Source organism: Solenopsis invicta, chromosome 4 (assembly GCF_016802725.1).
Source record: "Solenopsis invicta isolate M01_SB chromosome 4, UNIL_Sinv_3.0, whole genome shotgun sequence".
Taxonomy (NCBI): Eukaryota; Metazoa; Arthropoda; class Insecta; order Hymenoptera; family Formicidae; genus Solenopsis; species Solenopsis invicta.
Genome location: NC_052667.1, coordinates 23,786,506 through 24,030,298, shown reverse-complemented (window position 1 = coordinate 24,030,298; position 243,793 = coordinate 23,786,506). Strand labels below are relative to the sequence as shown.

The 243,793-nt window shown below is 34.4% G+C and overlaps 1 protein-coding gene across 2 annotated transcripts; it reads right to left on the bottom strand.

Annotated features, from left to right (window-relative positions):
* Nucleotides 1-22,620: 22,620 nt before the first annotated feature.
* Nucleotides 22,621-144,919, bottom strand: LOC105194895 (hemicentin-1). 2 transcript variants are annotated; one of them, XM_011160029.3, is made up of 6 exons: nucleotides 144,598-144,919; nucleotides 92,138-92,247; nucleotides 73,361-73,500; nucleotides 28,092-28,244; nucleotides 25,937-26,270; nucleotides 22,621-24,122 (listed from the first exon to the last, which is right to left on the bottom strand). In XM_011160029.3, the coding sequence occupies exons 2-6, from the start codon at nucleotides 92,193-92,195 to the stop codon at nucleotides 23,974-23,976; spliced, it is 834 nt and encodes a 277-aa protein (XP_011158331.1). In that variant the 5' UTR covers nucleotides 92,196-92,247; nucleotides 144,598-144,919; the 3' UTR covers nucleotides 22,621-23,973. The 2 variants fall into 2 exon arrangements, with proteins under 2 accessions (XP_011158331.1, XP_039303768.1); XM_039447834.1 differs by lacking the exon at nucleotides 144,598-144,919 and adding an exon at nucleotides 95,113-95,262.
* Between the last annotated feature and the right edge of the window lie 98,874 nt (nucleotides 144,920-243,793).

Sequence of the window (243,793 nt, the reverse complement as noted above, 5' to 3'; positions counted from 1 at the left end):
CGGTTGGATAGAGCAAAAATTGCTTTACTGACTGTAGAATTAAAATCTTTGTATCCTACAGCTGATAATCTTGAGACCTGTATCTGTATCTATTGTTCATTGCATAGTATTACCATAGGAAATGAGAATCATCAGCTGAGGAATGACTAAAGTGTTATCCACAGAGATAAAATCGATAATGAGACACAGGGTGATTATTATAGCAATTTCGGCTGGGGCACAACGGTATGCTACCTTACCGGTGGCACACAAATTGGCTCCGACTATTTTCTCAGGTCCACTTTGTGTACAGTGCGGTGCAACGATTCGCTGGGTTATAGTAGATGGTTAACTTACCGACGTCAGTGTCTAGCATATAATTGTATATGTTAGACTATGTCGTTGGTAAGTCAACCATCTACTATAACCCAACGAATCGTTGCGCCGCACTGTACATTCAATATGCACTTGTGAGGTGTATCGAGCCTAGACGAACACGCGGCATCATTAAGGAACTGAATTATTTGACTAGCCAAACACAAAAGTTGCACCGACACCTGAAATGTGCAATCGGTGTGCCCTAGCCGAAATGGCTATTAATGAATGTCTCCGCTTTTTACCATAAGAGCATGATTTACCATAGGAGCGTAATTTACCATAGGAGTATGATTTGCCGACGTATTTCTAATAGCGATTTCGGCTGGGGCGCACCGGTGTGCCACCTTACCGGTGGCACACAAACTGGCTCCGATTATTTTCTCGGGTCCACTTTGTATACACCCAATATGCACTTATGAGGTGTATTGAGCCCAGACGAACACGCAGCACCATTGAGGGACTGAATTATTTAACTAGCCAAACACAAAAGTTGCACCGATACCTGAAATGTGCAACCGGTGTGCCCCAGCCGAAATCGCTATAATATATATTAGAAATTACAAATGCGTGCCTATGGTAAAAAGTAGGGACATTCATTAATAATCACCCTGTATACCAAATATTCCAGAGTTGTGCGTTTACGCGTAAAATATAAATAGTCTACGTTACGCATAAACATTTGTTATATTCGAAATTAATATACTCGAATATATTAATAATTTTTAAACTCAATTGTTTTTTTCCGTATTGTACTCTGTATTATCTAATTAACAATACTTTATATATTTTATATGTTTATATTGTTTACATGAAACAGGTTCGTGTAAACAACACGTATTGTTTACGTAAAAAAACTCATATACTAACATAGATAAAGTTTTCCAAAATATTACTGCAATGTTTCAGCAACATTGCAGCAATGATAATAAGTTCGCTTTAGAAATATCGATACGTAATGTTATAGCAACATATGTAATATAAAATTGTATTAACGTTGCTAAACAATTATACATATATCAATATTTCTGAAGCGGACATTTTATGGTTGCAATATTTCTGAAATATTGTAGCAATATTTTACAATGTTTTTGGTGTTCTGTATTGTACAAGAACCCGTGTAGATGTAATATATGGCACAATCTTGAAATATTCTATGTTGAGCTTTTACACACAGATGACACAGAAGAGTACTTATCAGGATTATGCCGTAAAATTTAGAAGATTAGGTCTATCTTTTTTATTTCGATTATTTACATTATGTTTACACGATCTCTTTCATGTAGACAATACAAACAATGTAAATTATTATAAATTGGATGATACGATATAGAAAAAATAATCAAGTTAAAATATATAATAACTAATAATGCTTGATATATCAAAATAATGTTATTAAAATTATGTAGTTACATTTGTTATCTTTTTGTTTAAACACCATCTATCTAAAGACTATCACATTTTTATTTTTCATCGGTTACAACCGTTACATTATTTCTGAAATATTAAAAAAATTAAAATGTTTTCTTTTCTCTTTGAAAAAAAAAAATATTTCACCAACAATTTTTATGCAACGAAAGATAATGATATATACGTAGTTTCAAACTGTTGGAAGTTACGAGTTGTCACAAACTTTTCTTTCTGACAGCTATGTATCATTTATTATCATTTTGCGCTATATTCATATTACAAATAAATGATTATGCAAACGCATACGTATCAAAAGAAAGCTAATGCATAACTTTTACAATTAATCTTATTTTAAACATCTGAAGTAAATTTTTATAATAAAGATTAAATGTCTTATAGTCTATGGAGAGAAAATAAATTTGTTTCAGCGTACAAATAGATTTTAGAAATATATTTATTATGTAAGAACGTTTAAATAATTTAATACATAATTTCGTTTTATAACATCATACAATTTTAATGTAAAAAATAAGTCAACGTCTTAAAATTCATATTTCTAAAAAAAGACTTGATTTTCAAATTAACCAGTTTATTTTAAAGTACAATACGATGTAGCAATAGTGTTGTATAAATTATATGCATTCAACATATTTCTCATGTTTATATAATGTTTCGCAATTTTTCTATATTGAAGAGAAATGTTATTACGCGCGTAATTACATTTAATATGTGGAATTACACTTTAATTAAAGTTACATTTTTAAATTAAAAAATGTCAAAGTCTAAATAAAAACTACATTTTGACAATTAAAAAATATCAGAGTGTAATTATTATATATTTTCTCGTTACAATGCAAACTAGAGTTCTCATTTCACAATAAACAGTGAATATAACTTATATAATTTTAGTAATACCATTTTGATATGTCAAGCATGAAAGTTCTTTTTATTGGGAAACAAATCAATTCAATATAATACCCTCTTCCACAATGACTAGTGAAGAAAATTTTTTAACCCAATGCTCCAAGGTAATCATCTATGCAGTTTGCGAGATCGTCTGCGGAACTTTAAGAGAAGAGATTAAAATGCGCTCTGTTCCTCTTAAAATACAGTTTGTAAGAAGAAATTATTACACGTTTATATCTTCTCGAAAAAAAGAGCTTATTCTTGTGTGAAAGGTGTTATATGCGTTTATTAATCTATTCAAGAACAATTTTTTTTATATTTTAAAATATAATAAAACACAATTTTTTTTTATTAAATTTAATTTATAAATCAATATTACGGATTATTCTTAAGAGGATTAACCTGAACAAAAATTCATTGGAAAACGGTTCGTAAAATTGGGAATTTGTGCACGTCCCATTTAATCACGAGGAATGGAAGTACATTATTTTTAAATAAAGCGAGAATATTTGTAACTAAATTTTGGAAAGATTAAGGCTTTCCGCGCTTAATGTTTTTTTCATATTTCTGTCAACTGCATAAAAGTTTCTTTGCACCGTAGAGAGATACAAAAAAGAAATCTTCATCGCTCAGGATGTCGAAAGTTTTCCCATCGTTTGGACTTTTAGCAAGTGCTGGCTTGTTGGCAGATTCGCCCTCCTTTACCACGTTATTTATCGACTGCTTCCGTATGCACATCTTCAAAAACTTCTCTTTTGCATATCTTAACTTCGATTTGAGAGAAGGGCCACGCTGTGTATCGCTCTTCTCCGACGCATTCCGACCTCTTTACTTCCTTCAACGGTCTTATCGTTCAGCTTTATCCTACAGATACCTCTTCACTCCGCTAAAAGTTAACGTCTGGAAATCGTGAATTGATTTGAGACAAGCCACTCTCTTGAAATTTCTAGAACGCAGATATACAAAGATGAAAGTTTACCGAACGGAAGTTTCTTCCACGATAGGAAAAAGACATCGAACGGCGATGGCTTTTTCTCGAGGAAATCTAACAGACACTAATGATTAGCTATTCAAACGAGCAGAAAAAGTAGCAGTATAACAGGATCACAAAGTTAATGAGTATTGTCTTAGTCAAATTAGTTTTTGCGTAAATTCGAATATATTATAATTTGAGCTATTACTTCTTTATTATTGCATTTGGAGAATTATTTGTGCCTTTCTTTTATTGTATTTTACGTAACAAAATGCCAACTTATCTAGATGATTGCAATAATACACAAATTCAAATTAAAACATTTGATGGATTAGTTTTTTTTTTATAATATATTATTAGATTAAATTTTCTGCATTATTTTATTTGAAGTTCTATAAAGAGAAAGAATAGAGCTGTACTTTTCAATTTATGCAGTTTTCATCAGCAACAATAAACAAAATAAAATTTAAAAATGGAATATTATAATCAAACACGCTGAAACATTGTCAGTGATTTTAGGACATTATATGGCCTAACGTATGTAATATATATGTCGATTATTATATTTTCAAGTTTGATTTTGTTGAACTTTTATATATTTAATTTTATAGAAATTATATTTTGATTTACGTTTCTATTATGTTCCGTCTTTAACTTTAATTATTTTATATACTTTTCATATTTCTGCCAACTACACAAAAGTTTCTTTAAGTCGTAGAGAGATACGAAAATATTTCTTTATTATATCTTTATACAACGTAAAGAAGAAATTTCAAGTTTATTAATTTTTATCCTTTATAACTTTAGTTTAAGCATTTATATATTTGACTTAACTACATACTATATATATTTAATTTAAATACGTAAATGCTTGAACTGAAGAAATTCAATCACGTTGAAAATTTAGTCAAGTTAAAAATGTTTTTGTCAGTGTAAGAACTATGGATTTTTATTTCTTTAGTTATCTAGGCAGATAATATTTTTATTAATATTAATACAGTACAATGTTTAGTTTTCGAAAAATAAAGGGATGTCGCTTTTAAAGGTCTATTTCGGTATTAGCTTCCTCTACTACATAATATTGTTATCGCGTAGCATGAAAGAAATTGTAGATAAAATAAAATAATTTTAAGAAATATAGTACGTAAGGTAAATTGAATTTAAAATTGCTGAGCACGAAACAATGCGTGAAATAAAATAATAATTTAAAGAAACATAGTGTAAAGAAAGAGAAAGAGAGAGAGAGAGAGAGAGAGGTGGGAAATCTTTCGTGCAAGTCGGGAAATTTCCCTTTCTTTGCGTTTCAAGTGGGCCGTACATTAGTATTATGTGCAGCATGTACATTTCGTGTGTGCGATATGTGTCAGGAATATGACACATCGTGTAGAATTGATCGCACGTAAACATGCACGTAAACACGCGAAGTTACCTAGCTCGACCGGTCGAGTCCCACTGTACAGGCGCATAATCCGTTAATGTAGTCGTCATTAACGTGAAAATTATGGCGGTGCGACTGTGTATTCGATCGGTGTCATCTTATTGGAGTTCCCGAGCTAATCCGTTACCGTTATATAATCTCATGGGAAATTAGTTCCGACTATGAGAGAGCGCGACCCCCACTTGGAATTATTCGCGTTCTAAGCAGGGTATTAGCTTAAATATCGTTTAGTCAGGGAATTAATCATGCACGACGGAGTTTATTGAATTCGTGAGTAACACAGAGAGAAAGGACGTCTGTCATATAATTAAAGTATTAAAGTATTATGCATTAGAGCGTATCGCAGCACATTATTGTTCGTATCTACATACTTCGAGTAATTTATTTTCTATAATAAAAATGTCTTAATCGTTAGAATCGTTAGAACGGTACCTTGTGTCTGCAAACTTTGGTAACTTGCGTTTGAGATCACATTTGTACATCTACAATATTTTAAGTGCTTTAAAAATCTCTAAAAATTCATGAACATATAAGTTTCTAGAATAAATTTAATGTCTTCATATCGGAAAAAATGTAATATAATTTAATGACTGAAGATTAATCAAGATATACACACAAATTGGATAAAAGAGTTATTTGACTTAAAGAATTTTAACTTTTTATAATGAATGTATATTAAAAAATCATTCTAGAGTTTTTTTTCTGTAGTTGGGTAAAGCTTTGGAAAAAATGCAGAAATTCCAAATTTTTCAAAAAATATAATTGTTTAAACACTTGAAATTGAATGATTTTAAGAAATCGCAAAAATAAGCATTTTTTAAATATTTTTGGACAAAAATAATGTCTTTCTCCAAAGATTTAACATTGTTTTTCTCGCACATAATGTGATTCGACGCCTCAATTCTGTTCGTCAAATTCATTTTTTTGAAATAAGCGATTCTCTTTTACGAAAAATAATTTTGAAATAAAAACAGAAATTCAAACATTAATTTAGAATAAAAATGAAATACTTACAATGAGTTTTTCAAAATTTTTACTTTTGGAAAAAGGCAACGTTGTCTGTAACCCTCACTAGTGCTCCGCATAAAAATCAACTAGAAAGTTCGTAGGGAAATCTTTGGTTGCTTCACCACACAGAAGTTCCCTCTATTACATAAACTTTTTTTACAAGAGACTAAGGAGTGGGAGGACTTTCGAAAATTTCGAGAAAGCTTCATGAATAGAAATCAATCAGACACAAGTTATTTGTAGCAAAAGGGTTAAAATTGAAAGAAAAAAAGAGAAAGAAAAAGTCAGCGAGATTGAAATTTTTTACAGAACAAAGTCTAATAGAATTTCTTTGATTTATATTTCAACTATTTTAAGCGGAGTATACATGTTAATGTATACTCCGCTTAAAATAGTTGAAATATAAATCAAAGAAATTCTATTAGACTTTGTTCTGTAATGAAAGATAGATCTTGATAGAAGATTCTAATACATTGAGATACTTATATAAGATTTTAATGCATTGCGATTGTTGAATATTAGGAAACTGTGGAAAGTCGGGAAATCGTCATTTTTAATTTTGCGCTCATAGATTAACGAAATGCTGCCTGGCAATTATCATCATCGTATCGCAAGATTTTATTTGATTAATAGCAATTGCAATGTTTCGCATTACAGTATTGTTAGGTCTGTAACTTGATTTCGCAATTCATATCGATATCATGAAAATTCACAACGGATACTGACATCGCTGATTATCGTTTGCTTAGCGCTATGGAGTTAATTGGGAAATTGGATTAATGCGACTGATATTTCAACTCCGCTTTGTCGCTCGCCATACGTGAAGCTCGCTTGCTATATCGCCTCAGACGCAATTCATTACAATCAGCCGATAATTGTCCAAACAATTCCGGTGAATTGAATATTCTTCATCGAATTACCATCTTTAACTAATTACTTCGTCCGTCCTGACTTGTTACGGAGCACCAAGAGAAACATCTCCCTCGTCGAATAAACCGAACGCGCGCGACGCAATTAGGCATGATTGCGACACCAAGGTAGGTAACTGAAAACTACAATCGAGGAACGCTCGAGGATCTGTATCTTAACCCGAGAAAGGGAAACGTGACAATAAAGAATTAACGGCGACGAAATGGATTATATGAATCTACGTAAATTTTATACATCCTTTTCAGATTATTTATTTATTTATTTTTTATAAGACAAATCTCGTATGTAAACTCAAATTATTTTATGCACTTTTAAAATCTTTATATTTAAAGTATACACAATAATCTTGTATTTAATATTAGTTTTTTTACGAACGTAACGTTTATGTAAAAAAAAATGTTTAAGACGCTTGAATTAAGTGAATTGCGAAGTTGACGTGAATTATACGCGAATTTATTCATTTATATATTATTAATTAGAAATAATACAGATAATAAAGTTTAATTGAGCTAATGAATAATTAAACTTTATCGTCAGTCGATTTAATTATTGATTTAACTTTGAATTGCGTGTAATTTATTTATTAATTCATTTATTTGTATCTTGACTGTAAATTGAAAGTACACCCTCTAATTTTTGGCTAATGAAATTTCGACTTTTACCTTTTTTGAGCTTATTATGCGACGATCTATTTCGCGTTCACGAGCATGTTCGCTACAAAATTCTCATATATGTCAAGGATTAAAGTTACAGCGCAGAGAAATCCGCAAAAATTTAAGACGATCCACACAAAAAATTCCCTTCAACCGTTTCACTTTTTATGCAAGAGGTTTTGCGGAGTCATCATGACGTTTTCATACACATCGTGGCCGACTTAGCAAGTTAAAGTGATTTGGCCTTTTTACAGATTACTGTGTAAACTCTGGTTGCTCCAAGATAATTATTTTTTAAAGTGCACTATATTGAAATGTTCTGTCAATAACTATTTTTTGTCTATCAATGTTTCTTTTTAATAACACAATAAGTTAAAAAATAGGTTAAAAAGTTTTTTCATTAAATATTACGGTCTCTCTCGCTCTCTCTCACTCATTCACTCCAATCTCCTCATTTGTCTACTGAAATAAAGATGAGGCAAAATGTTTTGCTTGAAGATCAAATCAAAATATTAAAATTATTACATTATCAAAAATTCGTAAAAAATATAATTTGTGTCACTTCTTTCAGTTAAGAAATATTAAAATGCCGAGATTTAAAATTGTATGCTGCTGTTTTTATATAGTAAAATCTTATAGTTGCATAGCTGAAGGAAAATATTAAATACATGTAATATTACATTATTTTTTATAACGAGATCGTTATATAAGCCAGAATTTCTGTATCGTATATATGTATGTTTTATAGGAATTCTAAACAGCTGATAAAATCACTCGATAAAATTATATAAAATATTTTCTTTTTTTTCCTCTATTTTGTGGTTTTTCTCTAAGATGTAAAACAGGCAGATGAGGAAGAAACCAAACGCCAACGCAAACAACATTTTATTGATGACTTTTCCTCCACCGTGTTTTCCTAAGAACTTCCCTGACTGCACCTGCTGTTGACGCTTCAACTTGATGTTTCAAATAAGTTTCAATCCTATCTGAAAAGACGTCACTGAAACAATATCGGTCAGCTGAGCAGTTTTGTCGATTTAAAATATCTTAATTATATGCGATCCGACGATGCGCTGACCCGCATCCCAAGAAGAACAGAAAAGTCAAAACGATGTTAATTTAACGTCAAATATAAGTTATCTTTTTATTATGTTTTGGTTAATATAACGTTAAAATAACACATTTCGCCTTTTCTGTTCTCTTATGGATCATTGTTGCGAAACTATAATTATCAGGAATCAGGACACAAGATACGTAAGTTTACTTTATGCAAATTCACCAAATGTTATGATTTTTTTAAGGGAAAACTTAATTGAAAATGAAAACTCTTTCCAGAGATGAATTTCCATCAAAAGTATATTTATATTAATTTGTAACATAAATAAACATCAAATATCTGAACAATTAGTATCGTGATTGTATAAGTTCTTTTTTATTTGCACAATTTTATCGGTTTTCATTTTCAGATTTAAATAAAAACAGATAGTGATAGAGATAAAAGTAGATGCTTTGTTACAATTTTATTCAAATACATCTTTTAATCTGATTTTGTTAACAGATTAGTGAATTTTTTTTCATTTTGAACACAAGTTTGCTTTTGAAGGAAATATATCTCTAGCCAAGGGTTTTCATTTTTAATCGCGTTATTCCCCAAAAAATTATAATATTTGTAGTATAAAATAAACTTCCAATTTCCGAATAATTAGTTTTGTGACTATTCTATAATTAAAATTCTAACTCGAGTATTAAAATTCTATAAACATTATTATCTTAACATTTTCAAACTGGATTAAACAAAATATAAAATTTCATCAATAGCACGTTCAATCGGGAAAAGCTCTTAATAAAATATGATTGATAAAAAGATCATTAATAAAGCGTACTGCTTTCCAGGGAGGGAATGTGAAATTCAGATTAGGCGGGGAAGAGCAAGACTAAGCAAACGATAATCCAGATGCCATTTGCTGGTTTACATGTTATCCTGTCATCCCGATCTCCCAGAATTATACTGATCGTATGGATTTAAGCGAGATGGAGTGTCCCTATAACGTCACGCTGTATTTCGATTGTCACTCAGCGTCTTCTTGTTCCTCGGTTATATATACGAGTATGTCTTCGTACATACCTTAATCTTAAAACATAATACATTTAGACGCTGACTGTCAATTGTTTAGTTTCTTCGTCATGAACTGCCCATACGTGTGTCCGTATAACGATGCGGTCCTTCTAGAAATATATTCCTGAAAGGGATGCCGTCCATCGAATGTTAAAGTGTGCACGATGTCTAATGTACACGGGCGCAATGGAATTTCCAATTTTCCTGGAGAAAGGCAAAGAGAAAGGGAGAGAACGAGAGGATAGTATCGAAGATACGTGGAATTAACGCGCGCGAATATATTCTGAGCGTTATATTGGAAACCGATATTCATGACCCTCCGTCCCCCGTGCTCTTGTCCTCCTTCGGCCTCTTCCTCCCTCATTCGCTTTCTGCGTCCGTTTCGAGCGCGGATACGTACGTACTATTTCCGTATCCGACCGCCGGATACGATTCGCTTATCATCTAAGTTTATCCTTCGATCATCGGGTTTTCAACGGATCGTTTTAGGGATCTTAGATGGATTACACAGTGTTTACATATTGAGTTCGCGGTTGTTCACGGACGACTGATGCGCTGTCGGGTATCTCGGCGAAATCATATTTGAATAAACCATCGGGAATGGCTTCTAAGCGATCCATCAAAGGTGTTGGGAATAATCTCTTTATTATAAATAAAATTAAACGGGAAGGAAAATGACATTATGGCTTTCTGTTGAGAACTCTGTTAAAATTTTATACTTTTTTATGACATTATCTTGATTTTTTTTTGTTAAAGATTAAAATTGCCACCTCAAATAAAAAAAAATGATATAATTATGGGAAAATTGTAAGAAATTAATGTTTCATTATCTTTTTTCAAGATATTATCTCGATTTTTTGCCATAGATTAAAACTACAATCTCAAACAAAATGATATAATTACGAAGATGTTAAAGATTAAATGAATATTACGTTACATGCTGAATCATTCAAGATATGAAGCAAATTAGAGGCAGTCAATGAGCAAAACAAGGCTAAAAGTCTTAACACAAGCGTATTCCAAATATCTATACATATTCAGTATTCACTGTAGATTTTTGGTGTAATTTTTTTACTAGAAATAAAATTAAACAGAATATAAAGGAATTATGGTCGGCATTCATGCTCCGCTTTTATATTTAAGATCGTCTTAAGATGTCACGAACCAACCACAGATCCGCGTCTTGAGATTATGCTTAAGAAAGAGATCTTAAGAATGGACTATGAATATCAGCTTATGATTTTCCTTTTCAAACTCCACTAGAATTAATATTTCATCACGTTTTTCCCAGACGTTATCTCTATTTTTTTTTGTCAAAAATTAAAGTTATCTCAAATCTCAAATAAAAAAATGATGGGTATTATTACGGAGAAACCGTGAGAGATTAAATACCAAACATTTCGAGCGTTACGTTACATGCATAAATAATCATTCCAGAAACAAAGCCAATCAGATGATTGATATGGGGAATAAGGATGAAAGCCCTAATATACACGTATCACATTGAATGAAACATCAATGTCGATCGGTATTTATTTACAGATCTTTGGTGTAATTAATCTCTTTATCTATAATTAAATGGAAAAACATTATGGTTTTATGTTGAAAACTATATTAAAATTAGTATTTTATCATTTTTCCTAGATATTATCTCGATTTTTGGCCAAAAATTAAAATTGCCATCTCTAATAAAAATGATACAATTACGGAGAAGTCACGCGAGATTAAATGCCAAGATGAATATTTCGAGCATTACGTTACATGCAAAATCATTCGAGGTACAAAGCAAATCTGGTGGTTAATGCGGGCGAAACGAGGCTAAAAGCCTTAACACAACGTATCCCATTGAACGAAACGTCCATATCGATCAGTATTCACTACGGATCTATCCATCAAATTACGCATCTACGTAACACGTGTTCGCGTGTCTATAATCCGATGTCTATCAACCGACTGTCGCGTTGACTAATGTAATGGCCTGGCGTTGCATTACAAACGGAACGCGATTCTGTACCTTCCTCTTTCGCCAACTGCATAAATTAAGATCAGAGATGGATAGTTCGCGAAAGGGTTGACGAAGCCAAAGTTAGCCGAGAGGTGCGTCCGATCGCGAATTATCGCTCGTCAGTTTTACGATGCAATTAAGCAGTCACGATTTTCAATTCATAACCACGGCTCTCGTTCGCCACGTTAGGAGATCGCGCTACAAGTTATTTCGCTCGCGTTCCTGCATTCGTTTCCGAGATGCACTTCCGAGTTTTTCCTCTGCACGCCACCGCAGGGTTTTAATGCGAGTGGCACGGTATTTTTCGGATACGGCTGACTATGAGCGGCACGTTATAGGGTCATTGGTTCCTTTCCTCATCGATTGCGCGTTTTATTTCCATCCGCTTTTCCAAGCGAGCGTGAAATTTCGTATTTCACGGAAAACGTGACCTGACGGGAATTTCGCGGGAGCATCCCTGTCCCACTCGCGCGTTGCGGCATTCGAGTCTTTCAGTAATAATAATTAAACAAGTTGTCCACGCAAAAAATATCGTCCAAATCGATTTTGTTCGCGCGAACACGTTAATTGATATAATGATGATCATTAATAACATATTCGATTGTTAATAATATATTCAACGTTTTTTTTTTGTTTTTTTAGATCAATGGAAATATCGTTTATACAAATTTGCGTACGTGACTCGTAATAATAAATTAAAACAAACGCGGTTTTCATTCTCGCAAATCTTTATTCAGCGCCGACTCGATATTATATTTGTAACCAAATATTAAATTTACAATCAAACTCGATTCGAGTTGCTTCACGGATCTCTTTTTAGCGTGTATGAAGAGGAAATCGTCTTTTCACCGTTATTCCTCGGTGGTAAGTAAAATATCGAGAAAAATCCGCGTTTCCCCCGCGACAAATCCGCGAACGCAATAACCGGTTAGGAGATTTCTCGAATAATTCAATTGGGATCGATAATCGCGTAATTGATTGTTTCCCTCGGCGCTCGGCGCTGACACGAAACTCAGAATCGATATCTTGAATCGCACGTGCTCCGTCACTTTGCACCCGCACATGTATACCGTAGAACAATGGCGGTGTGTTGTGTGTTGCCTTTCCTGTCAGGCTCGGCCGGGGTTTCCATTCGCCCTGGACGGCCCACGGGAAATAAAGCACTTCGGCGTGTCGTCGCTGATGGAGACAGAGCAGAACGAAGAGGAGCAGCAAGAGGCGGAAACGACGCGGCTGGGCGACGAAGGACGAAGGACGAAGGACGACGTGGCAGGTACCGGCAGCGACGCATCAAAACTAATGAGCACGGTCGTGTTTTATGCTCGTTACGTCGCCGAGAGATTGGCACGGCCGTAAATCTCCGAGATAAGTCTTTCACAAATTTTGATCACGGTAAAAGCTTGATTTCCGGCGAAAAATCCAGGTTGGGATGCGCGACAGTTAAGGATAAGGAACTGGGGAAGGGGAGAGGGAGGTGCGAGCTAAGATATACAGTGGTAGAGACGATGATAGCATTCGAAGAGAGAAGCCGCCGTCTGGTTATATTTTATACGCGCTAGAAATTATATGCATACATTTTCCTTCTTGACATACTTTTTGCAAACATATATTTTGTACGTACAAATTTTTTTTTTGTTTCTTAATATTTTGTAGGACGGCGATAAGATAACGAAAAACTTGTGAGATTGACAAATTGATACCGCTGAGATTGGACAGTTTAAATAAGGCATCGTGCATTAAAGCTAAATAAAAAAACGTTTGTCTCTTCCTACTTTTGATAAGTATAAATAAGGAAAGATAATGGCCAATGATGCAAAGCACAATTAAGAAAATTAGAAAAGTAAAATTATTCTCAATTTATTTTCACAATATATTTGTTATTTCTTATTGCCTTGAAAATAAATAAAATTTTACTCTTTTAATCTTCTCGATTAACTGGTATCATTACTCTTATCTTTTGCTATTTGCATTTATATATTGAGGTTAATTAAATAATTATTTTGATAGGTGATTTTTGTAAAAACATCCCAAAGAGAGTGATTCATTAATGACTTAGAGCTAAAGTATTGAAAATTGAGAATATTAGTTAAAAAACGCTCAACTAATTCAAACACTGAGCAGTGATTTCGTTAAAGTCGGAAAGAAATCTTTCCTCCGGAAAACAATCTCGATTAATTCTAGAGCGATACTCATATTTTTTTGACGTTAATATTACTCTCTGTGAAAAAATTCACTCACGTAATTAAACACTTTTTTATACTTTTAAGAATTTTTCCAAGATATTTTCTATTTTATAGTTTGCAAGGTGTTGGAATAACTGAATTAACGTAGTATAAAAAAAAACTAATTAAATATTACTTTAAACTGTCAAAAATTTAATAGTAAAAACTGTAATAAACTTGAACTAGTACCTGGGTGAGAATTCGCTCATATAATAGCACTCTAAACCGTAAGAAAAATCAGAAGAGTGAATACAGTGCATCTTTGAAAATTAATTAAACATTATTTATAATATTATCTATAAATAAATTAAAGTTCAATATTATCTGGATAATATCATATTATACATAAAACCAATCTCCCTCTTTCTCTCACTCTCAAGCGAGCAATGAACATTCAGAGAGATGAAATATGGTGTGCTCATTGGCTTGGGACAGAAAGGAATAGAATACCGAATGGTCGCAGGGATGAGAGCACGCGCAGAGAGAAATAGAAAGGCAGACAGAGAGAGAGAGAGAGAGAGAGAGAGAGAGAGAGAGAGAGAGAGAGAGAGAGAGAGAGAGAGAGAGAGAGGGAGAGGGAGAGAGCGTGGCAGAGTGTCGGAATCCATATCATGGGGATGTAACCATCTCGAACAACGGGATGAAATCCATTTCCGAGATTGGCGACTATCGATTGAGGCGTTTCGGGGTCTCCGGCTTTCAGCCCGCGGCTGCCGCATTTTACTCTCTAATTTCGCGATAATTAGCTGAAACGCTCGTTAATATCGGCAACCAGGCTACGCCGGCTGCGGTTTTCGGTTCGGAGCGTTAACAAGCTTCCTCTACCTCCGCACCACTCGTTGTCTCCTCTTCGCCACCCTCGCCGCAACGTCCGCCCATTACTACTCTTCCGCGCGCGCAGACGTCCGTTTCCGCCAACGCGGCATTGTCGCTCGTGCCTTCCGCTCGATAGCTGTTGCGACTTTTCAGACTGATTTGCGTTATTTTGCGGCCATTCGATCCTAACGGATATTTTATTCTCAAGGGAATTGTATGTTTAAACGTGATTTATACATTTTAATTAATTAATGGCAAGTTCTCGATATTCTCTACCGAGATATCAAATCAGATATAATTGAAATGGAATACGGTTTAGCATAATTAAAATCGACAGAAGTTCAACGAACGGTCACAGCAGGATCTTAGTGCTCAATAGTATTTTGTCGTCGCCATTTGCTACAACCGTTTATTGACTTTCTCGCTTTAGATATTTCTTACACGTATCACAGACTCGCATAATTATTATTCGTAATACTGTTTAATCTTACTCATAATTTCGCTACACGATCGATCGAGTTATCGAAAATATTCCTCTCGGTCGAGAGAAATATTCGAGTTTTTTTTATTAACATTCCAAAAAATTCCATTCCGCACGAAATATCTGCATTGTCAGGAAGCGCGACTGTCTCTGCGCGGAGTCGCGAGAAAGAAACGGAGAATTAATAGAAACGTACAAATGTTCTACGCGTGATTAATACGGCTATTGTATCAAGGGTGTCTTGCGATGTTTAAACAAATGGGCGAGTATTAATAAACTTGAGCATCCCTTACGCAAACGCCATTTATCCACTCGACTTATTTCTTTCTTTCGACTTCACATTTCCTTGCGTTTCCGCGCCACTTTATTCTAACTGGCGGATAATCTTCTCGCTGTAACGGAATAGAAGAAGGATAAAAAGATCCTCGCGTCGCGCGAATCGTAAACTAAACTTTTCTCTCGCGAGTCGACGCGCGTCGTGTCCCGCTTGCGAATTTTACGGGAGGAACGTATCGGAGCGAGCTAGGAAGGGCTTTTAACAATGGGATTAATCTCGCCGGCGATAGCCCTGTTTTATGGGCGAACACACCCGTGAACACCGGTCCCCACCATAAGTGTATTCATATCGAGGGCGAGGATTCGAACATGCCGCTCGCCTGTTCGTTCATTACTCTCGGAAGTACTTCTCGGCTCGCGTAACTTTCCAATTAAGTCAAGCGCTCGTAGGCACCATCGTGCACTAAACCCGCGTGCCCGTTTCAATTAAACCTGTACGCGCTAATAGAGTCCGGTGAATAGTACTTTCGGTTTTTCGCTCGAAAAGTCAGGCCGATTTTTTTTTTATACCTGCTCTCGTCGACGATATCTCGCCTCGTTTGCAGGGTTTTTCATCGTTTCGAAGCGCACGCACCGCGCGCAGTTTGGCGTGTCCCGTGAAAATTCGGATTCGCGATTGGAAATAAAAAAAAATCTTTCCTTTTTTTTAGAATTATTTTCAATATCGAAAAATACGAGAAGTCAAAAAGTAACTTACCCTATTTGTTTTTTTTTTATGGAACCGCTTCGCCAGAGTGGAAACGCTGTTTTCGAAGATACTTCTTCGATGATAGAAAGAAACGAAAGAGCGAGATTGTTTTCTGGAACATAGAGTTCCGTTTGTGGATTTTGCAGAACAGCAATCGATGCTGATGTTTATCAGGCCGACCTCAAGGAGACTATTCGTAGGAACAAGGTTCGGCTTGAAAAATTGATGGAGCCAATCGATATTCGAACTCTGAATTCTTCGTTCTCACTCTTAGGAATCATGTATCTACTCTGTAAATATCTGAATTAGTAAAATCTTACTTATTTGAGGTGCTATAGCTGTAATTATCAATGATTAATCGTTGTTTTCCAATGATTCTAATTAAAAAAAGAGCACTCTCAGAATCAATGTATTGCCACTGAAAGACAGTGCATGTATCACTGATTGATATAATTATACCACTGAAATCAGATTATTCACTGTCCTTCAGTGAATAATACATTGATTCCGATTTAGAGAGTAGAAGGATGAGAAAAATAAGATTTTTGCTAATATTCTCTAGATAGACAGAGATAAGCTATGTTTATTCCATTGTAAAGATTTTACTTTTATTGTAGGTATTCATATTTGACAATTAAATTTTGTTAAAAAAATAATAGAAAATAGCGCCGCTGTTCAAGTTATCCTAAATATCCATATTTTTATAAAACGGCATTTATGATGACCCCTGCTGCTTCCATAGTACTCATCATAAAAGCACGATGGCACACGCTTTATAAAGTTGAAACATAAATCTCGCGTTTGACGTAATCGTTGTCCGAAATATTATGTTTGAACGAAATGACAGCCGGTCAAAGTCAACATAAATTTTTTCACTATAAATTTGCTCGTTTTTTGGTCGCGACAAAAAAAAAACTAAAAAGCATCGTAAAAAAGAATTCAAACACAAGTTTTCAGTGTCTAGAAAAAGTATGCAAAATTGTAAATGATCATCGGTCGAGTCGTTTTCAAGATGTAAAGGTCACGCATTTTTGAAAATGTAATTTACAAACACCCGCCAGCGCGACGCCAATTTATATTATTTTATAATAAAATTTAAATGTAAAATAAAGAAAAAGTATGATCTTTGCATTTGAATAAACACGATTTCTCCTTTTCTGTTTTTTTTTAATTTGCAAGATTAAATCCCGTTAGATCCTTATGTGTTATATGCCAATACTCTCGTGATTATTGCGCTTGTCTATGAATACTTTCAATTAGTCCTATGATTCATTTTATTTTCCCACACATACTTTTTGAAAAAAATAAAATAAAAGATTATATTTTTCCCTTTGTAGATTAGATTCTATCGAAGGTACGGAGCTGAAGCTCTGCGCCGTAAAGGAAAATCGCCGCAGAGCTTAATTTTCACGAAACTAATTCAATTATATCCGGGGGATCCAAGTGTCTTCGGGATTGGGGAAGTAATAGCTCAAATTTTCAAAGAGTCAATGGCTCAGTAAGTTATAAATCTTGGTATCTAGGTCACGCGAGCATTCTACAGGAATTCATGACGTAGCTCGTTACATTTTTTATTAAAAATATCGCAGTAACATACGAAAATCTAAAAAAGCGCTATTTAAAATATTCCGTCTTTCCAGTTTTGTACGCTATTAAAAGAGTACGACGGACAAGATCGTTCCGCTCTCGTAATATTTGCATAAATTAAAGTAAGTAGTGGAATTAAAAATTCAAGGGATTTTCTATCTTTCACGAGATGCGCGATTTCGTTCTTCTTTTCTGCGTCTTCTCTCTTGACGTTTGTTAAGATAAGCGTATTTGAATTGTGATCTTATTGTTAGTTTAGCGCACGTCTCGGCGACATGAAAGGAGTTTCGCATTAGGTAGATTTGCCACGACAGATAGCATTCTAGATAAATTCCGCTGCACTGAGAGTGACTTTGGAAAAAAAGTGACACGACCATTTATTTAATTACTCGAGTTTCTATTATCATTGAACAACGATAGCGCGCATTGTACCGAGCTGTCCTGATCTATCGGATTGTCTACCGTTCGGCTAATGGTATCAATTACAACGTGAGAGGCTTTTAATGGACTTCTTTACGTGGGGGATGGAATTAAATGATTCGCAAAGGCAAGATACAGCTCAAGCTGCAGAATGATTTCGAGATATCTTGTTTTTTCGCAGAAGACATTGTGTCAAATTAACAGAAATCTTTTAAGAATACAAAAAATTTAATAATATATGTTATTTTTTTTATTAAAGACAGAAGAATAGTCTGTACAATGTTACTCTATGCAAAAGCACGATATTTATTTGTATAAATTTTGGATGAATACGTGCTGTGCTAACAAAAGAATTTTATGGGACAAAAAAACAGTACACATGTTTGTTTATAATTTTTACATATTTTACAGATGTATATAGTACACAGAAAAAAATATATTTTTGTTTCGAGAATATCTTTATTTATCGAAATGTTAAAATAAATATTAAAATAAAATTATAAACAGTTAAAGAGACATAGCTGCCTACAAAAAAAAAAAAAAAAAAAATGAAAACGAAAAAATTTTGTATGATTTTATTAAGAAAAATATATTCATTGTTTAATAATAATTCTTACGAAGAATCGAGAGAAAAGATATCGGATAGAAAATAACAATATCTTCAAACCAAGAATTGAACATTTTTAATTATTATAAGAAATAATAATAATAATTAATTCTTCAAATAACGGTTATATCACTAAAATAAAAATATGTAAAATATTTTGCTAACATTATAAATAAACTAATCATTATATTAAATAAAGTATATTGGTTTTAATGTTCTCTCTACGTATATATTATTTACCGTAATTATTGTATGTATATTATCAAGTTCAAGAAATACTTTATCTTTTACGGAATAAAGATAAAACGTTCTTGGGAAATAACCTGCATAGTTTAATGGTTACGTATATTTCCAATAAATTTTTGGACGGTGCAGCAGAACGGTATATTTTTTGTTGAATGGAGGGGACGGGGTACATCGATTTGTAAGCGCACATTCGTGTCGGCTGCGGTAATAGAGAAAAAGAACGAGTGAGAAAAAGGGAGATCAATTGCAAGCTTTTTTACATTGTAGTTTTATTCCTGCGATCAAACGCTATACGGCAATTAAGGCCGCTAATTTAAATAAGAAAATAGTCGTGTGTCGCGCAAGAGAAAACTTCGCCATCAATGAGATCTGAAAGACAAACTGTTCGCGAGCCGTTCTCTCCGAGGATAAACCGTTTAAACGAGAATTTAATTTTCCGAAAATTCTCGACGACCTCAGCGCGACGCGACCGAGACTTATCGGATGACTAAGCCGACGATTAATATTTTCCGCGACAATGACTCCTTGTTGAATCGCAAAAACGATCAAATTCGCCTTTCGCGAGGATTAATCGTGCGAAAAATAAGCGAGAGGATAAATTTAGCGTCGTTCTTACGGTACATTCATGCAGATACCGGGATCGTTAACGCCAGCACAATTATCAATCGTTAATTATTTACCACATATTGTGAGTGGATCAAAAAGATTGATTGGATCGCGTCCCTTTGTGACTTGCTGAACATCTCAATCTACTATATATATATCTATCCCATCTCGCGTATTCCCATTAGACGTATTAGATATTAGATGCTTGAATCTATTAGCGTTGCACGTGAATCATATTCCACTGTGATTGGTCGATACACTAATTTACAAGTTTCCGTACAAGAAGATGACACACGAAAACTGTTTCTAAATTAATTTTTTTGAATCCGCCCTCGAAATATTTCTGTCTTAGGTCTGGTTTTTGAAATGTAAGAAAGGACATTTTTTTTCAATAAAGCAAAGTTTTATTGAAATTAGAATGCAAATTAAAAGTGTTTGATTTGTATTTTTTTTAAATATGAAAAAGTAATGTAAATAGGAAAATTTCATTGATTCCGCAGCATTTTTTTTATTAATGTATTGCCCACAAACGTAGCAGAAATAATTTGCATTAGTCTTATGCAATCTTTTCGACATTTTTGCACTAATATAAAACAAAATAAAGCTCTGTACTTTTATAAACAGATGTTACATGCCACTATTAATTAAATAATGCTATAAACATGCTATATCATAAAAATTCGATCTGAATTCTCCTGGCCACAGAATCGAACTTAGCGCCCTAAAAAAAAAAGTAATTTCTTTCCTTGTACTAAAATCAATGAAAAATTTGTAAATTAGTGCTATCAAACTTTATGTTATAATACGTTTAATCCTGCGAACAATTTCGTTATACATTGAGGGACACTCGAGATGAAAAGAGTTGTTATATTTCCCTTCTTGGCGAAGTGAGATGTCTCGATTTGTATCGTCGTGACATGCGATAACCCTTCGTCTTGCAATCTCCGTTAAGTAGACTTCGAGATACCAGCGACGTTATATCGCGATATATTAAAACAACTGTGACACATTTAGCGCCTCTCGTGTTAATGAAACCGCGGCAGCAGCTTGAATCTGAAAACGTAACTGTAATTATCGTGTGACCATAATTGCAATAACGCTTCATCGACGCGTGATGTATCCTTAATTTGCGAAATTAACCCGGAAACGCCTGGCGCACGGATCGAATACCGGTGAATCTGGATCTAATGAGTCCTCAGCGATGCAATTGCACATAATAATTATATGGGAGTATAAGTTAGCGTGTAATTAAAATTTATCGATTGTTGTAAACGCGAAATTCTAATCCATTTGAAACGCATCACGATGATATGAATTGTAATATATTTAGCGACTAATCAACAAGCAGAAACAATTAATAGTATGTAAACGGCTTTAAAAAAAAAATTGTCATTTTTGCAGCATATTTGTAATTGTTTCTCGCGTATGCGCGAATAACGTTTCTTAATATAACGTTTTCTTGCTTAAGACATTTCATGGTAATGTTCGGATTTACGTGGCCAACTACAATTTGACAAACGAGCAAAACCCTTGAAGTTTTCTTTTCAATCATGGGTTTTCAACTTACTTTCACTTGTCGACGCTTGTCGGAATTTACCGATAAATTGCATGGAACTTCTCGAAGCGTTTTAAGTTGGATTACTTGAACGCTGGATTGTTTGAGCAATTGCTTTTTTTTGCAAATTACTATTCTGTTCCCTGTATTTAATGAACTTTAATCAACGGAGACAAAATGTAGCTCTGTTGCGACAAATTATACATATATCTATTGAACTACTAATTTCTTAATTAATGTATTTATTAACTTTACTTACCTTTTTACTTCAAGATATCGACATTTTTCTGTAATAGATTTCTTCTAATTATTGCTGTTAATTCTATTTAACAAAATTGTATAATTAATGATTATTAAATTAAAAAAAAAAAAAAAAAAATTTATCAAATTATCAAAATATTGATATTTCTTTAAAAAATAGTTTTGAATTTATTAATTTATTTAATAATATTTATATTTTCGTCATCGGTATTAAATATTGACCTCTATCTTTTTTTTCTTGATAGTTTATTCACATTTTAAAATACCTTATTCACACTTCGCAAAACTGAGACTGTAGATGTTAAAAGATTAATAATTTCCAAGGTATCGTAATATATAAGGTATTTAATAAAACATGTTGTACATTTTAATTTAATATATAATATATCTTTTCTTTTGTTAGTTTAATATATATACAAATCCAATAGTTATTGAAAATGATTTTCTAACATACATCATGATGCGTACACGTATATTATATTTATTGGCGTTGATATTGAAATACATTTATGGTATTATTAAAATTTAATTGATTAATTATTTAACTTTATGTACGATCAATTATTGTGATTTGAATAATTCATTTAATAAGTTCTTAAGATAAAACTGTATCTCGTATAGGATTATATAATATATACCAATGCACATTTTTAAAAATTTATTTCTAACTCTTATTCGCAATAACGTTTTCTTGAAATTTTTACTAATTAGGAAATATTAATATATTCATTTAATTTGTATAACGATAACATTGCATATATTATATAAATATATGAAATAAAAATGTTTATTTTCTAATATGCAGCAAATATATAATAATATTGTTACGTCCGACGGTGGCACAAGACACTCACGCGCACTCACGCACAATAAATAATTGAGCAGATTCTTTAAAAGAAACTGAGACGTTTATTAGAACACGTCTGTCACCGAAACGAGGCTCCAGACGTAAGCAACATAACAACAACCGTCGTCAACGAGCGACCGTCAACTCATTACTATCGATTACATAAACTATACGGTGACACATTACAAATATCGCACGACCGTAACAATATCATAATAAAAAACTTTGGGCGTGTGCATGCGAATAGAAATATAATTTTCTCTATCTCTAATTGATTTCAACTATGGTTGACAGTTTATTTATGAACACAATTTCGAATGTGATTTTGTTCGCATGAGAAATCTTTTGAAAAATTATGTCGTCTGAAACGCGTGAAAAATGCACGCGTCTGTAAGTGAGATAACTTTGTTATCTTACGTTACATAATATTTACAATGCTAAATTCAGAGTTTATTATCATCAACATTGATGAAAGCTAACGTAGAACCGACGTTGCCAAACACAACTTTTGTTTACAGAATTCAATATCCCATTTGCATTAACCTGCTGGAAACTTGTCAAACTTATAAGGAGCAAATAATACTTGATTCTCACGATGAAATGTTACCTGTCTCACGAAGAGATTGCATCCCTAAATTCGTTTACGAAAATGTAATACTCTAAGAGACATGAAGATCTCTGAAAAAGCTTCAAATTTTGTTGGAATTCAATGAACGGTTTAACATATGCATATTATTAATTCCATTACTGTTGCTGATAATATTTAAAAAAATTAGCTCTTCGCTCTATTTTTATTCAAACGCATTTCCAAATGGTCAAAACGCAAAAATGATTGATAATTTTATAAAGAAACAAGGAAATAAGTAGTACTCCTCACTTCAAGTGGTTAATAAAATTTAGTCTCTGAAGACATTTTAAGTGGAAATGATGAGTTTTCGCGGAAAAAAAAACTTCTGTTTCAATGCGCGAGAGTTTATGATGACCAACGACACAAGGCAGTAACTTCTTGGTTCTTGAAGTTCGCGAACAAATTCGTCCACGTCGAAAGACGACCAAATCTCATTCCACGAATATTATTCACTCGTTACGAGTTCAAGCGGAGTTTCTATCAAGTAGTGTCACTTGGATGGGACGTTTCTTTAAACGAAAGTTACATGATTACGTGAAACTTTGCAGTCCTCCTTAGATTTCGCCACTGGGGATACGGATTTCTCATGGAAACTGTCTGCAGTTGAATCTCTCGCTTTAAGTTTACTCGCAAATAGGTTTTTCTTTGATCCCACGCGGAATCTCCCGTCGCGTCCTCCTCCTCTTCACGAACGTTTGGATTTCATCGGCTGGGGACTTTCGGCTCGCGAGACGTGAGATGAACTAAGGGCAATGATTTTCGATACGTGAATTCGGCAGTGGCGTTTTGACCCGTCGAGACAAGAAACGAAATTCGAAGTGTTTGAACTTCCTCCTGAACGTGTCTCGGCTTTACGAAAGCTATCATCGGTTTGCGATAGTCACGTGGCGTGGCTGATGAGAATCTGGAAGCACCGTCTTACGTCCGCGATAATCAGGACAGCCGCGAGAATTAGTATGGCGTTGCTTGACGTAGCCGCCGTGGAATCTCGCCGATCGCCTCCGTGCATGGCCGCCGGTTTCTCCTCCTCTGCGAAAACAGATGAGATTCCTTGATGGAATTAAACGCGAGTGAGAGAAAAGCAATCGGACGTTACAGAGTGCTCGCGAAATATCTGGCCAAACTTCGTATTTTCTACCTATTGAAGCTCTGTTGAAGAGATACGTCGTATAAACATTGATCAGTAAACTATTCGTTACTGTAATTTGGAATTGATACATTGAGCGAAAAGCTAAAAACGAACAAAATATTATACACTGATTAAATATTAAGGAATTAAATTTAAATCAATTTCTTGAGTTAAATAACATTTTGTTATTTTTTTAACTTTCATGCGCGTCGAAATTTGTTATTATAACATAAAACATATATGTGATTTGAAAATTACGTTTTATCGCTTTTATGGTTGAATCGCTCAGCTTCAAAGTAAGCAGTGTTCATGTGAACTTCATAATGAATATATAAACTTCGTAAACAGTAAAACCAAATTTTAATCAAATTTAACACACTCTTTCAGTTAAATCGTTTACTCCATTATTTTCAAGTCAAATTAATATATTAAACAGTGGCGAATGATTAAAAAATAACTCGAGTATCAACTTGTTACTACACGGAGAGGAAGGTTTCGTTGAAGTATCTAAAAATTTATCGAGGTACAGAAACATCTGAAAATAACTTGGATAGAACATCAAAATAATTATATACGTGTGCAGGACGTTCGAACAATGCTGCAAAAAAATTGGACATTTTTGCAAACTATTTGACCATTTTAACAGTCCAAATTATTTACAAGTCTATATGTAATTAAATTTTCAGCAAAAATGCTTTTGCAATATTGTTCTCTTCGTACATGTATATGCTGTATGCGTGCATTTTATATTGTGAATGTACGTTTCCTCGTCAATACATGAAGAAACTTTAAATGATCATTCGCGTTGATCCCGGTCGGAATGGAATTGCCGAAATAAACTACTGGTTAATCCCGCTGAGATCGAAAAAATGGACGACCGGTCTTATATACCGCGATCCTCCGAGATTGAGGATAGTTCGCGTATTTTACGGCCTATAAGGCTCGTCTTACGCATCTGTTTTAACCCGAATCCAGATTTCACGCGTATATATACGCGAAAGCATAAATAAGTGTCGTCTCAATGGTTCGAGGAGAAAGGGGGGGCTGATTCTCAGCAGTTCCGATGATCGACGAGAAAGATTTTTTTCAAAAGGCTCGGTTAAGATGGAAAGAGAAATGCAATGAAATTGACGGGGCGTAAGGATGACGGAGCATCCTCAATACCGCGATAAACGACTGACATAAAATCAATATACATGATCCAGGCGTTACTTAATTTTTTTTTAGTCAGATTAATGTAACTGCACCTACAAAAAATTGTACATTCGCTCTTTCTTCGTTGCTAAATACTAAATTGTAATAATAAGAGTATAACGATAGTCTAGAAATGTGCGAACTGTTTAAACACGAATTAAATCGAATCGAATCAGGTGAGAATTGAATTTCTGTTACCATATATTACCAATTACATAAAATCATGTTTAATATGACTTTATATCATGTAATCAATATTATTTTTTTTTATACTATAGAAATCTTTTATTATATCTATATGTTAACATTGAATCTAATAATAACTATGTTGTTAATTAAAAGTTTGTGTATCAAATTCGAACAAAGAAATAAAATTCAATTCGGCTTTATTCGCGTTGAAGAAACCTAATCCGTACATCTCTAATTGATACTAAATTTAGTAGTTCAGTAAACCTGCGGACAAGCTATTTAAATACCCAGGAATTAGAGGATTAATGAGTCACGTCAAACAATAGCTCACCCTCGATGACATGTATCACGATATGAGCCGGCCTGGCGTTGCTCGGTGAACACGTGTAATTCCCGCCGTGCGAGAGCTTCACCTTCTCCACAATGAACACGGAGCCGAATCCCTTACGGTCGAATCTGACGCCGGGCTCGTAGTCGTAGTTTATCATGTGCGCCTCGCGAAACCAGAACACGAAGACGGGCGATTCTGTGGCTGCCATCAGCTGGCACTCCAAACGCAGACTGGAGCCCTGCTTCACGTGGAGATCCGGCCCACCCGGTATCACCGCGTATGCCTCCGTGATGTTCAGCCGCACGAATCGCTGCTGCACTGGTTCCGTCTGAATCTTTTATTATATTAAAGCGTCGTGAAAATGAGAACCATGATTTATAAAACATATTAATCTTCGAGGCTGATTCTCTTGAGTACAATAAATCAAAGGGCTCAATCATAGATAGAAGAAAGAATAAAGCAGCTTAAAATTGCGAAAATAAAAGCGAATGTATCCCTATCAGTACTACGTGTAATTATATTGTAATGTAATTAAGTTGCACATGTATGTTGCTAAGAGAGATTATCAACAGGTATCAAGAAAATTCTGTTATTATTTGATAGGACGGTTTGACACATTGGACATATTACTACTGTCTGACCGCGATCGCTTTGCACTACTGATTGAGCTTGGTAAACACCAATCATTTGACGCACGGTCTGATGGGTCTGCAAAGATCGGCGCAACGTGAACTCGGCTGATTGTCCCCCGCTTGTTATCTTTTATGGGTGAAAAACTCCGTTACGGAGAGAGAGACGCAAAGAAAAAGCTGTGTTTGTTAAGAAACAATTGATAGCCATAACTCGCATTGTTAAAATGACTCACAATCGACTTTTAAAATTGGATATTCAATCTTTATGAGAAAGGAGCACTTGTTGTATTCAAAACACTTACATTTAACCATCAGCGTGAAATACAATATAAATTTATATTATATTTAATATGATTATATTAAACTATGACTACATTTAATATTAATTGCAGAGAGGTATTTCTTTACAAAGTTTCTGATCTTAGTCTTCAAGTGAAAGGTAATTGCTTTTAATTTAAATTAATAAATTCGCGGTAAACGAGTTGCTGATTTTGAGTAAATTACAAACTAATTTTATTTAATAGGGACTGATAAATAATAAATGAGATCTGTTAGACTGTCGTTATATAATTTCTAAGTAAAGAAATATGGATTTTTCAAATATTTTTCAGACTTTACCTTACGATTAAGTCTTGATTTTACGAATTATATATATGAATTTAGATTTATGTTAAATTTTATATAGAGAAAAATATATTTTAATATAAAACGTATATGAAGGGTTTCCTACAAAAATCAAACAAGTCCATTTAAAAAGAAATGTGGTTTCAAATCATTCTCTATCCAGTAGTGTAACATCGTGAACAATTTTGTTCCGACAAGTATAAAACAGAAAATGAAAAATATAAATACAAATAAATAATAAATATAAAATTTCTTCAAAAACTAAACACAAATCCAGAAGTTTTTTATTACAATTTTTTAAATAATTTATCAAAATATTGATCAAAGTCTAAAATTCTGTTCATACATTTCCTATGCCCGGAGAATTATTACATTTATACAAAAAGAAATATATAAAAGAATGCTTTGTTAAGAGCAATTTGTAAAACTTTTCAAATAAAAAATAAGAAATTACTGCTTTATACTTTAAATAATCTTTCCTTTTTATCTTCACCGTTATTAATATTATGAAGAAAAATAAATGTAAAATATTACAGAATAAATAAATAGTAAATATAAATCCTGTCAGAACTAGACAAGTTTAGAAATTTTTATCTTTTTCTTTTGAATCCTCAAAGTAATCGAAGTATTAATTAAAACTTATAAATTTGTTCTTATATCTATTAAAAAATTATCATATTCGTACAATAAACGATTTGAAGATAAAATATTTTTTTTATTTTCTGAAAATTCAACTTTCTGGATTTGTTTATTATTCTGCTTTATAAAAAATCCTTCACATGTTTCGTGTTATCTCTTTTACGGATGATATTATACAATAACGTAATGAATATCACAGTATGCTTGTCATTCCTTTATTGCTACGATATTAAGATAGACTATTTTGTTATGAACATTACCTGACACTCGTAAAGACCCGCATCATCGTGCTTGACGTTTTTAATCATTAGATTCCAGCCAGGGCTTAACTCGACAACGAAACGCGTGTCTATAGAATGCGTGCTCCTACCCACTGTAAGCAGTTGCCTGTCTTTCCGCCTGATCCACGTTACCTGAAATATGAGTTTTGTTCGTCATTTCGTTGTTACTGTTTCTCATTAATCATTCCAGAATAAATTCGGGATTTGGGAAATTACTTTGTAGAAATATCTAATTCCAGTTACAGTTTATCTCTCAAAAAATGACCAGTTACTGTTGCAAAAGTTATCCGTTCTGAAAGGCAACACGTTGCTCAACAAGAACGAGCCATTACTTTTCAATTATTATTATTTTTTTTATATATGCGTGTTTGTGCATTGCTATTTTAAATACAAGAATCTTACATTTCTAATATTACAAAATTATTTTACTTATTGTTTTCATTAAACAATTATATGCTACAATATTTTGTATATAATAAATGTAGTTATTCTAAAAATTGAAAATCGAAACAAATTTAATATATTAACTGAATCAATAAAATTTAGAATACATTAAATTTGGAATATATTATCAAAATTATATACTTAATAATTCGTAAAATTAAACCTTGTGATAATGATTTATTATTGCATTCCGAACGCAAAATTATATGTTGACGAATAAGTTCGAAATATAATATAAAGTATAAAAGTAAACTATAAAAGTAACTACTAATTAGTTACTAATTAAAAAAAATGTAACTTGAGTTATAGATATAAATAAAGTTGTATTATATGTAAATTTTAAATTATAGATAAAAAAAAGAAGGGGATGAAGTTAAATAACAGCTATCGAAAAAAGTAAACTCTAGCTGTACTTCTTTACAAGAGTGACTAGTTATTTCTCAACCTGGGATAAATCATCTCGAGTGGATAGAGAATATGTATAACAAGCAAGATTGAAAGCCGATGTGGATATAGATGGATACACATGTGGCGTGCAGGAAACAATGAAAATTTGCTATGGTAATGTCCTCTCTCGCTATGCGTGCATGCATTATTACTTATTCTAATACGCCGTATCACGCGCAGTTTTAATACAAGCCACCCCAGATTTTCCCCGCGAGCCAGTTGATTATCATATTTATAAAACACAGTGTCTTGCATTCCCACCGAATTTCAGTCATATAATTCTGTCTTTTAGTTACCGGGGTGAGGATGGGGGGAGGAGGGAAGGGAAACGCAGAGCTGCGAATTACATTCAAAATATATAAAACGAAATAAAATTCCGGAGACGCCCGCAACCTTTTTGCATTATTTATTTTGCAAACCGCGCCGGGCAAAGCGCGCGGCCGCCTTTGGCGAAACGACCCAGATCCGTATGTATTACTTTGCCGGCACTCGATTAAATTTTCAACTCCGCGACGCTCTCTCGCGAGCAATAGGAACAGAAGTATCTGCTTGACAGATCTTTTGAAATATCCGGCGCGATACTTTGCTGAAAATATATTGCGTGAGTCTCGCTCTGTTGACTTCAAAGATAGACATCGACGGTTATTTATGGAAAATGTCACCAAGATAGAAATGGATCTTCCGTAGAATCTCACGATATTCTTATGCGTCGCCGAGAGAAGTCCCTCGCGAATCTATATATTTACCTATAGATATTTTATTCAATATTTGAATCGTTAGGTGCTTTTCGCAGACAGAACAATGAGATATACATCACATTATGTATTGTACGTACTTTATGAAAAGAGTTTCGAGCGCGCGTTCTATTTTTGCGTTACGTATCTCGCGCCAGTTTGTCGTTAGGTAGAGAGAAGACCGCGATGAATTATTTTAAAAATTGAATTCAACGATGCGTTTTCTTTATCCGCGAAGGGAAATGAAATTTTTTTTTTACGGAAGGTTACAGGTCTGATGCCGAGACGTCCAATTTTTTTAACGCCATCCCTCGCGGCGCAATCTTTTCACCATCGTCAACTTTTTCGTATCTTATATCCGCGCGGGGGATGCGCGTATCCATTGTCATGCGACCGACGTCGCGCTATGATGAGCGACTTTACGTTTAATGTTTGTATTTCGTGGCACAAATCCCGGAAGTAATGGCCGAAGTTTCGGCTGATATTGAGGGACACGGAATTGCGGCGGGCGCGTGCAACTTTGAAGATATTTGGCGAACATCGTGCATTAGATTATTATGTACGCCGCGCGTTGTTTATTAGACTACGGCGACCGAGTTCGAGACATATTACTGACGCTAATCGATGCCGCAGCTGCTGCATCATATTAATGCGGAAACATCCTTGTTTTCTTATGCACAAAGGGATGACAAATAAGAGGGGAAATAAATAATTTATTAAACTTAATGAGCATAAATTTATATTATAATACGTTTTGAACGAATGTATTATGGATGAATTGGAGCAGGAGATATTACTTGTTAGGTACAGCAATAATAAAATGGAGAATGCGAATTACATTTATACAGATTAATATAAATAAATTATTACCCAATATTGTAAAATATTATCCATTCGCAGTTATTAAATGTTGATGCTATTTATTTGCTGTTGCAATGGGATAATTATATATAAACCTTTTTATGAAGTAGAGTTATTAAATTAATAGTTAGTACATTAATTATATTTATTTACTGATGCAATGGAATAATTATATAGTCACGAAACTAATTGTCCGTACACGGGATTTGAGAATTTATTTTATGCGACAGATTCACCAGGTATAACTTTTTTTAAGGACTTTACGACTCAAAAGTATGCTTTTAATTTTTAATATGAAATAAACTCCCAATATCTTGCGGGCTCGGATAATTAGCTGCGTTTATTATTCCTAAACAATTTTTTACAAATGTTTTCAGACTTTTTATTTAAATACATCTTTCAATCTGATTTTGTACACTGTTAAAAATGTCATAAAATTTAATGTATTTTTAAGTTACACATTAAATTTAATGTCCAGTAAATTTAATGTATCAATAAGTGAAAATCATGTGCATAAAATTAGTGCACTTTTAGTGCACTTTTGACAACATCAAATTTACATTAAATGTACATTAAATGTTTTTTAATATACCTGCTTGAAATTTGCTTCCGTTATATTTCATGAAATTCTGATGCCGATTTTTAACAGTGTAAATAGACCAATGAATTTTTCAATTTTGTACTCAAGTCTGTTTTTGATGGAAAATCACTGGCCAGTTTTCAAGTCTATCAAGTCTGATTAATATATCAATGCATTACATTTTTTTTTTATAAGCTTTTATTTCTATTCTTTTTAGTCAGGATTGACTGCTTGTACATTGAAAACAAAATCTTGTAATAACTACCAAATGTAGAGTGAAATAGTATCAATTAAATATTTTGTCAATATAACCAAAAATAATTTTATTTTTCTAAATGTTTCGTAAGTATTACCAAATGTGGTTTACTAAATACTTGGAAGAGAAAAATTACTCTTGGTTACATTGACCAAATATTTAATACTTTTTACTATACATTCGATAGTTATTACGAGTCTTTTTTTCAATGTACAACATTTGCGTTACTTTATTTGGAATCCTTGTACCATTATGTTCTAATTTTTGCAAAATAATCTTACACAAATTTTGATTGAATATTAAAGAATTTCGTACGGTCGGAGGATACGTACATTTACAGATCGAGGCGAGAGGCATCAGCGGATGCAGTTTTTCGGAGATGCGCTCTCTCCGGTCGCGTTCGATTCGCCGATTCTGATGAAATTAAGCGGATTCGGTGATTACGAAGCGACGCGCGCGTTGAAGCGAATTACCAGCGGGATGTTTCAATAATAGGGACAAATTCAATATTGACGGGCGTAGAATAAATAATTCGCGGATAACGAGTGCCGGTGACGCATTCGCGCGCCGATTGTCGTCGGCGTGGAAAAAAACTCCCGCGCGCGCGTGGAAGCAAAGAGCAATCCCTTTTGGGGGATCCTATCTCTCACGCGCGAGACTCACTCTTTCATTACGATCTTTCATTAAAAACCCTTTTGGTATGCCTCGAACATCGTTGTAATTTATCGCCCCCGTCCCTCCTTCGTATTTTCCTCTTTCTCTCCTCTCCGTCATCAATTGCGTCGACACGATTGCATTTTTGATATCTTTGAAATGCGACCGCGGCAAGTCCGATTGCGTTATTACCCCTTTCCGCGGGATGAGTGAGACTTGACTGAATATATACGGGATTCTTAAATTAAAAGGTCATTAAAGATAATTGCGGCATGCTGGAATGAATATGGGATATTTATAATCCTTTCGTCTAATGATCTCCATTCCGGAAATTTCAGGCAATTCTCGGCCAAGATTTATTTTTGAACAAGTGTCAAAACACTCGCGCGTATAAATGAAGCGGAATAACAATTCTGATATGAAAAAAAGGTGCGCATTGTTTACTTCGCGTTTGATGTTTTAAAAACTATTATGTTACAAATTATATCTGAGAATTCAAGGGTTTGAATTATTTTGCCAGCGTAGAAAAATATAATTTATACATATATATTTTTCACGCGTCGCCTACTCGCGGGTGCGTGATTAAAAACTTGCCTTTGTAACGCAAATCAGCGTTTCGCTGAAAAATACTTGGCGCATAGTGTATGCATTACACGCACCGACGGGGAAAAAAAACAATAAATGCGTGATCCAAGCACGTCCAAAACGTCGAAAAAACGCGTAGACAAACGAGTAGGCTATAGAATTAATTCTCGATATATCTCGGATTCGGATTGCAAACGTAATGGCCGATGAATAGCTCGTTATCTTCTCTTCTTTCGTCCATATTGTTTATCGGTCTCACGTACTCGCGGTCTGCCCAAATTTGCAACTGTTATGTTTCATATGATAATTTTGCATACACAAGTATTTTTGTTGATGTTTTTGGAATTGTTTCCAGAATCACGTCTGTCTTGTGAAAAGTTGAACGTATAGCGTGCTCTTTGTGAAATGTGAACTCAACTTTCTCGCCGGCAAATATAATTTTTTTAATAAGCGATCAATGATCACAGCTAAATAATAAAATAATATTTGTCATTTAGAAATTTTAATTTTAAAATATATTAAGATATCAAACTGAGGTTTGATGAATTAACAAATGATGTTCCTTTATGTATACTCGATAAGAAAAAAATTAACTCCGAAATTTACTAGCACGATTAATATTTTACCACGATATTATTTAAAGAATATTTTATGTTATTAATAAATTAATAATAGTATTGATAAATACTAAGAAGATAAAATACTAAGTATTGATAAATTCTTAATATCATGAAATACCATTTCTATATCCCTTTTAAAATGAAGGAGACACGGTACTTTTTTGCAAATTCACAGATTACAGTTACCCGAGGGTGGTTTTTTTACATGCAAAACTTGTTTGTCAGAACGCACGAACCTAATCAAGTTGTGCATTATTTTATATAAATTAAATAATGTTTTACTTACATTACGTATCGAAATTAAGGCTAAAAGTAGCAAAAAATATGATTTACTTGCGAAAAATACTATTTCGCAAGACCCGAGGGACTCGTTGACATCCCCATATCAACTTTCACGTGTCGCTATACGAAACACGAGTGACAAAATACGGCGTTACTTGGCGTTACCAATAAGTTCTCACTATCAATAATTTTTTTTGGGGGGAGGGATGAGAACCGATACCTTCCATTCAAAATTGAAAATTTGCAGAGAGGAGATTATCTTTAAAGATCCTCGGTGCCCACAAAGGGTTAAGGTAATTAAAAAAAAAAAAAAATTATGGTTAGAGCCAAACGCGAATATTATTAAACTCTCACGTAATTTTATTCGCTCATTAAATTTGGAGTCCAGCCTTCTCTTTTTTTGTCGTCGACACGAGAATTTATGAGAAATACTTCCGTATTTGCGGAAAGACATGTATGTCGAAGAGTGCACTCTCATCGTATACGTGACGCAGCATCGAGGGTGGCTACGGGGGATCGGCCGTTCATGTGTCACGCGTGTCGCAACACGCGCGCGTTATCGCGCAAAATGACATGTCCGTCGTGGACGCGTAACAGCCGGATGCAGTTTGGACGCGGGAAGACAGGACGAGCCACGGAGCGAGGCTCCGGTCGACGTGACATGAATAAAAGATCAAGAGCGCGCGTTTCTCGGGCTACTTTTCTCAGCGCGCCGATATTGACTGTCATCTTGACGTCTTCGCTTCTCGATATCGTTCGCCGTAATTACATAACTCTTTGAGCGCCTTTTCAATTGTTTTCAGAGCCTCGTGTTGGAAAGTGCTCGATGAATATACACAGAGCACAGACCGAAGCGAGTCCATTCGCAATTTCTTCCGTTTGCTAGCCATTTAATTTCCGAAATTGATTAGAAATTTATTTGACGTCATGTTCCTACATTAATCCAAAAATAATTGTCTGGGGTATTTTTTTTTACATCCCAGCGTTGAAAAAATAAAGCTCTTGTCAGCAAATTTTTTTTTAACAATCAAAAATCCATACTCGTCTTTTATTCGAAGACTTCAAATTTAATTTACAATAGAAACAAGTTACGACTCATATTCAGTACCGATATGTTGAAATCAGCTAAGGTATAGAAAACACCCCGTGTGATCATTTATGTAAAGGAAAAAAAAAGGTTTATTGTTACAAGTTCAAAATAATAATATAAATTTAAATGAGGTTTCAATTAAAAAATATTATAAGCTATTAATATTTGTATTTTTATATTATCTAAATATAATAAACTATTTTTAATAATTCTATAAGAGTCTCTATATGCAATATAAATAACTTTATCTACAATAGCGACTACGTTTTATTTTAAATTGTTATAAAATGGATATTCTATAATATATTTCGTTTTTTTTTCTAAAACTGTTTTTTACAAATTTTTAAATATACGATTCCAATGAAAACTCGCAATTTGAAAGCGTTTTGTTAACTGATTTTTTTTTTCATTTTTCACTGTTATTATGAGCTCAAAGTACTTTTTTTGTTTAATATCTTTTTTAATTTTACATTTTTTTTCTTACTTTATCCAAATAATGTTGATTAAATCCAAATAATGTTGATTAAATCCAATGTCCTTAGACATTAATAAATTATAGAACAGTCAATAATATACAATATGTAGTTAATAATAATTATAATTTAATTTTTTATATTATTGTTGAAATATTTTTCCTATAAAATGTAGAGGAATTCTAAACAGAAATAATTTTAGTAATATTGAATCTGATTAAGCTTTCCATTTTAATTCTGTACATTTTTATGCTCCATGCATTTATTGGCCGTGTGTGCGAATTATATAAGTTGCTTCATTACATTACATTAAGCGTCAAGGGTTAACGATGTCAGTAATAAACAACAGCGTTTCATAACACTATGCTCTCGCGGGAAGGGTCACGATGCGTCAACGTAATTAACCCTTCTTTATGCTCTATAAGCGTGAATGCTTGAATTAATATCAATAAAACTAGCATTGTGTAATATTTCGTTTTAATATTTTTTACTTAATCTTATTCTCTTTATTATTAAAAAAATGTCAATTGTATCTTATTTCGAAAAACTCAAGTTTTAAAGAAATTTGGAGCAAAAGTATTTTTATAAATAGCTCGAATAGTTTCTTAGTCATTAAGAACTCCATATTAAAATTACACATGTAAATTTGTGAAATACGGCAGAAATGTTTGCTCGCTTCTTTAAAAAGTTCTTCTTTAAACTGTTCTGCATCCCGTAATTTACCAAGCAAACTTGAATTTTGATTTTGTAATCATATCTGGCATTTCTCTGGGAAAAATTCGTTGAAAAATATGCATTTTTTTCAGAGTTATGTGTAAAAACATTCGGTCGAATCTAAAAGATGCGGTGTAGTTTGTGTATGCAAAAAATATAGCTGCAAAGAGAGTGAGAGAGAGAGAATCGTATTGAGCTCTGACAGAAAATTGATCGGTATAAAATACATTCCAATGCAACTATGAAATAATTTTGGCTCGGAGGAGACCATCGATTTTGCCGGTCGACGAGTTCATGATTTCACGGATGAGCGAGGGCCCCCGTACGATTGCGGGCTTTATAACGCGCGTTGCGAAAAGCTGCGTGGACGTCACTCGTTTAATTAAAGGTACTCGTGGAATAACGAAAGGCGTTCGCCAGCGGCGAGGCGTTTTAGTGGCCATAAATTTCCAGCGCAGTCACATAACCGGGCAAAACGTATGTCGTAACAAGAACCGGACGCTCGCGTTCGACCAGAGAGAATGCAATTATAAAGCCCCGTGTGCACGTTACCCTCGCGCCGCCGACTGCTCGTTAAAAGGGCGGTAGGTTTTATTTTTAAGATTACCCGCCAAGTTACCTGAAGCTCTGATTCGCTCGCGGGGGGGCATCGTTTCTATCCTGATCAACCTCGAAGGGATGCATTTGCATAACGCAGTTCGCAAATGACTTCATTATTTGGTCAAAGTAAAAATGAGAATGGTTTTTTATTATATATTTTCATCAAATTATTATATATTTTCCCGATGGAATTACCAAACTGATGTTAATATTGTATTATGTAACATATATTCTTGGTGTTTATAATTGTTTTAACATATATGTAGAGAAAACTTTAATACAAACGTAGAGTGTTGGCCAACTATTTCTCTACGAGTTGTATTGATCTTCTGAAGTACAATATTAATGAGATGGAAACGGCTAAAAGCAGTAGTGCTATTACGCGGCTTTCCACACGATTAATTGTAACATAGACGATATCGTGTTAATAGAAGATACATATATATATATATATATATATATCCCATGATTTATTCATGACCGGCTCGCGCGAGGTCACGCCGCTAATATCTTAAAGCGTGGACATCGAATTGCACATTGCACCTAAAATGTTGCTTAAGAAAATCCAGAAGCTGCAAATTCCTACTATTAGAGAGACACCGGTCTAAGGCCAGGTGACAATAGTATATCTTTCCACTACCCGCAAATGGCTACGAGTTGTAACAGAATAATATAACATATTGTAACAGAACGGTCACGGTAACTAACTGAGTTAGTTTTGTTCCTAATAAGTGAAGAGTTGTGTTGATAAGTGAAAAAGAGGAAGACAATGAAAAGAAAAATGACGAAGTAGTTGAGAAAGAAGAGAGGAAGAGAAAGTATAAATGGTTTGTGTGCTGGATACAGTGGTGTACTTGTCTACATGACTTTGTATCATATTTTTAACCACACCGAATAATAAATAATTACATTTTCAACAAACCGCAGTTTGTATAAAGTAATACCAGTACAATAAGAGAATTACTAAATTTTAATAAATATTTATTTGAATATAGTACTAATTTACTAAATATAAATATATATTTATTTAATATAACAACCATTAATTTAATTATCTTATTTTTTATAGAATAAATATTTATATACTGTAAATAAATATTTCATTAGTACTATTCGAATAAATATTTATTAAAATTTAAAAATTGTTCCTCTTAGTGTATATAAATCACACTTATCTAAAAGTTGATTTATTAAATATTACTCACATATACCGTATTTAAGGAAAATTAACTATAGCAGTAAAAACTTTATATTGTTTATTATTATAAAAAAATTAAAAACATACGAAATATTTATCTCCTTATATTTAAAAAACAAAACTTCAAAAAATCTTTGCATTTTGCCGCATGTCCAACAGGAGTGGGATATGCGGCCACTTATGTGTAGGCGCGTAGATAATGTATTACAGTAGAAATAATGTTTATAAATAAGATGTATATATGAATTTTATAAAAATTTTTATTTCTTGATTTTACCACTTATCTATTTCCGTTATTTCTTCTTACAGTTCCATTTTTCTCACAAGTTCTTTTCTCTCGGTTCTTTTTTTCAAATCTGTAAGAGGGAAGTTACCTATTGCAATGCGAGAAACGGCGGAAAAGAAGCGGCGCCTATTCACAAAATCTTTAGCACAGTGCGCGTCGGGCTGGAAAGAAAATAATCCTTCTTCGGCGTGGACGAGACCTCTATTAATCACGGCTTTTCTTTGCACGTGTGAACGCGCCGCGCCGTGCCGCGATAACATCGGCGCGCCATTTAATTAATGTCCCCTCGAAAGAATGGTTTCCAATCGCGCGAAATTTATTGGTCCTCTCAACCGTCACCTACATTCGGCCTCGTGGCCTCCAGGCCACTCTTTTCTCCCAATTTTATTTATTCCGCTGTGTCTCGCAAGGGTGTTCCCTCGATAAAGTAAACTTCGAAGATCTGAACGCGGAGAGGCGCGTTCGACTATCGGTTGTGTTTCTCCACTCCTAACTTTGTTCCTAGAGTTGCGCGAAACAAGAACCAATTGCCTTGGTAAGTAGAGAAAAATAGGAATATAAAGTCCAGTGTACTGCAAGTAGTTAAAATGCCACTACTCGCAAATATGTACACTGTTAAAAATGTTATAAAGTTCAAAGTATTTTTATGTTACACGTTAAATTTGAAGTATTTATTTATAACGAAAATTATGTGCATGAAATTTAGTGCACTTTTGACAACATTAAATTTACATTGAATTTTTTTTAATGTATCTGTTTGAAATTCGCGTCCGTTATATTACATTTAAATTCCGCTGCCGATTTTTGACAGTGTAACTTGAAAAAAGAAATTAAATTTTCGTGTATTATTTACTTTATTAAAAGTTCTGTCTCATCAAACGTTATAAAGAAGATTTATAATATCGTTATATCAATAAAAAGTCACAAAAATATATATAAATATTAATAAACTCTCATTCATTCTATTTTTCAGTAAAGAAATATTTTTGTCATAAGAGAAATGTAATTACGAGGAAAAGATTAAAGTTTATCAGTTTATTATTTACTACACTTAAATTTTTATTTTATCAAACGTTGTAAGAAAGTTTTAATAATGTAATCAATACCGTTAGATCAATAAAATTGTTACGAACATGTGTGCTAGAGATTAATAAAAGTTACTCTAAGTATAGTTACAATTACTCTAAGATACAAGAAATATTTTCGTTGTAAGAAAAATGCAATTACAAGTGTCTTGAAATTTAATTTCATTCGATTTGTATGCTGTCTACAAATGTGCCAATTTTTTACACACTATATTTACGTATCATAAATATACTTTTAAAACTTATTCTTACAATTAGTGCTAATCTCAAAGCTCTCGCGAGTACCGGTACCGAGTAGCAATTAACGTTCCGCTTATAATAAAATACCTTCATCAATTACAGTTCCTTCACCTACAATTTCGGCGTCTCCCCTCGTTGGTTCACTTCATTTCCATCCTTGATTATTTCCCCAGCTCCCAAACACACAACTGCTCGAACACACCGTTCGAACCTTTGCCGCGTCATGTTTCATTCGCTTTCCGCTCTTTACGGCAACATTGGAATTAAACTATTCCATCCAGTTTGGAACAACAGTTATCGAAAGGCTCGCGCAGAATGAATCATCGCGTACCACCAGACTCGCTCGCGCGGAGCGAATCCCGGCTAGTTTCTCACGTTCAAGCGTCATTAACAGCAAATTAATAGGCAGCGTGAACACAGCACGCCATACATTATCGGTTCGCAATGTGTCACGCCGCTGGTTTATAGTCGTTATTCCGCCGCTCTACATTCGAGTGCACTTCTCGCAGCTTTAATCAAACCTCGTAGGGTCTATTCGGTTCAAGTGTCGAGTATTCTTCACGTCAATCAAAATAATTGTGATAGAGAGACAACTGGCAGTAATTTTGCATTTTTTAATAAAGAAAATATCTATATTAATCTAATTATTTTGAAATCGCTGGATGTGGTCTTTTTTCAGTGTTACACATAGAAAAATATCAGTTCTATTGCCAAGTAGAACAATTACTCAAATTTTTTTTTTAGTAAGTAATGATTATCTTTAACAATATTTTAAAAATATTTTCTTGATAATTATCTTAAAATATACTTATCACAAATTTTAGAAAAATTCGTTATCATGTACTAAAAAGAGAATTTATACTTTTTTTAATAATATTATAAACTCATATTGAAGAAAAGTCAGAATAATAAACAATTTTCGAGTTTTTGTTTTGACTTAATATTCTTAATTAAAGTATTAAATTACTTAAAATTCAGAACATTGTGAATAAATATGACGCTTATGAATTTATGATGATTTGTGGAAGTATGAAATATTTGAAATAAGAACATTTACTTCAAGTATACCTATATATTTTTGTATATACACAGAATATTTTACACATTTTCTACTTTATAAGCTGCAAGCTGTTAGAATAACTGACACTGTTTTAATATAAAAAAAATCTTCCATGTTTTGCAGAGTTCTAAAAAACTAATTATATTATCCGCTCATAAAAAAACAGTATACTGCTAATATTATATGTATGCATGTATATTGTAGTTTACATTAACACCATAAATTTCAAAGAATTATTATTACAAGTAAAAACACTGATTAAGGCTAAGTAAAGCCGAAACATATACGTGTTCTATTTTTTATATTAAACTCAAAAAACTTTTGTAAAATAAAAATATCTTGTTACTGCTTGAATTAAAAAAATCTTATTAAATACATTATTTTAAGCTACCAAAATTTTAGTAACAAAAGCCACGCTACACTTAAATTGACACTTAAATGAAAATTTATTCAGACCAGCACTCCAGGGTTGATTAAATTTTAGAAGACTTTTTTTTTTAAAAAAAAAAAGAGTATTTTAAAAACATAAATTTCAATTTGTAAATAAAATCTGTCATTTGAAGCAATGACGAGTTTGGAACGTCCGCAGTATATCCGTGACATAATCCACTTTGAAACCTTTTTACACGTCGCACTCTGGTGGGTAATTTGCCACTATACGTGTTTCGCGTTCGACCGACGGGCACGTTCCATTTGTCTGTTCAGAAGGAAATGGCGCGGCACGCGTGGGAAGCCGGATCGCTTCATCCCCCGCAGTCCGTCTCATGGATTTAGTTTCGGTGGTAGGCATCGCGAGTCTGACATTCACTCGATGATCGGAACTCACACTCGCGCACGCTCGTTTGTCTTGTTACCGCAGATTCGACGAGCGCTCGATTCTCCGTCCCCCGTATTAGCTCGGTGCTTCCAATGCTGTCCGACACTGTTGTTTCAGCCCGTTGGCTCATTATCCCGCGCTTCCGATTTGACAGACGAACGCTACCGTGTTCACGTCGCGACACACACAAAAAAAAACGGTGGATGCCGAAGGGACAGTTCATTTGCAGGGATTCGTGCATTCGAGGTGCACTTCACGAAATTAAAGGAACGCTTTCCGTATCGTCATTAAAAAAAACAACAAACTACAAACTTGTATAACTCCACGCGAAGCGATTTTTTTAGAAATTCCGTTTTAAAGAATCTGCTTTCAAATCCCGTTCACATTTCGAATCGTAACGTAACTCGGTGAAAAAGCATCGCAGCTGAATTTCCAAAAGAGCGTTTCAAAAAGGAGACTCCGAGCTTTTCGGAGGAGCAAAGTTGGAACCACTTTTTTTTTCCAGCGCCTTGCATGATCTCGAAGCTGGAAACCTTTCTGTCGAATTTGCAATGGTCGACTTCGAAACGGCGCGCGGAGTAGAAACATTGCGGAAGAAAAACGCTTGGACGTGATTCGAAAACGGAGTTTTCAGACTTTACAATGCGTTTTTGAAAATTCCACCGAAAGTTCTACTCACGTTTGACATAGTCCTACAATTTTGTTGAGCAATGTGTGTGTGTGTGTGTGTGTGTGTGTGTGTGTGTGTGTGTGAGTGTGTGTGTGTGTGTGTGTGTGTGTGTGTGTGTGTGTGTGTGAGTGAGTGAGTGAGTGAGTGAGTGAGTGAGCGAGCGAGCGAGCGAGCGAGCGAGCGAGCGAGCGAGAGTGTGTGTGTGTGTGTGTGTGTGTGTGTGTGTGTGTGTGTGTGTGTGTGTGTGTGTGTGTGTGTGTGTGTGTGTGTGTGTGTGTGTGTGTGTGTGTGTACATAAGTCCCACTGAATAGACCCGGTTGGTGATTCTTCATCGAGATGTTTTTATCGCATTTTTATCACAATCGAGTCAGATTTGCGTGCGTGTGTGCGTGCGTGTGTGCGTGCGTGCGCGTGTGTGCGTGTGCGTGTGTAAATCGTAATAAAAAAGGAAAAGGAAAAAAATTGAGGTCGAGAAGTATCTCTCAGCACAGTCAAACGCAGATAAATCTCAAAATCCGGTCTACTTTTCATCGAACATTTCTATCGTGCCGCTTACGATTAGTTGCACACGCGTGTATAGCACACGCGGGGAAACGGCCTGCCTGGGTTGTATACGCTCGTGCGCGGATGCACACGAGAAATTCGCGGGCATTACATTCGGCCGATGTGCCGCGTATAAATTTCCGCGGCGCCCGCCAATATGTATGAATATTTCGGAAATCGGTACACGCGCGCCCGAAATCCACGCGGAAATCCCGACGGAATGCGGAAACTTCTCCAATTTTCTGGCTGGCATGGCAAATAGTCCCATGGCAAATAGTCCCTGGAACGCGCAATACCAAGTTTGCAGCGGGAATAGCAGGCGCGAGCTTTTGCGAGCTTTTTCGCGGTCGCTAATGAAAGATTCGTGCGGCTTTCGCGAGTGAAGACACGAAAGTAAAAGTAGCTGCTTTATAATCTTAAAATCTGCCTTTTTTTCCTCTCAAAAGTTTGCGTCAGCAATATTACAAAAAACTGTATCTGCAAGTATCTTTCGCTATAATATTTATTGGGGAAGAATTATAAAAAAATTATTTTCTTTCAAACTTTTCTCAAATAAATAAAAGTATGAAAACGGTTTTTTTCCTAAAATTTTCTAATAGCTCTTTTCGCGTCGAGCTTTTATTTATTAGATTACGTTAATTTTATCGTTTTCAGTGTGCAAGTTCGGAATAATTTTATAACAGTTGATAATCTCGTGCATAATTCTATAATGCGGAGTATAAATTACGTCAGCGTAGCGAACATTTAAAATAAAATAAAAATGTTCATCTAAATTGTTACGCCCGGTTATCTTTCACGAGCTTGTTAAAACGTACGTTATTATAAATTTTGAAACAAACTCCCCGTAATTCCACAATATCGCTTATTTAAAAATTATAGTTAATAATGCGAAATACAATTATCGCGTTTTATCTGCGCGCATTTTTCCTGAAAACAAAATTATTTTCATAAAAATGTATCTGCACGTCGCGGAAGCTAATGAATACTGAAACTTAACAAAGCTCCTCTAATTAGCGAGAGTGTCGAATTTTTAATAAACCTATAAATTCTGCAGATAAGTTTTTCATGGAACAACAGGCTTTATTGAATATAAAAATTTAGCTGAACACAGATTTGAAAATAATTTTGTTTGTTTATCCAAATATTTAAGTAGGATCAAATTGGTTGCTAGAATGACAATTTTTTGCAACATTACTCACATGTCTACAATAAGAGAAGAATTACTGTTTTAATAAATATTTATTCGAATAGTACTAATCAAATATTTATTAAATGTAAATATATATTTATTTAGTACAAGAGCCACTAATTTAATTTAAATATTATTTTTTCTTACGGAGTATTAATAATAAATATTTATTACTGTAAGTAATTATTTCATTAGTACTATTCGAACAAATATTTATAAAAATTGGGGAATTTTTTTTCTCAGTGTAAATATCATTCATAATTATTTTGATAGTCTAACAAAATTATTTTCAGACCTGCATGTATAGATTATTAATGTCAAAATTTGTTTGCAGCTTTACTCATCATGCTTAACTAGTCTTCCTAATTATTTTGATAGCTCAACGAAATTATTTTCAGACATGCGTGTATAGATTATTAATGTCAAAATTTGTTTGCAGCATTACTCATCATGCTTAAATAGCCTTCGTAATTATTTTGATAGCCTAACGAAATTATTTTCAGACCTGCATCTATAGATTATTAATGTCAAAATTTTCTTGCAGCATTACTCATCATGCTTAAATATCCTTCATAATTATTTTGATAGATCAATTCTAGAGAAGGAGCTTTGAAATAATGCACTTTGTTGTGCCATCATACGTAAAATAATTATAAAGAAGATTCAAGCATGATGAGTGCATGATGCCGTACAAAATTTTGAAACTGCAGCAGGCAGCTTAATCGTCCTGAATAATTATTTGTGGTCTAGCAAAATTATTTACATCTGTATTCAGCTAAATTTTGTAGATATTTTAGTAAAGCCGTTCTTTTTTTCTACGTCCACTTTTCGCGGAACGAGGTACAACAAGAGTTAGTCATATTTATAATCTCTTTACGAGGGAAAGTTTAATGAGACAGGAGATGAAAGAAATAATACACGATCATGCGCGGCCAAGTTGCAAGTATACTTGCATATACGAAGGTTTTGCACGTTGTAAAAAGAAGCACTTTGCATGAGCGTTCATCGATTGGCTGACCTAATTACAAATTAATTTCTATTCCATGACGCGAATCCGGCTTGCAAAATTGTAGGGCAATCAATTTTCAAAAGCAGTTTTCTCACGGGACTCGATATACGAATGACGTGTGACAAAATAAAAATGCGGTCACCGTTTATTATTTTGTTGGCTACGGTAATTGATCGACTTTGATTATTTCACGTTTCACGATTTTATAAAGTCATTTTATTTCTCCCCTTCGTCACTTCGATCACTTTGTTGCGCCGTAACCGTAACGAGAGCGTCGTTCTCGTCCTTATTTACGATGCGTAAATCGTTTTTTAGAGTTTTCTCCCGTAAGGTAATTGGTCTTCTCGATAGGATAATGATGCCATCCGTATTTGCGACTCGAGGTGAATCAACGAGTTCCGATAGGTGGAACGAAAAGCGGATCTACCGTGACGCGTTTACAAAATCGGAAAAAAACCCGCAACGCGTTCGAGTTACTCCCGGGAGATCCCATCGTAGTTCAAGAGACTTTTACTATCTTGACATGGCGACGAGGGGGAGGGTGGGCAGCAATAAATGAGAACATCCGCGTTTAAACGTCCAAAAAACAATGGAGATAAACCCGACAGTGAGAACGCCTCTCCATCGTCATGGGATAAGACGTATATGTACATGACGCGTACGTGCACGCGCGCGCGCGCGTGTGTGTGCGTGTGTGTGCGTGCGTGTGTGTGTGTGCGCGTGCTCATGTGTGTCCACTCTTGCGGACGGTGGACGCTCGCATCACGCGCCGATATCACGCCCGCGCGCGCACACACGCGTCGCGACTGGAAAACATTGAAAAAGCTGTGGCAAATATTTTCGCCACAAAACGCGCGCCACCGGTCCGCGACACTTTCCGGTACACGTTGCACGGTAAATCTCACCGGAAAATTTAGCGGCTGCGAGCCCGACGTGGGAATTCGAGCTTGCGAAGAGGGAAGTTTCATCTCTCTCGGTTATACGGCACCGAGGAAAATATCAGTCGTCAACGTTGCCCGGCGTATTAGCGCTGACGATATTGCCGTTGTGATAAGAAGTAAAAAATATTATTCTTCGGATATCCAATTTACGATCGAGATACATTTCGGCAGTAGCGGTTGCAATAAACGCGAAACGTCGGAAGCGCGCCACGCTGCCACCAGCGTTGGTGAGCACACGCTTACCGCAATAATTCGCGGAAGTTAGAAGTTCCGTAAAACGGCGAAGATTAAATTCCCGATACGGCCGATGTTGCGTTAATATCAGCAATTCATATAATTGCGGTATTAACTTTTTACTAACGCACTAGCTCTAATAAGGCTGCAATTTCGAGCGAGCTAATTGAGCATTCTTCCCTATAATTTGTATCCTATTATTACTTAATTGCCGCCCGTTTCACGGAAACTGTGTGCAGACGGATCTTTTGGAATGATATAATAAATGGAACGCATTATTATTTGGAGATAACATTACAATATTTGAGACAACAATGGTTTGTCAAACTTGAAAACTATAAAGCTTTAAATCGCGCGCGTGAAAAAATCGGTTTATTGATCTTTTATCCGAACTTTTCGGTGAGTCATTTGTTAGTCACGTATTTCCTTCCTAAATAAAGATTGTTTTATTAGCAAAAAATTTGATCCAGAGGAAGATCGCCGGACGAATTCACTTCGCTTTTAAATTATATTTTTAAAATAAAAATTGTAACTTTGGAAACAAAAATACAAACTAGAAAGTGTGTTCTATTGGGCGATATAGCAGCATAAGGTATTTATATAAATCGAATTTCTCTCAAATAATTCATGTTGTTACATGAGAAAGAAAAACAGAAAATGTAACATTTCTGTTATAATATTGTTTCTAATTTTATCATAATTAAATTTTTCGGTAAAATAAGCAAAAATAAGCGCCTGACAAAATGAGTTTTAAAACATAGTAGGTTGTATCCTGTAATGCTACATTTTCGTTTTCCTTTCACATGAATCATCTGTATAAAATATGTATATGAAGATTCTTAGAAGCCTTTTAGTTTGATAATGTTAAAATAATTCAATGTTATCAATAATATACTCATAGTTTAAATTGCAATTTACAAGAAAAAATCGTATAATTTTATTCTTATTTTTGAAGAATTTGTTTTTAACATTTCATATTAAAAAAAAGTCACAGATATATGAATTATAGATTTTTTCTTCTTTAGTTATCTTGTGCTTTTATCAATATCAATAAAGTGAAAGCTTAAGCTTCCGAGAAATAAAAATTCATCATTTTACGACTTCGTTTTCTACTTCTTTAATTGATTAAAAAATTCTGTTTCGTCGAAGTAACGTTATCGCTGCAAGCTAAGAGACAATGAAAAATTAAACATCGCGTCGATTGTTTAAAATTAATTTGCTGATAGCAACCTACGTGCGGTTTACATGCCGCGGGAAAGGGGCTCTTCAGGGTAAATGCTCGTTGTAAAGCGCGCGTTTCGCTCTGTAATTTCTACCCAGAGTATGCACGCCCTTATACTTGCCGTTTAACTCGGTTAGGCTTCGACCCAGTGCGCCGGAATACAATAGGCTTCTGGAATAATTACGAGATTGCGAGAATTATTGTTCAAGAGATTCCCCTTACCCATTCTTCGACATTACATCATTCCGGTGCTCGGGAGCTATTAAAACTCCACATCACAATGGCCCTATTCATTCGATTTTACCCTCCGCTTGTAATTTCATCGTGTGTGAATGTAAACGCATGTACACTCATTATAATAAAAGCTGTATTGCTATCAAAGCTATGATTCTCACTATTAAACATCCGTAATTACATTTAACTATATATATATATATATGAAATATAAAAATATATTTTTTTCCCTGCGTTTTATTTCATTTGAATAATACAAAATAATAATTGAGTTATGGAATTTATTTCCAATAATTTGTACACGCAGAAAAATACCATTTTCATACTAAGCGATTCCTAAATTTCAGTTTTTTTCATTTTAAGTAACAATTACTTTACAAAGAATATTTCCTTGACAACAGTTTTAAAATGTATTACATTATTTACAAAATTTTTTTATAAAAAGAACGATTTTGTTGAGGGATATAAAAATTTAGTTAAATATAGATTTGAAAATAATTTTATTAGACCATCAAAATAATTATAAAGAACATTCAAGCATGACAAATAATGCTGCAAAAAGTTTTAACACTCTATAGCAACCACCTATAGTGTAATTATCTTGATGATCTAATAAAAATTATTTTTAGATCTGTATGCAACTAAACTTTTAGACATTAAAAATTTTTTTTCCGTGTATAATAAACTTTTATATGCACACAAAAAATATATACTTGAATACAGTAAATATTACTTATTTCAAATATTCCAAAAGTTCGTGTAGCTGCAAATTTATCATAAGTAAAATATATGAAAAAAATGGTTTTGTTGAAATATTTAAAAATTTAGCTGTATATACTAAAAATATTTTTATTAGACTATTAAAATAATTATGAAGGACCATTAAAATGATCTTGTTCAAACATGATGAGCAATACCAAAAAGTTTTGGCATTTTACTGGCCAATTTCAGTATCCCAATTATTTCGATAGTCTAACAAAATTATTTTTAAATCTTTTTTTTAGATACTTTAACAAAACTTTTTTGTGTGGTAATTTAATATGTCAAGCAAGAGAATATTAATTGTAAGTTAAAACGTATATATGGTTTGCTTATTATTCTGATTCTTTTCTTTCTACAATTGTATAATATTCTTCGAAAGAGTATAAATTTTTTTAACATATAATAATACATTTTTTTTTTTCTAAAATTTGTGATAAACATATTTTAAGACAATTACCAAGAACATATTCTTTGTTAAAAATAAACGTTGAAAGAAACTTGTTGAAAGAAAAAAAGTAAGTCGCTTTTCTAAGCAGTAGAATAACACATTTTTCTGTATGAAGGACTACTTTCGTGTTCCAGGATCATTCGTTCTTTAGCCATAAAGTCATTATCCTCCACCACTGATACTCGCAATTTTTGACGTCGCATAACGATCGTGCGCCGCACATGTCGAGAAAATAATGTGTGTAGTGCGCCAAGTGCGCCTGTGGGACAATTCATCGTCGGTCAGTATTGTCGGGGCGTAAGACAAGCGAGGACGAAACTCTCTCTCTCTCTCTCTCTCTCTCGTCGCGGGCGTGAAAACGATAGTCGACGTGATAGTCGCGCAATAAAGCGTGGCCGCACATAAAGGCAGTTCGCATCCATTTCGAGTTATTTGCCCCGCGGAGAAACGTCCAATGCAACGAGCGCAATACTAAACGTCTACAAATGCGCAAAGCGGAGAGATTGCGGCTTCGCCGATCGGATACAGGGGTATGCAAATAGGAGCGTTGCAACAGGTGTAATTGACAGAGCGACTTGGGACCGGACACGCTCGATCCCGCTGCCTGTGTATAAGTCAACGTCAATTCTACAGCTACGAGTTAAACAATATTCGTTGACACATGATTTCGCGTGAGAATTGTTCTACACCAGAATGGCATTCATGGTCAGGTGTTGTTTGACGATAAACTCATGATTTCACGGATCTGCGACCGCTCGACATTATGCGCGTGTATATCCCGTCATTGTTTCCGACCTGCGAAATGTTGCTCCTACGAATCAAGCAGTTTCAAAAGGTTGGAAATACTCTAATAATTCGGATTCTAAATGCGTACATATCATAATTTGCCCTTTATCGCGGAGCTCGCGCATCTCGATAGACAGATATCGATATCAATCAGAATGTATATACCATCGGAATTACGAGTTTGATTTTTTCGACGCGATTGGCGCTAACAAATGTATATATCACTGTTGCCGTAAACAAATGCAAAATACAGGGTGATTCATAATGATTGGAACAACTTTTTACCATAGGAGCAGGACTTACCGACGCATTTATAATTTCTAATATTATATTATATTAGAAATATAAATGCGTCGGTAAGTCATGCTCCTATGGTAAAAAGTTGTCCCAATCATTACGAATCACTCTGTATAAGTACGTGAAATAAAATCGTGCGCAGACACTTTTTCTCAGCGTCCTAATTCGCGCGACGTCTGAGCGGAATTCTAAATGAAATTGTACACATTTCCGTCTCCCTCCACCCTCCACGGCTATCTGCACTAATTTATACACTTAGAGATACGCGTATACGCGTCTAATATATGCGGATATAACAGGCGCTCACAGACGCTAGGTGCATCAAGAGCAATCTCTCTGGAGCGAAGCGGGGCGCCGATAGGCGAGCTCGCACGGTCGATTGCGGAAATGTATATACGTATGTTATGTACGTCAAGTGTATATACGGTTTAATATATGATACACCTATCGAGGGTCAGGACGCGCGTGTGTTCGTTTGCGAAGGCGACGTCGTCGTTGTTAACAAGCGACGTCGCCGGGGCATTCCCCGCCGGGGCATTCCCGCCTGATGAGGCAAACGATTGACCCGCGCGCGACGGTACATACGACGCTGCAGGTGCAACCGAAGCACCCCAATCTGACGTTGCAGCTGCGAGCGTCGGGACGCTTTCAAAGAGAACATCGGGGTCGCGCTAAACGGCGGCACATCGATCCGTATCGTTACCAGCAGAATCTCAGTCTCGATCGATAGAGAAATATATAGCTCTCCTTCTCTTCTCTCCTCGTTTTCTCTCTCGTTCTCCTAGTTTTTAAATTCTAAAGAGTTCTTTTTAACGAGACTTTCGGCACATCTCTCATTATTAAAAGTTTCAGAGGCCAGCTCGCTTCGGTGTTTAGATTCTCTCTGCATCTTTCGTATTTAATTTGCGAGATGTGACGTTGTTTCTTGAAGAAAAATAAAAATAATAAATGCAATAAAATGCTAATTTATATGCTAATATTTATAATTATTTAAGATACATCTTGCGAAATAGAAAGTTGCTGCACAAGAATTTTTATGAGAAGTTACAGCTTTTTATTGGCAATGTAATCTTTTCTCAAGTTAAGTATACTGTCCAAATTTGACGATTAATTTTAAGCATAATATGATATTTTAAGCTTTAACAAAAAAAAACTTTCTAAATTCTTTGAAGTAGAATTTTACTATAAAGTAGTGAAAATTCAGCCAGTCTTGAAAAAGAGTGACTAAATTTTCACTCTTTAGGGTAAAATTCCACTTTGAAGGATTTAGAGAGAACATGTATGACGTGCATAATATGGTTTTAAAATAGATCTAAAATATAGTTTTTTTCTCTCGCTTTTTGTTCAAAGAAAAATAATGTATAAAAGAATTTAACGTCCCGTTTATTATATATTGAGAAGAAATATGATTAAATTCTAATATTATTCATTCATTTTCCATGTTAAAAATTTCACTCACAGTCATCCGTTTTAAAGTTACTTGGAATTATATATTTAATATTGACAGAATAGTATATGTAATATTTCTTTAAGCGTATATAGGCAGATGTACAGAAAGAACAATTTTGCTTGAAGTACCTAAAACTTTAAATACTATATACAGATTAAAATAATTTTGTTGAGCTATCAAACTTATGCAGCACGGAACGTTGAAAGAATATTGCCGAGATATTGCAATGTTGAAGTGTGAATGTTTTTTCAATGTTGAATCTATATCTATATAATGATTTTTCTACATTGATTGTTAATTATTTTTATATTGTTAAAAAATTGAATAAAATAAATGTGTAAAGTTGCTAAATTTGTCGGAAAAAGAATCTAATTTTAAATAAAAATTAATATTATTTTGTAAATTTAATTTTTTTCCAACGATTTAAGAATTAATTTTACACATTTATTTCATTCAATTTTTTTTTGAAAATATAAAATGTATATAATACATATGAAATCTACATTACTTATACGTGGAATAAATGTAGAACCAATTATCTGGATGTTGCTGTAACATTTGCAATCTTATAATTCAATGTTGCTGAGATGTTGATTCAACATTAGTGTGCTAAATGAAAAAAATATTTATATAGAACGTTCAAGTATGATAAGCAAGGCTATAAAAAGTTTTTCCAGCAATCAATTTGAGTGTATATGTTTTTTGGATAATCCAGCAAAATTATTTCCAGATCTGTATCTAAATTTTTAGATACTTTAGCAAAACTATTTTTTTTTTCGTGTATCAAATGTATATAAGCCAAGAAATAATAAAACTAAAATTTCTTCCCCATATTTATTGTATTTTTGAAAAAGCTAGTTAGTTTAATAAAACTTAAAAAAAATGTAAAAATATAATCATTCTGCAGCTTTTAACGCGATATGTAAAGAATGTCCTTGTGTAACGAGACTATAAAGTCATTCCCTAAATTCGAGCATGCGATCACAAATATGTAAATTGATGATATATTGCCTTTACATTTTTTGTAAATTTGTCATTTTGTAAATTTGAGACATTTTAGATAACTGGGACATAGATAGAGAGATATGTGCCAGTGGTCGAGGTTGCAGAAGCCATATATATGTTGATACAAAGATCGACTGCAGGCTGTCACGTTCTGTCAGTTGTCTCATGAAATACTGCAACATATACCAAACATAGTTGCTATTCGGCGCGAAGCGACTGTATTACGGCAAAACATCCAGTACGTAGCTCGCTGATAACATTTTTACGACAGTATTTCATTTTGTTAGCAATACTCCTAATGAAAATGTTACATTGGCATCTGGGAAAAGATGGGCAATTTGCTAATGAGACTTAATAATAAAATAAAAGGGAATTTCAAATTTCATCAGCGTTTTCTTCGACGTTCAAACATAATTGACACATTGTGTTATTGATTTATATTCGAAAACAGTTTTAAGAAAGAGGCTTTTTACCACAAAATCTGATACAATTTTACAAAATAATTTCAAGAAAATATTTATAGAAAATCATTGCCAGAGTTACACAACCCTCTTACAATGTACACAATATTTATACAATATTTATGTGAAACAAGCATGTAATAGCAACGCGTTTGTATAACAGGAATATTGGTTTCATGCATACTTTTAAATGTTTCAAAATAATATTGTATCAATTTAACATTTAAAAATTTTTTAATACATGACTATTTTTGAAACATTGTTGAAATGCTTTATGCGTCCAAGTCTTGGTTAATGTTTTTTCATGTTATAAAAACAATTTTATAATAAAAAGCATTTTTCATGATAACATGATTGAAATAATCACTATTGACAAGTAACATTTTACATTTTATTCATTGAAAAAAGTAAATCAAATATCAAGCTGACGTTATTTGTCATCATTTTAACATCAAAATAGTATCTTTAACGACATTTCGACGTCAAAATGATCTACCTCGCTACCGGGGAAATTTTTTGTTGACTCGTTATATATAGTAAGCCAAATATGGCGTTATTTACAACGCTCGTTATTTCCCATCCGATATTCATGCATTATTTAGCCTGAAATGATAATAAAATCAACGTCGAAATCATCACATAGACATCGAATCGACGTCAATTCCATTATTATTTTTGGCTGAGTATACAATTAAATGCTGTGAGGATCTCAAGGATTTCGTTCTCTAAAAGGCGAAGGTGCACCTTTCAATATAAAAATGTCATTTTTCAATTTCTACATATACAAACAACTTATCATTGATAAATTTTTAACTAGAGATGTCGCGATGTTGACAAACTCTTCAGCATTTCAGATTTATTTTTCAGCAACTGAGGATTAACAGAATAATGAAGAGTTTTCGTTTTTTTTCTTCGGCGAATTTTTATTACAGAAAAAATAAGACGGAGTATTTTGAAACCTGTCCCGAATAAAACTTTAAAAAGGCACGCGAAAGTGGAAAGATCGTGTTTTCGAAGTATAATATCAACTTGCAAAATAACAACGTTATGATTATAGCAGACGATTTCTATCTCTAACGTTGTAACAGATATTTAATATCTTCCTTGTCTCTCTTTAGATTGTCTTATATGAATGGTTATTTTTCGTCTTTAAAGGGAACTTTAATGATATGTGCAAGTTGACTTCTAAATCAGCTATTTATTTCTTGACATTGGGCTCTAAAAGTTTCAATATCACTTTAAATATCCGATTGCGTTTTCTGTACTTTCAAAATTTCTTCTTTCACTGTAGATCGCAGATTTCGAATCTTTTCTCTATGATAATATCTTCAAATATCGCTTAATAATATCCATCGTCAATTTTTGTTTTTCCAACATTGCGTCGCATATATTTTAACTTCATTATACATTGCATCATTTAAATTTTGTAAAATATAAATATTCTTCCGTGCCCATTGTAGAGCGATTTTGTTATAGGTACATGAATGCAAGTAGAATTGCATCGAAATTGAAGAGACTATCGTTGAAATTTTCAAATGGAGAAAGAATATTACTCTATCCTTCTCAATCGGAAATTGTGTTGTAGGCGAAATAGGGCAAGTAGAAGTGTCGACTTTGGAAAGACTGATATTGAAATTGTTAGATGGACCAGGAATATTGCTCTGATTCTTCACATCCGGAGGTTGCATTATGGGCAAAGTAGAGCAAGTAAAATTGTCGGCCTCGGTTGAATTCCGATTGAAATTTTTAGATGAAGTAGAAATATTGAGAGAGATTCTCTCTTTTCTTCATCCCGGCAATCCCTTTCTCAAAATTACAGGAGATGTAACAGTAATTGTTAAGTTCATTGCAATTATACGAGCGATGTACGCCTTGCACAATCGGCATGTACGATTGTTCCGCAAGTACCATTGCAGCCATCTAGGCTAGATTATCTAAATCTTCCTCCTTGGTTACCGTATTCTTGCGGTATTTGCACGTATTCTATGTAGACAGCGTAGGAATTTGTTGATGCATCGTATGAGAGAGGGAAGAGGTAAGCTCGCAGGTCGCTCGAGGGAGGATGGTCAAAGTTTATCGTTTGAGAACTGTAGTTTGTCGATACAGGTACGACAGTGTGAGAAGGACGATTATAAACCCAATCGAGGCACGAACGTTACAGACACTAACGTGTTTATTAATGGACTAAGCAAGCTCATTACCTGTGACCTGAGACCACGTATAATTTACAGAAAATTCTGCTTTCAATTTCCAGAAGTAAACTTCCTCCTGGAGAGTTTAACGGTCCAGGAGGAAGTTCATCTAAACTGGTCTATGAACTGTTAACAACAATTCCATCGACGTTTTCGGGCAATAAGAGCGGTCATCGGAGACGAGAGTATCGATCGATACGGTGCAAATGAAAGTGCTGTCTACTCTAACTGTACTTAATTGCAATATATATTCACTCGAAGGTCTTCACAGTGCTTCCAAACTCAATTAGATTCAATCAGTACAAATAGATCGCATGCAAAGAAAAACTGTAACGAAGCGTTAAATTAATTGCTCCGCTAGAGATGTGGACAATAGAGAGAAGCTTGAGAGATATAGTGATGCGCTCACGTATCCCCTACTTTAGATGTGTCAATGTTTCGAGATGTATGAATATAGTATCGTCCTCTATTTATGGAACTTTGTTGATGTTATTAAGATTTATCTGTGCTGTTTTCATGTGAAATTTTTAATAGAAAATCAATGTGTACAATTTTGCTTTTTTTTTATTAATATATCTCTTCCTTATTGAACTTTCTTAAATTAATACGGCTGTTACGCAGCTATTGATTTACTTAATATTTTGTTAAACAATATGTTTTATCGTATAAAACATTTTTTCTACTATTTTGTAACGTTTAATAGCTTTCTGACATCTTAAAAAGCAAAGTCTTTATTATGTAATAACATTGCAGTTGATACATAATAAGCACAAGGAAAAAATGATTTGGAAGTATTTAAAAATTTAACTGGATTATACAAATTTGAAAAGAAATTTGGTTGGACCATCAAAATGATAATGAAGAGTGTTCAGATTCACTCTGTATCGTCCCGTTCATTATTAGCGCTGTCTTCCTGGCCGTAACCCTTGTTTACTACCTCTCATCACGTTCTGCACTTGCGTTGCCAGACTCATCATGACGGGCAATATTGTTATGGCCATCATTCAGCTCGCCGGGGATTCCCTTTATGTACAAGCTACGAGGCACACTTCTTCTTCCTGGCTGCTTTCTTCTGGCTGAACACAATGTGCTTCAACACTTGGTGGACGTTCAGAACTGATCTCTGTATCGCAAACTTTTCATAAATTATCTTGAGAATTTGCGACCAGTGAACTTGAAGAAAGGTCAGGGGATCTTCAGACTCAGGGTCTACACTTGCTACGCCTGGAATAGACCTTTCCTTATCGCCAGTCCGGCAGCGCTTCTGGACCATTTACTATTGTCTCAAAGAGTACACGTTTACTGAGGCTTCGAGGCGAGAAGCAATACATCTGGTACTTTCCCAATCTCATAAACGCTTTCTAGGGAGTGCTAATTCTCGCGGCAGTCGACTGCCAGCCGCAGGTTCAGGCAGCGCTCAGGAGATTCTTCAACAGGAATCTCCTCCCCCCCCAGACCAATGCAAACTTTGTTTTTCGCTTCTTTTCCCAGACGAACTTTTACTACGAGGAGAAAGAAAACAGAAACTTTCGAAATCTGTCATTTACCGGGGAGAATTTTAACAAGGTACACGAAAGGGATCGTGTCTTTGACGCCTCGTCGTAATATTAACTTGCAAAATAGTATCAATGTTGTGCTTATAACAGACAACTCTTTACGTTTCAAAATCATAGCAGATATAATTGTTCTAAATCTTTGTTTTTCTTCAAATTATCTCTCGTACAAATTCTATCTTTTACTTTTCAGAAAAATGTGAAGGCTCTTCTTGCAGTATTTGCGTGTATTCGATATAGGCAGCGTAGAAATTTGTTGATGCATCGTACGACAGAAAAGAGGTAGGAGCAGGTCGCTCAAGGAACGCTCGTCAAAGTTTATCGTTTGAGAACTGTAGTCGATACAGATATGATATCGTTAGGAGGGTGGTGATAAACACAATCAAAGCGCGAGCGTTACAGACACTAACATATGCATTGATAGTTCAAGCAAGCCAGTTACTTGCGAGACCACGTCCAATTTACAGAAAATCCTGTTACTAATTTGCAAGATTGAACTTGCCAAGAGTCCAGTGAAAAGCCCTCGGGTCGATACCGTTAAAGAGCGATTCCAATGGCGTTTTCGAGCAATCAGACGTCAAACAGAGACGAGAGACTCAATTGATACGGTGCAAACGAAATGACGAAACTATCTTCTCTGGTTGTACTTAATAGCGGTATGTATATTCACTTGATTATCTTTGTAGTACGTTTAGACCCAGTCTAATTTAATTTACGCAAACGGTTTACTTGCGAAGAAAAGCCGCAACGAAGTTAACTGAATGCTCCGCGAACGATATTAAGACGCTGAAAGAGCTCGAGAGCGTTGCGCGCTCTCACGTGTCGCCTCAGGGAGCATTATCAATATTTTAGAACTATATTACAAGCCATCGTTGTCTTCTATTTATGAAACGTTTTACTGATGTTATTAAGATCTATTTCTATCGGTTTTCTCTTAAAGTTTCTCATAACAGAATATCGATGTATACAATTTTGCTTTTACAACGCATGTTGTTTATTGAAATATTTTAAATTAATACGACTATTATTGATCTATTTAATTTTTTAAATAGATACACTTTTATTGTATAAAATATTGTTCGCTTCTTCGCAATATCCAAATAGCTTTCTGACATCATAATTAGCGATTTTTTATTATCATTTTTTAGTGTACAATAATTTAGTAAATAATACCATTACACTTTATACACGGAGACGAGCATTTCTCATACGTACAGAAAATAAGTTTATTTTTGTATTGGAGCACAATAGATATTTTCTCCGAAAATGCAGGCGGAAGATCGAGCTCGCTGCGGATGGAGAACCGCTGAGTTGGATAAACGTTTGATTAGAGCTCGAGAATATGGGGCACGTTTTGACGGGGAACGCTATACACACAAACACACACGCACACAAAGAAATTCCGCTTTTGTCCCTAGAATATTTCCGCCTATTTCTCTATAGTTGGAATCCGCGCTATTTCTTCGAATAGACAGTGCTTATGTCCGGCCGGTTTGCAGTCGGTCACGTCGCGCGTCAAGAATTTCTCCGCGAGATTGCACGCGAATGTTCACGGGAAGCTGGGATCGACCGTCTCGAAAAACGATAGGGGATATTTCCGCGAAAGTGCATATGAATGTACGAGGAATTTGTGAGAACAAATCGAACGCGCCGGTAGTATATATTTACTGCGCTTTCGCAACGACGGAGTTGCGATGTATTCGCAATTTCGTTTGTGCCGTTTTCGCCAACGGGACTCTCAGAACAGATGACCAGGATTAAATATTGAGATCGAAAGAATCAGTTCGCAAAAGAAATCGATATTCAAAAAATAAAACGCCGTTCCGCTACTGTAATTCCCGAAGGACGCCAGGAAGCTTGAAATTTATTTGACTCTATGGAAAAATAAATCTAGCTACTTTTTTTTCGAATAATCTAAGCAACTGAATAAAAGAAATCAAGTTTATATAAGTTTAAGTAATATATCTGTTTAGAATATTTTAAGAGGAAAATTAATCGTTGTCTCTCCGTCCTAATAATTAGATTTGGAATTTTTTTTTTTAACGGAATGATTAAATGATTTGAATGTCGAAAAAAGATTTCTAGCATGTTGCACTGTGCATGCTTCGGCAAAATTTGATAAACGCGTTAAGAATTTAATGAATTTCGGTCGTCGTCCTCATCAACTGACTATGCGAATTTTAAATCTGTATATGTTGTCGAGAGATGTAAAAAAAACTTAAAAAGATCTGCAATCAGTGATAAAAACAAGTTTAGAGCGAGTCGACAAATCCATAAATCCTGCGAGATACAATTAATATCATTGAAATAATCTCCGCATTTTTCGTCGAAATTTGGAATTAATCTTTTTTTACGGATATTAAAATGTTCGAAAATTAAGTTATTTAGAATATATTATATTAATATAATATCAATCTTTAACATAATGATATCAAAATTTGGAATTGATTTTTTTACAAATATTATAATGCTCAAAAATTAAGTTATTTTAAGTTATATTATATTAAAGAGGTATTAGCAGAAAAAAAAATCAATTCCAAATTTCGGTCAAAAATCTATAGACAAGTTTTTGAGATTATTTTAATTAATTGTACCTTGCAGGATTCATAGCGACTCGCTCTAAATATGTTTTCGTCATTGATCGCAGGTCATATCTTTTCGAGTCACATCTCTCGACAACACAAATCGAAGACTGGCATAATCAGCTGATGAGAACGTCCGCCGAAATCCATTGAATTTATTCTTAACGCGATTATCAGATTTCGCCGAATCTCGTTTAAAACGACACGGCGAAAGGGATGTGAATGTCGCCATATTCGAAATTGTAACAAAAGCGAGAATGCAGATGACGGTACGATAAGTCGGTAAACGCAATGTCTTGCGGTACCAGCACGTAGTCGTAATTATAGTCAGTACAGTCGAGCTGTAAGTGGAGGTCGGCTCTTGTAGCTCAATTATATCGGGTAGCCGCGTTGTCCTCGGCAACAAAAGCAACGCCCCATTCGAGCGGAGTATCGATATATTGTCAGACGATATATTGTCAGAGAGGGGCCGATTAAGTGGGCCATTTCCGAGTGCTCGTTGCTCTGGCTATTGTTTCCGGGAGAGGCCTCCCCATTTGCCACTCTCGCCCACGCACTTTCGCTGGCTGAGCGCGAGTGAATCGGAAAACATCAACCAAAAGAACGAAAGGAAAAAAAAAAAAAAACAGACAGAATAAATTTTTCAGCGGACTGTTATGCGGGATTACGCTGTACAGGCAATCATTATTATTATCTCTTGTATGCGCGCGGTAATAAGGTTAAACATTTTTGAAGCGTTTCATGCCACTTATTGCAAAATGCAATGAAGAGTTTTATGGAGCGATAAATGATTCGCGCAACTGAAAGTTACATGAGATTAGTGCGTTATTGGTAGTTATCTAATCCGCGATAATGATGTGCTCGTGTCAGAGTGCATTTTAAGGTACATTACCTACGAGGGACTGGCTGCTGTAAAATTTGCGAAGATTTATTGGTTCGTAATTTATTATTCGACATTTCTCTTACATTTTATAATTCTCGTTGCAAAAATCTCTAACTGAATACCGTGCTTATCAAAATGATAAAATCCTCTGTCTCTATTACGGCGCATTTTTGACCTATCATGCTATCAATTACGGCAATCCTCGTTCAACCTTTTTAAGCAGCTTTTTCCCTCGCTGTCCTAGCGGGGCGAAGCACGTTGGAGGAAATCTAGACGAGGTTCGCTTTGATAAGGCTCATTAAATGAGGGTACATAAAAAGTACTTTGAGTGGCACGAATCAAATGAAATTATCCGCGGACACGACTCCGGCATGCAGTAATACCGCCTTTTTACGGACCATTATGTAATTACAAGTTCTTCTCGCTCACTTTTGTCCCGCTAATTTTTTATGTACATTTGACTGGATAATTGGAACATTTTTTTAAATGAAAAAAAGATTAAATGGAAATTAAAGATAGGCTTTACGCGAGATTGTGGAAAGCATCTCTATTGCATTTGGAAATTTATATTGCCGCTGAGGGAGAGACACTTCCCAAGGTATCGCACTCGATTGCGAGAGAACGAATATTGATTTTATGATATTCAACATAATAAAGTCAGAAATTATATAAACATTGTATAGATATATTCGAGACAGTATGTATTGAACAAAATTTGGTAATGATAATGAAGTCGATATAAAAATTAATATGAAATAACTTTCTTTTTTTAAAATAACTTTAATCAAACGTTCGATTAATCCTCTAATCAGAATTAATAATTATTACCAAATTATTATTATTATTATTATTATTATTATTATTTGATTATTACCAAATTATTATTATTTGGTGACGTTTATCAACTATCACATCTAGGCTTAATGTAATAATCAATAATAATAATATACCAGATTCTTTTTGGTATGGTTTAGCGTGATGATGATTCTACGGCTCTATGAACGACATACAAAGTTGATCAGGCGATCTGTTGTTGGGATCGCTATTTGCTCTCGTGGAGATCAGCGATTTTGAAACGGAAGAAAAATACCTCAATATCCGTTGAGCACGAATTTATACGAGCCAAGAACGCCTTTTCATCGTTACGGCCCGACAAATACTTTCCAGATGCGTATCGGATGCCATGGGAATATCGGATTTCTTTATTTCTCAATGAAAATACTATTGCGACTTATATTTACATTGCGCATACTTATTTTTGTGCGAAAATGATATTAAAGGAGACTATACGAGGAAATTGCGTTGTCTAAATCGAAGATATAATGTACATTTCTCGATTCAAAATGTAGCGAATGCGGATAATCCTCTCGTGTTTTGCAAGAGTTTTACATCAAATCGTTCATTTTATATAAATTATAATTGTTGCGCAAAAACATTTTCAGTATAAAAAATTTATTAATGCACGTAATAATTAAATGAAGAGAGCGGGACAAAATCTACTTGGCGGAATTATTTTCTACAGCGACCCCCCCCCCCTTGCCGTAGGATTACAGATTTGCTCAAATAACTTCAATTTAAAGTAATCACCTTACAAACGGATCACTCACGGTTAATAAAGTCAGAGCGTAATTCTGTCATATCCGCGATCTACGTGATACCGCAGCGAGAGTGGTGCGGCTGGGATATTAACTCGTGATAAAGTCCGTAATCCTTGTTTGTAAATTTATGAACGGTGGATTGACAAGCGTAAAGCGTAATTCGCTGAGGAGCGCTCGCAGAGATTCGGGACAAAAGGGATCCCCGGCTCTGCCAAGTCAGATCAATCACGTATCGCTCCGCAACACCTTGACATACGAAATCTGCGATCGCCTTACGCCGAATGACATAGAAGTAGACAATGGCAGAAAAAAAAACTACAGATGTGCATCCGAGTTCATTGCACTCTTTATAAACGAGTAGCACGTTGAGAGAAAACAATACCAGTTGCAATTATTATAATTGAATTATAAATTCGTAGTCATTTCCGGTGCCAATTATATATTTATACGATTGAACTAAATTTTTGTTTGGCTCGTATTGATAATAATAATATAAAAATGTTATAAGCCAATAAAAACGAGCGAGTTGGATGTTATTTTTTTAAATTGATTTCTAACTATATGAATAGTATTAACAATTACAGAATAACGAAACGTTACTTCGACTTAACTTTTTGAGTCTTCTCCGATATGCATTATAAAGGCATGTTTTCTTAATTATATTAACTTTAAAGTGACAAAATTGAAACGTAAGCTAAAATTTTGAATTTACTTCGATGTCGATATGTTTATTTAATAAATAAAACGCCAAATTATGATTTAATAACAGAAGAATGTAATAACAATTAAAAATTTGGATCAGTTGTGTAAAATTTCATGACTAATTTATTGTTTTGTTATAATAAATAAATGTTTAAAAAAAATTATACTCATTATAATTCTTTTATTTGCAATATAAAAATAATTATTTTATTTTTACTATCCTTATCTTGATATTTTACTATATTCATATTTGAAATAATCATAATTTATAGTAAAATTTGTCACAGTTACTATAAAGGTTATTATTGACATTATAGCACTAATAATGTTTAAAAAATATCCTTAATTTATAATAATTTTATCACGTAATCACAAATACGGAAAACTTTTTTATCAGTGTGCATAAAAAAATTATTTAAAAACGCGATTAAAGACATCGAGGAATTTTAACCAATGAGCTTTTTGGAATACAAATTTGTAAAAAGAATGAAAATTATTACATTGTATTCGCCTCTCTCTCTCTCTCTCTCTCCGCATCTGACTTTATACGACAAAGGGAAGACAAATTGATCTGAGACAGGATGTGTCTTCGGTGGTTTAGTCCTTTCTGAATAGAGCGCGAGGTCCTTCTCCGCATGCCCGAGCTTGCATGCATGGCCGTTGCATTCTGCTTACGCATTCCGAACGTGATTCCCGATAGACGTCTTGCATAGACGCGCGATCATCCTTTGAAGGGATAATGCAGGGTTGATTGTTATGGTCAATGAAATAACGTGGGAATATTGTCGCCGTATTGCATAATTACGTGTTAGTAATTATTGTTTCGACGTTCTCGATTGTTCCGTAATGCATTTACTCTATGTTCTTTGATTTAATTTCAGGTAATACCGATGATTTAATTCAAGGCACAAGCGCAGCAATAGTAAATTCGACACGTTAGATGGAAGTTTCAAAAGCTAGCATTCGAAGAAAGCCATGAGAAAGACTGGTAAGTTTCCCCTAAAATATATAAAACATTTTAAGTTTGCATGCTGTTATTTTCCTCCCTTCTGCAAATAGTCCCGTGTACAGTTCTTAAAAAAAAGGGGGGGAGGGGGGGAGAACAAAACAATTATAAAAAGGAAAAAATTGTTATATGTAAGAATAGCTACGTGATTATTTATAAACCATGCTTGTTTTACTACCACGGAAATGATTTTTAAACATTTTTGTAATCTCTTGATAAAAATTTTTTAATATACGTTCTAAATTGTACAATTATTTTTCTCTTTCTTTAATTATATTTCATGTTATATTTTACATCTATTGACATATTTATATATTTTTTTCTTCAATCATTCACTGCATTATTATTTACAAATACTTTTTACATGAATGTTTGTGTTCGTAGGGTGTTGAGCTCGGCAAATATTGACTTTTTTTCCGTAATTAAATTCACGATGTACACACTCAATTCCTATTTTTAGCAACTTTTAACGTACAAAGCCTTGTAGTTTGCAAGCATTTAGGAAAAGAAAAGCGGTAATGTAGCGTGCTGCACCGGCACAGAAACGCGTAAGAATCGCTACGGAAAGTATATAATACTTTCAGCTACTAATTTCTGGCACTTTAATCGTGTTACCGCATCTTCGAGGCAGCCCAGAGAAATTATACGGCGAGAATTAACTGTCCGTTCCGCGGCGCGGAAAGCAGAAGGGGGGAGGACGGGACTCGCACTTAATTGCCGAATCTAAACTAACGGGAAGTCTTCGGAGCGGTCGTGCATGCGGTATCCGGCGCGCGTACGGGTTTCCAATTAAAAGTTGCTTGTTTTCTCTCTTGGCCGCGGCTCTCCCCTGCCAAGTTTTTGACGCGACCGGCACCCCTCTCGTAGGCCGTCTCGTCGCGCAATTATCTCCGCTTGACGAAAATTGGGTCGAGCAAACGTTTAATTTCTCGCCCCTCTTCTTCACCCTTTCCCCCGCGCGTTCCGACGTGACCAACAGTCATCCGACGCGCGATACGGAGAGATGTGATCTCAGTGTTGTCACGTATCCGCGATACACTGAAAAATGAGTTTGGTGAGCCTCAAGATAGATGATAGTTACTAAGCTTTGATAAGAGATAGTATCATTAAATGTTCAGTTAATTTAACCAAGTATTTAGTAATATTTAATAACTGTTGGTAACCGTTTAATAACTGATTAATTACTAATGTTCGATGGCTATTAATTATTAAGTATTATTAAATATTTGGTTATGGTTATGTTAACATTTAATTGAAATTGTTTCATCAAAGCCTAATTACAGTGTTATTATCAAACTCGTTTTTTTTTTTTCAGTGAACGTGAAAGATAGCGTTGATGAAGTCGATCGAATTGATGAATTTGGGTTTTAAACTAACGGCCCATTTCATTACGTAACGTTACAGACCGAAATTAAATGTTAATTGGTGAATAGTCTTAAAATAGTTTGAGGATAGTTTAAGACTCGTTAAGCTTTATATATATATTCCTCTCCTACGTTTTGTATATTATATGTTACGGGAACTATAAGAAAATTATACCTGACGTTACATCTACTTCCCTTCACTTTTTATCTATAATTTTACCAATTGCATGCTTTATTGCAATCACCTTTATATTATACCTTTGAGATGCAATTTTCTTATTAAATTATATGCTGCGTGAGTATATAATAATATTCAATACGAAGAGCAAAACTGATATACATATAACAAATTAATAAAACAATGATTCAATAACGAGCATTCATAAAACAGGTGAAAAAACATTATTTTCAACTATTTATCTGTCAAAGATGGACAAACTATTCAAATAAATGTTTCGGAGTCTCACTCAATAGTTTGGTAACTTTTAACAGATAAATGGTTGAAATAATTGCTTTCCACCCATCTTATGAAGGCTCATTATTGGATCATTGTTCTATTAATTTGCCTTTGTATATATTGAGTCTTTATTTATACTCTTATCGTTGTACATAAAGTTTAATTAATTTAATTGCAACGATCGTGGCGTAAGAATTACGCGGCTACCTTCCGTGCTATTGATCCAGATTCAAATGTACCCAGAACATATTTAAAAAAAATTTTTGATTGATCACCACCTCTCGGAAGGCAATGGCAAACCACCAAAAATATCTTTGCCAAGACAGTCATCGTGGAGCATACATGAGCATGCTTCAAATGGAGACCACGGTGTTCAGTCGTGAAGAGACTCGAGAAAGATGGAATTAATTTAAATAATTCCTTCATACGAAATCCCTTAATTTTAATGCATTTCTTAAATCGGATCCCGCAGCGCAGATCCAACGGTATCAAGAGCTTGAACGAAGCTGACGCTCCCCGCCGTGGATTGATAACGCGATAATTGATATTATTATTGAATTAACGCTCTAGAACGTTAAGCGAGAATCCGCCCATCGCGAACTCGAGTTTGAATACTTCTCATGGCGAAACGCCCATTTGCCTAGGCACGAGAACGGTCCTGACCAGTCGACACCGAAATCGGTGGCGAACCGGGACACCGAAGGACACCGGAGAACGCCGAGGGAGTTCTTCCGGTCACTTCAACTTTTGATGGCGGCATGCAATTGTCCAGGGTACTATTCCTTCCCCGCTAACCCGCCCATTTCTCCGTTTCTCATCTCTCTCTCTTTCTATCTTTCTCTCTGCCCCGCTCTTTGACTCCGCAGCGATGTAATTAACTGCTGTCAGTGGCACGTGTGCTCCAAACGAGGCTGCCGAGCGGGATGAGGCGGTCTGAGGAGGCGGCAGGGTGGCGAGATCGTCGGCGGCGAGCGTGCGGGCTGGCGAGGATAGCGGGTAAACGGAAGGGATGAAAATTTCGACCCCACCTCCTTCTCACACCATTGCCATTTTGCCTCTCTTTCCTTCTCCCCCAACGCGCCGTAGCCGATCTCCTCTCACCCCCGTCGTGATCACATTCTCGCTTAGGCAGTCAGCCCGACGTCGGGCTCACGCCCTTATCTATCCACTTACCCCACTTTCCCACTCCGGGCGTGAAATTGATCTTCGCTCTTTGTTCACGTGCTGGTCCGACGAACGAAACTTTCGGAAAGTTTCGAAAAGCCGAAAAAGCAGAAGTGCAAGATTAGGCGTAGCGAGACTCGGGTATCGAGATAATATCGATTGCGCGCACATAGTGTTGCGTATTGTTTTTCATAGCGGGAAATTTTCGATGCGATAAATCTGAAGAAAGAATATGGAAATGAAAAAAAAAGAAATCTCTAATCAATGAATTTGGACAATGAATTATACTGTTTGTAAGTGAGATTTGACGTGGATTGGAGAAAAAAGTTTTTAGATCGTTCACTCTGTTCTAAATCCTTCGATCACCATGCGCGCTTGAAAAAATAATGAGCAACTCAGCGAAGAAAAAGCCATTTTGCGACTGAAACTTAACTGCATGTAATTTTTACAATTTCTCTGCAAAGAGCGCGGCTGTTTAAACTAAAGCTAGCGTATATCATACGCTAAATTGACAAGCAATTTTAATAATACTTTGATGTCAACGAGCAATACTGGAAAGAATTTATTGCGAGAAGTATCACCTCGAAATTCTTTATATCTTCTGTTTTAAGACGCTTGTTATTATCAAAGTAAATTGCTTTAATTTGTGATGATACATATTCCAGCTTCAGTTTAGAACTAGGTTTCAAGACTAACAAATAATCGGCGCGCAGTTTACATGAAAATTGGAAACTGTAAAAATTACACAATTATTATTAAACACTCAAGGCACGCCTCGATCAAAAAATAGGAATTTCTTTTACTTAATTGTGTTATTCATATTCCTAATCCTTTTCACTTTTTATTGTTTAAAAAACAACAATTGAAATGCGGATATTGTAAAATATGTCAATTGCGGCATATATTGGCATTTTGTTAAGCATATTACTTAAAACCATTCTGTCTCAAATAAAACGCTTTAATGTTTCACGATAGTTAGTTGATTTGTTGCATGATACATTTTGCACGTGTTGCACGTGTGAATTAAATAAATATCAAATTTGATAAAAGCATCAGTCAAATAAAGATAGACACTTGCATGGGGATCGAAAGTTACAAATTGACGTGTCGACAAATTGGCAAGAATTACGCTTAACTCGATTTGTCCGGTCTGTTCCGGATATGGCGTTTGCATTAGAAAGCAGCCCTAGATTCCGTTTGCACGTACTAATAGTCGGTGATGGGACCGAAGCTTAAACTGTAATTATATCAGTGACTGTCGCCATTGAACGTAAAGCTGCTTCCGTGTCCACATGCAATTTATTTCCGTTCTCGTGCGTAATTGGATCACTGGCTTAGTAGTATGACGAACGATGCAACACCGATATCCGACTGAAGATGTCCAATGCGATTTAAGTGATGTGTACATTGATACGATATTATACGAAACATTTGGCGTCGAGATTAGACGCGGCACATTTCAATTTCGCTATGATTTATTTGATGATTTATTACTTGACATATCTGAAAGCTTCATCTACAGCAGATGTTTTGCTCTACTTTTATACTTTATTGCAATTTGTTCGTACGAGACACTGCGCAATCATTTACCTAATAATGTTTTTATAAAAACAAACATTTCAATTTTAATTCGGATGCATAAAAGAAATGCATTTTTCAAATCTTACAGTATTTATCCTTCTATAATTCCTTTCTTCTAATTACCTTCTCTTAAAGTTCTTTCTTTTTATATAGCTCTTAAAGAAACTTTAAAAGTATCTTTCAATATTATTCATCTTAAAATTATCGAAATTATTTTTCTACTTTTTAAGTTTATTAATTTATTAAAAAGATATTTTAGAATCAAAAAGGATATTCGTTCATTATATTCGTAATATAAAAATAGAGGTATCCGAATTTAGAATAATACGATCTTTAAAATTTTATTATAATCCGTATTTTTATATCATGTAAAATTTTAATATCAAATATCCTGTTATCTAAAATAGAATAAGATTTTATTAGAATTCGTATCAAATATTGAAAAGTATTTTTTTCATTTATTCTTGATTTTTAAATATTACTTAAAGATTCTATTAATGTTTTAATATTAGAAACAATTTTTATTTTAAAAAAAATTTAAATATCACGTTTTTCATTAAATACGGCATAATAAAAAATCTCGTGATAAAATTTACATTTCATATGCATAACAATAAGTAACGTAGCATTATTTTGATTTAAGTAAAACATAGTAAACAATTTAAGCTGCATTTAACAGTTGTGCAAACACTGGCTTGGCAGTATGGGCAATTTTAAAATTTTTTAAAAAAGAATTTTTAAAAATGTATTTTATATTATGTTTTCGAACTTTTAATCACGTTATTTATACACGGAAAAAACAATTCTGCTGAAAATAATTATATTAAATCATTTAAAAAAAATGTATCGGATGTTTAATTTGGTTGCTAGACTGCCAAAGCTTTTCACAGCGGTATTTATCATCATGCTTGAATGTCGCACAGAATAATTTTGATAGTCCAACATAAAATTGTTTTCTGGCCTGTGTTTTGCTAAATTTTTAGGTACTACAGTATTGTCCTTTCCGTGTACCTTTTATTAATTGTAACAAAATATTCATGTCATGATTATGCCTTTACACGATTATACATTTGTAATGTTATATTAAAAAATACATTATGGGTACCGCGCATTATGGGTCTAGTGTAACGCGTAATGTAATGTGCGGACATAATTCGTCGACCGCTGAGTGAGCGCGAGACTTGTCACAACAGCGAACAGGAGCAGGCACTCAATTGGACGTATCCTGTGCCTGAATGGTAATGGTCAACGACAGGTCAAAGGCAACCCGCGATACCCTTTGGTTTAAAGGACAAAGGAAACGCAATTCTCTCATGCAATTTCCTCGCTAGCGCCGAATGAAGTGCCGGAATTTGGCACTTCAAAGACCGCAGGAGTGGCATTGTCATTTCAGTGGTATCTACTTTTCATTCCCTTCTTGTTAGCTTTTTGTCGTGCTCTATCGATCGCGCGGTTATACCATCTGCATTTAGCACGTGAGTCATGGAGAGAATCGAGAGAATCGAGAGATTAGCAACAATGTAATACCTTTTTTATTTTACACATGAGCAGCGCGATACATCGTAATGAAATCAATTCCCCTTTTTTCTTTATGCGACAATTTTTATTAAAAAAAAAAATAGTTTTATTATACGTCGGTTAGTTTTATATTTAATTTTTTGATAAATTAATAACAGTCGCTTTGCATGATATCGTTTATTATCAGCAAATTATTTTTGAAATATTTTCCGCAAGTTTTACTTGAAATAAAATTTTCATAGAATTATCTCTTTACACATTAGTTTCACTGTACTGTTAAATTTTTTAACGATTAATATGTAACGTTAAATACATTTATCGATGCTGGAAACTAGGCAGGATATTAAAAGCGTAAAATGGGCTGCGCCCCGTAATACCATCTTCTCCCTCCCGCTTGTATATTACAGCAAAATGCAGATAAATGAATAATAGAAATATAATTTCACGAAATTAATGGCAGGTACACGAGCAATCAATTCAATCAAATCGTCCGCCATGTAATCGAGCTTCATTTCTTGACAATTTAACACGTTTTAATCGAGAGTTATTACTTGGTTACGCGCGATTGCCGGGCGAATTTCGATGCGGCGATCTCATTATTTTGTTGCGACGTGTGTATGATATCGAGCCCTTTCAGGCAAAATTGATTACCGCAGTAATCTATCCTTGTCCGACGGATAGACGAGGGCTGTTACAGATTGCACGCGTGCTCTCTTCAATCATTTGCTCTCGTCTCTCGTATAAACGATCGGCCTGATTTTTAACTTTCCAACAAATTCCGATCGTATTAATTGCTCCTACGTTATTTCGTCGGAGCTACGCGCCGCGCCAGACGCGTAGCATTCATCGTCGGGGAAGCAGAGGGATTAATTCGGATCTCTCTATCCATTTTTTTCCTCGTCGCGACCGCGGCAGTTTGACGGCCTCTGACAAACGGCTAACCGCGCTGGATCGACATAGCTGTTGAGTTTACCGCGCAGGCAGGTCTAATTGTGATCGGCCGACAGTGGCCGCACTGACAATTACACGGCGACATTCTGTTGACGCGCTCTGACGCTTATCATTAAATTCGGTGCTCTCTAATTGTCCGCGCGTTGGCGCGAGAAAAGAGGAATAAACTAGGTCGCATCATCTATCGGCTGTTATGATGGATCGTCGCAAAATTCCATCGTGTTCATACACGAAAATGTATACAAACAGGTCGATATAGAGGATAGTCGCCGGTCCTGCACAGGCCTTCTCTCATGTTTTTTTCGAAAATTAAACGTTGCACTTTATTATTTCTTTCATTATCGACCTATTTAAATAATTAAAGAAATAAATATCCATAATTCATCTATCCGCAACATTAAAACTTATAACTCTAAACTCTGGTCTTTATACAGTTCTGTATAGCAAATTTTTCTTTGTATTAAACTCATTCAATCTTTTTAATTCTTTATATTAATATCTTTACATTTGTAGTATATCTTTATAGAAATATTAATTCTATAATTTATTGAAGCAAATTTTATCCAAAAGTTTTATTGTTTCTATATATATAAACGCAGTAATATTATTAAAATAATTGATTTCAATATTTATTGCCAATATCAAAATACATTAGGTATGTAAATATATACTTTCACACTGAAAAAACAATTTGATAACACAATAATAATCAAGCCGATATTGCTAAGCTTAAATAATTTCAATTTAACATTCGGTTAATAAACAAATATTCAATAATGTTTAGTAACTATTTGGTAACCGTTTACTAATCGATTGGTTACTATTATTATGCTCGGTTACTATTATTATGCTTGGTTAATATAATGACTAAACGTTTCTAAATATTTGGTTATATTAATCAGACGTTTAATTGAAATTGTTTCACCAAAGCTTGATTATTATTACTAAACTCTTTTTCAGTGTAGCACTGGCAATAACCATCAGATGCAGCATAAAACATGAAGAAAATGTGTTTCAATATTTCAAATATAATATAAAATATGAAAGTAAATAAAATATGTAATTGCATTTAATGTGCACAACCTTTGGTCTGGTGTACCGATTGCATATATATTTGTTCGTTAAATAGTTGCGCGAATCTATCGAATTCATATATATATATGTAAAGATTGAGAACTGAAATAACGACTGAATAAAAGTAATGGTTAAATTTATTATTGATGCGCTAAAAATATACCGCGGCGTTACCGTCACCGTTATAGATAAAAAAAGTAACGATTGTTACCGAAAAAAGATGATAATAACAGCGTTACTTCTTAATTTAATTAAAATTGCTTGTCACACGTCAATAATTTGTTACGAACAATGAAAAATTAAAGATCACCTTTGTCAAAGTGAAAAATCTGGCTTAACCAAACTTTTAATTTCTACTAAATCATTTTGTCAATATATTATACGCTTGACAATCTCGCAGAATGCTTGCTGCACCTTTAATAATCTCGACCACGTGATTACGGGGAGATATCAATTACATCGAACAGATATTGATCTTCCGAAGGCTCTCGCAAATCCGTATGATCTATTCCCTCAGTATTACGCCATTATTCCACAGTCTCGTGATCGGTTTGATTCTCCTCAGATCATAGTTAAGAAAGAAGTAAGGATCACCCCTACCCCGGCTCGCGGATGCAATTTCGCGGCATTAATGTTGCAAGAACGTCAACCGCGAACGGTCGGTACGCCAAGAACTCTAGCTTTCCTCCCTATAGACAAGCTACCCTGTACTCGACCCATTTCCGCGAGCAACGGAATTGCACGCGAAAATTTGTACCCCCCGCGGGATATGACGAAAGCCTGCTTATTCTAGCGGATAATGTATTTTTGAAGAAAACTTCAATTGAACATAATTAGAGCCTCGTATACATAATTTAATTCGACAATTGGAATCTTTATTTTTTAATAAAGTCTTGTAGAAGTATTCGTATTGCACAACTGAAGAGTTTCTTTATAAAAATCAAACGAGTTTAAAAAGTTAATTTGTTGGGAAATGAAGAAAAATTGTCTCATCTTCAACTGTATAATTATGATAATTTTTCTTCGGACATAAAATAGGTACATGAATACAGATAGAATTAATATTTTGAGAATTCTATTAAAAAAAAAAAATTTCTCAACTTGTTCAGTTCTTGGAAACAGAAGAGGTTCCGGAAATTTTATATTTATTACCTGTTTATATTTATGTATCTTCCATTTTCCGTTTGATTCTTGCCGGAACAAAATAGTTCACGACATGATGCTACTGATATAGAACATACTGATATAGAACAATTTAGCACTAAATATAACTCAGATTTTAAAACAAATGGTCTTATTTCGGATTTGGAGAAAATCTTTTGGAGATAATTAGTGAATTATATATGACATTAAAAATTGTATATGTTTTTTACAAGTAAAAAATATAATATCCCGCAAATTATATATCAAAAGTAGAATGAACTGCAGGAGAGCAGTTGAGAGATCGAGATTTTGTTGTATAGTATACCTTAATTCATTTGTAGAAAGTATGATAATAATACATTTACTTATTTTCGCAGAGACTTTGTATGTGTTGAAAAAAAGAGTAACAGCTACTAAATGGATTTTAATCAGCACATTAATGCAATATTGAATACATATTACCAAACATAATAGTAACTAATTTAGTAATAATTAGAAAAGTAAAATTAGCTTTTAATTGATTTTGATTATATTAACTGAATATTTAATTAAAATTATTTTATCAAAGCTTTCATAACTATCATTTAAGCTTAATTATTATCTAATTATTTTCAGAATAAATTTTTCGATTTAATAAAATTCATCATTTGACAATAAAAAACTAAAATTTTCTAGACTATTAGGAATTGTTGAAACCATTCATAATCACCACACATTGTTCGTATCTGTTACATACTAAACTAGAGTTTAGTAAGAGCTTTTAAATATTGAGTGAAATAATGTCAATTAAATATTCGGTTAAAATAAAAAAAAAATTTGTTTTTCTAAATATTTAGTATTATCAAGCATAAAACAAATTGTTTAGTAATACTAACTATTTAGAAAATTACATTTGGTTATATTAACCGAATATATTTTATTAGCATTATTTCACTCAACATTTGGTAGCTATTATTAAAACTTTCAATGTACTTACAGGCTCTTCGTTTACGTAAGGTACAAGGTGATCTGTGACAGGTATAAATAACATATATCGCGCATAGTTCTGTGTGCATGCATATGATATGACTACACACAAGCTGAATACCCGTCGTGTGCATCGCGTATAATGCATGTACGATGGCAATATACGTGCGCTGTTCGGCGTGTGTATCCATATTAAACCGTACATATTTGCGTGTCGCCATGCTGTATGTACTTACTATTCCAGGACTGTTGAAGTATGGGCAGGGCAGCAGCGCGTTTGTGCCGGTTTGCACAAAAACATCCTTGATGAATTTCGGCTTGGAGCTAGGATCAATTAGGTCGTCCTTCGATCCGCCCCGTTCTGTCATTGCACCGTCTATAAAAATTTAATAAAGAATTTTTACATGTTTCACTTTTCAGAAAACAATATTCGGGCACTCTATTTGTAAAGTTTGATTATTGATGCACTTGAAATGATTAAAGGATTAAGCAGAAGTATTGAGATTTTCGGTGACAATTATATAAATTACATAAATTAGATCGAGAGAAGCAAAGAGAGAAGAGAGAGAAAGAGAGAAATTTTATTCTCTAATCAAGTAATGTTCGTTCAATCTTGGGCAATCTCTTAATTCCCGTGTTCTACATTCATCAACTAGAGATGGCTGTCAAATCGTTTTTAACGAGCTGTTAGTTTTAAATGGATAGTCAATTGGACATTCGTTTAACAAGGGAATTCGGTAAAAGTTCACGTAGAGTTTACAATTGGAAATAGATTTTCAAGTGGAGAGGTCAAGAATGTAGTGAGTGTCGAGTGTCCTAATTCTTTTCGAGAGTTAAAAAATGAATGTTATTTGATAAAAAAATTATTTGCAAAATTTAATGAATCACTAATTAAAGATTTTTTAAAAATTCAAGATTTGCATCATAAAATACTATAAAAAGCAAAAGATATATTTTTTTAATACAACTGTGTGTACGATACTTTTACAGAAACTTTTCTACTTTTCATAATCAAATGCGACTCTTATTACAACACGATTGCATATTGATTATATATTGATAAAACATATTTCTATATTGGAAAACTGAAACATATTTTTAACGTTTTGTTCTTCCTCTTTATTATATTAATAACGAATTCCAATACTGTTGTATAATCAGCAAACATCTTTCCTTCCCCAACTGGATGCCACACCACGTCGAATTTTCACAACATTTCGAATGAATGGAAAATTATTGACTAAAGATTGATGATTACCGTGATTATTGCATTTAGTAATAAGCAAATAAAATAATGGCTTATTTTTAAACGCGCTCGTACTACAACATTCGGAACTTGACACATGCTATTTGCTTTATTCGTCAATATTATAACGTTATTTGAGTACAATACAAAATCGAAGTGTAACATCCGCGTATAACAAGTGGCGAGTGTGTGTACATATGTTTCATTAAAATTTCATTGTTAATGAATGAATATCGCACAATTATCGCGTGCTCTCTCAACGGTAGATTTTGCAATGATTTCTCTGCGGTAAGAAGATGCGTACTTTTAATTCAATTTAAAATTTGCATATTTTTAACGAAAGCTTCGCGTTAGCTCGTATCAAAGGGTTTTAACGAAAAAAAAAAAAAAAGTGTTTCAAGGATATTAAAGGATTTTAACGAAACCACTTTTTCTCAATTAAATGCGATCTGGCTTCAACAAATTTAACGCGCGGTTTAATCGCCGAGCTTAGCGTGGAAAATGATAATTAACTGGTTAAAATTTCACTGGTGGTTACAAGTGGCCTGTAGCCCTGCTTGCTTTACGCAACAATAGGCGTCGCCAACATCTGCGTTTACCTCTTCATTATTGCAAGAAGTCATCTGAGTAGTCAGCGCGTGCGTGTTTGAACTAAAACAGGGAGGTTCTGGGCTTTCCCGCTGGCGTTTGCATCTACATTCAATATAGATCGAGGATATCGGAGATTACGTTACCATACATGTGTGTGATTAGTTCAGATTAGACCCGACCGAATCGGTAATGGCCGCGTCGCGTATTGCGTACGTCCATTCGATCGCGCGCGTACATTCCCGCGTGCACGCTACAAACAATGAATAAAGAGACCGGGGGAAATTACATCGGCACCGCTCGCAGCAATCTCAGCGATGTAATCCGTAACAGCGTATTAAAACGCGCCGAGCGAACGGTCATTTGTATGTCGACACGATATCGGACGCGCGCACTATCGATCGAATATTTATAATGGGCATTTATAATGGGCGCGATATCTCGTCGCATTATGAACATAAAGCACGTATCAAATATCGGTTCGACGTCGTTGATATTGGAGGATGCTGATGACGAAGAGAAATTCGCGGCAATATGTATCATTGAGCCATACTTGGTGAAGAATTAAAGAGGTGTATCACGAAGATTAACTGCATTGATTTTAAAATGCGAAAAAATCTACATTTTTTAATGATTTTATTTTATTCCAATTTCATTTTATTTCAGAAAGAAATAAAAGCTTCGTAAAAAATGAGAAATTTGAAGCAGGAGTAAAGTTACAGAATATGTATCACTTAGTATCTTAGTCATTTACTTCTTATTATATTTCTTATTGATTTGTGTGCAAACAAGTGTTGGAAATTAGCATGATGAGATACCTATTGCAACAATATTTAACCCTTTACCAATAACTGGATTTGTTATAAGCTTTTTATCGCCTTTGAAAGTGTCGAATTTATGACTTAAAATAATTAAAACTGTAAGAAATTCTTAACCGACACTTATTTTATTAATAATTTATTTGTAAAAAAGGATAAGTATGTAATAATTCATAAATAGCTATAATGAAAAGGTAAGAATATTGAAATAAAATTGGCTTTATTTTACTGAACTAAATTTTGTAATTGACATAATTTTGCTCATTTTAATTGCCATTATCACTTGTATTAATATCATTTATGTAATGAAATTTGTAGTGGTACGATTTATGAAATTTGATAGAATTTATAAAAATATTGATTAAATTTTTGAAATAATTGACAATATATGTATATACAGTAAACATAAAATATTCTATCAATAAACCACATTTATGAAAATATAAAGAATTCAATATTACATGATTACATTTTAATTAATTACGTAAGTTGATCAAAAATTCACATCAATTGTATTTTTACATTGTAAACGGTTACATAAATTGATTAAAAATTAACATCAGATATACCTGATTTTTTTTAAAGTGTTTACACGCACAAAACAAAATTTAACATGTTATTCTTTTTTATTCATTACTCATTTCTTATTTACTTCGTAGTTTTGTCATTAAATGTTGTTTATATTAAGCAAAAATGTGAAATATTAAAAAGATGTGATTTGGGAGACTGATAATATACCTTCAGCAATTCTCCCTTACATCTCGTTATCATTTCACATTGAAAAAAGGTGATGAATACTTGATCATCTGTTTGATGTTACAACTTGTTCACTTGTTAACGCGAAATTGAGTCTTTAAAAGACTCACGTCATATTTATCGAAAAAGAACGCTGATTATCTCTTCATCTCGTTTCCTCCGGAAGATAGTCTGTCGCTTCGCTGTCGACACCTATCTCGTTTGACCGCCCGCAACTTTTCGCTTACTCGAATTGACTTTAATACACGAGTGACAAGACGCGAATGGAATTGAACAAGCACGAAAATGAATCGGCGAAGAGAGGTCCGTGGATAAGTATCGTAAGTCCCATGTTCCATTCGAGAACGGCTGAAGTTTCTCCACCGCGAATCGATTTTGTCGCGTTCGCCCTTCGGCGCTCGTCGTTTCGTATTTTCCGCAATCGCGTCCACTCCCGTGGAAATTCGGTCGGTCGTCTCGCGATTTAGTGGAAGCTGGGGCTTGTTAATTAATTGGATCTATATTCAAAACGATAACCGCGTTTTGTACACGCAGTAAACACCGTTGCTCAGTTGCCCAAAGTATTTCAGCACACACGCCTATTGTTCAAGAACTACGAAACGTTATCGAAAAATTACGTAGACAGATGATAAATATTTTTACTTATTGCATTTTTTATTTTTAAATTACAATGGTATGAGTATTTAAGTTTGTGATAAAAAATGTAGATTTTACTCATTATATTACTGCAATTTATTTTTTTCTATCTTATTAACGGCACACTATTATTTTTTTTTAACAATGGACTAGTTGAGTAGACTAATTTTATCTACTGATTATAATAATTAGTCCTGATAGTGATAAATTTTATAGTATTCTTTTCCTTTGTTTTAGATACACTTAATTTATAAATGACTTTAGCAGTATCGAGAAGTAACTATAAAATTCAGCGATTTAAAAAAAAACGTGTTCTAAGTAATTACTTTAATGTTAATGAGTTTCATTTCAATTTCGATTCTAAATTATATTAAAATAAATAAAAATATTCAAATGTATTAATAACATATATTATTTCATAACAAAGCTGTAGTCAATTTATTCCGATTCTGACACTATTTGACACATAAGGAAGGTATTCGAAACAAGAAAACATTAATTTCTCGTATCAGCTACTAGTCTTCATATTTTTAAAATATTATAGATAGCTTAATGTACAATATCTAAATAACTGATATAAGTTGCTTTCTCTTGGCTTTTTCTATAAAAATTCAAAAGCGGAAAACTGGTCCCTTTCTTTCTACATGGATCGCTTCTCAAGGACAAAAATGTGACACGCGTCCACGTATCATCGATTCCTGAACAATAAGGGTTTGCCTCGGTTCGATTCCAAGCCGGTTAATCATAGGTCCACGTGTAACGACTTGGGCGCGAGTAACGAAGCACGTCGTAAACCGAATTGCTTCGGCCTGGAAGAATATTACGGGGCGTTGATGTGGGCGTTGTGCCAGGGATGACGTGGTCGCCATACCGCTTAACGGCACCGCGCGATCGGGATTTTCTGCGTCGAGCGTCGGCGCTAGATGGAATTTTTATGACCGAATGTGTTAAAAATATTATCGCGTCGCGGGACAGGCGGTTCCCACGTGGAAAGCGGGATTCATTCGGAATGTATTGGGCAATGCCTACGACCGCACACGTACCCGGAGCGCCACGTACGTCGCAGTGATAAAGTATTCCGAAAATGTGATTCTATCGATTGGTGGAATACCGGTAGTAGACGAGTATCTCGAGGATAAATCGTCTTTTGTGACGTATTTCTCGCACGGCCGGCTTTGAAAGGAGGGAAGGAAACGGCGTCGGGGTATTATTCCGAGCATTGCCGTATATTTCGTAAAATGTTCACGCATATCGCGAAAGTTAGTTTTGAGCCTGTCCTTTTCGCGTAATAACGTTTTACGATGTTGTTAATGGATTTTACGGAGTGGCCGTAGGGACGAAAGTGGTTGTCCTTAGCTGTCATTTAAAAGATTCAGTGCCGCGACACGGGCGTACTAATATAGCGTAATTACTCTCGTGCGGGTAATTCCCGAAGTGTACCGCGAACAGAGAATGGCTGATGCTATTGGAAATTGCCGTGTCGGGCGGTGCGCGTGTTCGCAGAAAGTACCAAGAGCTTTTAGATATGTACCACGCCGCATTACATCGCCGTTACGCTTATGCATATGCAGAAACGATAATATGACAGCCCGCAAAATATTCCGCTGTACGTTACTCTCTTCTACGAGATTACCAGCTTTCTGGTACACGAGTGTGTAGAAACTTCCCTTGTCGATCCGTCCATGTATCGAACTTCGAGCCGTGTCGTAAATTGTAAGACATCATGCAACAGCGTGAAACATCATCGTAATAGCAACGTGAATCGAGGAATTTTTATAGGTTAAGAGATATTGTATTTACATGAGTTGTTTGATCAATTTCGAGTGTAACAATGAGAAACACTTGAATGTTTTTTTTTTTAGCAAAATCGGTTCTATTTTTCAATGTAGTCTCCTCGATACACTTGCTCCCATCTCTTTCCCAGTCCCTTCATTCCATCAATAAAGTTGGTTTGGTCTAACCTTGCAAAGTAATCTCGTTTACTCGGAGATCACTTTATTATTGGTTACGAATTTTTTTCCTTCCAGTCATTTCTTCACGTTCGGAACAAAAAAGAGTCGCAGGGAGCTAAATCAGGTGATTACGAACGGTAGAGAATTCTCACCAATTTGTAGTGTAATTCGCGCAATTTGGTCATGTTGCGTCGAACGCGTTTATGAGCCAATGTTAGCAGCCCCGACACATATCGCGCGATCAGATTTCTCGCATCCAAATCATGTAATAATTTGAACACACATTCAAAAGATATGCTCGCGGCACCTGCTATCTCTCTATCTCTCCAGTTTCCAAACATCCAATAGAATTTGATGCATTTCGTCGGCTATTTCTCTAGTCATTGTAGGTTTTGCTCGTTAAACACATTTGTACAGCCACGCTTAAACTCGGCAATCTAAATTTTAACGATTGAAAACCAAGGAATAGAATCATTGTAAACAGAATCTAATTCGATTTTGATTTCCGTTGAAGTTTCTCCTTTTAGATTCGAGTATTTAATCACGGAATGATATTCACATTTTCCATCGTGTTTTGAAAGATCTACTGACACGCGTGCTAGGACTGGCTGTCAAAACAAAATTAAGCGTCACATATAGTTGAAAATTTGGAAGCCATTAATAAGATGCAGTTTCACATCTCCCAACAGTTTTCGATTATTAGTATTGTCCTTTATGATAGTGTTTCAATAGTGATTAGCTATTATTAGTATTGTTCCTTATGATAGTGTTTCAATACTAATTAGCTATAATATATCAGTAACTGATGATATTTCAGTTACTGATATTTCATCAGTAACTGATGATACTGTCACAATAGTATCAGTTATTGATATAGCTAATTAGTTTATTGAAAAACATTTTTTTAAAGTTTATCTCGTCATCTTATCATGTTCAGGTTCAGGTTTTTCAAAAACCATTACAGGTAAGAATAAAATTCATTTTTTAATTCAAAGTTTGTGCAACTTTTTCACAAAACAAGAAATAAACATCACTTTTATCTATAATTTTAGATTTTAATTGTCAGAATTATTTTAAAAGACAGAAATGTATTAAGAACTTTAAGTCATCTTTTTAAGGAAAAGTAGAGTACTGTCAATTATATTAAAATTTAAAAAAAACAAAAAAAATAATTATAATGTAAATACAGTATAGATTTTTTCTCTTTTTTTCGATCATACTTTTTATATTATTTTTTAAATATTATTTATTATTATTTATCATTTATATACATACCATAATTATACATAGTATGCATACAGAAATAAAAAGCGTTATTATTTATCATCAATATTATTTATTATTGTCTATTTCATTAATAAGAAAAGGAGACACTTTGGCAAAAATAATAAAAATATTTAACACTTAAAATCTTAAATAAACATGAAAAAATTATCTTTTATTTTTATTACGCGTGTACGCGAAAATATGTTTTATTTATGCACACTTAATATCCAAGCACATTTATCCTTTTGCATTTCTATCTCCCATTGAGACATTTGCGTTCGGGAATTGTCACATATAATCTTCGTAATATCTTCAGATCCAAGTCTGAGCTTCGGAATATAGGTACGTATAGATGTATTTTATGCCTCACGTATATGTATCAAGTTGACGAGGTTGCGCCGTGATATAGAACGACAGATTATTACACGGATTCTGATGTCACAGGTGTTGCTCCTGGTTGCTTGTCAACAGGTTTGCGTCGTCTGACTCTGTATGCGGTCAACATCGCTAGTGAAGCGTGTACACGAACATGAAAAACGATATGCCCCAGATACCGCAAATAATGTTCACTTTTTATTACCTAATTACAAATGTTATCAAATAAATAAATAAATAAAATTATTAGCGGGTAATACAAGGATTATTATTAATACACTTATAAATAATTTTTTTTTCTTTTAAAATAATTTTACTATACAATCCTGCTGCAGGATTTTTTTCTCATTTTTCAACTTACAAAATATTCATGTGATATTTATTAGATTTGTATAATATTTAAATAATATTTCTTGTATAATAATTATGCAAAAATAAAAATAGTTGAACATAATTAGTAATTCAAAGTAAAAATAGTGTGATAAGATTCAAAACGCAAGAGTGGAGTATTATTTGAGTCCAAGTTTGTCATCTATTATAATTCACCATTGTATCTAAATTATGATTGATTCCCGAAATATTATTAATTCGCGCGGTTATTTTTCAAATGCAAAACACTGTTGCTTCAATTTCAATAATAAAACCTGAAATTCTATATCTGAGAGCACTCATTTTCATTTCTAATTCTATCATTAGTAATAAATCCTTCGAAACCATTGTCGCCTCGATTAATAAAATCCGCGGAAAGACCAATCCTGAAATTTTAATCTCGTAGCAATGATTTCTTTCTCACAGTAGTAGTAAGTAGACCAGCGGTAAGAGCGTAAAATTTTAACTAGCTGCGAAGAGAGGAATGCAATCCGGGATAATGGCAATTCGAATGTGTAGTGGGTGTGGTAATGCCACACAGTCGAATGGATGACATCGACGAAGAAGGACGAAAACAATCCCCTCGCGGTTTGCACGTGCATGGCAAATCTTAAATTCCGCAATACCCACCGCAATAATCCCTTGTCTCCCTCTTCCCCTCCCCTTATCTTCGCATAGCCGAGTGAATGACTAGCGTAATTGCCGACGACCCAGTTGCAACCGACGCCGGGGGTTGCATTTCGAATACGACAGCGGGCGAAGCGAGCGGCGAAGGGGTGAGAAAGGCGATGGAAGGGCCGAGTTACGTTGCGCGTCAAGATTCCGTCTCGCGATTCCGTATCGGGCGATTAATCATCCGCTCGCGCTTTAATTACGATCGCCGGTGCCTTACACGTGGCGACGTACGGGATACGCGCGAATAATCGCATCAAGTTACTTGTTGGGCGCGCGCGAACCGCGCTTGAGCAAACGCAGACGTTGCATTGTGTGTGCATTTTACATAGATAATCCAGCCCGGAATTCGCCCCAGCAGGGCAAGTCCAACCTTTAATATTTACGGAAACGGTATAAACGCGCGAATGTCGGGCCGCTGAACGCCGGCGGCTGTGAACAGCGCTAATACTAATAACAAAATCATCATTAGTACAAGCGTTAAGAAGATTATTACTCCAGATAGTACGAAACATTCCAGCAATATCGCAGCAACGTCGCAACATTTCGGGTATGCAAGACCGCTGGAATGCTCCGTAAACGTAAAGGCACGATGATTTTAATGCAACGAATTGCAAAATTATTGCGAGTGAGCTCAGTTTGAAAGGGGAAGACCGTCTGATCTACTCATAAACGCCTTGCACATACGGTTTCGTATGTATTAATACATTTGCACGCCGCCGCGCCGCGCCGCGCCGTCGTGGCTATCGCTCGATTGATCAACTTCAACGGCTAAAGTTGCCAACTATTCACGATAGAACGGACACGATCGATAGCGAAAGGGCTTTGACCACCATCACACAAAGGTCTCGTTGTGCGCATGGAAGAGCCGTCAGTCAACGTAAAGGTATTTAGACGAAGCGATTTTTAATACGATCCTTAAGGCGATGCAGGTGCCGTCTGTTTCAACAAAACTATCACTTTGTTGAACGAGTCATATTTCGTATGACTTGTTCGTACTTCGTATTATAATTTCTGCTATACAATTAAAATAAGTCATAATGTGTACACAGCTCTAGTTTATTTTTTGTCGAAAACGGAAAGAGATAAAAAAATTATAGAATTCTTTGCTGACTTTTACTGTAACGTGGCGAGCAAATCTGTCAATTTACTGAAACATATACTTTATGGAAAAGTTATGCAGGTTATATGTGCGAAATAAAAGCAGAGCCAGGTGTAAAATAAATAAATGAATAATGTTGAAGCGTTAAAATTAAGATTATGTACTTAATTTAAAAGTATGTAGTGCTTGACAAATTATGTATACGTTTTATATAGTTATATGTAGAGATCTATTGATATTTTGTAAATGATATGTGTATAGGGTTACAAATATATAGCACCGCTTAAGGTTAATGCCTCAGTGACCAAATATGTTGGCCTATTCCTCAGATACTTATTATTATTTTTAAATGTGTTTTTTATAATATTACTTTAATATTGTGATCTTTAAATATAACACTTTACTATATATTTATAAATTATTTGAAATATTATAAGAATTAATGTTAAAAGAATTTGTTACACAACTAGGTTATAGTTCGTATATGTTGTGAGAATATTCTTACATTTTTTAAGAAACATGTATTTGTCAACATAATACTTTTTATATTTATTTTATAAACAATACAGAATAAATATTTAGAACAAGGATTTAAGAAAATTAAAGACAAGCGTTTAAATATTGTGCAGATATTGGTTCATTCAGGTGCTTTACAAGTTTTTATTAGTTTAAAAATAATCAAAAAAGTTTTTATACTTTTGTATGCTAATAAAGAACATTTTATATTTCATATTTCGGCTACTTTTATAGCAAGATCATTTTATACTGCAAATCCTTATAAAAATTCAATTTTGTCTCTGCATCGTTACATATTCGGTCACTGGAAAATTTACCTCAATATCGTCGTTTTGCTATTAATTTCCTAGATTATTACCAATTTACGTACGTAGGTTGTCGACACTTAAAATAATACCATTTTCGATGAGCCATTAATTTACGAGATAATTTATTCATCTGTCTTTTTCAAACTTAGCAGAAATGTAGGTTAACATTTTCTCTTGTAGATCAAATTTCCAAATGTCATCATGCAACATTTAATTATACAGACAAATATAATTGAATGTTTAACAGAATATTTAAGAATTATCAAAAAAAAAAACTTTAACTTTGCTGCTCTGTTCGAAATTATTAGATCGCTTGGGTATCAATACGATAAGAAAAACTACAGAATAAAAAATTTTCACGGAAAAAAGATGTCGTCTTATGTATTAGCAGATGAAGTCATTAAGATGTGTGAGAGAAAACATTTTAAAATAAAAAATTAGTAAGAAACAATATACATCTCAAGTCAAACAGAATAACAGAATTAAAAAATTAGACACCTTGATAAGTTCAAGATCAATTTTTCTTGCATCTTTCTTATCATATAATTCTTACATTATATAAATTTCATATAATATAATAACATATAATATATAAAAAGCGATACGCTATATTATATACGGGACGCGTACATTTTTTACTGTTGCATAAAATTTATACATATATTTATATGTATAAAATTATATAATTTATGATAATACAGAATGTTGCAATTTAATATTATAAAGATATTTGGACAGACAGAGCGGCACGAACATATCACTGTAATTTCGCGCGATAAAATCTCAATACTGAGTTGTTAAAAGACAATACTCATGCCTCCGAGTTGAAATGTTTCACTAGAAAGACGTTTTAACCGATCTGACGAATAAAATTACTTTTGTGTGTGAAATTCATCAGAATGAAAATTTCGTTAGAACACCTATCCATGCGCCATTACAATGAAATAACGGTTAAATATGTAGTGCGTACCGATACGTGCAGCATAGCATAGCAAATGCTGTATTCAGTTCGCCGGCGGCGTTCGTACGCGAAAAATTTTCGTACGAGCCGTCGCGTCGCACAGTTTACGCTTACTTTAATCGGCGCGATTAAAGTGGAGTAGATTTTTAAATCTACTATCCAATATCGATGTTTTTTGAGAGGCACCATATTATTCATGCAAAATTCGATGTCGCGTAAATAATCTCTCTATTCTTTAACGATAAATTAAATGGCGAAATAATAACACATATAAAATGTTAATTAATTCAGGATAAAAAAAGATGTACTTGTTGGTTATACTTGTTGTAATTTAAGAACTTGTATATTGTGTTTATACTTACTTCTCATTTATTTCATATCTTTCACTAAATATTGCTTACATTAAATAAAATATAAAATATTAATAAGAGATACGATTTAAGCGATTGATACTCATTTAGCAACTTTTCTCTAAATTGCACCGTGATTAAACGACGCATGATTCGATATCGTTTTCTCCCATTCTCCCTGGCTTTTCTTATAATATATTCGCAATTAGTAAGATATTAAATTCTTAGAATGCTTAGATTGCACGTTATTCGCTTTGATTGTAGAGCACGCGCTCTGTTTACACGCAAGAGCGATAGAGATCAATATTATTTAATTTTTAGATGTTTCAATCTAACGATTCTTTTCGTTTATCGATAAGCATACGTAAAACGCATACATAAATGTGAAAGTCTAGAAGCGTATTTCAATATCGACATCTCAATATGAAATTTCATTCAGAATCACACACACACACATACACATTCACAATTGTACTACAATATGTAATAATAAATGTATGAAAGTTAGAATGTCTCTTGAAAAATTGCAAAATTGAAAGCAACTTAAACAAATTTAAAGTTCTTAAAAGTTTTAAATAAATCTGATGCTCTTAAAAATTTTTTTAATATCAAAGAAATTGAATGAAAAAAATATATCTTGAGAAAATATAAATATATGATATATCCCGGATATTTCGAAAGCTAAAGATTGACTAGACAAATATTTATTATTTAATCATGATTAATCATAGATAATTAACATCTGAAAAAGTTCAACGCTGAAAATATCTTGTAATTCATTACGAAGCTTAGAATTATTGTTTACGAGTGATTGAGTTTTACAATATATTTATTCAGTCTATATTGTGCGTAAATTAATATCTATACTTTTCTATTTTTAGTCGATTACTATAAATAAATTTCAAACCAAAAAGTGCTAATTATTTAATTTTTAAGTAATTAAGCAATAATTATTTAAAAATAAATTTGTTTCAACAAAAGTATCAGAGAGTAAAAATAAAGCTTCCATTGTGAAGCTTTACAATTCAAGATTTAAATAATAAGGATTACTATTAAATATAAACATTAAAATAATGTATTGTTTTAAATGTTTATTAAATATGCTAAAGAAAGTAATAATAAATTTATCGGAGCTTACTCCAACAAATCATTAAATTAAATTAGTATGTTTTGTTTGAAAAACGACTTGCTATTTTCCAAATAATTTCATAATATAAAAAATAATATATAATATTTGTTATATATTATTATAGATACAATCTTAAATCTCACGTAATTTATCAAATGTACGGTCAGAATTTTTTCGAACACTTTTTCGCGAGACTAAAATGTTCGTTGCGATTTTGTTCCTAATCAGTGCAAGCTCTATTATCGACTGCAGCCATTCGTAAGAAAGAAACTACTACGTGCTCTACAGTAATTAACTTCTGCCAGTTTCTATGCATAAGAAGCACATTGCTAGCGCGGTGGCAGTTACTTAGAGATAATTTGTTAATCTAATCGACGCGGCAACTTTACCGTTTTTACCGTGGAATGATTAAGACATCAAGATGTTTCAAATTTATAAAAATGCTAATAATACGCTGTACGCAGAATATTAAAAATCATAGTAAAAAAATATATATTTTAGTATTACATAATTTTTAATCTATTGAATATCTTCGTAAAATTCCAATTTGCAATTTGAAAGAGTCAAATATATCATGATTTCTCTTTGCGTTCCTGTTTTAATAAAAAAATATTTTTATGTCCTCATCAAATCAGTGTTTGTATTTCTTACTGTGAATCAGATCGAATAATGATTTACTATTATCCTTTTGATAAATACTGAACCAAATACTAGGATACATTCGGTTACAGAGAGCTGACTACAAACCAAGTTTACTCGTCATTACCGCACTAACTAGAGTTAAAGCAACGACGGCAGTTTCGTTTACTCGCGTACGCTTCAGTTGCTTCCGCCTTGTCGGAAATGATGCTTTTTACGTCGCTGCTTTACCTCTCTTATTTCGTGACGCTACGGTTTTATTAGACAGCGTAAAGCAACTTGTCATTGCTTTTGATAATTAATGAGACATGTCAAATTACATTGCGTATTTCCACGATCTCATGTCTAATAGATGTTGCTTGCTTGTGTTAAATTTTAACTCATTTTTTTAATTCGATCATATGTGATTGTTAAATATATGTAAATTCTATGAATAATTTAATAGCAGATTATCTCTTAAAGATATATTATGTAGGTCAGTCGTATATAAATATTATGTTATTTTTATTACTTAATTTTTGTTCCATTAATGTAATTAATTATTTAACTTAAATGGGAATAAATTATTATATAAAAAGAATAGAATGTATAAAAATATTACTTCATTAGCTTGGATTTTAATTCTAAAAAATATTCAACTAATTTTTCTATGAAAATTTCACATTTGAAAGGTTATTTCAATTTTAAACATAAAGATAAGAGAACTAATATCGTTTTAGAATGGATCTTTTGTTAGTGCCAAATAATGATTTTTTTTGTGAATTTTTATAATCTCCAGCTCATATGAATTGCGCGCATATTCAATTTTGAAACACAGTCCTTAACTGAAGCACAAACATGTGTAATATCACAAATTAATTTAATACAAACAATTTAATAATACTGATGCTCATGAGCATCTTGAAAAACACTATAAAGATTTAATAACACTATAAAGACACTATAAAGAGTTTATTACGAAAAATAACCCTTCACCTAGATTTTGAACCTGGATCTCCCATGCGGGCATTTGCGTTTTAAGATCTGTATTTCAAGACGACCGATGAACACGCGCGCAGTTCACATGAACTGGAAATTGTGAAAATTCACACAAAAATTATTTCTGCTCCAAACCAATATTAGCACTCTTATTTTTATGTTTAACGTTTTCTCGATTCTAATATTATTATTTCAATTATAAGCCAGCGTATAAACCTTTAAAAAACTTTGTGAAATTGCGATTTGAAATAGAATATGTAAATACATTCAGACAATTAATTCTGTCCCAGATTTTTAAAAATTCTACTATTTTTGTGCTTCTTTATTTTTTGATGTTGCATATTAAAATTTATACTTACGTAATTCCTACATTTTATTTTTAGTGTTGGTGGAAGAACCAAAAAATATTTCAATCAAAATAAATAATATATAATTCGAGAGTAATATTTTTATTAGATTTAATGCGCTGATTTTTATCACAACATTAAAATAGAATAAATTATTTTGAATCCATTTCCATCTGACATAAATGTATTTTCAATATTCCACACCTTTTGGGTATTGCATAAACCATCTTTCTCTCTTTAAAACGTCAACGTTATCTACAGATAAAATGTTTTTTGTCAGACAGATATGGATTGTTAATAAGTTGGAAAATCCAAATTTATAAAATTAAACCACATTTTACAAGTCGTGATCTTACGTTAGAATACCTAGACAGAAATATTTCTCTATTACAGGTTCATTTATCAAGAAAACTTCTAACGTGAAACTTGTCTTTTCGCAGCGGATAATTTTACTACAACTTCTGTTGAACCAAGTACATGCGTGAATAGTATGGATGTATGTACGCGCACAATTCGTACGTGGCCAGTTGAGAGGGTAGGTACGTGTAATGTGAACTTGTAACACAGCACCGCAAGATCTAGAAACGCAGTCGAGGGATATGACCTAGTAAAGAATGGACGTTTCCAGGGAATACCACACACATGGGGCGTTACGATTTAGACGTCTGAAATGAGGCGCACGCTGCTGCGCCGGAATTTTGCAGTTCCATCGCATCTTTTCCGCCCCCACAGACCGCTCTCCCTTTACATGTGCGGATCGCATCTGCGGATGTAATAAGTTGCGTTGGTTTCTCTCGTATTTCCTCCCGGTTATCCGACCGCGCCACAGCATCATGCATTATCATGGTAAGGACCAGGTCCGGCCGCATCCCATCGTCTTGACGCGCGCGAATTGAAATCTCCCGTGAAGCATCGGAGATCAATTTGTCTCGGACGTTCGATTTAATGTTATAAAAGAATTTTTCTTATTGTATTCAGTGAAAGAAACGGAATCTTCATATTGAGTTAAATCGCGTGTAACGTTTGTGCTTACAAAATAATCGGACGCTACACAGAAGTAAAGAATATTCTCGTTTTGAGAATATCTTTATTTTCAAAATGTTGAATATTGAAATGAGATTATATAGACGTAATTTGCTTACATAAAGACTTTTGTATTGTAATTTTATTAGAAAAAAAAAATATATATATATATTTATTGAGTTTTTCATGAGTTTTCATGAGAGAAAAAAATATCAGATAATATCAGAAAATTGCAATATCTGTAAATAATATCTTCAATAATTAGCTTTTTTTGGTACTTATTATCAAAATAATCAATTAAAAATATATTTTGCTGGAATTTAAGATTACCAAATTTTTTTAAAAATATTAAATAATATATATGATCACTGTTTCACATATAAGTAAGAAACCGCATTCTTTGATTGTTAATAGAATATATTAGTTTTAGTTTGATACTGTGTATAAAACTATCGCTTGCAGGTCTAAAATTAAATGCACATCATTAAAATGCGTATCATTCCAATGACATTAGCGTGTTGCAATTATGACGCGCAGAATTCTGCAACAATGCTCGTGTAAAATCTTTTTGCAATATTTAAATAAGGTATCTTATTACATCGAATAAGACATCCAAACTTTGTAAATACATTTAGTAGATTATTTGAATAGCGTCCTACCGTCTCGTCGGACAAATGACTCTGGTATGCCATAAGATTTGTATCTCCGTCTTATGCAAGCGCCAGGATCTTCGCACCGTAAATTAACTACCAACGTCTTGCGGCTAAAAGCGTTTGTTTTCGTTGCGGTTTTCATACACGGTGTATTCACGAAAATGCGCGCTAAGGCGCGCTAAAGTTTCGTTCTGAATTTGCGCGCGGCGATAAATCCATGTTAACGTAAGCAAGACGGTGTAATATAGTGCGCAAGTTGCGGCACGCTATTTGCTGTTTCCTCTTTCGTTCGCGCTCGATGAACCATAAGGTGCATAAAGAATAATAAAATAAATGGAACTGACATTTTCACGGTTTAACGCGTATAATTCGACTGGTCGTATTCGCGAAACTTTTGCTTTACGGTCCGTTGAATTTGAGCGCGGGGAAAGCTTGGAAATAATGCGCAGAAAATCACAATGCATCAATAAGAACACAATTTTAGCTGGCTTTATAATATTTTAACGTCCAGGTCAAAACCAAGTTTCAGAAATCTGCATGCGTGCGGATTGTAAAATATACATACTTAAATAAATTTTTTCTATCTCTACGTTCACATTTGTGTTGTCTTTTTCATTAAAAAAAAATAAATAAATAAAAATGTATACATATTTAATATATTTGTGAAGCTTCAATTTTCTTTTAATATGGAAACGTTCCATTTGACTACGATTCGTCGTAGCCATTTATAGTATCAGTACGTGGAGTTTTTCCCTTGACTCCACCAATTAAGAAATTTTATGTTAAATGAGTCGTGGGCAATTAGATGTCATTCAATTAATATCGCAAAATTAATGAAACAAGGTTTCAAGGTTTATTACTGATAAAAATTCAGACAATGAATTCGGTACAAACGGTATTAATTCATGTATGATTAATCATTATTAGAAATCAGCTTATGGTATGTAAATTATTTGTCTTCGAGCAGTGATAAAAGTGGGAAATGATATGCCTGTCGATATTTTTAGTTTCCCCGTTTATCTACTTTCCTTCTTCCTTCACTTTGCCCTTTGTTCTAGCTATTAACCGTTATCGAGATGATTCTTATCACATGAGAGAGGAACTCGTTAGTGCACGAAGACCATAAATCGCGAATGGGAAACAACGGAGTTCCGTTCGGCTTTCTCGAATACGAGAGGGGTTGCTTAAATCCCCTATCGGGAGCATCTCGTTTGATATCATTCACATTCTCCATTAATACCCTCGGCGATGTTACACATACGTAAGTAATGCGTACAGTAATATAGCTTGTCCATGTAAATATTATAGAAAGTTTATTAAAGACTATTTGGACTATTGAACACTATACTATATTTATTCCTATGGATATATAACAATTATAATTAAACACAATTATATAATAATTATATTATAACATAATTAATATATTATAATATAATTATACAATTGTATCTCATTTGCTACAACAATGATATAATTCAAAAATCGAAATTTTTTAGTTACGTGCAAAAAAAAGATCTTCAAAATTTTTATTGATGATAGAACAATGTTTATCATTCTAAAACTAAAAAAAAAAAAGAGAAAATATTTTGCATCAAGAGCATGATAAGTCCAAAAGCGTTGCTTTTAAATATTTATTTTTATAATACGTGAGAATTTAGTACACACTGAAAAAAGAACTAATTTTTATTCTTTCACATTCCTCAGATATTATGCCAAAATCGCATTTAAAAATATTTCCATTATTATAATAATTTATAAATTTCAAATTTATTTTCCGGAAACCCTTGGTTTTTTTTTTAGTTATGTCGTTATAGTAAATAATCGATATAATTATTAATATAATTATATATTATAAATATAATTATGTGCCTCCGAAAAGATATATAATATCGCAAGAAACTTGCTATAATTATATAAATTAATTAAAGCAAATTAAAATACTGTTGGCAATTTTATCGTTCTTGAAAATTCTCATCGTAATTGACGTAATTTTACGAAATATCGTAAAACAGCATTTTGCATGTATTCAAGGGTATGCGAGTTTCCAAAGTATAGCACACTTGTCGATCCCGGTTTTATTAGTGGCTGCTTCAGCGCGTTGCTTCAACGCGAACGAGAACGATCGTTAATCATGGTAATTTGTTTAACATGTCAATTGATTATCGACTTAAGTCAACCAAACGTGAGACTTCCTAAGGGGATTTCTGAAAACGAGGGATTCAAGTTGCACGACGCGCTCGTTTTTCTCTTTTTTTTTCTTGTTTTTTTTTCGCGATGCCGTTGCATTTTTCCGGCGGGTGAACGGTTGAAGGGGAGCATCGCTTACCGATCGGCTGTATCAGGTAGCGCAGCGACGCCAGCAGGATCAATAGAAACGGGGCCATGACGGCCAGCTTCGATTCAGACGTCTATCTCGCGTTCATTCACGAGGCCGGTCTGCAACAGAAAAAAGCGCACGCAACCGTATTAATAGTCCGCCGCAGTCTTCCCGGCGCTGAATGCACCGCAATGGGCTCTTCATGTCGCGGAAACTGGCGTTCATTACTTCGATAATCGATCAAGTATCGTCCCGGATGGACGAATCAATTCATTCGTTCCCATTTCGCGCCAACGGCAAGCATCTGCCTTTCATCCTTTATCCTCTTTCCCGTCAGAAAGCATTTATTGCATTTTTGTTGTACCATTTTGCGGACACAAAGAGCTCCTTGCCCGTTAAAGGTGAACTGTCTTCCATTTTAACTGTTGCGAAATGTACATTAGTTTCAGTTTTCCATGTTATCTCATCTTATTATTGAAAATTATGTATTTAACATAATAATATTAAAATAAAAAATGTTTTATGTATTAGATCAAGGTTTCCCACACTTGAGTGGATCGCGACCCATTTTCTTAAAATGGCAAACAGCCACGATCCATCCAACTTAGTGATTATGAAAAAGTATGAGGAACGGCGGTAAATTGATTGTTTATTTACATTACTTTATTTATGACTCATTATTCATCCTACTTTTTTACTTTTTATTAAATATAATTTTATAAATCTATTTCCCTAATACACAATAAAGTATAAAAATGTAAAAAATTATTTTCTGTTTCTATTGATGAAACAGCTTTGCGATGTAAATCATTTTCGCAAAAAATTTGTAGTTTATTGTAAAATTTGACTCCACCATTAAAATATTTGTCGCGATCCATACTTTGTGGATCTCTGTATTAAATTTTATTATACTTATAAATTCATATATTGTAATATTTTCATGTACTCCGAAGTACTTCAGATTTTACAATACTGTTACAGATAATAATAATTTTCCTATAAAAAAAATTTGCGGTTAAGTTTCATATATCTCGAATATTTAACAATTCAACATTTTCGAGAGTTTCATGTACTTATGTTTATACATTTAATATCCATTAAACTTTTGCAATTTGCAATTAATTTTATAATTCACGGATAATTCGGTGGTTATGCAAAACATTATATACACGTTGATATCATCAATTTTTCTCGTGACCGAATTTCCCCTTCTGATCCGCAGTTGTTCTGACCTATTGCTTTTTATTCAACAATATTTGCCGAGAATGCATTTGCACGGTGAACTTTTCCAACTATGCAAACTCTCGTAAAACTGGAGGTTTTTAATGGTATCTCGTTGGCAATAGCGAAGAATGAGATAGGAGCTTATCCGCAATGCACTCGACTGCGCTGCACTTGAAGCGGTGCGACGAAGGGGGTTTCTAATGTGGATCGTGTTTAGTCATTATCAAGAGAGAAGAGGAAAAAGAGAGGGCCATTATAGAGGAGAGAACAAAAGGAGGAGAATAAGTGGAAGCAAAAAACTATTTAACAAGCTACGTCGTATTCGTAGCTTACACATACATTTAGTCGGATTTATGGTTGATATTAATCACTGCGCGACATCGATCGCAGTTACATAGCGAGCGAGGGAATCAAGTCGATGTTTTTGATTAAATTCACTCGCCGCCACATTTATACGGGCGAGTCGCGTTGGTACCCAAAGCATTTGGTTTCGAAATTTCACATCGATATTTTGGAGTGATAGATAACAGATCGCGTAATTCAATATGTATCGATAACATCAATGACAAGCTATCAGATGAATCAAAGTAATAAAGTAATAAATAAAAACTTATACAAGCCCACGTTTGTGATATATATCAATTTGCGTAGTAACTAATTAAATTTACAAAATCATTCTCTTCGATTTAATATTATGTGCCAACTTTCTATTTATTATATAATATTATGTCAGAAGAATTTCTCAAATCATACTGAATGTAGAGTGGAATTGACGAATACATACAATTTAAATTAATTTTTATATTTCTTGTTTGTTACTAATTTGTAAATAAACATTGTAATTTAACGTTTTAGGTACCTATTATTACAATGTTTAATCTTACCTCAATAACAAATTAATTTATTATAAATCTCTTAGCAACCGATCACCTAAATCGTACCTGTCAATCTTCTAAATCATATCACATTGTTGAAAGTATTGAATTTATGAATTAAAAATTAAGAATATAAGAAATCTCGTTAAGTAATATTTATTTTATTAATAGTTTATCAAAAAAAGTTCAAATATTTAATAATTAAAACAAATAACAATAATAAAAAAGAATATCGAAATAAAACCGGCTTAAATTTATTTTTGTAATTGATGTATTTTTATTTGTATCAATTGTTGATTTTATTATTATCATTTATTAATCTTATCATTTATTGTAAAAAAATTTGTAATAATACGTATAATTTAGAAAACTTGAGAGAATTTATAAAAATATCAATTCAATTTTTGGAATAATAATGGTAAATATGTGATAATGAATGTAAAATATTTTGTAATAAGCTTCCTTTCACCAGAATACAAAAATTTAGTAAAATTGTACGATATTATCAGTTACGTTATCAGCTACATAAATGAGCACTTGTACCTGATTTTTTAAAATATTATTAATTAACGTACAAAACAACCTGTTAAATTTTTGTCTATATTACTCATTTCTTATTTCATTAAATTATTTTTGTCATTAAATGTTGCTTGTATTAAACAAAAATATTGACAAAGTATGATTTCAGCAAGCGGTACGCGTTCATCAACTCTGTCCTGTGTTGATTATCAGAAATATCCACTGTTATTTTTATATCATACGCATACAAAGTAGATTGGAATAAATTCAATATCGCTCGCAGTGTTGATTTGATAAAGAGATACATTTATGTTTTATTATATAAATTTTTTGATCACTCTAATGATTTTATATACATCTTGTAACCTCGTGCGGAGCAACTCGTGTATCGTTGGTTGGTCGTGGGACGCCACCCCGCTAACAGATATACGACAAATGCGTTCCTATGTCACGGACGTTGATCGACATCGACGACGTATCGACAATGTTAATCTGTCTCGTCGAAGGACTGCGCCCACATCGCCGTCCGTCCCCATGTTGCTCGCTCCAGCTGCGGCAGAAGCATGAAGTAACTTCATCGGTGTACAAAAGGATGTTCATGCTTCTAGTCTATTTTTAGCGTAGTTTGTGGATAGTAAGCGAGTTAACTTGAGCTTGTATAACATATACATCCCAGTAGCTATTATAAATACGCACGCATGTAAGACATTCGATATTGGTTTGTACGATCGGGAACAGGGTGGATCTGACGTTTCCTTTACTTTTACATGATATCTTTAGTTCCACGTATAAAAATAATATGAAAATACGAGACAGAATTTTTGACGAGCCTACTAATGAGTTCAAATTCGATTCAAATATATTTCCAATCATACAAAAGCGAATTTTGACGAATTAAATCTGATTGTATCCAAGAGCAATTTCGAAACTAGTCGTTATCTTACGTTCACACAAAAATTTAGTTTGCCTTCTTGTTAATATTTAAATTAAAATTTTTAAATATAATATAATAAAAGATAAAGATTTGTGAAAAACAGGTGTATAAAATACAATATTCACTATTACATATATAAATATATATTTTACACACACGCACACACGCACGCACGCACGCACGCACACATGTAAAATATCAATAACATATATGTAATGAAATTTCTTTTTATTTGAGATTGCGGAAATGCTGATATCTTCGTTCCTCGTATCCTCGACGTGAAAACACTTGAAAAATATTTTACGCAAATATGCCGAACCTGTCAGACAAACGTTTACTTAGATATCGCGTGTGTTAGACCAGATTATAGGACTAAGTTTACCCATCACAAGCCCGTCGACGACCTACCTCGAATTACGTAAACCGCGAACGAGAACCGTATCGATCGGATTGATTTCAGCGTCGAGCAGCGGACAAGAGCAGCGGCATCGCATTAACCAGATGGACGGGAACGCAATTCACGCAAGGGCGGGAAATGGGGTGGCGGAAAATGGAAAAACGGCGCGTATATAATGCCCCGGAAAAAGTGCAGTTACGTCGCGTTACGTACGCGGCAAATCGGGCCACGAAGTGACGCGTGTTATAAATCCTGCCGCTTCATATTTCACGCGCGGTGACGCGCACGCCCGGCATTATTTCCACGGCATTTTCGTCTCGCGTCTTGACTGCTGCCGCTCTTCTTCCTCGCCGATCTCCGTTGCCCTTGGGCCCACTTTCGGAAAACCGTCCTTTTGTTCCCGTACCGAATGTGTCCGCGATGATAAACGGTTAGCTTCGCCGAGTCGCGTTCGAGGATGGTTTAGAAATTATTAGCCTTGTACACTCTGCGCGCGAGAAAAGAGCGAAGAAAGAAAGAGATTGATGCCGTTTCCCGCTGCAGCGCCGTTTTCTTGCGGCGTTAGCTTTATCTTCTCTCGCTCAACCCCTCGAGATTTTGTGTAATCGACAAACGTTCATTTGCATCTCCTCCCCGAGTTTGATTTTTCTTTCGTAACTTCTGCGAGAAGAAATTAATTGATATTATCGTGATAATAAGCTGAACCTATTATCGATTAATGGTTTCAATTCGCGGTGTTAGGATAGTAATCATTGAGTTAATTAATGTTTGGTGAGTATATAATTACAAATTTTTAATGAAATTAATTAATATATCGTGTTTTAATCTAGTGAAATGAAACTAGTAAATATAATGACCTAATATCTAATAGACCGAAATAATCGAAATTTAATTCACTTGAAATTGATATAAATCGTCGTAAATAAAAAACCTTTATAAATTTTTCTATGAAAATATATATAACAAAAAAAAAAACAGATTTAAGCATAATTTTCAGTACACGATTGTATACATACAGCTTATATATATATATATTTTAAAATTTATATATTTGTAAAATGCAAATTCTTTAACTATGTTCGTATAATAAAAGGTAAAATTATGTTTCAGATATTTTTTCGATCTTTTTATTTTGTTATAATATCACCTGTTATGTTAGATTAGACAAAGATTATGTATTATAGTATTAAAGAAAATATATATTGCATTATAATATACGATAATCAAAGTTTGAGATTCCCGAGTAGCTTCGCGATGTTAGCAAGAAGCAGCGTCGTGAATCTTAGTATAAGATTCGTTTAGCAGCGCAATTTTTTTAAAGATAAGACTTTTTTCTTTTGGCGCGGATTCTTTATAGAACTTCGGAGGCGAGAGTGCGAATAATCAGTGGTACTCACAAAATTTGCGAAACGTATAAATGTCGGAGAAGGGAGAGAATTCGCTAATATCGATCGGCCTCGTGTTAATAATTTGCGAGCGGGCAATGATAAATGCAAATTGCACAGCGATGTCGCATGAATATTCGCAAACGCGATTTACAATCTGCCAGATAAGACATTTGTCTTTCGTATACACAGAACGATTTAGAAATGACATGCCGTGAATTGCACTCTGTGTTGTAAACGTGGAAATAAGCTCACGTCGAGCGACGCGAAATATTAGACGTATAAAAGAATCTTTATGAATAAATTATTAAATATATTTTTTCGCTGCGCGCGCTTGGTGCATCGTTTAAAACACACGTTAGGTATTAAATTAAATCAATAACTAATCAATTGCACTACTATTGATATGTCTTGTTTATTTACACATGCAAAGTACAGTTAATTATATATTTAATTTACATATTTAGATAGTTAAATATATCTCACCCCAATAATGAATCTATTAATCTGAAAATAGCATTTTTAATTTATACCCCAGAATTAGAAAAATAATGCTGTCGCGATAAATTTTTTACCGAATCAAAATCTATATCTAAATATAAAATCTCAAATGCAAAACCTAAATGCTAAAAACCTACAATGCAAAAGCGTTTCAACCGATTTCTTCACTTTTTAGAAACATTGTCATAAATAAATTGTTGCTTCATATAATTGTTTCGTTTAATACTTTTTTAGTTTCTCCTTACTTTTTTTCAGAAAATATTAATTAAATATTAACCTACAGATAATATTAACCTACAGATATTAATAAATTTTAGAATAATCACTAATGTACGATATGTAGTCGACGACAATGACTTTTAGCTAAGATGTAAAAATCACCTCAGGAGATTGTTTACGTAAAAAAAGGGGATGACTATTTCCGGCTTAAAAAAAATTATTTTCTTAAAAATCTATATTTACACCTTTCTGTAAATTGTCACGTGCGCTGAAACATGAAACAAATAACTAGACTTTTATTGAACGACCATGTACACAATTATTTCATTGACACCGCGTCTTTCTCTCCTGCGAGAAAAAAAAGAACCCGGGTTGTATTTCACTTGTTTCTACTAACTGGTGCACACCTCGAACTAATTTGTTGACGTGTCTCTTGATCCCTCGGCAGTCGCAATATAGAGACCCTACAGGGTGTTGTGTCCTCTGCGAAAATCAGCGAGATTTACGTCCATTCGCCGGAACGTTTCCGTACGTAATCGTGTAATAAAACGCGACCGAAGCCGTCGTCGCACGACAGGCATTGTTTCCACGACGAAAATTCCAGGCGTCTTATAAACGTCCGGGCATCAAGACCATACAAATTGTTCGCGACAAGGATATTTGACTCCTACCGCCCCCTTCCCGTATTTGTGCCCGTCGAGGGCTTGGAATAATTCACGATCCCGTGGTTTGCGACCGTTACGGTTTAACACATATGGTTTAATACGTCGAATGCCGTGGTGAATGCCGCTGCTGGCTACAATGACATTGACGGAATTTTGATGTTGCATCCACGGCCGTGGATTCGCATGGTCGTTGCTGCTTTACAAAAGACAATGCAACATATTGCTTTAATGCGATAGAGCCTCGCGATTACAAATTTATTTTTATCTAAACTTCCGGTCGCGGTCTTTTACGCAATTTTTTCTCTTCTTTTTTTCCTTTTTAATTCAATTAGTCGATCATCCGCTTTTAATGCGAGCACAACGGATAAAATCCTCGTCTACATAATACTGACAGCTGTAAAATGGATTTAAAACGAATCGCTCGGACGCTAACAGCCATTTTTTTTAATGGCGCGGCAAAAATCCTATCGCACTTTTATATCCGGCTTAAAAATAAAAAAAGGAGAAGGGGGGGGGCTCAGTATATCAAAATCAAAAATGCGGTAACCGAAACAGACGTTAAACTCCAGCGGTGAAACTGATGAGAGCGCATGGATCCCTTTCGGCCGCGCTAAAATATCGCACTGGCAAATCATCTGGTCCAGCCGGCGAGATAACATCGTTAATCGGGAATTAAATTATTTCGGCGAGCCAAAAGCTATTTACTACCCGGCGTGATTATTTTCCGCGGCTGTATTTCGAGCGCGCCACCCCGCTGGAGAAAGGAAATAATGAAACGAGCGCGAGAATTATTCGGGAAGTATTATTCGTGCGCGCGCGTTTCAATGCGCGTCTGATCCGCGATTAATCCGTCGCAATTTACGCCTCGGCGAACGGCGGTCCCCGCAAATTCGCGGACCGCAAATCAATGTTAATCCCTCGATCGACATGTATATTCGCGCGCGGTGTGAATTTGCAACGTTTTTGTAAATCGGCCCATTTCGTTGTCCACGCACGACACCGGCGATGGATGCGTAAAAATTACGGAGACGATCAATATATATATATATCAATATATGTTCATCGAGGATTTATGAGTGAGAACGTTTCAATGCTCCTCCGCGATATGCTTGAAAGAATCAAATTTAATATAACACTTTGTTGTATAATTTGAACAATTGCGAAAGTATGAAAGAAAAGCAGTTGCTATTTGTGATTGTAATTGCATAAAGCAAAAATAATTATAATTAGCTGCTGCATTTTTGTATTACCACTGCAGTAATGTTGGTAATAATAATCTTATGTGAAAAAGTTTTTTTAAAGTATTAATACGATAAAATATTATTATAAAATATTATTTATATGGATGATAAAAAATAAATATTTTTATATAGCAATCACAAGTGAATACAAATAATTTTCAACATTGGCTCACTATTTACGTACAAACTAATAACTATAATTTGCATGATTAAATTAACTATAAATATATAATAGTTAGCACCGAAAGTGACTATAAATTATAGTGAAATTATAGTAAATGCAATCATCTTTCAATGTGCAGTAGTGTCAAAATTTATTTACTTTATAAAATTAATAATTACAACATTTCGTTATAGTAAACAATTGTTTTGATAAATGAATTATTAGACTTCATAATTATAAAATCAAATAATAATTATTATTAGTTTTAATTATAATTAAACCAATAATTGATATTAAAATTATAACTATAATTGACATACCTGAAAAATTTCCAACTTTATGACAGATTTTATGCGAACGGAGAACTCAATTGAGAAAAATCAGATTCAACAAAGAATATTGAAAGGGAAGCGAAGAGATTGCAAACGATAACAAGTGGTAAGCGTGCTCGTGACATGCAACAAGCAAACTCCCATATAACCGCGACGTCGCTGAAGCGTTCGGATCGCTCAAGCGTCACGGATACTCCCGTGGAAAGTTAACCGAAACTTAAAGGAAAACACGGAGAGAACTTACGTTAATCCGATTACGCGCGATACGAGATAGGCGAGCAGTTCGGGAGATCGTCCTTAAACGGAGCAACTTACGTCATTTTGTATCGCCGCGGTTGCTGGGTAGCACTAACGATGTCGTCTATCTTTCGTCGAAGTTGAGGATTCACGGATTAATAAAATCGGAATCGCGCAATCGGCAAAGTTTTCTTAAGTTCTTTAAAAACACTGACAGAGGAAAGTTGTTGAATGCGCATCACTTAAGTTATTCTTTTGTTATATTTCATAATAATTTGTACGTAAATGAACGCTATAAATTATGTTTGATGTACTTATTACTAATGTTTAACCTTTTATCAATAATAAATTAATTTATTATGAGCCTTTTTGTAACCTAAATTGTATTGTACTTTGAAAGTACTTTGAAAGTACTGAATTTATAAATAAAATTAATTAAAAATATAAGAAAACATTAACTAATACTTATTCTTTTAATAATTTATTAATCAAAGGATCACCTGTTATTAATAAATAATTCATTAATTAATAACAAAAAGATAAAGATATCAAAAAAAGTAGCTTGAATTTATTTTTGTAATTGACTCTGATTTTTATTTGTTTCAATTATTAATTTTATTATGATCACTTATCAGTTATATTAATGTAACAATTTATTGTAATTTGTGATAGAATAATTTAAAAAAATTGACAAATTTTATACAAATATCGATTTAATCTAATCTTTATAATAAATGCAAATACAACATGTATACAATAAATGCCGAATATTCTATATTTATAATAAATTTTTTCTAAAGGTATTTTTTTTTAAATCAGTATAAAATTTCACAATTACGTTGTTACCAGTTACACGAGTTAATCTGATTTTTTAAAATGTTAATATTACACAAAATAAGACATAACTCGTTAAATTTTTGTCTCTATCACTCATTTCTCATTTATTTCATATTTTGTTACTAAATGTACTTATACAATTATTTGCTTATATCAAGCAAAACTGTGAAATATTGATGAGATACACATAACGATTTAGGCAACCAATACGCGGCAATTCTCTCCCATTATTTCGATGCAGACAACGCGTCTCCATTAAACGCGTTATAATTGTGGGATGAATTATCCATCCAGATAATTCCTCTTCGCTGCGTGCGCTTAGTTTCGAGGAAGTCAGTGCACATGTTGTTTGCAATGTTTCAGAGTAAACTGTTCCTTTACGAGAGGCGGTACGTACATACACACGTTCGTCGACTACCGAGATTTCGTGACGTTGATATTTAAGCTCAAATGCAAAACGGACATTACGCGTGCGATCGCACGATGCGCCGTCTCGCTGCAACATTTAATCCTCTATGCAACGGTCCCCAGTGAAAAAGCGGTCGGAATCGCGAGCGGGGTGATTTAATGTCGACCATGCTGAATTATCGATTGCCGTGCCTGTGCCGATATATATTTTTAAGAGCAATAGGTTGGGGGTCGATATCGCCATTGTAACGAGGGTGCGATAATGCGTTCGTGGCGGCAGCACGCGTATTATTGCACCGCTTTTTTCGTGGTAACATACGGAGAACTCTTTTCTACGAGGCGCGCGTTCGGACGGGCAATTCATACGAGATCCGCGCCGGGCGATCGAACGATAAATGGAAGCTGCCCCTCGGATTTCCACGAGGGAAAGATTAAACGTATTTTTCTGAAAATATTTGGAACTGAAAGTAAACGTGACGTGTATTCGGAATGTATCCGACGCATACGATAAATTTAAAATTCTTCTGGTTGCTATTTTAAACGTCATTTCAAGTGTCTTGGGAAAGCCGGATCAGCTGCAATGGCAGATCTGTCACAATGGAAACGCTCGTGTCTTCGCCAAAAGTGGTTTTCCATTTTTAATACGCCGAACGAAGAACGAAGTTTAAATAAATATATCTAAGGAAAGTCTCGTTTGATTTTAAATTTTCGTTCGTTGATCGAGTTATGCGTATTAAACGCGCAAAAGACAATTTGATTTCGCGACTATCTCAATGTTATCTTATCTTCAATGTTGAAATTTTCATTTACAATAAAAATATATTAACTTTACACATGAATTTAATTAACAAAATAATTTTTTGTTAAACCGTCAAAATAATTATCGTAGAATACTCCAGTTGATTTCGATTGTATATAAAACAATATTTTACAATTTTTATTTTATATATTTTATTTTATATACTTTTTTTATATACCATATTAAAGTAATTATCTAGATCGCTTTTGACATTCTAGTGAACAACTTGAATGTCCTACATAATTATTTCGATAGTTTAACAAAAAATTATTTTGTTATACTTTTGAAATATAATATATAGCATACAGTATATAAAAAATATATAAAAATAGCATAGTATAAAAAAAATCATTTTCGGATCTGTATCTAGCAACATTTTTAAACTCTTAGCAAAATCATTCTTTTATGTGTATAACACGTTATTGTAAGCGGAAGATGCTTCAACAAAATTGTTCCTTGCGCGTATTACGCTCGATTTGAATAAAGTTTGAAAGCAGCAAAATTACTACGCTTTCGTATGTACGTGCGTGATCCGCCGTGTAATAACCGTCACAAGTATTTCCGCCAAGTGAGCGAGGTCTGCGTCACCGGACCATTTCGTCCCGTTTTCCGCAAATCGCTCCGCGCGACACATACTTTTATTTGCGCTTCGCGTCCGGCCGGACGAGCGTATCAAACGAGACCGAATGAGCGAGTGAGAGAGGGTGAGTAAGGGGGTGGCGGAGGGAGTTTTGGAAATATCGACAGGGGTAGATTTGACACTCGTCGAAAATACGGACGACGCGAATGGGCGGCGAACAAAAGAATTAGAAGCCCAATATGACCCGCGAGCCGTCAAAGATTATAAATGGCTAGACTGATTGCGATCGATAACAGATATATTTGGAAACGTGATGCAACTGAACAATCAACGATCCTATACTTTCGGTATATTTAATTATAGCAATGGCACGTTGAGTTTTCGTTGGTACGTTCGAAACATTCGTCCGAGAGAGCTTCGATCTCTCGAGGCGGAGAAAGAGGGAAAGAATTACTGCTTAAATTCGGGCCTTCGCAACCTGAGGATTTTCCATCTTTGCGTCTAGCCAGGGCGCCGAGAATACGCCTCACGTACGCCGGAAATACATCTGGCGTGACGTTCGCGTGGGCCGCGATGGATTTCTAGATCACGCCCGTCGTTATCACGTACGGATCGTTAAACCTACTACCGTCGGTCGTGAACTTTCGAAATAATTGCGAATCCGTGGAATTCGATTACTGCCGTGTCGCGCGAGCGAGAGAGGGCGAAGGAATAAGTTAGGATGAAAAGAGAAGGAGAGAAAGAAACACGATCGAATGCATCGAAAGCGCGGAGCAATTGCGATCGCTCGCGCCGCGCCGCGCCGCGTTACGAGCGTGCCCCGTTTGTCGGACGCGCGATGCTTGTTCGTTCCTTCTCGCCGCGTGAAACTTTTATATTGTAACGGCGAAACTTTTCGCCGTCTAAGTTTTGTCGCTTTTCCTCGCGGGACAAACGCGGCAATCGGGAAGGCGCGGGATACCAATCGCACGCATAACAGAGAGAGAGAGAGAGAGAGAGAGAGAGAGAGAGATGTCGGATGGGAAAGTCGGTACATGGAATAAGTAACTGTAAAGCAGTATATCTTCACCGTTTTCTTTCCGTATGTGAACGAGTAAATAGATGGATGGTGCGGAAAGAACAATTTTACTGTACTATCTAAAAATTTAACTAGATACAGATTAGAAAATTATTTTATGTTGGATTATCAAAATTATTATGTAAGACATTCAAGCACGATGAAACGGATGCAGAAAAGTTTTGACGTTCTAATGATTAACTTATGCGTCCAATATAAATTGTTTAATGGTTCAACATAATTATTTTTAGATCTGTATTTCAGCAAAATTGTTTTTCCCGCGTGGAAGAGACTAGAGGAAACGTAATAGAATAAATCTAGTGTCATATGTTGCAGTGAAAAAAGTTCACTTATTGTACCTTAGGATATTCATATCCTGCGCATTTTGTTTGTTTGAAATCTAAAACCATCTGAATAAACAACAATTTCCATCCTTTCTCTAAGAAAGGTTCAGCAACTAAGGGATTGACCCAGTGCTTCAGTTCGTGCACATTATTCATTCAGGATGTTTCGAAAATTTATTCTAGAGCACGAATGATCCAAGGTATCTCTTAGTTTAGAAATTCTTTTTGCAGCTAAAAATTATTTTGTTTTCATTATTTTCAATTAGATCCTGTTTATTATTACAAAAATTTCACAAGTTATTGAAAAAATTAAATTTAAGCGATAATTTTAGGTTAAAATGCGAGAAACATCACTATTATATTTGCGTTAAAATATTATAAATAATATTGAAAAATGTTTCTTGTAATTAGTTTAAAATTTTTGCAATGCAGTATTAATAAAAAAAACATTGTTTAAATTTTAATGTAATATAATTTATACTCATTACGTATTAAAAAAAAACCGTTATCTTTAGGTTACTTTGTTACTATAATAATAAAAATCTTTTAAACATGAAAGACAGTTGTCTAGACATCTATACAGAAATAATAAAAATAATAAAATTTTCTCTTTTTCCCTTTTCTCGGCTTTATAACTTTTTTGTTTTTTTTTCTTCTTAAAACTATTATAAGTGTAAATTGATATTAGATAACAAAAAAAATACAAAGTCATAAAATATCGATGAACGAATCAGTTGTATTTGCATTGCTTTCCGCGTTCGCCTTCTCAAATTAAATTCTCTATTTAATTCTGTGCATTCCCCTGAGATCACAGGATAATCTCTCCTCTCTGCGAATGCAGGATGAGCGCTGGGCGGTGATCGAGAAGAAATTAATGAACTGCATTGCCGATACCGTTAATGCATGTCGTTGAAACGAGTACAAAAACTCACTGTAATATAGTTCGTGTTAGTTATATCTTTACGAATCGTTTAAACGATTTATGTCATTTGCGACAGAGAAGTCTACCGGCCGACGAAAACGACACCGATGAGCCCTGCGAATGATATGACCGCCACTTTTAATTGGATTATTGGACTTGTGACGATAACGAGAAAGAATGATACGAAAGATTGGCGCTTTTTATACCGTGTCCGATTCAAATTGATCAATAGCGCGTGAAATTGAGCATAACTCGATCCATGTTCCGTACAATTATTCAGAAATTAGTAATGTCGTCGGATTAATGTTTTTAACACTTCTGTGCTGCAAAGCGTGCATACAAACGTAATTTACATAATTTTTATTAAATTATTTAAATTTTTAAAGTAAATTTCAAGCTCAAAGAGAACAATTAATCGAACTATCGATATAAATTTTTTAACATTGCATTAATGATTAATAACCTCAAGATAAAAGAATAAATATTTAAATAAATCATTACCTAAATTAAAAAAGTACATTCTAAGAAAAATGTTTGGTATTCGTGAATACAACTGCGCGATAAAATATGTAATTATGATTAAAAGCTCCATTTTTATAAACAACTCTGTTGTTAGTAATAACAACCTTGTGTTTATGGTTTTACCAATTATAAACAAATTTTACTATAAATTATAATAATTTCAAATATTAATATTAAAATGGTTGATAAAAGTAAAATAAATATTTTTATATGCAAATGCAATCACAATTATAATAAATATAAATATTTTTTAAACATTTGCTTCCTATTTAGGTAATAATAATAACTGATATTTGTAATTCACATGGTTAATACAATTATAAATATATAGTTGGCACCAAAAATTTTTAAATTATAGTTATGGCAATTGCAAGCGCTTTTTTCTTTCAGTGTATAAATATTTACATTAAAAAAACAAACATGTATGTAATTCTATTCATATATTATTTACATTAAAAAAAATATATGATTCCAATAAAGAAGGAAGTGCAATTAAACTTTTTTGATGCATCGTTACATTTACAAAAAAAAAAAAATAAATCAATCAATCAATCAATCAATCAATCAAAAAATAAAAATTACTATTATACCATTCAACTTGTACCCCATTTTTTTCTCTCTCCAACGAAACATTGAATTTAATATTAAACATTCAATATTAATACCTCTTTCAATTACGTGACGTACTCTATATAAAGTACATTATTGTATTTTGAAAAATCTTACACCCCCAAAAATTGGTTAAGAATAAAGAAATAATAAAATAAAATAACAGAGTCTGTAAATATATTTAAATATGTCAAACAAGCTAACAAACGTTTATCTCCGAATCTCCGATACAAAGGTACTTTAGCAAATAAAATTTCGAATTTTCTCGCAAATTCAAGCTTGTGTATATTGTCATGCGTGTAATGAAAAAGGAAGAGACTCGCGCAGGACTCAATCGGAGAGGTACAAAGATATCTCTGACTAAAGTTGTCACTATCTAACGTGAATCGGACTTTTCTTTTCTCGACTGTGGTGAACGCCGGGTGAATCTGGGTTGCGAAGGGATCGAAGGCGACGGGACGGCGGGGTGTCGTGTCTATTAGAAGGGGGCAAGAGTTTTATTGCCAAGCTGATAACGGATGAGGAGTTTTACCTCCTAGTCGATGCCATGATTCATGAGTCCGCGAAGGATGTAGAAGAGTACGATCCACTCTCCGCTCTTTCTTTCCGTCCGCGGCTTCATCTCCTTTTTCCTATTCACAAGCCTCGTAAAATCGGTTGAACATATTGTGCTTGACTCCCATCGTGCTTTACCTACGTTTACGTAAAGGTTCTCAACGTTTTATGCGGATGTTTTTCTTGCTCAGAATACTCGTTTCGTTTGTGTATTTAGAAGACATTATAAAGGAGCAGAGTTCTAAACGATTTGACAATGCATCCTTGACATTTTTAATAAAAGATGGCACGCATTAAATATTTATTTTTATATAATATTTATTTTTATATAATATAGGAGTATTGAAAACATTAAAAAATAAATCAATATTTTAAAAATTCTAAAGTAAAATACCCTCCTAATGGGATAGCACGATTAGTTTATTCTGGATTTAAGAATCTTTTTCCATTCAAGAGTAAGATGTTCTTGACTGGTCTGATCATTTGCCTTTTATAGCTTTCTTCGACGCAAAATATACGACAGTGCTTTCAAAAAATCTCAACTTACACAACTTATAATAATGATTCTAGCCTTATAAAAAGTTTTTTTAAATTAGCGTTATTATAAGTCTTACAGATGACACTTAATTCAAGAGATGTATAAAATAACGCTTTCATTATGTAATGATATAATTTATTATTCTTAATTGCGAAAACATGTCCCTTTTTTAATTAATAAAAGGCTTTAATAAAAAAATTAATTAATGATTTTACGCGTAACATAGGCATGCGACACATAGGCATAAAGAAATAGAGAACCCCTGATATACTCGTATATACAAGGATGCGCATCTTTGTGAACTCAGCAGCCGCTCTTTCAACGATCTGTCGAATCGCAATCTTAGAAATTCTACTCTCCATATTTGACATTGACAGGGTATGCATCCCCTTCGGCCCGCGTTCGAAAAAATACGAGCAGGAAGAAGGAATTGCGAACTAGAGCGATGAGATTGCCGCGTGCTTAACGAGACCGTCGCTTGCCGAATAAAATGCAAGCGTTATTGCCCGCCGCAATTTCGTTAAATCATTTTTATACTTCGCTGTTCGCATTCACTTTGTCCCATTCCATCAATTGTCGAGAGAGAGCGTGAACACGTTTTGTACACAATTAGACACTAAACATAATTGTGTCACATTTAAATCATTTAGGAAATGTATTATTATTATTTACATTTAAATTTCGAAAATGGTATAAACAAAAGATTTTTTTCAATCACATATCTTAATATTTTAAATGCATAATTATTCGAATATTATGTAATTAAAATGTTATAAAAAAAATTAACTTTTTAATGCTTAGAGACATAATATTTTAAGAATTAAAAACTTTAAAAGAATTGTTTGGATATGAGCCAAATTCGAAACAGTTTGAAATTTTTATAAGAATAATACATTTAATAGTGACGGTTAATAGTGACGGTAATAAAAATGGATTTAATTATATGTAACGTTATATATGAAATATCTAATTGCAATTTTTGCTATCTCTTTTAAGCGTCCAAAATAATTTCAAAAACCATTTTTACGTCGTCAAAGTTAACGGCATTCTGCTAATAAAATTAGTATTATTATAATATTAGATATTTTCCTTCCAAGAAATCTACAATAACGCAGAAAGTTAAGTTATCACATTTTCCCCGTCAAGTCTATTATAGAGAGGTTCATTTATAAGTACCATCTTTCAGTAAATTGCGCTACAGGTACACATTAAACACAAACGACGGGGGCAATTTAGGGGAGAATACATGTACCACCGATAGTTGAGGAGGGTAGGAAAGTGATTGAAGGACATCTCATAGCCATGGGCGGGGCCGTGATTGGTTTGACGGGATTTAGCCCCTGTAATGCCAAACTCGACGTCTGCTGTTGCGGTCGGCTTCGGTGGAAGCATTATCGGGGGTTGTTAGGGCTACTATATTAGGGTAAATACGTTCTCGTTCTAAACCGTCCAACATTTTGAAACTTGAGTAGATGCCAAGTATTTTCGCAATTGTATTGAAATTACTTGTGATGGTTTGCACTTTGAAAAAATTCCAGCAAGGTTTATTACAATAACAAGTGGCGCAACACTTGTGCTTGATGAACGTGAATTGCATATGTGAAAGATAACATTTGGAAAAAAGATGAAATTTTGTTTAATGTTAAAAATATATTACATTTTTTTATGTGTTATAAAAATAAAATTTTCTATAAAGATAAAAACACTTTAATGAAAAACATAGCAAGTGATAAGTTTCTCTAATTTTGGAGAAGTACTATACACAATAAGAAGTTTTTATAATTTTATAATTTACTTTCCGATTTGTTTCGTTGATTGTAAGAATAACTTTATTGAAAATTTGTTTGTCTCCATACACATGTATTGATTATTAGTGAGCTTTATTAAAAAGTAAAAATTTTATTATTTGACAATATGCTAATATTCTTTATACCAAATTTTTTTAATTAATAATTAATCGGCGTATAAGTAACCATGGGCATTCAGTACGTTACATGTAGTTTTTTTGTTTAGTTTTGAGGATATTTTTGAGTGTTTTATTTGCAACGAATTCGCGTATATAACGATTATATTTCTGGTTCGTGCCCAGCTCGTGCTCTCTTTCGTATTCCATCCTATTCCAAAGGACTGCATTATAAATCGTGTGAAATCCAAGTGTTTGACCTCGATCGGCAGCGCGATGGATCCCCGTTGGGGGTAGAAAGACGAAAGAGAGAACGAGGAAAGCGATCGGATGCGAGCGAAAGAACCGAGTAGGGGGAGGGGGGGGGGAGGGGGTGCGGGAGAGGGAGAATCATCGTGCGAATTTTACGCTAACCCGATAGCTGGTTGGAATAGATTACATCGATCGACAAAATCTATCTGCACGAATGACGTTTCTGTAAATGGTCGAGACATTGTCAGTTTTGCGTTTTGCATCATTCATTCCGCGTCAACCGCGATAACGTTTTCTTTTGCAATTGCACACGATCGCCACACAAACGAGTTAAATTGAATAAAAACTGTGTATTTCATTCGTGTAAGTATATTATATTGCAAGAAAGCAGCAGCAACTATAGTAATTAATAATCGAAAGAAAATGGAAATTAAAGCGTCATTAATTGAATGTAATTAATTGAATTATATGTTGCTATAAAAAAAAAGATTAATTTATTAATGTTATTATCTCAAAAGACTATTATGGATACGTAATTACTTTGGAAATAATGTACTTAAATTTTTATATTTTGCAATTTTTTAATGTCTCATCCAGATATCTCTGCAAAATCCCAAAAGAAATCCCTGCGAAAAAGATAGCATAGAAACGCAACTTCTTTCTTTCCTAAAAAGAATGTCCCACGCTTTATGTAAATAAATTTTATAACGAGATTTGTGTGTGCAAACGGAGTAGTGTGAAGTGATGAGTGCATATCTCTGCCCGTTTGCCTCTTAATTAACGAAATACATCTCGTCTTTGTTACGTAAAACAATTACCGCGATTACATGATTCTACCCGGTTTCAATCGTAAATTTACTTTACATAGCTTGCTTTATATTTAATCACGTTACAGCTTCAATGCTTTGCTTACGGTATAATCGTGCATCAAGAATTTTCCCAGAGTTTCTTTATACTGTCGCGGCATAGCGCTAAACAATGAATTTATTCCACTTTTGAACATTTACCTTTTACAATCTCGTTAAAATACGTGGTAATTAAATTAATTTCATTGCGAGGAAAATGTTGCGCAGCCGAGAAAATTCGAGCTTATTCTACTTCTGTGGAGATTCTTATGCAAAATTTTAAGAGAAGAGATTAAAAATTTTGCAGCACGTAATACAACACCTGCGGAGAGAGATAGAAGTGTTTTATTTGACACATGAAATATCCGTCTCATTCAAACATTCCGAAAACATGTTTATTTATTAATATCAAGATATTTAAAATAAAAAAAAAAAAAATTTTTTTCTTATGGATTTCAATAAATTTGTACTTTCTAAATCTGTTTTAAATTTTAAAACAATGATGTATAAAAAATATTTTTATTCTTCTTTACATAAAATTTGTTTAAACATTTGAATTTAAGATAATGTAAACTACTCACTCTAATTATAATACATTGACTGAGAAATTACATCAAATAAATTTATTATTATATCAAGTTGTATTATTAATTATTTGTCATATCAAATTATATTCGATTGTAACGTCTATCTTGACATGCAGCAGAATGTGTATTTCGTAATCACCCTGATTGCAGTTTTTAATTGTAACAACGGCGAGGTTAATCTTAGTTGGAATAAACTCAATAAATTTACTAACTTTTTTGTAATTCACCTTTATGTCGGTTACAATGGGCAATCCTCGCGATTTAAAGATTCCTATCGGAAAACGCACTTGTTTCGCTCCCTCGAACTCCTCGCAATTAGTCGAATTAATTACACAGCGCTATAGTGCGAATAAAGCGCGATCTCGCATTTTTCTCGTCGCAGTCGTGGAAATTTCTCGTTGCGAATAGCGACGTTAAAAAGTTTTCCCACTTCGATCGTGAACTTTTCGAAAGTACCACGGCTCTTTCGCTCGCGGCGGATCGGAATACTACGGATCAGCCTGATCGCGGGCAATTATGTATAGGAAATTTTTCGCCACGAGAAGATCTGCAATCTGGATGACATTGCTGCGAATCATTTCGTAAGTCAGTGTCAGTTTTAAGTTGAGATTAAATATTCGACGCCCGAGGCAAAAGACAAAAATGCACCTCCTAGTAACAAAAATATTTCGTTTACGATATGTAATATATAATAAGAAATAATATTATTTAGAATGATATTTGATATATTAATATTAATTTAGAAACATATAATTATGTGTATATATTATAATATATATTACAAACAGACAAAGAATCATTTATCATTTTAATCTTATTTCACGTCTAATTAGTGATAAAGACGAAAAAGCGTACTAACATCTTTATAATTACATTTTGAATAAGTGTGTATATATTTTATATTTATATAGATAATATTAATTCAGTGTGTAAAAATTCATAGAAAACGTATTTTTTTATTTATTTAAAGTAATACTTTTTACGCTTTGACAATTACAAAGTTATTTTATCAAAATTTGTATATTTTTATACATTGTACTATATTTTATCTTCAATTATAAAAGTTTTCACAATTAATAACTTTTCTTAATGATGATTTTAAATTATTTTCTAACTTTAATTAAAATATATAGAAATTTATATTGCCATAATTGTCTCTTCAAATTTTTTCCATTACAAAGTGTCTCATTCGCCACATCTTGGTATCGATTTTGATTTGAACCCTCTGTTGCCCAACGTTTTTTCACAGCTTTGCTAGCCCAACCGGGTCGCTAGTGCCTGATAGTGCTTTGAAAGGGTTTTTAGGTTCTAAAAAATCTGAAAAAAATCTGGTACACTCTTCCAACATTCCAGAATACGATTTCACAATTGTTTGATCCAAAACGTTTTTCACTTTTTTTTTTATACGTGTCCAAATTTAAGACAGAATAATTCAAAATTGAAAATTCGTGTGGGTCTACAAATCCTCGATTCAACACAAATCAACAATCCCAATTCCCACCCTTGTTTCTCTTTGACGCATTATGCACTCATATTTTCACAAATAATGCCCTAATTAATAAATAATAATTTTAAATCTAAAATTAATTGAACAATACACTATCGTGAATGTAATTATTAAATTTTTAATTAAAATACTTTTAACAAAGTTATTATACAAAATATAAATAGGCACCGTATTACCTGTTACCACATTCTCCTCTACCATTGACGCTTCTGATTGGTCATTAAGCCATTGAGATTAAATTAACTTCAGTTAATTTAATCTTGACGTAACTTTTAACTAGTTAGTTTTTGTTCATGTAACTTTTAACGTAATTAATTTTATAAGCCATTAACTTTAACTTTCTTTAGTTAAAAGAAAATTAATTTACTCAAACCTGCAAAATGTGTAACTGATGTTGTGATAATCTAACATAATTCATCCGGGCGTTTGCATACGATGATATATGTTGCTCGAGTAATAGTGCAAGTGCATAATAAACACTATCATTCAAATGATAATGACAGTGCGATTGTATGAAATGAATAAAGTACTATAACAACGCACACCATGAGTACATATTATCAGCAAAATGGAAGAAAGATAGCCGGAAGCAGACAGGAATAAGGTAATGGCGATTCGGTCGGTGAGTGAATTACTTATTGCATTGCGCTTATCGCTTATCGCTCGACTCCGGTGATGGGAATCTTTCTATTGAACGTTGGCGTAATCACTTAAAATTTAGCGCCAACCCCAATTATTATTACAATTACTATTTCATTTTATTATATTTTGCCGTAACGTTACTCGCCAGCGTTGTTTACCGAGATGCAAAATATGCCAGGAATTAAATTTTTAGTATCAAAAACTTCGATAATGTGTGTTCAATAGCGTAAATTCGATAACCAGTCGATTAAATGTTAGGGAATCGATTATAAAAATTCTCTTTCGCGTCCTTTACGTAACAGAATTTTCATGCTAATAGTTCTTCTTAAAATCTATCTTTATTATTATGGAAAGCACAAAAATCATAAAACTGAATATACACAGATAGGATGGAGTTGCCAAATGCGAACCACTTAACTATATTTTTTATTATATTTCGCATTTGGTGCTATTTTGAATGCAAATCAAAGTTCGAAATTGTAACTTGATGCTTCAGGCATCTATTGTTACATGTTAAACCTTTCAGTAATAATAAATTAATTTAGCTTTTTTGTAACATTTCTATAAACGATATGCGTTTGAAAATCGATCGCCTAAAGCGTACTTGTAATCTGTTAAATCGTATCGTATTCAAAAATATCAAATTTATGATTTAAATATAAAATAAAAGAAATTATACACACACATTGACTAATATTTATTTTATTAATAATTTATCAACAAACTGAACAAACATTTAATAATTATTAAATAGCAATAACGAAAAGGAAAAAACAGCGCAAAATAAAATTGGCATAAATTAATTATTGTAATTGACATATTTTTGTACATAACAATTATTAGTTTTACACTTATTAACACTTATCAATCTTACAGTAGTATTATTTGTACTGTAGCAAAATTTCTAGTGGTATGAGTTTAGAAACTTCATAGAGTTTATAAAAATATCGATTTAATTTTTACAATAATTTTAAATATGTACAATAAATGTAAAATATTCTACAACAAGCTTCTTTTATAACAACACGTTATTATCTGTTATATAAATTGATAAAAAATTTGCATCAAATATCTGATTTTCTAAAATGCTGTATGCATAGAACAAGATAAAACTTGGGTCACGATTGCTTGAAAATCGTACTAAAATATATATTCTTCTACTCTTTATATGTTGTAAAAATATCCCTTAAAACTTCACCTTTACACATTTATTCAGTTCGTCACAAGAAATTATCAAAGATTTTCGAGCACCGTTCAATCCGCTTGAAATTTTCGCTGCTAATGCGACGCGCAAAATCATTTTAACATTTATTTCACTGTACATTATCGTTACCGTTTTTATTTTTACGTTCGTTACGTCAACCTGAATTCGCGAGTTTCGTCGCGTCAAATGAAGAAAAGTCTCGCGTCGTTCTGTATTCGACTGCATAAAGAAACCGTCAGGATATATCACTCGCGCTAGTCTAGTCGTTCAATTTAATAACGGCGGTCTGACACTATACGTAACCGGATTTCTATTCAATAAGTTGGAGAAGAGTAAGAAGACAAAGTTCTCGACTTTCAGCGCCGCGCGGCGCTCGTCTTTTCATTAATCCGCGAATACGAATTTAATCCTCGAAAGTGACAAGTGTCTCCGGGACATTGTCAAATATTACTACTAAGCGCGCGGCAGCCCCTTAATTTACAAGTCTGCTGATAAGAATTAAACGATAGGAACACATTTTCTTTTCATTTATTAACAAATTATACGTAGAAATAGAATATCTTTCTCGCATAATTGTCATTACAAATTTTAATTAAGTCTGTGTTGAAAAGTTTCGTGAAAAGTATGAATTTTTTTTTGTTGAAACATTATTTGAGATAAGAGCGAAAGAAAGCGTAACATTTTTTTCTTCTTTACTTCACTGTCTGCTCAATTTTTTTTTTATAAGCAAATAACAGAAACATGTAAACGGAATTAGCATTGTACTTTTTAACATGCAATAATGAATTATTATGCCACTTGTTCGCGAGCATATTAAATTACATACGGTAATTAATTGAACGAGGCAATTATGCACTAATATATATTTAAGAGGCTGAGAATGAGGTCGGAATTTAAAAAAGCACAAATCTCTTCATCATTTTCTTCCCCTCGTCCTCCTTTCTGACGGTGTGCATTTTATAGAGACCTTCTCGTGGCCTTTCTATTACGAGGGTTCAGCGACCTTAAGACCGTTCCCCGAGAGAAGCTTCGAACACTTGGGAGAGACGGCCCCGTGGCGCGTCGTCATGGCAAAACAACGTGTGGTCACGCGATTCTGCAGAATCTTCGCGCAACTTTTTTCCTCTCTCTGAATCAGCTACGCCGTGGAGCGCAGAAAGGGACGGGGGACGCGCAGCTGGTGCTTAGGGGCGAAGAGAATTTGAATAAAACCTGCGGCGAATAGGGCTTTGCCTTATCCCATCCCCCTTTCGCGTCGGAAAGAAATGCAAGTTCCGCGCTTGGGAACTCGTAAAAAGCCGCGGCGCAGTCTCTCGACGTTCCGACATCTGCGGACCGAACTACGGTCGATCCGACCTCCTCTTCCTCCTCCTCCTCCTTCCGCCGTTTCCTCCTTCGATCTCGCGTTTGTCTTCCGTCTCGCGACCGCCGTGCCGCCGGATCGGTCGCCTCGAGCATCTGCGAAACGGTCGATTACGATTTGTGACCTGTTCGTCGTTTCTCGATAGTTCGTGCGAAGATACTATCCCGCGGAATATTCTATTCACTTCCCCATCGCATCGTGGTATCATCCAGAATCGTCGAGACCCATTTCGCCGACGGCGTTATACCCCGCTATTACGCGAATATGGAGTGTAACACGCCTACCGGGAGATTACGCGTTTTACCTGAGACAAAGGGTTTGAAACGGCGGATGCTGCGAGAGCAAAGCCGTTACACCTCCCCCCCTCCCCTCCCCCCGTTCAAACCAAGGCGAGGTTTAATGCAACTGGTGTAACAGTGCTTCCGAAGGCAGCGTTTAACAGCGTTCATATGCGCTAGCACAGCTTTCTGCAGGAAACGGTCTTTCGTAATTATCGACGCTGCCGTACGCGCGACGTTTCCATAATTTTGACAAATGACAATGCGTTTACGTGCGATTGAGAACGCGGGCGGGAGAACGCACAAGTGTTCGTAGAACAGACGCTTTTAACGCGGAATAAGAACAGATTTACATAAACCGTAATCAATATTAAGTACACTTTATTACTTCATCAATATTAACGGTCTTTTAAATATCAAGCGCAACGGTACGAAGATGGAGAGGTTGAATGAGAGAGCTGGAAGTGCCTAACATCGGTTCTGCGAGGACCCATTACCCACACGCCCGTTGTTATCCGTTACACAAACCGTCGTAATACTTCGAACAAATATTTGTCATTGTACTTTCATTTGTAGTTATTCTTTCTGAAGCACACAGGATCCAATCTTAAACAAAACATTTATTCCCGCGGGAAATCCAGATTTTATTCGCAGTGACTTTTCCGCCGCGGGAAAAATTTCATTCTTCTAACGCGCTGCGCTCGACCCGGTCCATCGGACGAACCACTGCTGAAAATAATCCGCGGGAGCTTCACTTTTCACTTGGGCCAGTCAAGTTAAGTCTCATGACTTCACGTCGCGGCTCACCGAGCTTACATTCAACATAGAAACTTGCGCGTAGATAATTAAGCTCGTGGCAAATCCGGTACTATAGCTTTGCAAAAATGTTGCGGACGGATTTCTTCTCGTTCATGCTTAGGGCCGATCTCATCATATTCAATTGGTTCGATTAAATTTAACAAAAGCCAACTACAAAACTTAAAAGCAATTATTTCTATTTTAATTAAAAAATTACTTGATTATTAATTTCAAGTATTATATTTTACATAAATAAATTGTAATTTGCACAAAATGGATAAAAAAAATAAATGGTACGATCAATTTCAAGTTTTGCAATTGATTAGTCTTTAAATCTTAATAATTGGCCAATCCTTAATCGATCCAAAAATTTAATCTTTGGGAAGAGACACACTAGTTTTAAAACAAATATTAAAAATTTTTTTATTTACATGTATTTCGTAGAAGCAATCAAATTTTTTGTTGTACAAAATTGATTGCTTCTACGAAATACATGTAGTTAAAAAATACCTCGACTAATCAACCTTTGCTGAAGGCACATAGTTTTTTTTCTTAGTGTAGTATTAAGGTTGACAATTGTCTCGTTTTCAGAAATCTTGTCTGATGTCCACGTCATATATTCGATTTTTTAATTTTCTCAAGTAATAAAATAAAATTTACATGTTATAAAGACCGTTATTTAGCAGTCCTTTAGCAGAATGTCAACTTTCATCGGCATCATATAACATGGTTCAATTTTGTATTTGATAATAAAATGTGTTTTATATTAAATATTAATAGTTAATTATTTTATTCAGCCAAACTCCATTTTCAAAACTATTTAGAAACCAAATACATATTACGACGTATTATAAATAATTTCTCATTAAATTTTATATTTTATAATTTTAATCCAGTTTCACAATTTCCGCCCAATTTTGTCCACTTAGATTTATTGCTAGAGAAAAAATGTCGGGTAATTTAGACTTGTGGATTTGGCAAAGCTTATAGTGCATCATGATGTTGCTCCGGATGAAAATCAGGTCGCCCCATAGAAAGTCGCGACGACGCAAAATCTCATTCCCCATTCACGCCGTTTTCAGATATGCGCCACCACAGCAGCCACGACGACGCAATTGCGCATAGTGAATACTTTACTTGCATAGGCAGCTATGCGGGTATGCGTTGCAGCACACCTTGACAACGGCATCCCCGGCATCGCGTCTCGCATCGCCCTCAAAGCGCTCGCTTCGTTTACCAACAGGCCACGAAGTGGAATATTCTGTCGGGGCTCATTCTCTCCGCCGCGCCGTCCTCTCACGACCCATTTCCGGGCTACTTCTTTCATTACTTCCCGGCGTACCTGCAAACGTCTTTAAGACGACGACCGATTATAATTTTTAACTTCGCGTTAAACTCGGTGTCTCGCGTCCTTTAATTATAATGAAGCCTGCGTCGCGCGCGTATAAAATAATTAGCATAAAACAACGCGAGTTGCGACGCGAGTTAATTTTATGCATGGTCTTTTAATTGGGCCACATAAAAGTGAAAAAAAGGAATGGACTGTGTAAGACACCATATTTATCTTCTGGACACATAAATTTCTCTTCAACTGTATAATGTTTCTTCTATCGTATCATGTATCACACATAATTCATATGTGAAATTAAGCTTAGAAAAATATTTAATTTGAAATAAAGAAAAATATGAAAAATTCATTGGATACTTGTGTTATGATTTTCCACGTAAAACTGTTATCGATACTTATTTCCAATCGATTTGCCCCTCGGGATATTATCGCAGCTTTTATCCTCTAATTTATCATTCGTTCACCCTCTTATTTATAGTAGTTAACTTGCGCTTATTGCAGCACACCTGTGAAATACCGTAGTTCCCATTGTTTTCTTTCCTTTTTTAATCTTAAGCTCATTTATTCCACGAAATGGGATATTCCATCTTCTCCATTTTGTAGAATCTCTCGACCCATGACTGCCGGCGACTTTTTGTTGCCCCAGATGTATTTTAATACGGTACCGTGTCTGTTAACGTGATTAACGGGCAGATTTTCACAGCAGTATCTCTGCAAATCTAATCACTAGCGGAGTTGCATGGAAGTAAATCCGCGCGTTTGCGCGAGATAACGCAGAGTCTGCAGCAGCGAGTCGTTAATCGCGCATTGATCTCCGCTGGCATTTATTTCATCGTGCCTTTTACGCTAAGATACCTCTCGTGACAAATGAGATAAGCGCAGGAACCGATGTTCCACGCAACGATAAATCCAACAATAATTTAATAAAAGCTGGAAAAAAGTCAACCTCCAACGCAACTCTCTTTCCCTCTAAATATCGTAAAATGAATTAAACATCACGCGAAAATTGCACAAGCAATTTTCACTCTATAAAAGCGAATTTTTGCTTCTATTAGAGTGACTGCAACTACTCGAAAATTGCGCGAGCTCAATTTTCACTTTTTTAGGATGACGTTTCGCTCAAAAAAAAAAGAAAAAAAAAGAATACAAAGTTTACGGCGATCATTATCTTTTAATCGCGTCGCTAATCATGTACATTCCAACATTGCTTAGCGCTTAAGCAATGATCAAAACTTGCGCGAAGTTTCCATATGCAGAGCGCACGTCCGTGTTCTAGTCGCAACTCACTCGCAAACTGCCATCTTCGAGTCAGCTGCCAGCCATCCCGTATGCACGATAGGTAATTCAAGCCCGGCGGTTTCAACTTGTCCATCCGCCATGTGCGCGAATCCGCCGTAACTGTGCAAGGTGTCGTCGACGACGATGCGCCGTCAAGTTCCCAACGGATACTCGCCCCCATCATTCTCGCCCAGCGGCCCCTCGTCGTCCGTTCCAATATCCCGCGAAGTGGAGTATTCCCGCTAACCCCTTAGATTCCATGGCTTTAGTTCCTCGTTCGTTCACGTGCGAACCCGTACAATGAGCGAAATCGTTTCCCGCACCCGCGGTACCCCATCACCTTCAGCGCACTCATCATCAGACACTCGAAAGTCGCCTCGCCCAGATTTTGATGGCTCCTCATCTTGTTTTCCAAGTTTCTCGAATGGCCCCCGACCCGCCACGAGATCCGACCCGATTCAAATGAAGCTACGAGCGTTGCCATGTGCGCAGTAGCTTCTATTTTCCATACCAGGCGTGCCGCTTCTTGTTGTTTCAGGGAAATCCCGTTGTGCAAATTCTGCCCGCGCGGAAAAAAATTTCGTCGTATTTTTCAAAAGTTTAAATCTACCGTTGGTGCCGAGCAAGCGTAGTAATAGCATAATTAAACAACAGCAATTTGCTCACGTTATTATTGTTAATAATATTTGCACAATAAATGTATTATAATATCTTAAATTATGCCTTATTTATCCAAATTTAAAAAATTAACATTATTTACTATTTTATAGTATGCGTTTTTAATCTGTGGTAATAAAATATATAGAGTTGTACATTTGCAAAACAAAGCTCAGTAGATTATATTTTCAAAAGCAATTTTCTATCTAAATTTCTCATTTAATAGCTATGAGGAAGAGTAAAAAAAAAAGTAGCAGGCTTAAGAAATAGAAATTTTCAATCCCATTTTTAATTAAACCCAGAAGCATTCGGATTCCAACAAATCAGTATAGATCGCTTTACAAACCACAGGATTATTTGCGCACATAATCTATATTTTCAACGATAGTGGGCGCCGTCGTGTTAAAAAAAAAATGTAGTTATATGATAAAAACAATTTTATTTCCAACGGCTTATCTACTGCTGCAGCATTCGCGCGCGATATACTTTTTATTACATAACAGATTATAAACGTATTATTTACTTTACGTAGAGAAATTCGATGCGCGATATCAAATTGGCTCCGCGGCACGAACGTTAAGCACTAGCTGTAACATAAATTCGATTTTTATTGCGCGTAACCCATCGCGCAACGCTCGTTCATTTATCCGCTTATCTAGCCTGCTAAAATTTTGCTTTTACTTCGCTAGCGTTAATTATCACGCTCCCCTTCACGCGCGCGAGATGATAAAATTTTATAATTACAACGACATATAATGTCAATCGATCCGATTAAAGCACATAAAGAAAATGGGAGCCCGCGCGTTTACCGTTTAAATAAACTCGCTGATGGCACGTTACGTACGCGGGGAGATGCAAATAAATTTATCAATTCGACCCATCTATTACACGAGGGGGATACAAAAGCGAATTGCCGCTAAAGGATCACGTGGCCACGCACACACAAATCGTATCCTCTACCAGTGATCCGCATCGACCATTTGATTATCATAAATAGCATCTGCAGCGAGAATCGCGTTCTCCACGGGTAGACAGTTCATGCCACGAGCGCGATAACGAAACGGAATATCGATAAAAGTGTATCTATCTGGCTTAGAACGATTTAATTTCGAGATAATGTCATTGCCAATATTCTTCGCTGCCGTCATTTCGCAATCTCTGGGTCCTATCGAATACTCCCTCCGATGAAAGTCAATGATTAGATGCATTTTAAGTGACATAAGAATTTATAAAGAATAATTTTGTCGTAGTATTTAAAAATTCAACTAGATACCGATAAAAAAAGTCATTTTACATTGATAATCAGTTTAAATGTCTAATATAAATTATTTAATTTAATTAAACATAATTATTTTCAAATCTGTACTTCAGCAAAATTGCCCTTTCCGTGTTTGTTTCACTGTTAATTCAAAATGAATATCGCGGCTTTGTGAGAAATATTTACATGCATCCACGATAATGTTTATGCAACACATATGTACATACACTAGACTTGTTAGTATATTTGTTTATAAAAGAAGTTTATAAATTCATTCTTCTGACAATGAAAGAAACATTATTGAACAAAGTAATGTGTTAGTATTAAAAATAAATTATTATGAAAACAATTAAATAAAATTATTTGTGAAATTTGTTTAATTCATACAAATATTTATTAATTAAATATAAATTATAAATTACATATGTGTCTATTTTTTTTAAATGCACTTGTATTTATTTGAATTTATTGAAGACTATTAATTATTAGATGTTAGAAAATTTAAATAAAATTATTTATGAACTTTGTTTCATACAATCATTCATACAATCTTTGTTAATTAAATATAAATTATAAATCACATAAGTGTCTTTTTTCGTGTACATTTGTATTTATTTGAATTTATTGAAGACTATATTTATTATTAGATATCAGAAGAATTCTTATAAATTCTGGCAAAAATTTTCCTTCTAGAAAAAATCGTCGACCCTCAGTTCGATTTCTTTTATAAGAAAAGTCCATTCGGGGTCTACGGGATAATATCCATTGTATATAGTCACATTTTTTCGCCCGATCCTAATCCTTACGATAGCAGCAGCGCGTTACATAGAATCAACCGTTACATAAAAGTAGAAAGGAGCTCGCTCGGACGTTGAATCGGGTCACCGGCTATTTGCTAGCAGGATTTCGGTGACGACCGGTCGAGCTTACGAAGTAACCTGGTGTTGTTTTCTTTCAAAGTATAGTAACGTCGGGTGAATGAGATTAGACGGAAAAGCGGATTAACGTTAAAAACCGGCGCTTCAGAACGAAGCGATTGGGCGTAAAGGCAAATGCCATTTGGTAAACAAACAAGATAATAAAGCAATTGTACTCGGCGCTTATCGGCGACGACCCAACAGATTACTATTCGCTAATTAATCCAATTGTTAGGTAAGCAATTGGGTAACAACGAATAACATTAGCTTGACCAATTAGATGCATAATTGAGTAAGGTTATTTATTTTGAGTTAATTACGTACTAACTGATTAGTTTGAGCTTTTTCATCAAGAGATTATTTTGAAATTATCGCAAAACAACACAAAATAATGCAAAATTACACTAACATTGCGTTGTACGTTTCGGCATTGTCATGGCATAGAAAATGTTTAATTCAGTTCGCGACAGAAATAGAACAACAAAGCCGCTTCCATTATTTTTCGACGCCGCGCATAAAAATTTATCTCTTTATTTCCCCGTCATCGCACGATACGTACACTTTGCTCTTCGCGTATTTTATCCATGCACCGCTCCAATAACTGTTAAATGTTCTATATCTATTAGGATCATCGGTAAAAATAATCTTCGAGTGCATAGCAGTTTTCTCGAATCGATTATCGGAATGGAGAACACAAAAGTATTAGCGATATTGGAAACGCTGAAGAAACGCTCTCAATTTCTGATTTGATGAAATAAAAAGAAGACACGAAGAAGAGACGTGCTTATCGAAATACAGTCCTGCGAAATAACATGATAAAGAGGGTGCAATCATTCAGCCGAAAATCCTAATGCAATCAGAGATCCTGAACGATAAAATGCATCGCGCTATGTCATCGAACAACGTGTTCATTTTTCATTCATGTCATATCCAATCAGGCGACAGTATCCCGTGGAAAGCAAAGTTCCAGGATGAAACTTGGTGTCTCGAGGAACGAGTTAACTAGGAAGGCCATTAGCATAGCCTGGGGATGAGTTTCGGTTAATTTCGTGGTTAGCACCCGGGGCCGCGCCCAAAAGTGCTACCGTATTCCGGTAATTCTCTCTCGGGACTTCGTCTACGGGGTCAAAAAATTACGGCGAACGCTTGAAGGCAATTGTAACTTTATTCGCGCAAAAAAAATTATCGTGTAAACGGACTGATACCGAGAATGCACGCTAACCGCTTAATGTTTGCAAGTTGATAAAATTCAAGGGTGCGATATATTGTGTTGCGTTTTATTTATTCTTTCGTTAATTCGGGAATCATCTCAAATTCTTCGATAAATGACATTTTTGTAAGATTCTTCTCGAAAGAGTGTCAATTCTTTTTTATAGTACATGATAATGAGTGTATCTAAAATTTGTGATGAGTACATAAGACAACTATCGAGAAAATATTCTTTGTTAAAAGTAAATGTTACTAAGAAGAAAAAAGATAAATAATCGCTTTTCTATACTCTGAATACATGAATCATAATTGGTTTCAATTTGTACAAATTGAGTGTTGAAATTTTCGAATGAAAGGTATGGATTTTGAATTAGTAAAAAATCTGTTGTGATGTGAGCGCTATTTTCCCGATGCTAAGGATGTAAAAAACAAACGTTTAAAAAAAAAAGCACCAAAATTTTTACAGAAAAGATTTTACATTAATAGATAAAAACATTAAAAAAAGAGAGAAAAAATGTTTTAAGTAAAATATTAATTTAAACAATACGAAACATTTTTAGATTAAATAGGTCCGTGTAACAGAATCAAAAATTTAGTTTTTGGCAACTTTCTGATCCTGAGAATAATGAGTAACAATGTTTAGAATGTAAGAGAAAAAGGTTAAAAGATGAGTAATCGTAGGAAAGATCAAATTTTTAATGGTAACGATCTTTTAATTCGCATGATGCATCCCGAAACATCGTCGCTTCTTTCGCGAGTTTATTTCTGGAAAAAAATATTACATCTCCCAAGTGAGCACGCCGCCGTTTCGCGCCACGCCGCTGCGAAACGAAAATATCGAAACTGGATCAGGCAAACTGTGAATAACAAAAATATGAAAAATTCAATATTTCGAAAATCGGAATTTCCTTGCTATTTTGGCTCGCTTGCAGCTCAGCGGAGGCTGCAACGGAAGCCAATCGCGATGCATGCCGTTGAATTCCGCCCGCATTCATATGCCCACGCTTTTCGACTGTGAGTAACTTTCGACGTGAGCCACTGAACTTCAAGCGCTCCGCCGCGCCGCCGCCGCTTCTCATTTCGCGCGCGGAACCCAAACGCGTTTCGGCGATCCGCATTCATAGTTGCGTGCGCACGTGCTCGATGCGTTTCATTTCAGCCGATTACCGATTGTACAAAGTTATCGAGTATACTCTTATCGTTATCTACACGAAAAAGGCGGGGGGGGGAGAACAAAGAGAAAGAAAGAGAGATGGCGAGTGATAAAACAGTAATATGTAGTTGCAGAGGCGGAGATAGAGGCAGCTCAAACAAAATGGTTCGATATATACATTCTGACACTCGTCGGGCGAGCATTCTTCCCCGTTATTCTTGGTTATCGCGCAGTTCGTCCTCTCGAAATTTTTATCCTTTCCTCCGCATTTCCTGACGTCCCGCGTTCGATCGTGTCGTTCGTGCCTTTTACTTCCGGCACACTCACATTTTTCTCGTTTCCGCTTGTCGAGAAATGTTACTTGGACGCGAGTAGAACACCACTGTCAATCATTCATAAAAAAAAAAATAATAATATTTAAGAGAGAAATATATTTTTCAGCTTGCAAATATTTCTATCTTTATTTTATATTTATTAGATTGTTTTTATTGTATTTATGTCTTATTAAAATTTTTGTGTTGAATTTTTAACACCCCCGAATATGAATTTAATGTGATGAATTGTATTATTTGAGATTTTATTATAATTATAAATCATAACTTTATGCCCTGCAAAACTGATACCACGATTTTTATTTTAATGACCAGATTCCCTGATCAATTTGTATTATCAATTTATTTTAGAGAAGAACATGTATGGGATAATGTTATATTTATTGCGAATGTAAACAGAACAAGTTAAAATAATAAAAATGATAATAAACGTCGGACTTGTCTAACATTGGCAAAAAAAAAGAAACAATACTTAATTCGTCGAGCTAATGAATTTAAAACAGAATTTTAAAAACGATTCCTATTTGAGATTCTTCTATTTCTTGAATCTGTAAAGCATTTAATAGAAATTCTTCGGGCGAGCAATAAACCCGACGTCGAATAGAAGTCACGGTGAGATCGGCGTCGCGATCCAATTTATTGAGTCGCGTTCGACGGGACGCATAATACGATGGCACGGCGGCATTTACATCGAGCGGCGATGCGTCGCGGCTTGACAAATCGTCTCGTTAAGAAGTTATTCTCCGTGGCCATTGGTAGTCTATTTTCTGCGCCATGAACGTGCATTAAGTCGTTTCAGCAACCGGAAGACAGCTTAAGTAAAGTATCTCGAGACACCCGTACCCTACCACCCGTTTCTACCCCTCCCCTCATTTTCCATTTCGTTATCCGCCATTGTCTTTGCTCCGCTCGTAAGGCTTGTTGCTACTACCACGTTTTTTTCCCCACACTATCAGCTCCCTCTCGTCGTAATCTCCCATCCTTCTCGCGAAAGCTTCTAATGACTACACTTTGCCGCTTCTAATGCGATGTAAAAGAGAAAAAACGAGGTAAAAAAAATTTAATAAGAATTGATAAAACAAAATGTGTAGTGAATTAGACTTTATTTCGGGAAGTATCAATAGGTTTTAATACAATGTTAATATATTTTTATGCCTTGCAATTATTTAGGGGAAAGTGCTGAATACACATCAGTCGTCTAATAAATGTAACCTCATCAATATTTTGCATTTGTGTATAATGTAAGCAACATTTAATAGAAATTTTGAAATTTTTGATCAGTTTATATAGCTATAATAATAATTTATTTAAAACTTTTTTTTTATTTTGATAAAAAAAAGATTTATTGCAGAATATTTTACATTCGTTGCATGTATATATTTGTAATTATTAAAAAAATTGAATCAATATTTTTACAAAAATCTATCAAGTTTCCTAAATTGTACCATCATAAATTTTGTCACAATAAATGATATTAATGTAAGGATTGTAAATGATAATAGTAAAACTAATAATTAATATCTATGATTAAAAATATAAATTGCAAAAATAAATTTAAACTAATTTTATTGCAATTCCCTTGTTTATTCACTATTTTATTTATTAATTATCAAATATTTGATCCTTTCTTTCGATAAATTATTAATAAAACAAGCATTAGTTAATGATTCCTTATATTTTTAATTATTTCAACCTTTTAAAACTCGATTTTTTTCTTTTTCCTTTGACAACTATTTTGGACACTTTCTACTTATTGACAAAAAAAAAACGAGAATGACAAATACAGTATCTTGGAGTGCTTGATGGAAACATACATACAATACATATATACTGTTGGGGTTACAAAGGATTAATTCATAAATTCCATACCTTCAAACCTGATACGATTTAGATAACCAGTTGCATAAATAGTACTTTTTTCAGCATGTTGAAAAAAAATTACAAAAAATTAATTTGTTATTAATGAATGTTACTCATTAAAGTAATAGGTACCTGAAATATCCAGCTACAATTTCCAACGTCTATCTACGTAAATTAATACTGTGAGAAATATAATAAAAAATACATTTAGTGGTATGCATTCATCTCTCTCCTAATAAATCGATAAAGATAACAAGGAATATAAAATTTTTTTCTTGATAACTTATAACGTAATGCATAAATAATCGTTTTTTCTCTTCCTTCCAATTTAAAAAGCACAATCAGTATTTTAAAAAAATAAAGTAAAATGTCAAACATTTTTTTCAAACTCATAACGCGTTTATTACGATCTTAATTAAATGTAAACAGTTTATAATAGTTAGCATCTGTTCGTAACCCCCTGCTGTTCTGATATAAATACAATAGCGATGCAAGAATAACGTGCAACAACGAAAAATATGTTAATTAATATCACGTGATCAAGCAAACCTAGCGGTAGAATCGCCGTTGTTTATGGTACTAAGAACAATACTTTCGCCGTGACGTATACGCTGTATAACGCACGCGTGAAAAAAAAGATTTTTTATCTCATTTTCAGCCACCGGGACGGGAAAAATATATTTTCCGCGGCCGCGCGCGGCTGTGACAGTCCTTTTTCAACACGCCATATAAAACATCGTTATTGCCGACAGGGCTGGCTGAGATATTTCCATTCAACGCACATTTCTGCGTGATGTTGCGCGAAAAAAAAAATTAGCAGTATTAATTACTGGCAGCGCGCGTCAGCGAGAGGCAAACAACGCGGGCATAATATCGTGTAAATATCACGTAACACTGCACGGCATCGGTCCTTCTGATAAACTTTTATGTTTTCTTAATGCAAACTCAATTCGGTTGAAATGCGGACGTAATTGTTGCCGCAAACTCATAGGACCTCGCAAATTGATATGCGCTAAAAAATATTTTCCTTGCAAATATACGAGCACGCGCAAATATCCCGTATCGACGGGGGATCCCGCCTCGGTTAGCCCCCCCCGTTTCATTTTTCATCTGCGCGAATGGCTTTATAACAATTCCATTTCCCTGTTTTCCTCGCGTGATTTCAATGCGAGAGCGAATATCACATGTGCAAAGTCGTGACGTAATATGCGAAGTAATATGCGAATGTTTCGCACGCGTTCTTCTCGCGCGCGGATCTACTTGAACTAATTCTGGAGTGCTGCACACATTTTTCTATTAACTATCCTGAGTGAAAATTTAACCACAAAATTAAGAATGTTTTCACTCATTTGACCATTTTTGTACTATTTTTCTCCTTTGCAGGAGACGTTGGAACACTTGAACTATAACACTATTTTAATGTAAATAAAATCTTTTATTAAATGTTACCCTTGTAAAGATTAAAATTTTAATAACACGAAAACTGTATTAAACTTAAATTAACATCTGGGTGGAAATTCACTCAGAGCAGCACTCCAGGGTTAATGGGATCACTTCGGATGTCATTCTCGCAATATTCGCGTACATAAATATACAGCAAAGTTTACTCGTGATGTATATAATTACAGTCCGTTTGCGCAAATGAGCGATCACATAAGGAATTAATTGCGAGGTGGCGCTTAGATTAATGAAGAAATTTGCATACAAGACGCACGCGTCTCGCGCTTTGTTACTAATACGAAATTACAGTGTATTCTAATTCACGCCGCAAGCTCGTCTGCGTTGCGCGTTTGCGTCTTCCCTCCTGTCGGATGTAAATTACAGCGGTATCGAGTATTACCGGATCCTCGAAGAACTCATTTTCGTGGATTACAGGGGTCGCTTCTCGTGTATCATCCGAATCCAGCGGCAATCCGTAAGATCCCGGAGTTTCGCACGGTTAATTTACGCGGTAATTGTAGTTACAGTTGATGGATTTGCCGCTAACTGTGTATTGAATTAACCGTCGAGTAATTAATTTTCCGTTACTGCGTTAGCCGCGTTATCAGGATGAAAATCGCGCGGGCGCGTGACTTAACGTTTTACGCGCTCGTAAAATCGAAACGGCGTTATTGCGCCCGTTCGCAGTGAAATTATCAATCAGCCATCAAAATTGACTCGACACGTTGTAAATTTTCGGCGCGTGTCAGTACTTCACACTCATCATGTGATTAACGTCTTTTTTTTGAAACAGAAAAGACGGAAATAGAAGTTATCGCCAACAATGTGATAATTACAAAAATGTCGCGGCACAAAATGCTTAAGGGAGTACTGTCACTTTTAGCATCATTTTTGTGCCTATTTTTAGGATTTTTTTTTTGGAAAACATATTAAAACTATAAACTTGATACATTTATTCTTTGAATGTTTTTTACAAATTTTTTCAAACATTAGAAAAAATACTTTTGGCAATTATTTGCAAATTTAGACTCCAAAAAAGTATCGTCTCACTGCCGCTATGATTTAAGGATGCAGAAATTATTAAAAACACAAAATTAAACAATTTTTAATCCATGCGAATAAAGTTCTTGTTTGCAATGCAATCAAGTTAAAAAACAAATCTGTGCAAATTTTTTTTTGCTTTTTTTCCGAGATTTATTCTTATCAGAAAAATAAAAAAATTAAAATGTTGATCGTAGTTTAGACGAGAGAAAAATGTGTTGTGAGAAAAATCTCTGAAAATTGTCGATCCAATCAGTTTAAAATTCATATGAATTATCGTGGCAACAATTTTGAAAAATGCCGTTTCGTGAAAAACGCGTTTAAAGTTTTGCAAACAGTTTACATATTGATAAAAACTTTTGTAAGTTCTTACTTTTAAATCCATTTTTTTTTCTCAAAGTCCAAACCATTAAGAAATGTAAAACCAATCAATTTTTTGAAAAATCCAAAAGCGAGAATATCTTCTTATAAATATAGGTATTGGTTTCACAATAACATATCTCGTATATTATTGTCCAGACATTGACCGTTGTCTTAGAATATTAGAATTCATGCTTTCATCGAGCTTTGTGATATCGCATTGATATCACAGAGATCTAGCCAAGCCGGAAAGAAAATTTGACCGTAAAAGCCCCCTTATATTGAAGTAATAAGCGTCTGCCGAGGCACGTACGAAATTTCTGCGGCAATCGGGAACGTATTCCGCGCATCTGTTCCGTCCCGCTCACGTAGTCATAACACGTATGTCATCAGACGGATCTGATTAGGATCTCGGCAAATGGGGCCGCTATCCTTTTAGCCGCGCCACAATCCTAACACAACAGAGCGCCGTAACTCCATTCAAATTTGAGTCCGAACAAAACGCTGTAATGAGAATCTGCGCTTTCCGAGTCTACATTACGCTGTACGTTTTATATATTTGAATTATGGAATGCACACATGGAACCTCAGGCTTTCTCCAGCAGGACCTATTTAAACGTGAAATGAATACTATTCGTTCCCTCATCGAGATATAATAAGCGCTACAACAGGTCAGTCTTTCAAGAAATAAAATTTCAAGCATTCGCCATAATATAAACAAATTGTAAAACTACACCGATTAATGATAATAAAATTTATTGGCCGTGTAGCGAATTATACATTTAGATTGCTGGATTCAGGAATTACAATTGCTGTTTAACGTCTAAAAACCGATTACGTATCGATCGTTGAGAGCTTTTGATTGTAGAGGTTTTCAAATTAACAAATAAGCGCCCAAAATAACATTATTAGCAAAACAGTATTGGCAATTATATCATTAAACGAGTACATAGCTATTATTAGCGACGTGCGCATTTAACGATATAATTACCAAAACTCCCTTGTCCCCCCGGCGTTTATCGATTCCAAAAAGTCTATTAAGCGCCCAGAGGCGTTCGTGATGTTAACGCGACCGCGATCGACAGATTATTATCGCGCGATTTGATACTCGATTTAGGAAACGGCCGTTACTTCAGCTAGGACCGCTATTAGCTCGGTCAAGCGTGGACGAAGTTTATGATACGAACGACGATGAATAATAGCGCTACGGAAAATCGTTGGTCCGCCGTTAATGGCACGATCCCGTTAGGAAATCCTGCCGGTAAACACTCGTAAACTGGATTCGTTCGCCCATCTCGATAATGGATATCGAATCGCGCACACTGCTCCGCGAAAATTCTGTCATCGTGTATCGGAGCGTGTGAACGATGGCAGGTGAGCGCATACCCAGCGTGGAGCTCGCGCAAAATTTGCGCGAATAAGGAAAATAGTAATGTTTTTTATACATATGTTTTGAGTATATATAACACGAAAATACAACCTTTGCCCAAAACGGGGGCAATTTCTATATTTGTTTGTCATCTATCTAGAGTTCTTTCACCTGCATATTTCAGAGAAAAAATTTTTAAATTTCAATTTTTAAAATTTAAATTCTATTTTTCTCTTCCTGACAAAATTGTTTCGTCGATCATTGTTTTTCCTCGATAACGTAAAATCGATTAGCAATCAACGTACATTCTCGAGTGACTCAAATTTTTATAAAAAGTCAACGACAATCGCGAACAATGCAGCATTCCAAATTGATTTAATAATCGTAAGTTAAATCTGTGTATTATGAACAGATCGTTATATGTTTAACTCATAATTATTTTATTTTAGTATTTTCTTAAAATTAATATTCAAAATTTAAGTGGCTTCTCGCTTATTATTATATAAAGAATATTTTAAAAAATATAATAAATTCATTTAAAAACTGTCTAATCTTATCTGGAATTTTGAATAAAGTTCCTGGAAAATCCGGGAATATTACCATGGAACTCTTATAAAATTTTAGCAAACATTCTGGAAATAATACTGGTGAAAGAATTCCAGATAAATGAAAAAATACAGAAACCTATATATTTTTAGCGAAGGTTGTTTGTACGTAAATGTTTTTTTTAAATTACAAATATATATTGTAGCTCCAATATACAGATAAACGTTATTTCCTGTCGATATCTCGTACGCAAAATCGTAATAATTTTGAGCGTCTCCCCTCTAATTTACGTCGTTCAAAAATTATGATACGTATAAAGCAGCGACGCAACGTGGTCTCTTTTAAATAGAAATTCATTCGCCGCATTCGCAAATGCGTTCGGCAAGTTAATGATTCGGACTATACTTAGATATGCGCATTATAATAATGCGGATATTGAGGTTCATAGAAGGGACTTCAGTATCAATTATTTATACGCAAAAAGCGTAGTTCACAAACGTGCCGGGATAAACGTTACGCCGGCAGATCAAAGTAGAGCCAGCGGTATCACGTGCTAATGCCCCTGGTTGAAATTGTTTGCCATGGCGGAAATGGGATTTCGGCTCTTTTGCGAAGCGAACCGCTAACGAGACATTGAATTAAATATTGTTTTATTTCGCTTCGACGTAATGCGTTTTTTGCTCAACGTTTCTTGCCCGATGTAATACATGTGTAAAGCGCAGTAATCACTCTTTAATTAAGCATTTACGCGTCATCGCGAACGTGCGTTGCACGTTTGTTGTGGATTATTGTAATCTAAAATTTTTAGTTGTACATTATTGCGGAATCACAAAAAAGGGAGAAGGTAAAATCCAATTTCTCTCAGGAGGATAGTACCTGAATCTTTAAACCCGTTGCTGTACACTCGATGTACTTGATGCGCCGTGTGTGACTCAGAGAGATTGCAGTTCCTTAAATTTACAGATAGGAAAGATCGTACTAAGGAGAGCGCATCGAAAGTCGAGTTATAAGTGATCGCGGCGAATAACTGCGCGTTTGAAGGTAACGATGAGATGCACTCGTCAATGTTTTTTCGTGAATTCACACACGCCGGTGATCGATTTAATTCATACGGAACGCGAGGCTAAGCGCGAGACCGTATAAAAATCAAATCTTTCGCGAAGAAGTGACGAATTCGGGCACGAGGACAATACAAAGGAAACTCGGGAGAAAGCAATCGCCGCGCAATTCAACGGGAGATCAGGTGGGAAGAAGAAAAACGCCGGAAGTGAACAGGACGCGGAAGCGGTGGTTCTCGCCCCGAATCCCGCTCGTTCACGAGCGAAGAGAAAATCCAGGATGGCGGTTTTGCATTCACCGAGATGATCCTGAGGTAGCTCGCCGAAGAAAATTGCGAGGAAACCAATTCGGTGGTAGACTTTCCGTTTTTTCCCCCCTCTGCCGTTTCCTGCTCGAACGAACCGAAAGGAATCGGAAATTATCGGATAAGCGAGTATAATCCGAAGCGTTCTAACATGTAAAAAGTTATACGTAGCGATAAGCGATTCTTTTCTTTTTTATAACGAATCTTTCATCGTCTTAAACGGCGTCTTAACAGCTTCGCTGATAGAATGATTTTCTCATTGTCCGTTTTATCAGTCACATTGTAAAAAGTCGCCAATTCGCACAAACTTCTTTAATTTTTACAATAATATTCTAAAACAAATAAAATGAAAACAGTGAAAATTAATTAAAACGTAAAAAATGGTTTTGTTATTAATTCGCAATCGTACTCGGGATTAACTTGTCATAAAAGCTTTCAATATGAAATAATTAATAATAAAATCTTTTTACGCCCAAAAGCACATGTTCATTCAATAACAATTACTTCGTGTTATAAATAAGGAATTATATTTAATTAATAAAAATATATTTTAAAGAAATATTTCCCGATTATGAAAAATGTTATCGTTAACGCGTTAATATAAATGTAGCGTTTAGTAAATTAAGCAGTCCAGGCTGTGTATTGTGATATCATAAATTCTAGTCCCGGAATTTAATGGCTTTTGCTTGCGCTTTAATAAAATTACTGTCAGAATTATTATCAATCACAACCAGAATTACATGAGGATTCAACAAACGCGGCTTTATTCCTCTGCGAGATGTTCTGTCGAGAATTACTTGTGCAAAGCACTCGCAGATCTCTTTAACCGCGCGTTTTTCATCTCACTCCGGTATTTTCTCTCGTAATTTCGCGAAGAGCAGGTTGAATGCAAGCTGCAGTCATCTCAGGGTGCATCGTCTTGGGACGATTACGCCATCCGACTCCTGCGACTCTGATTACTCCAAGATGCTCGCAAATAGATATGAGACATAACGAACCTAAACGGTTAACTTTCATCTCCGTCGACAAAAATTTTTCATACAAATTATGAAATTATATACATATGGAAACACAATGAATAATAATGTACAAATGTAACAATATTGCAACACGATACGATTATTTCTTTGATAAAATGAGTCAATTTAGCCCAACAGAGACAATTGTCACTTTTAACTCTATAAAATACAATAATGCCAAAGTTTAACTGAACAGTGAAAATTTAGAAACAGGATATGCAATAAAAATAAAATTGTTTTGAATGTATTTTAATCAATATTCGGTTTGGTTTTCCCTGTAGCAAACGTATTGTTGTTTTGATTAAAATACAATTATAAACTTGTCAGTTTAAATTTCAATTTGCAGAATCGTTCATTTTTTTTATCACAATAATAACTGACATAAAAGATCCAACTAAACAATGAACGTTTACGCGTAGTGGATACACGTAAATTTCGGGATGATATGTGCAAACGGAAAAGTTGCTGGGGCTTAATTTTCGCGGAAACAGCGCGCACGAGTCTCAGCTTAGGGATAATTGAAAATGGCTATGACGAACAAAATTCTCGGTGGATTTTAAGGGCAATAGAGAAGTACAGAACTCGCTTTTGAAATTGACAGATTACAAGGAGCAAAGTACAAAGCATCCCGGTATTTTACGTAGAAACTACTCCGCAAACTACACGCAAATTGCAGTAGTGCTCGCAAAAGTTGAATAATGAGGGTAAACAGGAAAGTATGATCGTGCGAAACCATACTGCAAATTTTATTTTGTTAAAAAACACGATCTTTTTCCTCTCTCTCTCCCCTCCTCCCCCGTTTTCGCATATTTCATTTATAATGGCCCTTTTATAGAACTATTTCGAAGCGATAAGCGTTTCTTTCTCGTCACAAGCACAGAGATGAAAATTTGCAAAAGAGCTTTATTCACGTTGCATTATTCACATTATTTCTCAAATATTTCAGAAGACTTGAATTTTTTTTTAATAGATTTGATAAATTAATAAATCGCTTCTTTTACATATTGATTTAATAAGAGTTCTTTACGTTTATGTAACTAATTAAAAGTCAGCCATTTTATCCTTCCAAAAACAGCCAAGTTTCCATTTCGCTCATACTCGTACTCATGCATTTAAAGATAAGAAAGGAGAGATCCCCAAAAGAATTATTACGGAAACTTTAAAGATGTAACAGATTATTAAAGGCACCGTTTAGTTCCCAAATTATCAGAAATTCTTGCGAGGTTTCTTTTTTATCTAGAAAAGAAAAAAAAAGAAGATTCAAGCTAAATGGAGACATAGATTTTCGGGCAAACAGCCGCCATTTCTCCGTCCGTGTTTTAACCAGAGACAAATAGAATATAATGAGCGTAATTACGAGAGGTTAATGAAGATGCCCGCAACGCACGTCGCATCGCCGTACCAAGAGCGACAGCGTCGCGCGGCAAAGCTCCGCTAAAAAGCGACCGGAGCGGCGGAAGATATTTTTACGTACAGCTCGGGCGGCGAATCGTCCGCTCGCATAATGCAACCTTCATAAACCATCGCCAGTCACGATCGCCGCTGCGATGCGCGGTAACGATAACTCTGGTGGGTGCTCTCTCTCTCTCTCTCTCTCTCTCTCTCTCTCTCTCTCTCTGGTGTTTCATTGTAGGCCAGCTCGCTTGCGCGAGTCGTTGGCGGAGCCGTTTGCATGAAATTATCGTGGCGCTCGCGAGTTTTACCGCTGGGATGCAAAAAGCGACGGTATACTAAGTGCGCCTCGCTAACTTGCAGCTAACTCCAGCGGTCGCCTGTTTTCCCGTAGAGGGTGCCCCTCGAGCGATTACCGTTGTTCCTGTTTGTTAGTGGCGAGTTTGTCGACCAATTTAAGACTTTTCTTCGATTTGTTTGTAACTTCTTAGCCATAAACATAAACTCCAATGTAGTAGATACTGGATAGACTGTATTTTTTTTAACGGAGAGAGAAATATTGTTTATACGTGCACGCGGAGAAAACATTTTAATAAAGAAATAAAATATACGAAACTCCCGTTAGGAACATTTCGTTGAAAGGGATATGACATTACAGCGTAGCTACTGTTACAAAAATTGCAATGCACACTGTAAAAAAAATAATGATAGTATTTTAAACTATGTGCTGTGACTAAAAATGTACACGAGACACAGTAATTATTTTTTTATTCTACAGTCAGTCAATATTTTGCATTTACTAAATTAATAAAATAAAAATAACAAACATTAGTAAAATAACGCTTAACAAATTATTATAATAATATTAAATTTTTCACAATTCTTTTTCATGTACGAATAGTTGTGTAATAAATAATGTAATAAAGTTTTGTGCAATAATATCAAATTAAATCTCGAATGAAGTCAATCCTGTCAAAGGCCTTTTTAAGTTTTCGATATTGAGTAGCGCGGTAATTAGAACATTCCGCGAAATTTTCGTGGAAGGAAGATTGATTTTATATTCATCAAGTAATTTGTCAAGAACACGAATTGCAGAGTAACGGCGAGACTCGGCGTGCATACGAAGCGCCGCGCTGCAAAAAGGCGCGCTCGTAAGCGCGGCACAGAAACTTTAGCAATTAATTTTGTATCCGAGTGCACTTTATTCCACCGCGCAATACTTAATTCACGAATGGCAGCGCCGAGATAAGGACTGTTTGCGTTTAGAACGAGTGGAATGCATTACCATGTACAAACACACGTGCGGGATACTTTTGTATTCGCGATGCACTTGAGAAGAGTGGAAAGAAAGATGGATTGAGTGAGAGGCATCGGTTTTCAAATTCATCCTAAAGCGAAAACGGGAGAAAATAAATACGGTGATACTTATATACAGCAATATTCGATATAGCACACGCGCATTCAATAATGATCGATGGCTGGATATATTTTATAACAAATAAATGGAATTTGCGTCGAATTTAAAAATAAAGCGAGATTTGTCAGGAGAGCCGATCTATAAAAAACAAAAAACCAGAAGACCACCGTGTACGAAAGTCGATAAGAGCGGTCGAAAAACTTGGAATTTACCGATTTGTTAACAGCGGACGCGCTAAATAGTCTCAGTGCTTTGCGATACAGCAGTTAATTACTGCTAGCAAGCACGAAGTTCCTTTGTCCTACAACTCTCGTTTTCCACAATCGCAACTAAATTTACTAGGTTCTGTTGCTCGGTGAGTTTCTGCCGTCGACGAATTGCGTGACGTACAATTTGCAAGTGGAAACTCTACCTTCGCGTCGGCAATACGGTGACATGGTCCAGATCGCATGCTTAACCCAGTGGTCTCTAAATACCCGATAAATTTCATCGCAAAACCGGATAACGGAGAAAAGTCAAGAATTGGTCGATTCGATTGAAAATGTTTTTTCCGAGTCTACTTGTCAATACTTGTCCGAGTCTACGGACAATAAATTTTCTTTCTAGATATTATCAAAATGATATTAGGATAATTAGAGCAATAATAAGATAAATGACATCCTTAAGAATGTGACATTTAATTATAAATGTTTCGCTGTCAGTGATAATTTTTTTAAATGACGGGTCCCGCTTCGTGCCTTTTCATTATTTTTCCAATTTATTCAGCGCACCATGTTTTTCGCAGCGACTCGAACACAAAATATATCACGTTTTAAATTTGCCAACATCAACACGATTTAACTCAGTTACCAATAATAACTGAATTTTAAAAACACAATTATTATTTCGATTACTATTTCATTATTTTGATGCAACGTTACTCGTCAGCGCGTTGTTTACCGAAGTACTAAAACACGCTAGGAATTTAATATTTTCAATATCAAAAACTTCCATAGTGTGTTCATTAGTACGAGTTCGATAACCATTCGTATGATTAAATAAGGAAATCGATTGTAAAATTTCTCCTTCGCGTCTTTTATGCAGAAGAAGGTCTAGTGTTCCTTTGACCAGTTGTATCTTTGATTACGTTATCTTGTAAAACTGTTGAATATTTGTAAGAGTATATAGTTTGCAATTTGACTACCAAAAATTGAACAATCTACAATTTTAATGATAAAGAATAACTGCTGCTATAAAAAATTACTTATTATTTAAATGTATACAAAGTAAGTAGTATTAGAGTTTCGTAAACGTAAAGTGTCGAATGTATCTTCTATCTTGTACTTGAATCATTTATATTGTTAAATAATTCTACTAACTAGAAAAATTTGTTTTAAAAGTTCACTCTTAACCTACAATTTACAAAATTAAAAACAAATAGAAAATGTATTTTCTTCGACGTATTCGATCAGTAACAGAAATTGTACTTTGAAAAAATTGAAGTATGGTAAAGATAAAGATCAATGTAAAGTTTTGAAAAAGGTATTATTATAAGGATGTTTTATTTTTATTAAAATTGAATTTGTGTGATAAAGACAATAGTTCTATTACTTTAGTTTGTTCGCACAGGTTAATTTTCATAAATTTTATATAAAACTATATAATGTAAAAAGATGTTAAAAATATAAAAATATAAAAATATCTGAACTTCTTTTTGTACACACCTTTTATATTGATCATGAGTATTGTGCATTTGATCAGAATTTAATTTTTTAATGTCAAGAAAAGTATATAAAAAGTAACAATTTTAATTTACACACACACACACACACACACACACACGCGCGCGCATATATATATATATATATATATATAAATTTTAATACTTGGAAGAATATTTAAAACTTTTTTATATTTTTAGACATCAAAATAAAACTTGCACAAAAAATATGTTAAATTTGATAAAAAATTACCTTCCCTTAACATGATTTCTATGTTAATAACGCTTCCCAAAATCCCTGTCATATTATGAAAACGTTCTAAAGCCACCAAAATGTAAATCTGGATACACAGATATGTCAGATGTCCTCTATTTCGTTGTACATTGGACATCTGCTGATCTATGCTCGACTTCGTGGGACGCCGACTTAAAGAACTCTTTCTTCACCACATTTCTTCCTCATGGCGATAAGTCAGACTTTAAGAGACCGCGATCGCAGATATCTTATCTACGGTCTCCCTTTAAAGGCGCGTTTCCGCCGTCGATGTATGCGCGCAAAACCAACCCAGAATTTATCTCGGTGTACGTTATCGTTACCGTAATCGTTACCGTTATCGTCGCCGACCGGAGTGGAGTTTGAGAACTGCGGGAGGGAAGAGTTTTCACTGCACAGACTATTATTAACTCGTGATATAGACAACTATCGATCATTAAATCGATCGAATGTTTTTAACGCGCAACGCGTATCGCGAGAAACGGAGAGAATATCGACTTTGTAAAGATTCGAGAGCTCCATTAACGACTTGCCGTGATTTCTTTTTGCCATGAAGCATAGAAGCTCTTTTATTTTGTTGTTTGAACGAGTATTCACTTTCTAGCAACTTTTTACAGAATTCCACAATATTTATGATCTGTTGAAACCGTTTAGTATTTTATTAATTTTATTCAAATAATTATCTGTATTTTTTTTTAAATCAATATTTCCCCTGATAAAAAATTATCAAAAGAAAAACTGGCAAAGTTCACTGTGCACAAAATTATTAGCTACTGGACGTTAAAAAAAGATTACGTATTTCATCTAAATTTGAATTTTACAGCCAGTAATTTATTTCACAGATAATATCATACTCGAGAGACTTTAGCGCTATATTAAAACTTTTAATATTTACATGTACGTGTGTGTATGTTTTAACATTCCGTATTTAATTACAGTGAACTATAATTAAAATAGGGTAATACGGAATGTATTTTACCCTTTCCTCGCCAATCCCCTAACCTGCAATACTTGATCGTTCTTTTTTCTCCGTTTCCGTTAATTGCGATCCGTCGTCGCGACGTGATTAAAACTTCTTTCACCTTCGTTCTCTTTTATTTTCCTCAAAGCGACCTCGGTAATAACAATTACTTATTTCATTGTCGGGTATCGCGCGTGTCTGGCCACGCTGATCGCGGTGGATCAAGATATCAACTCTTTCGTAAAATGTCACTGTTGCAGTCTTAACTTTGTAAATTTTTGTAAAAGGGTGTTCTCGCTTTTGGGTTTTAAAAAAATCGGTTAACATTTTTTATAGGTACTTTTAAATATTTTAAACCTTCAGAAAGAAAACAGATTAAAGATAAGAGGCCTGCAAAAGTTTTTATTAACGTACCAATTGTTTGTAAAATTTTGAATGCATTTTTTTCTCGAAACATTTTTCAAAATCAATTATTGCCATTGATAATTGATCTGGTTTTAATCCGACTGATTCAAATTTTTTGAAGATATTCACACATTTGCCGTTCTCGTTTAAAATCAAATAGAAATTCCAATTATTGGATTTTTTTTAATAAAAAAAGTTTCCAAAAAAAAAATTGATTTTTTAAATCAAAATTTCATCATTTTTTGTAAAAATCATTTTTTTAACTTGTAATTCACACGTAAATTATTATGTATTTATTGAGAATTCTTTTCAATCTTTTGTTTCTGATAATTTCTTAAATCATGGCAACAAAAAATATTACACGTTCACACAGATATGCAAATAATTGTCAAAAATATTTCTTCTAAGGTTTGAAAAAATTTGTAAAAAATATTTTTCACATCAAAAAGTAAATGTTTTAAGTTTATAGCTTCTACATTAAAAAAAAAAAAAAAATTTCTCGAAATAGGTACAAAGTAGTACCGAAAGCGAAACAATAAGTTTCTTTGAATTTCAATGCTATTATTATTTATTTTACTAATAGAAAACGGAAATTTAAAATGACAATTACATAAATCGGAAGAGTGCGTCATTCGACGTATTAATCATTAATGTAAAAATTATTTATTACAAGTTCATACTTAAATAGATTACAGTTTTCGCGTGACCATTCTGTAAATACATTCTTGGTTTTATCCTTTTCTCCTTGCGCAGAATCCTCTTTTCAACACTTCATTTTTCATGCATTCGCACGCACCAACCCGACGACGCTAAGTGTCCTTTGAACGCAATGAAATGACGATAATTCGTCACGCCATAAAAATCGAGTTTCTCGCGATGGTAACTTCTTTTTAATGTCTTGTCTGTGACTGTTCTTGCGTTCGCACGTAAGCTAATTCGATTCGTAGTTAAAGCGCATCATTTATCTCTAAGAGAATTTGCGTGATTGTTCAAGTTACTATCGTTCGACAGAATCAATATCATTTAATGGAATAGACGTAGCGATTTTATATCTAACACATAGTACATAGAATTTTTCAAATTTAGCAAGCCACTTTTCTTCTATAATAACAAATCAATTTTTCTCTTACGAAAATGTCGAGAGAAATCTTTTTTTTTTAATCTTTTTTTACAAAAAATATTTGAAAATATTACATTTTTTAAAACTAATTCTCAAATTATACAAATTATAAAACATATATTTATAATTCAAAATTAGAAAATAAAATGTATTATACTTGCGTCACAAGATTAGTTTTCAAGAAGTTTTTATTTTTTCAAAACTTTTTCGAAAAGAATCGATCTCTCAATATTTTAATTAGGAAAATATCAACTTCAATTTAGTACAAATCAAGAAAAGTATTACTTAACTAAATAAAAAAAATTTTAGGCATAATTTATTGGCTTGTAAAATTTAAAATTAATTCCATCTAATTTATCAATTAAATAAATACTGATAAATCTAATTTCATATTACTTAAAAAAAATCGATGAACTGCCACGGCACGATCATGTCTTCAATTTGGTTACTTCACGATGTTACAATTTTCCCGGGCAGTATTGTAATTATCGTGAACGAAGTGACCATGTCGCAGTTCTCTAGTTTTCGGTAGCTGATTATAAAGTTTGTGCTAGTACCGTAATTGCGGTGTCGTAACAAGTCCGACGAAGTATATGGGAAGCAGAACAAATACCTGCACACACGGAAACTTGCAATGCCTGTAACTAATTATGAACAGGAAATTAATCCTTTAAAAGCTTCTGCTCCTTTTAAAGCTTGTTACGTCTTTACGCAATTTTCTTACGGAATTTCAATAATAATAACGTATATAGCTTATTGACAAATTGTTTTACGTGTACTCGCTTAAGCTTTGCGTAAAAATCTACTATTTTATTCTATTGCAAATATTATATTATCACTGTAATTATTAATAAATATGCCATTATAAACAACATAGACGTTAGTTACTTAGTATACGCGAATTTCAATTATTATAATTAGTTAGTTCGTAACATAATTGACACATTCATGTAGTTAAATATTGTGATTATCCAGGTAATTATTGTAGTAAGTAAATATTTCACGTTACATCTGTAGTTATTACTATAATGAGATGATTATTAATTGAGCTTTAAATTTATGCAAAACTACGCATTTAGAGAACTTCGTTCAACTGAATATTTTGCAATTACATTATGCGCGCGCGCACTTTTTTTTAATATATCAAAATATCGATCACAATTGATAGATTTACTTTTTTTTATTATCCGTATTTTGCGAGATCATCCAGAGCGCAGAACAAATAAAAAAATGTTATATAAATGAAATTATTCTACTCCTCAATTTATTAAGAGAAAAAAGACTATATATTACAGAACAAATAGTACATTCACTCACGAGATTGATTTTAGTAAAAATGTAGTAGAAATGCAGTAGAAAATGAATTATAAAAGTACGGGAATATATTGTAATTACCGTGTCAAAATGTAATTTATATATATAATAAAGGCATTCCACAATGCCCAGATATTACAATTAAATTTTGCACATCAAATTCGCGGAGAAATTCCGCATTAATACTTTCTCGTTAAATAACATCTACGGTACAATATGCGTTTATACGGATTGATAGGAATGCTTGGATCCGCGAGTTTCACCGGTAGAAAATAAACTATCTTGAGAAGAGGAGATTTATCTCGAGTTATGCCGACCAGTAGTTACGGTATCCGTGTGGTCAGACGTATTTCAGCGAGCAGTAGTTACCGCTACCGCAATTCATACGGCAGGAAATCGAATGAACTGATTAGATTCTAGATACGGTCGACACTCGCGGCGACATTATGCAGCGGCATATAAAGCTCGATACCCGCGATCTGCATCTAAATTGTAAACTTTGACAGTATTTCCTGTTGCGATATTAGAACATTCCAATACGCCAAAATTAAATATTACAGACTTGAAATAACAATAAATATATTATGCACAATATAACACTAAAAAAAAGCATGATAAATAACGAATGCTATCGTAAATAAACGGCAAGACTTCAGGGCTGGTCGAATTAAATCGATTAATCCGAACGGCGTTGTAATTTTTTAATAATTGGGTATCTATCAAATAACGAAATTCCTAATTTTTGCGATTGCGTGACTGCATAAAAGGTGCAGTAGCGTTTCACTAGCGTTTCTCGTCATGTTTCTTGCGTAGACAAATTTACCGCATTGGATTCGATAAATTAATGGGTCATCAAGATTCGTGGCTTATCGAAAAGCGGAAAAGCGGGGGATTTATATATGGATGGGAAATTAATATCGCGCGGATGCTATTAAGTGAAACATTATGGTCGTCGATTATCGCAAATTGATAAGCTCTACTCTCGTTTAATACTATCCTCATCGTGTTTCATGATTTCTATCGTTCACAGGTCAATGCTATGAATACAGCGGTTTATCACATGTGCGGAGCTTAAAATACGCGCAAGCACACACACACGCACACACGCGTACGCACGCACGCAACAGCGTAGCTGTTTTAATGAACCACAGATAGGTGATGCATTTGCTTAAAATGTTAAACGTAGCTGGCAATGTAAAAACATATCGAATAAATATTATTGCGAGGAAAGTCAATTTCATTGTATAACACTATTGGCTATGACAACGGGACAGCGAGATATTTATTGAATTAATCTCTCTTTTGAATTTATCAATGTCAGAGAACTCCTCTGTGTTTTATTCCAGACCAACGTATCGTTAAAAATCATTTGTAACTGTTGATTAAATTAACGGGAGAAGATTAGTACGTGAATTTGTTCGACAAAAAGTACTACTTCATCCTCTTAAACACCTACGCGGCGAGAGACCACATAAACGAATCGCACAGTACTCACTTCGATGCGTAGCATTCAACTGCAATTTCTCCTCTCTCTCTCTCTCTCTTTTCGTGTTGTGGGTTTCGGTGCTCCGGTTTTATCTACGATGCACTGCGCGGCAGAAAAAAAACAACGTTCTCAGAGCATTGTCCGTCATGCGACCGAGGTCTCGTTATCGCGAGCTCGAAACGCCGGGTCCTCGTCGATAATTGGCGCGCGCGAAATGTGTACACCTGCGTCGGCGTTGTCACGCCGTAGGCTACTACGCCGTACGTTTGCGTTTGCGGCGGCCCCGAAGCCGCGCGTTTCAGCTTCCGCCGACGACTGACGATCGCTTTTGGGCATGGCGCCTGCGCCCCGTCTCGTCCACCTACGATTCTGCCGCGTGCACCCACGCGTCTTCCTGAATCCCGAGCACCAGTGAGAACTGCATGTCGATGTATCAATCCAGTGATCGGCGCAGGAAATGATCAAAGACGATCATCTAATTATGCGGAGCATTAGCAGGTGATAGCACTTCCGTTTGTGACCGCTTCAATTACTCGATTAACGAATTATTGATGAAGTAATTGCTAGTCGAGCGGATTGCGACGTTGTCAGTAAGATTACTAAAATACTTTTCACTCACCGACAAAATTGTATTAACTTTTTCTTATTTTTAACTAAGAATTTCCCAGTTATTTTTTTAAGGGGTCTTTTCTAAAATTAACATAAAAAGGATTGTCTTAATTTTAAAAAAAATTTCTCTCTAGAAAAGATTAACAGCAGATATTCTTAATTTTTTTTATAAGAATAAACTTTTTATAAGATTTGCTTTTTTAGAATTGATTTTTTTTACAAATATGAAGGAAATGTAATTTTAAAATTTGAGCTTTACTAAAGCACGTACTATTGTTATAAAAATTAAATATAAAAGCAAATTAATAAAAATTATAAATGCTGCTCTTTAAAATATACAGATGTTATGTGATGTGAATAGAATATAGCTCTTCGAGCCACTTTTTTATTACCACGTCATCCGTTATTTAAATTTCAATGTTAATAAACATTAAATACTACATTGTACTGGCTAAGTCAAATTATAACGATATAATTGTTGCAAAATGCCAAACAAAATACAATCTGCATAAAATGTTATTGTTTAAAAATTCGTTAGAAATAATATATTTTTAGTTTCAAAATATTCTAGAAAAGAATATATTTTTATAATACTGTTTGTTAAAAAGCCTTGCAAACCTGGAGAAAAATTTTTCATATATAATTATATTTAATTATGTATCAAATGTGTCCATCTGTATTTAAATACATATAATTATACATGGATATATATATAACCCGTAAAATATTTTTTATATATAATTATATATATTTCCATGTATATGGACACATTTCATATATAACTCCAAAATAAAACTTTTTTGGTGTTGATGAATCAAGCTGTTCTACTAAATTTATTAAAAAAACTATAAGTATTTAATAAATTTTCTAATACGATCAAAACGTTATAAAATAATTTTGTAACGTCACAATTATTCAGATTGAAAATCTCTATACTAAAAATGTATCGCGCGCGCGCGCTTCGTTCTACCATAACTTTTATGAAATTTCATGTTTATAAAATTTTTTTTAGCATCAACACTTTTGAATAATGCCGATTCCATTGTCGCGATTTTATTATAAAAAAAGGTAGGCCGCGTCGCGGTCAATTCACGTATCAGGGTTGATCAGCCATCCGTGATTTTCGAATTAATGCGTCAAGTGGGACCTGCGGATGTTACCGTTTGTATGTTCGCTGGAAATTGAATTTTCAGAGCGATGCGCCGTGCGCATAGGCGCGACATTTCACTGGGAAATTCGTCCCATTAAACACAACGCAAGGGCGTTATAATTATGACGGGCGAATAAATAAGGACGTTAACCAGCGAGTGTGTAAATGCGACTCCGCGATGCGAAACAAAGTATCTCGCGTGAGATAATAAATTGTGCAGTGTCGACGCTGTCGAAGCTTTTGATTGTTTGAGATTAAAATAAAGCCGCGCCGAGTTGCTTCCTCGCTAACGAGTCGTCCGCGCTTAATTGGCAACGAGCCGGGTATCGTTACCTTCGCGAAAATTCCGCGAGCCGAGATAACGCGCGAATTTTCTCTCTCTCCTTCAGATTGCGAAAAAGTAAAAATTGAAACTTGAGCTTCAGTGTCGAACATCTAAAATTTATATTGATACCTATTGTTAACATAAATATAAAAGGCGTATACAAAAGTCATATTATATACTTTAAAGTGGAAAATCAGACGACAAAGTTCTTTAAATGATTCTCGCAAAGTTGATCTTAAAAATATTGGAATTTCAATTAAAACGTTTGTTTAGATAAAAGAAAAAGTAGGCCGTGCGCGGAGCGCTGATGTAATTTGCCGAGATTTAATTAGCAGACTTCCGGCGATATTTCTTTCATTGTTATTTTTACGGGAATCGTCGCCGATTTTCCACGACGTTAACGACCCGGGCGCGCGTTTTGCAATAAAAATACTCGAAAAATCGCGCGTGAAAATTCGTGCGAGGAAATGATGATGATGTTAGGCGGCCAAGAAAACGCGATGGAGGATAAAAAAAGGAGGAGGGGAGGGCGCGTGAAAATACTCTCTCGCGACCGTAACAGATTGGCAATGGAACTGGCGGGTCAGCATTTTCTTGCCGGCACCGGGGCCGGGAGGCTTCAGATTAAAAGGTTTGGAGCCCGCTCGGCCGTAATAAGAGTCAGCATCTTTCTCTGGGCAATATTTCACGTCATTACACACCATTTCACCGCAATTAAGATTTGAAAATTTCGGCCGCCCGTGGTTTATCGAAGACGCTCCCCCCCCCCTCCCTTTTCACCCCCTCGCCGGTAATCGTGGCCACTCGGAACGTGACCCAGTTTACATTGGTTAATTATCCCTAACCCTTTGATATCTCTGGAACACGCCACTTGTGGGATCAATCAGCGAACGCTACATTAGAAAGCGTAGCGTACCGAAATAAAAGTAATCGTTACGATTTATATTTACCACATTCGCATAAAATAAAACGTAAACGTCGAAAATGTAAACAGATATCAAACGTTATGGTCGCCGTTAAAAAATTGATACCTGTTTAACGATCATTGGAAAATTGTTGAAAAAAAAGTAACAGCTATTGATTTTGTTATTAGAGCAGCATTACACTAATTTAGTTTGTATGTTCAGTCATTTTCTCAATCTTGTGATTTACATGACAAATTATTATTTAATAATTAATTATTAGCTACATACAATCAATAAACGAGTTTGAAAATTGTTATTCACCGGAAACATTTAATCTCAGACGTTAAATATTTTTAATGTAATTTAACACAATTTAATAATTCTGCCGGCTTTAACTATATCGGAAATGTAATCAAATGGAAATAGATTGCAAAAAAAACGAACAGTTAATTAACATCCGCTTCCCAACGGTGCAACATCTATTTTTGTTTGTATAGAATTTAACGCTGTAAAAATTGTCTTTTTCTCCTGCAAAAATCCTGGATAAATTGAAGCAAAGATCTACGTTTATTTATATCCAAGCCTTCGCGTAACAAATATATGCAAATAGAATGCCAGCAGGAGCGACGTTTATATCCGCATCGTGGAAATTTCAATTTCGCGCAGGAGGAAAACCTCGCGCGGTGAATTGCGAAGGCAAAGATAGCGCGACGAAAGTGTGAACGTAACAACATGTAAATCCCATGAAAAAGCGAGAAACGGGTTGGATACGCACGTGTATGAAACTTCGGCGGCCATTACGCGAGCGACAAATGCGACGGAAGTTCGGAAACACCGTCGCGCTCTTACGAGACGTGTGTGTCCCTATCTTTTCCCTTTACCCTTACTGACGGCATCTTCGACGTCGATCGCGGAGCTTATAAACGACAACGACAACGACGGCGACGAAGTGGCAACGTCTTTCGAATTCCGTCACTTCTAGCTTGGCGATTTTTACGAACTTTGAACGACGCTGAGATACACTGAGAATGAAAATCTGGGTCGTCGCGCATTGCCGAAGTCGATCCGACTTCGATCTCTGGCGTTACCCCTGCACTTCCGAAGCTCGTGTAATCTTGTCTCATACTCGAATATATATATCCGCGTTGGAACGAGGACTTGCATTGCTCCCTAGCTTTGAGATTATTCGGCAGCGATTCCTGCAAACCGATGCTTCGTGTCGCATGTCGAGAATGTAGCTTTCTGTTCTGATATTTATTTTCGAAAAATCAAAAAGCCACTCTCTAAGTCTGAATCAGAGAAATCTTACTAATTCTTTTTTTTGCAGTGTAATTGTGACTGTCTTTCGGTGATTTCGATTAAAAACTTTTACTGAAAAATAGCGCATACATTACAGTTATAGCATTGAAATCAGATTATTCATTGTCATTTAGTGAATAATACACTGATTCCGATTTAGAGAGCACATGCTGAATCTTGCGTAATCGAGATTTTTTTGTTTTTTCACATTTCATTTTCGTATATAACTTTTATTTAAGAAGTTTGAGAAAAATCAAAATGCTTTAAAAATTATATTATTGGCAACGAAACCAGTGTTATAGTAAAATTTTTAATCGATTGGCCGGGTAGCTTTCTAAGAAAATAAAAGTTTGAGTTTCATACATGGCATCTTATGACAGATGTATATACAGAACGAATGATTTATCACGTTACGTTATTTTTTTTTTTTTATGTTTTAATATTTGTAAGAATTATATAAGAATAATTGGAGCCAACTTTTCTTTTGTACGTCCTCTAAAAAATTCAACTCCATCCACTATGTAGTTATTTTGAACACAAGTAAAAAGCATGCTTATGAATTACAGAGGACTTGATAAATTAAAGAAATAGAACGGCAAATTTGGCAATGCTATTGAAAAACTGATTTAAAAAATTGTCATTGAAGGCATTAATGAAAAACTAAACTATGATGTAAGGTCTCAGGTGTAGAAATAATTAAAATATGCGATGCGCGGTAAGCGTTGGAACGTCGCGCAGATTAGCTGTTCAATTGTACATTTTTAACGACAAAGTTAAGAATAAATGTACAAACGGCATGCAAAATCTCACTAGCGATAATTAAAAACATTTCATTAACCTAATTTTGCGCTGTCGAAACCAAAGTGACCGCATGAAATCTAAATACAAAAATTTTAACAATTTTTATGTTATCAATAAATCACTTTTCACCGAAATCTGTGTCAATCAAAAAATGTTTTGATTATTGAACAAGAAGTATATACATCTAGCCCGATCAGAATAATGAATCAAAAAATTTCTGCTTAATATTTCACATTTTTATAGCTAGAACATTTTAGCATCAGAAGTATATACATACAAAATGCATTCTGATCAGATGAATCAGAATTTTTGATTATCTCGATATTTTATACTTTTAGAATATTTGATTTCAACAATAATACTACCTGACTTTTCTATGATGAATCTATTAAATTTTCGGTTTATGCAATCGGATGTTTTTGTCATCTAACAATAACAGCTATTACGTTATAATTAATTATATTGCACAAAATATCTGCGTCGCGTGTGCCATTTAAATAAACTTTCTCCTCTGGGAACGTTCAAAATTGTCCAAATTGTTTCTGACATTCATCACATCGATTATCCACGAGAGTCGCATCGCATAAGCCGTTTCAATCGCCAAATAACAACTTTTGTCCAACCGTTTTGCCGTCATTTATAAATCATCACGCTCGAAGACACCTGTTCCCAGCGGATCACGCTTAGAGCGCTCTAATCGGATTCTCGACGGCTCTCGCCTTCCGGTTACAGAGCCGGGGGATAATCGCATTGGCCGTCTCCGGCGCAAGCGGCATTAGTTTATGGCGCTGATTCTCCGCTGCGGCGGACGTAACGCGAACGATTCGATTACAGGGTCGACGGGTGTATCCACGATCGCGCGTCGCGTCGCGTCGCGTCGCGTCGCGGATCGGAGGCCGCGTCGTGCGGCGAAATTGCGTTACGCTAATTGCCAACACCGTCAGATGGATCGTCCCCCACCGCATCAGATTTGCTGTAAGCTTTGCTCGCGATCCCCTTTGCTCCGGCCTCAATTAAGAATGCCGGCGATTTCCTCCCCTTCCCCCCTCCCCCTCATCGCCGGCAAAACGAACTCGCTCCTCGCACCAGGCATCGCGAGAGAACCCGTAATCAGATTAACCCCATTTCATATGGCGCATTTGTGCGCGATGTGAATTTGCCAGGTTGGTTTCCGTCGATCAGTTAAAAAATTCAGCCAAAATTTTCACTCGCACCCGTGCGCGCGCGCGTTCCTCCCCGTTCGTTCTTGCACCGTACGGACTAGGAAAAATTCCATATCGCGAGTCGATTATTATGATTTATTTTTTTTCGCGTGCCTTTCGCGGTACAACCTTTTTCGATGTACGAAGAACAGATTTTTGCGCTGACGCGCGCGGCAATTTTTTTTTTGTTGGCTCGCTATTCGAATGGCGGTGCCGCGAGAGGCGAAAAAAATTCCGTTTGTATCTATGTTGTTGCCGCATGACGGACGAGACGAATATTTGCATTTACGAGTCGATTTGGGTTCACCGAATTTGTCGACACACAGCGCAATTTTTTTTTTTTTATTCTTTCGATCTCTAATCCGTCTTAATGCCGTTATCGATTCGTTACGACCGCCCGAAATCGAGGACTCTTAATTACAAATTTCATTTTAATTGTGGACGACGAGGTACATCTGATTTTGTCGGGCCACGGAGGAAGGACGATATTATTTAGCTTTTTAAAAGGCACAGAAATCCGACGGTTCGTTGTGATGAATGAATTTACGGATTTACGGAGAAGGAATGAATAATTCGCGAATTTCCATGATAACTGACGTTCTCCGTTCCCCCTTTTTGATCGGGATATAAAAGAGCGCCTCATTATGCTGTAATGCCGGACAATAAAATATTCAGGAGATTTTCGCGTTCAAAGCGCGGAGTCGGCGGAGTCTGATATAGCCTTGATTCACAAACGACCCGTTAAGCGCGTTACTCTTTTGGACCGACCGCCATCTCGCGACAAATTTGTTCAAAGACGCTGCGCGAAGGTGAAGAATGCGGGTGAATAATGAAGTTTCGCCGGGAATGAGATGTCTCGAAGGGTCCCGTATTGGAAACCCAGCGCGCAGATTTCGCTAACGACAAAGGAAGCTCGGATAAAGAAGCGTCCTGGTCACGGTAATCCGAGCTTCAGGTGCGCAAACGACAGCGCGCGGCTTTGTCACTCCTGAATAATTTATAACATCTAGCGTGCGATATAATGTACGATGACGCTAAGAAGGTCCCCTTTGTTCCCTTGCAAGTCGACTGCCGCACAAAACGCGCAACAACGCGAGTCTTTCCCATTTTCAATGATTCCAGATTTAGTGACAATTTGATTTAAGCGTGAAAAAAGTCGATAAATAATTTATTTGCTGGAAAGATGCACGTGTACAAGAGTGAGACAATAATTATTCGCACTCTCTATTTCTGAAATTTATTTTAACTACAACAGAAAATACATATCATTTTTCCATAGTCCCCTTACAACGTATTGTTATAAAAAAGTTTGATTACACGCATGCGCCGCTGCATCTTTCACGCGTTAGTTCGGAGAAAATCGATGATCTCTTAGAGCTTCTTTTGGAAACAAACAAATGATCTGACAGTGACTCGTCAGTTCTTCATAATCACAATGTGCACTTGCTCAATACTGCTGACCAACAAGTGAAAGATGTGATGCACGCGTGGCTGACCACGCAACCGTAAATTTTTTTCCAAAGGCATAAATAATTTTGACAATTTATAATTAAATAATTTCGAGACGTAGAGTGCGGATAATTATTCACTCTCGTGTTCAGAGACGTGAAAATACACTGAGAGAAAAAATTGCAGTGGTGGTGACTATAAGAAAACAACCATAGTTGTAATTATTATATTATATAGAATATTACAACTATTTTTTATTGGTTCTCCTAACCATTAACTTAATTGCAATAACTATAATATAGTTCACTTAACTATATATTATAATTCTATTAACAAAATTTGTGCGGTTGTTCCCTTATAGTTGCCACCACTACAATTTTTTTTTCTCTCAGTGTAGAATATATTATTTTACCGCGCGACAGGGACAATTTTTGTTGCTTAAATAAAATCGAAAGTGGCAAAGTCGCTCTTGCCCTCTTCGAAGTTCAATCTTTCGGATTCACACGAGCGCACACGAGCGCACGTCGGATTGGCAACGGAAACTGCCAGCGTAATCGCACGGCGCCGTGCGAGATGTTCGCGGTTTCGATTTACAGCGAGCGGTCGTGCAAGTTAATCAACCTCGGTCGAGACATCTGGCCGCCCCGTAAAAACGTTTACCCAGGACACGGAAAGCTTTTTCGGTAAGAGCGAGCCCGGAAGAGCACTTCGCGAGTGGGACGCCCGAGAACGAAGTTGGTTAACGAACGGACGGGAGATCCAACCGCGAATACGTGGACTGACCGTGAAAGTTTCTGAGAGGGCTGCGACGACCTCCGAAGTTCTCACACGAGCTACGAAGTTTTCGTTGTGCGATGGGGTGGAAAGCTCGCCGGGCGAAAGTACATCAATTGAGACCGAGCGGCACTTTTTCCTCCAACCGCAACGAATCATGTTTGCGGAAGGGGTACGGACGATCCCGGTGCTGTACGTAAGATTGTTATAGGAAAAAGTTGCAAATGCAATGATTGTTCAGTTGCATTTGACATCCTTCGCCACGTTCACGAATATAGACGAATGTTTTTCGTCTATACGTCGCGTCACCTTTGCCATTTCGAGAAATTTGCAACTTCTTTGAAGAAGTTTATAGATTTTCATCTAATTTTCAAAAGTTATTCCTTCCGCCCAACTTTCGCGGAAATCCCAATCTACACGCTCTACTTGGTCCCTCATATATTTAAATTATTACATCGCTTATAAATTTGATGTATTAAGTCTGTGAAAAGAGCTCCACTTCATACTGAATTACAATTCGCGCGGAATCAATATTTTCGCGAAAGGGAATATAAGGAGAGTGAAATCGAAAAACACTGCTCGCTACTTTTTTTTTCTATCGCTGATAAAATAAATGCTCGTGGTAAGGCAATTCGCAACAGGAGAGAATTCTTTGAGGCGTTTCGTAAAATACGCGCGGTACGTACATGTACGATGGCAAATACGTGTTTGATAAACGGCCCGTATTATGGAGATGAAGGAAAGCTTGACGAGCGTACGCGAAAGTACTGTGAAGAACAATACGATCTCATAAACGAACCGTAACGTTTATTCGAAAGTCATACCGACGTTCTACCAACTTTTTCTCACGTGTACACAACGCATTTTCGCTGGTCTTCTCACACGTAAAGCACATCAGACACGGATGCTCGGCATTCAAATACGTAAAATTCTCTGCACGAGATCCGCATTCAGGACGTGGGAAGAAAATTGGGTGATATACGAGTGTGACATGTCGTTCTGTTTAGAATCTTCGCGAGTCAGATTTATGACGATTTATTTTTACGAGATAAAGAAAACACATATACCTTATAGTTATAATTAGAGAAGACTACATGAAATTGCAATAAAACTTTAATCGCTTCTCATATCTCTATTAAAAATTTTTAGAAGCATAATGTATGAAAGAACGTGAAACGCGGCTGGAAATTACATATTATATTATTCTATAACTTCTAGTGAGATATATCGAGCGATTGTACATTATATGTAATTTCTAACGTTTTAGGTTTCGCATACATTGAGAGAAAAAATTCCGAAATTTTAATAAATATTTATTCGAATATATAGTACTAATGAAATATTTACTTATAGTACATAAATATTTATAAGAAAAAATAATACTTAGATTTAATTAGTTCTTAAATTCTTGTACTAAATAAATATATTTACTTTTAGTAAATATTTCATTAATACTATTAAAATTAATATTTATTAAAATTTAGTAATTTTTCCCTCGGTGCATGATAAAAAGAATTTGATTACATTAACAAAATTTATATGATTGAGTGTTTCTGGTGAATTTCCGAGCAGAAATTCTAGTTATTATAACAGGAATTTGGTTATCATAATTAGAACATTTGATAGATTTTACTATAATCTGATAATTCCTGCAAGATTTCTGATTCGTCCGTTTTTTAACAGACGTATTGATTGAATCTATCAGATTTCTAAATAATACAACAAGACTCTTCTCCAGTGTAATATATTACATTTACTACATTTAAAAAAGAAAGAAAAACTAAAAAAATTATTTGTTAATATAAATTTGTAAAAATTTAAAATTATTTATTATTTAGTCAATTGCATCTACTTGAATGTGACAGAAGGGGGGGGGGTGAATCTCCGAATCACTCTGCGGGAAAACGCGCGGGGAACAAAACGGTGGGACGATCGTTGCATCCGTCAATGCATCGCGCGCTGGATAACTGAACGCTCGAACGTGGAAATCCGTTCCTTGTCAGCCGCTCTACCACAAAATACCACGAACACCGGGAGCTTCCGCATACGTTCATGTAGTACGTACACGAGCGAGCAGAACAGCTATGCAGACGTGCAACCGAGACACGAGACCAAAAGCCGCGCGCGCGTGTCGCGGCGCATAGCTAAGACATAGCCGAGACATAGTGTTCGGTCGTCGTCTGAAACGTTTGCGCGGCGGGATGTAAATCGCTAAGGAATTCCGATCTACACGGACGAAAACGAAGAAAGAAGAAGAGGTGAGCACGGAGAGCGTAATGTCAGGCGGCAATTGCGGTGGTAAACGAAAAAGCGTGTTACATGTGGCTATCGCAAGTAGAAAGAGAGAGGGAGAAAGAGGAGAGAGCGCGAGCAGGATAAACAAGATGCGAAAACGCTTGAAACGTGTTCTACTGCGCGTTACCACGGATTATCGTTAGTGATGACCGCTCGAAACGATATGCATTTTCGCAATTTTCAAGCAAACCACGTCGGCACTCGCCCGAAGATATCCCGTTTCCGAACATATTAAGGGTACGGTCAAACTGAAGCGAATTCGTAATGCGAGGGTGCGAAACAAATGCGAAACCGATTGTTTTACGAGTTTCGTAACAAATGTTTCCGCTTAGCATCCGCGGCAAATCCCGCTGATGGGTTTCGCAGGCGAGTGGCGAGCGGTTGAAAATTTGTTGAATAAAAATGCATCGTTCGTGGAAGGATCGCTCGATTCGGAAAAGCCGTAAATTACAACATTGAATTATTACGTTGCCTGAACGTAATCGCAGTCACTCAATTTATATGATGGAACTCGATCAGTGATATCAATGACGTCAGGGCAAACAGGATGCATACAAATACGGAGAACAATGAAGAAACGCGAAAGCGGAGATGTAAAAACGCGAGAGATTGAAGAACGAGATTTTGTTAGTGAAAAAGATCAATGAGGAGTATGAATCAAGAGGTGGAGGGATAACGAGGACAAGAGAGACAAACTACGATTGGCAAGAGGATAAGAACGAGAGAGTTGTAAAGCTGCAAGAACATTAGTGATAAAAGAATAAAAAAAGCTAAGAAGTTGAATAATTAACTTGAGATAAAGGGCTAGATGATAAGAAGCCGGGAGTAAATTATTAAGATTGCATAAAGGAGTATTTTTGATGATGAAGCAAATATTGCTGATAAATAAGCTATGATAAGTTCACGGCGATTTAATCCGCAAATAAATTGTCATAATCACGAATAATGAAATTTTCTTGTGAAATATATTTACATCGATTTTTATTTAAAGACTGCGCGAAACTTTATATGTAAAACTCTTTATATTCACTTTATTGTACCCTATTTTTTCTTTGAACTGATTTTTATAAATAGTGGTGTCGTTTTATATAGACTGATCCATTTTTATCGGATGTCAGTGTGCCAAATACACATTAAATTCTAATTCAAATTGCGTATTTTTTAAAAAGCAGATTAGAAAGTAAGGTGAAAATAGAAATTTATCTTACCGAAAGAGCATTCTAAAAATGCACATTTTTGTGCTTATTGTACATATTTGCATGTTTGTGCATATTTGTATATTTTATGCATATTTGAAATAAATATTTGCATAAAAAAATCCGATGTCCAGTGATAAGATTTATAAAATAAAATTTTTTTACTCGCCAATTTCTGTGCGCAACGGGTGGAGGTAGTGGTTATCTGCTACATAGCTACGATGATACAGTAACATGCAAATAAATTCAAATTAAAATGGAAAGCTTATGATTATTACTATTAAATGAAAGAGAATTCTTACACAACGAATTTTTTTTATTCATCTTTTAATTAAATGTTTATTAATATAATCATCTATTTAAAAGAAAAAAAAAATCTTTATAAAATTAAATTTGTATAAAACTTGATGTTGTCTCTTTTTTTAATTATGTAATATTTATCGAGTAATCATCACAAGGCAAGGTAGATGTGACGAGAGAAAGAATTCTCTTTTCGGAAACTTCACGTTTTCTGAAGAAAAGGGGAAGGAAAAGGTATCTATTGCCAATGTCTACTATTCTTGACAATCCAGGGATCCAACTTTCCTTGTCACGCGTGAAACCGCCAACTAAGCTTCGACCAAGTCGGATTAAACGCAGTTCATACGTTTTAGGATGGTCGATGGTTAATCGACGAGAATAGCAACGAGAGAAATGGAGAAATGGACATTCAGTAAATGAGCGACCCAGGATGAATCTAAGACGATTGATCGAATTCTTATTGCTTCGGGCCTAATCGTTTGCCGGAGATAGAGCGTGTTCTCAATCAACAATTTGTAGTAACTGTGATTGCTAAACCGTCTGACATGCACTATTGCGAATAACATAACATTACGTGGCCCGGCTTCACCTCGTGCCCAATGCACTTGGCGTGAAACGTTGCAATGAACCAGCTGATCAATGCCTCAATGAGCATCCCATACAGTCAGAACGTGGGAGATGCGACTTCCGACCTCGAATTAAGACTCGAATGGAAGTTAAGAAAATCTTTTAGTTTAGATAACTTGAATGGCACTCTCGAAGCAAATGCGCGACGCGACGGGTCGGTTGCGGTTCGTTTATCTTCAATTAAATCGGCGACGAGGGTACGTTAGCTTCCCCATCGTTCGGTTCTCACACGGAAGAATGCTTTTACTGAAGTATCTAAATCTTTAAATACTTTAACAAGATTTCGTTCTCTCTGTATACACCCTTGGGGTATTAAGCCTATCCAACCCTTAGATCATATCAATGGGAGAGACAATATCGTTTTGATAAAAACTATACAATTATATATTAGTTTATTTTTAAAAATAAATACCGAACGAACGTTGTAAAAAAAATTTTGTGTAAAAGTGCATCTATTATAGTAAATAATTTTAAGACCCACTATAATAGTTGTAAATTTTCATGCATTTTGAAAATTTGCAATATACAAGAGTAAGAGTTAATTTCTTAATTTGTAATTAAGCAGTTTGGAGAAATAAATTTTTAATGTGTACGGGGAAAATTGTATTATTATACATTCAAATATTGTCTCTGTATCCCACATGTTGTAAACTGTAGAATAATTACTTTGTCCGCATACAGTGATGCTAAACGGAGTATAATTTTCGCGCATACACGGCGAATGCACTATATTTCACAGCAGTACGTAGAACATTACCATTACATTGTATTATGTAATGTTACAAGAATTTGACTAATTACATAAAATATTTAAAATATCCTGCTATATACGTAATTTTCCATACAAAATAAGTTAATAATATTTACGCAACAAAAGCAAATCTACATATTTTTGGTAGAATTACATAATTTCGGTAAAATTACACGACCTTTCTTTATATTTACAGAACTAATCATGTAATTTTCGTACATTTATTATTTGTGAAAAGTTACTGAATTTTGTTTACAGCGTACGTCAGTTCATCACTGTGAGATAGACTTAGAATTGATATTTTTATAGGTAGGTTACGCTATTGAAATATTCAACGTGTTTTATATATACTGTGAAATACGTAAACACCAAATAATATATTCATTATATTTTAATATTCGATGAGTGGTTTTTATCGATTTTTTACTTCGAAGACTGGTTAAAATCCTTAATCACAATAAGAGGTTATTAGTTCACACATTAAATATTCATAACGCAATGGTTAATTATTAAAACAGATATTTCGAGGTACTCATGAAAAATTATATTAATAAAATATTATTAATAAATAAAAAAGATTGAGCCGCGTGCCAATCGGTATATTACCGTTTCGCAATATTTAATACGTTATTAAATTCAAGCAAAATGTTTCCTCCTTGTATTTTAAATTATTAAACGATGAATATATATACACGGTACAAGTTCTGTAGAAATATTCACGTACCGGCTCTTCATGCATTATGCACTCTCAAAACGAAAAATGGTAAATTACAACATTTAATCCGACAAATTCAAAGCGCGATGCGAGATATTTTCAAATTTACAGAAATAATTATATTGCATGTGTACTGAAAAAAGAGAATTTTCGTAATAGCCTTCAAATGTTGAAATATTGAAATAATGTCAATTAAATATTTGATTAATATAACTGAAAATAATTTTTACTTTTTTGAATTTTTAGTAAATATAAGTATAAATTTGATTACACTTACTAAATATTTGGAAAGTAAAATAATTTTTGGTTGTATTAATCAATTTTTTAATAATTGGCATTATTTTACTCAACATTTGGCAGCTATTGCTTTTTTTTAGTGTGTAAATGTTAAGAAGTAATATTTTAAAATTCTTGTTATTTAACATTTCTTTTCTAATAACTTTATGCTTTATTAAAAAATAAAACACGATTTAAATTTCTTGAATAAGTAAATCACATTTATTTAATATTTACTTATTGTTAGATAAAAAACCGCGATTATCACAAATTGTTTTTCGCTACGAATTGCAGGAATTTATCGTTAGATTGATTAAAATCTCGTCCCAAAGAATTCAAAAACAGCATTACTTGTAATATTCGTCGCGCGTGTTTTGTGATGAAAATAATGTGATGATACATGGAACGGCTCGCGAGATTATCTGTCTGTTCGAGTCTCGGAGCACGAATTATAGCGCGGCGACCAAGCGTAAACAGTAACACGTAAATCAAGATTGTATACTAATCAAAATATTTTAAATTTTATAAGCACTTTAATTTAATGTTATAAATGCTGTAGACTTTTTATCTTAATCGGTCAATAGATTGCTTCGAAACATTCTTAATTGTACGTAAACCGCATTCATATCAAATATTTCGTTCATTATATTTGTAATTAATTTCAATGATGTGCTTATTCGACTATTAAATCTATTAACGTATGTGTATAATAGTTAATTTATTGAATTATTAATAATCTATAACATCTATTTAAAGAACAAGATTTATTTGCTGCTATTTCCTTTATAAAAATGTATAATTCATATGTATACGATCGTACGTACATTATTTCTCGCACTTAAATTTCTTTGGGAACAATAATTATTTTCAAATTAACGAAGAAATTATAACGTAATGCGAGATATATTCAAACTCGAAATATTTAATGTTTTATGAGTTAAGTGATATTTTAACAAAATATATAAATTCACGTATACTAAATATTCTATCTTGTATTTCAAATTAATTAAAATAAACGAATGGGTTATTGTTGCACATCAAATCTGTTGTAGTAATTAAAGAGTAAAATTTTAATGTTTTATTCGTTAGAATCGAAGAAAACACATGAAATTATTTTATTATTTTCCATGTTAAATATTTTTGCATCCGGAAATAATATAATGGAATTTTAATAAAAATATTTTTTTCATTTTAACATAAATAATAAAAATGAAATTGTTAATTAAGCAAGTATTGCACCGTTAGAAGATAACAACGGCACTCTTGACATTATTTGTCATGTGACGAGAAATATCGCGAAAATTACACAAATTTTAATTAATGAACAAGATATTAATACGTACCACGACTAATTGTTACTTGAGCTATTTACAATCGTGCATTTCGTTTATTGTGTGTTTCGCGCTTTGTTGTCCCTACGATATGTTTAAAGTACTGTAAAATAAACACGCGTCGAATATTTTTCTATTCCTCGCATTTCAAATTAATTTCCATCGGTGAATTATAATCGCACGTTTCGCGTTCATGTTGATTTGTTAGCCTCGCCTAAGGTAGCGATTAATTTCGTTTAATTTAAAATGTTCATTAGCAATTGAATAGCATGCAGCAGTTTTACGTGCAACAGTTAAAATCTACATCCGATAATTATGGAACGCAATACAATTTGGGCCGACAATGAATAAAGCGAGATCGAGAATTTCGAGCGCACGAAGAGAGCGAATTGAAAATCGATTGCAAATATTCTATTGAATAAGGATAAGTCCGTGTACAAAGAAATAAGGATACAGAAGGATCTACAGACACGGAGAGAAACGGAAAAAGAGAGAAATGGGCGAGATCGAAGAAGATCGGAAGAAAATATCAAATGATTGCACGAGGTCGACGTTCAGAGAAAAGTAAATGCACGCCCTGCACAGTTACAAAACGTTGCGTGCAATACCTGCGCTGCTTTTCAGAGGCGATACAGGATCAACGACACGAGAGAACGCAGGAAGAGAAAATAAGGAAGATGAAAGGGGGGGAATCGGTCGAGTCGATCGTAATAAAAGGAGCGATGTAACGCGAGATAAAGCGGCGGAGGACTGCGCTAGAAAAGTCGCGCTCCAAGCGAAACAAGGAATGGCAAGCTCCGAAAATAACGGCGCGAGAGAGGAAAGAAAAGATTCGTGCCAGGGGGTGGAAAAACGTGCGTCTCGTCGTACTCATAGTCGTAGTCGTCGTTTGGGTTGGCTTCTGTCGCGCGAGCGAAATTGCGGCTGTTTATCTAACCCAACCGACAGAAATTCCATTTCATCTTGCGTCTCGCATTTACCGCGCGCCGCGTTCCCTCCTTATCCACCCACGGGATATCACCGTCTCGCGCCGTCTCGTCCTTCTCCGCCCCTCGCTCTAGGGCCATCCTCCGTAGCTTTTTCTCGTTGACTCTTATTTATTTCATTCGCGCCATTCTCACCATGTACGCGACTTATCCGCGTCCCCCATCGGGCCGCAGCCCGCGGAGATAAGTTGTGGGCTGCGCTCGGCCTGGGAGAGCAACATTTACGGTACTCTCGTACCTTCGTACGCCGACCCTCTAATACGGCGCCCTACGAGAGCGGCCTTCCGCCAGTCGCACAGTCCCCGCTGGCCATCGGTCCACGTCTATCCGAAGACGGACTGCGTCATCTGAATGCGCGCGACGTTTCCCGCCGGATGCTGTCTCCCGTTGATAAGAGCTTTTCTTACCCCCGCATCGTGCGCGAAATATCATTTATGATACGTATCGCGAGCTTGACGAGAATTTAGCATGCGACTTGAGAATATTTCCACGTTTGCCGCGTTTTCTTGTCCGAGCTCATTTTTCAGTCTCCCAAATTCGCCAATTCAGCGAACGCAATCTCACACGGAATTATCAATTTTCTCAGAAAAGTTATCGTATCAACGAGCCAGAGTTTTCTTTGATTATGAACTTTTTATCGCTGAAAAAAATTCCGCCTTAAAAAATCAAACTCAAAAACTGTAATCTGAACTATAAACTTCTAAAGATTTTCTCCGATAATAAAAGTACACATGAATAATGAATGTGTTAAAAGAAAGGGGATAATTTTTTTCATTCTCTCTTTTTAATATTAAAAATCGATGTTGGTGCAGCAATATCGTATCAGATTTACATTGATATTTCTAATTATGCACAGTCAAGTTCAAATAATTTTCACAAATCTGCGTACAGATTAATATCCATCTTGTCTCTTTCAAGCGGCGAACATAACGTTCGGTTCCAAATGGATTTTGTCGACCCGCTCAGTTTGATCGATACCGAATCTCTGTTTTCGCGACGGTCGCGGAATCGCGGGAGAGCACGGTTGTCCCACGCAGAGGCAATATCTATCGGCAATAGAGAAAATAAAGTTTTCACGGTCCCGAAGTTTTCGCATCTGCGTGACCGGCGAACAAGAAACTCACTCTAGATTTTGTTTCGAGCTTTTGCGGGTGCGACTAGTGCGATAGCGCGATAGTATCGCGGATTATATGCTGCTTTTTGAGTATCGCCAACTGGTGTATGTGTGCTCTCCCGCTTATAAGGCGGATTATATGGCGGAGCAATCCGCGTTGATCGGCTTATTTCCTTCTTTCGTATTGTGGCGGCGCGGAATGGGCGATTTAAAATTATTGAGAAATATTCTCCCGCGTGATATTCGACTGTGCGGTGAACTTATGGTCCGTACGTATTACTAGCGTTCACTCTTATTGAATATAAGCTGACGAGCGTGTAAACCGGCTTTATTTCTAAACAGTTCCCATTTTCAAAGCGTAAAGGCGCTTAAAAAAATTTAGCTATCTCCGTACCGTAACGTAATTTATGTCCCACAGTCGTCACGATACTTACTTCCAAGCGTGCGTAATTTATTCTGTAACTGGGGTATGCAATATGTACATACGCGCGCGGAACTCCGGCACGCTAAAGTATTACAGCTAATGAATGCGATAAATATTTCACAATGTTCTTTCGTGTCGACATTTTATATTTCCCTCATCACGATCTCTTATACAATGCTTTCTGCCGCGCGAAATGTAAATAATGTCAGACAGAATTTTCTCACAATCCACAATTCAAATGGGAAGTTTATTATTACTTTTAAACAGTTTATTATTATATTATCCGGTAATAATTCTGTTGCATTAATCAAATGTACCACAACATTAATAACGGTACATTAGATGTGTTTTATAATAATTTATCGGAACTATAATTCAATTCTAATTTTGAGAATTTTCTCAAAATTAGAAAGTTGTTACGTTAATGAAATTTCGATTTCGGTGGAACGGAATATCGAATATGCAGAGTCAGTCGAAAGAGGATAATGTATAATTTATGACTATATAATACAGTAAATAGACAGCGGTCGATAAAAGCATTAATGCTGGATCATGAAATGTAATGTATGTACGTAATGTAACTTGTAATTTATGTAGAAACGATAAACTTTCTTTTACAATAGATTTACAGTAAAGTGATCACTGTTCAAACATATTAAAGTAAAAAGTGATATTTGAGATTTTATTCTCTTGACTGTTTTTTTACTCTCGTAAAACCTTTTTTTTTATTACTTATAATACAGGGTGATAAAAAATTTAAGATGTTTTTTTTAGTTTATTTTATGGTAAAAGGTTCTATAAACATATGTTTTAAGGTGCTTTGTTTTTAACGTACAGTCACAGAAAAAAAAAAATATGAAAATTTCGAAAATGTAGGAAAACGTTTAGAATCATTTTATCCAAATTTGTTACGCTTACATGTGGAATTAAGAACCATTTTTCAGTGAAACATGTTTAGATCCACAGAGGCGTTCGTACAGGTTATCATATTAAGTTTTTAAAATTAAAAAATAATACGTCGTACGTCATTTTTTATTTTTATTTCTTTTTTTTTTTAGAAAAAAGAAAACACAAGAGACAGTTTTTGTTTAGAATTTCAAAAAAATTATACTTGAAAAGAAAAGAAGCGTGTACTATTCCTTCATTTCAAAAACTTGATATAATTATTTAATATGATTACAAACGTTTTTGGTGGATTTAAAACTGTTTTTATTAGTATGAAAAATTCTTAATATCACACTAAATGTAAATACACTGAATTTGATTAAAACATCCAAACGTTTTCTAAATTTTCAGAATTTTTATATTTATTTTGTCAACTGTGACTCTCTGTATTGTAAAAGAAAGCACTTTAAGACATACATTTATCTTTTCTTCACAAAATAAACCAAAGAATATTCCCTTGAATTTTTTACTTAAGAATTATCCTGTATGCACGGCACCTAATCTTTACCTATAATTATAATTACATAATTATAAATTTAAAAAAAACAGTACATTACAAATAATAAATCTTTTCTTCTCTTTGAAATGTAATTATTTTGATATAAAGTGAAACTCGATGTAGAAAATAACGGTGACAAAACGTCTCTTTTATTTCGCATATGTAATGAATCAGTGATATGCTAAATTGCACTCGCGTATTAACGTTTTAGTACGCGACTGGATGATTTACGGAGTCGACGTTTATCGCTCTTAGCGAAGAGTAATCCAGGGATGGACCGAAAAAGCTCTGGATCTTCACTTACCGCTCGCGTGGTAATGGCTTGCGGCTCCTTGATTTAATGCACGTTAAATATTCTTTGATGGTCAAGATGCACTTTATAAATTTTAGAAGGGAACAAAGTTGTGACACAAACACATACGGAAGAAAGAATTAAATTAGGGACAGCAAATTAAATTCGAAATTTTGCTTTAACAAAATGTCAAATGCAAAACATTAAAATATAATAAGAAAATTGACTTTTGACTCACCGACCCGATGCGCAACGAGCGGAGTTACTCGATCACGAAGCTGCGGTGATACTGTAACACACAAACATGAGATTTAAAAATTAAAACGCACTCAAAATAATCAATATTTGAAAAGTTAATTATCTCTACACTCAGAAAAAGATTTCTTTCAATCAAAACATATTTGTTTGACTCAAAGAATTTTATGCACTGCTATACGGTTACCATTAGACATAAAAAATGCAAGACATAATTTTGTCACAAAGATATAAAATTAAAATTTAGAAATAAAACACTTTAAAAATTTCCAGGAAAATCCGTGATTCCAGATGGCACGGTCTCAAATCCCTGAATTCCCAGGTTTTTCCAGGTGGACACCCTGGATTTAGACTTGCATTAGTGTTCGGTTAATGTATTGATAAACATTCGATTTTTACAAATGGTTATTATTCTAAGATATTAATTTGTAAAGAGAGATTAGAGTGTCGTAAGAAAGAAATTTTGAAATTATTTATTGCTTAGAATTTATTTTATGCTAATAAACATGTCGCGGATGCAAACATGATATATAGTTGGAGAGATTTACGCAAATACATTAATATTAACGATACACATGATTACATATGTGCCACGATAATTGGCAATAAACACTAACAGTGCATACACGTGATGAAATTCCACGTTTACTTACGCATGTCAATTAATGGCGTGTATATTGCTGTTCATTAAAGTTTAACGAAACGCTGCACCCAATATTAAACGTTATCTGACGCAAAATGTGGTTGCGATTGTACACAAAATTGTAGACATAATGCCGTACATTTATATTCTGTGGTACAACACAAGGAATGAATGGGATTAGTGAATCGCATAACACGAGATGCCTTGTTAAACATGAGCATATAAGCTATTACCAGATCTAATTATATTTATTGTATCTATATTCTTGATAAATTATTGTTCGATGAGTATTTTATAAAGCTTATTAATTTTGATCGTGCATTATCACACTTTCGTTAACGTAAACATATAAGTCACAGATAATTTCGAAATAATCAAAATAGCGGAAATATTTTGTTGTTTATATAATTAATCATTTTTTTATGCGGATTTTTATTTTAATAAAATAAAGCGAGATTTCTTCATAAGTCATATTAAAAAAATCTATTTATTAGACACTTTTTATCTTCAGCGTATCAGAAAATTATTTTAGGACAAAAATTAAATGTCCGATTACAGAATATAGAACTACGTAAAGTTGTAGTTCTACAATCAATAGTAAATTCCATCATAAATCGAAATTACGTGAAGTGAGTTTTCACGCATATCGCGAAGTACAATTCTCATTTGCTCGTTCTCTTCGACGTATTAAAGAATTTGTCTATTTAGATAGTCAACGTGGCACTCGCCGCAGAGTGATGTTCTCCATCCTGGCGTGCAACGAGATAAAAATTGTCCTTTTACCGACGCCGAGCTTCAAGAATAACAGCAGCAGGTTTGAAAGACGTTTAACGCCGGTCGAGTTCCATTAATCTCTCAGGCGCTGTTACTCGGCTGCATAAAAATATGGCGACACGACGGCAGCATGAATAAAAATCCCGGCTTTATCCTTACGCCATTCTCTCGGCGTTCCCCTTTTTTCGTTTCGCGTCGTTTTGCATAAAATGGCGTCATGTCCCACTGTGTTGTAGGATTGTATCCCGCTCTGTTTATAACTCGTTATTAAGACCCGTTCTTCCGCGAACGGTTTAGAACGGTCACGGGAACGGTCATCGTGGTCGCGGTCTTTCCATCGTTAATCCGGTATCACCGTGAAACCATTGTAACCATCTCTCTCTTTCACCAAGGTAGCGTCCCGCGTCTGACGTCCGGTCGATTAATGCTCAGCCACGAAAGCTCCGAAGCTACGGCGAGCGAATATTAGTCTTTTTTTTTCTACTTTCTGCGTTGCATTGTATTTTCAGTATTCAAGACGGAGAGCCGGTGGAATTTTATCAACGTGGACAGATAGCGACAAAACGGGTTAAAATAGCTATTCAAATTTTAAGCGACATAAACGGTATCTTGTTACTGCTCTGTTTGCTACGACGGATAATAAACTACGGGCCGGCGGCCCGTGAAGGACTACGTTATTTTCTTTATGCTTATGTATGTCCTTTAATTAAACGTATAAATTATAGACTGTAATTTAGTTGCAAAGTAAACTGCGCACACACGCCATCTGCCCTTATTTCTTTTATTTATTAGTTCATTCATTGATATAAAGATAATACGTAGGCACATGTAAGTGTAATTAAGAAGGTATAATAATTGTTAAATTAAAAACTCAATTACCAGTTGATTTAATTTCATTGCGTACTTGAAATTGTAATATTTTTTTACGGTAAATAAATTAATTAAAATATATGACATAATTAGCATTTTTAAAAGTATGTTTTTCAACTCCAAAGTTTATTTTAGTATTCTTTAAATTTCCAGTATAAAGAAGTCTCCCTTTCATAGATTATATTTGAATATCGAAGACAGTATTCACAATCAGAATCGAGAACGTATGCGTTCTGTTAATCGCAATTGAATCCCTTTCCTTTTTTGTCTTATCCCACTTTTCTGTCGCTCCATTTTCTTCACTTGAATTCTATTGTTGAATCATTCGCGGTTTTTGCTAATACCGACAAATGCGCCAAAGTCCCCTGGCGTCTTTACGGCTTGAGCCATGCAAAAGCGTCAGTGCCATCGACCAGCGGCGAGCACGTCGAGGCGAACGGCGATGCCGAGAGAAACGAACGATTTAGTACCGGTCGTGCTTTCCCGTGGCGCAAAGCGAGCTTAACGCCGTAGCGGATCTCAATAAAATCGCGGAGCAGTAAATAACTTAACGACGGTCTCCGCAGCCGGACTGCTCCCGCGAGGACACAACGGGGGAGTTTCCGAGCCAACTTCCCCGGCAAGTTCGACGTGCCGTTGTAACTACGTACCACCCGGCAGTAGATATTACGAACCGCATGAATCGTAGGAGCGACAAGCGAACTCCGCAGCATCCGCGAGTGCAGCTGGCTCTCGATATTTCTCCGGCTGAGCGCCGCGACGTTTTTCACGGTGAGATTTATGGAAGATGGTGTTACACCCGCGGTTCACCTCCGTTTAACTTGGCCAGTACAGCGGCGAGAAATGTTATTCTGCATGTACTCGCGACACGCGCAAACAATTCTCCGGCATGTTATTATAGATTAATGGCCCATTTCCATCCGACTCATTCAGGAGGGCAAATATTCGCCAAATGGCTGTCAGATTCTTAAACGCACTTCCTCCCTTGCTTCGCTCACATACTCAGTTATAAATAAAAAGCTGATTAAAAGCGAGCGTAAAAAGTGTACGTGAATCATAAAATGAAGTCCTGTTCTGGACAGGTTATTCGAATATGTATATTATTTTATATAGAACGCATTTGAAAATATTGGAAAAATATTTAGAAATAATTATATAAAATCTTTCAATTATAATTTGTGAAATATTCTACAGGATAAAGTGGCATCTTTAAATGTTTTTCCTAAAAATAGTATTTTTGCTAACAAGTCTTACAAGGGCTTTTATTCAATTACTAATTACAGCCAATAAAGTTAAATATTCATTAAAAAATCAATTATTATCGATTCTGCTAACTCTAATCTTAACATAATCTAATTTACAATAATGAGCTGAATATTAAATCGAATTTCAATAATGTATTACTTAACTTGATAAAAAGAAGCGCTACTTTTCGCTCGAAGCGAATCTTGATGCTCAATAATATATTTTTCAATCATTTTTTTTTAATCATTTTATATCAATAATTAAATATGTTTTTCAGTTCTATAAATTGCATGCCAAGATGATTATCGGATTTAAAATGCAATCGTAAACTGAAATTAGAAACATCTCAAATAAATTTGATCGTTAAAATTAATAATGATACTACAAGCATTTTAAAAACTGTAAAGAATTTATTGCGAAAAATATAGTCTAATACCACATAATGTACAATCTAAATAATTTGGATAATTAAATGTGGATAATTAATGTGAAAATGCAAATTAATAAACGGATTCAGTTTCCTAATTAAAGTAAGGCTTACCTCGTTATGAAAACAAACAGTAGAGAGTTTTTCAAGTGAACAATTAAACATGTCTTTTAGCAATGTACACAGGCAATACTGTGTATCATAGTTACGATACAGTACTTTCCAACGATGACACGAGTCGAACTAAAATGCTGTCTTTCACTGTGTCGTTTTATATCACTACATAGTCATAATAACATCATAAGGCTGTCATTACGACTTTATAGTCACAAGGTTACACTCAAGATATTTTTATGATACATTATCATCGAGTGATGATAACGATATCATAAAAATATCTTGTATTGAGATAAATGATATTCTTATGATATTATTATTTCCTAATATCCTTATGATTTCTGTGTTTTACGTGGGTCCATGGATGCCAACGTTTTATACACCTTGGCGGTAAAATGTAATGTTGAAATAAAAAGAGTGAAATAAAAAAGCTAAACAGTACTTCAGCTATACGAAATCGGCACGCGTAGCACCGCGACACAAAATATGACCGTTCCGTTACTGGAAAGCACTCTAAAAGTACACCATATTTTTCCACCTTTTATTCATCCGTATTAAATCTTTTCCGAAATAATAATCACTTTAAATTAATTTAACTAGCTACTAAAAATTCGGACATGCGTACCATCACATTCTGCAAGAAAGTACGCGCGTGAGGAACGTTGACAGACAATCTGTATCTGTAATGCCCTTTCAAAACAGATGCGTTTAGCGTAAAGGGTGAGTGTAAAGAAGACAGGGAGAAATGGAGTCGGAGGAAAAAAAGTTGCGCCGTCGCGAATTCCGTGAAGCGGACGGGTGGGTGGTAAAATAGCAGCATGGGGTGCGGGAGTGGGCTAAGAAATCCGTTGTACGTGTTAATGATTCTTTTTACGGAGGACAAACGACCGCGGGCGATAAATGTCGAGAAGGGTGGATGGAGTCTCGGGTGTGGCGAGTGGCAAGAGCCGGAAATGGGGGGATGTCCGTGAATAATGATCTCTCGGCTGAGCTGAGTGCCATTGCGAGACACTTTTTTAATCCCTATCACCGGTTTCCTCGGTTGTGCCTGTTCGGCACGTGAGTAAGTACAGGGGAAGCGTGGGAGGATAAGTGTGTTTACGAAATTATCGTTTTCGAAGCGAGACTGATGTGGCAAGCGATTTTCGTTGTTTTTCTCCGCCTCGTTGTAACATAATGACGTACGATTTCATGCGATATAATTCTTCGTATTTCATGAATCAGGAAGTTAAAATTTTTTTGTAAGAGAGCTTTACTTAGGAATCTCTTACTCATGAAACTCTTGATCTCTACGAGCTCGCGGTTAATCCTGCTCTCAAGAAAGAGATCGTAAAATAAAGAGCATAGTCAAATACGAAAAAAATGTAATAAGAATAAAAACGTGCATATTCAAATAGGAAAAACAGATGAATAACATGGTTATAATATACTAATTTTTTTAACTTTAATTAAATAATTAAATTTCTATGTGTGTAATGGATAAAGATTTACTAATATGGGATTGCGTTACGGAATCGCATCACACAGCAGAAAGTCAGTGGTAAATGAAAAAAAACTCAAATTAAAATTTCACTTTATGCTGTTTGCATTTTGCTGTATACGCCAAAAACTTTGAACATTGAAAAATTGCAATTTTTTCATGAAGCATCGAGATATCTGCGAATGTACGAATGCGAAGCATACATTGTTGTATACCATCCAATAATTAAAAGCAAAACTTTTAATTAATATTTTTAACAACTTCACGAAGCAAATGCATATAAATGTTCGTCACACCTCGCGCATTTAAATGACACGTATGCTTGCTGTACACAGTATTTTTAATTAAATTTATTTTTCTCGGCCGGATTTGTTTCGGGACTATTTTCACTTGATTTCTGAGGTCCGGAATTTGTCTGAAATAAAAAAGTTTAATGTATATGATGAACTGTACAGAGTAGGCGATGTCAGTTTGGATTCCATTTCCTTAGCATTAACGACTCGTCACAGATGATATTTCCCATCCGCTCTTAACTTTTTTCTTCGCCCCTCTTCAAAGATTATCTTCCTTCGGCAGCTACTTCAAGTTCTTTTCTCTCACATATTTTATATGCAAATCAAAAGAAAGTGATTTTAGCTTAAAACTAATATGTGTCATGTTCGGATCACTATTAATAAATATCTCAAAATATCTCTTACATACTCTTGTTGTAGATAAATTTAAATTATTCCAATTATTTGTGTGTGTGTATGTGTGTTACACAGCTAAACATATAATAAATATAAATAGACGATATAACATCAAATAAAGCGATCTGTATTTCGCTCTTGAAACTTCAATGAATACTTCATGATTTCTGTACAAGAGGAATGCCTTCTATTCGACTGAGAACACAGAGGAATATTCTTAGAACACACTTCTTTGCTCAGGTGAGAGTCATCGAGTGATATTTTACTTTTTCTGACTTCCTCCTCTTGACGTTCCCGTCCGAGTTTCTCAGCGCGTGCTTTTGTCGCGATTGTTCTCGCAGCTTGAAGAGCACGTACGTTTCTGAAACGTTTTGATCTCAGGATCGTGTCTATTTGCCGTCTGTGACAAACCCAATTACTACATCAGAAGCTTTATTTGCGAAGAGATGCGTGTGACTAGAAGTGAAAATGAAACAGACTTCTTTTAAATCGACCAGGAATTTTCAAATCATGATTTTCGTCATGTGATTAAAAGTTCTCTAAATCAATAATCATTGGACTTTCGTATCCGTCTTTGATACATCGTTGCTCTCTATTTTAATTACCAAATGCTTCTTTGTTTTTTTCAAATTTACAAATCATTAATCTAACATTTAGGAATACTGGTGCATCAATATTCGTATAAGTAAATTTGATTTCATTAACTTGTTTTGAAAGGGAATGCAATTCCTGCGGAATTTCTATTGGTGGCGAAACGTACGATCACGATCCTGACCTCTCTCTAAAACAGATTCCTCACGGTGCATTCGTCGATGCACGTGCTTTGCATCGATGCATTTCCGCGTAAATTCGACATACGTCTCCTATGAGATTTCCGGTTTGCCTTGCCTTTGTCGATACCGGGAGATTTGCTTTATTTTTTAGTAGCTTCCTTTAAGAGCTAAACTTCGAACATCCGCTGACATATTGAAATCGCGTAGCCATTTCAATACGTTTCTTCTTCTTTCGCACTACGAATAAGGAAGAAGTATCTACCGTAGTTTAAAAAATTGGCATTTCTTGTTTGCATATATTTTTAAAGAATAATTCTAAACTCTTACTCTCTTAGATGCAAAAGAAATGTATTTCAAAAAAGTGTATACACCTAATGCGAAAGTAAATTGCGTAATACGGTTAACGGAAGAAGTAGCGATCGGTTAGGAAATCGCAACCGCGTGTGTGCGAAAACTCTCATGCGAAAGTTCCTTAGGAAAATTTTCTCGCCATCGATGATTCCATTAGGCGAGATAACCTTGTTTTATCGCGACGTTTCCGATTTTCGATTCGAGTTTCACGCTCCCGTATGTCCCAGTTTTTGTTCGCGAGACAGACACACTCGCTCGTGGGGCGGGCGGCCTTATCGGAACGACGCGTGTGTATATAGAAGCGAAATGTAGATGCAACCGAGGAATCAAGCTACTCTTGCAGCGGGGCCGAAGAAGTTTATACGAGAGAGGAAGGGAGGAGAGTGAATAAAGTGGAAAGCATCGAAGTTTTGTTCCATTTCAGAGCAGCGCTCCCAGGTGGCTTTGATATCGTAAACGCCTCCGTGTATTCCGCTTCCCTCCCCCGGGCTCTTTTGTGCACGTTATACTGCACGTTGTCTGCCTTGACATCCTGGGACATAGATCTTGCCGGACAGCTTTCCGTGCCGGTCGGTGCATTAAATTCGCGACGACTGTCAGATCGATCAATGCCCCGCATCAGACTGTCGATACCAATTCTCCCTTTAACGAGCGTGCCGACGAAACTGCTTTCTACGCCTGCTTTCTTAGCCCGAGCGTTACGAGAACAAGAGTAGAGCGAGAATAGAAATAGGTCGAGGAAAAAGGAATCCTCGCGCTTCCAATATTAATATTCCATTATTTTAACGCGAAAGTGAAAGGACTGGCAGCACAAATGGCGAGTTCGAGTTACACTGTCCCCGTTCGCACGTGCGAAAAAACCATTCGCGAACCTTCTCATTTTATTTCATGTGTATAGAGCGAGCACTCGAACTGTATGGAAAGAAAAATGCTACCGATCTCGATAGTATTCGCTTCGTGATTTCTTACTAGCCAGTGCCGCGCATATGCATCGGTCTTTTTCCGTATCTATCTATCTAGCCTTGCCGCGTGTGTTCTTTTTCTCTTTCGTACAAAGATACGTACAACGCGCGTGTATAAATCTTGATAGATAAATCACTGCGCACAAGTTGAAACGATGTCCGTTTCATCGTCCGCTCGACATCTTGCATAGTTTTTCCCTCGAGCAGTCTGATCTTGGTAAACGGTTCTCAAATATCTTGTACGATTTTCGTTATTTCTATTTTAATTCTATTCCTTATTTTTAGTAGCGCATCGCAAATGTCTGTGTGATAATATAATTTAATTACAATTTTATATAATTTATGTTTTAATCAAATTTTTACTTTCAACATGATAAAATACGTTCTTACTAAACGTTTCTTCTTTTTTTATGTAACTTGCAAAGTCATTGGTCTGTATTAATATTTTTAGCACATTTAAATCACCCGTAAGGACATATAAAGTTCCGCTATAAATCTACTATGTATCCTTTATGCAAAGTATTACAATGTATAATAACGAAGTCGAAGAGTGCACTCTATATTTATACGTATTGCGTTTGTGAAAACGTTTTGCCTTACTACGCAATTTCGTATTCTACCTATCACTGAGGCTATAATCGTAAAGCGGCTAGAAATATTTCCAGAGAAATGTTCAAGAGATGGAAGTTAGCGGTATACTTATTGATCGACATTTATATAACGTGAACATATTGTATACCATGTCGCATTTGTATATTTTAAGTATTTATTTAAGTGATTTTGTAGCTTTTCTTCTTATTTATAAATACTAGTAAATTTGATAGGCATACATTGATGTTTTTTGAAAATACACTTATTAAAATCAGGAGAATGGACATTCGATGATTAACATCGATAATTTCGTTCATCAATTCTAATTTCACTAAGCATCAATACAATTAGTTTAATTTATAAGTAGTTGAAGTAAATTTAAACTGAAATTAATTTAATTGTCGAAAATCAAATTAAATTTAATCATTTGTTAATATTTGTGCGCCAATTTTAATTTTATAGATCATGTATCAATGTAATTTGTATAATTTGTATATTATAATTGTAACTGAAGTAAATTTTAATCAAAAATTGAAATTAGGTTAACTAGGTTGAAAATAAAATAAAATAATTTTACTTATATATGTACATATATAAGAATTTTTTAATGTTATAAACATTATGAATATTTTAATGTTTATAAGAAACATACATATATATATATATATATTTTATAAACATTAAAATATTCGTAATGTTTATAACATCAAAAATTAAATAATAGTAGCAGGGCATATTATCTTTTGGTACTTTAATAAATATTTTATCATCTACAAAAAATGTTTGCAATAGGATTTACGCATTATTTAAAAAAATATTTATATTTCGAATTTCATTGCAATAGCAATGGAATCATCGTATTAATATAATATCGAAATATATAATATGTAATAAAACATATATTATAAATATAATTATCATATTATAGTTAATTTGTACATGCAAGTTATAATAAAATTTTTATATGCATATATCAAATTTATATTACACATAATTTTTAGAATAATTTATTCTCTACTTTCTATCTGCTTTGTCTACAACACGTATAAAATGCACATGCACTTTATACTCATAGCGCTTTATAATTACCAGAATGTATCGCATTCTCGATCTGTTCCGATTTATCCCAAGGATAACCAATGTATTTCGTGCACAACTTCCATTTTGACGCTAAAGCTGATAGTTGCCATCGACAGAATTAATCTAGCAAATAAAAGATGGCCCATTTTTAGCGTAGCGAATGTCGGACATCCGCTGTTACACTCAATAAAATATGTAACTAAATAGCAGAATGGTAAATACATGTCTCGCCAGCGCGATGATCGCGTTTATAAAAAAATACATAGTTTTGTTTCGACTCCAGAAATGGAAAATAAAAAAAATGATATATATAGCTTTACCATTTTGTTTCTACTTATTTCTTGTGTTTCTAATTGTAAAACAAATCTCACAGCGTTCAGAAAAACATATTGGTATTAGTACCAGTGATAATATTATAGTATTCAACAAATTGATTGAAACATACCGCTGTATGTTAAATGCGATCTCTTAAATTTATATATGTTTAAAAAAAAAATTTATCTAGCTTTTTAACGACAAGAATATTGTTATCATCTTTTACGTGATCGTAACGTTATTTTGTTAAAATTTCAAGCGTGAAAAATTGGACCTTGGATATCGGATGTCAGTAATGTCGCGCGTGGTCGATTTTATTTTCTTATATTATAGTCGTTGCAAAGACGCGGGGATTTTATCGTCGAATCCGAAGCGCCTCGACGTCGTTACTGTCATTCCTTGCAGGCGCAGAAACGACGGTGAAATTTACGAGCCACCGTCAACGAGAAAACGGTGTCTCAGCGAGAATCAATTAACGCTTAGAGAAAACGACGAGAGAGGGGGGAGGGGGGAGAAAGGCCATGGATGGAAGGGCAAGAGATCCGAGTTTCTGGGGAGACGGAGATTCTCGTTTAGAGGATCACGAAGATCCGAAATGGCGAGGTCGCGGCCAGTCTGTAAACGTCGACGGCTTGCCGTAACTTCCCCCCCCGGAAACTGTGCAAACGCGTTACATCCGATGCATATGCATCGGCCACTTCCGCCCAGGTTGGTCGCATAAATTCTGATTGGGAACCCCCGTGCGTTGTACGCGGCGATGGGGTTTGCAAATCAGATCCGGGATAGTCTTGCGGTGTTCGTCAAACAGCTCTTCCTCTTGTTCATCAATGCCTCGTTCATTATACCTGCCTATCAGCTGCCCCTCATCGAGCCTTTATCGTCTTTAACCCACCAGTATGTAGTACGAGCTTTAAATTAGTCCCGTATGTTATACAAAATACGTGCTGACAAGCAACATGTGCAAACTTTGATATTCTGTCAGAAATTTAAAGATAGGAACAGAGAGAGAGAGAGAGAGAGAGAAACTTAAAGAAGCAAGCTCGTAAAGAAGTGAACTCATAAAAGAAGTGAGTTTGTAAAGAAATGAGCCCTTCTTTTTGAGTTGCAAAATGTTAAAAATAAATTTTTCAGCACAGAATTGACTGCTACAGAGAGATGCAAATAGATATGTTTCTTCTTTACGTAATTTCAAATGGACTTGTTATTGACTTAATATTAATACAATGTTCATAATTACTTATATACACATGTGTACGTTTTAATTACTGGATACGTATTTATCTGGACACTATCGCAAAAACTTACTATTAATTTCAAATGTCTTTCACTTATATAACATTAAATTAAATCTCTAATTATTGTAATATTGTTAATAAATAATTTTTTATAGTCATTTAAGATATTTATTAATATTAATGTAATTAGAAAAAGTAAAATAAATTATATAAGAAATACATAGGGAAATATTATTGAGTACTAAGATCTTGCTATGATCATTGACATTGGCTTTCTTTCGATTTTAATTGTATTATATTCACCTCATGTGATCTTATATGAATCTTATATTAATTAATAATTTGATCCTATATTATTTCTTGTTTGTAATTTTTTATATCATTATAAGAAAGGTAAACGTTCCAGTGATCAGACGCAATTGTATTCAGATTCTTTCACAAAAATTTATTAGTTTCAAATGTTTGTTTATTTATGTAATATTATGATCAAATGAATTTTGCAATTACTGTTACCGGTTACCAAAAACTAGCAATAAGTTATATATAATGAAGCTTTTTATAATTTGTTGTATGAAAATAATTGTTAAGGCTCGCTTGGTCATAACTTGCTTGGTCAAAACAACTATATATTTAGTAACTATAAAATTCATTTGATCACTATTTAATTAAACTTTAGTTGATTTCACTAAACATTTCTCTCGATGTATGTCATTTGAGAATAAATACAATAAGAAATACGATGAATGTACCGATAACTTTGCCTTTTATTTCTCTAATGTTGGCAAAGGGATGAAAGAACTAAAATCTCTTTAGAAACTTTAAAAGTTTATGTTATAAACTTTATATCGCTCGGTTAAATCGGCGGGAAGTAATCCGCTGATAATACGATAATACGTATAATAACAAAAAGAGTAGCGGAAGATGAGCGATAATTAAATTATGCTCACCCCAAATAGCCCGGTAAACATTAGCAATAATGTACATGGTGAATGGCGGCGTATTAATTATCCGTAAGTGGGCTTACCCCGATCAACGCAATTGACCGATTTAAAGTAAATTAAACACACTCGGACGTGCGTTATTGTCCCTCTTTGCAAAATAGCGCGACCGCGATGCGGTTTACTTTCGGCCGATTCTTGTAATCGTCCAAAGTTATATTCCAAGGCATAAAACTCTCTCTCTCTCTCTCTCTCTCTTCCTATCGTCTATCCGCTGCACGTTTAATCGCGTGCCGAACAAGGGAACGCTTTTATCGGGGCGGTACACAATTAGATTAATAAAACTTTGCAAGCCCGGCGTCGGTCGCGCGTTATTTCACGCCGCTTGTTCCGCACGGGACCGCGATACTACAAGGTTTGAGAATGGGATTTTATGTGCCCAACGCGATTAAATGCTCGACCCGCATCCGTGATTATCGCGTCGTGATCGCTATGACCAGTTTGCTTTTTTTTTCTGCGATGACGGACGGGGGCACGTCGCTCGCACCGTCGGATGTGTTTGCAAATTTTACAGTCGACTGATTTTCTCCGCCTGCTGCAACGGTTTAATTACGAAAAATTCTGGTTCAATTCGGAAGCTGATTATTTTTGAATTCCGCGCACAAGAGGCACGATGCAGATAAAGGAGAAAATACTGCGAAAAGTCATAACGTGAAAACTCGTACCTCTCGTAAAATATACAATTTTAACGCTTGAACGCACGTTGTAATTTTATAATTAAAATTTCATGGAATCTATAAAATTTTTGGATAATATTAAGCATCCTACGCACAATATGCCATTTTCAAAGCAGTGACACGATCAAGACAGAAAATTTTTCTTTATCCTTCAAATAATTTGTGAAATTAATTATTGAAATTGAAAATTTGTACCTTTATACGATACACAATCTTCGATATCAATAATATTCTTTTAAGACTCACAAAAATTTCTGTTATGATAAAAAGAAGTTACTGAGAGGAACAACTAGGTTACTAATGCACCAAGTATTCTACGATAGAAGCTACATAATTACGGCAACGTTTGCAATAAAACTTGGAAAAATTTGTTAAGTGTCCCTTTTTTGTCCGACTTTCGCTATGTGAGCTGGAAAATTGCTTTCCAAGTCCGTAAATAGCTGGGAAACACAAGAAAGTTTATGACCTTAATGATGCACTCTCATCATATGCACTTTTTTGCCGTGTTTGACCATGCTGGCGAACAATTTTTACAATGTTATAATTGTTTTTCTGACATTACGTCACAGCCAAATGACACGATCCGCGTTGCTGGCAATGCGCGTGAAGAAATTTACAGAAATATTTAACAACACCGTGAAAATTTTGTTCTCTCGACGATCAAAGATGCATCTGATTTTTCCGTTTCCCATTAAACTCTTTTTATTCCTGCCCTCCGTTTATCCTTTTCCCTTGCCTCTGGACATCGAAATGTCGCTCGCATTGAACATTCGCCGCGTGACCGTCGTTTTGCGCAACAAAATTTATGGTATTGACACTACCCGTTCGTATTAATAGATGCAACGCCAGCGAACGCGCGCACGTACGTACGGATGCGCAGAATGCACACGTGCGTCCTTGCTGCTCGTGCGACCTCAGCAGTGTTTGGACACGATTTAGGGTCAGGTGCATTGCCGTCGTACCTGGGGGGATACGCAAATGAAACCGGGGCGCGCGGAAATACGCTGGGGATTACATCAAACGGGAATTATATTCTATCGAATCATAAAACATTGCCGAAACGAATCGCCGCGCGCCGTGACACTATTTCATCCTCGACAACCGTAAGCTGCAGTATAAAATACCGATAAAACGCCTTGAATATATAAACAATAATTTCGATATCCAATAATCGAGACGAGTTATTGAAAGCAAATATTTGTAGGAACGTTATATTCATATTATTTTTTTGTTTGTTTTTTTAATTCTAAGTCATGTTTATTACTAATATTTGCGATCAAAAAAATGGTTTGTTTTTAATAATAATCTCTTTCAAAAATAAACTTCCTAATGTGGTTAGATAATAAAATTTGAAAAAGGTACATGTCGAAAACTGCAACGTTTGAGAAGGAAAAATGGAAAGTTTTGTCTTTCTTAGACGAACAGAATGGCTTTTGTTCCTCTAATTGAAAATTTCCCGGGAACTTCATACCTTCTTTAGAACGTCCGTTCAATTAAATTTGCGTTTTCTTTCTTTCGACTTTTACATTGAAGCAGAAAAGTAAAGTTCGAGGGTAAATAATAATTGGATAACAATGGTTAAGTACTAATTCTCAATATTACAAATACTCCAACACACATAAATTAAATATGGATTTTTATACCAAATCTCGTACATCCGTTATAAAACAGCTTTATAAATATATTTTTTTCTCTCCACACTGAAAAAAAAACCATTTAGTGTTAGTAACTCTAATTGCATGGTAAAATAATTATAATTAAAAACTCCTATTTTATTATTGCTACATAATAATGTGTTTATAGTTCTATCAACTATGAAAAAAATTTTGCTACAAACGATAAATACAATCACAATTACAGTACAATAAATATACAATAACTACTTTTTAAACATTCATTTACTTTGAAATCATATCACTTGAGTTTTATTGTAAAAGCATTAAAAGATACTATACCATTTTGGTTTGATTCATTAAAAGTAATATTATTAATGTATCATTGTTATATGAAGTAAAGCTGCAAACATTTGCGTATAATTGACACTGAAAAAGAGATTAATGAATTATAATTAAATTATGATAATTGCAACCATTTTCTTCTCACAATGTATATAATTAAAAAAAAATAACGCTATAATAACTCAAAGGTAATTGTCCAAAATTACGTATCCCTAAATACACGTAATATTTTCAGTTGGAAAAAATTATCCTAATAATCCTCATTATAATCCGCGCTCGTATATATTTTTATAGAATACAAAACTCTCGTTGTGTCGTCCACGATGGCAGGAAAGGGGCTAAATTGTCCCGTATCCGACTAGTACCGGCTACAATAAGTCCAAGTAGATCCGAATTTCGGAACCGCAGCCGTTCGCCAGCTACGAGTCCGATGCATCTCGTGCTACACTAGGGAACGATTATCCTCGCCAACCGAGCAGTTCGTGCGGCGAACCATTTTGGGGATTTTGATCCTGTCGGCGGAATTTCGGAGGCGGATTAGGTGTATTTGCGCGCTTTCACGTAGACGTACTTCGCTGCGAGGGCAACGGATGTCAGCACATCGTTCGAATATTCCCGTTCCGGTCTGACGGAACATCGTCGGGTACGTCGATCCTGCTGTGACGCGCGTCTCGATGACGACAGCGAACGAACGAATCGTATTCCCTGACGCGGCGAAATTGTACGATCGGGCCCCACCTGCAGCGTATCGACGTGACGTCGGTTTTACGATGGCAGGAGGTCTGGAGAATACGGGACCTTTTCGCGAGTTCTCGTTCGCTTTTATGAAATCGACTATTGTTACGACGCGTACGTACTGTACGTACGAGCGGTACCGGCCCGGCCAAGGCGGACCGGTTGCCAGCAGCGCGGAAGGCGAAGGGATGAGCGTGTTCGCGCGAGGAAACTGTCGTGAGTGGATACGACGACGAGGGTCCATGCGAGGAGGTGGAAATAGCGAGAACGAGATGTACAGATTGGTCGAAACGACAATGGAAAAGAAAGTCGATTGATAGAGACAGCGATGTGTAGCTTTCCGAAGAAAAAAAGAACGGAGAAATAGGAGAAAAGATGGGGGACATATATACAAAGTGTTCTATAAACTATCCTTCCAAGATTCTTCCAAGATAAAATTGGAATCAAATTTTTACAGCAATGCTGTAACGCTAAGTATTTTGTTAGATAAGCATTGAAATAAATTTCTATTGAAATAAAGTAAAAATTTCTTTCACTGGCTCGTTAGTTTCTAATTGAAAAATCGCAAATCTACAGTATGAGATGATCTTGTAACTTTCGGCAGTTCTGACTTTTAAAGCGATAACCTTCTCGGTTCATCCTCGGTTTAGTCCCCGTGCATCCTGTTGCTTCTGGGACACCTTGTATACACGAAAACCGACGCGGATAGAGCTGGGCAAGGACAAGGAAAGAGGGTAGATTGATAAGGATGGAGACACGTAGTCCATAAGAAGCAATGGGCGAGGAAATGAGAGAGGATGTAAGGTTGTGGACGGACTTCCTTCCAGAGGAAGGAAGGAAGGAAGGCAGCAAAGAGAGAAATTTTCGCGGCCGAGAGAGGAGGAGAAGATACGAGAGTCTCCACGAGCATAGCTGTAGTTATGGCACGGGCGATACGTGAACCGAATAAAAATCCGATGTCGAAAATATGCTCGGGCCAAACACCGCGCACCGCCTCGTATCAGCCGAAAAAGCCGGCCGACCTTCCGGAATGTGGGATCTTTATTTCATGTTTTCATAGAGACTCACTCTCCGTCCACATAAGTGTCTCGATTTTGTTCGTTTCTTTTCTCGGCAAGGTACTCCATTCATGCGCCTCGATCCTCAATAAGCGCATCAAGATACCGATATGCAAGCATATGCAAGTATACGACGCAGCGCGGATTTTACGGCTGCTTCGAGCGATGTGTAAATCCGTATTATGTCAATGTGAAAGCATTTTGATCCACCTGCTTCAGTGAAAGAATCGCATTACACGGATTTTTGCGACGGAGGGAATATCTTTACAAGCACCTAAGGGAGACAGTGAAACTTATTGATAAAATAGAATGCGAAATTAATTGTGAAATAGATAAAATCGATACTAACAAATGTGTAGAATCAAATCATCGTTTCAAATCAACGTTTAATCAACGTTAAGTTTTCGCAAATTTAAAATTAAAAACAAAGTTTGTAAACCTTATTCTCATACATTTGTTATTATATACATAAACAGAGATTATAAAATGGTTTTTTCATTATAATGCTTTGCGTCTTGTAATTTGTGAGTGCTGATCAATTAGTACGTTATTAAAACACCTTTTTTTCGATATGGTGTATAATTAATTCATTATAGCAGTTTACAAGCTGCAAGAATTTTAGAAGAGCGGCCGAGACAAACTGGTGGCAAGTTAAAAAACAAAGTGTTGTTTGTATAAAAGAAATGATCAATAGAAGTAGCAGTAGAGACAGTACTATTGAATGAAAGATGCGTCACCTGTTTATATTCGTAATATCAAATGTAGAGATATAAAACTCATAATCTCCACAGATAGCTGCAAATAGATTTTATTTTTACATATTTTTGTCATTTTGATATCGCAATGTATTTTGCAAATAAACAGGAGAAATGCGTTTCGATAAAATTTATATTTGCACACCAAGTACCAAGTTTATGCACGCAGAGTTATTAAAACTTTTTCATTCGATATTGTTTTCGATATTATTCTTCAATAATTAACCGATGGAAAGCAGAGTGAAAGAGACGGTAGACCGCGATACCATATATGATATCGCTAACGTACATTTATTAGCACGTTCGTCACAGAAACGTCATAATAAAAAGTTAACTGTTACACTAATATTTATATATTAAATATTTGTTGTTTGTACATTTTACATTAATATGTGACATATGTTCCATTCACTTGTTATTAATCAAACACGTTTCTCTTTTTTCTTGAATTATATAAAACAAATAATTTTTTATGATTATCTTTTTACAAAAAAAAATTAGTAAAAGTTTAAAAAAGTTAAAAATATCGGTTTATTAACAATAATCAACAGATCTAATAAAAATTTTAACAAAATAACAGTATTAAATTTTTCTAGGAAAATTTCTCCGTTCAAGACTTAAAATTTATCTCTCTTTTTTCTCACACGTATGAATCCTCTCAGTTTCCTCACATCGAAAAATACTTACAGTGCTTTCACGGGGCGCCTTGCACGAAGCGCAGTTGTAACTCCGAAGGAAATACGATCTGAAATATAACCGGATTAGTTTTTCTCGGCCTACCGCGAAAATCACTTCGTCGGCTGACCACGTGGCAGACTCTTTCTACTGAAAGATTCCCCGATTTTCTCCTTTTGCGTAAGCGTATATGTATATGCACTTTTATTCTCTCTTTTTCTCTCTCTAGTTTCTTTCTTATTCCTTTTTCCCGTGCTCGCACTCGAAAATTCTCTTACGCGCAGAAAGTCGCCGTAAGTATTTAAAAAAAAAACAAAAAAAAATAGATACAGTCTTTACGTTGTGCGGATAATCGGCAGATGGTTATAGCGAAATGGACGAGCGGATGAGGTTGCGCGATCATTCCGGCTTTATGGGAGGCGACGATGGGATAAACTCTCAAGGGATCAAGGGATAAGAACAATTTCCGGGAGGTTTCATGGAACGGAAGAGTGACGCCGGCACCTTGATCCCTACTCTCCGTGACAAGACCGCCGGACCATCTTACTTCTACTCCTTTCCTTTTCTGTTCTTCTTCTGGATCTTAACAATGCGGTAAAAAAAAAGAGCTGCACTCGGAAATCACATCTAAATCTATATGGCGTTTTATCAGCGTCTAACTTTGGACAAGCTTTTCTTTAATATAAATATAATATCATCAACTGTATAGTATGATAAAAAACAATAAAATAAAATTATTTTATTTAGAAATTAATATTATTATGTAAAGTACACCATATTTATAATATTAATAATCTGGCCAAGCTACCCACGACTATTAATTAAAATAAAATAGCAGGTTATTGTTTATACTCCTTTCCAATTGTTTTTTTTTACAAAGAGACATACTATTATATATAATTAAATCCTGATTAAATTTAATTTTAGTATTTATCAGAATATAATTGCTGAATGTTGTTACGTACGTTGTTAGGTTATAAAAATTGTTTTTCTGTAAAATGTATTTATTAAATTAACAAATAATGTGTTTCCTATTATATGAATAATATTTGATTACTTTTTTTAATATGTATTTTGTTTCCTTTAACTAAATATATATCATACATATATAATAGGCATGATACTTTTGTAATAAAATATTATTAAGTCTCCATATTCTGTAGCTTCACATCATCATCACCATTTCTGATTAAAGAAATATTATGTACTCGGTATGAAAACTCGGAATAATAACACGTGTCAAAATTAGCAGATTCATATTTGTTCTGCTCGTGCAATTTCATTTCGAAAGTAGCGCGCATCATATCGGCTGCATACATTCGTATCATATCAGAGAATGCATTGTAATGCAAATGTAAGCAACGTACGTTTCAGATAACTCTCGTGTATTTTAGATTCAGTTCCATTCCTCCAGTTAATTCGCGCGCGACCTCAGAAGGCGTAAAACCGACCAGTCCCTAATCATGATTTCAGCTACGTGGTATTAGCCTTAGGAACCTCGTTAAGATTTTGATAATATTTGTTTATAAATCATTATAAAATAATTATATATCTATACATGTAAGAGAATTTTAAAAATATAAATAACAATTTTAAACATTATTTCGTACAAATTTTACATTATTTTTAGGTTGTTTTGTTACATTTGTTAAAACCATTCATGTTATTGATAAATAACAATGTGAAATAACATTTGTTATTTTACATTGTTATTTATCAATGACATGAGTGGTTTTAATGGAAAAGGGAAGTTTCGCAACGCCTTCGGGACATCACTTTGTCATAAATTCAACCAAGATATCCTGCACACGACTGCAATATGAGTGTATTTACGTTAAATCGTTTATCCAGACTTAGAAGCGGTTCATTTGTCATGATATAAAAACTCGGTCCGGCAGTTTTAGCGAAATAAACCGCAAAATAATATGATTTAGTGCGTTTTATAGGTATCGCCAGAGACCGCCCTTATTCTCGACGTGAAGAGGAGCAATTAGAAGTAAACGTAAACAGCCGGTGATAAATTATACAAAGGGCAAGTGGTCTACTAGCCCTCCGTGACACATTAGGTCAATAGGGACTACTACCGAAAGGGTCTTTGTCCTGTGCAGCGTGGTGTTTACACGCGCGCGCGTATATGGCGGGCGAATAGTTCTCGTTGGTACACGACGCGACAGGCAAAATAATAGTATATGCAGCAGAATTCTTGAACCTTGAACTGTGTACGTCAAGAAAATACGGATTTGGATGTGTCCATTTCTGCGTATTCCTTCGTGAACGTTAAGAGAAAAGTGTATTTGGTGTTTCTGACTATAATTGCATGATAAAATAATTATAATTAGAAGCTTTATTTTTATAGTTATTATTTCTACAATTGGTTAGTAATAATAACCTTATGTTTATCGTTTACCAACTATGAAGAAATTTTATTGAAAATTATGATAATTTGAATATTAACATAGTTAAATAAAGATATGGATGCCAAAAAAACCATTTCTGTGTAACAAATGCAATCACAATTATAGTATAACTAATAGCTATAATTCGCATACTTAAAACAACTATAAATGTATAGTTACCACCAAACATGTCTACAAATTATAATTAAATTATAGTAATTGCAGCCATTTTTTCTCTCAATAAGAATCTTTAATTTTTTATTATTTTCTTTTAATATATAATTTACTATTTTATTTTTTATGTGAATTGTATGTGGTACGATTAAAAATTCATCGATTATAATAAAAAATACGGTTGTATTGAAATATCTAAAAATTCAGTTAGACACGGATCTGAAAATAAGTTTGTCAAATCATCGAAACTGTTATATAATATGTAGGACAATCGAGTTGGTTGTTAAAAAGTCTTCAGACTTCTATCTAGTTACATTTTTAGAAGATATTTCAGAAAAGCGAATCATATCATATAATTTATTAATAGAATTAATAGAATTGAATTAATAGAATCGATAATTAGTATATCTATATACTATATGTATAATTTGACTTCGTAAAATAAATATTATAAAACAAACTTTATTAAACCAATGTACATCAAATTAAAAATATATTATAAAATTATTTCATTTCAAATAGCTTCAGATATAATATAAATAATCCTTTACAAATATTTTAACTCCGATTTATTTCGCTGCGCGATTGCGAATGATGCTCAAAGAAAACGATCAGATTGAGTATTAATAATTGCGGTATAAAAATTTGCAACAATAAAATTGACTAAAAACTTTGTTAAAAATAATTAAAAAAATAAGAATAATTAATTTATGTTTACGTGTATAATAATCCGCATTAGTCTGAATTATTTTAATGAGAACGTATTTCATGCTTCGTGGTAACATTACATTTACGATCATCGTTGTTTTTTCGTCCTTCGTATTCGAGACTTGGTTCGGAAACATTGATTCGCGAGCCAAACGACCGGTGGTTTCCGCCAGTGTGGCCTGACAATAAACATTGAACTTGCCCGGCGGATGCTTTTACGCGAATACATACCAAGAACAATAGTATCTGTGCCCATTGACTCGAATTTCCTTCAATCTTCATTCCGCTGCACGTCTTTTCTAATCAGAGCCTCGCTTTGTTGCCGCTCCATTTGTTAGTGTATCGACTCATCGTAAATTACGTGTAAAAATGCCCACAGACTGTTAATGCTTAAAGGTTACCGAACGAACGAAAATTGATGCGGAAAAATGTGAATACAAAATGAGAAAATATGTTTGTTTTTTAATTTGTTAGAAAATCTTTATATGATAGATAATCTTAAAATATAAAACGCTTACGTTTTAAGCGTTTTATATTTTAAACGGAATAATCGCAAAAATTATGGGAATTAATCAAGAAAGCTGATGCCTTTTAAATAATTATCACTGATATTGCAGCAGTTTTTAGAATTAAGTTATCGAATAATTTTTAACATATTTCGAATGAATATCAGAAACGTGATAATAAAAGTTCAACGGAGCGGCTGCACGTTTGGGCAACGCAAATGGCTTAACTTAGCAAATTTATCCTGCAAGAATAATCTCGGCGGCACCAGATCGCAAATGGTTAATATCGGATCTAGTATCGGTTGCAGCTGTTCGGAAAAGCTGAATGAAATACGCGTGAAACACGATACCGAGCGCTTCGTCCCAAAATTGATTCGTCGTGGTACACGTTCACTCGTCTCTCTATTTCTTTGACTTTTTACAGACTTAACTACGCGAATGTAATATTGAAAAATGGATTGATATCTTGGTCGCGTACACAAAGGCTCGTTTTTATTTTTAAATAAAATATTACTGAAAGTTGAAGGGATTCTCTCTATTCTTGTTTCTTGGCACGAATACAATCAGACAAGGAGCTAACTTTTACAGAAAACACAAATACTATCACGGAATACACAATTCTATTATTTTAATTTCAAAATAATTTAAATATAAATCTATACGTTCAACGTTGATAATGAAAGTTAATAATAATTAGGAGAGATGGGGGGTTGCAGCATTAACGATTATTTCAATTTTATTAGTACACATCAGAGGCGACCATTAACGAATATCTTGTGTATTGAAAAGTTAAAACGGTATTAGTGATAAATTTATTGCGGGTAAATAGCAAATTAATTTATTAAGCTTTGCCAACTCGTTAATAAGGATACTGAGAATACATTTACTCAGTTTAGTGAGCAAATTTATCTTTTACCTACCCAGTTTTGGGCATTACCAGGCTTGAGATACACGAGTACCGTGCCAAGGAAACGAAAGTGAGTAAACTTTGACTGCTAATGCTCAGAAGACGAAGAGCACTCACAGATAAGAAGGTAAACAAAGATACGGGTCGCGGATCCGAACAGAGTCCAAGATGCACTTCTGCAAACAGCATCTCGATCCTTGCAACCGCAACATAGTAGCTACGTCAGGTTTACACGAAGCTAATAGAGGGAGACAAACCAAGCGTTCGAGTGATAGATGCTAAACATCTACTTATTTGAAATCAAAGCGAATTACGGAGCAAATTAGGTTGCCATTAAAATGCAAATAATTATTAATTTGTTTCATTTTCACATTTATGGGTATAAATACGTGCCATACATCTATCATACTAATATATTATCTATAAAATATTTAATCGCATCAAAGTTGTTTTAAAGAGACATATTTAAAATCATATTTTTTTATTTAACTATCAGATTTTTTTTTAATTAAAAAATCACTATTTAATTATTCACTTGATAAGATCAATTTGAAAATCTCTGTGAAATTCTCGATTATTTATTTATAAAATTAAAAGGAAGCACTCGTTGCTTAATTCGTTACATAAAAAAAACTCAGTTTATTAAAATATCTAAAAATTCAGATACAAATATAAAAATAATTTTGTTAGATCAATAATCATTCACGATGTGACATTTAAGCTGTCTAAAATGTCAAAACTTTTTGCAGCATTGCTGATCATGCTTAAGTGTCCCACATACTTAATTTAACAGAATTATTTTTAAATCTATATTCATCTAATACTTTTTACAAAAAGGACAAGTTGATTATAACCACAGGTCACTAGTCGACACAGAAATAAAGTCGATGTTATTCGCAAGGAAATTGATGATTTCGGCCTTATCGCACAAAGGTCTTTCCTATTACGAAGACGTTTTTTTAGAAGATGAGAATTGAAGGATTGAAGTTTTGAGAACTTCCATAAATAAACTTCCATAAATAAAAATCGATTAGACACGAAATATCCATATTTGTAAAGTAAGAATTAATAATCTAATGTATATTTAAAGCATATTTCACAATAAAGAAAACTCGTTTTGGCTTCATATTTAAGTTATCATCAACAAACACAAATTAAACATTAGAAAAGTGTACATAAATTAAAAATAAGCCTTATTCAGTCATAGTTAAATCTTCGTGCTGATATTTCTTGGGTAATTTTATGTATCTTTTCATGTTTATCAAACTTAATTATTAAAACATAAATATAAATAATTATACATAGTCTAATGGCCATAGCTAAATTTTATTGCCGAAATAATGTTTTTAGTGTCAAAATTAATTATATTTGTATTTTCACATAAGCAATCTATATACTCTCATTATTATTACTTATTAAATTGATTATCATTTAATATTGTAATATTATTAATCTTGTTTATCTTGTAACTGTGTTTCAAGATCTAAAATTTATTCGGCGCGCAGCTTGATAATTTGAAAAGATATATCCGAAACATATAAAAAAAAGCTTCAAAAAATCCAGCTATGAATAAGATTTTATTTTTAATCAGTTATATTTTCATATAGCGGTTTATATTATCTTATTATTTTATATACTACAAAGCAAGATCCTGTCAGCAATCTATCTCATGAAGTATATCCTTTATTCAACGCCGTCTAAATTTTTAAATACTCCAATAAAACCATTCTTTTCGTCTGCATATAGATTCCACGTTGAGAAATAAAGCCCATTCATTTCCACTAAACAATGAAGTTTAATTTAATAATATTAAAAATCTAGTTTTACCGCTACCTAAGCTCGAAACATGAAACAAGTTGTAAATTTTTAAGTGTTAATGGGAGAGCTGAAGAAAAAGAAGGGTCTATTGTTCCGCTCCGCGGTTGCAATGAATTCTGTAAAGCTCGGCAGTCTCCGTGGGCCTTGAATGTTTCAAGAGCGGTGGATACAGATCGGGTCTGCGGTTGCTGGTGTGACACCAGCAATCCATCCGGCTGTGGAAGAACGCGCAACATCGCGCGGATTTAACGGATAACGATTATAGCCACCACGCCTTTTCTGCCTTTCTGCGGATTTATGAGCGGACAATGTCGGCTCAGAGTATAAGGTGGATTCGGTATATCGGATATTTTTATCGATGCTCTCTTTCTCGCGACGAAGAAGGAGCAAGAGGTTGCTCTTCGATAATGGCGCGCGATGGGGTCCGGAGATTGGGTCGAGCGTGAGCTGAATCTCCTTTTGAAGCGATAAAATTTGCACGCGCACGATCGCGCGAATTCGTGAATTTGCGCGCGCTTTTAACGCGTTCGCGACCGATTTGAATGCCCAAACGGATTTAGACCGCCACGTGTTTCCAATCTTCAAAATCGCGGATGCTCTAATCCGGAACATTTTTGAAAATCACGGACCAATTGTTACTATATCACGATGCGCTTCAATTGAATAAGTCGCGGATTTTCGCATAAGGCTATCGATTATTTATCACTTTGCGCCTAGGGCGTCCCATTTTAATTTTCTACCTCAAATATCTCGAAAGAAACGTATTTTCAAAAAAAAGTTTGAAATAGAAGTTGTTCGGCCCGAAGAATAAATAATGTTAAACAAAATTTTTGAAAAAATTTTTTCACGTGAAAATTATTACCACTTTTTTAATGGAATTAAATGATATTTTACAATATGATTCTTGTAATTATTCTGTATATAAAAATATTAAATTAGACATATAAAAAAATCAGTAATTTATGAGGTATTTTTGTTTTTACATGTAAATTTATTCTACATTAATACATTTTTAATAAGTCTTTGGAAGTGATTTTTTGAAATCAAATTCTTTTTTAAATAAAAATTTATTTAAAAAATGATCAATGTGCAATAATAGTAAATTTACAGATTGTCCCACGCAATATTTGTTTTGAAATCTATTAGAAATGAATATTAAGATTCCAATAGTATTTAATAACGCTTAAATTCCACAAAGATTGAGCAAATTATATTGACAATACGACAAAGATATCTTTAATTTATAATGAATATTATTGTATCAAAATCGAAAATGTAAATTTGAAAGATTTGTTGAATATTTCATTCGTTTAATATTTTACTGTTTACGTAAATAGTTTCATTTTTATTGCTATGCTTTAATGCTTTGACAGCTTCCAAGTGAATTTCGTTATCCCCGAAAAGGACGACGTACTAACGTTACCATCGATTCATGCAAGCTTTTACAAGCCAACGCGGCTTATGTTTTTTCAGCGTCCAATCAAGAGTGATGTCTTTCCAAGATTTTAAAAATATTTGCTAACAAAATCTACCGAATTTTATAGAATTTTTCAGTAATAACGAAAATCAGTCAACCATCAGAAAGTTTCGTGTACAAAATAGTGCCACAGAATGTCATTTCCGAAGAAATTTATTGTAATGACACATAATAATGCATTATGCATGTGCTCCATATTATTTTATGTATTAATCCGTTTCGTTATAATCATTAAACTTTATTACAGCTGATAATATTATAAATGCATTTCTGAGATCTTGTTACTGCACTGCGTATGTATGTATGTATGTATGTATGTATGTATGTATGTATGTATGTATGTATGTACGTATGTATGTATGTTTGTACGTTAAAATGTACGTGGAATTTTGTTCCCCCAATTCAACGTAACTTTATTTATTATGCCGTTGAGACTTCGCGCGAAATAGCAATGGTTAGCAGTAAATACGCTACAGGAGAATGTCGATAGTGATCTCTAGAGGCAAATCATGAAATCACTATAATTGTCTGACGGAATGCCCGATGGGATTTTCTGGATAGGCCAGTGCGTTTTGTAATTTGGCAACACAAGTAATGTTTTTATGGCATTTAAAATAATTAAGAGAATATTTTTTTTATATATCATCTCCGTTATAAATTAATAGATATACATACACGATCTCTTTTTGATTTTAATAGTTAAATAAGTATTAAATAATGTAGTTTTTCAACAAAAATTTAACTTACAATAAACAATCGTCATTATTCATCATTCATTCCCATCTTTCATTTTCTTCAGTATATAATAATAAAACCTTAAATAAAGATTCTACATTAAAAAAAAAAAAAATTATAAAATAAAATTTATTATCAATTAAAATTTAATTTATCAAATTAATATAAAATATGAAATCTGTTATGTATTTTGTTGTCAGACATTTGCAAGTGAATATAAATTTAAATTTTTGCAAAAAAATTTAACACATACTTTATATATAATAAATATTTAAACAGACTTCCCCTTTCTTTATGTATATATTTATTTTAATGATAAGAAAAAAGAAAAAGAACATCGAAATGGCAATCTGTAAGAGAACGGGTAACAGAACGGGATCGTTCTAGCCTGATAAGTGGCAAGTCCGCGAGCCTAACATTCGAAAGTCGAGAGATTTAGAATGGTCGTTCTCTTTGTCGAGTCCGTATACTCCCACGTTTTCTGTCCCCGATCCTCTCTACCCCTTCGCGTTCACAGGATAAGGTGAGATCTCTTATTTTCTCGAGGCGTAAATCACGCGACAGACGTTCCAGTTTGTACAAGAGGACTAACGCGCGCGAGAAAGGGAGAGAAAAAAGGTTGCAGGGGAAGATAGAGCGCGACCGAGACTGGAGTAATCGCTAGAAGGGTGGCGCAAAGAGTTGCGCGAGACAGGGACAGGGGGACCAAGACGATTTGCATATCTCACGGAAGGAATAATCGATGCCACTTAACGTAGTCTCTCTCTTTCTCTCTTTATCTTTAGTTGCGACGGACTAAGCCCGGAGATCGCCTTTGAGGCTCCAGCAGGCAGCAATAAACCAGGAACGAGGCGGGCACGCCATGTCGTTTAAATGATAAGCAGCCAAGTGCAAGTAGATACAACGTAACGATCTTGAGAATGAATTTGATTGAGAAATGAAAGGGAGACGTTCACTAATAGCAATATAAAACAGCGCCGATTTAGCACTGATAAATAGATATTTTATATTAATGTATCCAGTTTTTACGAAGATATTCATATTACCACATTATCATTCGTGAAACAGCAGCGTGTCCTTTTTTCAACAAATCAAGCGGTTCGTAGAAACAAGCCATATATTAAGCACGATTTTGCCACATCAATAATGTGATATTCAATTAACGGCACCACTGGGACCGTACTCGAAATCGGAGTAACTGCGCTGCGTCCAACGCTCCGAGCCAAAGGCTGGATACTACGGCGATGAGAGAGTTGATGTAAAATTTAGAAATATCAAGGGAGAGATACAAAAAAAGCAGAACTCAAGCAAAAGTGAAGTTGTGGAATCGAAATGAAACTCGGAAGGACGCCAAAACTATGTGGATACCGCATACCACCCGATATGACGGCGCGGCGGCGCATTGACGCTCCCGGGCACGTTTACGCGATATTTCGTTGAAAATTAAATTCATAAGACGAGACGCCAATCGAGTATTCATTGGGCACATCGCCAGCCAGGAGGGGGGGAGGAGAAAGAGGGACGTTTGTGTTTTTCTACCTCTCAATAATCGCATCCAGTGCAACGATCGATGCAGAATTTGTATTCCACAGGTATGATATGGTGCCTTCAAGAATTCGCGAGTGATTCAGATATACACTGGCGACATTAGATTATGATTAACTTTTGTATCATATTGCCGAATATTTTCAACTGTTCAGATACCTTTACATTGAGAAAAAATTCATTAACTTGACTGTTTAAATGCGTCAACTGAACAAATTTTTTCTGAAGTATTACATGTATATTAACAGATATTATATATATATGTGTATATTTAAGGTTAAATACAGTCTATATTTAATTATATGATAACTATATAGTATATTTATATTTTTTTACGTATAGATATTTATGTATTTAAGTATACATATACTTAAATATATAAATATTTATACATAAAATATTTAAATTAAGAAAATTTAGTTTAGTTGAAACATTTAGTCAAATTAACAACTTTTATTTCAGTGTAGAAGTTATTGCTAAAATTGATAATAGCTCAAGCACAAAGAGCGACTCAAGTAGAACTTTTCGGAAAATGTTAAACAGAAATGCATTTGTGAGCTTCGTAAATAATTGAAAATTTGTAATAAAATATAAATGTAATATTTAAATTGTAGAATGATGTAGCAGTCTCTAAAATCTTGAGAAGAAATTTAATAGACTGTTTTAAATGACTAATACAAAACTCTTTTGACCGATTAATATCCGTCATCTCGATAAATTTTCAATACGTTTTGTTGTAACTATTTTACGCGAACATCGCGTCATTATATTTATATATTAATAATATGCAAAAGAGGTACTTTGGTAGAAAATTACTAAAAAGGATTATTCATGCATCAAAAAGAATGTACACAGGTACACAAAGGTGTGTGCACAGAGATATTAAAACACTATCGATCCTGTTTCTCGTCAAAAATAATCTGGATAAAAAAATAGTAGTCCTATTGAAAAACTGGTGAAACTTATCCATAAAGTTTTTGCTTCTGCAACTTGTCACACAACTTATCCGGTGAAATTAATGATGCAACCATTACATTAGCACACGGTCGCAAAATAGTAACATAAAATTTTTTCCGTATACACGTATACGTGCATCGCCACGAGTATTTTATATATTCTGGCAAGCTGAACATTGCAACTATTTGTGTTACGTTTAAAAAGAACTGTGAAAAATTTAGCATATCAGAATACGAATTTCTGAATATTCACAATGTTTCCCCCACTTGTTTCATGATTAAATATTCAAGGTACTCGACATTTTCATTTTAATGGCTATCGTAATATTTTACCGTTATTTGCAATGCTTACAATGCTCGCATATAATACACATTTTAATTACTGATCATTAGCAAAGCGAAAGAAAACATTTAAAAAAGTTTACATTGTAGTTACGCTTCTCATGACTTGCGCATAATAATGACTTATTACGAATCAATATCATTGTATCAATAACTCTGAAGAGTTCATGTGAAAACCTAACAATACATTTTTGGCGGCCAGAATTATTTCCGACAAACAAGCAGGCTTTGCATTGATATTACTGCGTACGTTTATGCGTTATTGCTAATTGCGTCAGACTATTAATTAAACACACCGTTGAAATATTCAATTATACATATAATCATATTCGTAATTAATTACTGATAAGCTATCGTTGCAGGAATTTATTTTCAACGATTACTGCATTGCTGTGATTGCATTACATACTGGAATAACTCTTAGTTTACAAACAGAATCATATATGTCGCTCTTTTTTAATTATTACGCTTTTATCTGAGAGATAATTTCACCCTTTGATTATGAAGTTGAGGTTTTATTGGCTATCAAGTCCAAGGAATAATCCACGCATTTATTGTCGCAAATTCTTTAAATTTTCATGTAATGCTAATTCAAAATATCTTAGAGAAAAAAATATTGTTAAAAGATTCTAGAAAGTCGAATTTTGTTCACCAAAATTCGAAAAAACTTTCGTAAAACTTTGAAGTTACTCGTAAAAAATTTTTCATGGCGCCTTCGCAATCCATCTGAAGCGATAGTTGAGGTGAGAATTCATGCAAAAGGAGATACGATTGATACATACTCGTATATGTTTTAATATGGTTAATTAGTCTCTTCGAAAGTGGATTATTACTAGTAAAAATAATGCAGTTGGCAGAACTGGCATTGCGTTTTGTTTCTTCCATCAATAAAACCAGTAGATGATCCCAAATTGTTTAAGACGTCATAAATACTTTCAGGTTTAAAATTGCAAACATTTTAACGTTATCGCAAGCTTATAGTAACATTGCAGAATTTTTTTGTAATTTTCATACAATATTACAATGTTTCAATGCAAGGTTTATACAATATTGCTTCAATCGTTCAGTGCTGGGTTTTGAGTTATGATTCTAGCCTTCACTTCTTTTAACAAATGTTATATTAATAATTAATATTATTAAAATATAAATTATTAAAATACAGCAATTATTATAAAATGCATTATGAGCACAATTACAAATTTTTTTTAATACTTGTATAACATATTATAGATTTGTCTCAAATAGTTCGATACATTAGAATAATAATTGATAGATTTAAGAGCATATGTAATTTATTTTTTAATGTGTCAAAAAGTCACAATAATAAAGACAAATCAAAAGTATCCGTTTACATGATAAACGGAAAAATAATTGCTTGATTAAAAATTATTTGATAAAGTAACTTATGTAGAATATATTATACAAGCACAAAAAAAGTATGACTGTGCTTCTAATAGTATTACTTTATTATAATCTATATTTTAATAATATTAATCATCAATACAACATTTGTTTTAAATAGTGATGATTAGAATCATACCAACCCATACAGTAATGAAAGATTACAGGAACATATTACATAAATCTTACATTAAAGCCCTGTCAGATTGCATGGAAGCTGCAAAAGACTTTTGCATTGAAATGTCCGCAATTTTTAACCTGAAAATAATTTTTTTGATCATTTAGGATCATATCGATCATCTATTGATTTTACTGGTGGAAGAAATAAAACACTAGTAATTTTTATTTTTATCGATTACATTACTTTTACTGGCAGTAACCAAATTCATTTTCAAACAGAGGGATAATCGAATAATAATAGCAAACTGCTCTATTTAAATAAATTGCTCAATTAATTTACTCACTCGGTTGTTGCTGTTGCTGATGCTGATGCTGCTGTATTTCCCTTCCTGTTGATTCTAAAAATACAATAAAAATAAATTATTCATCAATATAAAAAATTTTCGTAATAATTATTTACAGAATAAATTTTGTATATAATATTTTATAAATTTTACCAAACATAGATATACAAATGCTTCTTATTATTTTTACTCAACTATAAAAGTACAATGCAAGAAAAATGTAAAGAGATACGTTAATAAAATAATACACTCACTCCCTCGAATTGCTCCGCGGATATCGTTTTGCTGCTCTCCTCGAATCGCACATTAATAATATCATCCGATACTTTATTCGGCACTCGCGTCATATCAACCGATTACTCGCGAAAAAGAGTTATTACATTTGTCACACGAGTTTTTTTAAACGTGGCTATAGGATAGAAGATTCTAGAAACTCCAGAATTTCTCTATTCTTCAATCAGCAAGCTTAAAAAAAATTTGTTGTACAACTGTAATATCAGCCTAACACATCATACACGTAAACGAATAAGATGCAAATCACACACGAAAATTGGCGAGAATTCAGCTTGTCGCAATGTAACGGAACTTACGAATGCGATTGTTTCTACGCATCATACTGAACGATCGCGCGTTACTACAATCGTCCGCTGCTACGTTCGCAAATGGCGAATATAACTTTCGACAACGCATTCTTGCGCTCGAAGAATGCGGAAAGTACGGTACGCCCGACCAAACAACAGTAAACACGACGAGACGAAGACACACGAACGGCCGGCGAGTCACATCAACCGAAACAGTGACGAGAGTCGTCCGAATGTACACGTAAATATGCTGCGTAGAAACGAAACACACTCACTGCCGATCGAAAACGTATCCAACACGATCACACGACTAGAGGCGTTTCATTCGGCATTCGCGATACTGTGCAAACAAAGTATTCGAGCGACCACGCGCGCACGAAATCTTAACGAAGCCACACGACAATCACTTGATGCCTGCGCATCACAAACGAATGCGATCAGTTCTACGTACGACGCTGTGTATCGCGGTAACCGTCCGTTATCACATCGGCATTATCGTATTTGCGTACAATCGGAACTTGACACATACGAGAGGCACGAAACCAATGCGTCACGTCGCACGTCCGACCGGCAGTACGCAAGTGAAGATGGCGGCGGTAGCGGCGACTGTTGCCGAGCGACGGCGAAGATAGTCGAGCGGCCGAGTCGACGCGGCTGCCGTTTACGACGAGAGTGGGGAGGCGGCCTTGACGGCGTGACGCGTGTGTTTTACGTTACGTTGCCTTACTACGCGGTCAACAACCCGAGTGGGATATTTAACCGACGACGCACGTGCGCCTCAGGTAAGTGAATGATGACTGAGCGGCCGAGTCGACGTGGCATCTGTTTTACGTGGAGAGTGGGGAGACGGCGTAGCGCCTATCTTGCGGGACCTAGCGCAGTCAACAACCCGAGGGACATTAACCGATAGCGTGCCTCGGGTGTTGCGCAGTCTCTCTCGACATCTACTTGCATCGTATCGCATTACTCATTTGCAGGGTTGAATAATTAAAAAATGAAAAGTTAAATAATAAAGTTAATAACTTTTAACGTAACTTAACTTAGTTAATTTTAAATAATTTGATTTTTAACTTTAACTAGTTCTTTTTGAAGCACATAAACTTTAATTTATCAACTTTTTACCTAAATTAAAAATTTGTTTATAGAAAAAAAAATTGAAAAAGAAATTTTGTAAGACGGAAAGATGAAGATAAGAAAGAGTTAAAATGAAAAATAAAAGAAAAACAAATACGAGAGCAAGTTACAAAAAAATGATATAAATTTTTAATAACCGCTGAATTAGGTGTAACATTTTAAAATTTGATATAGAAAAAAATAACAATTTATTTAATAAAACATTATTTCCTTTCTATCTTTCAGTAAAAATTACATGTAATGAACAAATAGATATTATAGCCGTTGGATATAAAAAAGAAAAAAAAATAAAATAATGGAAAAAGAAAAGAGAAGGAAGAAGGAGTTTTAAAATACGAAAAAAAATTACGATGAAAAGAAAGGAACAAAAGAGGGAGAAGAGTTGAAAATAAAAGATAGAAGAGACAAGGAATAGTACGAGCCTCAACAGTAAATTGAAAGAATCCTTTAATAATTATTGGATGTTTCGTGATATTGCGATATTCTAATATAAAAATAAAGAGTTATTTAATTAAATATTATTTTCTTTTTTTCACTTTCACTAAAGATTATACATAATATGCGATTGTATTGCAGAAAAGCAAAAGACATAAAAATAAATAAAAAAGCAAATGTACATGTGGAACAATAAACAAATAAAATAACGAAATTTTTCATTAAAGACAAAAAATACAATAATTCTTTAATGGTTCTTGGTGAAATAATATTTCGATATTTGATGAAAAAACAATATGTATATTTCATAAAATAAATACCGTCGCGTATTTATTTTGATATTAAAATACCAAAATATTATTCTTTGATTTACTTAATAAAACATTTTCTTTTTTTATCCTAAATTTCATTCATATAATTGCTCTTCAAATGTACTAACTTTATTTATGTCAACAGGAAACAGTTTACTATTATTTTTGCAAAAGTGAAGTTCTCTGGAATTAAAAAAATTATTTAACCTCTTTTTCATAATCTCTCTGTTTCTAAACTGTTAATTCCATAAATGATTTAGGCATCAAAATAATTTATGATGCAGGAGAAAGTTGTAAAGATACAACTTGAATTTTATTTGCTAAAAGTTGCACAATAGTGTTATATATGTCAAACAATGACATATTTTTTGTAATTAGCGCAATTAAAAAATTTCAAACATTTTTTAACAATACATACTTAGACTAAATTAAATTACGTAATTTTGTGATACCGTTATTTTTCCTAAGAATCACTTTGGTTAGAAAAAACTACTTTTCAAGGTTCACATTTTCCTCAAATTCTAACTACAAAGTTTCTGAAAAAAGCAATTTAAGAGTTATGCAAGTGATATTGTTGTTATTGTAAAGCACTTAACGATGCATTTTGAATTTACAACAAATTCTGTAACCAAATGCATACATAGAAAAAAAATCGCTGTTGAATTCACAGCACAGTCTTGTTTGAAAACGTCTTGTTAATGCAATATTAATAAATTCAGTATTAATAAAACAAAAAGATTACATATATTAGAGACACACAGTTACAAATGTAGATAAAAGAACAAAAAAGCGCATTTCACTTGATGCTCTTGGAATCATTTCATTCTTGCTATTCATCAAACATTAAACGAGAATAAATGAAGCACGCGAGCGTTGCCTAACGTATAATTATTTTAAAAAAAGACGGATATAACATATAGCGATATTTACGTCATGAAATTATAATGAATCTGATGCGGACAAAAAGATACAAAAATAGCAAATTGCGATATGCTTCATAACAGAAGCTTTTGTAAAGTTATCGCATTTGTTGCAATGAGATTTCCACAATGCATTTGAAATAAAAGAATAAAAAAGGAGGAAAACACAATAAATAAATGTTACGTCGCGGTAATAGTTCCAAGGGTTTTGCTTCTCCTGCGCGTACGAGCGTTCTGGAAATGCTCAAATAGTTATGTAACACAAAACAAGGTTAACTCTCGAAATAAAAGCTTTAAAATCCTTAGCCCGACGTATATAGATACTACGATAACATAAAATTCAACGACCGTGAGAGTGGCTCTGCCTTCAGAGATAACGTCTGCCTTCAGATTTAAAGTGTTACAACGCAAAAAGCTAATATCAATAGAATTGCCTGCACAATACTCGTACAGGAAAGAAAGGAAATTCTTGATATTTTAGGAATTTTTAATATATACTATTGTCACCAGATAAGCACGCTTAATAAGACAAAAATAGTTTCGGCAAATGTTGTGCTGAAATTACATATTCCTTTCGAAGAATCTCGAGTATAACAAGAATTCTGCATTTCTATGTAACACCTGTGTTTAATTATAATGCAGCAACTTCTTATTAACTCCTAGACTTTCACTTCACAATTTAATTACAATAAGAGAAAACGATGTGCGATGCATACAGATCATCGAGCGTAAAAATTTGGGCTAGATCAAACAAATCTGAAAATAATTTTGTTAAATCATCAAAATAATTATGTACGATGCTCAAGTTAGTTGCTACAATGTGAAAATTTGTTGTAGTATTGTTCATCAAATCTGAGTGTTCTACATAAATATTTTGATAGTTTAACAAAAAATTATATTTAGATCTGTATTTAGTTAAATTTTTTAGATATAATTTTAGCAAAATCGTTTTTTCCACGTAAATATAAAATAATTCACCCTGAGCAAGAGCAGAAGTTTCTCTTACGAATGCGTTTTATATCACGCTATGGCAATTTTTAATAATATGCGATATATTTAGTACGACGCGAGGGTATTCCGAATTTATTTACATTGTGGAATATATAATAAGTCTGGATTTATCCTATAGTTTTATTTTTTCAAGATACTTAAGCCTTTTGCTAAATCATATTCTTTTTTTCTGTACAATTTTTTTTACGTACAAGGAAAGAATTTAATTTTGCTTTCGAAATATAGATCTGAAAATAGTTATGTTGAAACATTTAAAACGTTGTATCGGATGTTTAATTTGTTAGAAGGTCAAAAGTATTTGCAGCAACGTTATCACGCTTGAGCATTCTATATAAACATTTCTCTGGCACAACATAAAATTACTTTTTATCTATATCCAGCTAAATTTTCAGCTGACGCAGTAAAATCGTTCTTTTCGTGTACATCAAGATAATCCCGACGTTGTTATATAAGATAATCTGAAACCTCGAAATAGATCAAGTCTGACGTCATAATAGATGCCGGCTTTAAGGCCGCTATAGGACGCTTCCGCCAAAATTGTGACAACAGCTTCGCTCAGGCAATTTAAATTTTACAGCTAGTCTTGACATGCAAGCCGGCATTATGCATGCCGGCCGTACACGCCGGGTTTTTCTGTTAAATGTGTCCTCCTCGCGTTCGCGAATTGCAAAATTCAATTCGGACCTACTCCCCGTTGCCCGTTATCCACACGCGAGTACATTTTACGATGAATATTTCACGGCTTGTGCATTTATATTTTATTGCGCTTCTTTTAGCAGCCTCCGGTAATTACATTTTACAAAGCATTTCAGACATCATCGGATGAGATTTTAAAACGTCCGCTCGCCTTTTACGTGATCGGAACGCAGACGAGATGTTTGAAATGTTAAAGACATAATGGCGTTATATGATTAACATCTCTCCAGTTTGCTTAGCTCTACTGTAATATGAAAATGCAAAATTTCTCTAAGAATAGCGTACCCGAAGAGAACCGAAAGTTATTGTTCTTCCGCCATTAAAGTTTGAATTATGTAGATTTACAGTGTACACACACACACACACACATATATATATATATATATAGTATATATATAAAATAGTTCTCAAAGAAACATAGTGAAATAATACCAGTTTTTATGTAATGCGAACTTTTAAGCAAACTTTAAGTCCGTGTCTTTTTTACTAACTTTTTAGTAAAGGAGAGAACTTCAGAGAAGAATAGGAAGACACAGAATCGCGTGGGAAAATATCTTTTATTTTCGTTTATCCCGCATTGAGATTCTTATCCTGCCGCGTCGCTTCTCTCGGGCGAGTTTGGTTAAATTACAACGTTTTGGGAAATGCTCGCGTGTTGTGCGAACGGTTTGAGTTTCAGAATACACGGGGTAGTAGAATACACGGGGTAGTTTATTTCAAAACGTTAGAGGGCTTATACAATCGATACCCGTCTTTCTATTTCAGTCTCTCGATTCGAATCTTTGCTTTAATAAACAATTGCACGCCGCTCGCGTATCCGAAGGATCAAGTCGTCATGCGAGTTGATAATTAACTTGAAATAATATTAAATTTATCTTTGGATCAAAGTAGAATCATCGTTACGTGCAAGCAGAGCTCAGTAATCAAGCATGCTCGTATCGCGTGTGCAGTTTATATGCAGATAGGTACTCGGGGCAGACGATGCACGTTCACAGTGAATTTCGCCATTGACACACCGGCAAGACGACACAGTTACTCATTACGTATACTTAATTAGAAAACTTCGGCACCGCTACATAGTACAGGAATAAATCATGGCGCGCAGCATCTCCATCGCGTCTGGCCGAGCTTGCCGCGCGCAACTGCACCGCGCGATAATATGCACTAAAGTGATAAAAGACTAGAAGTGATAAACGACGTGAGAAGGAGGCATTCCTTATAACCTGTTTACTTTCCCTTAGTGATTCATGTATCAGTAAACGATAAAGATAACCGTGAGCTTATATCTAAATATATTTTTGTCTATCAGCTAAATATTTTCGTATTTTAGACTACAATTTATTTCAAATCTATTTACATTAAATTTAGTTAAAATTAATATTTAACAAATTTATTTGGCGATTTAATTTGTTAAATATTGAATGTATGCAAAATAAACTATGAATTAAAATGTGTATATATATATATATATATATATATATATATATACGATATGTGCCTAGTAATTATTTGATATTTAATGGGATATTTATTATGATATTAATGTTTTAGAGATTAATATACACCATTTTCGCAAAATATAATTTAGTAGAAATTCCAAAAGTTTAAAGATATTTCACACATTATTGAACGGAAGTTATTAGATTTTATTTGTTAAATATTCAATTATTCACGTTTTTAAAAAACGCGATCGATTATTGTATTCTTAAAAAATTTTTGTATCCAATTATATCTATGTAAGAAGCAATCATTATGGGAACATTTCTCATTAAGAGAAAATTTTGAGAGAAGTTGATTTATTATTGACAACGTTGAGAATCAAGTTTCATTGGAAAAAACAAATATATTGATAACGATAACGTAACGAAGGAGTCAACCTATAAATCAACGGTAAGCTCATAAGCTGAAAGGAACTCTGGTCAGTTACTCGTCGTAACGTTCAAAGTTCAATATGTCGCTGTTGATGACGCTCGGCGAGAAATGACGTGTAATCCGAAATAAATATTATAACTTACGTAAACAATAAAGCTGTTACTATAAATATTTTATATTCTCGCGATATACATTTTCATAGATTTTCATGCCCATGTACATATGTATATAGTACAGATTTTGTAATAATAATATTGTTAGTATTATAAGAATTACTTTTAATCTCTCGCAGTGATATATTTTTAATACAATTGCGCTGACCAAAAGATTTTCCAGAATTTGTCCGAAAATTTGTCAGAATTATATTGACATTTGAAACGGTTTGTAGGCATTTATCGGATAAATTCCGGTAAAAAGCACCAAATTTTCCCAAAATTTGTTCAAATTTCTCAGAGAAACGCGAATAGTCTTTTTGTTGGAAAAATGTGTATTAAAATTAAAGTAGTCTGTGGTAAATTCTGACAAAAAATCCGACTTTGTTCGATTTTGTCCGAAATTTTATTTTGAGCAAATTTCGGAAAGATTCTTTAAAAAATTTTTTGCCAAGGTAACTTACAAGTGATTAATTCTAAAATATTTAAGAATTATTTGATTCTGCAATGAAATATTTATTAGATTTTATGCTATTTTATCTTATTTTAAAAAAACAGAGCAATATAATATTAAAATATTAAAAAAAAATGAGAGAAAGACTTATGGAAAACACTTTGTTTTTACTAAAATGTCCTACTTTAGAAAAATATTTGAAGGAATTACTAAATAAAGAGAAAACTTTTCTTTTTAAAAAGTCTTTACATTTCCATTTTCATATTTATAGTTATAAATATAATTGAACAAGTTACTTTTTAAATCTATTTTATGTTTGCAGTTTTCATTTTATTTTCTCTTTTTACGATCAAATATTGTGGTAGTAATAACATTGTGCTGATAGTACAAATAGTATTGAACTCGGCTTATTTCAGTTCATACATAAAATTATAAAATCAAATAAATTTTTGATAAGGTGATACCCACTATAAACAGTAGGTAACCAACTGCAAAAGATTATTATTAAATTGTGACTACTTCTGTAAATGAATGTATCAATTGGACAACAAAATGAAATTGAGTTACATATTTTTAGTTGACCATTATTATCTTCAATTTCTTTTATTCCTTCTTAGCTCCGATAATATTTGCGCTCTTTATTTTGTGTTGATTTGTTACTTAAAATACTATTGATTAAATTCGCAACTTGAGAATTATTGTAATTTGTCATTTTCATATAAGAGAATTATTGACTTTGCTTAATAATATTTTATTAAAATATTGTGCGATAATCATAAGATACTATGTATAACAGTTTCTTCATATTTCGTTTGGTCTAGATTTATTAGCTAATTTTCTGATGGCAAACATAACCTCGTAATTATACAGAATCGAAAGTAATGAATGATTTTCCGATAATTAATATATTCGTAATTCTTTGTCTCATTTATGGGTCAAGATAATTTTTTTTATTTCGCAGAAAATCTAAATCTAAAAATTGTAAAATTAGAAAAATGACACGTTCCTAATATTTAAAAAGAAGACGATATATTTGTCTTTTCTTTTTTATCATTTTCGCCTCTTTACTTTGCTTACGGACTGTTGAGTTTCTGAAATATAAAACAACGAATAAATTTAATTTTCCATTCTGTTCTATGCTAGATAAAATAAGGACATTTTTCGGAGATATTTTCCCGTTAAATGTTTCGCGAAATCCGATGCATAAATCACTCCATTCAATTACGTCAAATTAATCCTTTCTTGATGCTCTTATACTTCATTGTTCCGCTCCTGGTTTTTGTTACGCGTGATTAGCTCTTCGTTAAAATCAGCCACGAAGGCAATATTTCGCAGTGGCAACGAAACAATTAACGACGTCATCCGGTCGGGTACGAAAAAGATGCCGTGAAAAACTGCAGTTGTTTTCTGCAGGCGATCATTTTCTGGGTATCGACCTGGGATAGGGGGAAAGAGGGGAGATGGCGAAAGTGTGCCAGAGTAATTTTCTTGGACGTTGTTTTACACGGCGCATCGTCGGCTGTTAATCTTGCCAATTAACGGTCTTCGGATGACATAAAAACCATGGCGGCGACGAAGTAGAAGCGACGCGTAAAAAGGAAGGTAACTCGAAACTCGTTGTAAAACGGAGGAAAATTGGTGGAATTAATGACGTGTATCCGCGCCCGTCATAATCTTCAAATAATTATGGTCGTAATTTTACGATCTTTCGACATCCTACTTAAAGTTCGAAAGAAATGTCCCCCGTTCAAAGATTTCTCAAGTTGGTTATTATCGCAATTTTTATATCTCCCGGAATCAGGAGAAGAAAATAAAAGTAATAGTTTCTGTAACAGGACAAGTTCAAAAACTTCGAGAAGATTTAAAAATACAGATACAAGTCACAACGTTGCTCTCACACGAATATCAGCTGATTGATTTTTTGTAATAGGAATTATTTTAGCATTATAAGATTTTGATCAAAAAATAATATCTCACGTAAAAATGAAGTTTCACGTTGTAAAAGTAATCGGAAAGTTTATGGAAGCTGGATTATGAATAAAAAGAAAATTCATACAAATAACAGCGATGAGAAAACACAAAGCAAAAGCTGTAGAATCAAGATCACGCTTTGTTAACGATGAGAGAATTAGAATAAAACGCAAAAAGCATATCGGTTCGTCGCGCGCGAGCGGGAAGAGTCGATTCCAATGAAGCAGGATTGATTTGGATTATGGAGATTATCCGAATAAAATACAAGACGATCGTTTCAGTAAACTGCAAAAATATTATTGCAGAGCGCGGAAATTCGTTGTGGCGATCGTCGTGGCTGTTTATCTCCGACGATCTCGTCGCCGCGCGTCCTCGCGATGCAAGAAATGTCGAATTAAGCTTGGCGTAAATGAAATAGCGGAGGCGCATGCTAATTAAGATATAACATTGACTAATGGTCGCTAATCCTAACGCGCATAAATGAAATATAATTCATCCTGCGGCGGGCTATATTACACCGTAGTTGGTTTATACGTGGCGCACTTACTTTCGCAGGAACGTGCCGGGTGATTTAAGTATCCGACGTTAATAAAGACAGCTACTACGCCGGAATAAGTATGTCCGATGCGATTTTTAACTGTTATTAATTTTACGGCAGCTCCCCCTCGGGTCGAATTTCGCTAATACTGGATGCATCGAAAAATGACTCTCCTCTTTCAAACGAATTTGCGTCCGAATACTATAGAAAATGGTAGAATAATTTTCACGTAATTATCGAACGCTCCTGTGGCGTGTGTTAATGTCTTTCTTGTCAGGGATTATAATTCACAATTAACTTACTTCAATAAAAATATTAGACGCTCCAATAACTTTTGAGCCATAAAAAATTGTAAACCTAGACAAATTAAATTACAATTTAAAAGTAACTGTAAATTAGATTATATTACATTAAATTTGATTATATTGTTTTTTTTTCCTTTAATTTGAATTAATCTTTACTTCAACGAAATATTAGAGAGATTATTAAAAAACTTTTGCTTGAGTTAAGCAATCTGCCTGCATCTATGTATTTCATTACGCTTTGTACTTACTCGAATAGTAATTTTACTCGTCTGGCTCTTAATAGATTAAAGAATCGCGATCGCAAATGTAAAAAAAAAATAGGTTGATCCATCCAGTGTTATGTAAGAGGCGCCCCCCGTTCGTCCTTGGCTTTGACGGAAAACCCGCGGGTTCCGCGCCGCAAAGTTTATCTTGCCTGCTCTACCGTTTTCTTTTCGCAAGAAAGAAAAAGGAAGACGACACGAGAGAACCTCAGAAAGTTCCAGCGGCAGAAGAGAGAGAGTATGGTCCGAGAAGTGCTCTCAGCGTGGAAACGAGAAAAATCACAGGAAGCGCGCGAGCGTGCGCGAGTAGCGCGCCCCGCATCTCAAGGATTTCTCGGGTTAAAGTCACCGAAATCCCGGCCGGGCAAACGAAATTAGGAGCACGATGAACTGGTCCTTTGCGAAAACTCAGCTCCGAGTAAAGGGAGAGAAAGCTGAGACTCTAGTCTTGTTAGAATCCGATAAAATCTCTCGCGAATACGTCGGACGCTCCGTCGAACATTGAAACACGACACGCGATTCTTTTTCCCTTTGCTTTTCTCTTTCGAGCGCTTCTCGCGCTCGCTTTCTTGCGAAGTGGATCAATCAATAATCGAATAGTCACACTCAATGCTATAAAGAAAGTAGATATAGATCAGTTCTCATACGTTAAAAGTAAGGTTTACTTTCAAAGTTGATTGATTTAAAAATTGGTAAAGTATAATAAGTTTTAACTTTCCTTAAATCATAAAATCTTATTCTGATATCCTTATGTAATATACAATTTTATGATGAATGCTACTGCTTAAGTTGCCGCTGTTGACGTGTTATCTTTATACAATGAACTTCAGCTGATACTTTATTTTCTCGCGAAGAATTGAACTTCACGCCGTTTAATAAGTTCGTCAAGATTAAAGTGTTCCGCTCTTGCTCTTCAAAGTAGAAATAAGAAATTTTCACGAAATAACAATTTTGACAGGTAATTTTCTCGTATTATACAGGTAGAATGGAAATTTTATGTGCAGAAAAATTTCATGGAATGAAATTTTGAATATGCATGATACGTATATAGATCGATGCATATGATATGTATATCGATGTAGAAGACATATATATACATCAAGGTACATTCTGTGTATATATATCAATATACATAATATGTATTATATATACATCCTTAAAAAAAATTTTTATATATAATTATATATGATTGTATATCATACATCGACAATTTTAAATATATACAGAGTGAGTTTTAATTCCTGTGTCAACCATAAAATATTATAAGTTATATTTACCATAAAATACAACTTATAAAATTCAGCCTGTACGTGTGTATGTACAGGTGGTACACACATACAGAGTGAATCTTACAGTTGCGGTTTGTAAGTCATCTCTTATAGTAAAACGTTGACACAGGAATTAAAACTCACCCTATATACATCGATGTACTTTCTATGTATATTAATTGATATACATTATATGTACATACGTTGATGTGTTTACATTGTACATATCATGTACATTAAGGAGTATCATCGTGTACATCAATTTTATAAGATCACAGAGAAAACGCAAAATATAAAGAGTTAATGAGTTACGATTATTGTACGCCAAAATAGCATAGTTATCGTGACATGCGATACCTAATAAATTTTTTTCGGTATCATTGAAATAAAATTAAAAAATATTAAATTTAAAATAATTAATTCTGTCATAAGGATGCATTTTTGCAGAGACAACCGTATATGTATTTTAATGCCGGAAGGTATCGCTTTTCAAGCGGAAATCGCGCCGACACGCGACATTAAATAAATTCAATTGAGATATTAATAATGAAGCTGTCCGATAAGGATTTTTATTCGACTCTGCATTAACTTTGTGTGAATCGTACCGGAAAGAATAGTTAATGTACGAAGACTTTATCAGCGGTCGGCTTTGTAAAATCGTTTTTAATTCAAAGCGATCATGTACAAATAATGTTCGTCAACGCGAAACATATCGGATAATGACCTGGTAATCGTGCAACCGTCCGTGCACGATATTGTTCGTCCTTTGTACACGACGCGATGCTGTGTCAGCTCTGCAAATTAAAAATATTCAGTGAATGGTCGCAGAAAAAGGAAACAATCGGCGTGCTTGTTTTCAGCATCAACGAGATAATTCTTTCCCATCCGCCTTTGCAAACGGCCGCGTCCGAGTTACGAGTCTCACCGTTCTCTACGTCTCCCTTTTCTCCATGAGCCGAGGGAGATTGCTTCTGGCACCCTGCTCGGAATAACAAATATAAACCGACGATTTGCAACCGCTGACGTAAAAGGGACGATTCCCCGCGGCCACCTCGTGCATATATCCAGAAATGCAATTTATAGATCCTATTATACATGTATCGTAGGGAGGGTCGATATATCGGGTTTAGAGTTACAATAAAAAATTTTAAAGGGAATTATGCAAGAAGAAAGATGCAATATTCATTTAACAAATGCATCAAGACGAGCAAATAAATTGAATACCAACAATATTCAAAAAAAAAAGAAAAGATAATTTTGAGATTCTTATATTTTTCAAAGGGCAATAAAAAATAAGCAATTTCGCGCGGCACTAGAATAGCCAATTGGATTTACGCGAGCGACCCAAATACCGCTGAGAATTTCGTGCGTGTATTGCGGGCCATTCGTTCATCATTGTTGTAATATCGTGCATATGTAAAAAAACACGAAATTAAACAGAGTTTGATTCGGTAAGATAAATTGATATTATTATCAACATAATTAAAAAATTTATAATAAAGCTACGTTAGCTTCGCCGAGTTGGCCGAACATAGGTTGTCGAGCATTTCTTAAATGTTTTCTTTTGGCGAAATCGTTGACGTTATTTGTTACAATTTTTGATACAACAAAGTCGCCGACGTGTCAATATTGCAGTTCATTCTCTACCACGTTAGAACCCGAGCCCTTTTTCTTGAGACTTGCCGACGTCAGCAGTTGCCATTTATACAATAACTGTGTCATGTATTACTTCGAGTTTGGTAACATTTCATTCCTGTAATTTTGTGTCACCGCTTGTTTTATACGTTAACGATTTTGCGAGTGTATGGCCGAAATAAATTGGTGATAGAATCGTTGCATATTAGGAAATGCAATTACCATATGATTTCGTGTGATATTAATTGAGAGGTATTTATGTAGTGAAAACTTATAATTCCGCGTTATCAAATTATCGGATTGTTGATTTATTCGCGTGAAATTCGAACAAAACATAAAGTCTACCGAGCACGCATGAAACGATATTTAAAGTTTTCGTTGTTGCCACGTAACTTTGTTAATCCGCGTAAACGTAAACGTCGTACTTTCTTACGCACATTTATATGCCATTAATTTTATAATTTTATATATAATTGATCTATTTTTCAAGAATTATTAACTTTTTTCTCGAGAGTCGATTTCCTCTTAGCAAAAATGAGGAACAATTTTCGAGTCACAAGCAAATGAAAAAGAAGTCTTTTACCAGCTAAACTTCGGAATGCTAAACAAATAACAAAACGACATTCTGCGTTTAATCTCAGCGGAAATTTACTTCAAGTGAATTTTAATTTGAGATGTAGTTACAAAAATATGTTGACAAACACGGAAATCTATGACGCGAAAAATTATAAAGTTGTAATAAATGGAGATTTTTCTCGGTACTTTGTTAAAGGAAAATCGACTTTAAATTAGTTTTCAAAGAATCTCTCATTAAAAAGACATTCGGCAGCTTTGAGACCTATTGTGTAATTGTGGAGAATCAAGTGGCATGCTTTCATGTCAAGTGAAGAGCGGTAAACTCAGCTGCGTACATACATGATGTGACTAACAGGCGTAGATATGTAATAATGGAATCAATTGAGAGAGATTTAATGCAAATTTCTCATTGTCAAATTTTCATTTTACGTAAAAATCTTTTGCGTTTAAATATTTTGTTTAGACATACATAGTTTGAATGTAGTATTAAAAATACGAGAACACACACAAAGTATTTCTCTATTTTTATAATATAAAATAAAATACACTCTTAACTTTGGATATAATAATAGAATCTTTCGGGGCTTAGTAAATTATACTTCAGGACATACATCATTTTCCGTTCCTAAATTGGCGTGACCATTTTGCATTCACTTTAGTACAAAACAAAACGCTTTAAACGAATGATAATTACAAAATATTTCTCTCCCGTTGATATATTAAAGCAACATTTCTTTACAATAATTTATCTCGCGCGCGTATTTCTCTTATTTCCGCCTTTCCAGTTTGAAATGTTCGACGTAACTCTGATTCCGATGAAACCTGTCGATCAGTCGCACTGCATCGCTCTCGTCACGGAACGAGATTGCATTGGTCCCATTTGGTCCCGGCTTTGAGCCGTTATTCCCCCGGCATCGTCCTTTGAGCCGGTTGACGTCTGAAATCGTATCATGCAACGCAGCTAGGACGCGGCGCGCACCCGAAACGTTGCGGAATCGGTTTAGCCTCCCTGTCGGCGGGGCGTGACCATCCCCGAAAAAAAAGGCACTTCGCCCGATGCCGAGTAGAGAGGCGGCTTCCAGCAGTAGCGGCGCTCGTTATTCGCGGTGAAATTACTCGTACCACTCAGCAAGATTGAAGGAGAGATCTTTGATCCCGCGATTCTCTGCCTCACCCTCATCTGCACGCGATGTTTCGCGTCTGTCGCGCGGCCAGAGCAAAGCGAAGCTTTTTGATGGAGCGCCTGCATCTGCATAGCGCCCCGGGTAGGCGAATAAAATTTTCATCGCTGATTTACGAGATCAAAAGTATATCTCCCGTAATGATATAAGTACGCGTATCGGTGATATTTCTCGCGGGATATCGCGGGGAATGTGCAAGTAAAGCGCGGGTAAAATGTTACACGACCTTTCGAAAGGCTAGTTTTACCAAAAGAGAACTGCGCAATGCAATACACCTGTTACCCGACAATCGTGCGTAACGTATTAAATTTATCTCTCGCGTGAAACTGAAACGAGACCTCGCTTAATCAAGCGATACTAGTATAATTTTACGAAAATTCATAATTGCCACCTCCCCCCTCCCCCACAGAAAAATTGAAAGGAATAAATGTACAATAGTAAGTAAAATAAATTCTTTGCAACAAGTAAATAGTGCAACGAAAATGACCATTGAATTACTGTTGTAACTGGAAAAATTTCGTTAAAAAAATTTATCGACTTTGACCATTGATCCTTTGCAGGCAACTGATTTGATTCATATTTTGCCTCGGTGGAGATAAAGTTCTTGGGTATCTACTGGCAAAAACAAAGTTTGATAAAGTTAAGCCGTTTTTATTGGACGGATAAAAACGGACGGCGCGGCGAGACCAATATTGCGTAGTTGGAAAGCAGTTTACTACGTTGCATTATTTAATAAATTTCAACACAAGTACAGAGTGAAAAGATGACTGCCAATCTTTTGAGAATAGATCGATTAAAAATCGACGTGAACAAGTTAAATCGAGGCTCTGTAAAATGTTTGTAAAAAGCGCCGGGCGTTATTTCGGTTATTTCCTCTTGGTATCTCGGAGCATAAAGTGCAGGCGGGAGAGATAAGTGTAGTGTCGTTATCATTCCGCTTGTAGCCGCGGTTTCCCCGCGGCGAAATCGGTAACGCCATCACGTACGGGAGCATTCCTGATTCCAGCGGCCGCGGCGGTTTCACGTCATATCCAGACGAAAATTGGGAAATGCTCCTAATTTTCGTCGGCGCAGCCGCGCGCAACATTTCATCGCCGCCGCTCGACCGATGCTTACACCGCGCAGCGGGTACGTACCATCGCAGCCTGATTGCACACGTTTCACATTATCGCGCGATCATTGGGGGATAACGTTTGCCTCGTGTTCGTTGGCAGGTGATAATCGTCCCGTGAGACCGGCGAGCGCACAGCTGCGAGAAAGAATATCAAGCGACGGAATGCTCATATAATTGCGACATACCTATATTTAATTTCACAGAAGAGATAATTATCTCGGTTTAATTTTAATTGTTTGACTACAAATTTCTATATCACTCGTGTCATTATGAACGCGTATATATATATATATATATATATACATGTGCACATGCCATCGCGTGAACCTTAGGGAATTATGACGAAGTGAAAAGCAACGAAATAATTAATTATGTATAATAATAACAATCAGTAATAATTGTTAATAAATGCTGTGTACGCGTACAATCTAATATCATTTAAATCTACTGAGGGAGTCATCTTTCCTCTATCATTTTTGAAGCGTTTGATAGAGAAGTATTACCAAATACATATCCCATTTAAGTTTTAATTACATTTCTCATTTAATATTGATTTATACTTAAGTAAACGTTGGAAATTGAAGATTAATGTTTCTATAATATTTAATCTTTCACAAATTAATTTATGCTGAACTTTTGGTAACAAAAAATGCATGCTGCAGGAAATACGATTTAGACTATTCGTCACCTAAATCGTGTTGCTTTTGATAGTATTAAATTAAAATAATTAAAAATATAAAAAATCGTGAACTAATACTAATTTTATTAATAATTTACCGAAAAAAAGAGCAAATATTTAATAATTAATTAATAACCATAATGAAAAGAAATAATCGTCGATATAAAACTAGTTTAAATTTATTTCTGCAATTGGCAAAATTTTAATCGTATCTATTATTTACTATTACTACTTACATTAATCATTTATTGTAATAAAATTTTTAGTAATACAACTTGGAAAACTTGATGAATTTTATAAAAATATCAATCTAATCTTCATTGCTGCAAATATGTATATAGAATGAATGTAAAATATTTTAAAATAAACGTTATTTTATAAAAATATAAAAATTTAATATAAAATTGTACGATTACATTATTATCGGTTATATAAATTGATAAAAATTAACATTACTTGTACCTAATTTTTTAAGTGTTCTTCACACGCACACAACAAGATGAAATCTACTGAGTTTCTATCTGCTGTATTACTCATTTCTCATTTATTTCATATTTTCGTCACTCAAATGTTGCTCATACTAAATAAAAATAGAAAATACGAGATATACGATTTAGGCGACCGTACGCATTCAGCAACTCTATATCATTGACAAAAAGTATCGAAGAACTAATAGATTTTAAGAAACGGACAGAGAGTAACGTTCTCGCGATCACAATGCTTATACAGAGGAAACAAAATATCGTTCTCGAGCGTTCTGCGCCAAGCATCCGCTCGAATCGACCCGCCTCTTGAAAATAAACGTGACAGAGTTATACGGGCGATCTCTCAATCTCGTCAATGGATTCTTTAACGTCACACTTTCAATCGACGTCTCGTGCGCAACGTGTACGAAACGATAGGATAGAAAGAGGAAGGATAACACACAAGCGGATGGAAGACATACACCAACACATACGCACACCTACACACAACACTCGCACACGCACGAACACAACAGTGACGTTACAGGATCGCGCGCGGGGGACGCAAGGTCGGGGGAGGAAGAAAAAGCAGGCCGGGGGTTTTCGCCCGGGGCCGTGATATTACGTAATAAATCATCCGAATCTCTCGCGGTGTCATACAATATGGGCCTGTGCAGGTGAGCGACGTCTATACCAATTTTCATTCCGGGCGACATTCGACGTTCTCGCGCCGCGCCGTACCCCAGCCGTGCCCCTGGCCCTTTCAGCGCGCGCCCCCGCGTTCACCGTCGCGCAGCCGGCTCTCAGCCAATTCTATAACCAGGTTGCGCTTCCGTTGCCGACCGGAGATTAATTTCATTCTACGTTCTTCCCGAGGCTCATATTTCACGCGGCCGGGCGTCGACGAATCGCGGCGCTACCACGAAACTCGCTAACGAAATTGAGCCTTCGAACTTTTCACATGGCACTCTGTACCGAGGGGATTATATTACCTAAGGGAGCTTTATAATATCTGAGATGCGTCTTGCCTTTAGCAGTCGTTCCAAATTAATCACATATTCATTCAGACGTGGTAAAAATTTTGTTAACATTTTTGTAAATTTTTTAATATTAATTTAACATTTCCCAAAAATTTCTGCCCACATTGAGCCAAGATTTATTCTATACAAAGCATATCTTTTAATATGTTAGGGGTTTCTTAATTATTTGTCATTCTGTATAGTTTCTGTCTTTACTAATCTCTTAAAATTAATTATGTACTCAATGTGAAGAAACAAAATTCAATAATTCATAATTTTTTTGTGATTTTTTTCACAGAAGAATAACTTTGTTAAAAAAGTGTTAAATATATTATGCGATTTAGCTTGACCGTTCTGATAACTGATGGTACGATTTAAGCGGGGCATTGATCAAAATTAAATGCCGTGAGACGGCTATTAATGCTACCGTTCTGGTATTTAATCCATTTCATCACGCTGTCGCTTAATTAATAAACATCATTCGAGCAGCTCACAACAACGTTCAGCGTTATACCATATTCTACAAATAGCATAAAGGATTAATAAACCCATATCTCGCGAGAAGCCAAATTGTATCATTTTAAGCGAATTAATCGTAATATTTAACATGAAAAATACAGATGTATGTGTGTATATATAAACGCGTGTGTGATTTACGGATTTATTTTATCCGTAAAAACTTGTAATCTTCTTTGGATATTTTAGCTCTGCAAAACATCAGTTAAAAATTGTCGAAATTTAAAAACTACAGATTTCTTCAGGTTTATCCTTTTTTTCCTAATTAAACGGCAAAATATTTTGATTGTGAATATTCGATTTTTAATTCTGAAATCAACTGCATAGAAGAAGATACCGAAAATTTAGCTTATGGTTCATATTGCGGAAATTGCTCCATTTTGCTAAAATTTTAGATAAATGACTTTTAAATGAGTGAGTGGATGCAAATAAATATTTTGCATAAATATTTATTAGAGTTTTATTAGTGTATGTAGAAAATTGGATTTAATTCGTAATGATGCTTCTTCATCAAATTTACACTACAAAGCGATTTTACACAAGAATCAAAAGCAAATCTAAAAATGAAATAACTTTTAAATGAATAAGAGAATTATATGTTTAAACTTTACATAAATATTCAAAGTAACAGAACAATCTACGAAATTGTAAAATTTTTGGCATTATTCTGAGATGCGACGCATACATCCTTAAAGATAAATATCTTCAATTTTTCAAAAGCTTTTATATATTGAAATGAATCATATTCATGTATTCATGCAACCATTTTTTACGACGACCATAAATATTCAAACCGAAACAGAAGTTCGCCCAAGCGACATGCATCTGCAATGCGTTTTTATAAGCAAAAAACTGGGTTAAACAGATATTTTGTTAAAATATGATTATTTTTGTAAAATAAAGTATGTGAAATTATGAAACATGTTCTTTTTTTTATTCGCTACTCTGTTATCTTTATTGCAAAAAGCGTATTTTTATTTCGGTGATATTTATGTAAGATAAACCGTGCACGGTCGATTAAGTTAAGTACTTTTACCACAAATAAACTTAATTGAATCATCATAATCAAGTTACTCCTACCTGAAAGAGATATTAATTGTGAATGCTATAAATATCGTAACTGAACGGAGAACAATCTAAATAACCCGTATTGATAAAACATTTATGTCGTACTGACATATAGATCATAAATTATATTCCTTAATAATGTGTATTAATAAAATCACTGTCAAGGTTTGTAAATAATAAAGTAGCCTCCCCCCTCCCCTGCCAGTGGAGCTCTTCATTATTCAAAAATAATGCGACAATCGCATTATCGGAAACATCAAATTTGCAAAGTATGCAAAATTAATAAAGTTAAATGCTACTAAAAATAAAATTATAGTGTCGCGTTAAATTATAACAGACCAATTATGAATATTATACATAGCCAAACAAAATAAAAATGATTTAATTATAAATGTTTGTTACGCGTCAAAATCAAACGAAAGATTTAAGAAATAGTATCTGAATTATTTATATCGATGAGGCAATTATTTGTGTTTTCTAAATTAATAATATCTTAATGTATCTTGACTATCTCTTTGAAGTTATCACGTTTCTCAATGACAAGAAGTAATTAACGCAAAAAGAGATTTTTCGTAGATGTTAAAGAAATTACGCAAAACGAACCTTGTACCGCAATTGCAGCACCAGCCGGGTGATGTTTTAAAATGTAAAAGTCAGAGTTACGCCCGTCGGTCTACATTTGCTTTTCAGAAAGCTTCCTGCTTCCTTCGGTCTTACTAATAGCTTATTTCGTCACCGCGCGATTGTCGCGAGGAGCCTTTGAGCTATTACCTTACCGTGATATAGAAAAGTTGGCGAGGATAACTTAGGTCTTTGTCAACAAAGGCATCTTCGGGGTTAAAAAGCGCGATAGCCTCTTTCGTTTTTCTTAAAGATCGTCTGTGCCTTCGATCCGCGAAAAGCCGTGCCAACAACTCGTGTGACGGGACCGGGATTCTTCAGGATCACCTATAGCCGCTTATCATGCATAACATGCTTCCAAAGAGAATGAGAAAACCTGACTTTTTCCTTTTTTTTCTTTTGAAGAAAAATATATTTATTTTAATATATTATTAGATAAATTATTAGATACATAAATAGGGTATAAACGATTTTTCTTTATAAATATTTATTATTTTATCAATAAAATATATAAATATTTATTTTTTGATTAATTTTATGATTTTACTGCACTAAAACCAATTTGCAAAGAAAGGAAGAATATGTTTTTACTATTTTGTTACTGCAGCTCTACTGTAGTAATTATAGCATTTATTAAAAATATACTGTACGTATATAGTACTACTAATTACAGTCTAAAGACAATCAATTATCGGCAAATATTCTTAGCATGTTTATGCTATTTTTCAATACCTTGCCATTATAAATATAAAATACAAATTAAGTGCAATTATATATTTTGTTATACAATCAATCTGTTTTAAACTAAAGAAAATAAAAAGGAAAGAAAGAGAGACAATCATCTTATTGCTTTATTTTTTCTTTTTTACTTTGCTGTCTGAAAGAGAGAATACCAGTAAATGAATCTTATCATAAGAGAAAAAGAGATAGAGGAAGGAAGAGAGAGTAAAGAAGAAAAGAAAGTTCAAAAACAGTTTTATTTATTGTTTTATATCACGGAAATAAATTGGCAGGAAAAGATTGACGCGTGCTCGCAGGTCATTTTTTGCCTGACCCGCAGATATTAGCGAGATCGGTGCGGTTCGATTTATTCATATTGCGAAAAATCGTCGTTTTCAGCGTAACAAACTCGTCCAATGTATTTTTCGAATTCCCCGTTTATTACCAGTGCAAGCACCCGCGTTTCCCACGCGGGTAAAAGCAGATATTGCGTGTTTGCTGTGCACACACGTGAAAACGCACCGAATCTACGCCGTTTGCGCTGTTTACGCGAAAAATTCGCAATGCGTTTGGCTTCTGATTTTTTTCGCTCTCTCCTTTTTTTCTATTCAACGACTCGGCGCATCACGCTAACAAGTCAATGGCGTGTTATTTAACCGGTGAATTTACACGCTTGCAAAATTGTACGGCGGACGGGGGTTGACAGAAAAGCAAGAGGAGGAGGAGGAAGAGGAGGAGAAAGAGGAAGAGGAGGAAATATCGCGCGGTATGACGCGAGCCGAGCCGAGCCGAGCCGTCCCCGAAAATTCGACGCCCGGCAAATTCGGCAACCGCCAGCGTTTAATTTTGTGGTGTATCGAATTTTGTTTTTTTTATTTTTTTTTTGTTTTGTTACATCACCGCAACCGGTGTAAGTTTCATAGTTAATGCTAGCAGCTTTGCGGTATGTAAAATTTTCCGGTCGCCTCAAACCCGACATCAATTCTCTATCCACGCACTCCTGTATGTCGGTTCCGAATTGCGGTTGTGCGTTACCTCGAATCGCGTGTATGATGGAAACGACGAATATGGGTAATATTCGACAATGATTCTATTATATTCTCAAGCGATGATGACGCATCGATCAGAGCGTACGTATGCTGTTTACGATTTATCACCGCATTAATCTGCGTACATTTTTTACGCAACTAACTTTTATGTTAAATTTTTTTTGTGCCAGATATTATAAATTTTGTTTTGCATTGAGAAGAGTGTATTCTCGTTTTCAAAGCTATTTTTAACATTTTATAAAGCTACATACTATTACCAACGCTTATAGATTAATTTTTTTACAATTTAACACGTTATGAAATGTGATATACTTTGTCATTTAAATTAAAACTTGTTTTATATTATTATTTTGTAATGTTTAATAAAAAATAATTATTTAATTTGGACACATTAATAAAAATTATTTTTCTAATATTATAATAATTTTACTCACGTGTATATACATTTTTTTTCATATCTAGATTTAGATATAGAAATATGTTTGATTAACTTTTCATAAAAATCTGTTTAATACACATATTGAAAAGCTTATTTGTGTAATGCGTTATTAATTCGAAAGCATGCAACGTTATCTAATCTGTGCACGCTTTTCAAAAGAAAATTTGCGTTCAAACTTTATATTACAGATTATTAATTCAATATGGAATTTAAACATATATATATATATTTTTTAATGCATATATTCATATAAACGGCACTTAATTTGGTGGAAGGTCAATATAATCTTAAAAAGCCTTCAATTTACTAGCGCAAAAATGGCAACAGATAAGTGCATATCCAACATCGTATTTTTTAGGAATTTCATCAAGAAAAAAATGCTATAAAAGTGTACGATCGATTTGTTTCTTCCTCAGTGAAGGCATTATATCGTACGATCCGTACGCATTTTGGTTTAAGAGGTTTAAAAACGGTGATTTCGATCTAACCGACTAACAACGCCCTGAAAGCTCCCGGAAGCGCTTGATAAAGGACGTGATTTATTATGAGCTGTTGGAACCGAATGAAACAGTTACTGCGGACTTGTATCAACGTCAATTAAATTGCTCGAGTCAGGAATTGGAACGAAAACACCTATATATATATATATATTGGCAAAACAGGAGAACGTCTTGTGAAATTACTGCATGACAACGCCAGGCCACACATTGTTTCTAAGACAAAAGATATCATAATGGATCTTGGCTGGGATGTCTTATAGCACCCGCGTATCACCAGATATAGCTCCTTCGGATTACCACTTGTTTCGATCGATCTAACACGCCTTGTCCGATACGCACTTCCAATCAGTGAGTCGAAAATAGTTTAACGATTTCATTATGTTCAAAGGCACAGCATTTTTCCGAAATGGAATTTATAAGCTATCCATTAGATGGATTCTTAAAATTATAGAAAACAGCGGCGAATACTTCGAATAAAAAATTTGTATTATTTTCTTTTAAAATAAATCCTGAATTTACCTGAAAAATTTGAATACTTGAATTCATTTGTACACTTCTTATAAATATAAATATATAAATTAATATATAAATATAGAAATATAGAAATATATATTGTGCCGCATTATATCATTTTCATATAAAATATCACATTTCTTCTTTTATAATTTATCATAATATCCATTTTTATTATGTGCCTTTCTAATAAATACAATGAGAAATGTATTACCCGTAAAGTTATGAAGATATATAAGTATAAAAAAAAATCAGAAGAATTTAAACATAAATCTAAGCAAGCAATATTAATGGAAGATATCTCGTCCCTTTTATATATAAATTTTTCAGAATTGATAGATGTTTCAAAAAAAAAAAAATTATTCTTCTATACAGACTCTCGCATTGACGTTCCATAAATTATCTGTCCCGTTTTAGATTGCGGAGAGCCGTTCCCGGGATTTAGGGTTAACCATTCAATTAAGCTTCTTCCCCGACGGAGGAAGACCTTCCGGCCGAAACCTCGAAAGCTCGCGTGCACAAACCGGACAACGAGTTTTGCGTTTACGCGTGCACGATCGGTCAACTATGCACGCACTCGTACGCGTCGGCCTATTAATTTCGACCGCGCTTTCCATTAATTTCCATCAATCTGTCAGTAATTTTCTCCAATCAATCACCTTCCGCCCAGACACCACGCTCCGCGCGATACCATTCGCGCGCGTATCCTCTCACCCTCTTTGCTCCGGGACTCACTTTATCTTTATATTAAATTAATGGTTGGCGAAGCAATTTCGTTTAGCAATACGGTTTCGCGCAACAGAGTGATCGCGCCGCACATTGGCCCCCTTCATCTCTCTTCGTTCCCTAAAAGCCCCCTTCGTTCTCTTCTGGGCAGGAAATTTCATTTAGCGCCGGAAGTCCGTACCTCACGTATTCGCGGTTTTCATTTCGTCACGACTGAATGAGACGACTGAAATTCCGTGGCCTCCGCTACTTCCGTCCCGGAATCACACACGGCCACGCACATTTGTATCTCTTCACTCTTATCTTCGTAACAGATAAAATTGGTGCCCTAAACTAGAGACTAAAACTATAAACGTAATTAGACCGATACTTTCATTGTCACAAATATGGAAACAATTCTCTGCAGCACTTTATCCTTTGCTTCTAAGAATGATTAATAATTTGCAAATGTATTGGATAAATATTTTAGTAGTATTATACCAATAAACATTACACGATTTATTATGCAATATCCTTTTCATACTACTCCTTTATTTTAATTTTACACCGGAGCACTGGCGATTGCACCTAGACATTTGTCTGCGATAACACGTAGGATTTTGTAATTTTTATATTTTTATTTTCGAAATCTCATGGAGCGTTCGCCTAACGAAGCAGAATAGAATTCAATCAATCAATCCTGTCTCTGTCTGTCAGGCGCGTTGCGATGACGCGCCATCGGCCGCAGGAGACAGCCGGTGAACAAAAATACAAGGGCGCACGGTGTCGAAGTTGATCGGCGTTTCATCCAGACGAACGAAAAAGATGCGTTCATCGAAACGCAATTCTCAGTAATACCGTTAGCCGCGCGTCGATACGTCAAGTTACGCCACCGTGCTAAACAGCCGTCGGCGTCGATCGCGATAAAAAGGGAATAGCGAGATCAAGTGATGCTGTACATCGAAATTTTGAGGAATGAAACGCGTACGTACGCGACAGTAGTGGATACGAGCGAGCCGCGTAGGTAAAATCATCATTTTGCAATTTTAAAAAAGAAGTTGCCGCAAGTTGCTCTCTAATCAAAACTTTTTGGTTTCAGCGAAAAATTAATTCAACAGTAATTAGTTTAGTTTGAGAAATTTAATTTTTAGACGTTTTGACAGGTGATAGTTCCCTCGCGAACTGTCTGAATTTGTTACTGCGATGTATTAAATTTACGTTTATTACGGATGTCTGATAAAATTATTCACGAACAAAATACAATTTCTTGCGGTCACTGGTTTGAAAAAGCGTGCTTAAAGCACTCGGCTTTGTTTGAACATCTTACGGTCAGAGAGCCGTAATCGTTTGGAGTTGGTGAAACGTAAGCGTTTAATATTCTCGTAGTCATTATCATTTTAATTCATGTGATACGTTTAGAGTGTGCTAAAAATCTCCAACTTCGATCGTAAGATTTTTTTCTTTAAGAACTAATATTTTTAAGAATTTTACTTTAACATTTCTCGTACGTATCCTTGCCTAACCACTCGCGCTCGCAACAGATTCATCTTTATCCGTGATACAGATAAATTTTTATTGAGCTTTGACAAATCGAATAATCATCAAACGTTTCCATTATTTATGCAAGAAAATTTTAGACACATGAAAAATTCATCGCCAATAATTCTCCTACACATGTGGAAGTAAGGATCCCGCAGAGCCGCAAACTTACTTGATACAAAGTTAAAATTGACTCTCTGAGATAGAGAATCTTGGGAAGTTACTAAGTAACTTCGAGACGAAGAAATTGCCTCCGTCTATTTCTACCGATCAATCCGTTCTACGTCTCTCTATTCTCGGCGCATGAATCGGTTGATTCGCATTACGCTGTCTTAATTTATTGGCAATTTTTGAATTCGTGAGTATTACCGCGCTTAAAAATGCCGCGATCCGTAATCGGACTAGCAAATTTTATACGCGTATCACGAGAGGATTTTAAAGCATCTGTCAAATGTCAACGTAATTGGTTAGTCACTCACGTACAGTTTTATTGGAGCGTTACCAATTGAAATTTTCCAGCTGTTAAAAAGCTGAACGTAAGCATTATGTGTTCGTGACACTCGGTATTTTTTTTTTCCCCGTGAATTCGTTTTGTCACGCGAACAGAAATCCAAGATACGCGAGTTGCGTTAAACTTTTACAAAAAAAAAAATGAAGGAAAATATTAATGCGCGTTGCAGGCGGTAACGGTACATAGAAACAAATAACTAGCTTTATTCGAGGAAGTGTTCCCGTTTGCTAAAATGATGTCTACGGTAGCGCCATATTGACCGTCGTAACACAGATGTAGTGCTAATACAGTGACCCAGTGATGTGTATGGGGCTTAACTCTGGCGCTATACGCTATAAATATATTTCCTATGTGGAAAAAGGGTGGCTTACGGCTCTTTGCCCACTTCGATATCGGCTTTTCCGTGTCATCAACAACAGTCTTTAGTACGAAAAAATTCCCGATCGAAGTCGCTATAGAACGCAGGTCTTTGGTAAACGCTGCTGTGAGGTAATGCTGATTTAGTTATTGCACGTTGCAAAGAGACGTAACTTATTTTGCAGCAACGTTAAAGTAATAGCTCATTTCTCTTTTTCGCGTTGTACATCATTTTAATATTTAATATTCATTATTGTTAAGAGAGAGAGAAATTCCAATAAAACGTAAATAATTGTGTTATTTCGAATTGTTTGTATACTTTGCAAATGCTCGATAAATCTGGTGATAGCAATAAAATGGAGAAATGACATGGAGAAGAATAATGTTTGTATTATCTTGAAAGTAAAAAGGAGATATTTTGCGACACGCGCAGAAGATATCTCGAATTTTAAGGTTTCGTGACATTTCATTTCCCTCGTGCATTTTTTTCACACCATTAAGAGTTGGACCCCTTTTTTTTACGTTAAACGACGACCCGCTACAAACTTCGGCGAAACCTTACCGAAGTTTCGAACTCAGCCGAAAGTTTCACCACGCAATAATACTTGCCACGATTTATTTTCAAGTTTCTTAAATATTTCAGGAACTTTCCATCGTTTCGTCGGTATGAAATAGTTCCCATGTTGAAGTAGGCCGAAAGTTTCGTAGCTTCGACAGGAGACAAAGTGCACGGTGTGTAGGTGAAATTCATACCCTACGACGCCCTAAGTGTCTCCCGGGCGAAACTGTCGATTCGATACGATCAACGACATTTGTCGATACATGCATGTAAGTGCTGTCGAATATTTTAAGCCGAAAGGCCGTTCCATTTGCATCATTTCGTAATTTAATAGCTAATTTTGGAAAAATTTCTAAATTATTTGTTACGCAGCTTTATACAGAAATATAACACTGGGTAGCATTAAATTATGCTTGTGAAAGATCTACAAAAATTTACGATGCAATTTATCCTTCGTATAAACGAATTATTGTAAATATATGTAAAATAATTTGCCCACTGATAATTGTATTCGCTCTCAAAGGCTAATATTTGATTTATTATTCTAATGCCTATTTTATTGATTCATAAATTAATTTGTAAATCTGTAGTGTGTCTGTAGTGTGCTGTGCATTTTTAATTTAAAGTATTGCAAGTATCCTTTTTGACTACAGTTAAAAGAAACTATTTTTAAAGTTTCTTTGTTATATAAACTTTATAGTATTACTTTATAATTCATCTTTAAATTCCGCGAAATAAAAATCCAGATCCCGTAGAATCGATAAATACCGCGCACAAATGCCAAAATGTCGATCACGTTTTTCCTGCCAGTAGATTCGCCAAACTGGGGAGAGAAAGGGAAAGAGATGAAAATTTAACAATACCTTATGGCTTGGGTAATCGATACCGGGAAACGTTCCGCGAAGAACTCCGGAAAGATATCGGACGGTAAACGAGTTCTCACCGCAGGGGAAAAAAAGCCACGGCAAGTTGCCAGCGATGAATCTCCTACCATACCTCTCAAGCGACCTACGAGCCCTTGCTTTTTCCTTTCTCGGCCCTTCCTTCACTCTCGCGTGTCTTCTTTCTTCTCGATCAGTGTTCGACCGTGCGACACTTGCCATGTCGCTGCGACCGTCCTCCTTCGCCTTCATCCTCTTCTCCTTCGCCACTTCCATCCCCTCGTTGATTTCGCCGGGGATGAAGGATCTCGTGTGGATTCTGAGGATCGATAAAGTACCTCGCGTACCCTTACGTTAAAAAGAAGGCCTCTCGATCTTTTATTCTCTTTAAATCTCTGGTGGACGCTTTGTGCGTCCTTCTTGTCTTTCTCGTACGTCAAACCTAACTGTCACTTGAGCCACCTTAAGTTCTTTTCTTTTCTTTTCTGAAATTTCAATGTCCGATGAAAGTCCATTCTGACTGGGATTTTGAGATCTGATGATTTTATTTCATTCCAAATACGATTTTGCGATTCTGTCTGTGTGCTTTTCTCTTGTAAAATCATTGATTTGAAATCTACAATCAAAATACGCCATGAAATGTATTCCATAAAATACAATATATGCATTTAAATTTATTTCTGTTTTACTAATTAATTTTAATTATGCGTGAAATTTTGATTACGCTTTGGCGCATGCGCGCGGTATTCATTCTATACATCACGATAATGATTATATTATGAACTTAATACTATTAATTAATGCATTAATTGGAATTAATAGATTCAGTGTACGTTGATATTAGTACGTTGATCATAGTCGATTTTTACTTCAAATTCGTGTCACATCTCAAAGCATTATCAAAAATATAAAAATTTTATGGATTGTACAATTATTACGTTTGAGTATCTGTATAAAATTTTAACACAATTCTCTTATCATCTTATTTTTTAAAGTCATTTTTAATTTTTTATTTTCTCTTAATCTCGGTAAAATTGGGTTAATACATACTTGCATATTCAATGAAGCAGCATTACGAATTAAATCAAATTTTTTACGTAAACTAATTAAACTCTAATTAATATTTATATCAAAGTTTATTTAGATCCACTTACTTGTTTGAAAGTTAAAACTACCAAAAAAATTAAAACTGCAGCAAAATATGGTCATTTTCGCTGCATAAACTAAATTGTTCGTTATCTCTTCTTTGTAACTGGTTTTAGGACCAAAATTTTGGGCAGTTATGGCTAAAGTTTTTTGTTGTTAATTCAAAAAAAGAAGAAACCTAAGGAGAGCTGTAGTTTTTTATCCAATTATTTTAAAAATAACATAGCAAGTGTGAAAGTACTTCTCTGTACAAAACATCTTATAAATATTTCACAACTACATTTTTTACTCGTTATAAAATTGCGGTCACAGAGCACGATATTTCATGTAATAGTACGGAAATCAGTATTGATGTAAATCGAGTGATTAATATTAATGCAACGGCTATACATACGAAAGATCGATTCGTTTTCATATTTATGGATATTAAATTGCTATATTTAATCGTTAATAATTGAAAGCTAACTTAATTATTACTTCAAGTAATTATTCGGAAGTAGTGCAATTAATCGTTGGGACATCATATAATGACTTACTGGTTTATGGAGACATTATTACATATAATCTGATATACATAATTTATGATACAAGCAAATTGCGGACACAGTCACCATTCGTTCACCATTCGTCAAATGTATGACTACATTTTGTAAAATTATGCGAGACTCGCCCTCGATCATAAAAACAACAAAAAATCACGCACGACTGAAACAGAGCTAATGCAAAACGTCAATAATTGAGTAGCATCCACTCTCAACGTCAATTTGTAAACTTCACAACTGATTTGTTGCACTGCTTGATATTGCATACATTTACGCGATTACCTCGTTGTCGAGAGTTTGTTCATACTTCTGTCTCTTTCCGCGTTGCTGAAATTATTATTCCCATTATCATTCTCTCGATGCATTTTATTTTACGCAACATGGTAGTTCAAATGTTGCCCGGCATGCTTAATCATGACATCAATAATATTACTAGCTTCGTATTCTGTTTCCGTCGTTGCCTGCAAGTGAGTTCGATCGCTGAATACCGGTGCGAAATACAATAATAGCCGTCTCTATAAAATTTTTATATAGAATTAATGTGCACCTGTATTACAATGGAAATGCATAGCGGCACGATACGAAGTACAACAATCCTTTCGACATATTTTCAAAAGTGTTATCGATCACGATTTGTTTGTCAATTGAAAAATTTAATCGCAACTATCGGTTACCTAATCTGTTTTATTTATCAAAAAAGTCAACGATCAAAATGTTAACATAAGCAGATTTAAGCTCTCGCAATATCGCGTAATTTTTTAAAAATTTTATTTGTTTAAAAAGAAAGTTTTACATTCATATGTATAATCAATAATCTGATAAGATAATATCTGTGAACTTAAATATACATTATCCATCTCCATATGAGAGGCAAACTGCACTCTGAGCACTGAGAGTTACATAAAAAATTCAACAATAATGTCTAATGATTGGATATTAATAGCCAATGGTGTTCGTGATTTTGATCAGAGGTTTACCCCTCGTTTTCAGACGTTTAGTCATTTGGCACTATAGCTTATCTAATTCTAGACTGGCTTCAATATGTCAATGTTAGACCTTCCGCTAATTCGGTTTATTTAGTTTTCCGGTTTTTTACTGTTTTCTTATCGTTCACATTGCCTCCCTTGTTTAGCGTGCAAGTAATTCGAAGTTTTACTCCCGCGGAAATATTGCAGAAGCTCGAGTATGTCAGATTACTCGGTGAAATACGGCGATTCGTCTTGCCGCTTAAGTCTAATTTCCCGAGTCAGCTGTTGGACGCGGCGAGATGTAATGCGAAGCAGTTATGAGAGATTGTATCCGGGCGGGCGTATATGCACGTTATGTTAAAGCGAAGCTCGCGTGCTCGCGCGCGCGTGTGTTTGAGACCTGATAACGAATATCGGATTGATGGAATTTGCAATCGGCGCCAATCCCCACAAAAACCGCTCAAGCTAATTTGCTAGCGGGTCGAGTGTAACGTGCACACGCCTCGTAATTACGTTTCGTTGACGTCGCTAGCGTTATAAGCGCGTCAAATCTGTAATCGTCGATGTAACATATCTTCGTACAATTATCGATGCAGTAAAGCATGGCCGGCAGTAAATCGCACGTTTAACCATTACACGGCCATCCAATTACACGCCAAAATCGCTAATTGGCACTTTAATATCTAAACAGCGAGGATACAATAGAAGGTATTGTGTTTGGCATTCCGTTTTGAATATTGAAGTTCACTATTTGCCTAGAAATGGTAAACATCATTTATCTGATAGATCTTCGAAATGCGGATTCGGTATGCAGATTTAATCTCTGTAACCAAACGGTTTTCCATTTTGCTAGAAAATATTTGCTTTCTGAAGAAAAGAGAAGAGAACTTAATTCGCTATACTATTTACTTTTAATCATTTATATCCATGAATTTATTGACTTTCAACAATCAGATTTCTTAATCTGTCTTCTGTGATATCTATAATTCAGAAGAATTTTTACTCTTTTTACGGCGCCCCGGAAATTAATAGCAATGTTTCATCGATGTAGGACTACATAGCGATACGAGAATTGTAACGATAAAGGGAATATCTCCATTTTTTTATCATTGAATACTAACAAGGGAGAAATTCTCATAGATCTTTCCAAAAATGTCAGAAATGAAAATGCTCGCCGACAATACATGAAGTCTTTAAGAAAACTCGAACTCTTAAATGTTTTTTCGATTTCTGTAAACGTTTTTCAAACAAAGTTGCACTAAGCAAAATTGATATCAATTTTTTAAGAAGTTTCTGATTTATTGTCATAAGTTTCATATAAATCTGTCAATTTGTGCTTGTCACAGTTAAACGTGCCGCGAATGACAGTGTCCATAAATCGTGTCGTATACCGCAAGAAAATAATGGAAGAACGATTTTGCCAAAGTATCTAAAAATTAGCTAGGTATAATACACAATATATCGGGAAAAATAAGTTTATCAAAATTATGAAGAACAATCATGATTGAGCAATGCTGCAAAGTTTCGACATTTCAGCAATCATCTTGAGTGCCTTACATAATTATTTTTATAGTTTGACAAAAAATCATTTTTATATCTGGATTCAGGTTAGATGCTTTAGCAAAACTGTTCTTTATAATGTAATAGGCGATGATTAAATTGCGTCTTTAATATTATTAACTTGCACGCAGTTAATATAATATTAAATGATTTTAATGTAGCTGCTTGAAATTTGTTCCTACATTAAATTCTGCTGCCTATTTTTAATAGTGTATGTACATCAACAGAATATTTGAAAAAGAAGTTCAAATTTCTATCGCTGTATAGCTGCGCTTTAAAAATATACGTTATCTTACATCATTAGCTAATGAAATAATGTGTAAACGTACGCGTTTAGTCGTGAAATTTAATTAATTCAATATACCAAACGTGTCACAGACAATGTTCCAATGCATTAAATATAGGTTCTGTATCAAGGTTTGATTAATTGTAAACGCAAAAGCATCGAAGCTAAATTCGTGGTGACAGGCTTAATTAGCAAACGAGTTTAATCACTATACTTTTGAGATACTATATTTGTGAGAGATGCTTAATACCATAACTGAATCAATATTTAAATATTATTCGAATAACACAATTATACAGTATGCTGGCTGAAGCGGCTATTTGCTTTATATATAGGGCAAATTCTTATTAATTATCTTTTATTATCTGTTATTAATTAGAATAATTATCTCTTATTATCTGTTATTAATTGTAATAATTTAATTGTGATAATTAATGAGTAATTGTTTTCAATTGTAAAAGGTAAACAAAAATTGATAATTAGTGGCGCACAGATATTTAATTTTCAATAAAATTACTTTGCTGTAAACGGCGTGCTTTTGATTTTTAGAATACTAAATTAATTAATTAAATGTTAATAAAATTCTTGTGTACTCTTTATAATTTTTTTTACAAGTATACTATTTTTCAAGCGAAAAAAAGATATATAAATTATCGTATTACAAAATATATTTAAAAAATTGAATTAAATTTGCTACTATCCACTTTTACATTAGTAGAACATACACGTTTGTTATTTTGCCTGAATGAATCTCATACGTCTTCCGAAACAGGCTAGTTATTTCCTTCGCGATTGAATCTCGCGTCGTAAAGTACTGTCGACTGTGGAGCAACTCGTAAATGCGCTTTCCTGGCCATCGTTGACCTCTTAAAGTTTTAGTGCTGGTATCGTATCTAAGTTGCGGTCAATAATGCCTTAAGCTCGACACCCATCTGATTACAAATGACACTTTCACAAGCATGTTAGCAGATTTAATAGAAATGTTATGTAAGACATTATCTATCGTTAATGTAAAGAGAAAAAAATTTATTTATTTTAAAATAAATTATATAATGCCACTCCACAAATGCGACATTTACATTTGTTAATTTTTAATTCGTATTAAAAAGTTTTTATTTTTTATTACATTCTTATTATTAATGACGTCGCTAATGTACGTCCTTGTTAAATGTTTATTAACTTCTAAAGTAATATCTATTTTTTAATGCAGTGTTAAATTATAATAATGTTTATCATCCTTCCATCAGCTTCATCTTTTCATTAATTTTAAAGTATTCAATTTTTAATCAAAATAAAAGCTTCACATAATTCAGCTTAGAATAATTAAATATTTTTATCTATATTCGTATAGCTTGTAAATATTATGCTCTGTAAAAATCCGTCTACCAATATCTTCATAGTTGTCTTGTCTTGTTATCATGATTGTCTTGGAAAAATTCCAAGCCTGTGCATAGAACCTTAAAACGCCTCGAGGAATTAGCTTTAATCTTGTATCATATTACGTGTGTTTCAATTCTTAAGCCCACTTCTTTCCCTTCTTTCCCTTTGTTTTTCTTGTTTTCTCATTTTGATAGATAAACTGATAGAAACCAAGAGCAAACAAAGTAAAAAAAAGATGGAATTTTATTAAGCGAGGTCCTTGCAAAAGTAAGAATACGACGCTCGCGATAAGATTAGTATCATCGAAGGGGTGAAGTTAGGTTCTCTGAAAGGCACTGTCCACCCCGTTCGGAAATTGCGACCGAAACGAAAGACACAAGTTTGAACGTCACGTTTCGCCGCGATTTCGGGAGAGGGATTAAGATAAGGGGGACGCGACTGTCTTAGTTGCGAAAGAAAGAAAGAGGGACAGAGAGAGAAAAAGAAAACAGACGGAAAGAGATGTGAAGAGAGTCGACAGATAGAGAGCGATGATCTGCGCGTAGATAAAACTGGGGGTCTCTAGCCATGTTCGTGTGTTGATCTAGCCAGCGGATTTAGATAACAGAAAATTAAGAATACGGAAGAGACAGTTGGCGAAAACGTGATTGGCGAAAACGAACGAAAAACGAGATAATGCCGTTTGGTCTCTGCTCTTTTGTCCCGTTTCTCTTTTTCTCTCCCCGGTCCCTTCCTTTTGCATACCTCGCACCAACCTTCACTCGCGCGGAATACTCGTAGAATAGAGATCCGGGGCAAATTAAAAGTAAGCTGTTTGCGCTAGCTGTAAAATGAGTCGGGAAGAGGCATGTTAGCAAATTCCACTGCGCGAGTATTTATAGAGCTACGTGAAACGGCGCGCCGTTGCACGGATGAATATAAAATGCTTTCTGCAACACGTAATCTTTCCCTTTTCTCGCGCATTTTCTTTTTTTTTTTCTTTTGACGTGCGATCGTTGCCGATATATTTAATTGTAAGAACCATGATAGCAAAACTTTGTCAATTACTGCTGTTCGTCTTCTTCATATTTTTGTTTTTGTTTTTATATAATTATTACTCGACGATATATTTTTCATTACGCCGGAGCTACCCGGAGATGCATCACCTAGATGGGAAGTTGGGTCAGCAGGATTGCGCGGAAAGCAACAGCAACGCACATCCAATTAACGTTAACTTCACCATCTGCGCACGTTTCGCCGGGTAATATCATTACGGTAAGGATTACCGGAGTGGCACGCTGCCGGTTTATTATTGCTGCGATATAAAAGTGCATTAGCGGAAACAATAAAGTGCGCCGCCGTTGGTCAAGCACGAGAAACGTGAATGCCTCTTTGCAGCTGGCACGGCAAAGGCATATAACTTTACAATTAGATCGCTTGAGAGGGTGAAAAAATGGCACGGTCGGAAAGGGCTTGGTCAATGAATAAAGAGAGAAAAGAGAGAGAGAGAGAGAGAGAGAGAGAGAGAGAGAGAAAGAGAGAGGAAGAAGCGAGGGGAAAAAACGCGTGGTAAGAAAATTGCAGGTCTTTGGCTCGTGGCAGCTGATTTAATAATTTGTAGGCTAAAGTGCTAATTAAAAGTTTACGTGACAGCGGACGAAGGGTGAGGGCAAAGTCAACATCGCTTTCGTACATTCCAACTTGCTCTCTACGGGAATAATTAAGCGTGATCTTTTAATTAAAATTAAGTGATTCGTAGGAACAAATGCGTTTCGTAACTGCACAACAACTGCAATTAAACCTAACCACGTTTGTACACGATTTTATTGATATGGATTAGGTATATTTGGACTAAGTGTATTTAGAGACATAATAAAATATCGGTCCAATAAAATCACGCTCAATTATTTTGCGGAGAGATGCGATTGCAAATGTTTGATATACTTGCGGGCGTTATGGTCACAATTTTTTTTTACATACGGCGCGAAATATTGTATATAAACGATTTTATTAATTTATGCATATATGCGTATGTATAAAGCAAGTGATGAGACAAGCCGCGATAAATGGAACTGTTTACGTTCACGTGAACACGAATCGTTTTCCGAGATTTATTTGCGATGCACTGACTATAAATTATTTTCACACGCAAAACGAGAATTGTAAATATGCTCTTTTCACCTGCGGCATATTAACATTCTAGTCATACCGGCGAACATTATACGATAAAATGCAAAATATTTATAACAGAGGACAGTCTTTCCACTAATATTTGTATTTGTGTAACATTGAATAATTGGATTTTGTAAAAATATTGTTTCTACCTAATGGTATGCGACACTTTGCAACTATACGTTTCAGAGAAACTCATGTAAATACAGCGATATAAATAATACCAATGTGAACTATAGCTTTTGAAGACTATGTATAATCATGAAAAAAACTTTTTTCAAGAAAAAAAAATGATTCAAAGTCTTTAAAAAATTTGTGCATATGTATACTAAATAATAACTATTTTTTAATTATATATATATTTTATATATAATTGTAAGTAGCTGATACTTTTATATTATTGCAGTAAATATTGTAAAATGAGTTCCAAAATTAGATTCATGTTCAATCAAATTGCCTGATAGGACCCAATTATTGATAGGGTCTCAAATCCAAGCTTAATTCTTTTCTTTTTATTTTTTATTTAGAAGATTGAAGTTTTACTTTTAGTGAAATATTATTAACAGTGAATTACAAGTAGACCCCTTAAGAATTCAAGTGAAATTAAATATACTTATGTAATAATATAATTTATATATTAAAAAACGCATTTAAATTCGAATTTCTATTATAGTACAGTATTTTCAGAACACTATTGGTAATTGGGCTATTTATTCTATCGCACTAATACGACACGCAAATGATGCATTTTCCGGTGATACATTCATGGTGATGCAGACAAACGGAAGCTTTCGGATTTCAGATTCGTTGCGATCCATTCAATTGCGGTATGTCGCGTCGCGTCTTGCATAATCGTGGAAACAATACCGGGATCCATTTGCGGGATGAAAGTGTGAACAGAAACGCAGACGTTACGCGCGGTTTAAAAAAAGCAGTCTTGCCCGTTAAACGGCAGTCTCGCCCGTTAAACGGCAGTCTCGACTCTCGTATCAAAACATAAAGCTACCTGTTAGCTACACTGTAAAAGAGTTTGCTAATATTAGCTATCGAACGTTAAGTAAAATGATGCCAATTTAATATTTGATTAATGTAACTAAAAATAATTTCGCTTTTCTAAATATTTAGTAAGTTTAAACAAATTTAGTAATACGAACGGTTTCTGGCGCAAAAAAGTACGCGAAATGCATAAGTGTGCATCACGATGCGCAAACCTTTTTCTGTCGGAGAACTCTCATACTGCACCTCTTCATATAATTTGCAATATACTCGTAATTTAAATTGCAAGTGGCACGCTCTGAATGTCGGTGAAACTTTTCTCATTTTTGATCGGGGTTTGATAAAACATAATCCAACAGATCATGTGTTTATCCAGCAGAACATTGAATAACAATATTCAGTCCCGTGCAGAGCCAATTTACTTTCCAAATAAAAGGCGATTGCCAATGATACTATCTGTGTATTTCGTCGAGCAACGGAACGAGAATCGGATGAAATTAAAAGTTTCATCATTCCACTTTGTTTATAACTCCGCTGATATCTCTTTTCGCTGATTTACAACAGTCTCTCTTCGCAAAATTTAAATTCTAATTTGAATCATCTAGTATAATTTTACATTCGCTTATTTTACTATATAATGAAATTATTTTTGCCTGCGATGTCTTGCAAATAAAATAATGCAGGATATTGATTCAAATTTTGTAAAAGAACTCTCTGAGAATTCCTGAATTTTCCAGAAGTTTTATAATTTTAAATAAGATTAGAGAACTTTTCAATGTAGTTTTGAAATAAATTTATTTTATAATACCTTTAAATGTTCCTTAATCATACAATTTCAAAAAAGCTATTTGAGTTTTGAATATTAAATTTAAAAAGGTATTAAAAAGAAATAATGTGAACTAAGTGTAACTATCTGTTTAGATTACGCGATTCTATCTCACCAAAAATACAGAATTCGAAAAATCATTAAACACAACACCAATTTAGAACAACGTAGTATCTTCTATTGACTAATTCTTTATGAAAATCTACGAGAGAATGTACGTGGATGTGTATGCTATGTTATAATCGACTTTGTATTAGAAAAATGATCAAAGAAACAATTTTGATAGAAAAAAGACAGAATTTAAATTTCGAGTTTTCCAAAATTTTCCTCAGTATTAAAATCTCATAAAAATCCACGATTTTTAAGGATAAAAAATTAATTGCCTGAAAATTCCAGAAATTTTAGTCTTTTCTGATAAACATCCTGAATTATGCAACTTAAACGTACATCAAACACGAACATAAAGCAGCATATTTTTATCGATTGATACTTTATGTAAAATATTTCAATAATGTAAATCGCAAATATAAAATAAAAAGTACAATCACATTCTTTATATCTTTTGCGTATAAAACATTTGTCGTTATTATTTTGCTTTTATAATAGAAAATTTCACAATGATGTCGATGCGTTAATAAAACTACCTTTATTAAAAAAACAATAGACCACACATTGATATCTTTGTTGCTTAATTGCCACTTGTTGTGTCACTATATCTCGGTGCATTGTACTAAATTTTACAAAATAACATTTTAGTTTTATTAACATTTGACACTTTGTCGATATGTAACAAGCGTATAACTAATTCACCCTAGAATTTATTTCGTTGTGAATCTGCACAAGGTACTACACTAACATTAGACGCTAATCTATTTTTCACGTTTCTATAATGGAGCACTGTTCGCACAAATTACCCAAAGTCTCACCGCTAGTAAAATTATTTATGAACCAAAGCTAAAACGCCATGCGATCGGGTATTATGTATTACACAGCTGATTAAATTTCACGAATGCTGAAACGTACATAGAATCATATTTTATTATATTATCTACTAATATAGAAATAGATCTTTGTGTATTCTCAGTATCTATGAAAATTATATTGATACCTTTATGACACATGATTTACTCATGCAGTTATTTTTAATTTTAGGAAAAATTTGCCAGATTAGTCTTTTCCCTAATTACATAATAATAATGAATTAAAATGAATAACTGTGTGACTGTGTAAATATTCATGCATCGACAGTTTTGAAATGGAAATTTGCAAAACGTAATCATTTTTAATTAAATAACAAGAAATAATTTTAATATTTATTAAATATTTAAATAAGAATCAATTTCTCGATTTTACATTACATTAAAGAATTTTTACTGTAAGATTACTAACGAAACCATTAAACCAGTGACTCATATTACACCGAGGAAAACTTAAACCTAGAAATGGATTTCTCTCTCCCTCTCCTTTTCTCTTTCTCTCTTTGTCTCCCTTTATTTTGCGAACAATACGATTGTAATACGAGACGCGCGCGCTTTTGTAAGGCTGCAGAGGAACGTCACTGGCAACAGAATACGCCAGTGGCGATAAAAATGCTCGACCCTCGTGAACTTTTATCCTGAGATGTCACAGTGATGCAAGGTGTGTGCGTCGGAAGTGTGTACACCCTGCGAAGATTTGCGGTTCCCGTCCCGATACTGACTTGTACTACTTGTTGCGTCGACAGTCACAAGTCTCTCTCTCTCTCTTTCCTTCAAGATTTTATTTTTATTTCACAGGCGCGTGCTGTTACAAGGCGCGATATGCCTCTTAAAAGTATCTCTTTTCTCCCTGAATGAGGTCGTATTTTTTTTCACAGAAATTATGCACCGCCATAATAACAATAAAATTATATTTTAGACATGTTGTGCATAGAAAGACCAGTTTGGCTAAAATGCAGATCTGAAAATAATGATTTTGGACCATTGAAATATTGGACGTCTAAGTTGCTAGAATATTAAAAAATTGTTTACGGCGTTATCATACCTGAACTACATAATTATTTTAATAACAACATAAATTTATTTTCCCATGCATATTTAGCTTTCTATTTTATATAGTGTAATAATGTTGTTCCTTCTGGGTATGAATGTTAAATGTATCTGTACTAGAAAAATCGAAGGTACACGGTTCAATTATATTTTTGGCAACCTTTTTTATTTTGTAACATATCTTTTTTATATGTGAGGAGAAAATAGATTTTTTTTCAATGGTTATTTTTACGTGCACAAATTATGTCAGTAAATTTAGGATTGAAATGTCAGACAATTGGGTTAATTGGAACTTTAGAACCGACGCGGACAATATTTTTTTATATAAACTCGATTCACAATGTTCTGATACAAGCAATCAACTTTTCAATATAACGAAACTAAAACTTATGGAAATTTATATGTACAACAAAATTTGAACTGTTACCTTTACCTCAATGAAACAATAATAACGAATATGTGTATCTCTCGCTTTTTGAATAAATTAATGTTTCTATTCATGTTATCGACGCGAAAGTTATTAATCTCTCTCTTTCATTTAACATTGTCATCTATGCAGAATGCTTTCGATCCAGCCTTTGCGAGATTAACAAGACTCGCTGTCGCGTTTACTATGGAAAATCAATGACGTCGCATATATAATACGATCAATCATTCTGCCGCGATCTCATTATCGAACGTTACGCAAGGAGCGCTGAAAACCTGAATAGCTACTCTGAATAAGGCCGGTAATTTTGAATGCATTTCTCGGCGTAGCGGTATAGAAGCAATCGGATAATGGCTATCGTCTTATGGCCCTATGTGCAGATTTTGTACGGACATTCAACGTGTACTTAGAGCTTAAGGATCAATTCCGACTTTCCGAGCACGCTACTTGTTGCTCTATTCTCGTGTAATGTCGAAGCTCCTTTATTTGAAAGCAGCTGTTATTTTATAGATTTTATCGCACACCGGAAATAAGAATTTCGTGAGACTAATAAAAAATGTAGGGGAGCTCTCTCTCTCTCTCTCTCTCTCTCTCTCTCTCTCTCTCTCTCTCATAGACTTTTCTTATCGATGAGCAATAAAGTAATTTATTCAATATTCTTTCAACATTTTTGTAAAATTGATATTCTTATCTGTTATTTACAGCGGTACATGCTGGCGATATCAAAATTACTATTATGCTATTACGGAACGCGAAATGCGCGTCTATAAAACAGACAAAGGCGAAGATGAAAATGTCGCCCAACGCAATTTCGCCCAGTAGAGTAAGGATTGCAACCGACTCCCCATTCCTCGTCTTATTCCACAAAAGTGGTTCCCAGTACTGCAGTTCTATCTTTTACTTCACTACTCCTCATCCTTTCTCTCACAGCGACGATAAGATCCGAGGTACGTCGGCCGACAAAGAGTAATGCGCCCTCCGAAGGCGGGTAATTACTAAAAGATGCCGTCCTTCCCTTCTTCGCGAAGCTTGCGTTACTCGTTACTGACGTTCTCTTATATTTTTCCGCGCTCCTCTCCTTTTCACTCATCTACCCCGACCCGTTTCTCCCATCCCTTTCCCCCTTTTTCCCGATGCATCTCTACTACTGCCTCTGCAGCTACGTGGAAAATTGCGCTACGGAATACTATTGGACGATCATTCTTATGAAAATGTATGTGAGTGTCTTTAAAAGGGGATTGGAGATCGTACAGCGCGAGATTACAGTGCGACACGTTTTGAGCAACTTAAGTGGATACTATAATTTTTTTAGTTCTTTTAGTCTAATATGCAATTTTTTTACTACAAATGTGAAGCCTTGGATTTTATATAACACGTGGAACGGGTATTAATCATAGAAAGTCCTATTTAATTAATAATTTTATATTGTTAATTTCTGCGAATTTTGAAATATAATTAGAAAAAGCACTCACCGATCGATGCGCAACAGTGAAGTTATCAGCCACGTAGCTACGATGATTCTGTAACATACAAGCACAAGACCCAAATTAAAATAGCTCAAAAGAATCAATGACTCAAAAGATAATTCTTACACGTATAAAATTTTTTTATTGCTTTTTAATTAAACTTCTATTAAAATAATTACATTTTTCGAAAAATTTTTCACAAGATTGAACTTTAATACCTTCAGACTAAATCTTTTTTCGTTTAATTAATATGTTTACATTATTAAAATAAAACAATCCAAATAAACGGAAAGAAATTGTTAAGTTTGTGCAAGTTAGCAATATAATACATACCGCAAAGTTGCTCCACCGGTGGCTGATGCCTTTCCTAGGCCTCTATCTCTTCTTCTCAGATTGTCTCAAGTCTCTTTCTCCACTTCCTTACTAGTTGTCAGAACTTCTTCTCGAGTTGCATTCGCATCACAATGCACACAATAGCGAAGTTGCACGTATACACTAATCTGTAATAACATACACGCTCTACACACGTATTACAAAAAAGTAATGTCTAAAATAAATATATTAAAAAATGATTTTCATACGCAAAAGTAACAACTTATTTATAATCTTGACTAATATTTAATAAAAAAAAATTTTCAATAAAATTTCTTTTCCATATATCAATTTATAATTAAATTTAATAAAAGAAAATCAACGCAAAAAAATTTGAACTATTATAAATCTTAAACATTATATATGTATATATGTGTGTGTGTGTAGTTGTTAATATTAACAACTCTTAAAAACTCTTAATTTAAAAACTCTTAATTTAAAAACTCTTAAAACATAATCTAAAACATATTTAATTTATTAGACAGTGAATAATATAAAGCATGTTATATTATAGTAAGATAAGTTAATATACATTTTCAACTAAATTAAGTTAAAGTTAATGGCTCATAAAATTAATTTAGTTACGCTAAAAGTTACAAAAAACTAACTAGTTAAAAGTTACGCTAAGAATAAATTAACTTGAACTAAATTAAAAATTAATTTTAAAAAACATTCATATTACATTAAAAATCCGTAAATTTTTAAAGATACTAGATACTAGTTTTAAAAATGTTAGATTACTCAAAACAATTATAATACGGATCAAACAAACTTAATATTTTATTTATAAATTAAGTGTATATAAAATAACAAAGAAATCTTGTTTTTTATGTACAGGAATGTACTTTTTGTTTTATAATTTTTTTCTACATAGATAAATTTTTAATTTAGAAAAAAAGTTAATAAATTAAAGTTTATGAGTTGTAAAAATAACTAGTAAAAGTTAAAAATTAAATCATTTAAAATAAACTAATTATAAGTGGAAAAATGATTAACTTTTTAACTTTATTATTTAAGTTTTAATTTTTTAACTACTACTCAACCCTGTATTACAATAATTTAACATGATATAATACTACTGTGCGAATAAATAATTATTTCCATCAATAACAAAATAATAAAGTAGATTACAAAATAATTATAGAAAATTCTTACCGTATGACCATCTTCCCTGGTCTTCTTTTCTTCTGTTATTCTCCGTGATATTCACGCAACATCTGTTTGCTGAAACAAAGAACTGATTAGTTTTCTACGTTGTTACAGTTAAACATTTACAATTAAGCGCGCGCGGAAAAAATACTAAAGTACCTAAAAATCTAGCTGGATATAAATTTAAAAATAATTTTATTATAAATGTCAAAATAATTACGTACGACATTTAAACTGATTGTTAGATTGATAAAATTAGCATACAAAACTTTTTTTAGCACAGCTTATCGTATTTAAACATTTTTGGTAATTACTTGAATAGTTCATCAAAATTATTTTGAGACCTGTATTCGCTAAATAATTTCGGTGAACTATTCACGTAATTACAAAAGACGTCCAGATATAACACTGCTACAAAAATAAACTTCCTTTTGGTAGCAAGATCCTGCGCTGGTACACAAACGTGTATGTACACTGTGTATGTACGTATGTACTGAAGTGTGCTCGCCGAGCATACGTACACGGCATACACGCTTGTGTGTGGCCTACCACCGTGCTACTAAAAGCCACGATCCCAGCAAAATCATTGTTGCCGTAGAGTTACCACTAAAATGTTAATAATACGCAGCTCAATTACGTTGCGATAGCAACAAGACAAGAGCGTGTGAAATTACGGCACGTTCGATATCCGCGATGCTTCGCAAACAAAACGTGAATGCGATGGAATGCGGCTAAGATGGCGGTAACAACGTTTCCCGCGTATTGGCGCGATAGATCTTTGTCCAAGCAAGCTTGCGGGGAGTAGGCGGGAACGGATTAATAGTGTATCGAGCGTGTCGAGCATCGAATCTACTCGACACATGGTATTCACGTCCTATATATTATAGATTTACCAATTAAACGCGTTCGTGACGCCGCTCGTCCCGGAGCCGATCCGTCCCGTGTCCGTCGCGTCGTTGCAAAAGAAACGTGAACGTAGCTAAAGTGACCGGGAGGTGGGAGGGGCTTCGCGCGGCCAACTTCACGCGGTTAACTTCACGCGGCGCGCGACGGCGGCGCTGCGCCTTGCTCTTGTAATTACCGTCATTCGCGCATTTTCCACGTTTCTAACAATAAGTAGAGTACATCTTATGGCGACTGTTATTTTGCATTATAATGGAAGTTAAATGTGCGAGATAAAATTGCAAAAGCGTGCATGCACTGAGAAGAAAAAACTGTTGCGACTGTCACAATTTAACTATGATTTGTAATCATTTTTGGTGCCAATAATATATTTATAATTGCTTTAACTATTAAAATTGCAACTATTTATTATTATAGTACATAAATAGTGAGCAAATGTTAATAAAAATTATATATATTGTTATTGTGGATTTACTACATAAAAATGTTTATTTTACTTTTACTATCCATATTTTGACATTTTTTTACATTAATATTTAAAATTATCGTAATTTAGTTAAATTCTTCTATATATAGTTGGTGTAAAACACAATCTATTTTTTTTTCATTGTAATTCTCGCGAAAACACATGTAAAATTGTATTATTATTAATCATTTTTAATAATAATTTAATAATAATAATAAATCAATCAATATGTTAAAACTGCTGATTATTTCGTTTGATTTTACAATTTGTATATTTACATTTTACGTTCTTAATGTTAACTTTTTACGAATTATAAATTTCAAGAAAATTAAAAGATTATTTCAAGTTTTTTTATTTTCGTTTTTTTTTGGCTCTTTGCGTGTTAATCGTTTGAATACTTTCGAGAACGCAGCAGAAGTACTAAAACTCTTTGTGAAATAGCCAAAAACTTTTACAAACCGCGCATATTTGGTTTTACATCCAAATTTTTTCAATTAAAGCGAGAAAACCGCGAATTAATCGCATGCCAAGAACTGTTGTATTCCTATTTTAAATTTCGCTTTAATAGTACAGTTTAACAGGTTGTACTGAATTGAATCAACAAATCAATTATAAAATAACACAAAATAAATATTAATATATTTTTTATTAACGATTTAGCAAGTTAAAAAAATAATATATTGTTATTAATTTCGTAAATCGCCTTTGTTTTTGTTTTTCTCTCTACATCATTTTTATTTTCGCTCCTATCTTTACAAATTATTTTCAAGTATTAAAATAAATTTCAAGATTATGTAAAATAAAATTTATGATATAATAATTCGTTCTAATACATTAATAAATTTGTCGTAAAATTATCAATCCAGTCACAAATTAAATTTTGGTTTTCAATGTTTAATGTCTGACAAATTAAATATAATCTAAACATATTTTAGTGAATAATATAATACAAAATATAATCCTGAATACATAAAATTACAGAATGTCTAATCAATAATTTTAATCTGGGTTTAATTTATTCATTTCCTTTTTTAGTTAAAAATTTGAAAAGAATAAGAAAGCTGTACCTCTACGTGATGCAACCTGGATAGTATTAGAGTAATAGAGTAACTCAATTTTTATTTCACTTTAATTATTTTATAAAATGTATATTAAAACCATCTTTTCTTTCAATTTTAATAAAAGAATTTAAAAGCAATTTCCATTTTCAACATAAAAGTGGCAATAATTTAAAAACAATGCATTTCCAGATCATACTTTTTTCTTGTTTTTGAGTCCCCAATCACCTAAGCGTTTGACTTCCAAATTTGATTTTCAAATACCCTACATAAGTCATACATTACAAGAAATTTAAAAGAGCTTCAACAAATGTAAATACCAATAACTTTTATATAGTTGTCAGATTTCAGGTAACAAGCTGTCGTTACTTCATGTCATCTTGCTTTCACGGAAGGGCTGTGACCGACGTAGTCGATACAGGAAATCGTAATTTGGCCGGAGCTCAAATAATCGGCACAAGACACACGATCGCGGATCCTGGAAATTTCTATCCGGGGATGATGACTCTTCTCTCGGGAAATAACCGGAAGAAAATCGGGAAAAAGCGCATGGTTCGAGGGAGGAAGC

Excerpts from the sequence above, each read along its gene's own strand:
- LOC105194895 (XM_011160029.3), bottom strand. The coding sequence starts at position 92,195 with ATGGCCCCGTTTCTATTGATCCTGCTGGCGTCGCTGCGCTACCTGATA. Across the intron at positions 26,271-28,091 it reads CGGGTCTTTACGAGTGTCAG|ATTCAGACGGAACCAGTGCA; the intron begins GTAATGTTCATA and ends ATATAATAAAAG. Across the intron at positions 24,123-25,936 it reads CGTGATACATGTCATCGAGG|AGGAGGAGAAACCGGCGGCC; the intron begins GTGAGCTATTGT and ends CTGTTTTCGCAG.